This window comes from Lagenorhynchus albirostris, chromosome 2, assembly GCF_949774975.1.
Source record: "Lagenorhynchus albirostris chromosome 2, mLagAlb1.1, whole genome shotgun sequence".
In the NCBI taxonomy this organism is placed as follows: Eukaryota; Metazoa; Chordata; class Mammalia; order Artiodactyla; family Delphinidae; genus Lagenorhynchus; species Lagenorhynchus albirostris.
Window position 1 is genome coordinate 104,351,337 of NC_083096.1, and position 288,358 is coordinate 104,639,694.

The 288,358-nt window shown below is 36.6% G+C and overlaps 3 protein-coding genes and 1 pseudogene across 3 annotated transcripts; 1 reads left to right on the top strand and 3 right to left on the bottom strand.

Annotated features, from left to right (window-relative positions):
* Positions 1-15,534: 15,534 nt before the first annotated feature.
* CCDC18 (coiled-coil domain containing 18) lies at positions 15,535-156,446 on the bottom strand. Its single transcript, XM_060139563.1, has 31 exons — positions 156,145-156,446; positions 154,578-154,761; positions 152,890-153,026; positions 151,844-152,018; positions 149,465-149,626; positions 145,246-145,352; positions 143,893-144,021; positions 133,827-133,923; positions 132,292-132,413; positions 131,067-131,358; positions 128,250-128,374; positions 127,233-127,393; positions 113,578-113,798; positions 112,337-112,447; positions 111,726-111,857; positions 93,668-93,802; positions 93,420-93,497; positions 88,699-88,815; positions 82,875-83,042; positions 79,829-79,971; positions 76,728-76,891; positions 76,297-76,510; positions 70,539-70,638; positions 66,205-66,321; positions 64,837-64,980; positions 55,230-55,433; positions 51,984-52,121; positions 48,014-48,214; positions 37,820-38,287; positions 30,248-30,302; positions 15,535-15,730 (listed from the first exon to the last, which is right to left on the bottom strand). The coding sequence occupies exons 3-30, from the start codon at positions 153,021-153,023 to the stop codon at positions 30,288-30,290; spliced, it is 4,374 nt and encodes a 1,457-aa protein (XP_059995546.1). The 5' UTR covers positions 153,024-153,026; positions 154,578-154,761; positions 156,145-156,446; the 3' UTR covers positions 15,535-15,730; positions 30,248-30,287.
* LOC132516076 (archaemetzincin-2-like) lies at positions 49,512-50,466 on the bottom strand (annotated as a pseudogene).
* Positions 156,021-172,295, top strand: TMED5 (transmembrane p24 trafficking protein 5). Its single transcript, XM_060139564.1, has 4 exons — positions 156,021-156,450; positions 161,778-161,875; positions 166,830-167,013; positions 169,355-172,295. Exons 1-4 carry the CDS (start codon positions 156,271-156,273, stop codon positions 169,571-169,573), a joined length of 681 nt encoding a protein of 226 aa, XP_059995547.1. The 5' UTR covers positions 156,021-156,270; the 3' UTR covers positions 169,574-172,295.
* Positions 172,296-187,864: 15,569 nt separating this feature from the next.
* Positions 187,865-273,707, bottom strand: MTF2 (metal response element binding transcription factor 2). The gene is made up of 15 exons (XM_060139566.1): positions 273,469-273,707; positions 214,543-214,741; positions 214,340-214,421; positions 210,477-210,572; positions 210,136-210,236; positions 209,595-209,743; positions 207,513-207,608; positions 206,599-206,667; positions 205,635-205,758; positions 198,196-198,263; positions 196,434-196,604; positions 192,421-192,526; positions 192,255-192,307; positions 192,038-192,142; positions 187,865-190,291 (listed from the first exon to the last, which is right to left on the bottom strand). The coding sequence occupies exons 1-15, from the start codon at positions 273,471-273,473 to the stop codon at positions 189,934-189,936; spliced, it is 1,782 nt and encodes a 593-aa protein (XP_059995549.1). The 5' UTR covers positions 273,474-273,707; the 3' UTR covers positions 187,865-189,933.
* Positions 273,708-288,358: the final 14,651 nt, after the last annotated feature.

Below are 288,358 nucleotides of genomic sequence, written 5' to 3' on the forward strand. Positions count from 1 at the left end.
TATATACGGATGACACAGATTAACGCTTCTCTGTCCCAGTCTCTGAGGAAATTGTTTTAAATTCTTAATAAAAAGAACAGTGAAGCTGAAAAACAAAAACAAAAAAAGCTTGGAGGCTTAAACTGCATTAGCCCATTAGCCCAAGGGCTGGTTTACATTTAAAAGCTCTGTATTATTCACCAGAAGGAAGGGCTTGGGAATTCCTATCCCCTCCTCCATCACTTTTGGGCAGAACCCCTGCAGGAGCAGGGGAAGACTGTGCAGTGTCCCACCTGGAGCTCTGGCAGGAGGCTGATCCTGAGCAGGAAGAAAAAAAGTTCCCAGAGGCCGTGAGATCACTTGGGGCCTATGAAAATGAGAAAAACTTAGGAAGTTGAATGGCCTTATAAGGAAACCAGAGTGGGAACTTAGAGCCAGATACCACTGATGCGGTCATCCACTTATTAAAAAAACCCCAATGGCCTGGGAAGATGAAGCTGACAACTGGTGGGCTGGAGTAAGCCTTGCTGCATCCTAAAGCAAGCTGTGGAATCTTATTTGGAAATTCACAAGAATTAATTAAACCAATATATAGTCTAGGAATAGTTTATATCCAGATCTGCTTAGAGGTGGGAAAACCGGTCAGGGAAGCTCCCAGCCCCACAACAGCTGTTCAAAAAAAGAGAACAATCACAGACCCACACTCAAAGTGATATTGTGTCCTTTCCTCCTGCACATGTGGTTGACCCAGTGTGAACGACTCTAAAAGTAAGCTCCCTAATCAAGATTCCAGATCAGGGGAGGGTGGGAGGGAGGGAGACGCAAGAGGGAAGAGATATGGGAACATATGTATATGTATAACTGATTCACTTTGTTATAAAGCAGAAACTAACACACCAATAAAGATGTTAAAAAAAAAAAAAAGATTCCAGATCAGGTGCAGGCTAAAAGAGGTTTGAGCTACGTCTAATTTCTTAGAGCCCTTTGCTCTGTAAACACACATGTGAGTAGAGGCTTGCTCTTAAAAGCCCTTGTTTGGACTAGGTGCAAGGGCCCTACAGGAGTTTAGCTGGCTGCTGATCACTTATGGTTGTGTGTCCACGTCCATTCTGGTTCTTTAGTCACACCTGTAAACAGCATACAGGTTTTTGCAAAAGGGCACGTCAAAAGCTCGCGTGAAGTTCTTAACATGTGATATCACACAGAAACACATTTGGTTTCTGAAATGCCTCGGAAATGAATCACACACGTTGCTTTCTACTTTCCGAATAGGCTGGAACTGGCTCAGCATGTCCAGCAGGTTGATCTGGCTCCCAAAATCTGTGTTGCTATGTATATATGTGCATTTCTCTAAGGAAAAATAATTAACAGTGCTTTCATCTGTCAGAAGTTGTTCTTTGTTTCATTACTCTTTTTATCACCTTCATAAATTCACATTCAGTTCACAGCATCATCCTGGAGAAGTGATATATGTGAGCCAATAAAAATGAACTAACGAAAAAATGTTGAGTCATTTTAAGAAAACATCGTTAAAAAATTGAGTAAGAAAATATATTTTGCAGTCCAGATATACCTTGAACAGAACTTTTTGTTCAAATGAAGAAAGTAATAAAAAAAAATGTAGAAAGTGACAAACACGTATAAGAAAAACATGCCTATGTAATTCTTGCAAAAACACAGACTACTGATGGGAAAGAGAGAGAGAAGCATGGATATCAAAGCCTGAATTTAATTCTTGTGAAACACCTAGACTTTATTGATGGGAAACAGAAATAGACGCATGGATGTGGGCACATGCAACGATTCACTTAAGGTTATGAAAGGCCATGAGGAAAGAAAGCATTGACACTTATACTTTACTGAAGTTGTTCCTATATTGTCAGGGCCAGATACAACAGATCCTTTAAAAAGAGGGAGGAAGGATTTTCCCTGGTGGTCCAGCAGCTAAGACTCCGTGCTCCCAATGCAGGGACCCCGGGTTTGATCCCAGGTCAGGGAACTAGATCCCGCATGCCGCAACTAAAAGATCCTGCATCCCACAAGGAAGATCCCGCACGCAGCAACAAAGATCCCGTGGGCCACAACTAAGACCCGGTGCAGCCAAATAAATAAATATTTTTTAAAAACAGAGAGACAGAGGGAGCAAAACAAAACCAATGAATTAAGGGAAATCAATTCTAGGCCAGAATTGTAAAAGATGAGAGATTAGTGTTTTTGAAAGCCAATGCTATCTAAAAAGGTAAAAAATCAAATTCTTTCTTCCATAAAATTACTTTTTAGGAAACATTAATCAGAATCAAAACAACAAAACTCAACAACTGATTTTTTTTAAGAAAAAAAGCACACAGAAGCACACCATTTGAACAGTGAGAGAAGAATCTAGAATGATTCATTACCCTTCTGAAATTCCTGCCCCACCTGTTTCTATCAGCCAAACACTTTATGTCCCATATCACAGAGAAAAGAGGATTTCCCTTCCTCTCCCCACCTTCTCTCAACCTACTTGCAGAATAAAGAAATAGCTAATTTAAATGAACACTTATTGTGTATTTATTTTGCAGCCTATATTGTTCTAAGTACTGAAAAATCATCTGTGAATAAGACAGTAATAGTGCCCCCAAGGAGTTTATGTTCGAGTGAGGGAGGACAAGCAATAAACATTAAAAAAAATGAATGAGAACTTCAGGTACCGATAAACGTTATGAAGGAGCTATAATAGGATACTGGGATGAAGGTGACTAGGGAGTTGTAGTACTACTTTAGCTACAGTGGTCAAGGATGGCCTCTCTGAGAAAGTGACATCTGAGTCATTTTTTACCATCTAAGTGATAAAAAGGAGGAACCACATGAAGATCTGGAGGAGCTCTCCAAGCAGAATGAGTGATAGGTGGGATGGCCTGAGGCAGGAAGAAGCTTCCTGGCCTCACGGGACAGAAGGAAGATCAGAGTGATTGGAACTCAGTGAACAAGGGGAAGAGTGGAGGGAGAGGAGAGCAAGATTTGGAGGGCCTCGCAGACCCTGATGAGAAGTTTGTAGGTTTTCTGATTGCAGTAGGAAGTCTTTAGAGGGTTTCAAGCAGGAAAATTATATTATTTGATTTGTACTTTGTAGAGATTACTCTGGTTGCTATATGGATAGAGGAAGAGCAATGAGGGATCAAGAGTGCAGCAGGGAGACCAATAAGAGGTGTTGATGGCATTGACTTAGATGAGAAGAGTAGAGATGGAGAGAAGTGGTTGGGTTCAGGATATATTTTGGAAGTTGGAGCCAATATTGATGAATTTGAAGTAGAAACTTATTGACGGGCTGAAAGTGCTATGTGAGGAAAAGAAAAGAGCCAAGTAGGGCTCTTAGGTATGTGTCCTGAGCAATTTAGTGTTATATGTATTATTTACTAGGACGGGGAGGCTGGAGGAAGCAGACTTGAGGTAGGATAGAAATCAATGACTTTGTTTTGGCCATGTTAAATTCGAGATTCTCATTAGACATTTTAGTGGATATGTTGAGAAGTGGGTTGGATATACAAGTCTGGAAAGCAGAAGAGAATTTGGAGGCTAGAGATATAAACTTGAAAGTCATCAGTATATAAAGGTCTTTGAAGAAACAGGACTAGAGGAGATCACCTAAGGAGACAGTATACAGAGAGCTAAGGACAGAGCTCTGGATACTCCAACATTTAGAAGTCCTGTAGAGGTGGTCTCCCTTCATGTCCAAGGCAAGTCTTTTACATGTTCTCTGATTTTATCCAACCCATCCCTTCTGTAGCTGAAGACTTAAAATGGCTGTAAATTCTCTGGTACTTCTCTCACCAAGAGGTGGAGTCTAATTACCTTCCCCTTGAATCTGGGCTGTTACTAAAGCCAGTGATTTATTTGACCAATAGAAGTCATCGGAAGTAACATTTTGGACCTAAGAGGCTAGGTCTTGCAGCTTCTGTCCAGGACATTTGGAATATTCTCTTTGGAAGCCTGAGCCACCATGTAAGAAGGACAATCACCCTGAGACTGCCCTGGAAAAGGCCACCTGCAGGTGCTCTGGTTGACATTTTCAGCTCAGCCCAACCTTCTAGTCACTCTTTCCAAGGCATCAGACATATGGGTGCAGCAATCTTGTACCTTCCAGACTAACCCATACAGCAGCCGATCTGGCAAGTGACCTCATATGACATCACATGGGGCAGAAGAATTGCCCACCTTAACTCTGCCCAAATTGCTAATGCTAAAATCATGAGATATAATAAAAGAGTTACTAAGTTTGGGATAATTTGTTATACAGCAACAGAAAACTGTGACACCTTCCCTCTTCCTCTGGGACCTTATTTTGTAATCATTCTCATCCCTTCTGGATCATCCTACCTTCTCTCACACAGGTTATTTTGTTAAAACTTTTCCTTCCTTACTGCTTTTTTTCCCTCCACCTGTAAGTATACTCAGTCTTTCCCATCTTGATAAAAATCTTCTTTAACCTTCAGCTCCCATTTGTCAACATACTGCAAAATCTGGCTTTTCCCTTCAGTACACCCCCGAAACTGATCTCATTGAATTCAACAATGTCAACTCCTAATTGGCAAAACCATCATATATTTTTCTGTCCTCAAATTGAACTATATCTAGTTTTAAAAGCTCTCATGATTTTGTAAGGATGAGAAGAGCTGATGTGGATGGCCTGAGAAATAAGGTGAGAATCAGAACTAGTCTGCACAGCCAAGGACTTCAGGATGTCAAAGGCATGAGTTTCTTCTGCTGAAATATGAGAAGCATCTCAAAACCAGGAAATCTCCTGGAGACAAGAGTAGAACAGAGTTGGGTAGGTGAAAAGGAAAATACCAACAATGAGAAATTATTCCATCTAGAATTTTGGTTCAGCATTTGGCCAATGAGCAGTGTCAAACTTCTGAGAGTAGAGCAGTAGATTTTTAGAAAGCAGGGTAGGCTTATAAGAGTGTGGAGAATAAGCAAGAGAAAGCCCTTAAGCAGATTCTTAAACTTTAAAGCGCTTATCATTCAATTGGGGAAGTCTCATTTAAGATGCAGGTTCCCCTCCCTTGCCCAAGAGGTTCTGGGTTTGGATCAAAATTTCCCCTTTAGAATAAACACCCCAGGTCATTCTGATACAGGTGGTCTTCAGGCCAGACTTTGAGAAATACTACTAAAGCAAGAGGAAGGTCTTGGCTAGGGTGTTGCAGGATGAGGCCATTTGGTTATTTCTTTTTACATAGTTAATTCATTAATTTCTCATGATTGTGTAATCAATGCTTGGTTCAGCTGGGACACAGGGACCCCTGAATGGGGTTTCTCTCTCTCTCCATGTAGTTTCAGGGCCTCATCCTCTCTACATGGCCTTTTAATTAATTAATTTATTTATTTTTGATTTTTATTTTATATTGGAGTATAGTTGATTACATTGTATTAGTTTCAGGTGTACAGCAAAGTGATTCAGCTATACCCATACAAGTATCCATTCTCTTTCAAATTCTTTTCCCATTTAGGTTATTACAGAATATTGAGCCGAGTTGCCTGTGCTATACAGTAGGTCCTTGTTGGTTATCTATTTTAAATATATCTACATGGCCTCTTTATATGGCTTCTTTCCATGTGGTCTCTGCAGCAGAGTAGCCAGACTTCTTAACAAGGTGATTCAAGACTCCCAATAACACAAAATGGAAGCTCCTAGGCCTCTTTAAAGCTGAGGCCTGGAACTGGCATGGTGTCACTTTTGCTACATACTATCAGTTGAAGCAAGTCACAGGCTTAGTCCAGATTTAAGGGACAGGGACTATACAGGTGTGTGAACACTGAAAGATGCCATTCAGTAGGGGCCATAATGTAACAGATTAATAGGGAAAATAAGGGAAGAAAAAATAAGATAAAGCTGGGGATGTTGGGAGCAGGAATGTGTAAGGTTAGGATATAACATGCATACCACAAGGCATGTTCACTTTTCATAGGTGAACTACAAATTGGGCCCTGAGTTTCCCAGCAGCCAAGACCAGTTAGAATTAAATGAGTTAATAAAGAATGATTATTATATTAATTACTATTAATATAATAAATCAAAATAATAGTTATTATTATTGCAATAGTCTAAGTGATAATAGAAATAGGAATAATACAGATGTGAATAAGATGCCTAAAAAAACTGGAGACAGATTTGGCTTCTAATTAGATGTGGAAGGTAAGAGAGAGGATTATCATCAATCTTATTAAGTATAGAATGGCAGTGGAATTAGGTAGAAAGCTGTCATTTTTTTTATAGATGTATACTGAAGTATTAAGGATTTGCCCTCATGATATCTATAATTTACTTGAAGTGCTTAGGAAAAAAATGTAGAACAAACAAATATGGAAAAATACTAATAATGGTTAAATCCAAAAGACTGATAATTGTTGGTTTATAATACTGTCTTTTCTGTTTTTTAATGCTTGAGATACTAATAAAAAGTAAACAAACAAATAAACCTCAAATGTATGAATTGTCTTCTATATTCTAGGTTCTGTCTTATGGGCTTGTGAACATCAGCAAACAGAATAGACCAAAATCACTGTCCTCAAGGAGCTTACACTATAGCAGAGGGAGACAGACAATAAATAATAAAGAAAATAAATAAGAGGAGCAAAGTACCATGGAAAAGTGGAACAGGATTAGGAAGATGGGGAGTGCAAAAATGGGGAGCAGGGCTTCCCTGGTGGCGCAGTGGTTGGGAGTCCGCCTGCCGATGCAGGGGACGCGGGTTCGTGCCCCGGTCCGGGAGGATACCGCGTGCCACGGAGCGGCTGGGCCCGTGAGCCATGGCCGCTGAGCCTGCGCGTCCGGAGCCTGTGCTCCGCAACGGGAGAGGCCACAACAGTGAGAGGCCCGCGTACCAAAAAAAAAAAAGGATGGAGAGCAAGTACAATTTAAAACATGGTGGCCAAGGTCAGCATCAGGGAGAAGGAGACAAATGAAGAAAGACTTAAAGGATGTGAGGGAATTTTTCATATGTATAACAGAAAAGAGCATTTGAGGCCGAGGAAGCAAGTGCCAGTGCATCTGAGGTGTTCACGTTCTACGAACAGCAAGGAGGCCAGTGAGACTGAAGCAGGGTGAACCAGCAGGGGAGCAGTGAAGATAATCAGAAAAGTCCCAAAGGGGCCAGATCACATAGGACCTGGTGGGCCACTGTGAAGAATTTGGCTTTTACTGTGAATGAAATGGGGAGTCGCCAGCGTTTTCAAACAGAGGAATGACTGAGCTGAATTCTGTTTTTAAAGGGTCACTGTGGCTGCCGGCTTGAGAAGGGACCATAGGGAGAACAAGGATGGAAGCAAGGAGACAAGTTAAGCGGCAGCTGCAGTAATCCAAGGGACTGATGATGGTCTTTTGAATCAGCATTGTAAAGCTAAATATGAAAACCAATGTCCTAAGAGAAAACAGGGGAAAAACGACAGTGCCTTGGCACTGACAAAGCTTTCTTAGACAGGACACGTAAGGAATTGTCCATAAATGAAAAATCTGATAAGCTTTACTTCCTCAAAATTTAAGATTTTAGCTCATTAAAATATGTCATTAAGAAACTAAAAAAGGAAGCCATAAACCAGGAGAAAATATTCATAGTACATATATCTTACAAAGGAGTCATATTCAGAGTCCTACAACTCAACAATAAGTTTAACAGAACTATAAATATAGGCAAAAAAATTAAACCATTATTTCATAAAGAAGATATTCGAATGGTCTTGCTCAACATCACTTGTCACCAGAAAAATTCAAATTAAAACCACAATGAGACACCACTATACACCCACCAGAATGACTAATATGTGAATGACTGGCTCCATAACTCCCTTTGAAAGTTGTCCAGTCCTTCAGTGCAGTAGTTCACAGGGAGACTGAGGGGACAAGCTGGTGGAGCAGAGGAAGGCCTGGCCCTCTCCATTAATATGCTGTGGCCAGAATGTGGAACAGCTGGAACTCCTGCACGATGCTGGTGGGAGTGTAAAGTGGCTCAACTGCTTTGGAAAACTGTTTGGCAGTTTTTTATAAAGTTAAACATACACCTACCTTATGACCCAGCAATTCCACTTCCAGACACCCAAAAGAAAAGCATATGTCAGCAAAAAGGCAAATGTTAACAGTAGCTTTATTTATAGTAGCCCAAATCAGGAAGCAACCTACTTGTCCATCAACAGAGTGAGGAAACAACTGCAGTATGTTCATACAGTGGAATACCACTCGGCAATAAAAAAGAACACACTACTGGTACGTGCAACAACATGGATGGATCTAAAAACCATGTGGGTGAAAGAAACACATGACAAAAATAGTATACACTGCATTACTCCCTTTATATGAAATTCAAGAATAGGCAAAACTCATCTTTGATGACAGAAAGTAGAAAAATGGTTGCCTTTGGGTTGAGGTGACTGGAAAGGGGCACAAAGGAACTTTCTGAGGTGATATATCTTGATCTGAGTGTTAGTTACACTGGTATATATGCCTGTTAAAAGCCAGGTTTGTGCATCTTCCTGTTTACAAATTATACCTTAATAAAGTACTGAAAGCATAAAAGGAATGATTCCATAACTCCCTTTTAAAGTCGTCCAACACTTCAATCTGTGGTTTGCATGTACCTTTTGATCTGGCATAGTTTCCTTAAGGAAATGGAGGGGACAGAGGGATGCCACCCCTCTCCCATCTAGAAAAGAAGACCAAGAGGGTGCAGTGTCTCTGAAGCCAAGTGAAGAAAACATTTCAAGGAGCAGGGAGTAGGCAACTATGTGAAATGCTGCTGGTAGGTCAAGTAAAGGAGGACTGAGGATTGACCACTGGATTCGACAACGGAGACATCAGTTACTGGTGACCAGGACAAAACCAGAGTCAGAGGGATAGTGTAGAGAAAAGCTTTATGACAGTAGGTTTAAAAGAGAAAACGAGCAGAAGAAATTAGATATGGTGAATACAGACAACTGTTTTCAATTGTCTGTTTAATGCTGTGTGCTCAGTGCCTAGCATAATGCCTGGCATATATTTAAGAGGTGTTCAAAAATATATTATTTTGAATGGTTTGATTACAGAAAAACATGAATCGGAAGTTCCCTGGCGGTCCAGTGGTTAGGACTCAGCACTTTCACTGCCATGGCCCAGGTTCAATCCCTGGTTGGGAAACAGATCCTACAAGTTGCGTGGAGCAGCAAAAAAAAAAACAACTATGAATCCACCTTATTTATTTATTTATTTATATTTCTGGCTGTCTTGGGTCTTCGTTGCTGCGTATGGGCTTTCTCTAGTTGCAGCGAGCAGGGGCTACTCCTCGTTGTGGTGGCTTCTCTTGTTGTGGAGCATGGGCTCTAGGCGTGTGGGCTTCAGTAGCTGTGGCATGTGGGCTCAGTAGTTGTGGCTTGCGGGCTCTAGTGCACTGGCTCAGTAGTTGTGGCGCACAGGCTTAGTTGCCCCACGGCATGTGGGATCTTCCCAGACCAGGGCTCGAACCTGTGTCCCCTGCATTGGCAGGCAGATTCTTAACCACTGCACCACCAGGGAAGCCCTGAACCATCTTTTCAGAAGGATTTAAGACCTAATCAATGGAAAGTTGGGATGGGCCTTGGTTTGTTAAATTTATGGGCAGAAGTTAGAGCCCAGGTTAGGTCTGCATTTGGGCCTCAGAGCTCCAGAGTTAGCTCCCAGTGGGCGTTGCTGCTCAGACTCTAGTCCTTTTATTTAGAGGCACTCAAACCTGCCCTGTGGAACTAAGTGGGACCAGTTTGTATAAGCCCCAATCACTCATGCTCTTAATTGAAGGTTAACTCAAGTATAGGATGATCCCTTTTAGCCTCAGAAGTTTCTGTATTGGAATGATCCTAATAACTGGACTGATGACCAAATTTTGACACATCATCAGGGTATCCTCAACAAACATTGAGAAAAAAGTTACTCAGATGCCATATTTAGGAGGCATAGTTTTGGAGTTTTTTTCCATTTTTAAAAAATTGAAGTATAGTCAATGTGTAGTATTATATAAGTTATAGGTATACAATTTAGTGATTCACAATTTTTAAAGGTTATACTCTATTTATAGTTATAAAATATTGCCTATATTCCCCACGTTGTACAACATATCATTGTAGCTTATTTTATACATAACAGGTTTTTTTTTTTACATAACAGTTTTTAACTCTTAATCCCCTACCCTTATTTTGCCCCTCCTCCCTTCCCTCTGCCCACTGGTAACTACTAGGTTTTTTTTGTTACATTCACTAGTTTGTTATATTTTTTATATTCCATACATAAGTGATAACATACAGTATTTGTCTTTCTCTGTCTGACTTACTTCACTAAGCATAATACCCTCCAAGTTCATCCATGTTCCTGGAAATGGCAAAATTTCATTCCTTTTTACAGTCAAGTAGTATTCCATTTTATGTATATACCACATCTTCTTCATCCATTCATCTGTTGATGGACACTTAGGTTACTTCCATGTCTTGGCAATTGTAAATAATGTTGCTATGAACATTGGGGTGTATGTATCTTTTTGAATTAGTATTTTGGGTTTTTTTAAAATAGACACCCAGGAGCATAATTGCCGGGTCATATGTTAGTTCTATTTTTAGTTTTTTGAGAAATCTCCATACTGTTTTCCACAGTGGCTGCACCAACTTACATTCCCACCAGCAGTGTACAAGTGTTCCCTTCTCTCCATATCCTCATAGGAGGCATAGTTTTAAATGGCCACTCTGTCCATAGCTCCTGCTTATAGGCACTAGATTGCACCACCCCTTAACTCTCACTTCACCTCTGCCATTATTGATTGCACCCGGGTTAACACCGGCCCTAAGCCGGGCCCATCAGATTCCCTCTCCCTGGAATATGGAATTGGTAGCGGGGAAATCTCTGAGGACAGGGCACAAATTGAGTGCATTGTCTTTGGGGATAAGCAATTTTTTTTTTTTACTGGAGTATAGTAGATTTACAATGTTGTGTTAGTTTCTGCTGTACAGCAAAGTGAATAAGTTATACATATACATATATCCACTCTTTAGATTCTTTTCCCATATAGGTCATTACAGAGTATTAAGTAGAGTTCCCTGTGCTATACAGTAGGTCCTTATTAGTTACCTATTTTATATATAGTAGTGTATATATGTCAATCCCAATCTTTCAATTTGTCCCTCCCCCTCTTTCCCCCCTGGTAACTATAAGTTTGTTTTTCTACATCTGTGACTCTATTGATAAGAAATGTTCTAAGCACTTTATGGAAGCTATCAATAATTTTCCATCTGAGATGAAATGCTTTTTTTATATCATAAAGTGACATAGATTTAGGATACTTATAGGCTATTCTTCAATTCTTCAGATAATTAGCTCAACTGTGAAATATAGTAAATGCAATTATTTGCGGTTTACTTGAGCCACAGAAGGAAGAATGAAAAAATAATCTTTCTTTGGGATAAAATTTGAGACATTCCGAAGAGGAGGATCCATTAGGATGGTCATTTCAAACTTTTTCGACCATTACTTACAGTAAGAAATATATTTTACATTGCAACAGATACAATTGAAACAAAAGTTTCACAAAACTATATTAATCCTTAATATATATGATACATCCTGATATTTTCAATTCTTTTTTGTGTTTTTAGAATGCTGGTCACAACATACCAAATTGATTTCACAACTCACTAATGAGTCGTGTCCTTGAGTTTGAATAACACTGCTCTAAGTATATGTCTTAGTCTTTTTGGGCTGCTGTAACAAAATAGCATACACTGGGTGGCTTATAAACAATAAAAATTTGTTTCTCACAGTTTTGGTGGCTGGGAAGTCCAAGATCAAGGCACTGGCAGATTCAGTGTCTGGTGAGGGGGCCACCTTCTATAGACAGTCCTCTTTTCACTGTACCCATACATGGCAGAAGGGTAAAGGGGTCGTTCTTATAAGAGCACTAACCCCATTCATGAGTGCTCTGCCCTCATGACCTCCCAAAGACCCCATCTCCTAATACCATCACCTTAGGGATTAGGATTTCAACATATGAATTGGGAGGAGGAAATAAACATTCAGTCTATTGTAGTGTAATAGGCAGGATACTAGTTCAGCAGATCTGTCCCCCCAAAATTTAAGCTACAAAAAGAGAAGCATCCAGAAGATTAAGCAAAATGAAAGAAATTAACCCAACGTCATTGAAAAAATTTTGCAACTCCAAAGAGAAGTAACAAAGCAATAAAAGCCTGGAGGAAATATCTACAACAGGGGAAATTAAGACACCCCCAAACCACAGACAGAGTAGATGGATCATGTCTAGTTTGAAAGAGGTAAATGTCATATTGAAGCTCTCAAACGCTATGATCACAAGGCTGTGGCACTCTGGTAAATGCTGAATGAGCTAAAAATAATAGTGAAAACTACCCAGTATTTAACAAGACTTACAGAATCCATGATGCCAGTAAAGCGAAAACATAGTGGAGATAAAACAGGATATTGAATACCACCACTGACACCACCACCCCACCCATGGAGCAGGAGACCTGAGACCCTGCTGGACATGTCCTGATTAGGAGTGGGGTTTTGGCTTCTGAGCCACAATCCTATGGTTATGAGCAAAGGCTTTGAAGGGAGCTGGCCCTACCACATACCAGCCATGTGACTTTCATAAACATCTCTACACTCTTTTCACTCTTTTCCTTGTGTGAAAAATGTGGATAATAACAGTCACTGCATTATGACTACGCTGTGGCTGTCACAATTAAATAAGATAATGTATTAAAAGGTTTAGCAAAGTTTCTGGCCCATAGTATTATTATGTTCTGTTGTTTCTGAATCAGTCAAAAAACAGACACTGAAGGGTCTGGTAACCACGTACAAATGTGGTGGGAAGAGAAGGGAGAGCTGAGCTAGGAAATCAAGAGGGTCCAGGACACATGGAGTCAGTGCCTAATGTTTGGCAGCTTCCATGAGAATCACAGTTTGAGGGAGCACTTCCCACAAGAATAGGGGTTGCTGTTATGGAAAAAAACAACAACAAATGTCCACAGCACCTAAGAAGCAGTGAACACAATAAATGAATCCATGTTCCTCTGGGTCTAAAGTTTGTGTCCTCAATTACTGTATTATCCTATCTTAAGATTTTAATTGGGACATTGAACACACAATAAAGTGTGTGAAGAGAACTAAAAAATAGATTTGTGAAATCATTCCATAGTTAAATACTATATGTGATTATGTTTCAAAGAGTTTTCAGTCTAACAAAGCTTGCCCTCTATTAGATCCTTTCTAAAAACAACAAGAAGCTCACATCCTGTTCTTTTACCTGCTCTGTTATTTCTCCTTCAAAAGAGAACTGCATCTTATTCACCTTAGAATCCACAGGCACATAGGAGAGGCTCAATAAACATTTATTTCGTAAACCCAAGATGTCTTCCAGAAAATCATATTTCAGGCTTTAATACCTCAAAATGTAGTTAGCACAGAAAGATATAAATGAATAAATATAGTGCAGTCATATAGTGAAATACTACTCAGCAATAAAAAAGAACAAACTACTGATGCACTATCAAAAACTCAAAGGGATATATACTATATTATTCCATTTTGGAAAAGACAAAACTATAGGAACAGAAAACAAATCAGTGGTAGACAAGGGATGGGGGAAGGTAATTGATTACAAAGACGCACGAGGAAAGTTTGAGATGATGGAAGTGTTCTATATCTTGATTGTGGAGGTGGTTACATGACTGTATATCATTGTCAAAATTCATAGAACTGAATTTACTATATATAAATTATTCCTCAGTAAACCTGACTGAAAAATAAAGGAAGACCTAAAGATCATAATATATGACACTCTTTGATAATTTACTTAAAATACATTTAATAATTTTGAGGTGACTATCAGAGTATTTCACAGAAATCTTGAAAGCAACTGTCCTGCAATTAAAGTCCAAAACATCATTTAACTATAGCATATCAAAGATACAAATAATCCTAACTATTCATTTGCTATTGTTTTTGTGAAGAATATGTTGTATAAGCCTGAAAAGGGGGTGAGAAATGAGATATGAGCCTAAATTTGGAAGAATCAAATGAAGCTGAAAAGTGGAAAGGGGTGCTTTCCTGTATGAAAAGTGTTAGTTTAGCTATCTTTAAATATTCAAGATCTGAATATACAATGAAGAAAAGACAGTCTCTTCAATAAATGGTGCTGGGAAAACTGGACAGCTACTTGTACAAAAGTAAAATTAGAACATTCTCTAACACCATATACAAAAATAAACTCAAAGTGAATTAAAGACCTAAATGTAAGACCAGATACTATAAAACTCCTAGAGGAAAACATAGGTGGAACACTTTTCAATATAATTGTAGCAATTTTTTTTTTTTGATCCATCTCCTAAAGCAAAGGAAACAAAAGCAAAAATAAAAATGGGACCTAATTAAACTTAAAAGCTTTTGCACAGCAAAGGAAACCATCAATAAAACAAAAAGGCAACCTACTGAATGGGGGAAGATATTTGCAAATGATATGACTGATAGGGGGTTAATATCCAACATATATAAACAGTTCATACAACTCAACATCAAAAAAACCAAACAACCCTATTTAAAAATGGGCAGAAGGATTGAATAGACATATTTCCAAAGAGGAAACACAGATGGCCAACAGGCACATGAAAATATGCTCAGCATCACTAATCATCAGGGAAATGAAAATTAAAACCACAATGAAATATCACCTCACACCTGTCAGAATGGCTATCATCAAAAAGAACACAAATAACAAATGTTGGTGAGAATGTGGAGGAAAGGGAACACTGTTGGTGGGAATGTAAATCTGGGGCAGCCACTGTAGAAAACAGTATGGAGACGTCCCAAAAAACTAAAAATAGAACTAACATATGACCCAGCAATTCCACTCCTGGGTATATATCTGAAAAAAACCCAGAAATACTAATTTGAAAAGATACATGCACCCCAAGGTTCATAGCGGTGTTATTTACAATTGCCAAGGTATGGATGCAACCTAAGTGTACATCAACAGGTGAATGGATAAAGAAGATGTGAGATACACACACACACACACACACACACACACACACACACACACACACACACACACACACACACAATGGAATACTACCCAGCCATAAAGAAGAATGAAATTTTGCCATTTGCAGCAACATGGATGGACTTGGAGGGCATTATACTAAGTGAAATAAGTCAGACAGAGAAAGACAAATACTATATATCACTTATATGTTGAATCAAAAAAATACGACAAACTAATGAATAAAACAAAAAAGAAGCAGACTCACAGATATAGAGAACAATTAGATGTTTACCAGTGGGGAGAGGGAAGGGGGGAGGGGCAATAAAGGGGTAGGGGACTCAAAAAATGGGTTATTATGGGATTATATAAAATCATGTGTGAAACTTTTGAAAATTGTAAAGTACTATAGAACTTGAATCTTTCATTCAATAAAAAAAGAGTTTTAAAAAAGATCTGAATAATAAAAATACAAGCTTACATTTTCAAGGTATATAAAACTATCTAGCAATTAGATAGCTACTTATCTTCATGGATCATTTCCTTGGTTGGTCATCTCTGTCACAGTTCATATCACTGAAGGTTGTTATATGCTGGCTTTCCTGTCTTCCCATTCATTAATTCAATTTTTCGTTCACTTAATAATTGTTTATTAAGCATCTCTATATGCCAGACACTGGGGATGCAGGGGTGAGTAAAACACATGAGAGCCATTCCTTTTGCCTTACATTCTGGTGAGAAGAGAAACCAAAAATGTGGACAAATAAATACTTTCAGGTAATGGTAAGTCTTATGAAAAAATAACACAGGGTGATGGGGTATACAATAATTTTGGGGGTAGGCAGTGGGTGGGCAGAGTACTTTGGATAGAGTAGAGAGGAGACAACATTTGCATGGATAACTCTGGGAAGTGAATGGTGAGGAGTCAGCCATGGGAAGAGCTCTGTGGGAAAAGTGTTCTAGGCATAGGGAACAATAAGAGCTAAAGCTTGAGACAGAAATGCATTTGGCATTAATGAGGACTATAAAGCAAGCCCATGTGGTCAGAATGCAGTGAACAAGGTAGGAGTGTAACAGATGAGTCCAGAAAGCTCTGCAGGTCTCAGAGGCCTTGGAGAGGAACTTCCAAGGCTAGTAAGACTTGCTGATGGATTGGACATGGGGTGGTGAGAAGAAGCACTGGGTGAGTGAGGATGCTTCATCTAAGATGGAAAAGACTGTGATAGGAAAAAACTCTGAAGGGAGACCAATAATTCTGTTTTGGTCTTGTTCTAGTTCAGATACACTAAGAGACATAAATGGAGATGTAAGAAGGCAGCTGGATATTCAGGAGTGGAGATCTAGGGAGAGAACAGAGTTAGACACATAATTCTGTAATTCATCAGCATATAAATTGTGTTTAAAGCAACGAGACTAGATATAATGACTTATGGAGTGAGTTTAAATGCAGAAGAAAAGAGGCTCTAGAATTGAGACCCAGGGCACTTTAATATTTAGAGATGGAATAAAGGAAGAAGTGACCCAGAAGCAACTCCAGTGATATAGGAGGAAAACTGAGACCATGTGGTTGAAGCTAACGGTAGAATGTGTTTCAAATAGGAGGAAATGGTCATCTCTGCCAAATCCCACAGAGAGGTCAAATTAGAGAGGATTGAGAACTAATACTGAATTTGGTAAGGCGAAGTCACTGGTGACAGATTTGACAACAGTCATTTCCACAAATGCAATGAAAATATAATTGGAGTGGGTTGAACAGAGAAAGAGAATTGAGGAAGTGGAGAGAGCAAGTACAATATAAACAATTGTTGATAAGGTTCACTGTGAAAGGAAGGGCATAAGTTGGCAAGAATGTGGACTCTAGGGAGAGTTTAGGCATGACGCAGAACAGAGGTCAGATAATGGCAGGAGTGAATCTTCAACTAGGCAGGCATGCAATCCAGTGCCCTAGAGAGGACAGGGTATGCTTCTTCATCGTGAAAGGAGGGAGTACAAGTATTTGGTGGTGAGAAGATGTAGTAATTATTGCCTGATGGCTTCTGTTCCTTCAATGAAGTGTAAAGTGAGATCACCAGTTGAAAGTGAGGGAAGATGAAGTGCTGGAGGTTTAAGGAGAGAGGAGATGTAAAATAAACAACTTGAAGAGTCAGAGGCAATGTCATATTCATATTTGTATCCTAGCACAGTGCCTGGTACATTGTAGGCATATTGAAAAATGACTGAAGTTTAGAATCAGAAAAGAAAGGAAGAACTCTTACATGCATTAAAAACTTACATCTCAAAAATAAAAGTGATGTATTTGTAGTGTACTTTTGTTGACAAAGAGTCTGCTTGGATTTATTCTATAAATTCTAGAATATTAGAGGAAGAAAGCATCCTTGCAAAAGGTGATTTAGGACAAGATTACTACTTTACACTTTATTTATTAGGGTATCTTTCTCACTATGCTAATCTTTTCAAGCATGAGGGGATTCTGTCTTGTCATCTTTGTATTCTCAAGACATATATAAAACAGTGCCTGCCATGAAGTAAGTGCACAGTAATGCTTTTTTAAAATAAATAAATGACTAGTAACATAAGGAGCTTCTAATCCCAAGAGGATTTATAAACTGAAATGGAAGACTAGCCAAAAGAATTTAAATACTTCAGGGATGAACAATTGTAGTGGATTATAAAGACAAACATGCTTTAGGGACATTTTGAGGGAGTCACAATATGAAACTTTTCTACCTTCCCACAAAACTTTCTTTGTGACATTATTTCAAGCATGAAAACTGATCTAAATGGATTTTGGGTCTCTCCAATGTGGCAGCTCTTATATTTGCTTGAGTTTACAGACTCTTTGATCTTTCCTCCATAATGGTCATGGATTTTCTTATTTAGCTAACTCTGTGCGTTATTGTGAACCACATTCCCAGATGCTTCAGAGCCACCCATCTTGCTTACTCTTCTCCTCTATAAAGACTTGGAGAGATATCTTTTCTGTCTGGATGATGAGGTACCACATTCACCCTCGCCTGCTATGGAAGACCAGCCCCAAAGGAGGTTTATACCAAGCAGGCAGATTCTGGTTCCTCCTCATTCCTACGTTAAGGCTGTTCTTACTCCTAGAGTTTTGTATACCATGACCTTCCTATTTCTTGTAACATTGCTTTCAGGAGTAAAATATTTGAAAAATTAAAAAATAATCAGGAAAATATACTTGGGAATATATGATGGAAGGAGAGGGAAGATAGAAAAACAGAAACAGAGAAAGGTGGAAAAAGAAATTTGACCACTTTAAAGTCAATTAACATAATTACAGCCATTCAGTTGAGCAATACAAGAATATGATAAACTTCACAGCTGAGGGGGAAAAACATGGCAGAGGGGCATGCAAAGAAAAGCTGAGAAAGAAATCTAACTCTGAACTGGTCATTCTGCCCTGTAGTGAAGGGCATAGAAGCAATTTTTATGCTGGGGAGAAGTATGTGTGGCCATAACTATCTCTGCCTTCATGCTTGTATAGCAGTACAAATCACAAACGACAGAGAATATAAACATACTAACTGAGGCTTTTACCAAGAAGACTTGACTTTTCTGATTTAGAAACAGTTCAGAACAGGGAAGGAGGGGACCCGTTACTCAGTCATTGTGTAAGTGGCTGGCGCCTTCTAGTGGCTTCTTAATTCGCTGCATGCGGGTCCTAAAATGCACTTTTGAGGAAAAGACCTTTCAGGAAAAAAATAACTAAACATTTTAGGAAAAAACAAAAACACCCCGTTTCAATGTCCTGACATAGAAGTTTTTCAGGGTGTTCTGTCAACAAAGCTAAAATTGGGGAAGATACAATATTTGTCTGTAAAACAATTAAATTATTGAAAATAATCTCTGGTGACCGAAATGGGAAGGAAATCAAAAAGAGGGGATATATGTATACATATAACTGATTCACTTTGCTGTACAGCAGAAACTGTTGCTTTACAATGTTGTAAAGCAACTATACTCCAATAAAAATTAATACAAAATAAAGAAATAAATTATTGAAAATAAGCTAAGTCTTTGACAAAATGAAATGCCCGTGAACAAAACAATAGCAATTAGACCTTTCCAGGGAAGGTTTCTACACATCTATAAATGAAGCCAAGAGAATGGATGAGGCATTCAGATAAGCACATCAGAAAGAAAAGAAAAGGTTCAAGGAAGTCAACAACATCTAAACCTGTTAGGGAGCCCAAGATAAGAATTATCAAAGAAATAGGAGGACCTTAGACACTGGTATTTGAAAAGATCAGAGAGGAGAGACCATCAAGCCATGGTAGTGGACAGTGTCAAATGGGGGAGAAAAGTAAAGCAGACTCTGATTAAAAACCAGCCAATATGGGGGGTGTGGCTGAAATGTCACAGTAGGATGACCCTGAACTCACCTTCTCCCATGGGCACACCAACATTACAACTACTTACAGAGTAACTATCTATGAGAACAACATGAAGACTACCAGAAGAGATTAACACAACTAAAGATATTAATAAGGAACAACAAGATGGGTAAGAGGGGCACAGACATAGTATAGTCAGGACCCACACTCCCAGGTCAGTAATTCACAAACTGGAGGAATTTCACAATCATAGAGGTTCTCCCCAAGGAGCGAGAAGTCCCAACCCCACTTCAGGCTCCCCAACATGGGGGTCAAGTACTAGGAAGATGAGCCCTCAGAATGCCTGGCTTTGAAAACCGGGCGAGGGAAACAAGAGCAAAAACAAACGAATGGAACTAAATAAAACTAAAAATCTTTTGCACAGAAAAGGAAACTATCAACAAAGCAAAAAGATATTTGCAAATGATGTATCTGATAAGGGACTATTGAAAATATATATTGAAAAAATATATATTGAAAACATACAAAGAACTCATACAACTCAACATCAAAAAAACAAACAACCTGATTTAAAAGTAGGCAGAGGACCTGAATAGACATTTTTCCAAAGAAGGTGGCCAATAGACACATAAAAATATGCCAACATCACTAATCGTCAGAGAAATGCAAATCAAAACACAGTGAGAGGGCTTCCCTGGTGGCGCAGTGGTTAAGAATCCGCCTGCTAATGCAGGGAACACGGGTTCAAGCCCTGGTCCGGGAAGATCCCACATACCGCGGAGCATCTAAGCCCGCGAGCCTAGAGCCCGTGCTCCGCAGCAAGAGAAGCCACCGCAATGAGAAGCCCGCGCACCGCAACGAAGGGCAGCCCCCGCCTGCAGCAACTAGAGAAAGCCTGCGCACAGCAACGAAGACACAACACAGCCAAATATTAAATAAATTTATATATATAAAAAAAAACACAGTGAGATATCACCTCACACCTGTCAGAATGGCTATCATCAAAAAGACAATAAATAACAAGTGTTAGCTATGATGTGGGAAAAGGGAACCCTGGGTACTGTTAGTGGGATTGTAAATTAGTGCAATCAATATGGAAAACCGTATGGAGGTTTCTCAAAAAGTAAAAAATAGAATTGCTGTATGACCCAGGAATTTCACTTCTGGATTTTTACCCAAACAAAAACACTTATTAGAAAAACATATGCACCCCAATATTCACTGCAGCACTTTTTACAATAGCCAAAATATGAAAACAACCTACGTGTCCACTGATAGATGAATGCATAAAGAATATGTGGTATATATAATATTATATACATATATCTCCTGTATACAATGAAATATAACTCAGCCAAACCAAAAAAAGAATGAAATTTTGCCATTTTCGATAACAGGGATGGATATAGAGGGTACTATGCTAAATAAAATAAGGCAGAGGAAGACAAATACCCTATGTCCTCACATATATATGTGAGAATCTAAAAAACAAAGCAGACAAACAAACAAAACAAAGTGAAAACAGACTTATAGATACAGAGAATAATGGGTGGTAGGCCAGGGGTGGGCAGGTGGGGGAAAACTGGTGAATTACAAACCTCCAGTTATAAAATAAATAAGCCACAGGAATGTAATATACAGCATAAGGAATATGGTCAATAACATTGCAATAACTTTGGTGACAGATGGTTACTAGATTTATTGTGGTGATCATTCCATATGTATGCAAGTGTCAAATCACTATGTAGTATACCTGAAACTAACATAATATTGTACATCAACTATATTTCAGTAACTTATAAAAATCTCTATGCTCAAAAAAGATTAGAAGGATAAAAAACAACATATTAAAAGTGATCTTTTGGTGATTAAAAAACCCAGCCATTGTGCAATGGATTCAAAGGTTAAAACAGGTACCATTCAAAAACAGGCAAACAATATTGATCAGGGTAATAAAATTATAGTTAAAATGAAACCTAAAAGTGTGTCAAATTTTTCCACTGTACTAGAATTTAGATATATCAAATACTGTTTGCATGGGCTCATTATACACACACACACACACACACACACACACACACACGCACACTTTTCTAGCAACAAAATTTGATCTGTATTCTCAGTAAACAGCTTTTATTTCAACATGAGGAAATGGCTTATTGAGCTCTCTATTCAAGGGGAAATGAGTTGAACTAAAAGCTTTCTGTCTTCCTAACTACTTTAGACAGTGTCTGTTGTAAAACGCTGAGGCTATTAACTTCTCAAATGAATCACAATATATGAAGATACCCAAATTTAATGAGGTAAATGGAAGTATGCCCAGACTACAAAATTATTATTGAGAAATGCATTTAAAGCACTAAACATTTCCTTAATTTGGTTATTAGGCTAGAATGATTCTGCTGTTGTACCACTTCTATCTAGTCCATTTAAAGAAGAGAGAATTAGCATGTTATACAGGAAGCTCCTGAAATGCTTCCACTGCAATAATACTGTTGGTATCTAGAGATTTGGCTCAGGTTTTAGATCTCAGTTAGGTAAGTTTTGTTTTGTAGGTTTTCATCGCCTTCCTCCCAAATTTACTGACGCCTTAAGACAGAAGAATTATTTTACTCACTGAAAAGAGGTTTTTTTAACTGTTCAGCTATGACTTAACTGTCATTACTGACAAGTGAATAAACCCAGTCAATATGCTGGGTTTATTTTAAAAAATGAAATTGAACAGAATAATTTTGAAGAGTTGGCTAAACTCAGATGATACAATTGAAACAGTATTTTAAGACAAATTCTACACAAAACCTCATTCTATACAAACACTTTATATTAATAGCACACAACTAGATTATATATTCCTTGAAGCTGGTTGACTGTACATTTAAAATCTTCAGGTCCCAGCACAGTGCCATGAGAATACAATGCTCAATTATTGAAATATTTCTTGACATGGATGACAACTGTGATAGGCAGGATTCTAAAGATACCCCCTTCCATAAGATTCCGGCCCCTTGGTTATTCAGTCAAACAATACTCTAAGTACTGCAGAAATGGGACTTTGCAGATGCAATTAAGGTTATTAGTTGACCTTATGAAAGGGCAATTACCTAAGTGGATCTAACCTAATCATACAAACCCTTAAAGGCAGAGAATATTCTCCAGATGCTGCAGAAAAAAAGGTAGGCAAAAGAGGAAGTCACTTTGAAGCACCACCAGGATTTGACTCCCAGTTGCTGACTTGAAGATGGAGGGAAACACAGGTCAAGAAAACAGAGATTCAGTCCTAGACCCACAAGGAACTAAATTCTGACAACTGAAGAAGCCTGGGAAGTAAATTCTTCCCCAAAGCCTCCAGAAAGGATCATAGCCCTACCAACACCAGGATTTTGGCCTCATAAGATCCTGAGCAGAGAACCTTACCACTGCTTGTCAGACTTCTGACTGTAGAAATGTGAGATAATAAATGGGTATGGTTTTAAACCTCTAAATTTGTGATAGTTTGTGGCAATAGAAAAGTAATGCAAAAATCAAATAAACATGAAATTTTTTGCTATGTAAAAAATTTTTACTAGGTAGGATCTTAAAATTGGGTCCTACATATAATCAGATTCACAATGGTGCCCCTTATAGTCAAACAATTCTCTTTGGGGAAAGAATCTAGAATTTAAATCTACAAGTCTGGTGCAAACCCGAGCATTGCTTCAATTCACGCAGTTCCTTTCATTGTCTTTTCAAATAGGATGCTATATTATTTGGACAGAGGATTTGGTTTTGGAATTTCTCATTTCAACTTGTAATGCTATTTCCTCCAGGAAATCCTTGATCTCTCTTTCTTCTCTGAATTACCTAGTTGTATCATGTTAATGTGTCCCTATCTTAAGCCTCCTTAAATTCTGTTTACATGCCTTATATTCCTTTAATTTGAAGACTTTTGAGAAACATAACTTTTTTTTTTTTAGTAGGCTGGGATACATAGTGTAATGCAAAATTATATGGAAACTTTCATGTGCAGTTTAAGGGATAATAAAGTGAATAATTTGTCTACCCACCATCCAGGTCATTCTACATCCCAGAAGTTCTCTGTATGCTCCTCCTTAGTTGAATTCCCTCACTACTTCCAGAGATAACAACTATCCTGATTTTTGTGTTAAGCATTCTCTTGTTTTTCTTTATAGTTATTGCCTATGTTTACCTAAACAACATATTGTTTAGCTTTCCTTGTTTTGAACATAAAGTTTGTGAATTTCTACCAAAAAAAAAAATCCTGCTGTGATTTTGATTGGGATTGTCATCCCTTCTAATCTGGAAGCTCTTATTTTATTTTTCCCCCATATTACACTGGCTGAAACCTCCATTAAAAGTTGGAAAGAAATGGTGAGGGTGGATATCCTTACCTTGTTTCTAATCTTAGGAGGATATCATTCAGTCTTTCATCATCAAGTATGGTATCAGTTATAGGTTTTTCATAGATGTCCTTTATCAGATTAAGGAAGTTAATCTTCTATTCCTAGATTGCTGGGAGTTTGTTTTTTATTGTGATAAGATACATATAACAAAACATTTTTCCCATTTTAGCCATTTTGAAGTGAACAGCTCAGTAGCATTAGGTACATTCACATTGTTGTGCAGCCATAGCCACTATCCATCTCCAGAATTTTTCATCATCCCAAAATAAAACTCTGTAGCTATTAAACAATAAATCTCCATTCCCTTCTTCCAGCTCATGGTAACCATCATTTCTATGAATTTGTCTATTCTAAGTAACTCATATAAGTGAAATCATACAATATTTGTCCTTTCATATCTGGCTTATTTCACTTAGCATAAAGATTTCTAGGTTCATCCAAGTTGCAGCACAAATCAGAATTTCCTTCTTTATTAAGGCTGAATAATATTCCATTATTGTATGCATATACCACATTTTGTTTATCCATTCATCCATCAGTGGACACATGGGTTGCTCCCATCTTTTTTGCTATTGTGAATAATGCTGCTAGGAACATTGTTGTACAAATATCTGTTCAAATCCCTGCTTTCAGTTCTTTTCAATATATACTCACAAGTGGAATTGCTGGGTAATATAATAATTCTAGTTTTAATTTTTCGAGGAACTGCCATACTGTTTTCCATAATGGCTAAATCTTTTACATTCTCTTCAGTAATGCACAAGGGTTCTAAATTCTTCACATCCTCACTAAAACTTATTTTCTGTTGTTTGTTTTAAGTAATAACTATCCTAATGGATGTGAATTGGTATCTCATTGTGGCTTTGATTTGCATTTCTCTAATGATTAGTTAGCATCTTTTCATGTGCTTATTGGCCATCTGTATATCTTCTTTGGAGAAATAGCTATTCAAGTCCTTTGCCCATTTTTAAATTGTGTTGTTACTACTGTTGTTGCTGTTGTTGACTTTTTTTTGTTTTTTTTGTTTTTGTGGTACGCGGGCCTCTCACTGTTGTGGCCTCTCCCATTGTGGAGCACAGGCTACGGATGCGCAGGCTCAGCGGCCATGGCTCACGGGCCCAGCCGCTCCACGGCATATGGGATCTTCCTGGAACGGGCACGAACCCGTGTCCCCTAAATCGGCAGGCGGACTCTCAACCACTGTGCCACCAGGGAAGCCCTGTTGTTGAGTTTTAAGAGTTCTTTCTATATTCTGGATATTAATCTCTTGTCAAATATATGATTTGAAAATATTTTCTCCTAGAGTTTTTTTCTAATCAAGAATGGATGTTGGGGACTTCCCTGGTGGCGCAGTGGTTAAGAATCTGCCTGCCAATGCAGGCGACATGGGCTCGAGCCCTGGTCCGGGAAGATCCCACATGCTACGGAGAAGCGAAGCCCGTGCACCACAACTACTGAGCCTGCGCTCTAGAGCCCACAAGCCACAACTACTGAAGCCTGCGTGCCTAGAGCCCGTGCTCCACAATGAGAAGCCACCGCAATGAGAAGCCCCCCCACCACAACAAAGAGTAGCCCCCACTCGCCGTAACTACAGAAAGTCCGCGCACAGCAAGAAAGACCCAATGCAGCCCAAAAACAACAAAAAAAAAGAATGGACGTTGGATTTTGTCAAAAGCTTTTTCAGCATCTACTGATGATGTTTTCAAAATTTTTACTTTGTTAATATGATGAATTTCTCTGACTGCTTTTTAAAAAACACTTTATTGAGACATAATTCATAGCCCATAAAATTCACCCATTTAAAGTATATAATTAAATGGTTTATAGCATCCACAGAATTATACGATCACCACAATCGCTTTTAGAACATTTCATTACTCCAAAAAGAAACCCTATATCTAATAGTAGTCACTCCCATTTCCATCTGTATTATTCAGCTGTCATATTAATTAAGGCTGCCAAAAAAAAAGACCAGACTTGGTGGCTTAAACAATAGAAATTTATTTCTATTCTGGAGAACAGAATTTATTTAATTCTGGAGGCTGGAAGTCCAGATGGCTGTCTTTGTGCAGTATCCTCAGATGGCCTTTTTTCTGTTTGTGTGTACTCCTGGTATCTCTTCCTCTTCTTTTTTTAAAATAAATTTATTTATTTATTTTTGGCTGCATTGGGTCTTCGTTGCTGCATGCGGGCTTTCTCTAGTTGTGGCGAATGGGGGCTACTCTTTGTTGTGATGTGTGGGCTTCTCATTGCAGCGGCTTGTCTTGTGGAGCACAGGCTCTAGGAGTGCGGGCTTCAGTAGTCGTGGCATGCAGGCTCAGTAGTTGTGGCTCGCAGGCTCTAGAGTGCAAGCTCAGTGGTTGTGGCACACGGGCTTAGCTGATCCGCGGCATGTGGGATCTTCCCAGACCAGGGATCGAACCAGGGTCCCCTACATTAGCAGGCAGATTCTCAACCACTGTGCCACCAGGGAAGTCCCTCCTGTCCCTTTTCTATTCAATTCCCCACCCTTGAGAGACAAGCACTGTTTTGATTTCTATTATATATAAGTTTTGTTTGTTCTTAAAATTCATATAAATGGAGTCATATAGTATTTTTATGTATAGCTTTTTTCATTCAGCATATTTTTGATATGTATCCACTTATTCTGTATAACAGTTTATTCTTTTTTATAGTACTTAACTGTATGAATGTATCAAGTTGCCTATTCATTCTTATACTCATGGACATTTGAGTTTTTCTAGTTTTTGGCTATAAATGAGAAATGGTACTATGAACATTAATGTACAAGTTTTTTGGTGGACGTATATTTTCATTTCTTTTGGCTAAATACCTAGGAGTGGTATTGCTGGATCATATAATAGCTGTATGTAGAAATTAAAAGGAACTGCCAAAGAATTTTCCAAAGTGATTCTAGATGTTCCACATCATTTGGTGTTACCAGTTATTTTAATATTAGCTATTCTTTTTTTTTGTTTATTTGTTAATATTAGCTATTCTCACGGGTAGCCTATTGTGGTTTTATTTTTATTTTCTTAATGACTAAAGATGTTGAACACTTTTAAATGTGCACAAGACCACTCACATATATTATTCTGTGAAGTATCTGTTTAAGTCTTTTACCTTTTTTTTTGTTTTTTGGCCATGCTGTGCAGCATGCAGGATCTTAGTTCCCAACCAGGGATTGAACCCAGGCCCCCTTCATTGGGAGCATGGAGTCTTAACCACTGGACAGCCAGGGAAGTCCCCTTACCAATTTTTAAATTGGGATTACAAATTTTTTTTTAATTTATAGTGAGTTGTTTTACAAATTTTGAATGCAGGTTTTCTGTCTCATATATTTATAGCTCTCTCTCTGTAGCATGCATTTTCATTTTCTTAATGCTGAGAGATTTAAGAGAAGCTTTTCATTTTGATCAAGTCACTTATTTACTTTTATAACTAGTGCTTTTTGGGTCCTAAGAAATCTCTACATACTCCAAAGTCATGAAGTTATTCTCCTATGTTTCTTCCAGAATCTTTAAAGTTTTAGCTTTTACATTTAGGTTTATAATCCAACCTGACTTAATTTTAAAATATAATATGAGGTAGAAATTAGACTATTTTTTCCCCCTTAAGTTTCTCCAACAGTTTCATCATTATTTGTTGAGGGCTTTCCTTTCAACATTGAATTACTTTGGTGCCTTGCTGAAAATCAGTTAAATATATACCTTTACATATTTTATATATATATATATATAAATATATATTAAATCATATAAATATATAAATACATAATTTGCTATGTTCCACTGATATATTTATGAACTCTTTTTAGTTCTATTGAATTTTAACTTTATAATAATTCTTGAAATCAGGTAGTATAGTGTAAGTCCTCCAACTTTGTTCTTTTTCAAGATTATTTGTCTACTCTAGGTCCTTGACATTTCCACTTAACTGTTAGAATCAGCTTGTTGAAGTCTTTAAAAAAATCTATTGGAATTTTGTTTGGGTCTGCATTGAATCTATACATCAATTTGAGACAGAACTGACATCTTAGCAATATTGAACATCATGAATGTGGTATATATTCTCTATCTCTTTATTTTATTATTATTATTATTTTTTTGCGGTACGCGGGCCTCTCACTGCTGTGGCCTCTCCCACTGTGGAGCACAGGCTCCGGATGCGCAGGCCCAGCGGCCATGGCTCACGGGCCCAGCTGTCCCGCGGCACGTGGGATCCACCCGGACTGGGGCACGAACCCGCATCAGCAGGCGGACTCCCAACCACTGTGCCACCAGGGAAGCCCTCTCTATCTCTTTAAATCTTTGTCTTGGCAGTGTTTTGAACTTTTTAATATACAGGTCTTCATGTCTTACATTAAATTTTTTCCTAGGTACTTTATGTTGCTTATTGTTGATATGAAAAAGGTTTTAGTGATTTGAATAGAAGATAAAAACAGTCACAACAGTCCCTTAAGCCAAAGCATAATCAAGGCCCTAATTCTCTTCAATTCGGTGGAGGCTGAGAGGTGAGGAAGCTGCAGAAGAAAAGTATGAAGCTAGCAGAGGCTGGTTCATGAGGTTTAAGGAAAGACACCATCTCCCAACATCAAAGTACAAGGTGAAGCAGCAAGCGCTGATGTAGAAGCTGCAAGTTATCCAGAAGATCTAGCTAAGATAATTAATGAAGGTGGCTACACTAAACAATAGACTTTCAGCGTAGACTAAACAGCCTTCTATTGGAAGAAGATGCCATCAGGACTTTCATAGCTAGAGAGGAGAAGTCAATACCTGGTTTCAAAGCTTCAAAGACAGGCTGACTTTCTTGTCAGGGGCTAACATAGCTGGTGACTTGAAGTTGAAGCCAATGCTCATTTACCATTCTGAAAATCCTATGGCACTTAAGAATTATGCTAAATCTATTCTGCCTGCACTCTGTAAATGCAACAATAAATCCTGGATGACAGTAAATCTGTCTACAACATGGTTTACTGAATATTTGAATCCCACTGTTGAGACCTACTGCTCAGAAGAAAAGATTCCTTTCAAAATATTACTGCTCATTTACAACACACCTGGTCACCAAGAGCTTGGATGGAGATGTACAATGAGATTAATGTTGTCTTCATGCCTGCTTAACACAACATCCCTTCTGCAGCCCATGGACCAAGGAGCAATTTCAACTTTCAAGTGTTATTATTTGAGAAATAAATTGTAAGGCTATAGCTGCAATAGTGAGTGATTCCTCTGATTGATCTGTGCAAAGTAAACTGAAAACCTGCTGGAAAGGATTCACCATGCTAAATACCATTAAGAACATCTGTGATTCATGGGAAGTCAAACTATTAACACTCATAGGAATTTAGAAGAAGTTAATCCCAAACCTCCTGGATGACTTGGAGGGGTTTAAGACTTTAGTGGAGGAAGCAGCAAGAGAACTAGAATCAGATGTGGAGCCTGAAGTTTTGACTGAATTGTCACAATCTCATGATAAAACTTGAATGAATGAGGGGTTACTTCTTATGGATGAGCAAAGAGAGTGGTTCCTTGGGATGGAATCTACTCCTCGTGAAGATGCTGTAAAGACTGTTGAAGTGACAACAAAGGATTTAGAATATTATATCAACTTAGGTGATAAAGCAGGATTTGAGAGGATTGACTCCAATTCTGAAAGAAGTCCTACTGTGGGTAAAATGCTGTCAAACAGCACTGCATGCTACAGGGAATTGTTTGTTAAAGGAAGGGTCCATCTGTGTGGCAATCTTCATTGTTGTCTTATGTTAATAAATTGCCACAGACACCCCAGCCTCAGCCACCACCAAGACAGAGGAAAGATCCTCCACCAGAAAAAAAAATATGAATGCTGAAGGCTCAGATAACGCTTAGTATTTGTTAGCAATAAAGCATTTTAAAATTAAGGCATGTACATTGATTTTTTTTAGACATAATGCTACACAGACTAAAACATAACTGCTACACAGTTATATAAACATAACTTTGATTATGCTTGATTTGTTTACTGTGTATTCGCTTTATTGCAGTGGTCTGGAACTGCACTAGCAATAAAGCATTTTAAAATTAAGGCATGTACAAGACTGTCATGTGGATTAAATGAGTTATCAAATATAAAATGCCTAAAATAGTGCTTGATAAATGGTAAACATTCAACAAAAGCTAGCCATTATTAGTACAATTATGAACCTGTGGCAGAATGAGCTCTAAATTCATATTACTTGTTTTAAAAATAAAGTATCACTAGAAAAATAAGCAAATAATATGGTAGTCTGAATGTACTTATTATGCATTTTAACAATGATTTCTACATAAAAAATAAAGAAAAGTAGCAAGTTTAAACCAAAAAAATAAAGTGTATTAATTTTCACAAAAAGTATAAGTAAGCTTTAGAAGAAAGAACTTTCTTTAAAAACCTTAAAATTTATTCAAAAGCAATAAAATAACAGTTTCTATGAAGTATGAACTGTATATAATAAGTAAACACAGCACAGTACCAAAAATTCCATTTTTCATCACATCAACGTCTTCTTTTAATTACAAATTTTCTCCCTGGAATAATGCAAATTAATAGATTATTATTTGAAATACTGATTTAGCATTAAAAGTCCACTATAATAATGAGGGGCATAATTTAAAGCAAGAGTGGAAAATATTTAGTCAGTTGAAAAACATGAATCAGAATGTCAGTAATGGACCACATCGATAGAAAAGCAAATAAATCTGGTTGGGGGATTAGGAGGGAGTGCAAAATTAAATTAAATTGATTTTAAAAACAAAAAGAGGTGACAATAAAAATAAGATATTTAGACATTGGTGTCACTTTATGGTTCAACTGAAGGCACAGTAAGATAGATGAAGGGCTACATGAAAAAAGTCAATGAAAAAGAGAGAAGAGTGAAAAAAACAGAGCAGGAAAGGAAAAAGACAAGAGAGAAATGTTGTACAAAGAAGTAGCACAACATACAAAAGTAGAAAAATAGAGGGAAAAGTCTCAGGAGATTCTAATACTATAGGTCAAATATTCTTGTCGTATCTTGGTCTTTGCTTGGGCCAGGAATTTGAAAATATTATCATGTCTCTAGGTACTTACCTGTACTCCTACTTCATCTTGGTTTTTTTTTTCCACTTTTAATTGTTACCCAATCACTGATTTTATCAATTCTCATTTTTCATCTTATTGCACAGTATACAGGACCATATTTTGTAAACTACTTTTCTTTTTGAAAATAAGAGGGATAAATAATACTCTTTTCAACTTCCTAATAAACTGTGAATTAGCTAATTAATTCACAACACTTCTACTGCTCTAATCTAAAACAGGAGTTCTTAACTTGAAGTCTGTGAACTCCTTGAAATTGTGTTCAAAATTGTGTGCATGTGTAACTTTTTGTGAGTTTTGAAGCTTTTGTCAGAGTCTGAAAGCAAAATACTACCGTGGTAGAGGCTTTATTGTGAATGGAATTGCCAACATAGTTAACCATTAAGAAAATCAGTATTGGGGCTGATCTTCTTGTTCCAAGAAAGGAAGCTAACACTTATTTAACATTTCTCACATACCAATTTCTATGTTCTTTCTGCTGCACCAGTGGACTTTAAGATTGCACTCTTTGGAGCAGGGCTAATGTATATCCTAAGCACAGTCCAATAGTGATGCCCCCAGCCCTTCCATTGCTTAAAATAAAGAGCTTTATTTTACACCTTTACACATATTAACTGATGAGTTAAATGCTATCAGGGACTTAGCCTGCTGGTTTTTACTCTCTACAGAAGTGAAACTCACACCATGAATTAGAAACAAATGTAAATATCTGACAACACCTTCAAACCAAACTTTAAAACTTTAGTCATTCACCATACCAAAGAAAGATTTTTTTAACAGTGTAGATTAAATTGGAATATGGCGGATAAAGACAATAACAAAAAAGTCTACTATAGTCAAGTGTGGCAGTGAAAGGGTTAAGCGCATGATAGCTAGGGCAAAAAACTCTGTGGTGCTCCCCTTCCCTTGGTGCCCTAAGCTTGTACTTATTTTCCTTAAAAGTTAATCCAAGGCTGCTCTGTAGTTTTTGCATGAGCAGCCATGAAAGAGGTGAGCAAGTAATTGGGTAAAGCTCAGAAACAATTCACCCTCAATCAGATAAACTATCTTTGTATCTGATTGACATATTTGTGTTTCTTTATAACATTTCATTTAAACAACACTCCTTGGCATTTTAAAAGAGCTTAAAAAGTCTGCTTTTAAATCGGAGACCAATCCAATGTCTACTTTAGTGATGGGTGAAACAAGCTGAGGACCAGAACTAGCCTGTACATCAAGGTTCTACACCCCAATTTAAAATACTTCATGTCAAATTTTACAAAGTGGTACACAGTTATTAATGCAATGCACATGTAAATGACCATGAAGGTAGTTAAAGAGTAAAACCATAGCAAGTCAAAGTTTCTTTCAATAGTAGCTGTCCTAGCTCTGAATTTTCTTACTTTCCATTAGAAAAAAAACAGTGAAATTAGAAAAGAAAAAAATGGAGGTCCTACAGAAAAAAGCATTGAGAAGACATCTTCAGCCACCTTTTCCTCAACATTAGGTATAATCAGTAAGTAATGACCATTACAGAATTGAAAAAAACCCACAGATGAGCATTTATCAAGCATCAGTCCTAGCACAGGTTCCAAAGGACACCGAATATAGTTCTCAGCAACCAAAAGAGCCAGTCCTTTCTGCCCAAGACAAAATTAAGCCAACACAGAGGCTCATGAGTTATAAGAGTCCCAAGTGAGCCTCAAGTCATGATGAGTATTGACAGTGAAACCGAGCAGGACCCTGTGTGGCTCCTGGGCACAGAAGCCTTTCTGTGTTCCCCGTTTATTGTTTGTAGAAAATAGGCTTCAGCCTCCATGACCTTCCCTGAATTCCAAAGGGCAGGTTCAAACCGTTGCTAATCAGGGAAGGGAGGGGACACAGAGACAGACAAAGGAGGAACAGTCCAAAAACAATAGCGCAGCCTTGGGGCAGGGTCCTGATTCTGCCTCAAGGGATACACATAACAATATCTTTGAGCTCTTCTGCAGAACTAAAACTCCCAACAAATGGAAGATGTTAACTACTTGAAGCATTCTTCATTCCAGAGAGAAAGTCACAGTTTGATAACCTCAAGAACCACAGAAGCTCATCAGGAAACCACCTGAGGACAGATTAAAGGAATACAGGCCCTGCACATACCCTGATCCTTATCAGCAACCCTGCCCTTGAACCATTGCTATAAAATTCCTCACCAAACTCCCTGGGTTTTGAGGCTACGAGCCTGCTGTATCCCCCTTTGCCTGGCAAAGCAATAAAGCTCTCCTTTTCTACTTCACCCAAAACTCTGTCTCTGAAATTCAGTTTGGCACCAGTGCACAGAGGCCAAGTTTTTGGCATTAACAGTGGTTAATGCATTTAAAACTCAGCAGAGTATCACTAGTGTTAAAAAACAAAATACAACCAAGTATATTTGAAGATCTAATTGGCTTTATGAATAATGCATGAATCAGATAGCATTTCATCTAGTAAACAGGAGAGGTGCTCAGAGTGTTAGGGGAAACACTGACTGAAACCGATGCCCTAGCCAGGCACCATAGTAACCACTTGCATGAATTACCTTAAACAGGAGGTCCTGGGAAGGAATGCAGAATTAACAAGCTACCACCAACCGGAGTAATTCAGGGAAGGTCAAAAGGAGAGAGGAGACACCAGCCCATATGTCCTAGCACCCTCCCAGAATTCTCGCTGGAATCCATCTTGGCTGAGTGATGTGTGCGCCACCAGGAAGGACCCTGAGTCAAAATGATTGGCCAGAGACAACCTGGAAACTAATCCCATCACCGTCAAACCCGAGACTGAAAGCCAGTGGCAGAGCAGTCCTCCTGGGTTCCCTTACCCTCCTGCTCTCCACTCAGGTGCCCCTTCCCAATAGTCTCTTGCTTTGTCAGCACATGTGTCTCCTCGGACAATTCATTTCTGAGTGTTAGAGAAGAGTCCACTCTCAGGCCCTGGAAGGGGTCCCCCTTCCTGCAACAAAAGGAGCTGTACAATATGGAAGGCTTTAATAGGCAGAATCTGGGCAGGATAAGACAGTTATTAGCAAAAGAAAAGAAAGGATTGTTTCAGTCAAGGTCACCTTTCTTTGGGGGAAGGGTGGCAGGGGTCTTATCAGGCAGATTACCCCGCTAATGCTGATCAGAAAATTCCAATGATTGACTTAAAATTCCACTCCTAGGAGAGGCTGCAATTAGGTCTTGGTTTGCTGTCCTAGGGGCAAGTGACTCCACTTTGTGCTCCACCTTTTTGTTTTTTTAACACTAGCAATAAATAAAACTATATGTGTACAGAATTTAACTTTGGCTAGATTTTCTTAAGAACTGACTAAAGTATTTTGCACTGAGTTTCCATGATAATAGAATAGGTAAATTGATTTGAAATATTCAAATCCATCCATCTTTCCCAATGAGCTTTAGAGTGAGAAATATTCTATCAGCTGTGTAGTAATTTTAAGTCCCACAACCTTAATCTCTAATTGACTAAGTAGTTGCAAGACCAAACTATATAATTAGACAGTACTGAAGAAAAGATAAGTACAATTATGTAAATAGTATTATCAATAGTGGTTAAGAACAGAGACTCAGCTTCCTCATCTATATAGTGAGAATAATAATAATAGCCACTAAAATAGAAGATTTGGTATTATTAGGATAATAATAGTACCTATCACAAGGTTGTTAGTAAAGATTAAATGAGTTAATCTATGTAAAGCATTTAGAATAGTAAATCTATCACAAATTTATCCTGTATAAATTCTATTTTACCAAAAATAAGACTCTTGTATATCCATGACTGTAAGGGCCATTGGAATATAGCAGAGGTTCTTAAAGGGAGCAGTACTCTCCCCTAGGGAACATTCTGGAAATCTGTAAGAGTACTTGTTGGTTGTCACTATGATGGGGAAAAAGGGACATCCTGTTGCTGGCACAGAATAGACAGGGACAAAAGACACCAGATGTCTTATGGTTTGCATGGCAGTTCTACACAACAAAACTATCTCCTTGGCAATCCTACTAGACTTCCCTAGTCCATTTATATTTTCCCACTCTACAAGATAACTGTTTCATATACCTCCCCTCTTCTTAAACCTCTAATACCCTACCCTGCCTTAGCTGATAACCCTGTTTCTTATTTCACTAAGAAAACAAAGGCAATTAATAATGGAATTCCTCCCCTCCCACCATGTGTTTCTTCCACTCCATGTATTTCTGTACCCTTATATTCTGCCTTCCTTCCCAGTACAGTGGATAAACTGCCCCTTCTTTTATTCAAGGCCAATTCTACTTCTCTTCTGGATCCTGTCCCCTTCAGCCTACCTTAAGGATTTTACTCCTTCCACTCTGTCTTGCATTATCAGTTTCCTCATCTACTGGATCATTCCTACCAACATACAAAATGCTGTTTTATCTCTTATCCTAAAAAACAAAATAAAAAACTCTCCCTTGACATCACATTCCCCTCATTTCTCTGCTCTACTGTATATCAAGAGTTGTTTATTCTTGGTGTTTGCATTTCTTCTCCTCCCATTCTTTGCTGATTCCACTCTAATCAGGCTTTTATCCTCACTATTACTCTGAAGCCATTCTTAAAAATGTCATTAACAGCTTCCACATTACCAAATATGATATCAATTATCAATCCTCACTTTATTTAGCAACATTTGACACAGTTGATCTCACCCTCCTTCTTGAAGCACATTTTTACTTGGCTTACGGAATATTATTATACTCTCCTATTTTTCTCCTATCTCACTGTTTACTTCTCAGTTAGCTTTAATTTAAATTATCAATACTCACATGCTAAAAGTAATTTAGCCTTACTAAATTAGGCTTAGTTTTTGGACTTTTTTCTTTTTTTAACCTCCATTAATTTCCTTGATTTAATCCATCATTATGGCTATAACTACCATCTATATGCTGATGATATCTAAATTTATAATTTGTCTCATAAATGCAACAATTTATCATCTTCATCTGGACATCTAATAGAACTCTCAAATTTATTATATCTAAAATCAAACCCTTGATTCTCTCCATGCCTCCAAATCTGCTCATCTCCTAGTATTCCTCATCTCAGTAAATGCTCAGTTACTCTGGCTAAACTCTTTGGAGTCTTTCATGACTTCTATGTCACTCAAAACCTACATCAAACACTGTTTGCTCTACCTGCAAAATATATCCAGAAATTGAACCATTCTCAACACCTTCACATCTATCCTCCTGCCTATCCAAAATCATATCCTGCCTGGATTTTTACAAGTAGCCTCCTATATGTTCTCTGTTCTTGTCCCTTTATCATCCATTCTTCATAAAGCAATCAGAGTGATCCTTTAAAAACATAAATCAGATCATGTCACTTTCTTAAGCATAACCCTCTGATGTCTTCCCATCACACTTCAAAAGGAGCTACAAGATCACTATGGCACCCCCACCTCCACTACCCCACCCTTGGCATTATCTCTTATCACATCTCCTCCCTCTTATTTACACCAAATCATCCATACACCTCCTAGCAGTTTTTTGAACATACCAGGCATGCTACCACCTCAGGACTATAACACTTGTTTCCATTCCTCCAATGCTCTTCCTTCAGATACTGAAGTAGTTTAATTCCTTACTTCCTATAGGACTCTGATCAAACGTCATCTTCTCATGAGACCTTCCCTGATCACCAGATCTAAAACAGTATACCTGAGTCACATCATATCCTCTTACCAGCTTTTCTTCATGACACTTATTTCCACCTGGCATTAGAGCATATGTTTATTTACTTGTTTATTGATGATCTCCCCACTAAAATGTAAGCTCTGTTTGGACAGGGTCTTGATCATTTTTGTTTTGTTTATTTCTATAATCCCAGTGCCTGGTACATAGTAGATGCTCAATAAATCCTAAATGAATTAAATGGCTAAATAAATGATATACAATAAACACAACTGTAGTTTTAAAGGCTAGATGAAAATTAATTTTATCAGGCTTTATAGAAGTTTGCCTTGTTTATTTTATCATCTTGTTTGCTATATACTTGAAATTTCATAATGTGTAAATTTTGTTTTTACCAATACCATTATTATTTCTAGTCTTCTGCTTATAAATAATAAATTAAGCTTTTTCTTTTTTTTGGCTGTGCCATGTGACTTGCAGAATCTCAGTTCCCCACCAGGGACTGAACCTGAGCCAGGGCAGTGAAAGTCCGCAATCCTAACCACTAGGCTATCAGGGAACTCCCCAGATTAAGCTCTTTTTAATGTAAGGAAGGACGTGGAGAAATGAACAGAAGCTCCAACAGTCTTTGTCTTGGATCCATTCTAAAAACACTTTTTAAACTTTTTAGGCCACCAAACCTATTTTGATATGTTTGAAATGAGGCAAATGGGCATTTGAAAAAAGCTGAAATTACCTGGAAGAGATTCTTTATTTCTCTGTGCAAACTATAGATTAACTGCTTATAAACAATGTCGAGTGTCTGTAAGGTATGTGTAGCAGGGACAAAGTTGCCTCTTCAGTATGATATGCTCAGGAATAATGGGAGCAGAAAAATCATGTGAATGAGATATTCTGAGCCACTATGGAAATTCTATGACCAAAACAAAGACTACCTTAATAATCTTTACTAGAATGGTTTCCAGGAAGTCTAGGAACACAACTAATTTTGGAACTCCAAAAAACATTCTCTAATACTCTGGAGTTCAAAATACTTTCCCAGTATGAGGTAGAATTAGTCTTCAGTCAAATATAGGGATTATATTTAATCAAATATATAGGCTACTTTAACAAAAGGTAATTTTCAAAGCTTAATTTTCAACTCTACTTATCTAGGGTAAAAGCATTCTAAACTCACAATGAAGTTTTTCATACTTTCAGTATTTGTGTACATCACCTAATGGCATGAGTGCTTCATTTAAACGTATGGGTTTCTTTCTTACAGAAAATAAAATGATACTAATTGGAGAAAAATTATTATAAATTCTAATGTATGAAATACATACCTGAGTTGAACCAGCACCTGTTTGCATAGAAGACTTTTTTAATAGTCTCACTTCTTTGTTTATATATTTTAGCATTCCACTAAGTGTACTGAAGTCATTATTCTCAGAACTATCATCTTCTAGGTCATATGGGAGAGGTTTAAATGAGTCTGACTGGGTATAAGTCAGATCCTTCTGGCTTTCTTCTAATGTTGAAGGTTGTTTCAATTGCATTTTTTTTAAGTCCTGCAGTAATTCTTCAGAAAGATCTTCATCACTACGAGTTCTGAAACTAAGGTCACTGGCACTAATAGAGCGACGTAGTTTTCTACACTTGAAGAAAGCTGTGTGAGAATGCTTAGCAAATTTTGAATCTTGAATATCAGGCTCAATTTCTACTGGAGATGTAAATGGGGCTGGTAGAAACTTGATGTCTTCTGCCCTTTCATGTCCAGAAATTTTGGCTTGCAATCTGGTTAATTCTGATTCCTGTAGAAAAATTGGTACATAGTAGGTGCTGATTACATATTTCTTAAATGAATGAATCACTTAGAAAATCAGACTCTTAGAAGTCATCTAAGTTAAACTTCATCCTAGTACAGAAATTCTTTTTATAACAACTCTTGAGTTTTCCAAGCTCTGTTAAAACCCTTCATTGTGGGAAAATTATCTATATTCACTAGAAATATGTTTAAACTATACTAAAGAATTCCACTGAAAATTACATTTTCCTTATAGAACTTTTTCTTTCTTAGCATTGATGACAATATAAATTTCTATTCAAGACTGAAATCTTACATCTAAAAAATTTTCTGCAAAAGTATAAAAAGGTATACAGTCATTTGTTAATCTAACATACATACATACAGAAAACAATGCCCTGCAGAGTTTTCTAATAGGAAATAAATGTCTATTAGCTACTCTGCTTTATATGTCATCATCACAAGAAATCTTTACTAGAAAATTTTCAAAGAAAAGCCTTTAAATGATTAATAATATTTAATAAATTAATCCTTATTAAATAAACTTTTCATTTCTGTTTTTCCGTGTCCTTCATTTGGGTCCTCTGACCCAACTTTGGGATCCTAAGAATAAGATTGCATACACTGAAAAGCGATAAAGCCAAAAAAAAAAAAAGGGAAGACATTTTAATTTCGAAAGTTAAACATACGTAGTAGTTTCCTGTTCAAATACATTCTCCTTTTCTTACAAGTATCCATAAGATGCATATTTCTAAACCAGTCACTTTTAAACTGATAGTTTCTATTCTTTCTAAAAATACTGTACTTAAAACTAAAACTGTCATAACCACAGTGTACATTGCAAAATGAAAGTTTAACATGCATATTTCAGTCCTTTGATGTCTTTACAGTACTTTATCTAGATAAACTTGATTTATAAGTGGCAGAAGTGCGAATTTTTTTTAGTAAGTCTTGTATTCACATTTTTATAATCATAATTAATGAAGTAATTATAAAGTTGACACATATAAGGTCGTGTGCAGTTTAAGTTTTTTTTTAAACTTCTGTGTGTTATCTAGCCAAACTGAGAAATGTGGTATCTCAGATAAGCAGGATTCCATTTAACTTACAGTTCAACACCTAACTTTTACAAAGAAATGTAGTATATTGAATATATTAAACATAATTCAACTTTTTCTTAAGACTCAGAGAAGTTCACTTCTGTGATCATTATTGTAGTGTGCAATAATACAGTGATGTCTTCAGGGCTTTCAGAAAATGGACTTAGCTTTGCTCTTACTTCATCAAATATGAGGGTACTTGTTAGGGTACCAAAAGAGGTGAACTGGAAACAGTGCCTCAAACAGTGTTCTTCTCTTCTCCCTCACTTCTGTTTCTGTTCTCTGTCATTTACTGCTGCTGTCAATGAATTGCTTTCCATTATTTATAGTTACTTCTAATTGTTACATTTATGCCAGCTTCTGCTCTTCTATTAGCTTTTCTTCTTTCTTTCTCTCTTATCCTCCTTAACTTCTCTCCAATCTAGACTCTGGAGCCAGCTGTGGTTGCCTTACTTTCTACTGTCAGAAAACAAAGAAATTCTACCTCTGTCTGGTATACTGGCTAATCATAGTACATGTTCTAAGATCTCTGTATGTATGGTTCATTTAAGAATTGCTGCTATTTTGACAATATTTTCACAACTTCCTAAGTATCTGAACTTAAAAACTTCTGAATAATTGATAAGTGCAATACAATTTTATTTATCTCATTGGTAATATCTAACAAGTGAGCAGACATTATTACTGTGACAAGGGATATACAATGCAGAATCTTTAAAATTTTTAGTCAATTTTTTGCAATGAAGTTTTATTATTTTGTGTAAATGTTGTAAATCCCCAGAACACTAACTATATTACTATTTCATAGAGTGTTCAACTGAAACATAATTTTAGATTCTGTCTATTCATCTTTCCTCTAGTACTGTGAATATAAAGTATTTTATAAGAGGAATTTAAGTGCTCAGGTTAATAATTACAAATATTTCTAAGGTATTAATTGACTGAGTTCTTTTGGTTTTCAATAACTTCCATTTTGCTATAAAATCATTTATTGCTTCAAAACTATCAGTGAGGTTGGTCTTTTTTTAAGGTCTTAGCTGACAGTGTTAATCATACTTATTGGCAGTTTGAACTAATATTAAATTTTTTATCTCTATGCATCAATACTGAGATTAATTCAAATTCCAGAGTAAACTCTCATGATCAATAGGGGTGAATAAGCAGCAAGAGGTTATTTGAAAAATGACATATGTACTCAAAAACCAGTAAAAAAATTTTTGAACATAATCTTGCACTTTCTACTTTATGATTTTTAGAGGAACTTGCCTGATTTCGAAAAATACTCCTATTTTTTCTTTTTTATATATATCTTTATTGGAGTATAATTGCTTTACAATGTTCTGTTAGTTTCTGCTGTACAACAAAGTGAATCAGCTATATGCATACACATATCCCCTCCTTCTTGAACCTTCCTCCCACCCTCCCTATCCCACCACTCTAGGTCGTCACAAAGCATCGAGCTGATCTCCCTGTGCTATGCGGCAGCTTCCCACTAATGCTCCTCCTTTTATTTTTTTATTATTATTATTATTTTCTGCGGTACGCAGGCCTCTCACTGTTGTGGCCTCTCCCGTTGCGGAGCACAGGCTCTGGATGCGCAGGCTCAGTGGCCATGGCTCACAGGCCCAGCCGCTCCGCGACATGTGGGATCTTCCCGGACCGGGGCACGAACCCATGTCCCCTGCATCGGCAGGCGGACTCTCAACCACTGTGCCATCAGGGAAGCCCTGCTTCTCCTTTTAAAGTACTTCAAGTATAAAACCCTCTGAAGTAAACATTATGATTAAGTTGGTATTTGCACAAGTTCCAGGCCAAGATGGCGATATAGGCTCCTCTCATATCTCCTCCCACACACAAAACACCAAATCTACAGCTACATAAGGAACAATTGCCTTCAAAAGAAACAAGCTGAGAAAGAAACATCTACACATTGGGTGGATAAGAAAATGCCCACACCAAAACTAGTAGGAAAGCTGAGACTCACTTTTGCCATAAACCCCACGTCAAGCACAGGGCCATACAATGGGAGGGAACACCTGACTTCCAGTTTCTTCCTTAGAAGCAAACGGCTTGGATCCCACATCTAGTGCTCCAACTTTTAAGACTTCCACCTGAGTGATGGGCCCTCAAAACACTTAGCTGTGAAAGCCAACAGGGCTTGAGTCTGACACACAAGATTACAGCAGACAAAGAAGCAGTTCTTAACAGGCTTCCAAGGATGTACTATGGCTATCCCCTTAGAACTCAGTACAGAAGGAGCAGTACAAGGGAACCCTGTAAGACTATCAGCAGAAATTGCAGGCCAGAAGGTAGTGGCATGATATATTCAAAGTGCTGAAAGAAAAGAACTGCCAACCAAGAACACTCTTCCTGGGACTTCCCTGGTGGTGCAGTGGTTAAGAATCCGCCCTGCCAATGCAGGGGACACAGGTTTGATCCCTGGTCCGGGAAGATCCCACATGCCATGGAGCAACTAAGCCTGTGCACCACAACCACTGAACCAGTGCTCTAGGGCCTACGTGCCACAACTACTGAGCCTGTGCGCTGCAACTACTGAAGTCCACGCACCTAGAGCCCGTCCGCAACAAGAGAAGCCACCACAATGAGAAGCCCCTGCTCGCTGCAGATAGAGAAAGCCCACGTGCAGCAACAAAGGCCCAACGCAGCCAAAATAAATAAATAAATAAATTAATTAAATAAATACTCTTTGAGTTAAAAAAAAAAGAATACTCTTCCTGGCAGTTGTCCTTCAGATTTGAAAGAGAGATAAAGCATTTTCCAGAGAAGCAAAAGCTGAAAGAGCTCATCTCCACTAGACTAACCTTACAAGAAATGTTACAGGGACTTCTTCAAGCTGAAATAAAAGGATACTAATTATTAACAGGAAAACATGAAAATTTAAATCTCATTGATAAAGGTAAATATATAGTTAAATTCATAATACTCTAATGTTGTAATGGTGGTAAGTAAATTACTTATAACTATAGTATGAAAGTTCAAAGACAAAAGTATTAAAACTAAAACTACAATGATTTGTTAATGGGTACACTGATAAAAAGAAGTAAATTTTGACATCAAAAACAAAATAAAGGGGGGACAGAGTAAAAATGTAAAGCTTTAGTATACATTCAAAGTTAAGTTCTTATCAACTTAAAATAGACTGTTATACATGTAAGATGTTTTATGTAAGCCTCAAGAAAACTACAAAGCAAAACTTATCATAGATACACAAAGATAAGGGAAACTAAACATTCCACTATAGAAAATTATCAAATTATAAAGGCAGAGAGCAACAGAAGAAGAAAGGAACGAAGGAATTAAAAACAGCCAGAGAACAATGAACAAAATGGCAATAGTAGGTCCATACCTATCAATAATTAAATATAGATGGACTAAATTCTCTAATCAAATGACAGAGTGGTTTAATAAAAAAATAAGACCTAACTGTATACTGCCTAGAAAGACTCACTTCAGTTTTAAGGACACACATAGACTGAAAGTGAAGGGATGTAAAAATATATTCCATGTAAATGGAAACCAAAAGAAAGCTGAGATAACTACACTTATTTAAAAAAAAAAACAGACTTTAGGCCAAAAGTGTAACAAGAGACAAAGAGGGTCATTATATAATGATAAAGGGGTCAATCCAACAAAAGAATATAACATTTGTAAATATTTTGCACCTAAAAAACACAGGAGCACCTAAATATATAAAGCAAGCATTAACAGACAGCAACATATTAATGTAGGGGGCTTTAATATCCCAGTTTCATCAATGGATAGATCATCCAGACAGAAAATCAATACGAAAACATTGGACCTGAACTACAAGTTAGACCAAATGGACTTAACATTTACAGAACATTCCATCCAACACATGACAGGAGTGTACATATTCTTCTCAAGTGCATATGGAACATTCTCCAGGACAGATCATATGTTAGGTCACAAAACAAGTCTTAATAAATTTAAGAAGATTAAAATCATATCAAGCATCTTCCAACTACAGTGGTATAAAAGTAGAAATCAATTATAAGAAGAAAACTGGAAAATTCACCATTACTTGGAGATTAAACAACATGCTACATAACAACCAATGTGTCAAAGAATAAATCAACAGAGAAATTAAAATTATCTTAAGACAAATTAAAATGGAAATATAATACACCAAAGCTTATGGGATGCAGCAAAAGCAGACATAAGAGGGAAGTTTATAGCGATAAACGCCTACATTAAGAAACAAGAAAGATACCAAATAAAACAACCTAAATTTCTACCTTAGGAAATAAAAAAGGAAGAACAAACTAAGCCCAAAGTTAGTAGAAGGAAGGAAATAAATATCAGAGTGGAAATAAATTAAACAGTGACTAAAAAGACATAGAAAATATCAATGAAACTAAGAGCTGAGTTTTTAAAAAGATAAACACAATAGACAAACCTTTAGCAAGGCTTAACAAGAAAAAAAGAGAGAGAACTTAAATAAATAAAATCAGAAATGAAAGAGGAAATGTTACAACTTGACACCAAAAAAATACTAAGGATCAAAAGGGACTACTATGAACAATTATACACTAACAAATTGGTCAGCAAATAAAAAAATAGGTAAAATCCTAGAAACATACAACTCAAGACTGAATCATGAAGAAAATATAAAATGAGATCTCAATAGACCAATTACTAGTAAGGAGATTGAATCAGTAATAATAATAATAATAAAAAAATCTCCCAACAACAAAAGTCCAGAACCAAATGGCTTTATTGGTGAATTCTAACAAACATTTAAGAATTAATACCAATCCTCCTCAAACTAGTCTAAAGAAAAGAGATGGGAACATTTCCAAACTCATTTTACCAGGCCAGCATTCCCCTGATACCAAAACCAGACAAGGATGCCACAAGAAAAGAAAATTACAGGCCAACATCACTGATGAACATAGACATGAAAATCTTCAAAAAATATTAGCAAACTGAATGGCCAGCATCAAAAAATCTACAAACAATAAATGCTGGAGATGGTGTGGAGAAAAGGGAACCCTCCTACACTGTTGGTGGGAATATAAATTGGTACAGCCACGATGGAGGTTCCTTAAAAAACTAAAAATAGAGCTACCATACAATTCAGCAATCCCACTCCTGAGCATACATCTGGAGGAAACCATAATTTGAAAGGATGCATCCACCCTGATGTTCACTGCAGCACTATTTACATCAGCCAAGACATGGAAGCAACCTAAATGTCCATCAACAGAGGAATGCATAAAGAAGATGTGGTACATATATACAATGGACTATTACTCAGCCACAAAAAGGAACGAAATAATGCCATCTGCAGTGACATGGATGGACCTAGAGACTGTCATACAGAGTGAAGTAAGTCAGAAAGAGAAAGACAAATATCATATAATATCACTTACATGTGGAATCTAGAAAAATGGTACAGATGAACTTATTTGCAAAGCAGAAACAGAGTCACAGATATAGAAAAAAACTTATGGTTACCAAGGGGGGAAGGTAGGCAGATGGGATGAACTGGAAGATGGGGATTGACATATATACACTACTATAAATAAAATAGATGACAAATGAGAACCTACTGTCTAGCACAGGGAGCTCTACTCAGGGCTCTGTGGTGACCTAGATGGGAAGGGAATCTAAAAAAGAGTGGATGTATGTATATGTATAACTGATTCACTTTGCTGTACAGCAGAAACTAACACAACATTGTAAAGCAACTATACTCCAATATCACTTAATTAAAAAAAAGTATTTTAAAATAAATAAATATTTTTAAAAAATATTAGCAAACTGAATTCAATAATGCATTAAAAGAATCATATACCATGATTAAGTGGGATTAGGTCCAGGGACATAAGGATGGTTCAACATCTGCAAATCAATGAGATACCACATTAACAAAATGAAGGATAAAAGTCATATGATCATCTCAAAAGATGCAGAAAAAGCACCTGACAAAGTTCAATATCCATTCATGATGAAAATGCACAACACGTGGTTATAGGGGGAATGTACTCCAACATAATAAAGGTCATATATGACAAACCTACAGTTAACATATTACACAACTGTGAAAAACTGAAAGCATTTCCTTTAAAATCAGGAACAAGATAAGGATGCCAACTCTCATCACTTCTATTCAATACAGAATTGGGAGTCCTAGCCAGAGAAATTAGGGGGAAAAAAAAGGAATAGAAGGAATCCAAATTGGAAAGGAAGAAGTAAAACTGTAACTGTTTGTAAATGACATGATATTATATATAGAAAACCCTAAAGATGCCATCAAAAAACTGTTAGAACTAGTAAATGAATTCAGTAAACAGCAGGATACAAAATCAGTATATAAAAATCTGTTGTACATCTATATATTAATAATGAATTATCAGAAAGAGAAATTAGTAAAATAATCCCATTTATAATTTCATCAAAAAGAATAAAATGCCTAGAAATACATTTATCCAAGGAGATGAAAAACCTGTACACTGAAAACTGTAAGACACTGATGAAAGAAACTGAAGAAGATACAAATAAATGGAAAGATATTCTGTGCTCATGAACTGGAATAATTAATATTGTGAAAATGTCCTTACTATCCTAAGTGATCTACAGATTCAATTCAACCCCCATCAAAATTCCAATGGCATTTTTCACAGAAATAGAACAAGGTATCCTAAAATTTGTATGCAACCACAAAAGACCCCAAATAGCCAAAGCAATCTTGAAGAAGAACAAAGCTGGAAGCATCACACTTCCTGATTGCAAACCATGTTACAAAGCTATAGTATAGTACATATTAGCATAGAAATGGACACATAGATCAATGGAACAGAATAGATGGCCCAGAAATAAACCCATGCATGTATAGCCAATTAATTTATGACAAAGGAGCTAAGAATATACAATACAATGGAAAGAACAGTATCTTCAATGAATGGTGCTGGCAAAACTGGAGAGCCAGATGTAAAAAAATGAAACTGGACCCCGATCCTACACTATACACAAAAATCAACTCAAACTGTATTCAAAACTTAAATTTATGACCTGAAACCATAAAACTCTTATAAGAAAAAACACGGGGTAAGCACCTTGATATCAGGCGTGGTAATGATTTTTTGGATTTGACACTAAAAGCAAAGGCAACAAAAGCAAAAATAAAAAAGAGGGACTCTATAAACTAAAAAGCTTCTGCACAGCAATGGAAACAAATAAAATGAAAAGGCAACCTACAGAATGGGAAAAAATATTTGCAAATCATTTACTGATAAGGAGTTAATATCCAAAATACCTAAAGAACTCATACAACTCAAAAGCAAAGAAACAATCTAATTAAAAAATGGGCAGAGGAAATGAATATACATTTTTTTCAAAGAAGATATACAAAGAGCCAATAGGTACATGAAAAGGTACTCAATATCACTAACCATCTGGGAAATGCATATCAAAATCAAATGAGATATCACCTTATACTGTTAGAATGGCTATCATCAAAAAGAGATGAGTGTTGGCAAGGGTGTGGAAAAAAGGGAGCCCCTGTGCACTGTTGGTGGGCATGTAAACTGGTACAGCCATTAAGGAAAACAGCATGAAGCTTCCCCCCAAAATTAAAAATAGAACTATCATTCGATCCAGCAATACCACTTCTGGGTATATATTCAAAGGGAATGAAAACAGGTTATCAGAGATATCTGTACTCCTATGTTCATTGCAGCATTATTCACAATAGCTCAGATAAGGAAAAAACCTAAGTGCCCATCAACGGATGAATGGATAAAGAAGATGTGGTACTACCAAACGTAAAATAGATAGCTAGTGGGAAGCAGCCACATAGCACAGGGAGATCAGCTCGGTGTTTTGTGACCACCTAGAGAGGTGGGATAGGGAGGGTGGGAGGGAGGGAGACACAAGAGGAAAGAGATATGGGGACATATGTATATGTATAACTGATTCACTTTGTTATAAAGCAGAAACTAACACACCATTGTAAAGCAGTTATACTCTAACAAAGATGTTAAAAAAAAAAAAAGATGTGGTAAATATACATACAATGGAATATACAATATGCCCTTTGGAACAACATGAATGGACCTTGAGGGCATTATGCTAAGTGAAATAAAACAGAGAAAGACAAATACTGCATGATATCACTTATATGTGGAATCTTAAAAAAAAAAAAGTCAAACTCATAGAAACAGTGAGCAGGAAAGTGGCTGCCAGAGGCTGGGTGGTGGGGGAAATAGGAGAGGTTGCTAACAGGGTACAACCTTTCAGGTATAAGATGACTAAAGTCTGAGGGATCTAATATATAACATGATGACTACAGTTGGTAACACTAGTTGTATAATTGAAATTTGCTGAAAGATTAGAACTTGAATGTTCTCACACACACACACAAAATTTTTTTTAAGTTCATGGTTGAACGTAAATTATTTCTCCTGTGGTAATATGATACATATCAAATTAATAATGTCCAAATTCAGTGTCTTCTAAATAAAGTGCATTTTATTCAAATAGGTCAATTTTTGGTTATTTAGTCCTCTACAAACTACAAGGATGGGAAAATAAGTCATAAATTTACTTCATTATAGTTCTGCTTTATGTACTTTTATATGTTTACTTACTTTAATAAGTAATGCTTCGTTTATAGCTTCAATTACTTTATTCCTGTCTTGGACTTGCTGATGCAAATTGCTTATAGTGTCCTGAGCTTCTTTTAATTCTAGTTTTGTTTTCTCTAACTGTTCATTTAGTTGCTGAACAGAAGTCTTTTGAGAATCAGCAGTAATCTTCCACTTTGCATGCTTCTCCTGATGTGAAATCATCTACATAGCCCCAAAATTGAAAAGGAAAGGAAGAAAGAAAACAGGGTGAAGTTGGTTTCAACAACATTCTAATACTTTCCATTTCCACTTAAATGAAAGTAAATTCTGTTTGTAGTTACAAACATGATTTCTCAACAAATAACATACTAGAGGGAAAAAGGGGAGAAGGAACCCATAGTTTTAAATTTACTTAAGAACAGTTAACGAAATACCATGGACTGCTTTTGGATCCTGATTTGAACAAATCAGCTATAAAGACATTTTTGTGATAACTGAGGAAATCTGAACAATGATTGGATGTATGATGATATTAAGGAATTAAAGTCAATTTTTAGGTGTAATAATAGCATTGTGGTTATGTTTTTTTAAAATAGCCCTTATCCGACTTCCCTGATGGCGCAGTGGTTAAGAATCCACCTGCCAATGCAGGGACACGGGTTCGAACCCTGGTCCGGGAAGATCCCACATGTCTCAGAGCAACTAAGCCCGCGCACCACAACTACTGAACCTGCACTCTAGAGCCTGCGAGCCACAACTACTGAAGCCCGCGTGCCTAGAGCCTGTGCTCTGCAACAAGAGAAGCCACCGCAATGAGAAGCCTGCACACCGCAATGAAGACCCAACGCAGCCAAAAATAAAAATAAATAAATAAATTTATTAAAATAGTCCGTATCTTTTAGAAATGTTTACTGATGAAACAATCATGTTTGGGATTTGCTTCAAAACAATATGTGATATGTGGGGGAATGTGGGGAAGGGAAGAAAGGGAAGTGAGTGAGGTTAAAGATATGGTGACCATACTTCCCAGTTTGCCTACGGCTGTCTAGGTTTTATGCCTGGTATCCTGGTGTAGTTACTAATAGCACCCTTTTTCATTCTCAAAAGTATTTCCTTTTAGATAAAAGAGATGGTCGACATACTTATAGATCAAATCAAATTGGCCGTGAGTTGATAATTACTGAAGTTGAACAATATATAGGAAGAGTTATACTATTCTACTTTTGAATATGTTTAAAATTTTCCATAATAAAGTTTAAAAAAATCTCATTTTCATTGAAAAAAAATCAGGAGTTTTGCAATTAAATAACTTTTCTGACAACTCTGAAACCTGTATTTTAAAAATTACAGTTAAAAATTATTGATCTCCTTTCCTATTACTTTAATGACATATCCTCTCATTTTTATATTCAACCAACATACACACTTTAAAAAAATCTTTGTTAAGAACAACAACAAAAAAACCTATATATATATTTTTTAACCTGTATTTATTTTAATTACTCCTATTTGAAGGTCCTTATTTTTGGAAAATAGCAAGGCATTTTATTATCCACTCTTTCCATTCCTTAAAGGCTTCTACAGGTTTTGGCAAATTCACATTATCCTCATGACTATGTTTTGGAGGGAGGTGTGTCAGCAGATTCATCTTCAATCCACCTCACCAGCGCTTTGTACCCTTCCACAGTGCTACAACCAATAGCATGCTGTAACTTGTGTAAACAGATAGGGTAAAAGTTTAGGGGGCACTGGTCAGCTTTTCCCAAATCTTTGGAACCTTGCATTAGATGTTCAAGCCACTGGCAGTGTTAAAGTCCAAATCTGTGTCCAATCTCATGGGTTAAAGTCTTATAGGATCAAAGTGGCAAAACACTAGTCATTTCAGGAATGTAATAGTTATCAAAAATTGAATAGTCGTTTGAAGGTGTTCTCTGCAGCTTCTTTACCTTGCCTTCATAAGATAAACTATTAAAAAAACGCCATACCTGACAAGGCTGAATATCCCCATACCATCTGTTAAAGAGGCCTGTCCAAAGGCAAAATTCCAGGGAATCTCTTGGGTAATGCTCAGTGTTATTCCCACAACACAGAAGGCATCTTTAGGCTTCTAATTTTTTAGAACTTCAGGGTATGCCCTGCATGAATTTGTAGGTTTTGGATGTTATCACTGACTCTAAAAGAACACCTTGCAGAGACAGGAACTGGTTCTAGGAGCTTTACTGTCAAGCCACAGAAAAATGCTTCACAGTAGCCCTTGAGTCATTTAATATATTCTTCACTGATAACTCTGGTGTTTCCTAGAGATCCAATGCACTGTATATAAATACTGCATTTCTCTGGAGAGGGTGTCTTTCTGTAAGGATCACTGAAAAACTTTTCAAAAGTCTTGGGGAGCCTCAGGATGGGAGGTATCCAATCTGATCACGAATGCAAGATGGGTCCAAAGGTATCACCCTCTGGCTGGAAGTCTTCATTTATCAAAAGCTGTTCCACCAGCACCTAACTTTTACTGTGACACAAGTGCTGGGTTCTTAAGATGAGAGCTGTTTTTAGTGTCTGTTTAGAGTTCCATACTGTTTGCATAATGAAAGGTCTCTTCCATTCACATCGTGTTCCTATGTAGAGCTTTCATTTTTCTGTCTGAATGGGTTAAACAGCTGTTTCACCACGAGGCTTAAAAGGACCAGCATGTCTGGGGCCTGACTGGAAAAGCATTGTGCTGGGTGCCTTCATCCCCGACAGGCCTCCAAGACACCAGCTGCAGCCCCTGTGCGAGTATCCATATTAGGTGTTTTTATATGATGCATATAAAATATTAATACCAGATATTAAACAGCAATACTAGAACCAATTTTTACAATTCATTTTATGTACTATTGCTTATAAATAATTTCAGGATGCTTATAAAACTAAAAGTAAAAAATTGGATGATTAAAATAAAAGTAGAAATTCAGACCATGTAATAAAAGCATACTGAGTAGTTCCTGGCAAATACTTGAGATGGACCAATTATTACTGATGGTCACTAAGTTGACCAGCTAATATCAAATAATTATGCTGAACTCATCAGCATTCACATTTGTCTCTAAAGACCAAAGGTTGTAATCTCTTGGCCTGAGGACTGGATTCAGCTTGCAAATGTGTTTTGTTTGGCAGACAATGTTTTCAAAGAGATTTGACTCTAAATGCATTTAAACAAGACATGGTGACCACAAACCCAACTTATCCCTCACAAAGATGTTACCAAACTCCCTAGAAATGAGTTTAATATAAATATATTTGCAACCATTGCCATACGGAAAAATGCTTTATTAGAACTTCATAAGTAATTTATTCAGATCTTAAACATAAATTCTGGATATCTTCAAATATAGTTTTTAAAAAGACAAGAAATGCTATTCTAATGGGTGACACTGCCCATTTCTATAAAGGCTCAGGACACATGGATAGATAAAAAGTATTGTACTGCCTCTCTAACTTACTATCAGAGCAAATGTTGAAAATTACAACACATTAATAGATCTACATCACATGAAACAGCTTATATTGGTTATTAAATACCTCCAGTTAGTTTTGGCAAGCGCTATTTTATAACCAATGATACAATGATAATGATGTGCCAGGCTCTGGTGTAAGAACTTTAACTACACTAATTCATTTAATCCTCAACACAGTTTTATGAAATAGATAGCATTATTATATCCATTTTAGTTAAAGATGTTAAGTTAGTTGCCCAAGGTTACATAAGTGTCAAGTAATGAGCTGAGATTTAGAACCAGGATGCCTGGCTAAAGAATTCAACCTCTTAACCCCACAGAATATTAGTTCACTGGATATGAAGCAAAAGTTATACGTTTAGGATACCAGAAATGGAAGACCACATGTAGTATAGTACTCTATAATGAACATTTAAGAGCTAGACTTATACTTTGTTCAGATAGATCAACACACTTTAGCAGGGGGTAATAGAACAAATTAAATTTTTATTTACCTCTAGATGATAAGCTTCTTTGACAGATTCTACTTCTGCTGACAATTTCTTGATTTCTGCTTGCATTCTTACTTCTAACTGAGCTTCACGTACTTGAGAAGCCCCCAACTCTTCAGCTAAATGTTTTCCATGAGCTTCCTTAAAATGACATATTAAGTAAAGGTTACATTACTTGTTTATTTGGCTATTATAGCTAAACAACTCACCACATTTATAGAAGTATCTTAATCTTTTATAATACTATGTACTCATACACAGTTACCATATTAAATGTACACTTTAAAAAATGTATTAATCTAGATTTTAATCTAGATCTTTAAGAAAGTACTAATGGGAAAGTATCAGTATATTGTTTGTTATCATAATATAATAGAAGTTCACTAACCAATGCGTTTTGTAAAATAAACTAATAACCACAGAACACTGAACTTTGGCAGATAATAGTCTGCTCTTAGGTATGGGTATGCATTTTTGCTCACCAGATGTGCTGTTTGCTTATCTACAGTCAGTTGTGTATTTATCCAGACCTATTTATGCTAGTTGTGTTTGTGACTACAATTATGTAGTTTTATTATACATTATGAACATTGATGAAATATGCATGTAAAATGAATGTTTTTATATGAAAACTAAGTTATATGCTTTGAGACAATTCAATGAGTGAGTCACAAACATTTGCTACCCAATTAGAACCAGTCAGGATAGTTGTAAAATATTGTGTGAAATCCCATAAAAAATATGAGATGCTATCCTCTGATTCACAAATGTCTTTCAATTCTTTTTCCATTTTAAGAAACTAAAATTGGAAACTATAGATGATGGAATATGAGTATGGTTTATGCAAGAAAGACTAGGTGGAATTTTAATCAAGTGACCCTACCATACACCAAAAACCAAGATTTGGTCCCACATTAAAAGATTAACGCATGAATGTAAACTTAGATTTTTGGGTTAAAATATAATACTTAAAGTGTCATTTTTTAAAAATAAATGTATTTATTTTGTTTATTTATTATTTTTGGCTGCATTGGGTCTTCGTTGCTGCGCGGGCTTTCTCTAGTTGCGGCGAGCGGGGGCTACTCTTCGTTGTGGTGAGCGGGCTTCTCACTGTGGTGGCTTCTCTTGTTGCGAAGCACGGGCTCTAGTCACGCGGGCTTCAGTAGTTGAGGCACGGGGGCTCAGGAGTTGTGGCGCACGGGCCTAGTTGCTCTGCAGCACGTGGGATATTCCTGGACCAGGGCTTGAACCTGTGTCCCCTGCGTTGGCAGGTGGATTCTTAACCACTGTGCCACCAGGGAAGCCCTAAAGTGTCATTTTTTTTTTAATGTTTATTTATTTATTTATCTTTTGCTGCGTTGGGGCTGCATTGGGTCTTCATTTTTTCTTTTCTTTTTTATGCGGTACGCGGGCCTCTCACTGTTGTGGCCCCTCCCGTTGCGGAGCACAGGCTCCAGATGCACAGGCTCAGCGGCCATGGCTCACGGGCCCAGCCGCTCTGCAACATGTAGGATCTTCCCGGACCGGGGCATGAACCCGTGTCCCCTGCATCGGCAGGCGGACTCTCAACCACTGTGCCACCAGGGAAGCCCTGGGTCTTCGTTTTTGCGTGCGGGCTGTCTTTAGCTGCGTCAAGCATGGGCTACTCTTGGTTGCGGTGCAAGTGTTTCTCATTGTGGTGGCTTTTCTTGTGGAGCACTGGCTCTAGGTGCGTGGGCTTCAGTAGTTGTGGCACATGGGCTTCAGTAGTTGTGGCTTGTAGGCTCTAGAGAGCAGGCTCAGTAGTTGTGATGCACGCGCTTAGTTGCTCTGCAGCATGTGGGATCTTCCAGGACCAGGGCTCGAACCCATGTCACCTGCATCAGCAGGCAGACTCTTAACCACTGCGCCACCAGGGAAGGCCTAAAATGTCATTTTTAATAATTCCCCACTTTCACTTACTTATTTGATTAACTGAGCTTAGTTTATCAGATAAAATCAATTATACTACATTTAGATACTATTGATAAGGACAGAAATGAGATAAAAGATAGCCTCCCTCTTCCTAGTAGACTCCCATGTGCCTGACATTCTAGTAAAAATTCCCTGTATATTTTTTATTAGTCTAACCACCCAGAAATGTGAATAAAAATGTCATTAGGTTAACCAAGGCTAAATGTAAAAACATTTTCAGTCAATTCCCATACTGAATTAGTAACCATAATAGAAAGCAGAAAAATCACAAGAACTTTTCTAGAATACCAATAAATACATTTTTTTCGAAGTCTAAGTAATTAACTCACATATATCAATCTAAATATTTTTAAGCCAAGTTGTTAACTTTCTATCTAATACTAGGGAAATACAATCTATATTAGTGCTCTTGCTATTTAAAATCTCTTTTCCTCCCCAAGGGTTCTGGACTGCAGGTTTCTAACAGTTATAAATTTAGATAGTCAGTTTTCATATATGAATGGCTACAAATGTAAAAAGTTTTTACTAAAAAAGATTTATTAGAGACTTCCCTGGTGGTCCAGTGGTAAAGAATCCGCCTTACAATGCAGGGGACGCGGGTTCGATTCCTGGTCAGGGAACTAAGAGCACACATGCTGCGGGGCAACTAAGCCAGTGTGCCACAATTACTGAGCTCGCGTGCCTCAACTAGAGCCCGCGTGCCGCAAGCTACAGAACCCATGCGCCCTGGAGCCCAAGCGCCACAACTACCGAGCCCACGCACCCTGGAGCCTGCATGCCACAACTAGAGAGAAGCCCACGTGCCACAACGAAGAGCCTGTGTGCTGCAATGAAAGATCCCACATGCCTCAATGAAGATCCCGTGTGCTGCAACTAAGACACAATGCAGCCAAAAATAAATTATATTAAATAAACAAATAATGAATAAATCTTTTAAATTAGATTTATTTTTTTTCTTTGAGTGATAGCTCAAATTCACTTGAAAGTCTGAAAGTGCTTTATAACTCATTTTATTGAAAACTAATTAGTTTGACTAATACTCAGTTCTGAGAGACTTCCAAGTTACACTACAATGCTGTGCTAAATATAACAGTTTTTTAAAAAATTTGGGTAAAATACACATAACATAAAATTTACCACCTTAATCATTTTTAAGTGTAAAATTTGGTGGTATTAAATACATTCACATTGTTGTGGAACACAATTAACTTTTGTAAGAACTATATTCTATAGTCGAAAAAGTAAAGGTTAAAAATTTTAGTATTTTCAGTAAGGTAAAATTAGAATAGGGATTACTTTCTCTTTAGAGAGTTGCTTTATTTCCTCCAGTTCACTTGACAGCCTTTCTACTTCTCTCTGTGCTTGCACTTGTTGACGATGAGCCTCCACCAATTCTGTATGAGAGTTCTGCAAATGCTCCCGAGATAGCCTCAATTCTTGCTCCAAATCTATGGCCTCCTTGTACTGAGTTGCAATGTACTGTTCCTGCTCTTTCATAACCTGAAATGCACAAGATATTTGTAGGTTTCAAAATAAAATGATACAGATAACCTATTCTTACTCTGATTTCTCTTTTAATAAATGACTTAACCCCTCCCAACTAAACCTCTATATAATTTAACATATAATGAATATCATCCACTGTGAAACTAACATTCGAAAATGTTTTCTTTTTTAATGATAAAAAAATGACAAAAGTACTGTAATAAATCTGGGACTCACTGGTATATTTTACATGACTTTAATAGGCAAGCTGCATAATCCTTTAACATTATGATGCAACATCACAGAATATATAATAATATAAAGAGAAGAAAGATGTTAATATTTCATTATCCATGTCAAAGATGGAGAATATACTGGCGTGAATAATCAAAACCTACCACTAACCCACACAGCTTGGTTAAGGATGATCTTATTCACTGCAAAAGGGAAATTTGTTATTGGGACTACTACTCCTTCTGAAAACCTTTTACATTCCTCAGTTAAATCCCTAGTAAAGTATTATTTCTTAGAGAAAAAGAAATCAGTAAAAAGTAAATTAGTTCTAAATTGGCTCAGTGAGGTAGATTAGATGGTAGATAATGACGCTTGACTTTAGGGCTGATAAGAAGGAAAGAAACCAGTACAAATCACTAGGACCCTAATGTCTAGAATGGGGGCCTAAGGTCCAACAGTGTTGTATATCAGTATAAATCTCATGTAAATATTTTTAGCCAGCCCTTGTTAAGGAACATGAAATGATTGAGCCAGTAACCTTTCTTTTTTCTCACTGGGGCCCAAACTTGGTCTCAGAGACCCTGCTTAATTTATGTATTGATATATAATCCAACAAATATTTATTCATGCTTACTATGTGATATGTACTATTCTAGGTGTTGAGGATAAAGGAGTGAACAGAGGAGACAAAGTGGCTACCCTTGTGGAGTTTATATTCAACTGGAAGAGACAGATAATCAATTAATCAAACACAATAAAGAGCTATATATTGATATTAAGTTTTAAAGTTGAGTATAGTATTTAAAAACAAAAAAAAGTTACATCCATGAGAGCTCTTAGAAACAAATTCACTTTTAAAAAAAGGCAAGTGGGTGGAATGAGTTCAGTAGTCAACACACATGCAAACTGATGATATGAAGTCATCAAACTTTATCTGGCAACTCAATGTAGTTGGCCTCAATAAAATACAACTATCTGTTAATTCATTCTCTGGATAGAGTCCCTCAAGGACAAAGGAGTGCATCCTATTAATATCTGATCTTCAGTTCTATCACATAGTAGGTTCTCAATTAAAACATACATATATTTATTGATCAAGTGAGCATATATCATGGATTTACTATGTGAGAGATATGCAAATGCCTATAAGGAATATAAAGACAAATAAGATGATAACCTCACCTATAATCAGAACATCAGAATAAAGTAATTAATAAGATAAGGAAAATAGTAGGTATCTGGCACAAATAATTAGCCTAAAAATACTTATGGCACAGTTTCTGTGCATACTAAATACCAATCACATACTAAAACCAATCAGTTTAAAATATAAAGATTTTAGACGAGGGGAAGATGGCAGAAGAGTAAGACGCGGAGATCACCTTCCTCCCCACAGATACACCAGAAATACATCTACACGTGGAACAACTCCTACAGAACACCTACTGAACGCTGGCAGAAGACCTCGGCCCTCCCAAAAGGCAAGAAACTCCCCACGTACCTGGGTAGGGCAAAAGAAAAAACAGAGACAAAAGAATAGGGATGGGACCTGCACCAGGGGGAGGGAGCTGTGAAGGAGGAAAGGTTTCCACACACTAGGAAGCCCCTACGCAGGTGGAGACTGCCGGTGGCGGAGGGGGAAAGCTTCAGAGCCGCGGAGGAGAGCGCAGCAACAGGGGTGCGGAGGGCAAAGCGGCGAGATTCCCGCACAGAGGATCGGTGCCGACCGGCACTCACCAGCCCGAGAAGCTTGTCTGCTCACCCGCCGGGGCGGGCGGGGCTGCGAGCTGTGGCTCGGGTTTCGGTCGGAGCGCAGGGAGAGGACTGGGGTTGGCGGCTTGAACATAGCCTGAAGGGGTTAGTGCACCACGGCTAGCCGGGAGGGAGTCCGGGGAAAAGTCTGGACCTACCGAAGAGGCAAGAGACTTTTTCTTCCGTCTTTGTTTCCTGGTGTGCGATGAGAGGGGATTAAGAGCGCTGCTAAAAGGAGCTCCAGAGACGGGCTCGAGCCACAGCTAAAAGCGCGGACCCCAGAGACCTGCATGAGACGCTAAGGCTGCTGCTGCCGCCACCAAGAAGGCTGTCTGCGAGCACAGGTCACTATCCACACCCCCTTCCGAAGAGCCTGTGCAGCCTGCCACTGCCAGGGTCCCGGGATCCAGAAACAACTTCCCCGGGAGAACGCACGGCACGCCTCAGGCTGGTGCAACACCACGCTGGCCTCTGCCACCGCAGGCCCGCCCCACACTCCGTGCCCCTCCCTCCCTCTGGCCTGAGTGAGCCAGAGCCCCCGACTCAGCGGCTCCTTTAACCCTGTCCTGTCTGAGCGAAGAACAGACGCACTCTTGTGACCTACATGCAGCGGGGGGGGCAAATCCAAAACTGAGCCCCTGGGAGCTGTGAGAACAAAGAAGAGAAAGGGAATCTCTCCCAGCAGCCTCAGAAGCAGCGGATTAAAGCTCCACAATCAACTTGATGTACCCTGCATCTGTGAATACATGAATAGAAAACAAATCATCCCATTTTGAGGAGGTGGACTTTGAGAGCAAGATTTATGATTTTTCCCCCTTTCCTCTTTTTGTGAATGTGTATGTGTATGCTTCTGTGTGACATTTTGTCTGTATAGCTTTGCTTCCACCATTTGTCCTAGGGTTCTATCCGTCTGTTTTTTTTTCTTTTTAATTTTTTTCTTAATAATTATTTTTTATTTTAATAACTGTATTTAATTTTATGTTATCTTCTTTCTTTCTTTCCTTCCCTCCCTCCTTTAGACAATGAATCATCCCAAATTGAGGAGATGGACCTTGAGAGCAAGATTTATGATTTTTTCCCCTTTTCCTCTTTTTGTGAGTGTGTATGTGTATACTTCTGTGTGAGATTCTGTCGGTAGAGCTTTGCTTCCACCATTTGTCCTAGGGTTCTATCCATCCGTTTTTTTTTAATAATTATTTTTTATTTTAATAACTTTATTATATTTTATCTTACTTTATTTTATTTTACTTTATCTTCTTTCTTTTTCTTCTTCCTTCCCTCCTTCCTTCCTTCCTCCCTCCCTCCTTTCTTTCTTTCTTTCCTTCTTTCTTTCTACTTCTACTAATTCTTTCTTTCTACTTTTTCTCCCTTTTATTCTGAGCCGTGTGGATGAAAGGCTCTTGGTGCTCCAGCCAGGAGTCAGTGCTGTGCCTCTGAGGTGGGAGAGCCAACTTTAGGACACTGGTCCACAAGAGACCTCCCAGCTCCACATAATATCAAATGGCGAAAATCTCCCAATGATCTCCATCTCAACACCAGCACCCAGCTTCACTCAACAACCAGCAAGTTACAGTGCTGGACACCCTATACCAAACAACTAGCAAGACAAGAACACAACCCCACCCATTAGCAGAGAGGCTGCCTAAAATCATAATAAGTCCACAGACACCCCAAAACACACCACCAGACGTGGACCTGCCCACCAGAAAGACAAGATCCAGCCTCATCCACCAGAACATAGGCACTAGTCCCCTCCACCAGGAAGCCTACACAACCCATTGAACCAACCTTAGCCATTGGGGACAGACACCAAAAACAAAGGGAACTACGAACCAGCAGCCTGCAAAAAGGAGACTCCAAACTCAGTAAGATAAGCAAAATGAGAAGACAGAAAAACACACAGCAGATGAAGGAGCAAGATAAAAACCCACCAGACCTAACAAATGAAGAGGAAATAGGCAGTCTACCTGAAAAAGAATTCAGAATGATAGTAAAGATGATCCAAAATCTTGGAAATAGAATAGACAAAACGCAAGAAACATTTAACAAGGACCTTGAAGAACTAAAGATGAAACAAACAATGATGAACAACACAATAAATGAAATGAAAAATACTCTAGATGGGATCAATAGCAGAATAACTGAGGCAGAAGAACAGATAAGTGACCTGGAAGATCAAATAGTGGAAATAACTACTGCAGAGCAGAATAAAGAAAAAAGAATGAAAAGAACTGAGGACAGTCTCAGAGACCTCTGGGACAACATTAAACGGACCAACATTCGAATTATAGGGGTTCCAGAAGAAGAAGAGAAAAAGAAAGGGACTGAGAAAATATTTGAAGAGATTATAGTTGAAAACTTCCCTAATATGGGAAACGAAATAGTTAATCAAGTCCAGGAAACACAGAGAGTCCCATACAGGATAAATCCAAGGAGAAATACGCCAAGACACATATTAATCAAACTGTCAAAAATTAAATACAAAGAAAACATATTAAAAGCAACAAGGGAAAAACAACAAATAACACATAAAGGAATCCCCATAAGGTTAACAGCTGATCTTTCAGCAGAAATGCTGCAAGCCAGAAGGGACTGGCAGGACACATTTAAAGTGATGAGGTAGAAAAATCTGCAACCAAGATTACTCTACCCAGCAAGGATCTCATTCAGATTTGATGGAGAAATTAAAACCTTTACAGACAAGCAAAAGCTGAGAGAGTTCAGCACCACCAAACCAGCTTTACAACAAATGCTAAAGGAACTTCTCTAGGCAAGAAACACAAGAGAAGGAAAAGACCTACAATAACGAACCCAAAACAATTGAGAAAATGGGAATAGGAACATACATATCGATAATTACCTTAAATGTAAATGGACTAAATACTCCCACCAAAAGACACAGATTGGCTGAATGGATACAAAAACAAGACCCATATACATGCTGTCTACAAGAGACCCACTTCAGACCTAAAGACACATACAGACTCAAAGTAAGGTGATGGAAAAAGATATTGCATGCAAATGGAAACCAAAAGAAACCTGGAGTAGCAATTCTCATATCAGACAAAATAGACTTTAAAATAAAGACTATTAGAAGAGACAAAGAAGGACACCACATAATGATCAAGGGATCAATCCAAGAAGAAGATATAACAATTGTAAATATTTATGCACCCAACATAGGAGCACCTCAATACATAAGGCAAATACTAACAGCCATAAAAGGGGAAATCGACCGTAACACATTCATAGTAAGGGACTTTAACACCCCACTTTCACCAATGGACAGATCATCCAAAATGAAAATAAATAAGGAAACACAAGCTTTAAATGATACATTAAACAAGATGGACTTAATTGATATTTATAGGACATTCCATCCAAAAACAACAGAATACACATTTTTCTGAGGTGCTCATGGAACATTCTCCAGGATAGATCATATCTTGGGTCACAAATCAAGCCTTGGTAAAGTTAATAAATTTGAAATTGTATCAAGTATCTTTTCCGACCACAATGCTATGAGACTAGATATTAATTACAGGAAAAGATCTGTAAAAAATACAAACAGATGGAGGCTAAACAATACACTACTTAATAACGAAGTGATCAGTGAAGAAATCAAAGAGGAAATAAAAAAATACCTAGAAACCAATGACAATGGAAACACAACGACCCACAACCTATGGGATGCAGCAAAAGCAGTTCTAAGAGGGAAGTTTATAGCAATACAATCCTACCTTAAGAAACAGGAAACATCTCAAATAAACAACCTAACCTTGCACCTAAAGCAATTAGAGAAAGAAGAACAAAAAAACCCTGAAGTTAGCAGAAGGAAAGAAATCATAAAAATGAGATCAGAAATAAATGAAAAAGAAATGAAGGAAATGATAGCAAAGATCAATAAAACTAAAAGCTGGTTCTTTGAAAGGATAAACAAAATTGATAAACCATTAGCCAGACTCATCAAGAAAAAAAGGGAGAAGACTCAAATCAATAGAATTAGAAATGAAAAAGGAGAAGTAACAACTGACACTGCAGAAATACAAAAGATCATGAGAGATTACTACAAGCAACTCTATGCCAATAAAATGGACAACCTGGAAGAAATGGACAAATTCTTAGAAAGGCACAACCTGCCAAGACTGAATCAGGAAGAAATAGAAAATATGAACAGACCAATCACAAGCACTGAAATTGAAAATGTGATTAAAAATGTTCCAACAAACAAAAGCCCAGGACCAGATGGCTTCACAGGCGAATTCTATCAAACATTTAGAGAAGAGCTAACACCTATCCTTTTCAAACTCTTCCAAAATATAGCAGAGGGAGGAACACTCCCAAACTCATTCTATGAGGCCACCATCACCTTGATACCAAAACCAGACAAGGATGTCACAAAGAAAGAAAACTACAGGCCAATATCACTGATGAACATAGATGCAAAAATCCTCAACAAAATACCAGCAAACAGAATCCAATAGCACATTAAAAGGATCATACACCATGATTGAGTGGGTTTATTCCAGGAATGCAAGGATTCTTCAATATATGCAAATCAATCAATGTGATACACCATATTAACAAATTGAAGGAGAAAAACCATATGATCATCTCAATAGATGCAGAGGAAGCTTTCGACAAAATTCAACACCCATTTATGATAAAAACCCTGCAGAAAGTAGGCACAGAGGGAACTTTCCTCAACATAATAAAGGCCATATATGACAAACCCACAGCCAACATTGTCCTCAATGGTGAAAAACTGAAAGCATTTCCACTAAGATCAGGAACAAGACAAGGTTGCCCACTCTCACCATTCTTATTCAACATAGTTTTGGAAGTTTTAGCCACAGCAATCAGAGAAGAAAAGGAAATAAAAGGAATCCAAATCAGAAAAGAAGAGGTAAAGCTGTCACTGTTTGCAGATGACATGATACTATACATAGAGAATCCTAAAGATGCTACCAGAAAACTACTAGAGCTAATCAATGAATTTGGTAAAGTAGCAGGATACAAAATGCACAGAAATCTCTGGCATTTCTATACACTAATGATGAAAAATCTGAAAGTGAAATCAAGAAAACACTCCCATTTACCATTGCAACAAAAAGAATAAAATATCAAGGAATAAACCTACCTAAGGAGACAAAAGACCTGTATTCAGAGAATTATAAGACGCTGATGAAAGAAATTAAAGATGATACAAATAGATGAAGAGATATACCATGTTCTTGGATTGGAAGAATCAACGTTGTGAAAATGACTCTACTACCCAAAGCAATCTACAGATTCAATGCAATCCCTATCAAACTACCACTGGCATTTTTCACAGAACTAGAACAAAAAATTTCACAATTTGTATGGAAACACAAAAGACCCTGAATAGCCAAAGCAATCTTGAGAACAAAAAACGGAGCTGCAAGAATTAGGCTCCCTAACTTCAGACTATACTACAAAGCTACAGTAATGAAGACAGTATGGTACTGGCACAAAAACAGAAAGATAGATCAATGGAACAGGACAGAAAGCCCAGAGATAAACCCATGCACATATGGTCACCTTATCTTTGATAAAGGAGACAAGAATGTACAGTGGAGAAAGGACAGCCTCTTCAATAAGTGGTGCTGGGAAAACTGGACAGGTACATGTAAAAGTATGAGATTAGATAACTCCCTAACACCATACACAAAAATAAGCTCAAAATGGATTAAAGACCTAAATGTAAGGCCAGAAACTATCAAACTCTTAGAGGAAAACATAGGCAGAACACTCTATGACATAAATCACAGCAAGATCCTTTTTGACCCACCTCCTAGAGAAATGGAAATAAAAACAAAAATGAACAAATGGGACCAATGAAACTTCAAAGCTTTTGCACAGCAAAGGAAACCATAAACAAGACCAAAAGACAACGCTCAGAATGGAGAAAATATTTGCAAATGAAGCAACTGACAAAGGATTAATCTCCAAAATTTATAAGCAGCTCAATAACAAAAAAACAAACAACCCAATCCAAAAATGGGCAGAAGACCTAAATAGACATTTCTCCAAAGAAGATATACAGACTGCCAACAGACACATGAAAGAATGATCAACATCATTAATCATTAGAGAAATGCAAATCAAAACTACAATGAGATATCATCTCACACCAGTCAGAATGGCCATCATCAAAAAATCTACAAACAATAAATGCTGGAGAGGGTGTGGAGAAAAGGGAACACTCTTGCACTGCTGGTGGGAATGTGAATTGGTACAGCCACTATGGAGAACAGTATGGAGGTTCCTTAAAAAACTGCAAATAGAACTACTATATGACCCAGCAATCCCACTACTGGGCATATACCCTGAGAAAACCATCATTCAAAAAGAGTCATGTACCAAAATGTTCATTGCAGCTCTATTTACAATAGCCAGGAGATGGAAACAATCTAAGTGTCCATCATCAGATGAATGGATAAAGAAGATGTGGCACATATATACAATGGAATATTACCCATAAAAAGAAATGAAATGGAGCTATTTGTAATGAGATGGATAGACCTAGAGTCTGTCATACAGAGTGAAGTAAGTTATAAAGAGAAAGACAAATTTTGCTAACATATATATATGGAATTTAAGGGAAAAAAATGTCATGAAGAACCTAGGGGTAAGACAGGAATAAAGACACAGACCTACTAAAGAATGGACTTGAGGATATGGGGAGGGGGAAGGGTAAGCTGTGACAAAGCGAGAGAGAGGCATGGACATATATACACTACCAAACGTAAGGTAGATAGCTAGTGGGAAGCATCCGCATAGCACAGGGAGATCAGCTCGGTGCTTTGTGACCACCTGGAGGGGTGGGATAGGGAGGGAGATGCAAGAGGGAAGAGATATGGGAGCATATGTATATGTATAACTGATTCACTTTGTTATAAAGCAGAAACTAACACACCATTGTAAAGCAATTATACTCTAATAAAGAGGCAGAAAAAAAAAAAAGAAGCATAAGGACTTCCCTGGTGGCGCAGTGGTTAAGAATCCGCCTGCTAATGCAGTGGACACAGGTTCGATCCCTGGTCCGGGAAGATCCCACATGCCATGGAGCAACTAAGCCTATGCACCACAACTACTGAGCCTGTGCTCTAGAGCCTGCATACCACAACTACTGAGCCTGCGCTCTAGAGCCCATGAGCCACGACTACTGAGCCCGCTTTTCACAACTACTGCAGCCCGTGTGCCTAGAGCCTGTGCTCTGCAACAAAGAGAAGCCACCGCAATGAGAAGCCCGCGCACCACAACGAAGACCCAACACAGCCAAAAAATAAATAAATTTATAAAAGATAAATATAAAGCATATTTAACACTAAAAAAACAAAAAAAAACAAAAACAAAACATAACGATTTATATCAATCTTGTTCCTTAGGAGGAAAATAATTTGCTTACAATTTCCATTTCTTTCATCTTTTCTTGTGTCCGTTCAGTTTCTTTTTTCAGTTGACTTATCTCCTGTTCATTTTGTAGTGTTATAAACTCTTTTTCTCGAAGTTGTTCTTTGGCATTTTGCAATTTTTCATTCAAACCTTCTATCTGAATTTTAAACAGAGCAATGTTAATGTAACTAAAGAAAAATAATTCTTCAGTCATAAATGCAATCCAAGTAAGTCAGGTTTTAAACATGTATATCTAAAATAGCAAAAATTTAAAAATGTTTTTCTTTTTTTTTTTCTTTTTTCTTTTAGAAGAGAGTGAGTTTATTAGAACAAAGATTCAAAAATATGTTTTTCTTAAAACAACCATAACTTTGACATAAGTATCAGAATTCTTGTGCCTAATAAAATGCTTATATGTATACCTAAAATATACTAAAAGAGATGACAGTCTCAACCACATTTGTATAAGAAAGGAAAATAAAGGTACGTTAAAACAACACACATTACGTGGCCTTAAAAATAATTTTACAGGTAATTATCTGCATGAGGTAAAAAATACAATTAGTGAAAACAAACTCCCCTTCTTTACTATGTTCCTTCCTTAGAGGCAACCACAGTTAATAGAATTACTTGCAAATCCTTCCAGAGATATTTTATACATATTCAGATATGCACACATTATAATAAATATGTGAACACGTTGACATACAAAAAAAATACATTTAAAATAACATTAAAAGGGTAAGCACCAGAAGCCGGGGAGTCAGAGAAAAGGAAAAATGTGGTGGAAGGGTACAAAGTTTCAGTTAGGCAGGATGAATAAATTCTGGAGATACAATGTATGGCACAGTGAATGACTGTAATTAGTAATACTATGTTGTATACTTGATAAGTGTTCTCATAAAAAAAAAGTAACTATATGAGGTTGTAGATATGTTAATTAGTTTGATTACTGTAATTATGTCATAATGTATGTGTATATTAAAACATCATGTTGTACATCTTAAATATATGCCATTTTTTGTCAATTATACCTCAATAAAGCTGGGGAAAAAATTGAGAAGAAAATGAATATAACATAGGATGTACAAGATAATTAAAATTATGTGGTATTGGGAATTCCCTGGCAGTCCTGTGGCTAGGACTCCATGCTGTCACTGCCAAGGGTCCAGGTTCAATCCCTGGTTTGGGAACTAAGATCCCACAAGCTACACAGCACAGTGAAAAAACAATAAATTAATAAATAAATAATAAAGTAAAATAATGCAGTATTTTTATTGTTTGTATTCTATTAAAAAGCTGTATTATGTGAATAACAGATGCTTACAGTTAAGGAGTTATTTTTTTTAAACAATTTAAGACGTAATTTTTAATAATTTACCTGTTTGTTCCTTTCTTTAAGTTCCAATTCTGATTTCTCCAGAGTACCCTCTAATTTAATTATTTTCTGTTCCATTTCTCCCCTGTACTCACGAATAGTCATATCCAAATGTGTAACCTAAGTACAAAAGCAACATTAAGCTGTCACTCAATTTTATTCTAACATGGAAAACTGTGTGCTTGCAATGTGATTTAGAATTGTTTATAGTGGGTATAACTAAAGAATAAATGCATCTCCAATAAATTATTAAAAAGAATGAGATAGGGGCTTCCCTGATGGTGCAGTGGTTGACAGTCCGCCTGCCAATGCAGGGGACATGGGTTTGTGTCCCGGTCTGGGAGGATCCCACATGCCGCGGAGCGGCTGGGCCCATGGGCCATGGCTGCTGAGCCTGCACGTCCAGAGCCTGTGCTCCGCAACGAGAGAAGGCACGACAGTGAGAGGCTCGCGTACCGCAAAAAAAAAAAAAAAAGAATGAGACAAATAATCATTGCTTAATAATACTGGATCTTGAGCCTGATATATGATTATGTTCACATAAGTGACAAATAAAATGATTCAAACTTCATTTTATGCTTGATAAAAGCTGCTAGGGCTTCCCTGGTGGTGCAGTGGTTAAGAATCCGCCTGCCAATACAGGCGACATGGGTTCTATCCCTGGTCCAGGAAGATCCCACATGCCGCGGAGCAACTATGCCTGTCCACCACAACTACTGAGCCTGCACTCTAGAGCCCGTGTGCCAAAACTACTGAATCCACATGCTGCAACTACTGAAGCCTGCGCACCTAGAGCCCGTGCTCCACAACAAAGAGAAGCAACCGCAATAAGAAGCCCGCACACTGCAACCAAGAGTAGCTCCCGCTCACCGCAACTAGAGAAAGCCCACGCACAGCAATAAAGACCAAATGCAGCCCCCCAAAATCAATAAAATTTAAGAAAAAAAAAGCTGCTAAATAACAATGCAACATGAAAATTGTGGGATGCAGCAAAAGCACTGCTTGGAGGAACATCTAAAGCATTGAATGCATATATTAGAAAAGAAGAAAGGGGCTTCCCTGGTGGTGCAGTGGTTGAGAGTCCGCCTGCCGATGCAGGGGACACAGGTCCGGGAAGATCCCACATGCCACGGAGCGGCTGGGCCCGTGAGCCATGGCTGCTGAGCCTGCGCGTCTGGAGCCTGTGCTCCTCAACGGGAGAGGCCACAACAGTGAGAGGCCCGCATACCGCAAAAGAAAAAAAAAAAAAAGAAGGCCTAAAATCAGTCATCTAAGCTTCCACCTTGGGTAACTAGAAAAAGAAGAGCAAATTAAATCCAAACTAAGCAGAAGAAAAAAATAATAAAAATTAGAGCAGAACTCAATGAAATTAAAATTGGGAAATCAATAGAGAAAATCAACAAAGCAAAAAGCTGGTTCTTTGAAAAGATCAATAATATAAATAAGTCTCCAGCCAGACTAACTTAAAAAAAAAAAGAGAGGATATAAATTGCTAATATGAGAAATGAAAGAGGAGATATTACTACAAATCTCAAGGACATTAAAAGGATAATAGAGAAATATTAAAAGCAACTCTCTGCCCATGAATTTAATAAAACTAGATGAAATAGACGAGTTACTCGAAAGGCACAATCTGCCAAAACTCACACAAGAAGAGACAATCTGAATAAGCCTATATCTATTAAAGAAATTCAATCAATGATTAATAACTTTCCAAAACAGAAAGCACCAGACTCAGATGGATTCATTGCTGAATTCTACCAGACATTTAAGGAAGAAATTATACTAATTCTCTACACTCTCACTTAGTAGATAGAAGCAGAGGAAATACTAACTCATTCTCTGAGGCCAGCATTACCCTGATACCAAAACCAGACAGAGACATTATAAAGAAAGAAAATTACAGACCAGTATCTTTCATGGACATAGATATAAAAATTCTCAATAAAATATTATTGAATCATACCCAACGATGTATAAAAAGAACTATACACCACAACAAGCGGGATTTTTTCTAGGTATGAAAGGCTTTTTCAACATTTGAAAATTAATTAATGTAACTGATCACATCAATAGGCTAAAGAAGAAAATCACATGATCATATTAATAGATGCAGAAAAAAACATTTGACAAAATCCAACATCTATTCATGATAAAAACTCTTGGTAAACTAGGAATAGAGAGTAACTACCTCAATTTGATAAAGAATATCTAAAAAAAACTAACAGCTAACATCACACTTAACAGTGAGAAACTCAAAGTTTTCCCATTAAGATCAGATACAAGGCAAAGATATTCCATCGTACCACTTCTTTTCAACATTGTACAGGATATCCTAGCTAATGCAGTAAGACAAGAAAAGGAAATAAAAGGTATACAGGTTGGGAACGAAGACATAAAACTGTCTTTGTTTGCAGATGACATGATGATTTAGGTAGAAAATCCAAAGGATTTGACAAAAAAATTCCTGGAACTAATAAGTGATTATAGCAGGTTGCAGGATACAAGGTTAATACACAAAAATCAATTGCTTTCCCATGTACCAGCAATGAACAAGAGAAATTTGAAGTTAAAAACAAAATTATCATTTATACTAGCATTCTCCAAAATGAAATAGTTATAAATCTAAACATATTCAAGATCTATATATGGAAAACTATAAAACTCCAATGAAAGAAATCAAAGAATTATATAAATGCAGAGAGAGTTCACGTTCATGGATAGGAAGACTTAATATTGTCAAGATGTCAGTTCTTCCCAACTTGATGTATAGATTCAAGGCAATGCCAATCAAAATCCCAGCAAGTTATTTTGTGGATATCAACAAACTGCTTCTAAAGTTTATAGGGAGAGGCAAAAAACCCAGAAGAGCCAACACAATTTTGAAAGAGAACAAAGTTGGAAAACTGACATTACTCAACTTCAAGACTTACTAAAAAGGTACAGTAATCAAGACAGTGTGGTACTGATGAAAGAATAGGTGAATAAATCAATGGAACAGAAGAGACCAGAAACAAACCCATGTAGATATAGTCGACTGATCTTTGACAAAGGAGCAAAGGCAATACAAGATATCCTTCAACAGGTGAATGGATAAATAAACCATAATATATCCAGGCAATGGAATACTATTCCATGCTAAAAAGAAATAAGCTTTGAAAAGACACGGAGGAAACTTAAATGCATATTACTAAGTGAAAGAAGCCAATCTGAAAAGGCTACAATACAATATGATTCCAACTGTATGACATTCTGGAAAAGGCAAAACTACAAAGACAGCAAAAAATCAGTGGTTGCCAGGGTTGGGATAAGAGGGAGAGGGATGAATAGGTGGGGCACAGAGGATTTTTAGGGCAGTGAAAATATTCTGAATGATACCATAATGATGGATAGCTGTCCAAACTCCTAGAATGTATAACACAAAAGTAAACTGTAATGTAAACTATGGACTTTGGGTGATTATGAAGTGTCAATGTATCAATAGGTTCATCAGCTTTAACAAATGTACCATTCTGGCAGGGAATGTTGATAATGGGGAAGGCTGCGCATCTGTGGGGGTGGGGCGTTTACAGGAAATCTCTCTACCTGCTGCTCAATTTTGCTGTGAACCTAAAACTGCTCTAAAAAATAAAGTCTTTTAAAAAAGATGTTGCTAAATAATGCCTTCTGAATATTTTTGTTCCTCTAATAAATACTAGCTGAGCAAGTAACTCCTTTAATCCCATTTTCTTCTGATATACAGTATTAAAAGAGATCAAAAGGTTCAGATACTAAGCTAAACTTCATTCCCGAAAATCCACCTGCTATAAAAATAGCAAGATAAAGAGAGACGACATATTTCTAATTTTAAAAATATTTATATGCACATAAAAAAGAAATACCTATAAAGGGACTTCCCTGGTGGCACAGTGGTTAAGAATCTGCCTGCCAATGCAGGGGACACGGGTTCGAGCCCTGGTCCAGGAAGATCCCACATGCTGCGCAGCAACTAAGCCCACGAGCCACAACTACTGAGCCTGCGCTCTAGAGCCCGCGAGCCACAACTACTGAGCCCATGCACCACAACTGAAGCCCACATGCCTAGAGCCCGTGCTCTGCAACGAGAAGCCACCTCAATGAGAAGCGCACACACAGCAATGAAGAGTAGAGAAAGCCCGCTCATAGCAACAAAGACCTAACACACCAAAATAAATGAATTTTTTTAAAAAAGCTATAAAAATGTCTATTTTGCCAAAAAGAGGGGACCTCTGAAACCTTGTGCGATTGTATTTTAACAGAAAATTTCATTAAAATATAGTTAAAAAAATATATATATATATATAGTTAAGAAAACCAACTTGAGCTGCTCTTTGCTTTAGCTCCCAATTTCTCTCCTTAAGTGCCTGATCCATTTCAAGGAGTTCTTGCTTTTTGTCTTCAATCTCCATCTTGCATTCCCTGCAATTTAACAAAGTGAAAAAGATCTAAGCAAATAAATAGGAATATTATAGTTTCAAAAAAATTAAATCAAGTGGGTTACCTTTCCTGTAAGTTAAAAGTGACAGGATGTATTCAACTATTTCAGATTGAGAGCTCACATTAAAGGAATAATGTATAAAGAAAATGACTGATATCAATGCAACTACTTTAACAGAGTGTTCTAAAAAGGCAAAAGTTAACTCAGATTCTACTATTGGAGACAATTTAAGCTAAATGTTAAAAGCACTACCAGGGAATAAGATTGAATCAGTATAAGAATTTTAAAAATATATCTATATTTTTTCATCTATAGATCAAAGGAGTGTTTGAAAGTCTTTTATATATAATAGCTGTGAGTTCACTATAACTGAATGAGGCATTTATCTCATGATTGATGTCCCTGATATCCAAAGCTCAGTAAACGACCACTGTATTTCTTATGGGAATTTTTTTAAAACATCTTTATTGGAGTATAATTGCTTTACAATGGTGTGTTAGCTTCTGCTTTATAACAAAGTGACTCAGTTATACATATACATATGTTCCCATATCTCTTCACTCTTGCGTCTCCCTCCCTCCCACCCTCCCTATCCCACCCATCTAGGTGGTCACAAACCACAGAGCTGATATCCCTGTGCTATGCGGCTACTTCCCACTAGCTATCTATTTTACATTTGGTAGTGTATATATGTCCATGCCACTCTCTCACTTTGTCACAGCTTACCCTTCCCCCTCCCCATATCCTCAAGTCCATTCTGTAGTAGGTCTGTCTTTATTCCCGTCTTGCCCCTAGGTTCTTCATGACCTTTTTTTTCCCCTTAGATTCTATATATATGTGTTAGCATACGGTATTTGTTTTTCTCTTTCTGACTTACTTCACTCTGCATGACAGACTCCAGGTCCATTCACCTCACTACAAATAACTCAATTTTGTTTCTTTTTATGGCTGAGTAATATTCCATTGTATATATGTGCCACATCTTCTTTATCCATTCATGTGTTGATGGACACTTAGGTTGCTTCCATGTCCTGGCTATTGTAAATAGAGCTGCAATGAACATTTTGGTACAAGACTCTTTTTGAATGATGGTTTTCTCAGGGTATATGCCCAGTAGTGGGATTGCTGGGTCATATGGTAGTTCTATTTGCAGTTTTTTAAGGAACCTCCATACTCTTCTCCATAGTGGCTGTATCAATTTACATTCCCACCAACAGTGCAAGAGGGTTCCCTTTTTTCCACCCCCTCTCCAGCATTTATTGTTTACAGATTTTTTGATGATGGCCATTCTGAACCCATGTGAGATGATATTTCATTGTAATTTTGATTTGCATTTCTCTAATGATTAATGATGTTGAGCATTCTTTCATGTGTTTGCTGGCAATCTGTATATCTTCTTTGGAGAAATGTCTGTTTAGGTCTTCTGCCCATTTTTGGATTAGGTTGTTTTTTTGATATTGAGCTGCATGAGCTGCTTGTAAATTTTGGAGATTAATCCTTTGTCAGTTGCTTCATTTGCAAGTATTTTCTCCCATTCTGAACGTTGTCTTTTTGTCTTGTTTATGGTTTCCTTTGCTGTGCAAAAGCTTTTAAGTTTCATTAGGTCCTATCTATTTTTGTTTTTATTTCCATTTCTCTAGGAGGTGGGTCAAAAAGGATCTTGCTGTGATTTATGTCATAGAGTGTTCTGCCTATGTTTTCCTCTAAGAGTTTGATAGTGTCTGGCCTTACCATTTAGGTCTTTAATCCATTTTGAGTTTATTTTTGTGTATGGTGTTAGAGAGTGTTCTAATTTCATACTTTTACATGTACCTGTCCAGTTTTCCCAGCACCAGTTATTGAAGAGGCTGTCTTTTCTCCACTGTATATTCTTGCCTCCTTTATCAAAGATAAGGTGACATATATGCGTGGGTTTATCTCTGGCTTTCTCAGATTCTACTATTGGAGACAATTTAAGCTAAATGTTGAAAGCACTACCAGGGAATAAGATTGAATCAGTATAAGAATTTTTAAAATATATCTATACTTTTTCATCTATAGATCAAAGGAGTGTTTGCAAGTCTTTTTTTTTTTTTTTTTTTTTTTTTGCGTTATGCGGGCCTCTCACAGTTGTGGCCTCTCCAATCGCGGAGCACAGGCTCCGGACGCACAGGCCCAGCAGCCCAGCCGCTCCATGTGGGATCCTCCCGGACCGGGGCACGAACCCGCGTCCCCTGCATTGGCAGGCGGACTCCCAACCACTGCGCCACCAGGGAAGCCCCTGCAAGTCTTTTATATATAATAGCTGTGAGTTCACTATAATTGAACGAGGCATTTATCTCATGATTGATGTCCCTGATATCCAAAGCTCAGTAAACGACCACTGTATTTCTTATGCAAATTTTACTCAAAATGACACCTTACATTTAGTGAAGTATTGAAGTCTAATATAGAAATATTTTAAATGTATTTTTTAATGTATTTTTATAAATTCTAGCCCTCTTAAAACACTAACTTATGAATAATTTTATATATAAAAATGCTTAAAATGATACAATTTTAATATTTATATCACTCTGAAGCCTCTGATCAGAGAATTTTAATTTCAAACTCTAAGTTCTGATATCACAAAGGATGAAAATGTTGTTGATCTTGAATCTTCATATGATTTTCCAATCTTAAATATGAAACAATATAATAAAGGTGCTGACTTTAAAAAGCAGATTCTGAACTTCTTTAATGAGATGTTTACTGTTCTCCTAAAAGCCTGAAGAGTTCATACAAGGCTAAACTTATGTTCTAAAAGTAATATGAAATGAATTCTAAAGATAGCTCTAATTGCTGTCTATATGAATAGCTGCGCTTCCAAAATTCAGCTACTAGCTAGAATTTTAAGTTTTGTTTTACTTCTTTTATCCATTCATTCCCTTAATCATTTAGCAAATATTTATTGGATGTTTCTTATATGTCAAGGTTCTATGTACAGTGGAATTAATAGGCAACAGGATAGATGTTGTTCATTACATAGAGCTTACATTCTACTAGGTCAAGAGATGGACTATAAATAATAAACAACTCAACATGAAAAATATAATATAAAGTGCTATGTTAGGACATTAAATACAGTGATGAGATCGTGACTGGGAGGCTATATTAGAATAGGTGGTCAGGGAAGGGCGCTTTGAGGTAATGTGAAGGGTATGAAGAAGCTGGCCACACAACCATTATTTCAGGCCGAAGAAACAGCTATGACAGAAGTTCTAAGGTGGGAAAAAACTTGGTAAACTTTAAGTACAATAAAAAAGCCAGGAGCAAGCAGAACAATATGAAATGAGGCCAGAGAAGTAGGCAGGAACCTTGGGCTTTGTATTACAGGAAAAGGAGCTTGTATTTTTTTTTTTCGATTGTGGTAAAATACATATAACATAAGATCTACCATTTTAACCACTTTAAAGTGTACAATGCAGTTACACTAAGTACATTCACAATGTTGTGTAACCATTACCACTATTTCTAGTACTTTTTCATCATTCTGAATGGAAACCCCATATCCATTAGCAGTTTTTTCCATTCTCCCTTCCCCCAGTCCCTGGCAACAATTAATCTGCTTTCTATCTCTATGGATTTGCTAATTCTGGATATTTCATATAAATGGAATTATGCAACATATATGTGGTTTCTTTCATTTAGCATAATATTTTCAAGGTTCATCCATGTTGTAGCATGTTTCAGTACTCTATTCCTTTTCACGGCTGATTAATATTCCTTGTATGGATACACCATACTGTGTTTAACCATTTACAACTATCAGTGTACAGCTGGGTCGTTTCCACTTACTGGTTATTGGGAATAGCCGTACTATGAACATTTGTGCAAAAGTTTTGTTTGAACACCTGTTTTCAATTCTTTTGGGTACTTACCTAGGAGTGGAATTACTGAGTTATATGGTTAATGTATGTTTAAATTATTGAGGAACTGCCACACTGTTTTCCACAGAGGCTGTAACCTTTTTAGTTTACCATTTGTTATTTTCTGCTTGGATTTTTTTGTGTGTGTGTGGTATACGGGCCTCTCACTGTTGTGGCCTCTACCGTTGCGGAGCACAGGCCCTGGACGCGCAGGCTTAGCGGCCATGGCTCATGGGCCCAGCCGCTCCGTGGCATGTGGGATCTTCCCGGACCAGGGCACGGACAGGCGGACTCTCAACCACTGCGCCACCAGGGAAGCCCTTCTGCTTGGATTTTTTTGTTTGTTTTTATTATGGCCATCTTAGTCGGATTGAAGGGGTATCTCATTGTGGTTTTGATTTACATTTCCCAAGGAGCTTGGTTATTATTCTGAATCTTTTGGGAAGCCATTAGACGATTAAGTAGGGAAGCAATATGATCTGATTTATGTTTTGAATCATAAACTTAAATCAATTCTGTGGAGAATGAATTGTGGGGAAGGTCAAGAATTTAAGCTGGTAGACCAGGTGGGAAGCCACAGCAACAGACCAGGTGAGAGATGATGATGGCTTGTGCTAAGGTGGTAGTAGAAAAAATAAGAAATCAATAGACTTCAGAATATGTTTTAGAAATAAAGTTGACATGACTTGCTAATAGACTGGATGATAAAAGGGAGGGAAAGAGATAAAAATAATCTTATAGATTTCTGGTTTAAGCAACTCCATAATAATGAGATGGAGGAAGGGCAGGGTTATGAGTAAAAAAAATGAATTGTTTTAGCCACGTTTAAGATGCCTCTTTAAAATACGTCAGTGGAGATAACAAGTAGGTCATTAGATATGAGTCTGGAGTTTGGAGAAGAGGTCTTTCTAGAGATATGGGTTTGGAAGTGTCTGACACATAGTATTTAAAGCTATGTGAAATTTACCAAGAATGAATTTGTGGGTAGAAAAGAGAAGGGGTCCTGCTCTGAACCAAAGGTTACAATATCTAAGATTCTGGGTCACCTTGCTTCTCTCTATCCTGTTCTTTCATTACACATTTCATATCCTGGTCTGTTTTCCTTTTCAGAATCCATTTCCTACACTTTGGCTCCAGTCTGGCTCTCCACCCCTACTCACCACAGATGTGTACTGGAACAGCATTTTATGCTATTGCTGCTAATCTAAGAAACCAGACTTTAGAGTTGGACAGACTGTGTTTCACTCCCCTCTCTGGACCCTACTATCTGACTTTGGGCATTTTACTTAATTTTCTCAAGCCTCAGTTTTCTCAAGCATAAAAAGGTGATAATAAGCAACTCATAGGTGTGTTGTAAAGAAATGATTGAGATCATATATGAAGTCTCTGCCATAGTCCTGGCACAAAATTAGGGCTTAACACAAAGAACAACATTGTTATTGTTAATATTATTTTTCTATTAATCAGTGCTGTATGCTGGTCCAACCATTTTTTATCACTGTGGGATACAGGAGAGGGCCAATGTAAAATGGTCCAAAGAACAAGGATGGAAGTATTAGCCAACAGCAACAGCTATATTAGTGAGATGGAGCATGGGATGAACTGCCTAGGATGAGACACAGTGAGCTAAAGGCAGTTGAGAAGTTTGGACATCTAGAATTCAACAACAAACTCTATAGTATGACCCAAGGACTAAGGGTAATAAAGTGAAGTACCTGTAACTGTGATATCATTTTTTAGTATTTAACTCACCTAAGTTCAGCTGTGAGATCCGTTATAGTAGTGTATTTTTCCTCTAATGATAACTGAGCCTTCTGTAGAACATCTCTCAATTCCTGGAGTTGTCTTAAAGTACTCTTTAATTCTCCATGAGCATTTTGTAGTTCAGTCTCTAGTACTTCCCGTTTCTGCAAGGCTTCTGTTAGTTCAGTTTCAGTGTGGTGCTGTAACTTTTCTAACTCCTTCACTGTTAAAAGCAGAGAATAATTTTAGAATTATATATATAAACTACTTGTTATTCAGAAATTTGTAAGCAATTATAATTAAGAATATCCAATTTTATTCATCTATAAGAGGCAAAATACCACTGATTGTCCCTTCCCCGTCATCTCAAATTCTCACTTTATTCCATTTCTTTAAATATACAAATGCAGGCAGCTAAGCTGAGCTAACCTGTTGCTTACCAGCGTTTGTTTTCTTATCTAGTTCTGTCTTTGTCTGTTCTAATATCATGTCTAACTGAGAGAGATGCATTGCTTTATTTTCTCCATCTCGTTTTAGGTGCTTTATTTCTTTTTCCATTTTATACAGTTCTTCTTTGTAGTGATCCATCTCAAGTTTTACTTGCCTAATTAAAAACAAAAAATAAAATAAATAATAATTTGGAAACTTAAAAATCAACTAACTTATCTCTGATGGAACAAAGTCTGCAAGTTATATAAAGACAAATATCAGCAAAATGTCTAGTCATCGTGGGACGAATTGGGAGATTGGGATTGGGACTGACATATATATACTATATATGACATATATATACTAATATGTATAAAATGGATAACTAATTAAAAACCTGCTGTATAAAAAAAAATGTCTAGTCAGAATCTTAAATCACCTATTATATTGTTAAAAATGCTCCAACTAATAGACTGTAATTCTGTACCAATTACATGCCACTAAACACAACTATATGATGTATTTACCTAGTACACTACCTGGCACACAAAAGGTGCTCAATGTATTTGTTTTCTTTCTATTTGGAGATATTTTAATTTTTTTTTTAAGATTGTTGTTTTTGATGTGGACCATTTTTAAAGTCTTTATTGAATTTTTTACAATATTGCTTCTGTTTTATGTTTTGGCTTTTTGGCCGCGAGGCATGTGGGATCTTAGCTCCGTGACAAGGGATGAACCCGCACTCCCTGCACTGGAAGGCGAGGTCTTAACCACTGGACCACCAGGAAAATCCCTGAGATATTTTAATTTTAAAACAGATCCACAGAGATATATAACAGATATATTTTAACTCTAAACCCTTTTGGGAGAGAAAAACAGTTTTATAAATTATAGTTTCAGAAGTGAAAGAAGCAATAGTTGGAACAGAGAAAAACCCTGCTTCATGAAGAGAAGATCTTGGAACTAGATATATCTTTCTTATGAAGTTTATTCATCTAGTTCATAAGCTTCCTACTAGTAATTAGAACTTATTTTACCCACTGAATGTGCCTATTAGCTATAATTAAGAAGAGTTTTTGTCTAGAAGTCAAAGGGTGGGAGTAAGAAAAGAAAGAAGCAGTTATTTCAATTTTCTTAGTGAAACAAAAGCAAGATCATCAGTGAGAGCAAGGATTGGGGAGGGGTTGTTAGAGTTTTGAAAGAAAAGGCAAAGGTGTAAAAGAGTCCTCTACAAGAGTAAGTAACATTATGATTGCCAGACAGACAGCATTAAGAAAATGCCTAAGGTTTTGAAGTTATGGGTATAAAGTAAGACTGGTCAGTGTCGTTATATTTTTCTCCAGCCTCTGTAAAGATGCAAGCATGAATTAGTCTGAGTTGGATTTTTAGTTCTGTGTACACAAAGTAAGAGAGAGGTAAAGGAGTTGTGGGTTTATGTAAATCAGTGATTTTAATGATTAATTAGAATTTAAGCTAGGTAAAGAGAGGAGAAAGGGCATTAGGGAATGAGACAGTGGTAGAACTGATAGATCAGAGGTCCTAGTTACATCAAAGAATTGTTGAATTAGGGATATTAAAGGGAATGAGGTAATAATATAGAGGTAGATGCATAGTATTCAGATTATGTTGAAATAATGGAGATATTAGAAACGATAAGATCTAGGATAAATAATGTGAGTGAGTGACTGAGGATCAGCTAGATAGATGTATATTGAAATCCCCAAGAATAAAGACAGGAGTAGTGTTGGAAAGAGCTATGTAAGTCAGGTGGCCTGTAGGTGTCAGCAACAACGAGGGATGATATGATCTGATGACATGAGGTTCATGGTGTATGTCATACTATTTCCCATCTCAATCCTGTGGTACAAGAACTATGGGGAAAAGTTTTTACTTTAGAGAGCTGCAGGGGAAGAAGCAATGTCCTCAGGGGACAGTCACATTTCTGTTACAGCAAGAGAAAAGAAGAGATAGAGAATATAGGGAATGTCTTTCAGGATGGACTGTAAATTCCAGAGGATAAAGTGGAAATCTTTCACAAGTTCAGATGCGGTGGGAAAAGGAAAGAAAATACATGAGGAGGTTTTTGGGACTTAGTAAGAGAGATGAGGGTAAATCTAACGCCTGGAAATCTGATGCTTCTGGGGAATCTGGCACAAGCAAAGATAAAGTTACAATGTTGATTAGTTTTTGTGGAATTAAGGTACACACTGGTGGTGAGGCTGTGTTAGTGGATAGACAAATATCAATGGCAGAAAGAAGGTCTGAAGAACTGTGGTCTTAGTCTTAAACATAGGATATCTTCTTGACCCCACTGACAGAGTTGAGGATATCTGGGTAAGCAAGTTGCTACTCAAAGCACAAAGGCCCTACCTTTATTCCTGTCAGAGGGGGGGAGGGAGTCTGAGGATGTTGTGGTTTAAGTTCAAATGCATAAGTTAACTCTTATTCCTGTTGGTAGAATGGTGGGCTAATTAAGAGTTTATTATTAATTATGTCAACTCTTGTCGACAAAGTATAAGAGGTCTGGGGAAGCTAGGTATAACTTTCAGCTCATAATTCCCTTTCTTGACCAAATAACTATTGATTTCTTAGCACAGCCGAGCCACATTAAATCAGGATCTTTAGAGGTAGGACCTAGACATCAGTACTTTTTAAAGCTCCTTGGGTGATTTTAATGTTCAGTCAATGTTGAGACCACTGTTTTCTTCTATTAATTTACTCCCTCCCATAAACAATTAGAATCCATGAAAAATTCCTCTATATGAGTACATCTTTGCCTGACACTTTCACAATTCAAGTTAATAAAACAGTTGCTGAGTGCCTATGAGGTACAAGGAACTATGCTGATTGTTGTGGGAGGACCCTTAAATTAAACCATATATTATCTTGGCCTTAAGGAACTACAATATAGTAGGAGAGAAAAGGATATTAACTTATAATACTAAAAGGCATGAGGGATATGAGGGAGGTGCAAACAATGCTATAGGAACACACACCGTAGAGAAATTAATTCCTCAAGCAAACACTTCACTGAACATTATCTGATAGTGAAACTCAAATATGACTGATGTTAAAGCAGGAAGACAAATATAAACTAACATATTCATTTTACCTGGCAGTACCAGTAAGTTCAATAACTTTTTGCCTTTTTAAATCTGCTTCATATTTGGCTGCTTCACATTTTTCCTCCATTTTTCTCAACTTTTCAGCTGAACTTTCCCTTTGTTTCTGAAGCTCTTGTTCAAGTTTTGATACCTTGTAAAGCAATTTTCAGTTAAGTATTTTAAATTCAAACACAGTTCAACATTTTTCAGAAGAAAAATATTTATATAAATTTGTAGCCTAGCCTATCAGTTTCAAGATGTTATTACAAAAATCAAAGTATAGACCGAGAAACAACGTTTTGAAAATATGAAAGCAAAACAATTTTTAATAAGAAAGATATTTCATTCACACACATACTTATAGAAGTGACCACATCATAACACTAAAATAGGACTTAAAAGAATTGTACAGAATAATGGTAAATGTTCCTCTTTTCATCATCCTCATCTGAAATGCTCTTTCTTCTCTTGTCAAACTATGTTTCTCTCCTTCTTCACAAATTGGCTCATACCAATTCCTAGAATTCCCATCTGCCCTCAAACGTTACAACTTGCATTTGCTCCTATTCATTCCTCCTGTTTTACTACATTGCAGGAGGTATTCTTCCTCCTATGTAAGTCAAACTGCTTCATAGGCGTTCTGGATTCAACTCCAATCCACTTTTTAAGGAACCTCATACTACTACCTCTACTCTCTGCTATATCTTCAATCTCTCTTTCTTCTGGTTTCTTTATATTAGCATTTAAACATGTTCAAGACCTTCCTATCATAAAAAACTTTCCTCCACACCTCTACCTCCTTCCGACTACCACCATTTCTTTCCTCCTCTTTATAGCCCAACTTCTCAGATTTTTTCTATGCTTGTTGTATCATTTTTCTCACTTTCTCATTCATTCCTCAACCCATAGCAATCTAGACACTGTACAGAAACTACACTGTGTCACCAATGGCTTCCATGCAGCTAATTCCAATGGACATTTTTCAACTTTCAATTTACTTGACACTGATTGCAGCAGCCCATGACACCAATTATCATCCTTTAAGTCATGAAATACTTACTTTGGCTTCCAGGTACTGTATCCTTCAGAGCTCTGTCAAAGTCAGGCATCTCACCCCTCATTCTATGTTCTCTCCCTAGTTAACCTCAGCCACTTCATTTTTTTTTTTTCAATTTTTTTTTTTGGCTGCATTGGGTCTTCGTTGCTGCACGCAGGCTTTCTCTAATGGCAGCGAGCGGGGGCTACTCTTCATTGCGGTGCACGGGCTTCTCATTGAAGTGGCTTCTCTTGTTGCGGAGCACGGGCTCTAGGCGTGCAGCCTTCAGTAGTTGCAGCATGTGGGCTCAGTAGTTGCAGCAGTGGGCCCTAGAGCACGCAAGCTTCAGTAGTTGCGGCACGTGGGCTCCTTGTTGCGGCGCGCAGGCTCTAGGGCACATAGGCATCAGCAGTTGTGGCTTGTGGGCTCTAGAGCACAGGATTGGTAGTTGTGGCGCACGGACTTAGTTGCTCTGTGGAATGTGGGATCTTCCCATACCAGGGATCGAAGCCATGTCCCCTGCATTGGCAGGTGGATTCTTAACCACTGTGCCACCAGGGAAGTCCCACTTCATATTTTCAATGAACATTTACATGACTGTGATCTCAAAGTTAATATCTGGCTAATGACTTTGATATCCTCCCTGCTCTTCTAAAACCTCTCATTGAAGAACTAAGTACAGATTATAAGTCATTAATATCCACACCCCCAACTTAAGTTCCAAATATAAAATTAAAATAGTACCCAGGTAAAAAGGAAAGGGAACTATGGAAAATCTACCCATTCTGTGTTTGATTAAATGGCACACTCATAAGCAGAAAGAATCTAAAGATAACAATCTGAATAAATCCAACACGGAACCTGTGCATAGTGGAACATGAATAAAAAGTAGAAAAAATATATGCTGGAAAATTTATTCCAAATACTGAAGGAATTTTTAGATATAAACTTTTTAGACCCTCAAATAAATTAAACAAGACATAAAAATCTCTTAAAACAAAGATCATGAAGAAATAAAATAACCAAATGAAAAATACAAAGGAATTGATAGACTTAAGGAAAAAAAAACTCAGAAGAAAACCGTAAGACCGTTATAGAAATGAAAACAATTTCAGAAAGAACAAGAATTATAATCAATCTTACAAAAACTGGAGTCACTGACAAGGGATTTAGAAAGTGGGAATCAAATAACAGATGAGATGAAGAAATGCCTCAGGATGAAGCTGTACAACAGGCAGAGCAAACAGTAGGTCTAGACTTAAACAAAAGGGATGGAGAGCCACAGGACAGATGTCTCTAAAAAAGAAAATACAGAATACCTGCCTGATATATTTGAATGTGCAGAGAAGAGATTCTTTAGTTCCACTGGAGAGGCTGAGGATGAAGTTAGAATACATAGATTAAAAAGTCATACAAATGACAAAAAGTGAGGTGTAGTGAGGTTACTGGGAACTATCATTTTCTAATTTATACTTTTCTGTAAAGTGTGATGAGAGGAAAACAAAACAAAAAATGTGAAATATCTGTCAGAATAATTCAGATGAATTTGGTAATGAATGAAAGAGAAAAGATTCGATTCTAGAATAAAATTTCCTAGGATTCTTTCTTTGGAGTAATAACTTATTTTTTAAAATGAGTAGTTTCCTTTGGGATTTTTCTTTTAGTGCATTGCTTGGCATTTCTTTAGGGATTATCACACATCTCCTGATCCAAAATGAAGAAATTGAAAGCTATAATGATTCAGATAGGTATTATATTCAGGTCCAAAAAGGAAAAACTGAATAAAGAAGACTAAATTATAACTAAGTTGGATGGAGTGACAAAAATGTGCCCACGGTACTACACGATCACATTACATTGGAATAAAACTTTATACATTTTACAACGTTAATTTAGAATATTTCTTATAATATGGTATCTTTGAGGTTAAACAGCAATTTACATAACTAGCAAAAAAATCTATTATCAATTTAAAAAAATTTCTATTTCATAAAACCATTTTGCCCAATAATATATACCTGTTTTTCAAGTTTAGTTTGAATGTCTTCTAGCTCTCCATTTCTAAATGTCTCTTGTTGTAACATTTGCTGCTGTTGTTGAAGAGTATGCTGCAGAATAACATTTTGCTCAGTAGTCTCTTGAAGACTGTGATTTTTAATCTTCAGCTCTTTCTGTAAACAATATACCTAACAAATATACACATTTCTCATTATAATGACATATTTCAAATAAAAAGCAATAAAATGTCAATGTTGTCTACCTTATTAGATAATTACCCTCACTTGTCATATGGGACAATTGTATTCACAGCTATAATTTATTATGTGGAAGGGCAGGGCTCATTTTTCTGATGGGGAGGTATGTTAGAAGGGCCTGTTAATAGGGTTGGTTCTTGGATGATGTCTGGGAATGTGGCTTTTGAAATATTCCTTAAGTGATGAGACTGTTTTCCCTGGCTAGGGCACCAAATCATGCTTTCCTTCTAGGAGTTTGGAATTCTGATACTTATGGCTGTTCTTATGTGACCAGCCCCCAGTAAAAAACCTTGAACTTTGAGTCATAAGCAGGCTTCCCTGGGCAGAAGTACTGCATAAATGTTGCCGCATTTCACTGCTACAAAAAGGAGCTTATTCTGCGTGACTTCTCCCAGAACAAGGGAGAAAATATAGGAAGCCATGGATTTCTTCACACTCCATTTGATATATCTTTTTCTCTTATTGATAATAAACCATAACCATGAAAACACTGTATAAATGTTAGGTGCCATTTAGTACATTATTGTTGCTATCATTGCCATTGTTTGTAAAATAATATCCCAGCAAGCACTCTTGAATATTCACGCTCCAAAAAACATACAGGAAAACAATACCAACTAAGAAATTGCACTTATTCACTCCAAATATTTAGGACTTGAATATGCTGATCCCCCAAATTGCTTTAAATGAAACCTTTAGAGTTGTCTGGGAGAACCTATTAAGAAGGAAAAAAAATGCCCTTTGTCCAAGAAATCCAAATACTAAAAAGTGCCAAATCATTTTAAAATTCTATAAATAATACAGCATAATTTCATATATATTTCATAATATTTGTTACCTGTTCCTAAAGTAAGGGGAAGGTTTACTAAATGATGATATATAAATCTGATTTTAAAAGATGCAACCATTTAGGGCTTCCCTGGTGCACAGTGATTGAGGGTCTGCCTGCCAATGTCAGGGACGCGGGTTCGTGCCCCGGTCCAGGAGGATCCCACATGCCGTGGAGCAGCTTGGCCCATGAGCCATGGCCGTTAAGCCTGCACGTCCGGAGCCTGTGCTCCGCAATGGGAGAGGCCAAAACAGTCAGAGGTCCGCGTACCGCAAAAAAAAAAAAAAAGATGCAACCATTTAAAATCACAGTTTAGGGAGTTCACTGGTGGCCTAGTGGCCCAGGTTTAATCCCTGGCTGGGGAACTGAGATCCTGCAAGCCACATGGCATGGCCAAAAAAAAAAAAAAAATCATAATTTAAAGGACAGTGACAAATAAATTTTACAAAATAAAGTGAAAAAAAAATCCCACATTTCATTAATATGAAAAACACTCAGGCAAATAGAAAAGTGAAAAGTATTAGAGAGTATTAGTATTAGAGTGAATTGTAAGTAAATCTTCTTCAAAAGATTTCTTACTGTTGCTTATGTAATAACTTTTTAAAATGAAGGAAAATAAACCCATCCCTTTAAAGCAAACAATCTTTCTAATAAATATCAACCCAGAAGAAAGTAATTTTAAACTCCTAAGAAACAGTGAAGAAGAATCCTGACTTGGTTTTTTCTAATTATACAGCAGTGGAATATTCAGCAGCATCATGAAAGGCTTAGGGGCCAAATAGCCTTTGCTTATGATAAGAAGCTCTTAAATCTCAAACTTCTTCATTATATGATGACACTGTAAACTTAGAGAACCTTACATATAACAGGCAACTATCCAATTTCTAATATTATTATAATTCTTTTTAATGCTAATCTATTTTACTTAATGTTGTCTGTATGAAAATAATTTATTTAGTGTAAATAGGTATCAGTGACACCTGTTTTGTTTTTTCTGCTAGCTCCTGAGAAAACTACAGATCACAGCTCTGCTGTAGTTTACTTTATATAGAACGGACTTGCCTATAAGTTTATATACTATTCTTTGTTTACTGGAACATGCTGTCTTATACTTACTTTCCTAATCAAAAAAAAAAATGGACAAAGTATTAAAATAAGACAAACTATTAGAAAAAAGATAAAGCCTAACCAAAACACTAAGAAAGTCATACCACATAAGAACAATTAAAAAATTTATTTTAGTAATCTAGCCACTAGCAAAATAATTTCCATTAAAAATACTGAAGTATCTAACATATTAGTTGTATCACAAATATTAATTCACAAAAATTAACCTACATCTATCTAATTTATACTGGCATTTCACTCTACTACCCTTTAACTTCCACTTGACTTTAAAAGTAAATATAAGACAAATAGTTTTGACATTATATTCTCTACTAAGTTATTATCATATTCAGAGAATAAACTTTTCCTAAAGAATTCATTATTTTATAATTAAAGTCAAGAAGAAAGTAGAATTTACATTATAATATCTACTTTACAATTAGCTTTATCTAATATTAATGTATATCCAAAAACGCTCTCATGATTATTACTAAAAAATAAAATATAACCCAGAAAAGTTACTGACACAATGCCAACTTTGCAAAATTTAAGTCCATCAATTTGAATAAAGGCATTTATCAATAAAATGACTGATCGTGCTGAATAAATGCTTTACGCAGAAAATGTTTTGGCTTATTCACATCTATTTTGTGTTTATTTTCTTCTATCATGTTGACAATGTAATTTTGCATGAACACATACATTATCACTTTTTAAAGCATTTTAATACAAATTAAAATATTTTCAAAACAATTCAGGACCCCCAAGTCACTATTATTTTCATCATAAATTTATTTATTTCAACATATGGAAAAGAATATTTGCCTGAGGCAAAAACTCAGGGGCACATTTATTAGCTTTGTGTGGTGGATTATCAACATGTAGTTCTTTCAGCTGGCTTTCTATCTATATGCTCTGGGGCCATTTAATTATTCAGCTAGTATGTGATTCGGGACTGCCTACTGATTTGGTAAAATATCTTTATAACGTCACGTATTACTAACAGAATGGATGCACTATGAATTAAATCATATTTTCTAAAACCTAGCTACAGATGATGAAAATCTCATAACTCTGCTGTTATAAGATATTAATTCTATTAACCAGTGTTAGAAAGAGTTTTCTCTGTAAGATATTACAATTTGCTCTAAAGACAAATAAGCCAAAACTAAATAAGTGTATGGATTGGTACCTAAAAAAAAAAAAGGTAAAGAGTAATTGGATTTTTCTCCATGTTTCTTATCAACACAGAAGAAGAAGTGAAAGATGATCTTTTAAGTAAGTAAGCCAATGCACATGCAGTTGAGCTAATAATTCATCAGCAATAAAAGGGCTGCAAATCTTTCTAATTTACTTACTTACTTTTTCTCTAGTATTGTTGTACAAACATGACTACCATTTCTGATTTCTAATTCAGTTCCAGCCTAGGTTTATACTTCCTGCTATTCTGAAAAAAGTTCTAAGTTCATTTTGGGTAAATGCCTCTTATTCACCCAAGTCTCTGATGCTATTTCTAAGAATACAAATTCTAAAACTCAACAAACTCTCTGATTACAAACACTGCCTGTCTCCAGATTCCATCTCTGCCAAGTCCATTTATGCTGGAGTGCAGTGAGGGCTATAGAATTTAAATGCCTAAATAGGGACTTTCCTGGCAGTCCAGTGGTTAAGACTCTGAGCTCCCACTGCAGGCGGCATCGGTTTGATCCCTGGTCAGGGAATTACGATCCCGCATGCTGCAGGGTGCGGCCAAAAAATAAGTAAATAAAAATTTAAAAATGCCTAAATAATGGTTTAAAGAAGATCCCGCTGGAAAAAAAAAATCACACTCCTATTCTAAAAAGTATAAGTATCTATAGTTTAGGTGGTTTAATTTCCATATATTGGAATACAGAAATATATGCCCACCTGTGAAAGATGCTGTAAAAACCTTCATGAGGGGAAGTAGAAGGAAGAAGACAGGTCCATATAAAATACAAAGTTTTTGTTTTAACCTCTGAAGTTATATAATTATGTGATGCTTTTTTTTTTTTTTTTTTTTTTGCTGTACGCGGGCCTCTCACCGTTGTGGCCTCTCCCGTTGTGGAGCACAGGCTCCGGACGCGCAGGCTCAGCGGCCATGGCTCACGGGCCTGGCCGCTCCGCGGCATGTGGGATCGTCCCAGACCAGGGCATGAACCCATGTCCCCTGCATCGGCAGGGGGACTCTCAACCACTGCGCCACCAGGGAAGCCCTGTGATGCATCTTTGATGAAGATTTGTTCACTATTTTTTTTTTTTTTAAAGAAATATTTTTGGTTTTTTTTTTTTTTGTTTTTAATTTTATTTATTTTTTATCTTTGGTTGTGTTGGGTCTTTGTTGCTGTGCCCAGGCTTTCTCTAGTTCCAGCGAGCGAGGGCTACTCTTCGTTGCGGTGCACAAGCTTCTCATTGCGGTGGCTTCTCCTGTTGCCGAGCACAGGCTCTAAGTGTGTGGGCTTCAGTAGTTGTCGAACACAGGCTCAGTAGTTGTGATTCGCAGGCTCTAGAGCGCAGGCTCAGTAGTTGTGGTGCATGGGCTTAGCTGCTCTGTGGCATGTGGGATCTTCCTGGACTAGGGCTCGAACCCGTGTCCCCTGCATGGGCAGGCAGATTCTTAACCACTGTGCCACCAGGGAAGTCCGATTTGTTGATTATTTCTAAACATGAAGTGAAGGTTTAAATATATATATTATAAATTCTAACAAAGAAATAAAGGAATTCTTCATTAAGATTATTCCTTTCAGCAAATATTTAGTGACTACCTATTATGTTGAAAGCAAAGTGGTTGACAATGAGCATACAGAGATGAATAAGATAATTCAAGAAAAGTCTTCTATCTAGTATCTGAGAAACTCTTCTCAATAAAGAAAGTTGAATTTATAAACCTAATTCTCAATCCTTCAAATAGAGGAAGAACAAACAAAATGGAAAAATTTTGAAGAATTTTATACCTCTAAATCTAAAACAATATTCCAAGTGTTAATCATTTTATATTAGAATTACTCTGTGATCAACAATAATCTCCTGATTCCCTAAAAATAGGTAATAGAATTAGAATTTTAAGGTGTCATATTTTGTGTTTTATATGTCATATGATGTTTGTTTCTTAAAGTATATAAAATTGGGGACTTCCCTGGTGGCACAGTGGTTGGGAATCCGCCTGTGAATTCAGGGGACATGGGTTCGATCCCTGGTCTGGGAAGATCCCACATGCCGCAGAGCAGCTAAGCCCGTGCACCACAACTACTGAGCCTGCACTCTGGAGCCTGTGCACCACATCTACTGAGGCCGCATGCCACAACTGCTGAAGCCTGCACACCTAGAGCCCATGCTCTGCAACAAGAGAAGCCACTGCAATGAGAAGCCCGTGCACTGCAATGAAGAGTAGCCCCCACTCTCCTCAACTAGAGAAAGTCCATAAGCAGAAATGAAGACCCAACACAGCCATAAATAAATAAATAAATTTATTTTTTTAAAAAAGAATATAAAATTGGAGTTTACGTTTTACTGGAAAATTTTTTTTATATCAGCTATATAAAAATGTACTTTTAAAGTATCTTGAAAATAAATAATATCTCAAAAAGAAATCACTTGAAAAATATGCTATATTTAAAGGAAATGTTAATTTACTTCTTCAGATTTCTTCTTTAGCTGTTTTTCAAACTTTTCTTTATTTCCTTCCAATTGGTTCAAATGCAAAGCAAGTTCTTCCTTACAAATTTCCAATGCTGAATCTAGTTGTCTGACCTAAGCAGAAAAAAAGCAAAAAAGGAAAATCAACCAGTACTAATGAGTGCTTATTATATGCTCAATATTTTACAGCGTTATCTCCTAATGTTACCTCACTGCTTCAACCAGTGAATATACAGTCCAACTTAGGATATAAAATGCTATTAAAGAAGAGATTTATTTAGAAAACTAATTATTACTGCAAACTAGGAAACCAAAGAGGAAACCAGTGCCTGGAGTCCTGAAGAATAAATGGACATGAACAAGTGAAGAAGGGCATTCTAGGAAGAGGGGAGTACATTCAGAGACAAGGCACTGTGAAAAGGAATGGTAAGAAGTTGGCAGGAGCTTAGGGTACCAAAACCATGAATTTGTAAGAGATGGGTACTGGAAGGGTGGGATTAGCAAGATAGACTGGGGCCAATTGTCAAGGACCTGCAGGCCAGACACCCTGAAACATTTACCTAAAAAAGTAAGCAGTATTTAAACCTATTCCTTAAGTTCCCTTGATCAAGAAAAATAATAAAGTGAGTACAAACTGGAGTATTGTGTTAAAAATGCTATAGTGCGAATATTCTGAATACGCTGAAGTCACTAAGAAAATGAAATGTTTTTGTCGGCTAATGAAAAACAAACTTAGGTAAGACAGAGAAGGCTGCTTTTGCTCTGAATCAGTGAAAACATTTCCAGAAAGGCAGCAATGTAACTTGGTTCAAGTGTTCATAAAGCTGCAAATGCTTCACGCTACCTCAACATTAAAGAGCGAATGAGCAAAGAGCAACTCAAACTCAGTAAAATTTTTCAGAATTTGCACACATGCTCCACATCCCATCTGTTAATAAGATTCATTCTTGTCTTGTTCCTTTCTTTTCCTTATTGTATTTCTGAGCTTCTCGGGAGTATTTTTTTTCTTTCCTCAACGCTAATAGCATTCTAGTAAGTAGTCATGAAAGTGTGAAAGAAATTTCAACAAGATAAGGAGAAAAAGAAAAATGTTCCCTCTTCCAGATACTATTCTACATCATGAAATTATCTTTGCAACTCTTATTTCTAAAAAGAGACACAACTGAAAGACACAGTTTTCAAAGCCCGTCCCTATAGCCTGTGAATATAACCATTAACAGTTAAAAAGCTTATAATTTTGATTAATTATCTTTGTTAATAAACTGTTACCCTAATAATAATTTTTAAAGTCTTTTATGAGAGGTATAAATATTTACAGGTTTTCTTTATTAAGCATGAGAATAAGCATTGGTACTTGTATCATCTTCCACACACAGAAAAAAAAAATCTATGACCGTCAGAACATCACATGTGATAAAAATTAACAACGTAAAAACTCAATCAGGCAAGATTCATCACTAGATGTTAAAACCATTGGTCATTAGTTTGTTGAGGGACAGGTCTTTGAACATGGCCTCAAAGAATCACCCTATGTATTGCTTATTAATTATAAAGGAAAAATTATGCCCTTAAAATAGGGAGATCTGGCAGTAACCACCTTAAATAATAGGTGTCAAGATTGGCAAAGCCAATAATGGGGTGATGTGAAATTATGTGCCTCCTGATGTGAAGCAGTGGGAAGGACACTGTATAACCCACAGTATAATCCACAGTTGTGGTGTGTGTGCTATTATGGTTGACCTAGACTTTTCCAAAGATTCAGTGTCGTGAACAATAGGAGACAGTGAGTTTAGGGGAATCTAAAAAGTCAAAAGCAAAACATGAATTATGACTGCATTCTAAATTGGGGAAAGAAAAGGAACAAGCTAAAGTAGTGTTTCTCACAATTTAATGTTCACACAGATCACCTGGACACCTTAATTCAGAACCAGAGCCAGGTCTAGGGTGAGACAAAGGAGGTTCTAGGGCTCAAAGTTTAAGGAGGTACTCACTCTCAGGATCATGCAAATGCCTACCCTTCACTTGTACAACCCGGAGAATAAATGTCTCCTTAAATTGTATGCCAGAGGCACTCCCTTGCTTCACTTTAGTCCCAGCTCTGTTCAGTAGGTCAGATATTCTGCAAGTCAAACAAGTTCCCGGGTGATAGTGATGCTGCTAGACCATGCTTTGAGTAGCAAGATTATTAAGAACATTTTTAAATAATTGGGAAATTTTCAGTATGGACAGTATGTTGAATAGTGTTACTGAATTAATGTTGACTTTCTGTGGTGTATAGAGATGGTGTAATCAGGTAGGAGAAAGTTTCTATACATATGAGACCCAAGTTTAAGTATTAAGGGTGTAAAGTATCATGACATCTGCAACCTTCTCACAGGTGGACTAGCAAAAAGGAAATGTGTGAGTGGCGGTGGGACTGGGTGGGTGCATGTGCAAGAAGGCATGTGCGTGTGTGTGCAGAGAGATGAAGTGAGTATGGTTAGAGTTTAAAAGACAGTAAATCTAAATGAAAGGACACAGCTGTTCTCTGTACTAGTCTTTCATTTTGTAGGTTTGAAACTTTTCATAATAAAACTTAATTAAAAATAAATTAATTAAAACTAATAAATAATAAAAACCAAAACATCTACTACTCTGTTGGATTTCTCATTTGAACAAAGAGCTTGAGACTCTAAATCTCATACAAATAAACATCATTCACTGTGTACAAACCACTCATAAATATACATGTATATATATGTACATGAATGAATAGAATCAAAACAAAGACACTGCTCTGCTAAACCAAAGAACCTCCTCGGGGGCATATTCTGGAGGCAACCACATAGGGGCTCTACGCTACCTACTTTCAACAGAAGCACCTAAGCTAGTCTTTTTTATTTTTTTTTCTACTTATAACTTTAACTTTCTTTGGGGAAAAAAAACACACACAAAAATCTAGAGTGGAAAATAAAACCAAAGCAAAACAAATAAAATAAACAAATGAAATCACTAATAAGTACATTCTCAATTTTCTATTTAATAGCAGCTAACATAATTGCTTTAATTTATTGGGTTTTTTGTTACCAGTTCATAAACTTCCCATCAGTCTTCCAGCTATCATTATCATACTTCTATAAGTGATATAAGTTTAAACTTATAGATCCTTGTAACTCTCCTGCAGATAGAAAATTTCAAAATTTTTATGCAAAGAACAAACTGAGGCATGCAAAAGGACATGGCCAAAAGTCAAGAAAGAAGGTGGTAATGACATAATAAAGAAAAGAGAAATATACTTCAAACTTCTATTTGATATGTTAGAATCATTTAGGGAATTCCCTAGCAGTCAACTGGTTAGGACTTGGTGCTTTCACTGCTGAGGGCCCAGGTTCCACCCCTGGCAGGGAACTAAGATCCCACAGACCGCACAGTGCATCTCAAAGAAAAAGAAAAAAAAAAAAAAGAAAAAGAAAGAAAGAAAAGAATCATTTAGTATAGCTTCAATGAAAGCAAATCTACTAAAGGTACCAAAGGAATAAAACCTAACATCATAATTCATTCTTTAGCTGATTTCCTTCCTGTCTCATATCTGATTATTAACAAATGAAAATAACTTACCAGATGACTGGCTAGATGTGTTAGGTAATTTAATGAAAAACAGGAGTTAAGTGGCAAGATGGATTTTTTTTAATGAAATTATATCATGCCTACAACCTTTGTACAATAATGATTTTTTAAATATTAATGATCTTAGAGGTTATTTTTACATGAGGAAATGAACTGACATGGCATTAAATGTTAAAAGTTCTGGAGAATACTATAGGAAAGTTATGGATAAACATATAATTGGGTTTACGAGGGTATACATGGTCACAAAATGGATGAAAAACAGAGTACTAGGCAAAAAGTAAATAACATTGGATTTTTAAAATATCCTTTAATTTAATCCATATATAACAGAATGAAGGTCACAGCATATTTGAAGCTATTTTTAGCACTAAAAATGCAAAGAAGAAAACACTGAATATATGGTAATTACTTAGCAAACTCTGAGTAACTTAGTATGTGTTAAGTATTTTATGTACCTCATTTCATTTAATCCTCAAACCCAACCTCTTCTAGGGCATTGTGATCCCTATTTTACTGATGAAGAAATTAACGTTCAGAGTTTAAATAACCTAGCCAAGGTTACAGTTAATAAGTACACTGAAGCCAGAACTAAAACCTAAGTCAGTTTAGCTTCAAAGCCCATACTTTTAACCATAAGGTTATCCTGGCCACAAAACTGTATTTTACCCAAAAATTCTGGATTTATTCCCTATTTAATCATATAGCAGAACTAGTAAAAAGAAGCAAAACTGTATTGTTTGTAGTTTCATCTCTCTTCACTTCCTTTGTTAATTTTTTTACTGGTAATGTTAGTAAGTAGCTACAGTTTAAAAAACACACTTTTTGTTAAAAAAATTTTTTCTTAAGGTATTATAAAAAGAAAAGAAGTTAGATAATCTATAGACTAGATTATCAACTATCAAATAATTAAGATCATAATTCACAATGAAAAATATACTACTTAAAGAAACTAAGTTCATTGACTTAGGTAAAATTTTTACCACTTTATTTTTATGTAAACTTTTTTTTACAATTTATAGAGAAAACTAAAAAGCCACAGGAATGTCTCCATTAAGAAAATAAATAAATAAAAAGAAAAAGAAAAAATTTTAAAGTATTAGCATACTAGCCTTGATTGTTTCTTCAGATACCTGGTTCTGTAATGTTTTCAAAGCTTCATCTTTCTTCATATTTTCCTTTTCCATTTCCTGAAAACATACAGATTGGTAGCAAAAATATACGTACGTGTATAAATATTTTAGCATTAGTAACAGGTTGTTAAACAATTGATTTGACTAGAATTAAAGGTATGTTAAAGAAACATAAACTTAAAATATTGGTCAGCTTTTAAACAGCACTTTTATAAAGATGATTTTACCCCTTTGCTTTCCGTCAAGAGTCTGTCTAGTGATTCAAGGTGATGTTGTTTACATATTATATCTTGCTGCAACATGGATATTGTCTTTTCTTGTTCTTTAAATTGTTGTTCTTTTTTCTCTAGTTGAGATTCAAGCTAAACACAGAAACAGGATTTATTAATTTTCATATTAATTTTTTTAAATTTGAAACATTTTAAATACAGTCGACCCTTGAACAAGACAGTTTTAAACTGAGTCCACTTATACATGGATTCTTTTCAATAAATATGTACTACAGCACTACACCATCAGCGGTTGGCTGAATCCACAGATGGGAACTATGGAAAGGAAGGGTTGACTGTAAAGTTATATGTGGATTTTCAACTGCCCAGGGTTGGCACCCCTAACTCCCAAATTGTTCAAGGGTCAACTGTACACAGAAAAAACATAACACTCACAATTTAAATTACTACTGAAATTACATAGCTTATTGCATTTTGCCAAATTTCCTTCAGTTTCTCTCCTTTTAGAGAAGAAATGAAATCACAAGTCCATATCTTATCCCTTCCCTCCCTCGCCAATACTATGTTCCCTCCCTCACCAATACTATGTTGAAATTGTTCTATATCATTCTCTGGTGTGTTTCATTCTCATACATGTTTTTTGTGCTTTTAACTATATATGTAGACCCATGAACAATATGTAACATAATTTTGTTTTGAAAATTCACACAGACAATATCAACACTTTTGCAAGTTTCAGCAACTTATTTTTTTCACTTAATATTGTTTTAAATATTTATCCATGTATCCATATGTGGATTCATATTTTTATGATAATACAGTATTCCATTGTAACAACAAACTAGTTTGTTCACTCATCTACTCAGAAACAGTTAGATATTGCTTTTTCACTATTATGATGTTACAATAACATCCTTTGTACATGTCTCTTTATACACATGTATAGGGGTTTCTTTAGAACATACCACCTAGAAGTGGACTTCCTGGTTGTAGGATATGCACATTTCTAACTTCATTAGGTATTTCTCTTCAAAGTGCACCAAAATTTATACTTTCACTAGAAATGTGTAAGTCTCACTCCTTACAACTTCACCACTAATTGACTGGTGTTATCAAATGACCAAAAAACTTTTGTGAAGACAAAACATGAGTAAACTGATATGTTTATATGTATATTTGTGCATATTATATACACAAGTATATAAAAATTATACATATGTGATAATAGCAGCAACAGGTTAACTAGAAAATACTAAAACCAAAGAACTGTGAAATGAAAACACTCAAATGAAAATAAATTACACAGCAGAAATTAAAGGAACAGAAAGAAAAAAGATTGAAGAAAGTGAACAGAACATAAGGGACCTGTTGGACACCATCAAGCATACCAGTATGCACATCATGGAAGTCCCAGAAGGGAGGGAGAAAGAGAGAGACAATATTTGAAGAAATAATGACTGAAAATGTCCCAAATTCGATGAAATAATGATATAAACATCCAAGAATCTCAACAAAATCCAAGTAAGTTGAACTCAAAAAGACCCACAATGAGACACATTATAATCAAACTTTCAAAAGACAATGACAAGAACTTCCCTGGTGGTCTAGTGATTAAGACTCCAAGCTCCCAACACAGGGGGCACGGGTTTGATCCCTGGCCCCCTGGTCGGGGAACTAAGATCCCACATGCCACGTGGCACAGACAAAAAAAAAAAGGAATAAGAAAAAGACAATGACAAAGAGAGAATCTTGAAGCAGCAAGAGATAAGCAAATCATCACATATAAGGGATCCTCAATAAGATTACATGCAGATTTCTCATCAGAAACTTTGAGGGTCAGGAGACAGTAGGCTGATAGTCAAAAGAAAAAAAATAACTGTCCATGAAGAATCCTCTATCTGGCAAAACTGTTCTGCAAAAGTGAGGGAGGAATTAAGACATTCTCAGGTAAAAGTTGAGGGAGGCTGTGACCATTAGACATGTCCCGCTAGAAATACTCAAGGGAATTGTGTAAGGTGAAATGAAAGAACACTAGATAGTAACCTGAAGTCATACGGAGAAATAAAAATCTTCATAAAGATAAATACATGGGCAATTGTAAAACCTAACATTATCGTAACAATGGATTGTAACTTCCACTTTTTGTTTTCTAAATGATTTAAGAGACTAATACAAATAAAGGAAAAAAAAGTTATTCGTCAAAAGTTAGTATTATTGTAACTTTAGTTTGTGACTCCAAATCTTGTTTTCTACAAAAGAGACTAATCCTTTTGAAGGAATTACCAGTTTGTTTTGGGGCACACAATGTACAAAGACGTAAGTTTGTGACAAAAGGTGTGGAGATAAAGCTATAAAGGAATAGAGTTTTTGTATGTTATTGAAATTAGAGTGGCATAAATTCAAATTAGAGTGTTATAACTTTAGGATGTTAAATGTAATCCCCATGGTAACCACAAAGAAAATAGCCATAAAATATAGACAAATGGAAATGAATTTTAAAATTTCAGTACAAAAAATCAACTAAATTCAAAAGAAGACAGTAATGTAGGAAAAGAGGGATAAAAAAGCTAGAAGGCATATAGAAAAAGAAAAGCAAGATGACAGAAGTCCCTCGTTATCAGTAATTACTTTAAATGTAAATGGATTAAACTCTCCAAGAGACACAGATTGGTAGAATGGAGAAAAGCACACATCCACCTATATGTTGTCTACAAGAGACTCATTTTATTTTATTTTTTTTGAATTTTATTTATTTTTTTATACAGCAGGTTCTTATTAGTCATTAATTTTATACACATCAGTGTATACATGTCAATCCCAATAGCCCAATTCATCAAACCACCGTCCCCATCCCCCTGCGGCTTTCCCCCCTTGATGTCCATACGTTTGTTCTCTACATTTGTGTCTCACCTTCTGTCCTGGAAACCGGTTCATCTGTACCATTTTTCTACGTTCCACATACATGCGTTAATATACGATATTTGTTTTTCTCTTTCTGACTTCACTCTGTATGACAGTCTCTAGATCCATCCACGTCTCAACAAATGACCCAATTTCGTTCCTTTTTATGGCTGAGTAATATTCCATTGTATATATGTACCACATCTTCTTTATCCATTCGTGTGTGGATGGGCATTTAGGTTGCTTCTGTGACCTGGCTATTGTAAATAGTGCTGCAATGAACATTGGGGTGCATGTGTCTTTTTGAATTATGGTTTTCTCTGGGTATATGCGCAGTAGTGGGATTGCTGGGTCATATGGTAATTCTATTTTTAGTTTTTTAAGGAACCTCCATACTGTTCTCCATAGTGGCTGTATCAATTTACATTCCCACCAACAGTGCAAGAGGGTTCCCTTTTCTCCACACCCTCTCCAGCATTTGTTGTTTGTAGATTTTCTGATGATGCCCATTCTAAATGGTGTGAGGTGATACCTCATTGTAGTTTTGATTTACATTTCTCTAATAATTAGTGATGTTGAGTAGCTTTTCATGTGCTTCTTGGCCATCTGTATGTCTTTTTTGGAGAAATGTCTATTTAGGTCTTCTGCGCATTTTTGGATTGGGTTGTTGCTTTCTTTAATGTTGAGCTGCATGAGCTGTTTATATATTTTGGAGATTCATCTTTTTTTTTTTTTTTTTTTTTGCGGTATGTGGGCCTCTCACTGTTGTGGCCTTTCCCGTTGTGGAGCACAGGCTCTGGACATGCAGGCTCAGCAGCCATGGCTCATGGGCCTAGCCGCTCCGCGGCATGTGGGATCTTCCCGGGCCGGGGCACGAACCATCAGCAGGTGGACTTTCAACCACTGCGCCACCAGGGAAGCCCTGGAGATTAATCCTTTGTCCGTTGATTCGTTTGCAAATATTTTCTCCCATTCTGAGGGTTGTCTTTTCGTCTTGTTTATGGTTTCCTTTGGTGTGAAAAAGCTTTTAAGTTTCATTAGGTCCCATTTGTTTATTTTTGTTTTTATTTCCATTACTCTAGGAGGTGGATCAAAAAGGATCTTGCTGTGATTTATGTCAAAGAGTGTTCTTCCTATGTTTTCCTCTAAGAGTTTCATAGTGTCCAGTCTTACATTTAGGTCTCGAATCCATTTTGAGTTTATTTTTGTGTATGGTGTTAGGGAGTGTTCTAATTTCATTCTTTTACATGTAGCTGTCCAGTTTTCCCAGCACCACTTATTGAAGAGACTGTCTTTTCTCCATTGTGTATCCTTGCCTCCTTTGTCATAGATTAGTTGACCACAGGTGCGCAGGTTTACCTCTGGGATTTCTATCTTGTTCCACTGATCTATGTTTCTGTTTTTGTGCCAATACCATATTGTCTTGATTACTGTAGCTTTGTAGTATAGTCTGAAGTCAGGGAGTCTGATTCCTCCAGCTCCGTTCTTTTCCCTCAAGACTGCTTTGGCTATTCGGGGTCTTTTGTGTCTCCATATAAATTTTAAGATTTTTTGTTCTAGTTCTGTAAAAAATGCCATTGGTAATTTGATAGGGATTGCATTGAACCTGTAGATTGCTTTGGGTAGTATAGTCATTTTCACAATATTGATTCTTCCAATCCAAGAAAATGGTATATCTCTCCATCTGTTGGTATCATCTTTTTTTCATCAGTGTCTTATAGTTTTCTGCATACAGGTCTTTTGTCTCCTTAGGTAGGTTTATTCCTAGGTATTTTATTCTTTTTGTTGCAGTGGTAAATGGGAGTGTTTCCTTAATTTCTCTTTCAGATTTTTCATCATTAGTGTATAGGAATGCAAGAGATTTCTGTGCATTAATTTTGCATCCTGCAACTATACCAGATTCATTGATTAGCTCTAGTAGTTTTCTGGTGGCATCTTTAGGATTCTCTATGTATAGTATCATGTCATCTGCAAACAGTGACAGTTTTACTTCTTCTTTTCCAACTTGTATCCCTTTTATTTCTTTTTCTTCTCCGATTGCCGTGGCTAGGACTTCCAAAACTATGTTGAATAAGAGTGGTGAAAGTGGACATCCTTGTCCTGTTCCTGATCTTAGAGGAAATGCTTTCAGTTTTTCACCATTGAGAATGATGTTTGCTGTGAGTTTGTCATATATGGTCTTTATTATGTTGAGGTAGGTTCCCTCTATGTCCACTTTCTGGAGATAAAATAGACTTTAAAGAATGTTACAAGAGACAAGGAAGGACACTACATAATGATCAAGGGATCAGTCCAAGAAGAAGATATAGCAATTATAAATATATATGCACCCAACATACGAGCACCTCAGTACATAAGGCAACTGCTAACAACTATAAAAGATGAAATTGACAGTAACACAATAATAGTGGGGGACTTTAACACCTCACTTACACCAATGGACAGATCATCCAAAATGAAAATAAGGAAACAGAAGCTTTAAATGACACAATAGACCAGATAGATTTAATTGATATTATAGGACATTCCATCCAAAAACAGCAGATTACACTTTCTTCTCAAGTGCACATGAACGTTCTCCAGGATAGATCACATCCTGGGTCACAAATCAAGCCTCAGTAAATTTAAGAAAACTGAAATCATATCAAGCATCTGACCACAACGCTATGAGATTAGAAATGAACTACAGGGAAAGAAAATGTAAAAAATACAAATACATGGAGGCTAAACAATACGTTACTAAATAACCAAGAGATCACTGAAGAAATAAAAAAATACGTAGAGACAAATGACAATGAAAACACGACGATCCAGGACTTCCCTGGTGGCACAGTGGTTAAGAATCCGCCTGCCAATGCAGGGCACACGGGTTCGAGCCCTGGTCCGGGAAGATCCCACGTGCTGCAGAGCAACTAAGCCCGTACACCACAACTACTGAAGTCTGTGTGCCTAGAGCTTGTGCTCCGCAACAAGAGAAGCCCCCACATTGAGAAGCCCATGCACCAAAACAAAGAGTAGCCCCCGCTCGCCACAACTAGAGAAAGCCCACACACAGTAACGAACACCCAATGCAGCCAAAACTAAAACAAACAAACAAACACGACGATCCAAAACCTTCGGGATGCATCAAAAGCAGTTCTAAGAGGGAAGTTTATAGCTATATAAGCCTACCTCAAGAAACAAGAAAAATCTCAAATAAACAATCTAACCTTACACCTAAAGGAACTAGAGAAAGAAGAACAAACAAAACCCAAAGTTAGCAGAAGGAAAGAACTCATAAAGATCAGAGGAGAAATAAATGGAATAGAAACAAAGAATACAATAGCAAAGATCAATAAAACTAAAAGCTGGTTCTTTGAGAAGATAAACAAAACTGATAAACCATTAGCCAGACTCATCAAGAAAAAGAGGGAGAGGACTCAAATCGAGAAAATTAGAAATGAAAAACGAGAAGTTACAACAGACAGCGGAGAAATACAAAGCATCCTAAGAGACTACTACCAGCAACTGTATGCCAATAAAATGGATAACCTGGAAGAAACGGACAAATTCTTAGAAAGGTATAACCTTCCAAGACTGAACCAGGAAGAAATAGAAAATATGAACAGACCAATCACAAGTAACGAAATTGAAACTGTGATTAAAAATCTTCCAACAAATAAAAGTCCAGGACCAGATGGCTTCAAAGGTGAATTCTATCAAACATTTAGAGAACAGCTAACACCCATCCTTCTCAAACTCTTCCAAAAAATTGCAGAGGAAGGAACACTCCCAAACTCATTCTATGAGGTCACCATCACCCTGATACCAAAACCAGAGACAAAGATACTACAAAAAAAGAAAATTACAGACACCCACCACAGGTGCATGGGTTTACCTCTGGGATTTCTATCTTGTTCCACTGATCTATGTTTATGTTTTTGTGCCAATACCATATTGTCTTGATTACTGTAGCTTTGTAGTATAGTCTGAAGTCTAAAAATTGCAGAGGAAGGAACACGCTGCAATTTAGATACAAAAATCCTCAACAAAATACCAGCAAACAGAATCCAACAACACATTAAAAGGATCGTATACCACGATCAAGTGGGATTTATCCCAGGGATGCAAAAATTCTTCAATATACACAAATCAATCAATGTGATACACTATATTAACAAATTGAAGAATAAAAACCATATGATCATCTCAATAGATGCAGAAAAAGCTTTTGACAAAATTCAACACCCATTTATGATAAGAGACTCATTTTAGATCCAAACATACTAATAGATAAAAAATGAAAAGATGGGAAAAGATAGTCCATGCAAATGGTAACTAAAAGGGAGCAGGGATAGCTATAGTAATATCAGGCAAATCATACTTTAAATTTAAAAAGATTATGAGACAAAGACAGATAATATATATTAATATAAGGTTATTACAATATAGCAATAAGATACAACAATTACAAACACTTATACACCAAAGACAGACTTTCCAAATATATGAAGCAAAAACAGACAGCGTTGAAGTGAAAAATAGACAGTTCTACAACAGTACTTGAAGACTTCAATAGCCTATTCTCAATAATATGTAGAACAACCAGAGAGAATATAAGTAAGGAGAGGACTCAACACAATAAACAAATCATATTTAATAGACATACACAGCTCACTCAACCCCAAAACAATAGAATATACATTCTTCTCAAGTGCACATTGTATATTTTCCAGGATAGACAATATGTTAGGCTACAAATTTAAGTCTCAATAAATTTTACAAGACAGATATCATATAAAGTACATTCTCCAACCACAATGAGATGAAGTTAGAAATCAACAACAAAAGGAAAACTGGAAAATTCACAAAATTGTGATATTTATTAAACAATACATTTAAAAATAACCAATGAATCAAAGAAGAATTCACAAGGGAAATTAGAAACTACTTAGAAATGAATGAAAACAAAACACAACTTACGAAAACTTACAGGACTCAGCAAAAACAATGTTTAGGGGGTAATTTATAGCTATAAATGCTTACATTAAAAAACAAGGAAGATCTCAAGTCAATAACCTAACTTTAAAACATAAGAAACAGGAAAAAGAAGAACAGAATAAACCCAAAGCTAGCAGAAGGAATAATAAAGATTACAGTAAAGATCAACAAAATAGAGAACAGAAAAACAATGAAGAATATCAATGAAATGAAAAATTGGTTCTTCAAAAACATAAACAAAATTGACAAATCTTTAGCTAGGTGGTCAAAAAAAGAGGACTCAGTATTACCAAAATCAGAAATATAAGTGGGACTATTACTATCAATTCTACAGAAATAAAAAAAGATCATAAGAAAGTACAATGAATAATTATATACCAACAAGTTGGATAATCTAGATGAAATGGACAAATTCCTAGAAACACCTACAAAGACTCTATCATGAAGAAATAGATAATCTAAACAGACCTATAAATAGTAAGGAGATTGAATGGGAAATCAAAAATCTCCCAACTAAGAAAAGCCTTGAACCTGCTTGCTTTATTGATGAATTCTACCAAACACATAAAAAAGAACTAATACCAATCCTCCTCAAATGTTTCCAAAAAATTAAGGAGAGAATACTGCCTAATACTGTAAGACCTGTATTAACCTGATACGAAACCCAGACATTACAAGAAAAGAAAACTACAGACAAATATCTGTTATGAGCACTGATGCAAAAATCCTCAACACAATACTAACAATCCAAATTCAGCAGCATAGTAAAAGGATTAAACACAGTGACCAAGGGGAATTTATTCCTGGAATGCAATGAAAATTGATCAATGTTATGTGCAATATCAACAGAATGAAAGAAAAAAATAACACATGAGCATCTCAATAGAAAAAAATAACACATGAGCATCTCAGTTGATGCAGAAAAAACATTTGACATAATTCAACACCCTATCATGATACCCTCTCAACAAATTAGGAACAGAAGGAAACTACCCTCTCAACAAATTAGGAACAGAAGGAAACTACCTTCATAAGAATAAAAGCCTTATATGAAAAACCTACAGCTAACATACTCAATGGTGAAAGATTGAAAGCTTTTCCTCTATGCTCAGAACAAGAAAAGGATGCCCCTCTCACCACTTCTATTCAACATAATACTGGAAGTTCAAGCCAGAGCAATTAGGCAAGAAAAAGAAATAAAAGACATCCAAGTTGGAAAGGAAGAAGTAAAATTATCTATTGGTAGATGATACGATCTTATACATAGAACACCCTAAAGATTTCACACAATAAAACTATTAGAACTGATAAATGAAATCAGAAAAGTAGAGGATGAAATTCAACACACAAAAGTCAGTTGCATTCCTATATGTGAACAATGAACAATCTGAAAAGAAAATTACAAAAACAATTTCATTTACAATAGTATCAAAAAGAATAAAATACTTAGGAATTAACCAAGGAGGTGAAAGACTTGTACAATTAAAATTACAAAACACTGATGAAAAGAATTGAAGAAAATGTAAATAAATAAAAACATATTACACGTTCATGGATTAGAAGACTTAATATTGTTAAAGTGTCAATACTACCCAATGCAATACAATCCCTAGCAAAATCCCAATGACATTTTTTGCTGAAACAGAAAAACCCATCCTAAAATTCATATGAAATCTCAAAGGACCCTGAACAGCCAAAACAATCTTGAAAATGAACAAAACTGGAGGACCCTCATTTCCTGATTTCAAATCTATTACAAAGCTACAGTAATAAAAACTGTGATTTCGCATATGACATATAGACCAATGGAATAGAATCAAAAGCCCAGAAATAAATCCTCACATATATGGTCAAATGATTTTGACAAGGGTGCCAAGATCATTCAGTGGGGGGAAAGGACAGTCCTTTTAACAAATGGTGCTGAGAAAACTGGATATCCACATGCAAAAGAATGAAGTTGGACCCACAGCTAGCACCATATATAAAAATTAACTCAAAATGGACCAAAGACCTAAATTAAGACCTAAAAAAATAAAACTCTTAGAAGGAAACATAGAACAAAAGCTTCACAACATAGAACCAAAGCTTCACAACATTGGATTTGGTAATAATTTCTTAAATATGACACCAAATAATTTCTTAAATATGACACCAAAGGTATAGGCAACAAAAGAAAAAATAGACAAACTGGACTTCATGAAAATTCTAATAGTCTGTGCATCCAAAGACACTCTCAACAGAGTAAAAAGGAAACCCACAGAATGGGAGAGAATATTTGCAAATCACATAACTTGATAAGGGATCAATATCCAGAATATATGGAAAAGTCCTAAAACTCAACAACTACATAAAAACAACCCTATTAAAAAATGGGTAAAGGAAATAACTAGACATTTCTCCAAAGAAGCTATATGACTAGACAACAAGCACATGAAAAGATTATCAGCATCACTGATCATTAGGGAAATGCAAATCAAAACTACAATGAGATACCATCTCACACTCATTAGGATGGCTACTGTTAAAAACCAGAAAACAAGTGTTTACAAGGATGTGGAGAAATTGGAACACTTGAGCACTGCTGGTGGGAATGTAATACGGTATAGCTGCTGTAGAAATCAGTATGGTTGGTCCTCAAAAAATTAAAAACAGAATTACCATATTATCAGCAATTCCACTTGTGCATGTATACTCAAAATAACTTAAAGCAGGGTCTCAAAGAGATATTTGTACACCCGCATGATCATAGCAGCATCATTCACAACAGCTAAAATGTGGAAACAAACCAAGTGGCCATCAACAGATGAATGGATAAGCAAAATGTGCTATGTACATACAATGGAATATTATTCAGCCTTACAAAGGAAGGAAATTCTGCAGTATGCTGCAACATGGATGAACCTTGAGGACATTATGCTAAGTGAAACAAACCAGTCATAAAAAGACAAATACTATATGATTTCACTTACATGAGGTACTTAGAGAAGGCAAATCACAGACACAGAAAGTAGAATAGTGATTGCCAAGAGTTGGGGGGAGAGGAGAATAGGGAGTTATTGTGTACTCTAATGAGTACAGAGATTCAGTTCTACAAGATGAGAAGAATTATGAGGATAAATGGTGGTGATGGTTGCACAACAATGTTAATGTATTTAATACCACTGTACACTTAAAAATAGTTAAGATAACATAAATTATAACACCAATAACACTAATACTGATAATACTAACCACAATAAAAAGTTTGAAAAATATTAAATAACTTTAGAATTTTTTCTTAAAACATGAATATATTAAAATTAATTTTATGAATAAACAAGACTAAATGATGTTATAACCATAGATTTTCATAGAAGCTGACCCATCAATTATCAAGTAGGCCCTTGGACAGACCTATCATGCCAATTCTCTGCAGCAATTCAGTATTTGAGATATCAAATATAATATCTTCCTAGAATTTCTGCCATTTTCAAATTAAACTTTGAAGGATTTATCAGGGATAAACTCATCTGAAAAATATTTTTTATCTCCTGAGTCAGTAGTTCCATTTTTGAGACTCTATTATAAAATAATATTCTAAAATAAGAAAAAAATAGCTTACAATAAAGTTTACTGAAAATTAATTATAATCCTAAAAAACAGAAAAGTCAAATAGCAATAATTCTGTAAAACGAAGCTATTAAAAATTGTTTATGTGTGTTTGTGTATATGTGTACTATAAACATGTAAGTATGCAAAGATGCAGAGAAACTGGTCTAAAAGACATAAACTAATATTGTAACAATGATTCTAGGGTGGGATACTTTTTAAAACTTCACTTACATTCATTTTTTGGGTGTATGATTCTGAGGTTTTTTAATACATGCATAGATTCATAAAACTCCCATCACAATAAGGATACAGAATGATTCCTTCACTCTCAAGACCCCTCATGTTAATCCTTTACAGCAGCGGTCCCCAACCTTTTTGGCACCAGGGACTGGTTTCGTGGAAGACACTTTTTCCACGGATGGGGGTGGGGAGGATGGTTTCGGGATGATTCAAGCGCATTACATTTATTGTGCACTTTATTTCTATTATTATTACATTGTAATATATAATGCAATAATTATACAACTCACCATAATGCTGACAGGAGGTGCAGCTCAGGTGGTAATGCAAGCAATGGGGAGTGGCTGTAAATACAGATGAAGCTTTGCTCGCTCACCTGCCGCCCACCTCCTGCTGTGCAGCCTGGTTCCTAACAGGTACTGTTCCATGGCCCGGGGGTTGGGGACACTTGCTTTATAGTCAACTCTCCACCCTTCCCAACACCTGGCAATCAATAAAATGATCTTCATCCTATAGCTTTTGACTTTATTGAGAATGTCAAAGAAATAGAATTGTATACAACATTTTGCAATTGGCTTCTTTCCATTAGCATAAAGCCTTGTAGATTCACCCATGTTTTCTCCTGAATCAATAGATTATTCCTTGTTATTACTGAGTAGTATTCCATTGTATTGAGGTACCATAGTTTACCCATTTACTCATTGAAAGACACTGGGTAGTTTCCAGTTTTTGGCAATTATGAATAAATCTACTATAAACATTTGTAGTAGGTTTTAGTGTAAAGATAAGTTTTCATTTGTCTAGAACAAATATCTAAGACTGCTGGGTCATATGTTAAGTGTAGAAGAAGATGTTAAGTTGTTTCAGTAGTTTTACTACTTTGCATTATCCCCAGCAATATATAGAGAAAACCAGTTGTTTCACATCCTGGGTAGCATTTGCTATTGTCAGATCTTCCTTCCTCCCTTCCTTTCTACCTCTCTCTCTCAGTATTCTAACAAGAATGCAGTAGTATTTCACTGTGCATTTAATTTGCATTTTCCTAATGATGAATCAAGTTCAACATATTTTCATATGCTTATTTGCCATTTGTATATCTTTTCTGATGAAGTATCTATTCAAGTCTTTGTCCATTAAAAAAATGGGATTACTTTCTTATTGATGAATTTTGAGAATTCTTTATATATGCTGGGTAAAAGTTCTTTGCTGGATATGTGATTTACAATATTTTCTCCCAGTTTATAGCTTGTCTTTTCATTCTCTTAATAATGTCTTTCATAGAGCATACATTTTTAATTTTGATGAATTCCAATTTATCAATTTTTCCCTTATATTGTTTTGGTTTTATATCTAAGAACTCTTGCCTAACCTAAGGTCATGAAGATTTTCTCCCATGTTTTCTTCTGAGTTTTAATATCTTTTTATTTTATATTTAAATATATGATTCACTTTGAATTAATTTTTATATAGGTATATACTGCAGCTCCATCTTTTTGCATATGGATGTCCAATTGTTCCAGCATTACTCATTCAAAAACTATTCTTTCTCCATTCTGAATTGGTTTTGTACCTTTGTTAAAAATCAGTTGACCATATTTGCCAGGTCTATTTCTAGACCCTATATTTTGTTCCTTTCATCTATGTGTCTATTATTTTGTTAATACCTCACTGTCTTGATTACTATAGGTTTATAGTAAGTCTTAAGATACGGTAGCATAAATCCACTAACTTTGTTCTCTTTCAAACTTGTTTTGCCTATTCTAGTTTCTTTGCCTTTCTATTACAAAATTCAAAATCAGCTATCTATGCGCACAAAAAAATTTTTACTGGGATTTTGATTGGAAATGTATTAAATCGAGAGATCTGTTTAAGGTGAACTGACATCCTAAATATATTGAGACTTACAATCCACAGAAATGGTATTTCTTTCCATTTATTTAGGTCTTTCTTTAACATTTTGTAGTTTTCAGCATACAAATATTCCACATATTTTGTTTTATTTACATCTATGTCTTATCTCTTTGGAGCTTTGTAAATAGCAGTATTTTTAAAATTTTAGCTTCTAATTGTTCATTGCTAGTACAGTTGACCCTTGAACAACGTGAGGATTAGTGGCGACAACCCCTCCTTGAAGTCAAAAATCTGTGAATAACTTTGCAGTCTGCCCTTCATATCTGCAGTTCTGTATCCACCAATTCAACCAACCGCAGACTGTGTAGTATTACACAAACTAAAAAAAATGCGAGGATAAATGGACCCACACAGTTCAAACCAGTGTTGTTCAAGAGTCAACTATATATAGAAATACAACTGATGTGGATGTTAACCTTGCATCCTGTGACCTTGCTCGCTCATTAATTTTAAGATATTTTTGTAGATTCTTTGGGATTTCCTACATAGACAGGAAACAGGGATAGCTTTGTTTCCTCCTGATTGAAATGGGCTTTTTAGTATGATGTTAAATAGGAGTGATGACAGCAGATATTCTTGCTCTGTTCCCAATCTTACAGGAGAGAATTAAGTGTTTCACCATTAAGATATATTATCCATAGGATTTTTTGGGAAGATACCCTTCATCAGGTTCATGAAGTTCCCTTCTATTTCTAGTTGGCTAAGAGTTTTCATCATGAGAAAATGTTGAATTTTATCAAAAGCTTTTTCTGCATCTATTGATATGATCATGTAGGTTTTTCTGGTTTTTGGTATGCTGATATGGTAGATTACAATGATTTTTTTTTTCTGAATGTTGAACCAGCCTCCCATTCTCAGGATAAACCTCTCCTTTCCTTTATTAACCTTTAATATCTGTGAGGTGTCTAGTGATACACCCTTACTCACTCTTGATACAGGTTATCTGTGTTTTCTCTCTTTTTTTTTTTTACTTCATCAGACTGGCTAGAGGTTTATAAATTTTACTGATCTTTTCAAAGAACCAGATTTAGATTTCACTGATTTTCTCTACTAATATTCTCTTTTCAAATTCCAATTTCTTTCAATTATGCTTTTTATTATCTCCATCTTTCTGTTTCTTATGGGTTAATTTTGGTCTTCTTTTCCTAGTTTCTTAAGGTGGAAGTTTAGATTACTGATTTTTTTAAGTTTTCTTCTAATTTATGCATTTAATGCTATAAAGCTCTATGAACTGCTCTAGCTGCATTCCACAAATTCAGATATATTGTTTTCATTTTCATTGTTTAAAATATTTTAAATTTCCCTTGAGACTTACTCATTGATCCATGGATTATTTAAAAGTGTGTTGTTTACACAACATTGTAAAGCAATTATACTCCAATAAAGATATTTTTTTAAAAAGTGTGTTGTTTAACTTCCAAATATTTGGGGAATTTCCAGATATCTTTCCATTAATGGTTTCTAGTTTAATTCCATTATGGTCAGAAAACATACTACAGTTGACCCTTGAACAACATGGGTTTGAACAGTGCAGGTGCATTTATAGGCAGATTTTTTTCAATAAATACATACAGTACTAAACGATACGTGGTTGGTTAAATCCACTGATGTGGAACTGCAGATATAGAGGGCCCACTATGGGACTTGAGCATCTGCAGATCTTCTACAGTGGGTCCTGGAACCAATCATCCATGGATACCAAGGGACAACTGTATACATGGTTTTAATTCTTTGAAATTTGATAAGGCTGATTTTATGACCTAGGGTATGGTATATCTTGGTGAATATTTCAGGTGTACTGAAGAAGAATGTATATTCTGTTGTTGGTCCAGTGGTTAAGACTCTGCAATTCCACTGCAGTGCGCAGAGGTTCCATCCCTGGTTGGGGAACTAAGATCCTACACGCCAAGTAGCACGGCCAAAATTTTTTAAAAAAGAGAAAAAAAAAAGTTCGTTGACAGTGCTGTTCAGGTGAGTTCTATATCCTTGCTGAATTTTTAATCTACTTATTCTATCAATTACAGAAAAGAGTAGTGTTGACATCTCCAACTATAATTTTGTATTAATTTCTTTCTCCTTTCAGACCTCTTCACTTTTGCTTCACGTATTTTGAAATTAGTTTGTTAGGTACATATCACATTTAGGACTGTTATGTTTTCTTGGTGAATTGAGCCTTTTATCACTACACAATTTTCTATTTTATCCCTGGTAATTTTCTTTGTTCTAAAGTCTACTTTGATACTTATATTGCCACTCCAGCTTTCTTTTGATTATTGTTTGCCTGGTACATCTTTTTCCATGCTTTTATACTTGACCTATCTACATCTTAATATTTAACATGGACTTCTTAAAGACAGTATATCTGCATCTTGTTTTTTTAAATTCAATCTCACAATTTCAATTTTTATTTGGTGTGTTTAGAACAGTTACATCTAAATTAATATCTGAGATGCCTGAATTTAAGCACACATACCCCTTTATTAGTTTTCTCTTTGTCTCCTCTATTTTTCATTTGTTTCCCCTTTCCAGCCTTCTTTTAACTATATGAATATTTTCAGAATTCTATAATATTTTATTTGTTAGCATATTACTGTATCTGTATAGTTTTTTTAGTGGTTGTTCTAGGGATTATAATATACATACAGTAGTCCCCCCTTATCTGTAGTTTCGCTTTCCACAGTTTCAGTTACCCACACTCAACTGTAATATGAAAATATTAAATTCCACAAATAAACAATTCATAAGTTTTAAATATCATGCCATTCTGAGTAGCATGATTAAACCCTGAGGAAAACTCTTTCCTGCCCAGGATGTGAATCATCCCTTTGCCCAGCATATCCACACTGTATATGCTACCTGCCATTAGTCACTTAGCAGCCATCTCAGTTATCAGATTGACTGTCATGGTACAGCAGTGCTTGCGTACAAGTAACTCTTAATTTACTAAATAATGGCCCCAGAGTACAAGAGTAGTGAGGCTGGCCATTTGGATATTCTCTTACTGTGCCTAACTTATAAATTAAACTTCATCATAGGTATGTATGTATGTATAGAAAAAAACATAGTATTTATTGGGTTTGGTACTATCCACAGTTTCAGGAATCCAGTTGGGATCTTAGAACATATAATCTGTGGATAAAGGGGACCAACTGTTTTTAAATTTTCATAGTTTACTCAGAATTAGATTTTTCCACCTGAAGTGAAATGTACAAACTTTACAAGATTATACCGTTCTTATTTTATATTGTAATCATCCAAGGTATTACATCAACATACAATGAAAACCTCACTAGACAATTCTATTCTTTCTTTCAACGGTCATAAATATTACAAAAATCTTAAAAGAATAAATATAGTCCATGGTATGTAACCAAATATTTACTGTTTTTGTTGCTCTTCATCCCTGAGGCTTAAATTTTCCCTCTTATTTCTCTTTTGCCTGAAGAACTTTATCATTTATTTTAGAACAAGTCTGCTCATGACAAGTTCTCTAAATTGCCCTTAATCTAAGAATGTCTTTATATATCCTAAAGAATATTATTGCTGGACATAAAATTCTATGTTGACAATTTTTCTCTTTCAGCACTTAAAAAAAAAACAGTTCTTCGGTCTTCTAACCTTCACAGTTTTTGATTTTCTGATGAGAAATCTGCAGTAAATTTTAATCTTTGTTCCTCTATATACAATGTGTTATTTATCTCTGGCTGCTTTCAAGATTTTATCCTCTTTAAGCTTGTTGAATTTGTAAATTTATTTCCTTCACAAATCTGCAAAGTTATCAGTCATAATTCCTTCAAATATTTTTTGTACCAGTCTCATTCTCCTCTTCTCTGGTACTCTGATGACATAAATGTTAGACCTTCTGATATTGTTCAACAGTTCTCTGAGGCTCTGTTCACTTTTTTCCAAATCTTTTTTTCTCTCTATTACTCAGACTGAATAATTTCTATTGCTCTACATTTGAAGTTTATATTTGTGTGTTAGCTACATTCTGCTATTAAACCCATCCAAACTATCTATTTTTTATTTGGTCTTGTGCTTCTGGTCTCACAGTTTCTCCTTCACTTTTGTTTTTTGGTTTTTTTTACTCTTCACTTTTAACTCAAGATCAAGAGAGCATCTCCTCTTAACCAATCTTCAAGCAAATAATATCTCTAGTGGAAAAGAGTCTACAGAATCACTCTTAGCTTGATAATGTCAAAAAGTAATGATCAAAACTGAAATGGCAAGAGTACTAAAGGAGAGAGCATTGTAAAATGATCCAGAAGTAATGTGATTCTAATTATAGTATTTGCCACTAACTTTTCTATGTCTTTGTTTCCTCATCTATTAAAATAAAGAAAGCTGAGCTAGTAATGTTTAAGGTTCTTTTCAGCATTCATATTCTAAATATATATTACATTTACTTATAAAAACATAATTAATATCTTACTCTTTCAATCTGCTTTTCCATTTCTTTATGCTGGTCAAGATGAATTTTCTTTGCCTTTTCAAAAGCTAAACAAATTTTCTCATGCTCTGTATTGATATTGGTTTCTAGACTTCTAACCTTTTCATTCTTTTCCTAGAAATACAAAAACACTTTAAAAGAACATAATTAAGAAAGAGTTTTACATAAAAGTACATTAGTAAAGCATAAAATTTATCATATTCTAGGCTTCAAAGAATCATAGTAGTTAATATAATATGTCAACTTCAAAAATATTTAAATATTTATAAAAAAGAGAAAGTGTTTTTGAAAAAATTGTATCAAAATGATAAGATTGTTTAAAAATGCTACAAAGCATATCAAAGAACTACTACCATTTCCTTCAATTCTACTAAAATAAAAATGAGGAACTTTAGATAACAACTTGCCATATTAACTTAAAAATATATAACTTAAAAATATAGAAATAAAAATTGAATAATCTGAAGTTTGGTAGAATTTATATTTTCCTATATGGTACATTTTAGAATAATGATACTAAAACAAACATGCTGTTACAAATTAAGTTCCTTAAAGCCACAGTAAATCTGTATCAAAAAAAAGGTAATTTTTACCATAAGTTCCTGTTCTAGTTCCGCATTTTTTGCAGCAATAGAGGAATAAGCAACAATTTTTTCTTCTAGCTGTTTCTCTAGAGTTAAAAGTTGAGAACATTTCTTTGTCATCTGAAAACACATTGAAATAAATAAAAAATTATTTTTTAAAACTAAGTGACAATTCAGAAGAAAAACAGTGAAGGGAAGACCAGAAATATGACATAGCTTATTCCATCTGTGTAATACGTAAGTATTTATTTCAGATCCCTATGTTCAAATAGGATTGCCCCCGAACCCATTTCATAAAAGTAGCTATTAAAGACTGAAATTAGTACAATAAAATGTTAACAGTAGTAATTTCTTGTGGTAGAACTATCAATGTTTTATTTTCTTCTTTGTCCCTTTTTGTATTTTCAACGAGACTGTGCTAATATTTTAATTTTAAAAAAGTTGTTCATCTCAGTACTTGGCAATTTTCTAAGTAAGCTGATGGCTATAGTTATAGACTGACTAAATCTCCTTTCCATTACTTATTTAAGTTCCTATCCCACAGGTCTTTTCCCTAGTCTTGGCTACAGACTTTAAGATGAAAAATCAGACATTTAAAAAGTACCCTCAGATAGCTGCAGCCTCTGGTTTGAAGGGTGAGTAGAGCATATACACACGTGGACGTGGTCCACAATTACCTAATTCTGTTCTGTCCTCAGTGGAAATGACGATCAGATATTCATAAAACATACTTTATCCCCTTTTCAGAATGTAATCCATAAGATATCTGCATCAGATTCACATGTAATTGTTTAAAAACGCAGATTCCTTTGCATTACTCCATACGTACTAAATCAGAATCACTGGAATAGGACCCAAAACGTGCATGTTTAACAGGCTTTCCAGGTGGTTCTACTGTTTGCTAAAGTTTGAAATCCTCTACTACTACCCCTTTTTTCCAATTACATAATCCAAATTTTTTACTTGTAAATATGTATTTGCCATATTAACTTATACTTGGAAGAAATAATAGAATACAGTACAGTTTGTTTCACCAAATTTAGCCACTACAGTATTTTCCTACTTTTAACATATATTAAAACCCAGAAGTTTCCAAATATAATTTTAAAAGAAGTTATAACTCATGAGGTACCATTAATTTTTTTTTAGTGTATAAATCTGGACTTTAACATACAAGTTTTACAAAAACCCTACAACACTTTTTTCTTCTCTCAAAATCCAGTACATATAAATAGCTAATTCAAGCTTACTTCACTTTCAAGTTTGCTAGAGTTTGAAGCTTTCTCTAGCAGCTCCTCTTGAATCAGCTGAAACTGACTAGTTCTGTGGGCCATGTTAACCTTCAAATCAGAATTCTCAGCTTCTATCTGCATCAACTTATCACGTAATTCTTCTATTCCAGAAGCAAGTCTTTGCCTTTCTCTTTCATATTGCTTGTTCACAGTATGTTGATTTTGATCTTTTATACTTTCTGTTAATAAACATAAAAGGAAAATTGTTCTGTATAAAACTTAAAGAATAAAAACCCATTTCAATGTTGAAAGATTTAATCATAAGTTTAGTTTCTGATCTAAAGAATACTAAAGCGGATGGAGAATAAAACATACATTAAGGAAAATATAATGAAGGAACATGGTAAGCAAGGTACTTCCTATTATTAAATACATAACAAAGTAGGAATAAGGTCTTCTGACTCACTCACTTTTCTTTTTTTCCACAAAGAGCCCGTCTCCATCTTTAAAAATCCCATTGTTTGGATATAAATAATTGTTTGAAAAAGAAAACCCAAAACACACAAACATTGTCCTGTCTCCTTAAACCAAAGTTTATCATAAATTTATTTGGATAACTTGAGATCATTAATAATATTTGCTACTGTATATAGATGTAGGTTCAAAAGCCAAAAACAGAGAATCCTTCTTATTCCAAACGAGCTGATGAGAACTCAGTAATGCTTTTTAAAAACACTGAAGGTTATCAGAGGTAGTTGTTTAAATATACCTTTTCTCCATTATAAATGTACACACCTATGCCCACTCAAAGGTAAACAAGCTTTCAGGAGTGCTTTAAAGTAGATGCATAGGGACTTCCCTGGTGGTGCAGTGGATAAGAATCCAACTGCTAATGCAGGGAACAGAGGTTCAATCCCTGGTCCAGGAAGATCCCATATGCCGTGGAGCAACAAAGCCCATGCGCCACAACTACTGAGCCTGTGCTCTAGAGCCCATGAGCCACAACTACTGAGCCCACATGCTGCAACTACTGAAGCCCATGCTCTGCAACAAGAGAAGCCACTGCAATGAGAAGCCCACGCACCGCAACGAAGACTAGACCCCGCTCAACACAACTAGAGAAAGCTCGCGCACAGCAACGAAGATCCAACAGTCATAAATAAATTAATTTAAAAAAATAAATAAAGTAGATGCATAATGTAGATGACTGCCTGAGAATACACAGATGTGGAAACAAGTACAGATGTACTATGCCTTCAAGGACTGAATAAGTAGCCATTTCCCATCAATTCTCCATATCCCTAATAATTCAATTTCTAAGTAATCTATCATTGTCTCTGTTTTCTGTGACGTTAGAAAATATATGATATATACTATCACCACCTCTAATAACTAGAATTCCCTCTGCTGATCCCATCATTCTCTTCTGTATTCCCTCTAATTACTTAGATATCTAATTTTCTCTGCTGTCATTTCTGCTACTGGCAGCCCATTGTACTTGAAGATAGAGCATGATAAGTTAAAGATGCATATGTTAACCACTAGGGCAACCACTAAAAAAAAAGAGATATAATTAATTACTCAATTGAGGACATTAAAAAAATGGAATACTATAATTCATTCAAAAGAAGGCAAGAAAGATGAACAAAGGGCAATAGAATAGAAAGCAAACAAATACCAAGATGGTAGATTTAAACCCCAAAAGATCGATAATTACATTAAATGTAAGTAACCTAAACATTCCAGTAAAAGAGTAAAAATCACTGGTTATTAAAGCAAGAACCAATTATATGCTTTCTATTAGAAATTCACTTATATATAAAGATACAGGTTTAAAAGGATGGAAAAAGTTTTACCAGGCAAACACTAATCAACAAAAAGCTGCAGTGATTAACTATCAGATTATGACAGTTGAAAGGAAAAAATAGCATTGTCTAGTGAGGTTTTCAGTGTATGCTGGTATAATACACTGGACAATTACAATATAAAATATGGATGGTAAAGAGACCTATAACCTTGTAAAGTTTCTACATTTCACTTCAAGTGGAAAAAATCTTAATTCTGAGTAAACTATAAACTATCAGAAAGAAATTTACTCCATCAGTCTGGAAGGACGTTGTTGAGCTATCAAGAAAAACTACCCTGCCTTCCAGTTCTTTGACAAAACCTCAGATGTGTGGCCTTCTGGCCAAGCGCCTGCGATTTCATATTGCTGGAGCACTCACTGTCTCCCTAGGAGTTGCAACTTTCTGTAAGTTTGCTGTGGCTGAACCAAGAAAGAAGGCATATGCAGATTTCTATAGAAATTATGATTCCATAAAATATTTTGAAGAGATGTGAGGAAGGTTGGTATCTTTCAGAGTGCAAAGTGATTTGGGGATATAAAGAATTTCTTTGGGTTGAGTTCCATGGAAGTTTGTCACTTACCTGTGTTCCTGAACTATGAAACTATGAACTATGAGTATCTGGGCTAAGGAATAGTTTCTCTTGATAAATAAACAATTAACCAATTAAAAAAAAAGAGAAATTTAGAGAACAACCCCATTTACAATTGAGTCAAAAAGAATAAAATACTTAGGAATAAATATAACCAAGTAGGTAAAAGATCTGTATACTGAAAACTACAAGATGTTGATGAAAGAAACTGAAGACACAAATAAATGGAAAGAAATCTCATCCTCCTGGATTAGAAGAATTAACATTGTAAAACTGTCCATACTAACCCAAAGTGACCTACTGATTCAATTCAACCCCTATCAAAATTCCAATGGCATTTTTCACAGAAATTAACAAACAATCCTAAATATTTATATGGAACCACAAACGAGAAAGAAGAACAAAACTGGAGGCATTACACTACCTGGTTTCAAACTATATTACAAAGTTATAGTAATCAGAAAAAGTATGGTACTGGCATAAAAACAGACACATAGATCAATGGAACAAAATAGAAAGACTATAAATAAATATATGGGACTTCCGGTAAGATGGCGGACGAGTAAGATGCGGAGATCACCTTCCTCCCCACAGATACACCAGAAATACATCTACGCGTGGAACAACTCCTACGGAGCACCTACTGAACGCTGGCAGAAGACCTCAGACCTCCCAAAAGGCAAGGAACCTCCCACGTACCTGGTTAGGGCAAAAGAAAAAACTAAACAGAGACAAAAGGATAGGGACGGGTCCTGCACCAGCGGGAGAGAGCTGTGAAGGAGGAAAAGTGTCCACACACTAGGAAGCCCCTTCGCGGGTGGAGACTTCGGGAGGCGGAGTGGGGGAGCTTGGGAGCCGCGGAGGAGAGCACAGCAACAGGGGTGCGGAGGGCAAAGCGGACAGATTCCAGCGAAGAGGATCGGGCCGACCGGCACTCACCAGCCGAGAGGCTTGTCTGCTCGCCCGCCGGGGTGGGCGGGACTGGGAGCTGAGGCTCGGGCTTCGGTCGGAGCTCCGGGAGAGGACTGAGGTTGGCGGCGTGAACACAGCCTGCAGGGCGTTAGTGCACCGCAGCTAGCCGGGAGAGAGTCCGGGGAAAAGTCTGGACCTGCCGAAGAGGCAAGAGACTTTTACGTCCCTCTTTGTTTCCTGGGGCACGAGGAGAGGGGATTAAGAGTGCTGCTTGAGAGAGCTCCAGGGACGGGCGCGAGCCGCGGCTAAAAGTGCGGAGCCCAGAGACAGACAAGAGACGCTAAGGCCGCTGCTGCCGCCACCAGGAGGCCTGTGTGCGAACACAGGTCACTAGCCACACGCCCTTCCGGGGAGCCTGTGCAGCCCGCCACTGCCAGGGTCCCGGGATCCAGGGACAACTTCCCCGGGAAAACGCATGGCGCGCCTCAGGCTGCAACGTCACGCCGGCCTCTGCCGCCGCAGGCCCGCCCCACACTCTGTGACCCTCCCTACCCCCCCGGCCTGAGTGAGCCAGAGCCTCCGAATCAGCGGCTCCTTTAACCCCATCCTGTCTGAGCAAAGAACAGACGCCCTCCGGCGACCTACACGCACAGGCGGGGCCAAATCCAAAGCTGAGCCCCTGGGAACTGTGAGAACAAAGAAGAGAAAGGGAAATCTCTCCCAGCAACCTCAGAAGCAGCGGATTAAAGCTCCACAATCAACTTGATATACCCTGCATCTGTGGAATACCTGAATAGACAACGAATCATCCCAAATTAAGGAGCCCTGTGGATGAAAGGCTCTTGGTGCTGCAGCCAGGAGTCAGTGCTGTGCCTCTGAGGTGGGAGAGCCAACTTCAGGACACTGGTCCACAAGAGGCCTCCCAGCTGCACATAATATCAAACAGCAAAAATCTCCGAGAGATCTCCATCTCAACGCCAGCACCCAGCTTCACTCAACGACCAGCAAGCTACAGTGCTGGACATCCTATGCCAAACAACTAGCAAGACAGGAACACAACCCCACCCATTAGCAGAGAGGCTGCCCAAAATCATAATAAGTCTACAGACACCCCAAAACACACCACCAGACGTGGACCTGCCCACGAGAAAGACAAGATCCAGCCTCATCCACCAGAACACAGGCACTAGTACCCTCCACCAGGAAGCCTACACAACCCACTGAACCAACCTTGGCCACTGGGGACTGACACAAAAAACAACAGGAACTACGAACCTTCAGCCTGCAAAAAAGGAGACCCCAAACACAGTAAGATAAGCAAAATGAAAAGACAGAAAAACACACAGCAGATGAAGGAGCAAGATAAAAACCCACCAGACCTAACAAATGAAGAGGAAATAGGCAGTCTACCTGAAAAAGAATTCAGAATAATGATAGTAAGGTTGATCCGAAATCTTGGAGATAGAATGGACAATAGAATGGACAAAATGCAAGAATCAGTTAACAAGGACCTAGAAGAACTAAAGATGAAACAAGCAACGATGAACAACACGATAAATGAAATTAAAAGTACTCTAGATGGGATCAATAGCAGAATAACTGAGGCAGAAGAACGGATAAGTGACCTGGAAGATAAAATAGTGGAAATAACTAATGCAGAGCAGAATAAAGAAAAAAGAATGAAAAGAACTGAGGACAGTCTCAGAGACCTCTGGGACAACATTAAACGGACCAACATTCGAATTATAGGGGTTCCAGAAGAAGAAGAGAAAAAGAAAGGGACTGAGAAAATATTTGAAGAGATTATAGTTGAAAACTTCCCTAATATGGGAAAGGAAATAGTTAATCAAGTCCAGGAAGCACAGAGAGTCCCATACAGGATAAATCCAAGGAGAAATACGCCAAGACACATATTAATCAAACTGTCAAAAGTTAAATACAAAGAAAACATATTAAAAGCAGCAAGGGAAAAACAACAAATAACATACAAGGGAATCCCCATAAGGTTAACAGCTGATCTTTCAGCAGAAACTCTGCAAGCCAGAAGGGAGTGGCAGGACATATTGAAAGTGTTGAAGGAGAAAAACCTGCAACCAAGATTACTCTACCCAGCAAGGATCTCATTCAGATTTGATGGAGAAATTAAAACCTTTACAGACAAGCAAAAGCTGAGAGAGTTCAGCACCACCAAACCAGCTCTACAACAACTGCTAAAGGAACTTCTCTAGGCAAGAAACACAAAAGAAGGAAAAGACCTACAATAACGAACCCAAAACAATTGAGAAAATGGGAATAGGAACACACATATCGATAATTACCTTAAATGTAAATGGACTAAATGCTCCCACCAAAAGACACAGATTGGCTGAATGGATACAAAAACAAGACCCATATATTTGCTGTCTACAAGAGACCCACTTCAGACCTAGAGACACATACAGACTGAAAGTAAGGGGATGGAAAAAGGTATTTCATGCAAATGGAAACCAAAAGAAAGCTGGAGTAGCAATTCTCATATCAGACAAAATAGACTTTAAAACAAAGACTATTAGAAGAGACAAAGAAGGACACTACATAACGATCAAGGGATCGATCCAAGAGGAAGATATAACAATTGTAAATATTTATGCACCCAACATAGGTGCACCTCAATACATAAGGCAAATACTGACAAACATAAAAGGGGAAATCGACAGTAACACATTCATAGTAGGGGACTTTAACACCCCACTTTCACCAATGGACAGATCATCCAAAATGAAAATAAATAAGGAAACACAAGCTTTAAATGATACGTTAAACGAGATGGAGTTGATATTTACAGGACATTCCATCCAAAAACAACAGAATACACATTTTTCTCAAGTGCTCATGGAACATTCTCCAGGATAGATCATACCTTGGGTCACAAATCAAGCCTTGGTAAATTTAAGAAAATTGAAATTGTATCAAGTATCTTTTCCGACCACAACGCTATGAGACTAGATATCAATTACAGGAAAAGATCTGTAAAAAATACAAACACTTGGAGGCTAAACAATACACTACTTAATAACGAAGTGATCACTGAAGAAACCAAAGAGGAAATCAAAAAATACCTAGAAACAAATGACAATGGAGACACGACGACTCAAAATCTATGGGATGCAGCAAAAGCAGTTCTAAGAGGGAAGTTTATAGCAATACAATCTTACCTTAAGAAACAGGAAACATCTCGAATAAACAACCTAACCTTGCACCTAAAGCAATTAGAGAAAGAAGAACAAAAAACCCCCAAAGTTAGCAGGAGGAAAGAAATCATAAAAATCAGATCAGAAATAAATGAAAAAGAAATGAAGGAAACGATAGCAAAGATCAATAAAACTAAAAGTTGGTTCTTTGAAAGGATAAACAAAATTGATAAACCATTAGCCAGACTCATCAAGAAAAAAAGGGAGAAGACTCAAATCAATAGAATTAGAAATGAAAAAGGAGAAGTAACAACTGACACTGCAGAAATACAAAAGATCATGAGAGATTACTACAAGCAACTCTATGCCAATAAAATGGACAACCTGGAAGAAATGGACAAATTCTTAGAAAGGCACAACCTGCCAAGACTGAATCAGGAAGAAATAGAAAATATGAACAGACCAATCACAAGCACTGAAATTGAAACTGTGATTTAAAATCTTCCAACAAGCAAAAGCCCAGGACCAGATGGCTTCACAGGCGAATTCTATCAAACCTTTAGAGAAGAGCTATCACCTATCCTTCTCAGACTCTTCCAAAATATAGCAGAGGGAGGAACACTCCCCAACTCATTCTACGAGGCCACCATCACCCTGATACCAAAACCAGACAAGGATGTCACAAAGAAAGAAAACTACAGGCCAATATCACTGATGAACATAGATGCAAAGATCCTCAACAAAATACTAGCAAACAGAATCCAACAGCACATTAAACGGATCATACACCATGATCAAGTGGGGTTTATTCCAGGAATGCAAGGATTCTTCAACATACGCAAATCAATCAACGTGATACACCATATTAACAAATTGAAGGAGAAAAACCATATGATCATCTCAATAGATGCAGAGAAAGCTTTTGACAAAATTCAACACCAATTTATGATAAAAACCCTGCAGAAAGTAGGCATAGAGGGAACTTTCCTCAACATAATAAAGGCCATATATGACAAACCCACAGCCAACATCGTCCTCAATGGTGAAAAACTGAAAGCATTTCCACTAAGATCAGGAACAAGACAAGGTTGCCCACTCTCACCACTCTTATTCAACATAGTTTTGGAAGTTTTAGCCACAGCAATCAGAGAAGAAAAGGAAATAAAAGGAATCCAAATCGGAAAAGAAGAAGTAAAACTGTCACTGTTTGCAGATGACATGATACTATACATAGAGAATCCTAAAGATGCTACCAGAAAACTACTAGAGCTAATCAATGAATTTGGTAAAGTAGGAGGATACAAAATTAATGCACAGAAATCTCTGGCATTCCTATACACTAAGGATGAAAAATCTGAAAGTGAAATCAAGAAAACACTCCCATTTACCATTGCAACAAAAAGAATAAAATACCTAGGAATAAACCTACCTAAGGAGACAAAAGACCTGTATGCAGAAAATTATAAGACACTGATGAAAGAAATTAAAGATGATACAAATAGATGGAGAGATATGCCATGTTCTTGGATTGGAAGAATCAACATTGTGAAAATGACTCTACTACCCAAAGCAATCTACAGATTCAATGCAATCCCTATCAAACTACCACTGGCATTTTTCACAGAACTAGAACAAAAAATTTCACAATTTGTATGGAAACACAGAAGACCCCGAATAGCCAAAGCAATCTTGAGAACGAAAAATGGAACTGGAGGAATCAGGCTTCCTAACTTCAGACGATACTACAAAGCTACAGTAATCAAGACAGTATGGTACTGGCACAAAAACAGAAAGATAGATCAATGGAACAGGATAGAAAGCCCAGAGATAAACCCACGCACATATGGTCACCTTATCTTTGACAAAGGAGGCAGAAATGTACAGTGGAGAAAGGACAGCCTCTTCAATAAGTGGTGCTGGGAAAACTGGACAGCTACATGTAAAAGTATGAGATTAGATCACTCCCTAACACCATACACAGAAATATGCTCAAAATGGATTAAAGACCTAAATGTAAGGCCAGAAACTATCCAACTCTTAGAGGAAAACATAGGCAGAACACTCTATGACATAAATCACAGCAAGGTCCTTTTTGACCCACCTCCTAGGGAAATGGAAATAAAAACAAAAGTAAACAAATGGGACCTAATGAAACTTAAAAGCTTTTGCGCAGCAAAGGAAACCATAAAGAAGACCAAAAGACAACCCTCAGAATGGGAGAAAATATTTGCAAATGAAGCAACTGATAAAGGATTAATCTCCAAAATTTATAAGCAGCTCATGCAGCTTAATAACAAAAAAACAAACAACCCAATCCAAAAATGGGCAGAAGACCTAAATAGACATTTCTCCAAAGAAGATATACAGACTGCCAACAAACACATGAAAGAATGCTCAACATCCCTAATCATTAGAGAAATGCAAATCAAAACTACAATGAGATATCATCTCACACCAGTCAGAATGGCCATCATCAAAAAATCTACAAACAATAAATGCTGGAGAGGGTGTGGAGAAAAGGGAACACTCTTACACTGTTGGTGGGAATGTAAATTGATACAGCCACTGTGGAGAACAGTATGGAGATTCCTTAAAAAGCTACAAATAGAACTACCATATGACCCAGCAATCCCACTACTGGGCATATACCCTGAGAAGACCAAAATTCAAAAAGAGTCATGTACCAAAATGTTCGTTGCAGCTCTATTTACAATAGCCCAGAGATGGAAACAACCTAAGTGTCCATCATCGGATGAATGGATAAAGAAGATGTGGCACATATATACAATGGAATATTACTCAGCCATAAAAAGAGACGAAATTGAGCTATTTGTAATGAGGTGGATAGACCTAGAGTCTGTCATACAGAGTGAAGTAAGTCAGAAAGAGAGAGACAAATACCATATGCTAACACGTATATATGGAATTTAAGAAAAAAAAATGTCATGAAAAACCTAGGGGTGAAACAGGAATAAAGACACAGACTTAGAGAATGGACTTGAGGCTATGGGGAGGGGGAAGGGTAAACGGTGACAAAGCGATAAAGAGGCATGGACATATATACACTACCAAACGTAAGGTAGACAGCTAGTGGGAAGCAGCCGCATAGCACAGGGAGATCAGCTCGGTGCTTTGTGACCGCCTGGAGGGGTGGGATAGGGAGGGTGGGAGGGAAGGAGACGCAAGCGGGAAGAGATATGGGAATATATGTATATATATAACTGATTCATTTTGTTGTGAAGCTGAAACTAACATACCATTGTAAAGCAATTATACTCCAATAAAGATGTTAAAAAATAAATAAATAAATAAATATATGTATATATGGTCAATTAATTTACAACAAAGGAGTGAAGAGTATTCCATGGGGAAAGGATAGTCCCTTCAATAAATGGTGTCGGGAAAACTGGACAGCAACATACAAAAAAAATGAAACTGGACCATTATCTTACACCATACACAAAAATTAACTTAAAATGGATTAAAGACATGAACATAACACCTAAAGCCATAAAACTACTAGGGAAAAAAAAAACAAAAACAGACTGTAAGCTATTAGACATCAGTCTCAGCAATGATTTTTTTTTTTTTGGATTTTACACCAAAAGCAAAAACAAATGTGTGGGACTACATCAAACTAAAAATCTCCTGTATAGCAAAAGAAACCATCAATAAAATGAAAAGTCAACCTATGGAATGGGAAAAAATATTTCTAAATCATGTATCTGATAAGAGGTTAATATTCAAAATATATTTAAAAATTCATATAACTCAACAGCAAAAAAAAAAAAAAAAAGGGAAAAGGATCTGAATAGACATGTTTCCAGACAAGACACCAATGGCCAACAAGGTACATGAAAAGGTGCTTAACAACACGAATCATGGAAATCTAATCAAAACCACAATGAGATATCACCTCACACATGTTAGAAATGCTATTATCAAAAAGACAAGAAATAACAAGGGTTGACAAGAATGTGGAAAAAACGGAACCCTGGTGCCCTGCTAGCAGGAATGTAAACTGGTACAGCTACTGTGGAAAACAGTATGGGGGTTTCTCAAAAATTAAAAACAGAACTACCATATGACCCAGCAATTCCACTTCTGGGTATTTTTCTGAAGAAAACAAAATATTAATTAGAAAAGATATCTGCACTCCCATGTTCATTGCAGCATTATTTACAATAGCCAAAATATGGTAGCAACCTAAGTGCCCATCAATTGATAAATGGATAAAGAAGATGAATATGTAAACTGTATTTATACAATAGAATATTAGTCAGCCATGAAACAGAATGAAATCCTGCCATTTGAAACAACATTGATTGATCTAGATGGTATTATGCTAAGTGAAATAAGCTAGACAAAGACAAATACTGTATGATTTCATTTATATATGGAATCTAAAAAACAAAACAAATGAAGAAACGTAACAAAACAGAAACAGACATAGATACAGAGAACAAACTGGTGGTTGCAGTTGGGGAAGGGGAAGGAGGAGGAGATAAATAAAATAGGTGAGAGAGATTAAGAGGCACAAACTTTCAGTTACAAAATAAATGAGTCATGGGGATGAAAGGTACAGTATGGGGAATACAGTCAATAATATTGTAATAACATTGTATGGTGACAGATGGTAACTAGACTTATTGTGGTGATTTTGTAATGTCGAATCTTTATGTTGTGCACCTGGAACTAACAGTGTTGTAGGTCAATTATACTTTAATGATAAAGAAAGAAAGAAAAAGAAAGGAAGAAAGGGAAATATTCAAATTTTTAAAAGCAACAAAGAAACAAATAAACAAAACCTGAAGAGTCTTAAAAAGACTACCTAATAACCTAGATAATCATATATAAGGTATTCAAGTGATTTGCTATTAGTACAAATACTGCAAGTTTTCTTCTACACGGTGGTTTCTTCATGTTAATTATTGGCTAAGAACTAAGTATATTAAAAGTAAAAGTGGATCCATAATGTACAACATGATGATAATAAGTTACACTGTTGTATAGTATATTTGAAATTTAAGAGAGTAGATCTTAAAACTTTTTTCCTTTTTTTTGGTATGTAAATGAGATGACAATGTTACCAAATTTACTGTGGAAATCATAACATATGTAAGTCAACTCATTACACTATACACAAACTTACATAATGCTGTATGTCAACTATATCTCAAAAGAAGTGCAAAAAAAAATTTCACCCAATAATTACAGAATACAGAATTTTTTCAAGTGAATCTGGAATATTCACCAAAATAGACCATATGCTGGCCAATAAACTGAGTCTCAAAATATTTAAAAAATTGAAATCAGGTACATTCATGAATTCATTTGTTTAATGAAACCAACCTAATGTCCACCACTAATAACACAGAGGTATCTGGAAAATGACTAAATATTTGGAAATAAACACACACAAGAGATATTATATTTTGAACTGAATAAAATAAAAGCATAACATATAAAATTAATGGGATTCAGCTAAAGCATTGACTAAAGGGACGTTTGTACCTTTAAATACTTACATTTGAAAAGAAGAAAGATTTAAAGTCAATAATCTAAGCTTTCACTTTAAGAAAAATTTAAAAAGAAGAGAAAATTAAACCCAAAGTAACTGGGAAGGAGTATATGGATCCTGAGGGAAATGTTATACAGTAGTCCTCCCTTATCCTAGTTTTTGCATTCCATGGTTTCAGTTACCTGCTGTCAACTGAGGCTCGAAAATAATAAATGGAAACTTCCAGAAATAAACAATTCATAAGTTATAAACTGTGTGCCGTTCTGAGTAGTGTGAAGTCTCACACTGTCCCTTGCTGTCCAGCTCCGCCCTGCCTAGGATGTGAATAATAATCCCTTTGTCCATGTATCCCACCCGTTAGTCACTTAGTGGCCAACTAGGTTATCAAATCAACTGTTGCAGTACCGCAGTGCATGTGTTCAAGTAATCCTTATTTTACTTAATAATGGTCCCAAAGTGCAAGAGTAGTGATGCTAGCAATTCAAATATAAAAGAAGCCGTAACATGCTCCCTTTAAGCGAAAAGGTGAAAGTACTAAACTTAATAAGAAAAAAAGTTGTATGCTGAGGTTGCTAAGATCTACAGTAAGACTCTTCAATCCAGGAAATTGTAAAGAAAAAAGAAATTTGTGCTAGTTTTGTTATCACACGTCAAACTGCAAAAGTTATAGCCACAATGTGTGAAGATAGAAAAGGTATTAAATTTGTACAATAAGATATTTTGAGGGAGAGAGAGGCCACATTCACATAACTTTTATTATAGTATACTGTTATAATTGTTCTATTTTATTATTATTGTTGTTAATCTCTTACTGTGCCTAAGTTACAAATTAAACTTCATCACAGGCATGTATGTATAGGAAAAAACATAGTAGTACATAGGGTTTCATACTATCTGCAGCTTCAGGCATCCACCGGGGGTCCTGGAATGTGTCCTGGGAGGATAGGCAGGGACTACTGTATGTCTTGATTGTGGTGATGGTAACAAGGGTATAACCATATGAAAAAAACAAACATCTGGACTTCCCTGGTGGTGCAGTGGTTAAGAATCCGCCTGGCAATGCAGGGGACACGGGTTCGAACCCTGGTCCGGGAAGATCCCACATGCCACGGAGCAACTAAGCCCGTGCGCCACAACTACTGAGCCTGCACTCTAGAGCCCGCGAGCCACAACTACTGAGCCTGCATGCCACAACTACTGAAGCCCATGAGCCTAGAGCCCATGCTCTGCAACAAGATAAGCCACCACAATGAGAAGACCATGCACCACAACGAAGAGTAGTCCCCACTCACCGCAGCTAGAGAAAGCCCGTGTGCAGTAACAAAGACCCAAGGCAGCCAAAAATAAATAAATAAATTTATTTTAAAAAAAAATCTGACAAAAAGCATTGAACTTTTATTTTAAATGGATGCATCCTACTGTAAGTAAATTTTACTTCAAAAATATATTTTTAAAGAATGATGCAAAGTTCAAGAATTTTGAAATAATTTTTACTGTCTTAACACATAAGTAGTAATAATAGATTATCAAGTATGTTTGATAATAGTAACCAGTTGATAATCTGTTTCTTTAAAAAACTATCATAAAGAACTCTGATTACAATTTATAATAAGAATTGAATATAATATACTTACCTACTTGATTACCTCCTAGTTTTACAGGTTCTGTTTCTAAACTATTTAATTTGCCACTTTCTTGGTTGTCATTAGAAGCAATAAGATTGTGAGATAATTGATTAGCAGTCAGGTTTGCCTGAAGCTTTTGAATTTCTGCCTCTTTCATTGCAAGCTTAATCCTGGCACAAAAGAAAATAAACCAAAAATTATTAGAAAGATCCTATAAAAATACCACAAACCATTTTCCCCTTTCAAATTAAAATAATTTTAATTAAAAAAAATTTTAAACTCTGATATTAGTCAACTATTGGCCAAGATACAGAAAGTCTTATATACAACTGATTACACTGTAAACTGGTTCAGCTACTTTAGAAACTTGATAGTATACAACCTATGACCCAGCAATTTTACTTTTAGAAATATCTGCTAGAGAAATTCTCGCATATTGTACAGGAAACATGTGTAAGTATGGACTTTGCAGCATTATTTGTAATAGCGGAAAACTAGAAATAAGGCAACTATTGATAAAGGAACAGATAAATTGTGATGTAGTTGTAGGAGAGACTCTTATACAGCTATTAAAACTAAACTAACCACACTAGTCCATCCATTGATCAACTATTCTACCTACCTACCTCAACACGATGAATTTTAAAAATGATGCTGAGTGAAAAAGCAAAATTACAAAACATATAAAAATAGTATATTTATATGTGTGAGTATAAACAAACACAAATGAATTGAAGGATAGATATCCATCTCATGATGGTAGATACTTAGGAGGAGAATGGGACTAGTGTTAAGGATCAAAGGGCATTATCTATCCTGTAATGTTTTATTTTTTATTTAAAGAAACAGATTTAAAAAAATATCAAAAAATGTTAAGAATCAGCTCTTAGTTGTGGAAATATGGATATTTGTTATAATACTCTCTAGACTTTTCTGTATATTTCTCAACTTCTCAACTAAAGATCTTAATTACCAATTTTCAAAACACATTGTATGTGCTAAAACTTCAGCATCTGAAAACCGTACCTCAATTCCGAAATCACCATTTTATTTGTCTCACAGCAGCCAATGTAACTGTCTTCCTTGTTTGACAAAATACTCATCTGGTGCTTAGACAGAGATGATTTAAAACCAAACATTTCTCTTTTTAACTGCAAGTTTAAAAACAAACATATATAAACTTACAATATCTATGATACAATTTATTTATTTATTTATTTATTTATGGCTGCATTGGGTCTTCATTGCTGCACGTGGGCTTTCTCTAGTTGTATTGAGCAGGGGCTACTCTTTGTTGAGGTGAGGGGGCTTCTCATTTGTGGTGGCTTCCCTTGTTGCGGAGCATGGGCTCTAGGCATATGGGCTTCAGTAGTTGTGGTGTGCGGGCTCAGCAGTTGTGGCTCGCAGGCTCTAGAGCCCAGGCTCAGTAGTTGTGGCGCACAGGCTTAGTTGCTCCATGGCATGTGGGATCTTCCCGGGCCAGGGATCAAACCTGTGTCCCCTGCACTGGCAGGCAGATTCTTAACCTCTGTGCCACCAGGGAAGTCCGATACAATTATTTTTTATGTAAGTTTGAAAAACTGTGTGAATTTAATAGAAACAATCTAACAGCCATCAACAGAATGTATAAATTCATTATGAAATATTAACATAATGGGAAAACTACAATAGTTAAAATAAATCTGCATTATATAAATCATTATGGAGACATCACATGACACTGAGTGAAAAACAACAGAGGCACATATTGTACTTTCAAAAATGCACTGAACTATATATATATTTTTTTCCGGATACATCTGTATGTGGCAATATTTAAAATATGGGCAAGAAGGATACATATGAATTTCAAAATAGTGGCTACCTCTGAGGAGAGAGGGAGAGAATGGGGATCTAATGAAGTACATACTGAGGCTTTATTTCCCTATAAATTTTTATTCTAAAAATGTCTGAAGTAGATATCACAATATGTTTCCCAGATTTAGCAAATGTGCTATATTGGTCTCTTTATGTATTCTGTATGTTCTGAATAATAATTTTAAAAATTAGTTGTGAAAAGGGGCAAGGTAAGCACTTAATGACTACTACCTTCAAACTATAACAAAATCACACTTTTTAGAAATAGACAAATTCACATTTCTAAACCATGTTATATGGGATCAAGCATATATTATCACACCACTTTCAGAATCACATATCAAGTAATTCTTGATACTGAGTCAAAGGAAGTATCAATTTAAAATGAATGCTACCTGCATTTGATTACTATCAAATTTCAAAAGCAAACAGTACATTAGAAATCTAAGCAAACAGGGACTTCCCTGGTGGTCCAGTGGTTAAGACTCCACATTTCCACTGTAGCGGGCACGGGTTTGATCCCTGGCCTGGGAACAAAGATCCCACGTGCCATGTGGCCAAAAAAAAAAAAAAAAAATTAAAAAAAACAATCTAAGCAAATAATCAGCATCCCAGGAAAGTAGATATTGCAGGGGGATGGGAACCAAGAATGGTATGTTCTGCTTTTAACTCTGCCACTAGCTAGCTGGACAAATTATTTACTTCCTTGGGTACACTTCTTCACCAATTCAATAAAATGATAATACTGAATTAGATGATTACTAAGGTCCCTTTCAGTTTCATAATTCCATGACAGTTTAAAATTGGTAAAAGTCTACCAGCCATCCATATGTGAAACCAATCATGACACATTTATCTTATCTTTATCTTATCTCCTGATTTCACCTTTACTTTGCACCTATGAATAACAAATTTCTGACACAAGTATACTTACTTTCTTCCTAATCTCACTTATAAATATGGTCATATATATAACTCATAGAGAAAAGGTGGCCAGATGCTACCATAAAAACAATTTAATATTCTGTACCATTCTAAGAGTATATGAAAAATTGCTCAACATGGTCAACAGGGAAATGGAAATTAAAACCACAATGTGATACCAGGTAATACTCATTAAGATGGCTACAATCAAAAAGACAGACAATAACAATTGTTGGCTAAGATGTAGAGAAACAGAAATCCTCACATTTTGCTGGTGAGAATGTAAAATGGTACAGCCACTTTGCAAAAGTTTGGCATAAATTTACCACATGACTCAGCAATTCTACTTCTAGGTATCTACTCAAGAGAAATGTGTGGACAGAGACTTGTAAGCAAATATTCATAACAGCATCATTCATAATAGTTCAAAAGTGGAAACAACCGAAATATACATCTACTGGTGAATGAATAAATAAAATGTGGCATATCCATACAAAGGAATAATATTAAACAATAGAAAGAAATGAAATACTGATATATATCACAATGAAAGATCCTCAAAAACATTAAGAAAACGTAAGACCACATATTGTACAATTCATTTATATGAAATGTCCAGAAAAGACAAATCTCCATAGGCAGAAAGTAGATTAGTGATTCCCTAGGAGTGGGGATGGGTACAGGGACTGATTATAAATGGGCACAAGGGACCTTTGGGGGATAGAAGTGTTTGAAAACTGGATTGTGGTGATTGTTCCAGAATCTGTAAATTTACTAAAAATCATTGAACAGTACACTTAAAATGGGTGAACGCTGTGGTATATAAATGTTCCTTTAAAACTGTTGTTTTAAAAAATTCTGTGCCATTCTTATACATGGCATCTGAGAGATTGAGAAAGGATGGAATAGTAGAAAGGTAAGTTCAGAAAAAAGGATTAGATAGAAAAGAAGTGATGACTGAAAGCAGACGTGAGGAAAAAAATAGAAGGTAATAAAGCAACTACGAAATTATGATCTCTTATAAAGTACTTGGGTAAAATTTTCCTTGTCACACATACTTACTGGCAACTGGGACATAATTTTTTCCAAACTTCTCAGTTCCACCCTTGAACTTTCTATTTCTTGCTGACACAAATCCAGTCTCTCATTCTGTGTTGCAATACGAACTTTTAATTCTCGGTTTTCATTCATCAGAGAAAATTTTTCTCTAAGTATTTCGTCTTTATCCTCTAACTCACTCTCTAGCTTAAGAATACTTTGTCTAGATTCAGTTAGTTGTGCCATGACTTCTGAATTTTTCACTGCCATGATCCTTAATTTTTCTTTTCCATTATTATTTTCTTCTTTTAACTGCCTATGAAGAAAAAAGCATAAAAATGAAAATAAAACATACATTTACTTTCAATAATCATATTTAGTTAATCTCGCTTTTTAAATATTTTAAAGCTTAATTCTGAAATAATAATACTTGCTCACATTTACTGAGTGCCTACCTTCTGCATGCTAGGCACTCACAACTTTAAGTGGCTAGCACTATTGTTACTCCCTGCTTACGGATGGAGGAAAACAAGGCAACGAAAGGTTATGAAACTTGCCCAGTGTCTCACAGTAAGTAGTTGAGCAGAATAATCCCATTACCTTGGAGGTATTTCTGCTCCCTTTTAAAAAGTGTATGACAGGAGAGTTAGCTCCAAAATCCTGACACAATGTTTTGCAGCATCAAGAAAGTTTTAGATAGTATAAGGAAAAAAATCACAAACTATTTATTAGCCACAACTCTAAAAGATAAAATCTAATTAACCATTAACAGATTACTATGCAGCGTTTTTAAACCTATATGTGTATACCTATAAAAACATGTCAAACATTAGAACAATCTACTGTTTAAAACTGTTATTGTATTTCATCAGTTCCCTTTATCACATTTTTAACATCTCTGAAATGAGGTTACACTAGGTGATGCTTCATGATTTGAAGAATACATATTTTACTAGCTAATGTGGTCACACTACAAGGACACTACATCTGTGTTAATTTTTTCTAAATATATTCAAAGCAAATATGTTGATCACATTACTCTATATTTACAAGTATACTAACATCAACACATGTTTTATTCATTTAAAATCCTAAATTTACAAGTAGAAAACAATTTCAGTCATGGACACCTATCTTTCTACATTATTTAAGCCCATAATTACAGAATTCAAAATATTCTATTTTTAAATGTTTCAGTTTTTTCTCTATTTCCACACAAAAATCCTTTTTTTACAATAGGATACTGTACCTTAATTTCTCCTTCAGAATTTCAAGTTCACTTTTATATAGACCACACTCTTCCTGTAGCCTTTTATTTTCTTTTTCACAGTTAATCAGATTTTTCTCTAATATTGCTTCTTCAGCTTGAACCTAAAACAATAATTTGTTTTCAGTGGATGCACTAATGTGGTCGTAAGTTTTAGGTATTTCAAATTAAAATGTAGTGATTTCGGAAATAAGCAGGAGAGTGGAGTAAGTACTCCACAAGTTTAAGTCCCCAGCCTTGTAGTGAAAGGAGCAAAATGAACTTCCAGCAACAAAGAACAGGGAGGGGGGAATGCTACCACCTGTCCAGAAATGGTTAAGAGCCTACAAGAAAGGAACAACAGCATGATTACCTGAAAGCAGAATTGTTCTGCTCTATGTAGACAAGGCAAGCAACTCATGTAGAGATGCTGCATCAAGTTACTAAAGGCTAACTTTAGTGTAAATGTTCCAGAGAAGTAATTTTTGAAATTTTAGCCACAGAATACTCCCAAGGAAATCACAGCCCCAAATTTAAAACAGATAAAAGTCAAGCATCCAGGTTTGAGCAGAGGAAATGGAGGACTGGACAGATCTGCCCCACTTCCTTTGTTATATCTATCTAACTATAGGGCTCTGCTGAGCAGTTTGAAATTTATAATCCTAAGTTAGGAGTATGAAAAAAATCATCTCTTACATTTTCCTCTCTTTCCTCTATAAAGTCCTCCCTCTCTAGGAGGATATTCTCCCTACTAAGTATTCTACCTCCCAGTCCAGATTACCTTATTAAAAATCCCTTCTACAATATTTCTTTCCCACGGGGACCTCTACCAAGGCTTTCAAAACAGTGATCTTATTAATTCACACTTAAGACGTCAGTATCTAATGGGATCTTAAATTTTTCTTATTTTTAATATTTCTTCTATCCTTCTACCTTTCTTCGAACAGAATTTGTAAATATTAAGGATATAAAGAATTTATATTAATTAAGGATATAAAGAATTTATCTTAAGGTCCAACATGTGGCCTCCCTCCAAACAGGTTTATTATCATGTGGTATTACTTGAAGATATTCAATGAATGTAATTAAGCCACTATATTACTATGTAGAACCTATTCAAGGAACCTTCCCTCTGAAAGGCAGAAGTGAGTCTCTCTCAGGGTGTTATGTCTAAGGAGACCAATTAAAGGCTACATAATCTACTCTGCCTTCATTTTCACTGAGGTGATAGGAACAAATTTCCTGCTTTTACTTCTATAGCTCTAAACTGCTCACTCACCCCATCTTTCTCTACATTTTGTCCCTTGTCTCCACTCTTTTCCTTCTCTGGATAAGAAAGTTTCTGCTCATTATAAGAAGATGGTAAATATTATACTTAACTAATAATTATAAATTCTTTATTTCAATGATTTTATTATGAATGAGACCATAAAAATTACTCCCCACTTTAACCATATATAAAGATATTCTATTTATGTCTATATTTTCAGAATGTGGATGGTAATACAAAACACTGAATTTGCAAAACTGCCTCTTACCTTTTCCAGTTTTTCAGCCATCTTTTCTTCATAATGTTGGAAAGCTTTACTTAGCTCTTCAGCATTATATAGTGCTTCATTCCTTTGTTGTTCAGCTCTAGAATTTAACGACATAATTAATAAAAGAATGCTCTGTACTTGTGTATGTAAGTTCCAAAATAACCTATATTTAATTATAAGGAATAACTAGAGAGAAGCAGATTTTTCGGTGTTAAAAAAGAGTATAAGCCTTAAAATGGCAAAATGAAAAATGAAGACTAGACTACAATAATTTCCTATGATATCTATATGAAAAATAATATAGAACATAAAATACTTATAAACTTTGAAACATACAGACATTCTTATGTGTTGGCAATTTTTTCTCTGTCTGGAAAAGACAGATTAGGGAAGTTGCCTGAGGCTATATGATAAATTTTCAAAGATCAGGTATTACAGAATCAATCCACTGTCTAGTATACTAAAAATACTCAGTAGGGCTTCCCTGGTGGCGCAGTGGTTGAGAGTCTGCCTGCCGATGCAGGGGACACGGGTTCGTGCCCCGGTCCGGAAAGATCCCACATGCCGCGGAGTGGCTGGGCCCGTGAGCCATGGCTGCTGAGCCTGTGCGTCCGGAGCCTGCTCCGCAATGGGAGAGGCCACAACATTGAGAGGCCCACATACTGCAAATTAAAAAAAAAAAAAAAAAGTACTCAGTAGATCCTGTGATCTTTGAAAAGGCCAAGTAAATTTTCAAAAAAGATATAAAATCTGAACAACAAAATCCAACCACTACCAAGCAAGCCCAACCATTCTGTCTCACCTCTTAGTTCATCCTGACCTTTCTTCATACCTCTCACAGTGAATTGAGACTACTAGGCTGGAACTTGGTCAATTTCATATCCACATCTAAAAATTTTTCTATATTTAAACTTATTTTCATCACATTATTTTGAAGTTAGTGACTCTTCTCTTATCCAAGGTGAATTCCTTTATCTATACTCTGGATCTTAGTTCTTCCCTTTCAGGACTCTTCTGTATTTTCAGTCTCTTCTCTATTGGCTTACAAATTCAAGTGAAAGTATCTCTTATTTCCTGAATATATGGGGTTCTTAAATTTGGACAGCAACTGTGGATATCAGAGATGTTTGTCTGGTTCCAAGTTTCAAATAAAAAAGAGTTTAAACAATAAGGGATTTATTTGAAAATCTACGAGAATATATTCCATTCCTTAGTTGGCATAGCTGGAATTCAGAGAGCAAAGGATACCTGTTCTTTTCACTTTTTATTTTTTAAATGGTCCATACTTTTGACCAGATTTAATAGCTTTATTTATTTATTTTTATTTTTTGGCTGTGTTGGGTCTTTGTTGCTGTGTGCAGGCTTTCTCTAGATGCAGCAAGCGGGGGTTATTCCTCGTTGCAGTGCGCGGGCTTCTCATTGCGGTGGCTTCTCTTGTTGCGGAGCATGGGCTCTAGGTGCACAGTAGTTGTGGCACGTGGGCTCAGTAGTTGTGGCTTGCAGGCTCTAGAGTGCAGGCTCAGTAGTTGTGGCTTGCAGGCTCTAGAGTGCAGGCTCAGTAGTTGTGGCTCATGGGCTTAGTTGCTCCACAGCATGTGGGATCTTCCCAGACCAGGGCTCAAACCCGTGTCCCCTGCATTGGCAGGCGGATCCTTAACCACTGTGCCACCAGGGAAGTCCTACCACCAATATTTATAAAAAGGTCATAATATTTTCAGCCACACAGAAAAGAATGGATAAATATATACATGTACTCCCAACCCAACTTTTGTGAATCTTAACTCTTTGCTATTTTTGTTTCATGTAGCCTTTTTATTTTAAGCAAACAAAACATTATAGACATTACAGAGTTGAGGTCCCTGTTCACCTCCAAATCCTATTCCCCTGACTTCTTCCACAGAGGTAACCCTAGTGTGACTTTGTTTTATTATCATCATACATTTTGTACATTCACATGTTGACCAAAATATCCACAAACAATACATCATAGTTCATCCACTGTAAGAGGCACATTGTTTTCACATTTTTAACATCTCTAAAATTATCATGTATTTTACGATTGATGGTATACCATAGTTTCATGATATTTTTTCTTAGTGATTACTAAAATAATGGTACACCTTAAAATCTGTGGAATCTTACATTCAATGAAATATCGTAATCTTCTGTCACGGTATTCAATTCATTGGGCCCTAGAGCCACAGTGTTTGGGTTCAAATTCTACCTCTACCACTTTCTAAATGGGTGACCTTAACTTCTCTCTAATTCAGTTTCTTCATCTATAAAATGAGGATATTATCAAACTCTTATGATTGTGTGAGGAATAAATAAGTTATATACCTAAAGCACTTAGAAAAGTGTTTACACATAATAAATGCTCAGTGAGTTACTACAATACCATCAAATTTAAAACTTTTGCCAATCTAATAGTATGACATGTTTGTAGCTTTACAACCTCACTGTAGTTTTAATTTACATTTTTTTTTTTTTTTTTTTTTTGTGCTGTACGCGGGCCTCTCACTGTTGTGGCCTCTCCCATTGCGGAGCACAGGCTCCGGACGCGCAGGCTCAGCGGCCATGGCTCACGGGCCCAGCCGCTCCGCAGCATGTGGGATCTTCCCGGACCGGGGCACAAACCTGTGTCCCCTGCATCGGCAGGCGGACTTCCAACCACTGCACCACCAGGGAAGCCCTAATTTACATTTTTGATGACAGTGAGGTTAAGCAATTTTCATGTTTCATTGGATATTTGAGTTTCCTGTCCTTTACCTCTACAGATTCTTTGTCTTTTATTATTGGATATCTCCCCCCAACCCTGCCTTTTCTTATTGATTTGTGAGAGTTCTTTACAAATTCCGGATATTAATCTTTGTGAATTATATTACTTGCAAATATGTCCCCAACATTAGTCTTGTCTTTTTCACTTTTTATTTGATGAGTTTTATAAACAAAAGGGTTTTTATTTTAATGGACTTAAAATTTAGCAATCTTTTCCTGTAATATTCATGCTTTTTTGCTCTCATTTTAAAGCATTCTTCCCTACCATGAGACAACACATAAACTATTCTCATATAAAACATTCTTCCCGGGGCTTCCCTGGTGGCGCAGTGGTTGAGAGTCCGCCTGCCGATGCAGGGGACGCGGGTTCGTGCCCCTGTCCGGGAGGATCCCACATGCCGCGGAGCGGCTGGGCCCGTGAGCCATGGCCGCTGAGCCTGCGCAGCCGGAGCCTGTGCTCCGCAACGGGAGAGACCACAACAGTGAGAGGCCCGCATACCGCAAAAAACAAAAAACAAAAAACAAAAAACATTCTTCCCTACCATGAGACAACACAGAAACTATTCTCATGTATTTTCTCTAAAAGTTTTACTTTTCACAATTGGGCCTTTAATCCATCTAGAATTTTTTTTTTAATGCAGGTATAGTATGAGGCAGGAATCTAATTTAATTTTTTAATCAATAATTAATTCTCCCAGAATTATTTTTTGAAGTTTTTTAAAAAATATTTATTTATTTATTTAGGCTGCACCGGGTCTTAGTTGCAGCATGTGGGATCTTCGGAGCTGCATGTGGGATCTTTCAGTTGCAGCATGCAGACTTCTTAGTTGCAGCATGCACTCTTAGTTGTGGCATGGAAACTCCTTAGTTGTAGCATGCATGCAGGATCTAGTTCCCCGACCAGGGATCGAACCTGGGTCCCCTGCATTGGGAGAGCAGAGTCTTACTCACTGGAACCCCAGGGAAGTCCTCCTGAAGTATTTGTTTTTAAAATTAAGTCAGTAAACCCTTAATGTGGATTCACTACTTTTTGATATTTTGCCACCATTGCTTTATGTCTCTCACTTGAGAGATTTTTTTGCACTGAACTATATATCCTAGAGTAACTAGTAATATAACCACAAGTTAGTAATATAACCACAAGTAACTATCAAATTTAAGAAATCTAAAATTGATACAATATTACTAATACACAATTCATATATAAATTTTATTAATTATTCCAATAATTTCTTTATGGAATTTTCCTTCTTCTGATCCAGGGTCACTTACTGCTTTTAGTTATCATGTCTCTTTAGTCTCCTTAATCTGGAACATCTTCTCAGCTTTTCTCAGTCTTTCATAACAGTGACATTTTTGAAGAATAAACAGTTGTTTTACAGAAGACCAACCTGAGCTTGTCTGATGTTTCCTCATGATTAGTTTCAGGCTATTCATTCTCAAGAGGCATACCACATAAATGGTGTTGTACCCTTCTCACTATATCACATATGAAACACATGATGTCAGTTTGTCCAGCACCTTAATTATTGATTCTTCCATCCTTTGCCCTGATTTGTAATGCCACCTGTTACATTATGAAGATTCCACTGTATGCATGTTTGCTTAAGAGTCTCTGTTCTGTACCACTGATTTTTTTGTTTATTCCTATACCAATATCACATTGACTTAATTAGTATAACTTTAGAAGTCTTGTTATCTATAGACATGTTCTCTACCTTGGTCTACAGCTTCAAAAGTGCCTTGTTTGTTCTTGGACATTGGTTCTTCCACATGATTTTTAGGGTCAGTTCATTAAGTTCTACCAAAAATTTTGTTGGGATATCGATTGGAATTGTACTGAATGCATAAACTATTTTGGGAAAAACTGACACCTTTACATTAGGTTCCCTTCCAGAAAAATGGTATACATCTCATTAGTTACATCTTCTCTTAAGGCTTTCAAAGAAGCTTTATTATTTTCTCCATTGTATTAAGTATGTCTTTTTAGTCTGATATTTTGACATCTGGGGCATTACTGACCCTAGGAAGACTGGCCCTTCCAGGGCTAGCCAATTCTCAGAGATTAATAAACTTTGCACATGGGAGTGTACCTTTCATACACAAACTAAGCAATCCAGAGCCCACTCTCCATTCCTCTATCTGGCTCTTACACACCGGGCTAATATTCTCCTGTCCTAATCACCCCAGGACCAGGTACTAGACCACTCAGGACAGTCTTACACTTCTGCCCATTGAGATTATTCATACTAGCCAATCCGAAGGCTGAACACCCTACCTCAACCATTTCTTCCCACAGAAACCACAGTAAAACCTCCTGTTCATATTTTCTTCCCAACTCCCTCTGCCTTCTGAACAACCCTGATACTTCCCTGTGTGGTCCCTCTACATGACATGTCATGTCTCCTATTTCTAGTAATCTGTGAGTATAAAAACTTCTTCATTTATGACATCCATTTCCATGCCTATCTTGCCATACCTGATTAAAACAAATCCTGAGTACATTTTTAAACCTCCATTAAGATTGTACCTATCTTCTGTAGATTTTTTCAGATTTAACTTATAGTTATTTTATTTTAATTTTTTATTGAGTGAAGTGCTCACATCTTAAGTGAATGAATTTGTACATATGTATGTACCCACATAACTACTATCCAGATCAAATATAGAACATTTCCAGCACTCAAAAGGCTCCCTTGTGCACCCTCCCAGTCAATACTCTTCACCTAAAAAGGTAAACACTATTTGGACTTTTAACACCATATATTAATTTTGCTTATTCTTGATTTCTTAAGGAAATACACAGTATTCTTTTGCATCTGGCTTCCTTTGCTTAACATCTGTAGTATCTGTCCCTGTTGTTAAAGAACTATAGTTGCTTTTTCACTGATGCATACATTTCAGAATATGAATGAATATATTTATTAATTCTGTTGTTGATGAACACTTAGCAATTATTAATAAAGCTACTTTGAGCATCCTTGTACATGTCTTTTGATAGATACAGGTCTTCATTTCTGTTGGAGTAGATGCTGGATCATAGGGTGACTTACATTTAGGTTTAGTAGATACTGACAAATGGTTTTCCAAAGTGGTTCTACCAATTTATACTCCTACTATAAATATATTTGAATTCCAGTTGCTCTACAAATTCAAAACTTGATATTGTGAGTCTTTTTCATTTTAGCCACCATGTGCCATAGTGGGACTGTTCCTTTCGTCATCATCATTTTGATTATTTTATTTTTTTGTGGGGAAATTTCTAATGATTGATTCAATACCTTTAATGGCTAAACAACTATTAAGGTTTTCAATTTACTTAAAACATTCATTTATTTACTTGTTTATTTGGCTGCACCGGGTCTTAGTTGTGGCACACGGGATCTTTGTTGTCACATGTGGAATCTTTACTTGCAGCATGTGGGGGTCTTTAGTTGTGTCATGTGGGATCTTTAGTTGGGGCATGCAAACTCTTAGTTGCGGCATGTGGTATCTAGTTCCCTGACCAGGGATCAAACCGGATCCCCTGCATTGGGAGCACAGAGTCTTAGCCACTGGACCACCAGGGAAATCCCCAAGGTTTTCAATTTATGCTTAAGTTAGTTTTGTTAAACTTAACTTTGTTGGGAAATCATTTATTTAGTCTAAGTTTTCAAATGTATTATCTTAAAACGGTTCATAGTACTTAGTCTTATTTCTTAAATCATAGCTAAATCTGTAACTTAGGAGTTCCTTTTCAATTCCAATATTGGTTTTTATGCCTTTTCTCTTAGATTAATCTTGTCTGATGCCCATTACCTTGGTCACTGTGAAAAGAACCAGATTTAGGTTTGGGGGATTCTCTATTGCTTCTTTGTTTTCTATTTCACCCTTATCTTTATTATTTAATCACTTCTATATTTCTTTTGGCCCTCTCACTGTTGTGGCCTCTCCCGTTGCGGAGCACAGGCTCCAGACGCGCAGGCTCAGAGGCCATGGATCACGGGCCTAGCCACACCGTGGCATGGGGGATCTTCCCAGACTGGGGCACAAACCCGCATCCCCTGCATTGGCAGGCGGACTCTCAACCACTGCGCCACCAGGGAAGCCCCTATTTTTCTTTTGATCAAGCTCTTTATGTCCTTTTCCTGACTACATAAATTGAATGTTTTAGCTCATTCACATACTAATTTAATTATTTTTTAAAATAAATTTATTTATTTTTATTTATTTATCTTTGGCTGTGTTGGGTCTCTGTCGCTGTGTGCAGGTTTTCTCTAGTTGCGGCGAGTGGGCTTCTCATTGTGGTGGCTTCTCTTGCTGCAGAGCACAGGCTCTAGGTGTGCGAGCTTCAGTAGTTGTGGCACGTGGGCTCGGTAGTTGTGGCTTGCGGGCTCTAGAGTGCAGGCTCAGTAGTTGTGGCACACAGGCTTAGCTGCTCTGTGGTATGTGGGATCTTCCCGGACCAGGGCTTGAACCCAGGTCCCCTGCATTGGCAGGCGGATTCTTAACCACTGTGTCACCAGGGAAGTCCCTTACATACTAATTTTAATACACGCACAGGAGACTAAAAATTTTCTTCTGAGAATATCTTTGGCTGCAGCACACAAGCTGCAATATTTTTTATATCACTCAGTTCTAAGTCTTCTAATTTTCATAATTTCTTCAACGGTCCATGAATAGCAAGAAGGTTGATTTTAAATTTTCAAACATACATGATTTGGGGGTGGGGGGGCGGGGTTGTTATATATAATTTAATTATACTGTGGTCTGAGAAGGTGATATGTATGACACAAATATTTTTATCTTTGTTAAAATTCATGCTTTCTGGCAGAGTGAGGTAACAAATTATAAATGTTCTACGAGTGCCTGAAAGAATGTGAATTCTCAAATTGTTGGCTACAGGCTTCCATACATACATCCATTAGATCAAGATTATTAATCACTCAACTCTTCAGCTTCTTACTTTTTTGTTGCTTAATCTCACAATTCTAGTAAATGTGTAAAAGTGTTCCCTGTATGGTTACAGATTTGTTCATTGAAATTTTGTTTTCTTTAAGTATTTTGGGACTAAATTATTAAATAGAAGTTTAGAATCTTTATAGCTTCCTGCTTAAGTGTTACCTAAACATTATATATATGAGTTCTTTTTAACTCTAGTAATGCTTGTTGCACTTAGAACTATTCTGTGTGATATTAATATAGCTATACCTACTTTGTTTTGGTGACTATTTGCCTGAAACATTTCTTTTCATCCCTTTGAGTTCATCTTTTCTGTATCCTTATGTGGTTCTTTTTTTCTTTTTTTTTTTTTTACAACATTGTGTTTAATTTCTGCTGTACAGCAAAGTGACTCAGTTATTCATATATATTTTTCATATTCTTTATCATTATGGTTTATTACAGAATATTGAATATAGTTCCCTGTCCTATAGGTAGGACTGTGTTGTTTATCCTGTGTCCTTATGTTTTAAGTATGTCTCTTATAAACAGCATAAAGCTCAACAACCTCCGCCTTTATACTGGCTTAATCCATTATGATTAATCATCACCCAAAGAAAAGTCTTTGCAAAGGTTTTGATCTTTCATTTTCAGAATGCCTATCTTCATTCTAGTTCCTCAAAAAGCTCCAAGAGTCTTCATGTCACATCTTTACCTAAAAATCTCAATTGCCTATTTATCCTCTCCAGGTTAAAACACAAATCTTTTGGCATAAAACACAAAGCCATTTAGTCTGGACTAAGCCTGTCTTTTTCCTCAAATCCTACTACACCTGTCCATTTATAAGTACACAAAACTCCTAGTGTTCTTCAGAAATGATGTTCTTTTTTTTTGTTTGTTTTGTTTTTTTTTGTTTTGCGGTACGCGGGCCTCTCACTGTTGTGGCCTCTCCCGTTGCGGAGCACAGGCTCCAGACGCACAGGCTCAGCGGCCATGGCTCACGGGCCCATCCACTCCGCGGCATGTGGGATCTTTCCGGACCAGGGCACGAACCCGTGTCCCCTGCAGTGGCAGGCGGACTCCCAACCACTGTGCCACCAGGGAAGCCCAGAAATGATGTTCTTTTATACTTCTATGACTTTGCACACGCTGTCCAGAACGTGTCCATCCCTACTTATTCACCTTATGACAGCGTAGTCAATACCCTACCCTAAAAATCCTCTCTTGTATAAGTTCTACAGAGAGAACTAGTCACTCTTTCTCTGTACGTTTTTTTAGCTACATTGTAAGGCTTGTCTTCATGTATTATTATCTTATTATTTTAAATTATCATGTATAAAAAGCTCACCTGAGTAAGTAAAGCCTGAATTTCAGAATATTTAATCACACAGTTTACATTTACAATAGCTACATTTGTTAGTGTTTATTATTTACAAAGCACCTTACATTTCTTTTTTCATTTATTCCTCACATCAAGACAATATCATCTTGACTTAATAGATGAACAAACTGAGGTTCAAGAAGGTTAAATAGTTTCCCCAAGGTAACGAAGTCACTTAGAGGTAAAAACTGGCTGTTTGACTCCAAAACCTAAACATTTCCACTAAGTAATATTGCCTACCAAATATATATTGTAAGCTGAACTATACTCACCAAATACTGCTGAGAAAATGTTTTTCCAAACTCATTTTAATGAAAAAATGACATAGATGGGTTTTGAGCAGTTTTTAGAAGTTTAAATGCACACACAAATATTTATCTATGTATGACAACTTTTCAAAAAACACTTTCTTCATAACATTTATATAATAGAAGAAATTTTTAAAACATATTTTTGTTGCCAGAGAAGATAAAAATGCAAATTATAATTTTACCCTGTGTAAAAGCTGCTATAATTACATTATTATACTGTAAAATCTCCTTAAACTAAAAAATTTTTCATCTTTATTAGTTTAAAAGTTAACATTCAAAGTTAATGGCGATATGGTCAAAGCTAACTAGAAAACTTTATCTTAAGATATGGTTTATACAAAATAGATATTTTTGCATTACTTATGTATTCCTAAAGGAAGAATAACCACACTTTCTCATGAATTTAATTTCAGAAATAAGTAAGTATCATTTCATTGATAATCATTATCGGGCTTTAAGGAATTAATCCCAATTCAAAATGCCAATACCATAAAGTCCACATGTGAAATTTTTAATCAAAAATTTTAAAAAGTTAACGGACAAAAAAGAACATTAAATTTTCTACTGCCAAATTTCTGAAATTTTTTCACTTCAAAAACTAAGTAGAATTTTAAACAGGTACTATATTCTTTGTTTCTCCCCTACAAAAACAATTATTTGCTTTAAAAACACATACCTCTTTCCTTGTTTACTTTGTTCAAATAAGTCTACCTTCAGCTTTATACATTCCTCTTGGGACTTCTGCAAACTCTGTTCCTTTTCAGTCACCATTTTCTGACTCTGCTGTAATTTATCTTCTGCCTCTCTATAAAATAAAGATACTTTTAAAGGCTGTTGAAGAGATTGTTTCAGGTAAGCAAGAAATAGTTCAACATCAGGAATTCTATTAGTTTAAATCACTGAGTTAAGAGAAACAAATATTTAACAAGAGAAAGACAAAAGGCATATTCATCACTTGTGAACTATTAGTTTTCATAAGGAATAAAAGGATACTTCTATCAGATGATAAATATATCTGAAATAAAAGATTATATCCTATTTAATGATCAGATACTAGAAGTATTAGATATATTTCAGAAACTAGATAAGTATGACTGTTATCACCACTATATCCAGTGATTTTTCTGACAGTTGCAAAAAGCTAAAATGAAAATGTAGTAAGTATAAATTTTGGAAAAGAAAGACAAAATTCTTTTTTTTGCTGATAATATCATTAGCTACCTGGAAAACCCCAGGAGAATCAAAGCAAAAATTAGAATTAATTAAAGGTATGACAAATAGTCCAATTACAAAATAATTATAGTATTATACAAAAAGCAGTAGCCTTCCTATATACTATCAATGAACAGAACAAGAACAAATTCACAACAACCAAAAATATAAAATACCTAGGAATAAACTTAACATGTATTACAAAGAAAATTATGAAATTCTGATGATCATGAGAGATGACTTTAGTGTGCATCAGAATCATCTGCAGGACTTGTTAAAACACAGATTGCTGGGTCCCACCTCCCAGAGTTTGTGACTCCATAAGTCTGAGACAGGAACTGAGATCTGCATTTCTTACAAGTTCCCAGATGATGCTCATACTGCTGGTCCCAGAACTACTCTTTTGAGAATCACTAAAATGGAGCAATATGCTATTTAGTATGCATATATTTCTCATTTTATTCATAGCAGAAGAGGAAGATAAATTATAAAGTGCCTGATTCCTTGTATTTTATTTCTTGAACTCCCATCGAAGTACTGAGTACATATTACTATGTAGGGCAACAAGCAAACTAATTCATATTAATGAAAACACATAAATAAGCATCTCAGCTTAGATTTAGTCTTTTTTAGCCCCTATATACTGCATGTATCCTGCAGCCAAGAGGAGTTATGATGGACTGAAAACAGAATCAACAAGTTCTAACTAAGACAGTCTATACACCAATATGGATTTATTGGGGTGGGGGACAAATTTTAACAAGATACGTCAAAAAGTAAAAGTAGAAAATAAATATTTTAAAGCTGTAAGTTTTACCTCAAAACTTTATCTTGGGCTGAAACTTCTGCTTCCAAATTTATAATCTGTTCTTCTAAGATTGGTACAATGGCTGCCTGTTGTTGAGCAGATTCAAGCATAGAAACCTAAAACAAATAACTTTTAGAGCACTTTCTTCACAAAATAAATTAATCGACTTTGTCCTTAGTTTCTTTTACCATCTGACAGGGGTTCAGTAGAACTCCCCAGTCATTGTTCATTGTTTGTGAAGCTCATCTTATCTATCAATTTATATGGGCATGTCATCACCACAAGCCAGTCTCAGCATGTAAGCTCCTGCCATTACCCTCAACTTAACATCCCAAGATAACTGGTTAGTTATTTGGCGAAAAAAAGAGAACCTCTACAGACTAATTTAAAGATAAATTTATCTAAAAAGATAAATTCCACATACATTAGAAAATTAAATTTCAAAATCACATAAAAATACTTACTGAACCTTGTTGTTATTTAAAACCTAATTTTAGAATACATGCTTACTAGAGAAAACCTAGAAAATACAGAAAAGCATAGTAATCCTACAACTTGGAATATGAAGAGTGTAGGATGGTAGAAATCCACAACCTAAATGGTATCTGGAAAAGAATACCAGTAAGAGAACTAATTATCCCCCCGAAAAGGAAGCATGAGATAATAGTACAGGGCAGGGATGAGGTCCAGGATAGAAAACTTGGGATATAGTTCTAACTCTGTTGATGAGTCCCTCCTTTTCCTACTCTCAGAACACCAAGAGTCACATGATGGCCTACCAAGAAGAGATAGAAAGTTATTATTATTATCTGGAGAATTGAACAGGAAAGGTTTGAGACTCTTGAGACATTACATGGAATGATGAGCAGGGATGAGGAAGAGTTAAAAACAAAGAGATTAATAAGGAACAGTCAGCTTCTAGCTTCCTACCCCACCTCATTTGGGACTACCCCACAGGTAAGAAATCAAAGGATTCTTTGCTGGAGAAACTCAAGAGCTCCAAAGAAAAAGACCTCACATATGGATGTTGAATGGGGGAAGGGAGATATCTCTCTACAAAAGAGCCATCTTCTCAACCATCACCAACAAATGAAGCCCAATGGACAACAAACTTCACCTTTGCACAGAGAGCTTCCAAAGAGCATTTAAGTGCCTTCTCTTAAATACAAATAGCCAAAACACCAATATCTGAAAGCTTCTATCACAAAAGTCAGAGGTCAAAACAAAAGAAAAAAGCAACTGGCAGCAGCCAGGCAAACATATACACACACACAAACACACAGAATCATTAAATCTTCAGAGAGCTATGAGAAGATACTGCATCAGGATGTTATTAAATACAAAACAATCAGAGAAAATGAAAAAGCTCCAGAAAATGAAAAATTATGAAAGCCAAAAATAAAAGATTCAATAGGATGACAATGTTGAGGAAATCACAGAAAAAGTATCACAGGAAGACAAAGAGATGGAAAATACCAGGAAAAAACTTGAAAGATTTAGAGTACCAATCCAGGTTAGGAAAGATAGAAGAAAGAAAACAGAGTGAAGAAAATTATCAAAGATTACATAAGAAAAAATTCAGGGACCAAAGGACACAAGATTTCAGCCTAAAAGGGTCTTCATGTACCCAGCACAATAAATAACAGAGGTCTATTCCTAAAAACGTAAATGGAAAAACAAATGAAAAAATATATTACCCACTAGGAAAAGTAATTCACAATGGTATCAGATGCTTTAGAGACAAACTGGAGGATAGAAGACAAGAAAGCAATGTCCTAAACATTCTGAGGTAAAATAATTTTCAACCTATAATTCAATCAAGTGTGGGGGAGAACTTAAGAAATTTCAGACAGACAAGGAAGCTACCAGAAACATGCTCCAACTAAAGAAAGAGCAAACCAAGAAAAATGACATGGGATCAAGGAAACAATAGACCCAACCTAGAAAAACATCAGAGAAGTCCCAGGAGAGCAGCTGGGCAGCAGGTCTGAAGGGCAATAAGCTCAGAGAGAACAAGATGACAGTCTCCAGAAGTGTAACTACTGTACAGACACTGCTAAAAGGTAAATTATGAATATGTTGATCGGTACAATGGGGAATTTCAGCAAAAGGTTTCCAACAGTAGCACATATGCAAAATCAAAGCTAAGACCTGCCCTGGAAAAGGCAGCCTCCCTAAAAAATATTTCATCAGGCAATTTAGAAAAAGCTGAGATGGGAAGTAAAACACAAATATCTCTTACTGCCTAGAATAAACACTGGTGTATTTACATGCTCAAAGAAAGGAACAAAATGCTAATAGTTCAGTAATTATTAGCAAAACTCTTTTAATATCTCTTAGACTTTAAATAATTAAGCCTCTATGACTTTAAAAAGAATCTACAGTTGATTAAAAAATTAAAATACAATTAATAAACAGAAAAGGTAAACAGACACAACAAAAGAAATCTAAATGACACACTGAAAAGGTAAACTTCACAAGAAATCAAGAAAAACAAAATAATTTTCCCTCAAAGATATTTAATAATATAGATATGTTTAAAAAAATAATAATACGGAATGTAGACAGAGTGCAATAAATGCCTGAAAAAATTATTTCCCTGTGATTTGACCATTCTGGAAATCTAACCTAGAAATAATCCCAAACAACAAAAAAGTTTTATGTTCACTGAAGCATTTTTTCTCCTTAGGCTCAATAGTACTTTGTTTTGTTTGAAAAGTACAAAATAAAGACCTCCCATAACTCTACTACTTAAAACAATACATTGAAAAAGTAAATAGTGAAAGTTTCACTATGACCCTCCAACCGTTTCCAAAGTTATCAACAATATTGTGGAGCAGTCCTTCTGTCCTTATATCGATATATGTCATATGCATATCTATATACATACACACACATAGACACGTGCTCATTTTATAAAAAACAAAACCGATTATTGTGTGTGTGCATGTATGTGTATGTGTTTTGCTCTGTAATGTTTTTCTACCACTAAATATTTTAGGTAAGTTTTTGAGTGTTGACTGTGCAGACACCATTCTAAGTGCCTCTACATATATCATTTAAACCTTACAAACTTCTATAAAAGTCAAACAACTTTGCATTTACCTTAAAAAAAAAAGCTTAGTAGCAATCCATTATATGGATATATCATAATTTACTTTACCATGTCTCTGTTATTGGACATTTTGGTTTCTTCTAATTTTTTGTATACCAATCATATAGAAAAATATAGGAAACCACATAAACAGGGGAGCTATTAATTAAATTATGGTATACTCACATAAGGAAACATAATACTACCATAAAAAATGATTGTTGGGGACTTCCTTGGTGGTCTCGTGGTAAAGAATCCGCCTTCCAACACAGGGGACACAGGTTCGATCCCTGGTTGGGGAACTAAGATCCCACATGCCGCAGGGCAACTAAGCCCGTGCACCACAACTACTGAGCTTGTGCGCCTCAACAAGAGAGCCCGTATGCCACAAACTACAGAGCCCATGCACCCTGGAGCCCCACGTGCTATAACCAGAGAGAAGCCCAAGCACCACAACTAGACAGAAACCCAAGCAGACCATGTACCGTAACAAAAAGATCCCGCATGCCTCAACAAAGATCCCGTGTGCCACAAAGACCTGATGCAGCCAAAAAAAAATAAGGAAAATAAATAAATAAATAAAATAAATATTAAAAAAAAGAAGTCACATTAAAAGTGATTGTTGGAAAAGCTACGTAAATGCATCCAAAACTGCTTAGACTATGTAAGAAGTATAATACAATTCCAGGAAAAAAAAACTATTCAAACATGTAATATTTAACTATGTAATAAACCAATAAAAGCAGTTTCTAGATGGTGGAAACTGGGTTATCTTTCTCCCTTTTCTTTTCTCTATTTTTGAAGTTTTCAGCAATGAGAATGTATTATTTTAAGAAGAAAGATAAGTAAGCTATATATTTCCTTTGTACACAAAGTAAAACCACACAAATTGATAATCTTAAGATTTTAAGAAGTTCTGAATTATCTAAATGCATAGGCTATACAAGTTCCCCTAAATAATTTTCAGATATTAAATTCACATAAAATTGATTCTATAACATGTTGATACTATATCATAATAAAAATTATTATACATAACACATTAAGGCAATACAAGGAATATTTTCCAATTATAAATCTTAAGATGATTACAATTATTTTCTGTTGGCATAGTCACCACTTCAAGAAACATACTTTTGCTCTTGACTGTGTCAATTCAAAGTGGACAGACTCTATTTTAGTCATTAAAGAATGATTCTGTGAGACCAAACAAGCATTCTGTTGCCTAAGATTATTAAGTTTCTCTCGAAGACTTTTGATTTCCTGATCCACAGGGGTAGAAGATGAAAAAGACATCTGAAAAATGAAAAAGAACAATTTATTTTGAATTATTTCATTAAGCATTACATGTAATTAATGGAAATAATGAACAATTATCAATAAAATGACTAAGTAGCTCAGAAAAATGGGTTAAGATATTCAGTCAGTGTTGGTGAGGATATGAGACAATCAGCACTCTCTCCTCCACTGCTGGTGAACATGTACATAAATAAGTTCAGCCTGGAAAACAGTGGTATACTTTGGAAAAGTTCTTGGTATTATCCAGTAAAGCTGAACATGCTAAGACTCAACAATACTACTCCTGGGTATAAATCTGATAGAAACTTTTACACTTTTGCACCTGAAGATTAAAGACATAAAAATGATAAGAAATGAAATGCCTACAAACAACAAAATGGATAAATTATTATTTAACCGTTTGTATATTTCTATTATACTCTTTTGAATATATATTTTACAATAAATTATTTTAATTTTCATGGGAGTTGAGGTTTTCAAAACATTTAATTTTATTTTTTTGAATAATATATTTATGCAATTCAGAGTCAGAATTATATATTTTTAAAAAATACATACAGAAGTATCATTCCCATCTTTAGTAGATAGGTAACCATTTTTACAAGTTTCTTGTTTATAAATTTTTATATAACATCAATCAGCAAAAAATAGGAAACTCCTTATATAGGAGAGTCATTAATTAAGTTAGGATCTTAAACCTAGTCTTCTAGTGTTTCCATACGCATATACAAGCAATACAAATTACCCACCCCGCCCCCAATAGCTCCTAATACAAAACCAGAAGAGTATGTATGTTGTTCTGCACCTTGTATTTTTCACTTGAACAACATATCCTGGCAATCCCTCCACAATCAATTCACTGAGAAACTCCTATTCTTTTTTTTTTTTAACCCCCTTAGCTGCAGTTTCTATTGCATGCTTATTCAACCAACTAGACAAATGAGATACTTCTAGTCTTCTGTTATAACAAACAATGCCTTGTTTTGTACTTATACAGGTTCTTTTCCAGAAATGGGATTTCCAAGTTAAGGGTAAACGCATTTGTGGTTTTGGTAAATATTACCAAATGCCTCTCCACTGAGGTTGTATCACTTTGCATTTCTACCAGCAATGTATGAGAATGCCTATTTCCCCCTAATATCACCAACAAAATAGTGTCAAATATCTGGATGTTCAATAATCTGGTAGTGAATTTCTCTTATTGTGACTGAGATTGAACATCTTTTTATTTGTTTTAATTTCCTTTTCCATTCATGTCTTTTGCCCATATTTCCATTGGGTTGATGATTTTTCCTTATTTCTAGGAGCTTTTTACATATCAAAGAGATTAGCCCTTTATCTTTAATAAGCATTACCAATATTTTTCCCCCTCTGATTTGTCATGTAACCTGTGATTCTGCTTAGGGTAAAACACAATGATTTCAATGTTTTTATATATAATAAAAACAATCAGCAATTTGAATTAGGGTAGAGATCAAATTTCCCAAAATTACATAATCTTTGTAGACATGGAATTTGAATTCATTTTCTAAAATGTAGGCTCAGATAGCTTCATCAAGCAGCTTCCTTACAAAAAGAAAATCTCTCAACTGCTGGCTTTCTGAGGTGGGAAGAGGAAATTTTTATCAAGAAAGAGTACGATGTACATATGCAACCATATGTATATATGCATGCTGTCAATGGGGTAATAAAAAACAGGAGGAAGAGAGTGGAAAAAGAGATAAAAGGGTTGAGTAAGGAAGAGGAGTATACATAGGGAGATAGATAATATGGCCAAATAAAAAAGAGGGAGAGTGAGTTCAAGACCGGGAAAGATGTCTAAAATCATCCACAAAATTTAGAGATAATGAATGGAGCACCTGATCCAGGCTAAACAGTAAGTACACTTTAACCACTTAATAAGCCATGATTACCTATTACGTACATGGTACGGTACTAAAATCAAGGGGGTTACAATTTACTTGAGAAAACAAGATTAACTGCAAAAAGGTAATAAATATAGAAGTTTTAAAATAGAGTAATACACCAAAATAACTGCTCTCTTGTTAGGACAGAACAAGAACCATTATATTTAAATTCAAAGAGTCTGGAGTACTAAAAACTATGGAAAACATGAATAAGGTATTTGAAGAAAGAATTCAAAGAAAAAGCATTTTAAGTAGACAGGTCTAAAACTAAAACTACTTTTAAGTAGGCAGGTCTAAAACCAATAACCTTATCTCTTGGCTTTTTTTGAAAATCAGTACCACTATTGGGCATTTTACAAACTTTTTTATAAGGTGAGTAATTCAAAAGTCCAAGCTGGCTAGGCTGAGAAAGATCTTCCAGAACGAGCCTTTCAGACCTTGAGAGATTAGAGGCATAACCAGAATTTTCACGTGGGCTAACACTAGAAAAAAAAGAAAAAATACATTTTAGTTCTTAGGTACTTTAAGTATTCACTCTAAATTTCTATACATTAAATAAGAAAACAGAAAGAAAAGCACCTGAAATGTTGCTGAAAATCAGATTCCAGAAATGAACTTAAGGCATTTCAACTAAATTTTTAAATAAACCATAATTAGTTTTAAACTAGCAATCTATGTTTCTGGAGCCTCTATGCTAGGATTACTTAAGATTCAAAAAACAGCCATAATAATAAAAGATTAATTAAGCCTACACATATATTTTATACTCTGAGTCCTAATATATTCTTTAAATTTTATTTATTTATTTTTATTTTTGGCTGCGCTGGGTCTTCGTTGCTGCGCACGTGCTTTCTCTAGTTGTGGTGAGCGGGGGCTACTCTTCGTTGCGGTGCACGGGCTTCTCATTGTGGTGGCTTCTCTTGTTGCGGAGCACAGGCTCTAGGCGTGCAGGCTTCAGTAGTTGTGGCACGCAGGCTCAGTAGTTGTGGCTCGTTGGCTCTAGAGCACAGGCTCAAAGTTTGTGGTGCATGGGCTTAGTTACTCCACGGCATGTGGGATCTTCCCGGACCAGGGCCTGAACCCGTGTCTCCTGCATTGGCAGGCGAAGTCTTAACCACTGTGCCACCAGGGACTGAGTCCTAATATATTAAAGGTCTTAATATGTAAATGCTTCTCTAATAGTTCTTTTTCCTAAACTGAAAGTTATACTCAAATTATTTTTTTTTAATTATAGAACATTATTCTCTACTCTGGACACATCAGAAACACATCATACAATAATGATATTCACACATTTTACATTCATAAATTAAAGTCCTACTCAGAATTGTACATGTAATTTTACTCACTCACCTAGATAACTCTTCCCCTAAACTCCGCAAACTCCATTCTGTTATCTTCAGTTCACGTCTTAAGGAAGCAACATTTGCCAGCAAACTTTCTTCTTCATTGTCTTTATTATAGTAGTCTGAGGAACTAGACTCCATTTCCTAAAAAAAAGAAATGAATTTCTTATACCTTGCCTGAAAGAATCTGTGGTGTCAGTCAAAATACTCTCACACTAAGTAAATTTTAACTCATTATTTTTCTATTTCAAATGTTGTGAAATCTTTCATGGTTAATTTAAAACAAAGCAAAATGAAACAAAACACCCAGCAACAATGAATTTCTCAGCATGTTAAGCTATAATGTAAAGTTCAACAGAATTTCAGTGAATCAATATTTCATTATAGCCAGGGACTAGTTATTAAAGTTCCCCTTTTCTAAGCATCTTTAATCTTCTAACAATTGTGTAGACTAAGTGTTTTTATTCCATGTTAAAGATGAAGAAACTAAGAATGAGACAAATAACTTGCTCAAGGTCACACAAACTGTAAATGGTGGAACCAATATTTGAACCTAGGTCATCAGGATCCAAAGATCTTTCAATTATGTCTCACTGTAGTTTTCTTATTTATTATAGATTTTCAATATGAAGTGTTCAAACTTACATAATCATGTTACAGCTGTGAACATCTGACAAAACTGGTATCATTACAGTCATTCATATTTTCTTTTTTTTTCTATTTTTTTTTTTTTTGGCTGCGTTGGGTCTTTGTTGCTGCATGGGCTTTCTCTAGTTGCAAGCGGGGGCTACCCTTCATTGCGGTGCACAGGCTTCTCACTGCAGTGGCTTCTCTTGTTGCAGAGCATGGGCTCTAGGCGCACGGGCTTTAGTAGTTGTGGCACATGGGCTCAGTAGTTGTGGCTCACGGGCTCAGTAGTTGTGGCACACAGGCTCAGTAGCTGTGGCACACGGGCTTAGCTGCTCCGTGGCATGTGGGATCTTCCCGGACCAGGGCCTGAACCCGTGTCCCCTACATTGGCAGGCGGATTCTTAACCACTGCGCCACCAGGGAAGGCCTCATATTTTCTTAAAGGTAATTTATTATCACAGAAAGCTTATCCCCATCTCCCATTCGCCATGGTTAGAAAATTTAAAACCACACACTCACATTCACATCACAACCACAGAGATCAAAATGACATTTAGCAGGTTAACTCACAGAAATATATGAAGAAAAGCTTTTGTTTCTTCAACTGATCGGTATCTCAAGGGTTGTGAAATTCTCTACTAAGTAGCTTTGCACATAAAAAATCATGATAAAGTACCGCCTTTTACTGTTAATTAATATACATAATTATCATGAATTAATAATACAATTAAGATGAAGGCTTTATAATCTCTACTACTCCTATACATCTTCTTGCATAATCTTAAAATTACATTCCTCTTTCAGATACTATTTACCTTTGTCATTGTAGCATCTCTTTCATCACCCTTCTAGAATTCTGACCACATCTCAAGCTCCAAAAGGTTAGGAGTCCTGTGTATTATATTCAGGACTATAAGGCACTTAGTGAAACTCAACATTTTCAATGAATAAATGATTACTAAACTGCCCTTCCTTCCCCTCACCTAGCTAAAATAATATGACAAATTCATTCCACACTCAAAATTTCTCAGATGTAGGGAGGAAGATTAAAAAGAAAACTCTCACCTTATTGGAAGAAACTGGCAGGAAATTAAATGAGACGCTATGGAATCTTAGTAGAGAAAATGTTTCTATCCTCTTTCCTCTTTTGTTTCCACAAATTTGCTTCTGCTTAAATAAGAAGACTCTCCCAAACACAAGTCAATGGTTAAGGTCCCCATTCTGCTTTCTTTGCAACATCTCTAGTTCCCTACAGGATGGTGAAAGAAAAAAGGGTTACGAACATTCAGGCAAATTCTAAAATGCCATTCGACATTGTTTCGACTAAATCAGGTTTATGTCCAACATCTTCTGTATATTTTCATGTAAGAATTCTCTAACCCTTCTGAAGTATCAATGAAAACGTTTGCTATGCAAACATATTTTCATTTTCCTAGTAGGCCATTTATTATCTTTAAAAAAAGATTCCTGGGACTTCCCCGGCAGTCCAGTGATTAAGACTCTGCGCTTCTACTGCAGGGGGCGCAGGATGGATACCTGCCAGCGATACCCGCCTGCCATGAGGTGCGGCCATTTATTTTAAATAAATAAATAAATAAATTAATTAATTAATTAAAGATTCCTCCTCCCTTCAACTGACACTAGTTATGAAGTCTAGCTTCATTGCCTGTACATACGTGGAAAAGCACATCCGGCTACAGACAGGTCCTGCCTTCTTTTGGCCCTAGTAACAATGCTTTTGTAGGTATACACACGCACACCCATCACACCGAAAAACAAGTGTTCATTATACTCCCTGTATGTAAAAAGATGGGCTGTAGTCGAAAAGTATTCCTCATTTTGGAAGGAGGTCATGGCTTTACATAGTACTGTCTTGTACCAAGAACGCTCAATTTGACAGAATTGGCCCTTCGTTCATCTGGAAGAAGTGGAGGAAAACATGACAGCTTCCTTTCCGGTTTTTCGTCAACTAAAATACAACCCTGCAGAGCAGCGTGCGCAGCGAGGGCAAGGACCAGACGAAACGCATCCAAGCGTACCGACAGGGAAAGAAACAAAACTCCTTCAGGTAGGCGGGTTTCCACCCTCCAGGGGCAGTCGCTCACCACCCAAGTCATAGTTGTGAGAGAGACCCACCGACGACGGCGCACGCCGCGCTCTCCGCTGCGTTCGGAAACTTCGGACCCTCTGCCGGACCCGCTGCCGGACCCCAAGCGTGGAACCCCAGACACACCACGCAGGAAACTAGCGAACCCCAGATGGCCCGAGGTCAAACCGCCGCGGGAGCCGTTGGGGACGCCCCGCCCCGCCGCAGCCCCGCCCCCCGCGAAGACTCTGCGTGAAGCGACGCCGGACGCGCGGGGCCTGTTGGGGATTGTGGTCTGCGAGCGCGTCCGAGCCTGCCCACCCGGAACTACATTTCCCACAATTACCGCCAAGACGCCCATTGGTGTGAGGGACGCCATGAGAAGCTGCGGCCGTCTGGGTATCGAGCGGGCGCGCTCACGCGGGGCCTAAGGGAGCCAAGACCCGGGAGGGTGTGGAAAAGGACTGCTGGCTCCGCCCTCAGTCCCTACCCTTTGTAGGCCGGCGTTTTCCCTTCTGGGAAACGCCCCTCCGCCCCGGCCTTCACCTGGAGTTTCTTCAGGTTCCAGGTTTCCCTGCCAACCACGAGGAGTCCAGGGAGGAAAAGCGGAGCATAGACGCCTATAACCCACGCCTCCCACGCCTTTTCCAGCCCGAGATCGCCCAGGCAGGGATGGGCGACAAGATCTGGCTGCCCTTCCCGGTGGTCCTCTTGGCCTCTCAGCTGCTGCCTGGGGCGGCCGGCTTCACGCCCTCCTTAGACAGCGACTTCACTTTCACTCTTCCGGCCGGCCAGAAGGAGTGTTTCTACCAGCCCATGCCCCTGAAGGCCTCGCTGGAGATCGAGTACCAAGTAAGTGCAGAGGTTGAGCCAGCCTCCTTCCTTTAGCCTAGCTGCACGTCGTCGCCTCTCACCGGCTTAGAAACTTCCTGTGGACGACCGGGGTGCTGAAGAGGCGAGGGCTGCCCGGAAGAGGCCAGCTCCGCGCCAGCACGCGAGGCGAGGCTCTCCCCGGGGTTGGGGACCGAGAAGTTAGGCGGGACCTGGAATTGACTACCCCCACCCCTCCCCTTTCCTCCGGTCGGAAAGAGGCCAGCTCTGGTGATGTCGCTGGTTTTTCTCTTTGTTTCATAATTCACCTGTGTCTTTTCTAGCCAGTACACGCTTCAATACTGGGAATTTCACAATACAGGCCTAATACACGTTCTTCTTAATCATTGGACGAGATGATGACACTTGGCGTTAATCACCCCCACCACCCTCACTCAATTCCGGTATTGTAAATCTATACTGTCATTGCTTCAGTTAAGGATTTTTGAACTGTGACCATGTGATTATCACTAAATCCTATTTCGGAATATTTTGAAAGGGGCTATTGATGTGTTTAATGGTACATTTCCTTCTCAGTTATATACCCCTTATTTAAAAACCAAATAAGATCTAACTGTATATTAAAACTTTGTCATCTTTCTTTCAGCATTCTAAGCGTTTCTCCCATATCATTGTTTTCTTTTTAGTACCTGCGTAATATTATAGGGAATTGCCTTAATTTATGTGGTGATTCTGGTAGAGGGTAATTTCTTAGAAGAAGTCTTGTAAGCTCCAATACAGCAAATTTCGATGTTTCTAAGTAGCACTGGGGGGGAAAAAAAAAAAAAAGATGCCTTGGTGTGGTTCATCTCTCAATTTTTTTACAAGTTACCTAATTTTTAATCAGATGTTAATTTTTTATAGTTGATGTAGAGAATCTTTTTCAATAACAGGTACTGTCACATATAGAGCAAAATAAAGTTATTTAGAATTTTCCTCTGAAGGAACTTTAGAATTAGATTATTTATAGATGCATAGGATAAGCATAAAGAGTAAAGTATCTAAAGTCACACAGTTAATGAGCAACACTGAGGCAGGAACTCAGCATTTCTTGATTTCCAGTCCAGTTCAAAAGTTCATTTACTGAAGTTACCATGTGCCAGTAATGGAGAAGTAGAGACAAGGACACGGGGGAAGGGACAAACAACAGAAAGAACCCTTTTCAAGGATCTTAATATTTAAAGGTTACTGGCTCATAAACAACTAATTTCAATGAAGTATGGTTAGATGCTGTTGGAGGAGGGCTTCTTCTCTGGGGTATCAGAAAAGAATTCCTGGAGAAAATAAATTGGAATCTAGAAAGATGCTTAGGTGAAACAGGAATGCCAGGAAGAAGGGGCATTTCAGGAAAAGGATCAGAATGAATAGACAGTTCTGAAAATGCATAGTGTTAGTGTTCTAGCAGTGGGCAATATGTAGTGGACGCTAGAAGTGCTGAGTTTTCGATGGACCTTTAAGACTATAAAGTCTAGGGTGGGAGTAGAAGAAAGAGGTTGGAGAGGTCAGGAGGCTGGATCGTGGATCATGAATCTTAGCTTGTGTGCCATGCTGAGTAGCTCTGACCTTTGTCTGTATAAGGGCCATTGAAGATTAAGTAGTGTGGTAACTGTCAAAAATGTTTTACAGTGTGGAAGATGGATTTAAAGAGGGCAAAATTAGAGGTAAGGAAACCAAATGGGGTTAGAGAAATAGTCTAGATAAGAAAACAATTTTTATTGTTCAAAATTCATCAGTATTTACTGAGGTATTAGGAGAGAAATCTATTTTAAACTACTGACCTCTTATGATTGAGAGCTCCAGCTGTAGGAAAAAAATGCCTGGGCTGAAATCCTGACTCTGGCACTTACTACCTGTGTGATCTTGAGCAAGTTACTTAACCCCATACTTTTAAAATAGAGAAAATAATAGTAAGAGTTGATTTGAAACAATTAGTTAATAAGTGTTCATATACCATCCCTGACACATAGTAAATGTTCAATATATGTTAGTTTTTTTACGTTTACACTTCTAGATTTATATAGGTGGTATGGCTTAGCTTTATACTTTGCATCTTTAATCACTCAAAGGGACTATTCCCCTAAAGCATTCTGCCTAAACAATTTGTTTTGATTGAGGAAAGAAGTAAAATCATTAAATGTCTGTAGTCCTAGACAATGTTAGAAGGGTTTAAAGGGTAGAAATCATCTTCAACCCTTTGTCTGCATTTTCCAGCTCTGTGATTAATTTTCCAATAACTACAAGCTACTGGGTTTTGTCTTAGTTTTTAACATGTCAGGGAACAGACTTTCTAGACATTGCCCTTGGTTTACTGTGACATATCGAAAAATTTTAACCGTTTCACACATTTTGGGTTTAAGAGGACACTTTTAGAATAATTGACCAGCCCCACAATATATTAAGTTCTTGAAATTTTGAAGTGTCAATATATATATCTTATGAATAGATCATTCATTTAAATTTTTAAATCGTTGAGTGCTTAATTTGTGTAAGCTTTATGCTAGATACTACAGATACAATGGTGAGTAAAAATATAGTCCGTGCACTCATGCAGTCTAGTTAAGAGGATAGACATTAATCAAATTATTACACAAATAAGTGTGATATTAGAACTCTAATAAGTGCTATGAAGTGAAGTGCATAAGCTATGAGAGTGTTTAATAGAAGGACTTGATTTCACAGTGGGAATTGAGAGAAGACATCCCAGAAGAAGTGGAGTTCAGATCTGTAGAAGAATCAGGCTTACTAGGGATAAGGGGGTGGAGCAAGGTGATGGATAAAAAGAACAGCATGTGGCAATCCAAGGCTTTGAGGAAGAAGACTGAAGAACACCTTTGAGGGACTGGAAGACTATGACAGAAAGGTGAAAGTGGGACTCGTCCATCATGATCCATTGAAGTCACTGGGAAGTTTAGTTTTAGATTTATGGTATTGTTTTATTTTATATTTTAGATAGATATTTTGTATATTTTAAAATTAGATTCTGTATTTTTATTTATTTATTTATTTATTTTTGCGGTGCGTGGGCCTCTCAGTGTTGTGGCCTCTTCCGTTGCGGAGCACAGGCTCCGGACACCCAGGCTCAGCGGCCATGGCTCACGGGCCCAGCCGCTCCGCGGCACGTGGGATCCTCCCGGACCGGGGCGCGAACCCGCGTCCCCTGCAACGGCAGGCGGACTCCTAACCACTGCGCCACCAGAGAAGCCCAGCTTCTGTATTTTTAAATACCATTTTTAATGATTTCATTAAGCCTGACAGTCACTACCAATAATATCTTTTGTTTTACTGAAGTCTTTGCTTAGTTTTGTCACATTACTTACTTTTTGATTTAATGATATGGTTTTTGGTTTTTGGAGGAGAACCTTGAGTAATTCTTTCAGAACGCTTTGAGTCCTTGGATATCTGAAAATGGCTTTACCTTTTGCTTTCTCTTCAGTAAATATAATTTTTTTACTTGGAAAAATTGAAGACATGGCTCCCTTGTGTATATATGCAAGAATGCTGATGCCATCCCAGTTCTTGTTATTTTGTAGTTCTCTACTACTACTCTTTGGAAGTTTCTAGGTTCTTTTTAAATCCTTTGGAAAAGTCACTAGGATTTTTGGATCTTTTTTCATTTATCCTGCTTCACATCTATTAGACTCTTGCAGTCTAAAGATTTTTATCTTTTGGAGCAGAACTTTTTATTCTCTTATTTGATAACTTCCTCTCCATTTCCCTTGGTTCTCTCTTTTTGAAATGCTTTATTTGGTGGGTATTTGAAATCTTTAGCTCTGTCCTTCATAAAGTTCTTACCATTTCCCTCATACTTTTCATCTATACTTTTTCACCTTGTTGTGAGAATTCCTTGGCTCCTTTTAGTTCTCTGATTTTTAGTCTCCATCCATGCCCATTCTGCTGTCATTACATTTGCTAAAGCTTTATTTGGGCAATCACATTTTTGGTTTTTCTAAGAACTTTTTCATATCAGCATCTTCATTTTCTGTAGATTTTTACATTCTTGAATTTCTCTGAGGATGTATATTACATTTATCTGAGAAAACATATTTTTAAGTCTGTTTACATTATTTTTTCAGAACTTGATCCTATGAGAAAAACCAATAACATGAAAGAGAGGGCATCAGTTTCAACAAATATTTGGTGTCTCTCTAGTCTGTTTTGAGAGTTTTGAGATTGATAGATATTGGTAGCTAGATGTATTCTTTGCTCAGTGGAATATCTTCCAGAAATTCCTTACTCTTCAAATCCTTTAACAGCTTTCCTAGATTTCCAATCTATATAAATAGATTATTTATATCGTTATGTTTTCTTCATTTCATTGGGATTTAAAGAAGAAAAAAACTATGTATATTTAGCTAGCCATTTGAAACCAGTTCTGTTGATCAGTAAGTACAGCACAAGAATAGGTAATCTATCATTCCATTAAAGCCACCGAGAAAAATAAAATGGAGTTATACAAGAAAAAGAGTAGCCTCTGAAGGCAGATTGCTGAGTTCAAATTTTGACCATGCCAGTTATTTACCATATCACCTTAGGCAACCTTCTCTGTGCCTGTTTTCTGTGGGTTTTTTTTTTTGGGGGGGGGTTGTTTTGTTTTTTTAGGCTAGAATGAAAATAATAGAACCTTCCTTTTAGAGTTGTTGTGAGGAATAAATCCACATAAAGCACTTAAAACAATGTGTGGCATAAAATGTAATTGTTAGCTGCCATCATCATTATCATCATTATCATCATCATCATCATTGGGACATTTTGAGATTGTAAAGGAACAGGTACTTTCCTGTTTCCTGTACTTATTCTTTGGCCAATAAGTAAATGGCCTGCTTGGAATATATAGTTCATATTGGGAAATAATAGGTATTGCTTGAAAAAGTCAGTTGGAATCAGATCATAGAGGCCTTGAGTTCCAGGCTAAGAAGTAGCTAGTTATTATTTTATTGAGGAGGAAACAAACTCAGAAAAGTTACATAGCAAGCCCTAAATTGCCCAAGGAAAAGGGTATACCAACTGAACTACCTTCTGTGTTTCTACTCTACAGGGCCTCTGTTTTAAGAAGATTATTTCAGTAATACCCGTAAGACCTAAATTTAAGTGATGGCAACAGAAATTAGCAAGAAAGGGACAAGTTCCAAAAATGAATGGAATTGAACCAAATGGTCTTTCTGCTCCTTTTTAGCCCTAACATGAGTCTTTTCACTTTCTTACCCCTCTAGGTTTAGAAATGAAATCTTTTCATCATATGATCTACTTAATATAGCTTTTTATTTTTAGAATTTGTAAAATGTGCTCTTCTCTTCTATGCCTTCCTACAGGTTTTAGATGGAGCAGGATTAGATATTGATTTCCATCTTGCCTCTCCAAAAGGAAGAACCTTAGTTTTTGAACAAAGAAAATCAGATGGAGTTCACACGTAAGTAATCTCTTAGTTGGGTTCCTTGATCTGAATACCAGTGGGCACAGGAAAAATAGCACATTTGATACTAAATGTTAGCATTAAATGATTCCATATGAACATTTTAAACAGTCCTTGTTAGTGATCTATCTTAAACTAAAATGTCGTCCATTAATCTTATCTTTTTGTTTAGGCATTTTCTTTTGATCTTGACTAAGTTTTTGTTTTTTTTTTGTTTTTTGCTTTGGTTAATGAGTATACCATAGGTACTGCATTCAATCTATTGTGGCATTTTAAACCTGCCCTTCTGGCTAGCACAGGCTTTTTCTATTTTAACTATAAGTTACTGTTCCAGGTATATATCTTAAAGTTTCTTGAACTACTGGCTATATCATTTTTGCCCATTGTTTTCTTAAAACAACAGTACAGTAATACATCTTTGTGTTTGTGTAAATTTTTATTTTACTCGAACCTCATTCTTTTTAGATAATTAGAAGATCTGAAAGTAAAAGATCTGACCATAGGAAACCATATAGAAATAAAATACTTTTTATAACTCTGAGTTTAGAGTTTGATAAAAGCCCATATATTGTATCTCTTATATCTCATTTCTCTTTTTTCATATCTCACTGGTATTTCCTTATTTCATTCTATTATTTTACTGCAGCACTTTGTTTACTCAGTATTGTTATCGTGTTTAAACTGTGAGTATATAGGAATAAGATCAAACATAGAATGTTTAATATTTGCCGTAAACTAGACTTTGCATTTTATATGCTTCTAAATTAATCATTCCAACCCACTGTGAGAGATAGATTCTTTGATTTCCCAATTCCCATTTTACAGACAAGGAGGCTCAGGGAAATTAAGTAAGTCTGCAGGGATACACATTTATTAAGAGGAGGAGGCAGGATGAACCCAAATTCTTGCTTTCTACCATACAATGCTTAGAACATCTCTGGCACATAGCACTATGTAAGTACTAGCTATTTATAATCATTGGCCTTTGTTAACCAAAGTACCTGCCATGTAATTGATACTCAGTAAATACGGAATACATGTATGAGTGAACAAGGTGGGGAAAATGTTTCAACCATAATTTTTTAAGTGCTTTTGAAAATGGTCTTACCTATACAGAGCTCTAAAAAAAATTTGCATAAACTATTGATAAATAAAATCAGAAGTGGTAATTTAAAAAGTCAGTTAAGATTGATATACCAGAATTAACTATGCTTTCTCTTTGATAGGTGTATGAACAAGAACTAAAAATGTAGTTCACCTTTAAATTTCAGAATATAGAAAATGTATAGAATTTCTGTCAATTTTAATTTCTCTCCAATTTTCTGCTTTCATTTAGAGATAAATTAAAATTAACTGTTAGGGGAAAAAAGGTATCTTATTGCTTTCTTGCATAGAATTACCTCTCATTAAACCATTGGGAGAAAAGAAAGAGTTTATAAGAGTTCACATTTATTGAGTTCTTTTGATGTGCCAGGTCACAGTTCTAATATGCACTTTACATGTATTAATTTTTTTTTTAATTCTTCCTTCCCCACAGTCCTATGAGGTACATGATATTATTATCATCTTACCAATGAAGAAATTGAGGCATAGAGCAGTTAAGTACGTTGCTGAAGGTTACACAGCTAATGAACAGCAAAGCCAGGATTTAAGACCAGTCAGTCCAATTCACTCCTAATCACTACACCAGATTTACAAATCTACTTTCTAAAAATTAGATTTAAACAAAAATTTATCTTTAGCTATATTAACTTTTTAAAGGCAACTAAAATCTCAGTTATACCACCAAAACAGTTTTTTTCTTAAATTAAATCTTTAAAACAAATGCTATCCTTCCAGAAGTCAGGGTTAGTAAAAATGTCTCCAGACAGCGCCTTAAACTGCTCAATACCTATTTGTCCAGTACTGTCATATATAAAAGCATTTTTCTAGACCACTGAATTAATATTACCTTAACTCACACCATAACATTAATTTTGGACTACTTATGCTAATTCTTTTTCTACTTGAAAGGAAAATTTACTCTATATGCTTTTATTTGGATAATATTTTATATCATTTGTAGTAATAATATTCCTTTCTACTAAAGGTAGTCAACACAAATTTAGAAATTAATATAGGAATGACTACAAAGTAATAAACATCTTTTTTTTGTATACACATGTTGAAGCTCATACATCTGAGTCAGTGCTTCTCAATTTTTTTTCATTTTTACTCCTGTCCCCATACAACCTTTTTTAGGCATTTTTTTCCTCATCATCCGCCATGAAATTTTAACACTGAAGATATACTACATGCCCCCTTTTTTTTTTAACTCTATGTATATCTGTGCTTTATATATAAAAAGAATAGGTACAAAGCTTACCCTTTTTATCCAATTCAGGGTTAAGAATGACTAAATAAAGTTGGGTTAAATAAAATTAAGACTAAACAAAATTAAAAGTTAGATTAAAAAGTTATTAACATTAAATTTAACTTTATATTTTCTGAATAACTTTTAATATAATTTATCATACATTGTGTCCACTACACATGCAAATTAGCAATTTATACACATAATAGCAATGTAATTGAAATTTTTTAAATCATTCCAAATATTTTTCAAGAAAAGTAGAATGATTAAAAAAATTACATTAACTTCTTAAAAAGTACTTTTAGTTACCTTAGCTTTTAACTTTTGCTTGATGTGGGAAAATAACTTTAGCTACTCAGTGGTCATTGAGATATTATTGACTTTTTTCCCCAGTGTTTGGCATAATTGATGATGGGTTGAATAACCTTTGTAAAATTAAATAATAAAATATAAACTAGCTTTATTCAAATCTTCCCCCAAAAATGCAAAGATTAAGAGATAAAATGTATGAAAGCATTGTGTAAATTATGAAGGAATATACAAGTGTTGACTATTTTTATTTATGGTATATATGCTAAAATCCAATCACATCGCTGAGTAGTTATCTCTTATGCTTAAACAAAAACAGTAAGTCACAAATAGGGGGAAGAAAAACAAGATTGGCTTTGAAGATGAAGATCACACAAGGCTATAGAAAATAATGCAAGGCACCTCAAAAATTGAAGATCAAACATACACATCCACAAGGGAGCCACCGGTATCATTAAGCATGTGTAGGCCACCTCTTGCCCTGTGACTTCTAGATCAAGCAATCAACCAATCAAATGTCCTCCAATCACAGCTATTTGCTAGCATTTTGTAGCAGTGTTCCTGGACACATTGTGTGTGTCTTCCATGAGCTCATGCTGCTTGTGATATGCCCAAGACAATCCCATGAGAGAAAATTAAATACTAAGGAATAAGATGTTGTCATAGGATTTAGCTTTGGAGGGCCACGATACTATTATAGCTTTTTTTTTTTTTTTTTTTGCCCATCTTGAACCAGTTTTCACCCCTAGGGGGCAGTATCCCCTCATCGAGAATGCATAGTCTAAGTGAATAGTCACATTTGGTGGTTATACGCTTACTGTATCAGTGATGCCATTCATCAGAATACATTGGAAAGTTTTCCTCAGGTGCCCCACATCTAGGTCATATTACATAATGGTCACAACATTTTATTTTGTTTTGTTGCTTTTAATATTGTTCCCCCTGTATCCATACCAGTGTTTGCTTCAGGCTCCTTTCAAAAGTTAAATGAATCCTCAAAAGACAAAGGTTTGTCATGATTGAGGAGACTGCAAAGAATACAGACAGGCTCTGAGCAGTACTGTAGAAAGATCAATTAACTTGAGAGTCAGATATCCAAGCTTCATGTATGCCTATAACAGGCTGTGTGATCATGGGCAAGTATCTTAATCTATGTGAACCTTTTACTCACCTTGAAAAGGTCGATTATGCCTACTTTCAAATATGATGATAAGGATTAAAAGAAATAAAATGTGTCAAAGCATTATGTAAATTATGAAGAGGTATACAAGTATTGGCTATTTTTATTTATCGTATATATGCTAAAATCAAATCACATTGCTGAGTAGTTATCTCTTATGCTTAAACACAACAGTTAAGTCAGAAATAAGGGGAAGAAAAGGATGGAGATTGGCTTAAAAGATGAGACTCACATGTTGTTCAGAAGGTTGTAGGAAATAATATAAGCTGCCTCCAAATTTAAGCGACCTAGCATATTGGGGATAAGCAAAGTTCAAAATCATTTAGACCAACCTTCGTGAATAGTTACAACGAAAACTAAAACACAGGTTGAACTTTGTTTTTTGTGGCCAGCAGTAGTAAATGTCATTGGCCTGTGCAATATTTTGTTTGTTAAAGTTTCTCTCCACAAAAATATTAGAAAGCTATTTTGCTAAATTAACTCGGCCCAGGTCAATTATCTTGAATGTAAAGACAAGATCATAAGTTGTTATGAGTGGCACTTATTCAGTAAAGGTAGTGCCACTGCGAGTAAAACTCTGGTTCTTGGACACTGAACTCATCCCTAATTTTTGTAAACTATTACAAAGATGTACTTAATCCAAAGGGGCCTAGAAGAAAGCATTTAGGACAGTCCATCACTGCTTTTGAAAACAAAGCAAAATTCACTTTACAGATTAATCTCAAAGGGGGGGTTTGTAGTGATAGTTCCATATGAATTGAACTCATTATAGATTACTTTTAATAATGTATAAATATTAAGGTTCATTGTGAGGTATCATGTATCTAGGTTTTTAATCCTGTTTTCTTCCGAAAGTTAGGTCAAGCTCATTTGCCCATTTACTGAGTAAATGCCAAGCACATCTAAGTTGCAAGTACTTGAATATATATTTCCAGATTGCTGGTTTCCCAAGAAATTTTAAATTGTCTTTCAATATTAAGGAAGTCTTTCCATCAGTAACCTGTCCAATTATTATAAACCATGTTATTCCTTCTCTTTTACAGTAGTCTTTTCTTTTGATCCCAGATGGAAGTACAGATAACTGAAGACATGTCCTCTTTTTCATACAGGATAGAGACTGAAGGTGGTGACTACATGTTCTGCTTTGATAATACATTCAGCACCATTTCTGAGAAGGTGATTTTCTTTGAATTAATCCTGGATAATATGGGAGAACAGGAGCAAGAACAAGAGGACTGGAAGAAATACATTACTGGCACAGATATGTTGGATATGAAATTGGAAGACATTCTGGTCAGTATGGTTTAATAAAATAATAAAAATTACTAACATCTAGAGACCTTAGTATGGATAGGCACTGAGCTAGGCATTTTATTTGCATTATCTCACCTAATGCTTGCTTAATTCTATGAGGATTATTATCTCCATCTTTCCAATGAGGAAAATTATGGATTAGGGATATTTTGTAACGTCTCTGTCACAGAACCAGAGAGAGAGAGAACTAGAATTTGGACACAGACTCTTAACTGCAGAACTCCCTTAGAATGTTCACAAACAGAAGACTGTAATAATGATCTGCAGAACACTTGCACATATAATAAAACTGAGTAATTTGTAAACACTTAAGATGTACAGGCATTTTTTCCCACACCATAGTTTTTATAATATGAAATTTGATATTACTTAATTTGGGGAACACTGTTAGCATTACTTAGCAGAAACTAGCACTACACTTAGGAGTAAAAGCTTTTAGATTATGGCTTCTTGGCTTGAATTGCTTTATGCGCTATCTATCATAAACATGCATAATGAAACGTGCATGTATAAGAACCTACTTGCTAATAATAGTACTGCTAGTGATGGGGAGAAAGATCATTACCCTTCGGCCACAGCTAGATGTAATAAAATGATAGAATTCTCAGTGATATTTATAAATAGTGTATATACCTGTGTTATAGAACTTTCTACAGGAGAAATAATGTGATTATTCCATGTTTGAAACTATATAACCTCTAATACTCTTATAACCTGAACTTTTTTTTTATAATATATTTTGATCACTTTGAGATTTCTTAGGAAAGCAACTATCAAATTATGAGACATACTGTAGATCAGTTAGCTTAAGAAGTCAGAAAATTAAATGATCATATCATATGTGTAATTCCTTAGTGACTGAGCTCTCCGAGCCTTGGTTTCCTATTATCCTCGGGGATAATACCTCGAGTTGTTGTGAGGATAAAATGTGATATGGCATGTATATAAATGGTTTAAACAGAGTCTGGCACACAATAAATACTAGTTTTCTTACCTTCTCCATTGGTGTCACTGTGAATACAAACAAAGGATTAAGCTTAATTGGCATGAATTTTTACCATGAAAATTTTTGATCTCATCATTTCATATGTATACTAAACTTAGTTGAATTTTAGAACTAGAAGATGACTTAGTTATCATTAGTCCAGCTCCAAACTCCCTTTCCCCTTTCATTCCATTTTATAAGTAAGGAACTGGCTTAAAATGGAAATGATGTATCCATAGTTTCACAACTAGTCCAGTCTTCTTCCCACTCATTTTTTAAATCTCAATCATATTAATATATTCTCCCATTTTAAATTTATATTGCCAACAAGAGCAAACTAGAAGTAGTTGTAAATTTTGTTAGTACTTCACTGCATTCTCAAGAGATTGGCTTCATTCACAATTAAACAAAATGACCAGAAAGTTCAGATTTAAATATGGCTTAAAATACTTGGTCTTTTTTGAAAAAAAATAAAATGTCTTTCAGGAGATTTTTCGTTTACTCCCCCCACCCCAAAATTTGTATCACAACAGCAAACTTGAATAAATAATTTTATACTTGACTATCATCGTCATGATATTGAAAAGAACTATGGATGGTCTTTTTATTTGGGGATCTGAATCCCATATTCTTCTGGAAAATATACCATTGCTTTACAAATGTGCCCATATGATAACTATTATATTTTGTAGTTTTGTAGGTTTAGCAGAGCAGTCTGCAATTTTGAGTATTTTTTTTTTTGCATTTAAATGAGGATTTTAAGCAAGGTGACTATCCAGGAAAATCTGTTCCTAGTATTTTCTTATTTTTGCCATCAATACTTTTTGAATTTCGAATCTCAACTTTACTTTATATTCATGTAAACCTTTTATAGTTTTTAAATCACTTCTTACCAGGACCCTACTATAAAAAGTTTTTTCAGAAGATGTGCAACTTAGAATGCATCTTGATAAGCTTGTTTTATAAATGAGATCTTGGAACATTTTTGTATTAAAAACAGATTATATTTTTTATGGTTGTTAGGGCTAAGAAGATAATGTATATAAAATTACTGGCACTATAGCACTCAAATGTATTTTCACATTATTTTCAATTCACAGTAGCTTTGTTCATTTTTAAAATAACTAATTATAAACAATAATTTAAATACATCATGAGAACTATTACATAAACTTTATATAATGAAGATCTTTAGGTAATCTAAGTAGTACCCACCCCTTAATTAAAATTGTGTTTGGATATTAAACTAGTAAGAGTACTGTGAAGCACATTTTTAAATTAACTTAAAATTACTGAGCATTCTTTCACAATAAATTTTTTTTTTTTTATCTCCAGGAGTCCATCAACAGTATCAAGTCCAGACTAAGCAAAAGTGGTCATATCCAAACTCTGCTTAGAGCATTTGAAGCTCGTGATCGAAACATACAAGAAAGCAACTTTGATAGAGTAAATTTCTGGTCTATGGTTAATTTAGTGGTAATGGTGGTAGTGTCAGCCATTCAAGTATATATGCTTAAGAGTCTATTTGAAGATAAGAGGAAAAGTAGAACTTAAAACTCCGAAGTAGAGTACTTAACATTCAAAAAAAGGGGCAGAAAAATGCAATAAACTGTTACAGTCAAGACCATTAATAGTTGCTTGCAAAACGTTTTCAGGCATTACCGTAAGTGTGAAATAAATATTAATTTTAACGTGAAAGGAAAGGCTTCACTTTCATCTGTGCAAGTAATCTTATTGTTCCAGTTGTACTTAAGTGTATAACAAGTATTTTGCAGGTATAAATGAATGAAGCCATATTAATAACGGCAGTTTCCTACATTTGAAAAAATTTTGCAAATGTCATAGGTGATTTAAATAAATGAACTTTGGGCCTAAATGTAACACTGAACTATGTTTTTAAAAGATTGTTACCCAGAAGTTTCTTTGTAAATGTGGCAATTACAAATTAACTGTAGAAGTTTTTCAATATATTAAGTTATAAATCATCTGAGAATTACCTAATCATGGATATCTTTAGAAGACAAAGACTCAACTTTTCTCTTTTTACATATGTATCTCCTAAATGTAAATAGAAACATAGCTGTGAAAAACAGATATGTGGGATTTTTATAACCAAATATATTTCATTTTAATAGCAAATAGTTTTATATACCTAGCTTACATTCCCAAAAGCTGACATTTTGAATAATTCTTAAAAATGCTAAGTCATACTTATTAAAATTAGGACAGATTTTCTCTTTGAAGAATAAAGATTGCTCCCAGTCTCTATAGGAATACATTCTGTCTAATCCTTAACCAAAATATAGATTTTAAAATTAAATGTGAGGGAAAATCATTTTATTTTTATATTATCAACAGTGTTATGTTAGTTTTAACGTGTTTACTGACTTGGATAATACATTAATACCAGCAGTTGTGAAGGAAATATTGCTAAAAGGATCTGGACCTAATGTAAGTAAATATCACTTTTGTGTTCTCAAAATCAGTAAGAAAAGAATAAACTCAATATAAAAGAATTTAGAGAATATCCTTTCAAAATAAAGTTCACTTAAACTATAAATAAAGTATTTGGAATCTGATTGGCTCATAATGACTCAATCCTAGTATAAATTATGAGATTAATTTCCAGTTAACTGGAAGAAACTGGGTTTTATTTTTTTACAATTGTTTTATTCTGTTTTGAATTATCATTTATAAGTATTCAGGTACATTTTATAAAACATAAGCCCTACTGGGTATAAATTTTATTTTTATTACAACTTTATTACAACTTTCATAAAGTGACCTTTCTGATCACTTTATTTGACATTCAGATAAGGATTAGAAACCCACAGAAGTTTAAAAACTCAATATGTGAATAACCCTATAGTCTCTGCCATCCTGTCTTACTCAAGTACTAATAATTTAATGAATTAAATAGAATTTTTAGGTTATACCCGTTTGTAATATTGTTTATGACATATACAAGTTAGAAACAATCAACTTATAAACTTGAGTGTAGAACAACCTCTGTGGGTTAGTACTGCTGGAATTCTTAATAAGCAATAATGATATCCAGAGAGAATGCTTTCATCTATAATTTACACTCAAGAGTGGTACAAAAAGATATTTCCCTCCTTCTTATATATTTCCCTCTATTCTTCTTCAGAAAAGAAGTTTAGATTTCCCAACTCTGAAGCTTTTTAAAAATGAGATAAGGTATTATTACCTTAATTGGTCAAGAAAATGCTCCTAAGTGTCCAGGAGTAGCCCCTATAACACATGCAAAACAAGGGCCAATAAGATTTTTGCTTATGAAGAGCCCTCCTTTTTCCCCTTCTGATACACTCATAATAAGAAGCAAACTTAAAGTACTATAGCTAATAAAACAGTACAGATATAAACTACTGCATCTTTTCTATAAAACTGTGATTAAGAATTCTACCTCTTACGTATAGCTGGTTACTGTACTGTACTGATTCTTTACCTAACAATAAATTTGTTACATCACCTTCTACATATGATTTGTGTCACTGATTTTAAACCATTGATTCAGTAACTTACTGTATAATAATGGCCTTATTTAGAAAACAAAGAATTTAAGAATATTGAGGACAATTTTATTTTTATAGACAAAGTGAAAAGAAGAGATTATTTAAGAAGCATGTTACCTGTATTAACCAAAAAGTAAAATCTGTAAGCACATTTGTACTAAATTCTTTAATATTTCTAAAGGAATATTGTTTATCTGCCTCATATGGTTTTTTTAATGTCAGTATTGTTTTGACATTAAAATTATGCTAAAACTGAGTAAGCTATTTATCACTTAACAGCTTATTTTGTCTTCAGTTTTTAATCATATAAACTTTTAAAATACTACAATATTTAACTGAGGCCTAGAGTTTCACTATGATTTGCATTTGGATCATTAATGATTGCTATTCTTTCATGTGAATGTCAAGATATAGAGGATAAGTGGTTGAAATAGCACTGAAATGATAAACTGAAATGTAATTTTATGCTATGTATGTTTATCCTTCTTAAGCATTATTATGTCCTAAAATTGACAATAATTGAGTACCTATAATTCTGTGCCTTCCCAAAGAAAATTCTTTATCTGAAAATTTCAAAGATATTGGTTCAGCATGTAATGGTTTTTCAATTGAAGTGTAATAATGCACAATCAGTGTTGCTCAAATTGCTTTATAATTATGAACAGACACAGCCGTATTAAATAAGCATTGAATACTGTGCTGAGTATATATAATAAAAATTACAATCAAAGAATGTCTTATTTATCTACCAGTCATTGTAAATGCTGTCTAATCCTTAAAGCCTTCATTGATTTCATCTTAACCAAGTGTGCTCTCCCTTCCATTTGAAAACCCATACGTCTCTGCACTTTTTATTGTATATCATTCTACCCTGCATTAGACTTCTGTTTATATATGTACTTATTCTTCTGTTGCCCAAACATGCATTGTAACTAAAAGGTGCTCAAAATACAGGGGCAAAGATCATCAGTTCTGAAAGTCTGGGATGCTAAATAAGCTAAATAAGCTTGTTCCAGTCTTCTACCCCACTGAAGAAATTGATTGTTTAGGACTGGAATTTGGCTCCAGAATCTTAATTTTTCACCCACGCAATTTGGGATTCTGGTGTCCACATTATCGTTGGACCATATGCTAACTGGGTGAACTTGGGAAATCAAAACTCCTTTGAACCTATTTCTTCATTTGTATAGGTATTTTAAGTAACATCTTAAAACTCAGTTAAAAGAGCATTAAGAGAGTCTAGTGCTTGGTGAAGTTGGTATATTATTGGTGATTTCCTTCATACTATTTAGACAAGCCACTCTTCCCCCACAAGCTGGTAGAATTCCTTAGGCACCTTTCTGGTTCTGCACGCCCATCACTTTCAGGTGTCTGGGCTTCTGGAAGGCTTGTGTCATTAGACAATGGATATACAGTTAATGTGTATCTAGGAGAATGATACAATAAAGAATCCACACCTAAGATGACATCATCTGAGAACGAGCATATCATGGATGCCAGATCCCTGCATCTAGAAGAAAAGGTGAGGAAATGCAGGGCAGGGAAAAAAATCAGAGGTCTTCAATGACCATGAGTCAACAGCAAAATGAACAATGAGAATCAGTTATCCAACAGTGAAATGAACTCCCTTATATATAAAGAAAGCAACTACTCCCCAGTCTTGGAAGTTTTCAAGTGGCAATAATGATCAGACATAAAAGGGATTACATCTGGTGTAAAATGGAAGGATGGACTAACAAAACTACACTTTATACTCCTATTTCAATTTTAAAAGCAGTAAGTAATACTGTCTAATCCTTAAAGGATTAGGAGAAAGCTGAAAGAAAAGGCCAGGGTTTCCAAAGACACATTGTAGAGTTCTATTTTGCTGGATTCTTGCTTGGTGTTAAAAAACAAATTGCAAACAAAATTTAAAACACAATACCGTTTATAATTACGCCAAAGAAAATGACATACTAAGGTATAAACCTAACAGAACATGTACAGGATCAGTATGATAAAAATTATCAAATGGCTGGTAGAAGAAAGACCTAAATAAATGGAGAAACATACCATGTTCAAAGGTTGGAAGGCTCAACATAGTAAAAAGATCAATTCTTCCCTAAATTGTTCTATAAATTTAACATTAATTCTTATCAAAATCCAGCAAGGTTTTTTTGTAGACAAGGACAAGCTTATTCTAAAATTTATATGGAATGGAAAGGCAAAAGAATAAGGTAATTTTGAAAAAGAATAAAGTCTACCTATATTAAGGCTTACCTTATAGCTATAGTAATCAACATGGTGTGGTACTGGTGGAGGGACAGACACATAGATCAACAGAACAGACATTCTAGAATACACCAAGTCCAACTGATTTTTCACAATGGTGCAAAAGCAATTCAATAGGGAAAAGACAGCCTTTTAAACAAATGGTGCTGGAGCAACTGAGACAAACACAGGTAAAAACATGAACTTACCCAATAAAGATGTTAAAAAAAAAAAACCCAATAAAGATGTTAAAAAAAAAAACATGAACTTAAATGTTAAAATGATAAAGCTTTTTGAAAAAAATATGAGAAAATCTTCAGCACTTAGGGCTAGACAAAGAAGTTCCACACTTGACACCAAATACATGACCCATAAAAGGAAAAACTGATAAATTGGACCTCCTCAAAAGTAAAATCTTTGCTCCATGAAAAACCCTATTAAGTGATGAAAAATTAAACTACTGATGGGGAGAAAACAGATGCAAATCACATATCCAAAAAAGGACTAGAATATCTAAAGAATTCTCAAAGCCCAACAGTTAAAAAAAAAAATTCAATTAGAAAATGAGCAAATGACATGAACAGACATTTCACTGAAGAAAATTTGTGGATGGCAAATAAGCACATGAAAATAAGTTTAACATCATTAGCCATTAGGATAATTCAAGTTAAAACCATAAGATATCAGTACACACCTACCAGAAAGGCTAAAATAAGAAAAAGTAGTTACAACACCAAATGCTGGCAAGGATACAAGAGAACTTGGATCACACTCTTACATTGCTAGTGGGATATAAAATGGTAGAGTCACTCTGGAAAATATTTTGGCAGTTTCTTATAAAACTACACATGCACTTACCATGCAACCCAGCATTTATATTCTTGGACACATCCCTGAGAAATAAAAACATGCTCAAATAAAAACCTGTACACATTATTATACAAAGCAGCTTCATTTGCAATAGCCCAAACCTGGAAATAACCCAAATGTGCTTTAAAGAGTGAATGGTTAAACTTGGTACATCCATACTATGGAATACTGAGCAGCAATAAAAAGAATAAACAATTGATACATGCAACAATTTGGATAGACCTCAAAGGAATTATGGTTAGTGGGGGGAAAAAAATCGTAAAAGGTCACACACTATACCATTTCTTTTATGTAATATTCTTGAAATAACAAAATTATAGAGATGGAAAATGGATTAGTGGTTGCCAGGTGTTAGGAATGGAGGAAAGAAAGGGAATGTGGCTAAAAAAGGCAGCCTCGGGATGGAACAATTCACTCTCATGATGGTTACACAAACCTATGTGTTACAAAATTCACAGAACTACATACACATACAAATGAGTGTTTGTAAAATTGGTGAAATCTGAAAAAACTCTGTGGTTTGTACTGACATCAATTTTCTGGATTTAATATTGTACTATACGCAAGGTGTCGCCACTGGGGGAAACTGAAGAGTACACAGGAACTTCCTAAACATTTTTTTTTTGCAATTTCTTGTGAATCTATAATTATTTCAAAATAAAAAGTTAAAACAAAAACGGGGCAGGTGAATTTTATACCTGGAACAGACATTACTGTGTTGTAAAATACATATTTCTAAATGAGCCCAGGAATAAGTAAAATAATTTAACTTCATGTTAAATAAAAACAAAATATTCTCATTGAAAAAAGAACTGTCATTTTAGGTATTGGTTGAATTCTTAAGAATTTAATTATCAGTAGAAATGTGAAACACTGTATTCTTCAAGGCTCTTAACGAATTGAGCCTGATCGTTTTGACATGAAATACGAAAGAGGAGTCAAAAGTCAACCTTTTTCCTTTTTAGAGCGATTCCATTTTCCAAAATATCCAGAGGTTATACTACAATGAAGTGGTTATTAGAATACTGCCATGTGAAGACTACACCTACTTCTCAACTAGTGCAAAATCATCATATGAATCTCAACAGAGAAGCTATCCTTGACTTTTTCAAATGCTAACTTTTCACTGGACAATCATGACATGTAGGTATAAGGAAAATCTTAAACAGTGGATGATTGATTCCTTCACCTATAAAGGTAACAACGTCTTTTTGCTGTAAAGGATCTTAGAATTAAGGCATATATAGGACATGCAGCTGAGAAGCAACTTATTCAGTATAATATAAGCCACTGTAAACTCTTAAATGCCAAAGGGACATAAATTTAAAAACAAATGTGCTAGCAATTACTACTTCACTATCCCTTGGACCAATAGCAAAGGAATAAAGAATGAAAAAGGTCATTTTATTTAGAATGAGGAAGAGGGAAACACTAGAAAACATTATGCATTTGGCTCATTCTCTCCTTTGATAATATATTTCCTTTCTGGCACCCAAGGGAAGATCAGGATGCAATACTTTTATATCCCCATAGCCTCTAATACAAGTTACATTCATCACAATAGACCCAAGGCAAGGTTTAATACTTTAGAATATGAAAAATTTGAGCATTACTATATCCAGTACTTTGGAGAATAGAAAAGCAAAGAATATGCCTTTAAAGAGTTGATGGTTTACCTGGGGAGGAAGACTAGTTAGTATTCAGGAATTATCAGCTACTCATTTTTCCAAGTCAGCTGTCATTCATTGCTTCAAGTTTTGCCAGATTCCTCAAATTTATGTTGCATCCCTCTTATGTGCACCCTCTACACTTCCCTTTCAAATCACTCTTCACACCATATCAGAATTAACGTATAAAAACCCTATACAAGACTCTAATCTCTAAAGGCAGAGAACATGTCTATTCTATCCACTGCCCCCCCACAATGCCTAGAACACAGTAATTGCTGATGCAAAGATGAGGCACACTGTTTATTAAGTAAAAAGTGAAGTTTCAAAACAACATGAACAATCCTCGTTAAGTAAAAACAGAAAAAGATAAAATGTCTTGAAGGCTAAGGCTTATATACCATTATCTCTGGATTGCAGAATTTGGAGGAGTTTCAGAACTGTACGTTTTGTGTTATCTGAATTTTCACTGAAATATTTTTGTATCATAGTTGAAAACAGTAAACCTTTTTCACTTGGGGAAAAAAATAACAGAGTTGATAAAGACTTCCTCCTCTGTTTTTCTCATCTACTACCTCCATGCCTCCCAATCATTGCCCCTTTCTTCTAAACCACATCTTCATTTTCTTAGAACCACTTCACTAACTTTTTGTTGCCAGCTAATACACAACGTGAAAGTAAGCAGAAAAGCAATACATGATAAACAAATTAGCACTATTTCCTCCAAGTCAGATTTAGATGGAGAAAAGGAGTACTTTAAACACCAGATGTAATTTCTATTACAAGAAAATCCATAATTGGAGAATACTGCAGCTTCCTTATGAAGGGAATGAACTGCCTGTTGATTGTTATATTTAACTAGTTTTCAATTATTACTACTACTAGACTATAGCAAATGTTTGTCATTTTCTACACCTAAATTTATATTTCTCAATACCAAAACACAAGTATAATTTCTTAAAGAGGTCACTTTCAGTAACTACCTCAAATATTTTAAGGCTGCTTTGCAGAGTTAGCCAAGAAAACCATCTGACATTTTTACTCACTACTCTGAATACCTTATAAATATTTTAAGTATCAATATTACTGACTCTGTTTCCTTGCCAGAACAGAGACTTTACCTCATTCTTTTTAAAACTCAAACTACATTCACATTAGTTTTTTTTCAGTATTTCTTTGATTTTTATTACAACCTGTTTTTTGTTCAACACCATTCAGAAGTATGGACTTTTGAATCCCCAGTATAGAATATCCATCTGGAAAGCCCCAGAAAGCATTCTCTTGAAAACATTTCCAAGTGCTTTTGCTTCAGAATAAGCTTTTAAATAAAACAACACAATGGTTTCCCACTATGTAGGTATTGTTTCAAAATACCAAATACTTCCTTTGTTCAACTAATACCTTAAATCTGCTCTAATTATTACTTTTATTCTATGATAGCAGGTAAGACACATTTTTATTGAAAATTTTCAGCATACCTGCCACAGTACCATCATGAAGAAATATGAATGTTCTAGGTCTTTGCTTGAAGAATGGTGATGAGCAAATGTTTAATAATAAAGAGCAGAAGCTTCTGGGAAATGCCTGGCAGAAGCAACAACTGTTAAAAAATAGTCTTGTTCCATAATCCCATCCTACTCCACTTCTTTACTTATTCCACTACTTCCAAGCATCAACCTTTTCTCCCAATCAAGCCTATCTTCCTTACTGCTCTCTGAACAGGGCTTCTCTATTTAATGACATAACTAGCCTCCCAGGTCCTCAAAACTTAAAGACCCATGACCTGCTCAGTCAAGTACTGTCAACTAATCTCTCTAACCTCTCTCTTAAGTATTCCCAACATCCCCACTGCTTCTACTACCTCAGATTTAAGTAGATTTAGGGACTTCCTTGGTGGCACTGTCTGTGCTCCCAATGTAGGGGGCCCAGGTTGACCCCTGGTCAGGGAACTAGACCCCACATGCATGCTGCAGCTAAGAGTTTGCATGCCACAACTAAGAAGTCAGCCTGCCCCAACTAAGGAACACGCAAGCCACAACTAAGGAGCCCGCCTGCCGCAACTAAGACCCGGCGCAACCAAATAAATACAATGTTTTTTTTTTTTTTTAAGACACAGTTAAAAAAACAACAAAAAAAAAGATTTACCTATATTTAGATTAGCCCTAGCTGGCTTTGTACCTCATATTTCCCTCTAATTCATCCTACATCCCAGTGCCAAATTAATTGTAAAACACAACTTAGCATAGAGGTCCCATCAGAATCCAGGTCATTTCCAGCCTCAACTATGTCACACACTACCCAAATTCTACTGTCCTTTTCTGTGTGTGGTCTTAATGCCTTTGCTTACCGTTCCTGTACTGTGGAATGCCCTAGTGTGTTCCCTTCTCTATAAATCCTGATCATTCATGGTCCAGTTTAAAGTCCTTTATGAAGTCTTACCTAATAATTCCTTTCCCCAAAAGTCCTCCACAGCCAGGCCCCAGGCAAAAGTACTCTCTCCCTTCCCTTAAATGCTCTTGCCACTCTTGCCACTTAAAATAGGTAAACAAATACATTCTAAGCTTCCCAGCAAAGAGAAAGAGATAATTATATCTACTTCACATTTTCCTCCTGGTAGTGTCTTAGAAAACAGTAGGCCCTCAAATATTGAGTGAAATGTTCATTCTCAACTCCAGGCCTGTTCTTACCCTGTTCCCTCATTTTGAACTTAGCTTTTCTTTCCCTTAGCCTCTATTTAACCCATCCTTCAAGGTACAACCTAAGAAATATTACACCAAATTAATCTCATTTCTCCAGCAATATAGCACATATTTGTAGATACCTGTAGTCATATGCTGTTTCCAAACGTTGCTTAATTCTCATGTTTATATCCTAAACTCCCCAAGACTGTACCATTCTCTAAAGTATGCTCATTGAACTCCCACCCCACCACCACCAAAATTCCATCTCCTTGAATTTATTTATGCTGTTTCTTATCCTACCCTATTTTCCGCCCATCAAAATCCTATCATCCTTGGAGGAGGGATGGATTGGGAGTCTGGGATTAGGAGATGCAAGCTACTATATATAGATAGAATGGATAAACAACAAGGTCCTACTGCACAGCACAGGGAACTATATTCAGTATCCTGTAATAAACCCTAATGGAAAAGAATATGAAAAAGAATATATATGTATAACTGAATCACTTTACAGCAGAAATTAACACAACGTTGTAAACCAACTATACTTGAACAAAATAAATTTTTAAAAAATCCCATCATCCTTCAGAGCCAAGTTCAAATGAGATTCCCTTCAGTAAGTCCTTCCCTAATGCCTCTCTTAGATTTACTCTTCCTATGGAACTCTGTACCAATATTTCATAGTACCTAATCTATTTCAACTCAAATTTAGTTCTATTTATGTTTGCATCCTCCATAATTTAAGAATTCAGAGCAGGACTCCTAATATTTCATTTTTCTCTTACAAGCAACTCACAGGTATTCAAAATATAATTGCTGCATTTAAATAAACAATAATACAAAATGGTTTGAAAAACCATTTTCAGGAACTGAGGCATACAAAAATATCCTGCAATAATACTGAAGTAGGTTGAATTGAGTCCCCCAGAAGATAGAAGTCTGAACTTCAAGTACTTATGAATGTGAACTTATTTGGAAACAGGGCTTTGTAGGTGTATTTAAGTTAAGGATCTTGAGATAAGATCATCTTGGATTTGGTGTGGGGCCTTAATCCAATTACTGGTGTCTTTATAAGAGAAAGGACAGGGAGATTTGATACAGACTAAGGTTGTATAAATTGAAGGCATTAACTGGAATGCTATGTGTACAGCCAAGGAATGTCAAGGACTGTTGCCTACCAGAAGCTAAGAGAGAGGCATAGAATAGATTCTCCATCAGAGGTTCCAGAAAGAACCAACCTTGTCACCACCTTGAGTTCAGACTTCTAACCTCTAGAATCATGAGAGATAAATGGCTTTTGTTTTATGCCAAGTTTGTGGTAATTTTTTTTTTTTTTTTGGCGTTACGCGGGCCTCTCCCCGTTGTGGCCTCTCCCGTTGTGGAGCACAGGTTCCGGACGCACAGGCTCAGCGGCCATGGCTCACGGGCCCAGCCACTCCGCGGCATGTGGGATCTTCCCGGACCGGGGCACGAACCCGCGTCCCCTGTACCGGCAGGCGGACTCCCAACCACTGCGCCACCAGGGAAGCCCAAGTTTGTGGTAATTTTTTATGGCAGCTCTAGGAAACCAATATATATAGTTTTTTAAACATCCAGAAAAATAAATTTTTTATCTTCAAAAATAAGCGCAATAATGAAGTTCTTAAGAAATAAACAGGTTTTGAATTTTATTTAACTAAAACTGTATTTTACCTAAACTTATGACATGGTTGATAAGCAGTGGCTTACCTTAAACTGAGTTTAGGGCAACCTCTCAATATGAAATGTCTTATGTTAAAAGTACACAATTTTAAAAGATGTAAAACCAAAGTTATACCTACATATACTATAATTTAAAAAATTCATCCCAATTCTCAATATAATAATCATGATGAATAGATGAAGTTTTATGAGGTTATTTTCATTACAATATAAATCTTAATGTTCTTAATGGTGAAGGTTCAAAATTTCAATGTAACAATATTAGGTATGGGTCAATATTTTAACACTTATATCATGTTTCTAAGTTATCTAACTTTTGCTTTTCTAAGTCAGAGTGTGCTTAAGTAACACAAAACTGATTTCAATAATCCTAAAACAATAACAAAGCCATCAAATTCAAAATATAAGTAATTGCATACTTTGTTAATCTGCTTATCTATGACACTGGCATTTTCAATTAGCAGATAAAATTTTATTATAACAAGGCTAACAACACACATAGTTTTTCTAGAAAGGGCCCCCAAATAAATGTAAATTATATTTTAAAACACTGAGTCTTACATTAAGTACTACTTTTTAAGTACAAACTTTTTTTTTAATATTTTCAAATTTTTAAAAATTATTTCAAAAAAATCAAGAGTTTGACCCTACTGAGACATTTTAAATTATACCTTCCACATAAAGGCAATAAACAGCATAGGTAACTTAATTTTACACATTTTCCTGACTTATTTAACCAAGAAAATAAAACAAACTAAATTTAGCTGACATACAATTACATAAATTTAGTAAAACAACTATTTTCTTAGAAATTGTGATCCTCTGAAGCTTGACATTTTAAAGTTTAATTGCGATCACACAATTTCAGCCTTTAAAGTAGTAAAAAGTTAAATTACTACTATTCAATTCTTGTATTCATTTAACCTATAAAGTCATGAGGATTAGTATGGAATTATTGCTCTGACTGAAATACTATCTCCTCTCTATTCCTTTAGACTACTTTTGTGACTATTAAATATGTTCATGTAATAACACCACAGTCAATTTGCTATTCTCTAAAATAATACTGTTCTTATATGACAAGTCCAAACTAGACAAAAAACGTATTTTCTCTTTCCCATAATGCACAGATGGCATGAGCCAACTCTTAACACCTTGTTGGAAAGGAAAAGCCTATTGGCTCATCTAATTTTATGGAGGAACAGTTTGGATTCCTGCAGCCCTTTATCACCAAATCTCCTCCAGAACCCAAGAGCATATCTATAACAAGTTCACTGATTTTTTTTGGGGGGGGGAGGGGTGTATGCAGTTTTTACTATCTTAAGACAAACTGAGATCAATCTTAAGACAAACTGAGATCAATCAGAGAGCCACAAAATAATCAACCTACTCTAGCCTATATTACAGTCTTACCTCACTTATCCAGGAGTCGAGATTTCAAACAATCTCCTAAAATAGGAAGCATGAAAAACAAAAACTTGTTCATTACTCAAAACAAGGATGTTGATTGAAAAAAAAAGTGCACAACCTAAAAGTTGAGAATTATCTTTTATTCGGTGGACCTACTGAGGACTGAAGTCCAGGATACAGCCTCTCAGCTATCTCCAAGGAACTATTCTGAAGAGTCAGATGACCAAAACAAGGATATGGAATAGGACTAAGGTGCCAGGTGAAGCCTTCATCTCAAGAACAATGACACTTCCTTAGTCTTAAAAAGACGTGATAAAATGTCTCTCTTCTCATCATAGATCAAAGTTATTTTCATCATTGCCTTGGCATTTCCTCATTCTGAAACTGCTTTTGCATCTTCAGAAGACATGTGCAAAATGCCATACTGTAATGTATACAGATAAATTACATTTTTGCACCAGAGAAATGGATCCAATCTTACAACCAATGGCCAAACTTACTCCAATAAATGCATTTTCCACAATGAAAAGCTAGAAAATAGTGGAAAATTTGAAATTTCATCATTATAGTGGTTGCTGGCTCTGCCTCAGCTACATAGGAATATATGGCTTCTATTGCAACCCTATTTTGCCATGGATTCTACAACCAATTAGAGTCTTCTCAATTAGGCCTTTAAATTCCTAGATGAACAGACAAAGCCTTGTATGTCACACAAGATGGAATACAGAATGAAGAATTTTTCCAACTCTAAGTACCTGCAAATGAAAGATTTTTATTTTCTATGTTCAATTATTCAATGACAGTTGAAAAACTATCTTCATTGTGTTTGATAATAGAAAACCTGATGCAACTTATGATCATAAACGTTTCAATCAATAAAATGTTAAATAGTAAAAAACAAAAAAAACCTCGTTTTGAGTAATGAACAAATATAAGAAAGACATTTACTTTTTCTCAAAGGAAATCACTTTTTTAATTAATTATTTTTTTTTATTGGGGTATAGTTGTTTTACAATGTTGTGTTAGTTTCTACTGTACAGTGAAGTGAAATAGAGCTCCCTGTGCTATACAGCAGGTTCTCATTAGAAAATCACTCTTGAGCCATTACTCAAGAATCTGAAGATCAGAACTGTGGGTAAGAAAAGGTTTAAATTTTTACTTAAGTGGTTATCTATTTGTTCCAGAAAACTTCGCTTAAATTCTTCCCAGTCTACTGTAAATTAAAAACGTTTAGAAGCTAGATGGGAGAGAACGGAAAGGGAGAAAGCTGCTCAGCACACTGTGAATACACATGGATTATTAACATGGGGACTGACACAAAAGATATGTGAAAAGTAGACAACTATAAAAGCACCACCTAGGCTACGTCATTAAGAGTAAGGGCTAGGGCTTCCCTGGTGGCACAGTGGTAAAGAATCCGCCTGCCAATGTAGGGGACACAGGTTTGAGCCCTGGTCCGGGAAGATCTCACATGCCGCAGAGCAAGTAAGCCCGTGCACTACAACTACTGAGACCGAGCTCTAGAGCCCACGAGCCACAACTACTGAGCCCATGTGCTACAACTACTGAAGCCCACGCACCTAGAGCCTATGCTCCGCAACAAGAGAAGCCACCGCAATGAGAAGCCCGCGCACCGCAACGAAGAGTAGCCCCTGCTCGCCTCAACTAGAGAAAGCCCGCACGCAGCAACAAAGACCCAAACACAGCCATAAATAAATAAATAAATAAATAAATAAATTTTAAAAGAAAAAAAAGAGTAAGGACTAGATTCCCTTAACCACATCTGGATCCCTGAGAATAGCACCATATTACAGCAACATACAATAAATGAACGTTCACAATCTCTCAGTAATTAGGAAAAGGTTAGCATGCTAAGAATAGTGTTTTTAAAAACGTGAAGTACTTCATAACTAGAAAAATCTTCAATAAAGTTGCATTTTAAATGTTTCTGGTCTTTAATGGTTTAAAAGTTGCTTATAAAGAGGTTTAAAAAGGTTTAAAAGTGGTTTATAAAGAGGTATCAAGAATGGGTTTCTAACTAACAATAGAACCACCATACAACCCAGAAATCCCACTACTGGGCATATACCCTGAGAAAACCATAATTCAAAAAGAGTCATGTACCACAATGTTCATTGCAGCTCTATTTACAATAGCCAGGACATGGAAGCAACCTAAGTGTCCATCGACAGATGAATGGATAAAGAAGATGTGGCACATATATACAATGGAATATTACTCAGCCATAAAAAGAAATGAAACTGAGTTATTTGTAGTGAGGTGGATGGACCTAGAGACTGTCATACAGAGTGAAGTAAGTCAGAAAGAGAAAAACGAATACTGTATGCTAACATATGTATATGGAATCTAAAAAAAAAAAAAAAATGGTTCTGAAGAACCTAGGGGCAGGACATGAATAAAGACACAGACGTAGAGAATGGACTTGAGGACACGGGGAGGGGGAAGGGGAAGCTGGGATGAAGTGAGAGAGTGGCAGGGACATATATACACTACCAAATGTAAAACAGATAGCTAGTGCGAAGCAGCTGCATAGCACAGGGAGATTAGCTTGGTGCTTTGTGTCCACCTAGAAGGGTGGGATAGGGAGGGTGGAAGGGAGATGCAAGAGAGAGGAGATATGGGGATATATGTATACATACAGCTGATTCACTCTGTTATAAAGCACAAACTAAAACACCATTGTAAAGCAATTATACTCCAATAAAGATGTTAAAAAAAAAAAGAATGGGTTTCTAATGGCATAATTCTTCATTGGAAAATTTATATCCAGAGGTAAGAAAAGCATAGAAAGTCTACGATACATGGTTATGCAAAATTGTAACACCAAAGGGAAAAAAAAGCAATGGAACCGTTACAGATATGCTCTTGGGTTCTAGAAGAGATTTGGCAATATAGGAATAACAGGAACCAAAACTGTGCCTCCATCTTAAATGAACCAATAGGCTTTCCCTCCCAAAAGTCTCTCCAAAAAGCTTCATTTCCTTAAACTTCCATGTCTACTCAAGGAAGTTCAACTTCAGGGATATCTAAGCAAGTTTTACATATTTTCAAAGGGGACCCAAATTCTCACAAAATCTTGTTTTTGTCTCAAATTCTATACAGGAAAAATTTCCTTACATTCCACTAATTCTGTATAGGAAATTCTAATCCTTCACTAAGTATGTACAATATTATTAATACTGGATGCTGCTATTATAACTTCATTTTGAGTAACTTTCAATGTAATTTATTTACTTATATAAATTGATTCTAAAATTATATGTGCAATTTTTATAAACACATAACAGCATGTAAATATTTAAAAATTCAAACGTGGTATTTCTCCAACAAAAGTAAAACATTTGAAAAACTTAATTTCTTAAAACAATTTTTTTGGTGAGCTAACTTTGAACCTCTGCTTAATAGAAAAAAATTACTTTTAACTAGCTGCTAGATATTCATTCAGATATTGTCAACATTTTTTTCTTTTCAGTACCTAACACAGTTAGTGATGGGTTAAATAACCTTGAAAACTAAATAACAAAATATAAACTAGCTTTATTTAATTCTCCAAGCTCAGGTCACACACAAAAGCACTTAGGTTCAAACATAAATGACATCACAAGGGAGTTAGTAGAAGCCAATACACATGTGCAGACCCACCTCTGACAATGTGAGTTCAAGACTGAACAATCAAAGTCCTCCAGAACATAGCTATACATTTGCCACGGTTTCACAGCACTGATCTTAAAATTATTTTGTGTATGTTCCTTCAACTCAATGTCAGTGCTGCTCTTGTGATATTCAAGAAAAGTCAACGAAAGTAACTCAATACTAAGGAATAAGATTTTTGTCAGGTAGAGTTGAGTGAGCTCTGGAGGGCCACAAATCATTATCTCAGACTTTTTTGGCCCCCCCTCCCCATGCCATAAACCAATTTGTGCCCATATTCCCCCCCACTGGGAAAGCATGTTATAGGATAGGGGGAAGAAAAAGGATCAAAACCTTTCGGTAAATAAAAGGAACAGAAATTAAATTTATGATTTTAAACAGGATATAGTTTTACTTTTTGCAGTAAGTACATCTTGTCATCTATGAAGGTTTTATTCATTTGTTTGCTTGCTTAAATCCAGTGGAAAACTTTCTTGAACGAGAAATCACATTCCTTGAAGATACTGCAAAAGTGAGGAGTTATTACTAAGCATCTATGCATCATCTCCAACAAAGAGAAAATGCAAGGGTTAAGAGCAAAAACCACCACTCCCTGGTGGTCCACTGGTTAATACTCCACCTCTGCTCCCAATTGGGGAACTAAGATCCCACATGCCACATAGCGAGACCAAATAAAAAAAGCAAAGAGGGATTTTGTTGGGTAGAAGTGAGGCAAGGGGAGAAAATAAGTGAGCTGGTTAATTTGCAGCCTTATTCTAATTTTAAATATAAAGAGAGCATAATATTTTGATCTAGTTATTGCTCCAAGATATTTTGATATTACGACTTAAAAGTTACTTGCTCCCATCTACTTGTTATTTAGTGAGCCAGTTTGCTTTCACAACGTCTCCCACCTCCAAATTTATATCAGACAGATATCTAGTTTCTTAACTGCTACTAATTATAAAAGAATCCCATGATAAAGTTCTCACTTCACATTTAACTGTCAAGTTTTTATTTCCCTGAGGAAAGAACATGACTGATCAACTGCCACAAAAGAAACTGAAGGAGACTTTTGGAAGTATATTCATAGAGGTACTCAAATATAATTAAAAAGGAAAACTTCCCCACGCAAAGAAGGCATTTTTACTATTTCCCAATGTTGTACAGACATCTTCCTTTGCCATTACATTCTCATTCAAACAACTCTAGAATCAGATTATAAAAGTCTGCTATAACTATACAAGTCAGATCAGGTTCCAACCAAAACTTAATAGTACCTAATAAAAACTCAATCAAGTAGCCCAAAACACAGAATTAGTTCTACACCAACACTAACAGAAATCTTAATACATACACAATAGAAACCAAACATACCTTGCAAAATAAAACATGGAAAAATACCCTCAACTCACATATCAGTGAACATTCACTTCTGTTAAACATTTAGTAACAAAATATATCCAGCAAGATCTGTCTTCATCACTCCCACATTAGAATCTATAGAATAACTCTGATAGCTCATATTCTGATCTAGTTTGATCACCTAAAGGCCTAAGAATCCATATTTACCCATGACTATGAGTGTATTTATAAAATATATTTGTTTTGAATAAAAATGGAATTAAAATGAATAAGGTATATTATTTTCACATCTTTTCTTTCTGTAGCCTGGGGCAAAGCTTTTCAGGGGGAAAAAAAAAAAGGAAATCCTTTTACATGAACCCTGACACCTTGTATATCCTTAAGAAGAAAAGAAAACACAGTTGAAAAGTCTGAATTTTTTTGAAGTTTGGGGACAGGGTAGATACAGGAAGATATATTGTCTTTCAAGTATAAAGTGTACAAGCTGCTAAACATAGTTTACTTCTTTACAGGATCATTTAAGATGAACATTCAATAATTATTAATATTTATTTGGGGGACAAGTGGAAAGTGAAAGCAAAGTTTTATAAAGATTAATTCAAATGAACATATTTACAATGGAACTAGAACTCCTTGTCTCCCTGGCTAAATAAAAGCCGTCATCTACTGCACCAGTGTGTATTTTCAGGCAAATACAGAAGCAAAACTCATTAGCTCTTTAAAAAATACACACATTTAATGTTGGTCTGTTTTAATCTAAGTAAAGCAATTCCAAAAATACAAACTGAACATCAGAGCCATGTGAACCACCATGATAAAATAAAACAAACATTCACAATAATTACGTCTAAAGACAGTTCAGCTTAATAAATCATCTTCCAAGTATGCTAAAGAAAGAATTACTAAAAATACTGCTGGTGTTCAGTTAGAATTAAAGGACTTTGGGAAAAATGAAATAATATGATACACGTGGAGTGAATAAGGTTACACGGGATTTACATTTTCCATTACCCCTAGATATAAACAAACATTCAAAATCAACACAAACTCTGTGTGTTATTCAAAATATTGCAGCTGCAGGAAAGGCAACTTTAAATTAATAGCTAGGGGAAAATCAAGTTTTGGTGGAGGTAAACAGAAGTGACAGTTCTTAATTTGCACTTTTGTAAAGCTCATTTATACCTGGCCAACCAGGAACCAAATGCAGGACTACGAAGTTCTCTGCTTCTTTTGGCTATAATGTGACAAGAAAAGGTCATCTTTTGAAGATGCTTAAAGAAATAAAGCAACTTTCTTATAAACAGTCAAATAATCAATCAATGGAATAAATAAGTACTAACCCACATTTTTAACCGCTCTGTAATCACTACACTTTACATATTTTTCATTTTGGTGGCAAATTCTCCAAATTTTAGGCTAAAATCCACCAATCACTTTTAAGAGTAAAATGAATAGCCACCAAAATAAGAATATTCTTCTGTTTACTCTTTGGCTAAAAAAGAAAACAAACAAACAAAACAAAACAAAAAGGAACAGAAGACAGCTCTAACACTGGTGCTAAAAGAAACTTGTTTTTTTTTTTTTAACACATGTAAAATAAAGTTATCAATTTAAATCTTGGTATGCTGTATAAAAACAAGAGGTAATGTTGTAATAAAACAGCAGTTGTCTCTGCAGGCAACATACTGTTTGTTAACCCTGTGCAATAAAATACTTTGTTCATACTACACTTATTCAACATGACTAACAGTTACTACAGACATTTCAGGAATCTTCACGGGACTCCTATAGACTTACTGTTAAAACTGAGAGACATTTACAATCATAATGTGCCATGAAAACTTGAAAACGTTACTTCTAGTAGGAGATAATATTCATACTATTTGAATTTGTTTTAGGTACTGAACAGCTGAGTTACAAGGACTGAAAGTGAAAAGCATTCGAAAAAGCCCATGAACACTGTTGTTCACACCCTTCTTCAGAACACACTAAACTTGTCTGACACATTTCTCTTCATACATAGCAAGCAACAGCACCCAATAAAAGCCTGAGAAGAAATGCTGCTGTGTAAATACTGCAACTATTCCTGAAAAAAGAATTATGGGATATATACTCCAAAGCTGCCCATTCCCATAATTTGTATTGCATAGGTCACATAATCAATCACACACATATATATACACACGTGTGTATATATATGCACATGCAAAGAATATATTAAGACGACAATGAAGTCTAGTCACAGAGCAATTTACAGGCTCAATATATTTTTTACACTTTGAAAGAAAATTTCAATATTTTACAGTCTTTTAGTAGGCATTATATACACTGCACTTTATGAATTCTAAAAGGTATTGAAATAAATTTTTTCCAACATTTTGGTAACAAAACAGACAATGTTTCTCCAAATACTTGTGCTATCTATCTACATGATAAGTTTGCTCTGATAACCACTAACCACAAAAACTGACTCAATGGAATAATTAGAAAAATTATCTAACACCATGCATCGGTTTGAATCATTTTTAATATCCTATCCTAGAAACATTCTACAAATCTTAAGATTTAAAAAATTAAGTCTCTGTTCTGATTTTTAAAAGATATCTTTTTATGACAATATCCATAACATTGACAAGTACATGTTAAGGCTAGTATTATCTCCTTAAGTGACTTTTTTTTTACCTTTTTTTTTTTTAAGAAAGATAGTAAAAGCCAGACTCCTTTAGGGCTTTGAACTGTACCTACAGAAAATGAGAGTGCAGTGAACATAATGTTCAGTCCTACAGTCAGGATGCAGTTGCTCCTTCCCATTCCACAAGATACTGCACCTTTCCATCAAGTGTCACCCGACGAGCCAATACTCGGTATTTTTCACCACATGCTATTCTACCTGCAGCACCAAAATAACTGGTAATGGAGTTTTTTAGATGATTGAGTTGTAACTCCTGATCTGCTAAGTTATTCAAAATCTCTGTGTTGAGTTCATCAAATTGGTAATCTTCTTTGCCTTCATCATCCTTTACAATTTCTGAGTTCTGAGTCTGGAGTGCTCTTCTTGGAAGACGACCCCTTCTCCTCCGTAAATGTGGTATTGCAGCAGGCCAAGATCTTCCTGTACGAGTTCTTTTTCTGGAGTCAGATAATCTATAGAACAAACAAGGCCACAATTGTCTACACTTGCTGACATAAAAATCAGCCAAATCAAAACAACAAATGCTATATAAAATAGATTATCACTCGCCTTCATTAAATTCAATCACCTTCTTGAGGCTGACCTTTGAAGAGCTTTTCTTCCTTAACTATGTACTATTAAGCTTAAAAGAATCAGAGGAAATTTTTGATTTATGAGGCCAACGAGGCAAATTCTTACCAAGAGGATTTGTAAGTCAGGTCTTGTCAACGTTTTTATCATTAAAAAGAAGACAGTTCATTCATTCATTCATTTATTCATTCAATTCAAGAAACATTTAATAAGCACCTACTACATACAAGACACCTTTCCATGTGCTTAAACAGATGGCAGAACTAGTATAAAGATTCTCTTCGTTACTAATTCTAGGCCTACTGTTAAGTAAGAAATAAGCCTAAACTAGATGTCAGGGTACCTTGGGTCTAGCTCAATATGATATCGGCCAAATTTAAATCTCTTATCCTCTGTGTTCTCTTAAGTGAAGAGATTAAGTGAAGGGGTTGAACTAGACAATCTTTGAGTTCAGAAATATAATGATTTTATAAAATAAAGTCAAAATATAGCATAACAGGGGCTTCCCTGGTGGCACAGTGGTTGAGGGTCCGCCTGCTGATGCAGGGGATGCGGGTTCGTGCCCGGTCCGGGGAGATCCCGCATGCCGTGGAGTGGCTGGGCCCGTGAGCCATGGCCGCTGGGCCTGAGCATCTGGAGCCTGTGCTCTGTGGCGGGAGAGGCCACAGCGGTGAGAGGCCCTCGTATCGCCAAAAAAAAATTTAAAAAATAAAATAAAATAAAATATAGCATAACAGCTAAATTCAAAGATTTTATAATCATACTGCCAAAGTTAAAATCCCAGCTCTGTATACTTGCTAATAAACATGCCATCTTGGGCTTGTTACAAAAACCTCCTAAGTCTCAGTTTTCTTATCTATAAAATGGGAACAACTCAAAAGATTGTTTTAAGAATTAAATAAGACGATGTACCAAAAAAAAAACGTATGTAAGCTTAACACAATGCTTGGCAAGAGGCAAAAAAAAAAAAAAAAAAAAAAAGCTCACATTATTATTATTCACAATTCATTTAAAAATGAGTTACATTTTAAGCCTTTAAATACTTAGAATTTTATATGATTTACAAGAGCAGTTTTTGAATTGTGAGCAAAAATTAAACAAGAGGAAGTATAAAACCTAGAAGCTCATAGCTCTGGCCCCAAGTAAACTAAACTTTTCTTACCTGATACATCAAACTTCAGGAAAATGTTGCCCTTCTGAAGAGTTAGGTTAAATAAAATATTAGAGGGGAAGTCTACTATTGATAAAAATCCTGAGTTTAAAATCCTTTTATTAATAAAAGGATCTGTGTTCCTGATTCCAACTTATTAAAAAAAAATCCACACTTGTATATTAGAAGCATAAAAAGGTCTCACAGAAAACAGCACACCTATAAACACCAGGATACCTCTTCTCTGTGTACATAGCAAAATTCCTGACAAATGTGAAAATTTTAATGTCTGTGCTCTGAAAAGCAAAAATATTCAAATGAATATCAACAACCTAAGGAATCAACATATAGATTGCTTCTCAAAAGCTGAAAGACAAACTTGTATCACTTTTAATTGCTAAAAATTTATTTAATAACCACTTTACAAAGAAAAAGTCTACAGGAAAATTAGTCAAGGATAAGAACATAAAATATCTACCCATAATGCCTGGAAATACTAGACGAGGTAGTTTCTTTTGCACTGGAAGCACCCGTGAAATCCACATCTGAGGTATTGGATGAATGTGCAGTTCCCTCAGTTCTCCTGAGACAAAAGAATTTAAATGGTATAACGACTATATTACATAACAGTAGAAATATTAATTTCCCCCCCAAAAGAAAATTCCTAAGGTAGGAGAAAATAACTTTCTATTTACCCTATAGAACAAGGTAAATCCAAAGTAGGATTCTCTGAAATTGATTCCTTATCCTGGAAAATAAAAAAACACACCTAAAGCATGGTTTCTAAAGTAAAGATATTAGTTTCTCAGTAATTTCAAGTAGACTTCCTCTCTGAGAACATATGCCAATATATCCTCTTACCAAAGGTGGCTCAGCAGTCTTCTGAATCATTTTTCTTGTATATGGGCCAGGTGGACGACCTACAGACTTTTTCTTTCCTTTTTTTTCTATGCCATTGCTTACTTCCCTGAAACATAAAACCATTTATGTATTTAACCTCTGCACAAAGAAAACAAAAAGACAATGGACAATATACACTATCATAGCTCTACTTATGTGATAATTAGATTATACTTATATTTTGACATTAATGGTAATATAAAAACAACAAAGTTAAATCTACAAGTTTAGTCAAGTTCATAGATAATACATTCTAATTTAAATACTTCTTAAGAGATATTTATATACAAAAGGTTTAAGAAAAAAGTTCTCTAATACAATTCTGAAAAATACATACCACCTAAAATTTTTTTTAAAAAACACAAAATGAAACAAAAAAATACTACTATATTAGATGGAAGATTCAAAAACTCCTTAAAGTTCAATTATTTCATTTAGGTTGTTACTATGTAGGTACTTGGGGGATGTTTCAAGAATTTACTATACTAAAAGTGATTACAAATTTAGTAGTTAACCTCATGGAGCCAGGAAGTATCTATGTTAAAAAACAGTAGGTATAAACAGGGACATCCTGTGGGTTCCTAAATGATGCTAATCAGAAAGAGAATGAAGCCCGGGGTGGGAGAATGTAAAGGAAGAAGGAATCCTTCATACTGGGCAGGGGAGTCATTCAAGGACAAAATTAGAAAGATCAAGAAAACCATTTTTGAGACACAAAGGCAAATATCAAGCAATAGGAAGGGGAAAAAAGCAATAGGTCAAGAACATCTCTAATTAATAGAAGGGAAGAATGGCAAATATCAATACACAGAACATCCATTTCATTTATGCAACAAACATCTCCATATAAAGGGGATACTAACAATAGGAATATAAAGACATTCCCTGTACTAAGGGTTCACAATATAGTTTGAAGGTGACAAATGTGTATACAAGCAGGATAATAAAATGGTTTAAGTGCTATGAGAACATTATCCAGGAACATTCAACTTAAAAACAAGGTAAAGGAACAATATTATATAATAGGCTAGAAAGAGGTGACTGGAGAAAACTAGGAAAGACTATCCCTCCACACACCAAACTAAGGTTGGGGAAAATAAAAGTGGAAATACAAGGAAGGAGAAAGTAGAGAAGTATAACTAGAACTATAATCAAAAGTTTCAAGGATAAGATGGATGGGGTATACATTTTTTTGTTTTTGTTTTTTGGAAAGATGATCACCATTAACATTTATAAAGGACCCCTGGACTAAAGAAAGTACACTTTAGTCCAATTCATACATAGGTCCCAGAAGAAACTGAGAATACCTTTAGAGAAAGTTAAATCATTACCTGGTGGCATCAAAAGAAAACCTTATAGCTACCACAGACAAAGTGTCCTATCAAAATCATGATAGGAATGAGAAAGATTGTGGAAATCTTTTTTCTAATTCATAATATAAGCAATTGTTAGCAAAAGATTAATGATAAAATTTGAAAGTGATACATGCCGCGGAGCGGCTGGGCCTGTGAGCCATGGCCTCTGGGTCTGCGCGTCCGGAGCCTGTGCTCTGCAACGGGAGAGGCCACGACAGTGAGAGGCCCGCGTACCGCAAAAAAAAAAAAAAAAAAAAAAAAATTGAAAGTGATAGGAATAAGTATTCTTTCCTTAAGAAAAAACAAACCCTTAAAGTAGTATCTACTTAATTACCAACTCAAACGGATATAAAGCACTGTCAACCCTCTGTAATTACATTTTCTTATTCTCCAAGATAATTATCTCATAGCTTGTATTTGCTCCTTAAATTTCCCTCTCAGCTATCTTTCCCTCATCATTTCACTGAGAAAACAGAAGTTACCAAGCAATAACTTTAGTCATCTTCCAAATGCTAAATCTAAAACAGAACCAGCATTTGTACCCATCTTTGCCTTTTACACCCCATTTCAACAGAAGGGTGTAAGTCCTCCTATCAAAGGCTACTCCCACATTTAGGCTCTAAATCCTGTCCCTTTTGGCTTCTCAAAGACTTTACAATATCTTCAGTTTCCTCCCCCTCTCCTATACCACTCTCTTCTCCACTGACACACAAAAACAAGTTACAATTATCTTCTATCTATTAAAAAAAAACATCAATTGATTCAGCTTCTGTTCCCTTTACAGTACAGTAAAACTACTTCTGAGAGCTGATGATACATACCCTTTTCCACTTTCTTCCTTCTCTTTCAGAATTTTTAAAGATTATTTCCTTTTTTTCCCCTTTTCCTTTATTATCATCATCATCATCATTTTGAATCCGCCCATGTCCCTTATTGTAGGAAAAGCCCAGTTTTGACACGTAAATTGGGCAGTGCTGGATTCGATCACACTGACCCACTCCCATCTGACTTCTACCTTTACCACTCAAGCAGACTTGTTTTTGTCAAGGTCACTAATAACAGAATGTTATCTAATCCAATGAACATTTTTCTCTCATCTTAACCTGCCTCTCTGCAACAACATTCAGTAGTTTAATACACCCACATCTTTCTTGAAATACTCTCCTTCACTTGGTTTTCATGACATCAAACTTTCCTGGTTTCCTCCTATTTCACTGATTGGTTTCTGCTAGTCTCCTTCATTTACTTCACTTCTTTCAAAACTCTAAAAGATAGCAGGACATTATTCTGGGCCACATTCTCTTCTCTTCCCCTCTCTCTCTATTCTCATGGCTTTATAAATCAGCTTCAAAATTTATTATCATGTGTCCTGACCTCTCCTGAGCTCCTGATTTACACGCCCAACGGCCTATATCTAACATCATCACCACTTAGATATTCCTCATAAGAATCTCAAACTCAATGAGTATGAAACAGAAGAATGCTTTATTCACCTTGCCAAAATCTGTTCTTCCAGATCTTGGTAAGTTACACCATCCACTAGTTGCTCAAGCCAGATATCTGGGCATTGTGTAACTTAATTTCTCCCTTCCTTTCAGAAATTTAATTCATTAGCAAAGCCAGCAAATTCTGCCTCCAGTGGAGATCTTGAATCTATTTTCTGTTTGACTGCTACCACCTACACCTACATAAGCAACCATTATTTATCTCTCACCTAGAAAAGTGAATGAGTCAATTTTTTCTTGCTTCTATTCTTACCTCTACTGATATCTGTTTTCCAAACAGCACCCGAAGAAGTATTTTTAAAGGATAATTCAATCTGCATACATCTTTAAATAGCTTCCCATTATTCTCAGAAAACAACCCAAACTCCTTATGAGACCTACAAAACTCTGTATGATCAAGCCCTACCCAACGTTTCTAGCACCTGATGCTATTCTCTAGCCCTCAATCACACCTCAGTAGCCTTCTGTGAGTTCCTAGAACATGCCTCACAGCTTCACACTTACTTTTGCTACCTGAAATATTCTTCCCTTTGTTCTTCACATTGTTAGGTCATGCTCATTCTTTAAGTTTCAGCTTAAATACCATCTTAAATAGGCCTTCCTTAAGCCTCCTTCTTAAAGTAGACCCCTACATCTCTATCCATCCCAGTACAGTCTAAATCTGTTTGCTATTTCCTAAATGGTACTAGCATGATCTGTAATTATTTTACTTGTTTATTACCTTTCTTCCCCACTATAATGTAAACCCCATCAGGGCAGAAAGAAAGTCTCATTTGTTATTATATCTCCAGCACTTAGACAGTAAGGTGCTTGATAAATGGAATGAATGAACAAACGAATGAGAAATGAACAAACAAATGAACAGGCCAGTACTTAAGCTGTTTGCTAACAAAATCAATAGGGCCTATTCATGGAAAGCCTTAGATCTAAACGTAAATAAATAAACATCTAGCATTAACTCTTTGTACCTTGTCCAAGCAAGAAATTATAAACAGGAAAACAAATCAGGGTCACTGCCACTTGTACTTTCAAATATACTAATGAGACTAAATAACACACATTTTTAGTTACAAATAAGCTAACGAGAAAAACTAAGCCACAGATCAACTTTTACCTTGAATCAGATATAGGTTTGGATGCCTTTCTGCCTTTAATTTTAAATTCATGGGAAGTTCCTTCAGGTTCTTTCTCTGCTTTGAAAGCCACATTTGGTGGCACAGGAGGAACACGAATTCGCAACCCAAACAAATGCTTCTTCTTCTTTATTTCTTTCCCAGACATAAACCTAAATTTTTTAAAAAAAGTAACTAAAAATTTAAAAACTGAACACATATACATGGCAGACCCTAAGTTATAACTTTCAGATATAAAGGCTTTACACATGAAATCCACCCAATACTAGAAAAACTGACTTTTTGCCCCTTGCTTTCTTTGATTCTTATCTGCTCCAGAGCCAGTCCATAGTAGGATATGATGGGGGAGTAGGGAGAGAGGAATAGTATCAGAAGGGAGAAGAACACATGTCCATTTTTCTTTTTAAAATATGGCATCTAACTTTTTAAAGTTAGAACGAAGAATAGAGAGTGGTGTCTTTTTAGTTGCAATATGTTTCTCCATATTTTTAGTGTCATCTGTCAAAAACATCTCAAACAAGGTTTAGGAAAAGAATAATTCTATTTCAGAGTGGATCTGTGAGGAGAGAAACCCTGGCCAGAAAGTAATCGGTGAAAGCACTGATAAAGAAAATAGGAGACCAATCCTAGAGGCCCAGAAAATAAAAGGAGTGTCTGGTATGTCAGATCTGGAATTGGAAATAACCTGGAGCAGAGAAGTGACATTTCAGTGTGGGCCTGAGTTTCTGAAAAATATGCTCCTTAATCCTTTCCCAAAGTCCTTAGGGTCCTTATTCTAAAACACCCTCTTAGCTCTACTAGAGCATGCCTGGCCATAAAAACCACTACCAAGTGCTTACATTGTTCTTCCACTTTTATATAGGTTTGAGAAAGGGGAGCTCCCATTTCTACCATAACAGGAACAAATGTATTTCAAGCACACTAAGTTGGATTACAGAATTCATTGTCCCATAAAGTATTTTTACAGCACTGTAACTGCTCGTGGCTTTTTGAGCTGGCCTAAAGATCTAGCCACTTGTAATCGTAACATTTTTTAATGAGGAAATGTTGCTAAGTTCAAAAAAAGCAACTTGCTGCAAACAAAAATGTTATAATTCAATAGTTGGTTGGAACCAGCATATACATTTAAAAAATTATTTCTCTTGCATTTTGAAAATATTTTTAAGAGACATAGATATGCTGGTGTAAAAAAAAAAGAAGGGAAACATCTATACAAGAATGTATCAAACAATGTAACTTAATTATCAAAAACTTAAATCAAAAACTAATACTGCTATTTATCAAAATACTACTAATTATCAAAAACTAATACTACTATTCTCTAAATGATGGCAATAACTAAACTTAAAACCACAGAAGACCTCAATCATTTAAAAACCCACATTCTCTATACTATATCCCCCTATCTTTTGCATATTCCTACCAGCTAGCAAGATTTTATTTTACTTTCAGTAGATTAAATTATAAAAACAAGTCATTATTGAGTATGCTTTTTCAACTGAACTGACCAAATTCCCCTGAGACACTGATAATGCCTCCCATCCACCATTCCCAGAGGACTGATCTTCCCTTCTCCAGCCTTTGAGAATCACTGCTTTACTCTGACTGAAAGAGAAGAGGACATTAAAAGGTTTAAAATGGTATGTACTAACTCTATAATCAATCCCACAATTCTTAATGCCATTATTCCTTATTCTTACTAAATATCTCCCTCATAGGGATACATAAAATAAATCAACTTACATGGTCTTGTAATCATTTAATGCCTCCAGAACATGCTCATATCTTTCAGATTTTGGTGTGTCTGCCAGCTGTGAAGTATCAAGAAACAATTTAATGCACTATAATTTCATCAATTAGTATTACACAGGTGCCAGATAGAGGCAATGTGATACAGAAGAAAAGTGTACTGACCAGTAGTCAGATCTAAATTCTAATTCCAGGTCCTCACTGACAAGCTATGTGACCTAAGGCCATTTAACCTTTCAAAGCTTGTTTTCTCACCTATAAAAAAGGGAGTATAAATCCTTCACTAGTTTCTTTACTAATACTTGTATAGCTCAAATGATATGCCTGCAAGAACTATAAACTGTAAAATACAATAAAAATGGGATTTTATTATTAGTTATCATTAAATTTATTTTAATTCTATAACCTGGGAAAGTAATAATACATTAGAATTACTTTAATATCAACCATAAAAGCTTCTAATAAATATTAACAGGAAAGAATATAAAAAGTAAGGAGAAATATGCCATTTTATTTCCCAATACTTCTAATATTAACGCAAACCAATAATTTCTATAATTTAAAAAAATAATGTAAATTTGGGGATTTTATTTTCATAACAATTATAGACTTTGGTTAGCCCTAAACCCCAAAATGGCTCAGTAATTTTTTTATCATCACATACCACTTTAAAATCTAAACATTCAATTCTAGAAAATATTCTATTTTGTTCCAGAAAGTTTCTTTCAGAGTCATTTCTGCCTTTTCTTCAAAGTTTAAAGACTAGGGCCCAACAGAAAAACAATTAAGTTATAAAAGACCATCCTCAAAGCTACAAAAACTAAAACAAAAAAAAACTTCCAAAATATCACCACTGACTTTCAAAATTACTAGTAATTTTCTTTACCAGTTGAAACTCCCGAAGCTCAGAACTTCTTCAAGTAAAAAGAACAAACAAATCTGTCAAATAGAATATTAGAAATAGAAGAGACTCATAAAATCATCTACTTTTATTTTACAGATTAGTCAACAGATGTAAAGGTTAAATTGCTTAAATTCACACTGCTGGTTAGCTAGAGAGCTAGAACATGAACCTAAGTGACAATTAAGTACCTTCATTGAACATTCACTGAGAGCCCATTCTCAGTGTATTGGGTACTTAAAAAAAAAAAAGAGGAAAAGGCAAAGGCAAAGGAAAGGAAAGGAAGGAAGGAAGCTGGTTTGGTGGTCATTCCTCTTAACCCTACCACACCTTCCTATTGTAATTTCTGAAGTGTCCAGTGATAGAAAATTTCTATTAAAGGAGAAATAATGGACTCAGGTTTTACAGTTGGAAAGAGACCCAAGATGTCCATCTAATTCAAGTTTTCATTAATACTTCAATCCCTTTTATAGTACTGAGTCATGCAACCTTGGTTTAAATAGTACCACTAATGAAACCTAATGAAGGAGCTCATTCCATGGGTGAACAAAACCTTCCTTCCTGGATTCCCTTTTTTATAAGACAGTTCTTCAAATATTTGACAATAGCTATCATGGCTAAGTATAAGATTAGATTAAAAATTTTAAGCAGCCCCATCACATGATTATTTCATATTAAGCTTGGCTAAATCCATCCTCTTCCTGGTCCCCCACTGCCACCTCAACTCTAAAATCTTATTAGATGAACTGCTATCAAGCCAAGTATCCCCCATCATACGCTGCTTCTTCCATACTGTTGTTTGCATATTTAAGCCTAAAAGCAAAATTTAACAACTGTTGTTAATTTGATTTTGTTTTCAGCTCAGTGTTTGAGATGGTCTTTTCTCTTGATCCTGTCATCCTTCTTGAATTGAAGATAGAGAAAAAAACAGAACCCTGTGGCTCTCCGTTAGAATCTCCCTCAAGAATATTTCCAAGCCATTGACTGCTTTTGTTACTATTACTCAATTAGTTACAAATCCTTTTAATTTTTATTTTAACCAGTTCACATTTCGATACCTTATGTGAAACTGAGTTATACTATGTCTACACCATGCGCATTAGCATTTGACGTAACAGTGTTGCTAATCATATCAAAAAAGAAACCAGGGTATTTAACGTGGTTTATTCTAATAAATTAATGGCATTTTTTTCTTATTGCCTGTTTTTTTTTTTTTTTTTTTTTTTTTTGCGGTACGCGGGCCTCTCACTGTTGTGGCCTCTCCCGTTGCGGAGCACAGGCTCCGGACGCGCAGGCCCAGCGGCCATGGCTCACAGGCCTGGCTGCTCCGCAGCATGTGGGATCTTCCCGGACCAGGGCACGAACCCGTGTCCCATGCATCTGCAGGCGGACTCTCAACCACTGTGCCACCAGGGAAGCCCCCTTATTGCTTTTTAAATCTTCACAAGCCATATGTATGAAAAATCTGCTCTACAATTTTGCTGACATTCAACAACAGTTTCTAATTTCTCAAATCCACTCCTTTTTACTTTTTGAAAATCACAATGAACTCTCTTTTTTCTTTTGGTACTTATTCTCTGTGGGTTCCCAGAAATTTTAACTGTAAGTTGCTTCCGCACTCCAGGACTGTTCTGCATAGGACTGTTTATTTCAACTCGCATAATGCAGTCAAGGGTTCCCTTTCTGTATTTTGAAAACGAAGAGTGCAAATATTATAATGTAAATCAAATAAGCTGTATTAGAAGAGCATCATCAGGCTTCCCTGGTGGCGCAGTGGTTGAGAGTCCGCCTGCCAATGCAGGGGACACGGGTTCGTGCCCCGATGCGGGAAGATCCCACATGCTGCCGAGCGGCTTGGCCCGTGAGCCATGGCTGCTGAGCCTGTGCGTCCAGAGCCTGTGCTCCGCAGCGAGAGAAGCCACAACAGTGAGAGGCCCGCGTACCGCAAAAAAAAAAAAAAAAAAAAAAAAAAAAAGAAGAGCATCATGTTCTAGATCTTCCATCTGACCATGAGGTTTATAATATATATCTTCAACAGAATAATCATTTTTGTTCCTCCCTCTACAGACACTAATCTCACACTATGTTTTCACTTTCAGGGTTGTATATTTCTGTACAGATATACATGCTATTATGTATAGTTAAAATTCTTCCCTTCAGTAAAATACATGCCTCAATTACCAATATTTAATTCCACACCACCGAGGCTTAAGTATGCCAAAAGCTTCGGTAATTTGTTTACCAACGTATACACTGCATGCTAATATACAACGCAAGGCCCCAAGTACTGCTTTTAACTAGATTTCTTATAATTTTCACTTAAAAGTATTACACCACCTCTACTATACTACATTTTCTCTAGCCAAAACATTGTTTCTGCCATAGTATTTCACTTGAATTTTACCTATGCTTTTCTCCCTACATCCTTCAAGTGAGGCAGCACTCAACACACTGCTCTCCTATCAACCTTTACATGTTTAAAATTTAAGACCACAGTTAACAGAAAAGTGGGTTATCCTTACAGAACTGAAATTTCAAATCACATTAGGAAGCAAAGACAAACGATAATAGGCAGATTCTAAAAAGTATTAATATCTCATTGTAACTCCCAAAAGCAATCTGATACAACCTCATTCTAAACATCTTATTGTATATAAAAACCTTAAGCAAATTTTATTTGGGATGTCAAATGTTATATTACATAGTTTTACTATCTCAAAGAAAATAATTCAAAACAGCAGTTTCTCAAATAGCTATACTCGGTCTGTGTGATAATCATTAAGGCACCAAGTCTCAAAGATGTTTAACAAGATCACATAAGGAAATGATATAAAATAATCATTGTGTTCTAATATGTTCTAACAATCCTAATAATAATCAAGAAAGAACAAAATATATGATACATAAATGTTATATTTGCCTTTCAGTAGGTAAGGATATAAAGTTGACCCCTGAACAACTGGGGTTTGAACTGCATTGTCCACTTACGTACGGATTTTTTTTCACTAAATACATACTATAGTACCATACTGCGGTTGGTCGGATCTGCAGGTGCAGAACTGCAGACAGGGCAGGGTGCAGAGGGTCAGTGCCTCTAACCCCACGTTCTTCAAGAGTCAACTGTACTCTCTAAAATGTACTCTCTAAAATACACTCTCTAAAATTCTAGAGCAAACGTCTTTGTCATATAATCTATAGTATGTATAGTAAGAACTGATGTTCAAAATGACTTGAGTGTTCCAACGTACTCAACTAACCAATACAATCATACATCCTTTCATTTACCTCACTTTACTGTGCATCACAGATACTGTGTCTTTTTACAAATTGAAGGTTTGTGGCAACCCTGCCTCAAGCAAGTCTATCAGCTCCATTTTTGTAACAGTATTATTTTTAAATTAAGGTATGTACATTGCTTTTTAAAGACAAAATGCTATTGTGCACAACAGACTACAATGTAGTGTAAGTATAACTTTTGTATGCACTGGGAAACAAAAAAATTCGTGATTCTCTGTATTGTGATATTCGTTTTATTGCAGCAGCCTGGAACTGAAACTGCAATATCTCTGAGGTATGCCTGTAATATACTTAGCATACAGCAATTCTCATGTTTTGAGAGTACAGTTGGCCCTCAGTATCCCTGGGTTCCAACTGCAGAAAATCAATCAGATACTAAGGGCCAACTGTACTACAACATTTTATATAAGGGACTTGAGCATCCTCAGATTTTGGTATCTGAAGGGGGTCCTGGAACCAATTCCCTATGGATATCAAGGGATAACTGTAATTAATGTTATTTTATAAAAAGATTTTGAATATAAATATAAACAAAAAGAAAATTTTATTAACCTAATTTTGAATTTGTGACAAAATTCAATTTGCAATTCAATTTCAGGTAACCAAAGATTTACTACTTTAATAATTTGGAATAATACATTATTTGTATTATCTTTGTTTCTATTACCACAAACATTTAGAAGTAAACTAAATGAAAACACTGAAAAAATATTACTGACAAATTTTATGGTCTCTTTATCATTAAAATCTCACTCTAAAAACCATTTACAATATTAAGATGAAAATATTAATACAGAGGATTAAAACCTCAACTTCCATCTGTAAATAACTAGTCTGAGGATGAGATGACTAACCTAAGACGTCTGAAATATTTTCTTTTTTTTTAAATGCAGAGAAAGAGCAATGAGAAGTGACTAGAAAGTCACTTGTTCTGATAATAAATTTTATGGCTCCCAAAAATGAAACATTCCTCAGAAAAGTAAAACTTTTCTGTTGTAAAGTTATATTAGATTGTAATCATGTTTTTACTTTTTAAATAAAAGAGATATATTTTTCCATTTTGGCAAAGAATAAGAAATTGAAATTTCTTATGTGTTAAGACATTATCTCATAGGTTACAAAAAATAAAACATGTACCTATTGCTGAAATAAACTTTTTCTGACATGTGTCAGAAGTTTAGTTGGAACTGAGATACCTGAAATTCATAAACTGAACTTATTTCTTTAAAAACATCTAATTATGGTTTTTATTATTTTCAGCCTCTTCAATAGAATCTAAATTACATTTTTATTTTAATAAAAAATGATAGCATTTGAAATAAATAAAACAACTTGAGTTTGTTTGTTTGGGGTTTTTTTTGATGTGGACCACTTTTTTAAAGTCTTTATTAAATTTGTTAGAATATTGCTTCTGTTTTTTATGTTTTGGTTTTTTGGCCACAAGGCATGTGGGATCTTAGCTCCCCCACCAGGGATCGAACGCACACTCCCTGCATTGGAAGGCAAAGTCTTAACCACTGGACCACCAGGAAAGTCCCAAAAGTTGAGTTTTTATATGCATGCCCGCTATCTATGTGAGGTAACCAATGCAGAATTTAATCATGTAAAACATAAAGTGTACTAAAAGGAATATAGATGTATCTGCATATGAAGTGCTGAAAGAACCATAGCTAGAAAGAAAGCATTTCAAATTAATGTATTAGAACATTAAATATTAAGATGACTATAAAAAACACTATACTTAACAATGCCTTTCACTTTTTTCTCCCATTACTAATCAGTTTATTAAAATTTATCAAATTTACAAGTCACTCACTTTCTCTCAAAAGTCATCTGAAAAAAGCTTTTAACAGAAAACTTAATGAGTATTATATTCCAATTTCTAACACTCAAAACACCTTAGCTCAATTGATTTTAATATCTTTGATTTTAAAATCTAAGTATTCCACAGGTATTTATTTTATGCAACTGATCTACCACTAACTTTTAAATAAATGTGTATTATGCAGTCTTTGATGCCCCATAAAACCCCCAGAACAACAACAAAAAAAACTTGATATCTTACTTGATGTGAACCTTATAAACTGCCTCACGTCTAAAAGCTACAGATGCAGAAACTCTTCCTAAATTTCAAATCAGTTTAGTTTTTACCTCAAAAAGTAATGCATGACTAATTCCACATATTATAAAACAAAAAATTTAATGTCCATATTTTAATATTTAATATCTGTATTTTAATAATTCTAAATAAATGCTAAAAACAAAGTAAATATTAAAGTTACTCTAGTTATTTTCTTCTTTGTGCTATTCTGTAGTTTCAAAATCTTCAATGAATATGCATTTATTTTTACATTGCTTTTTCAAAAAAAGACTCTTTGTAAACCAGCATGAGTGGTTACACTTTGCAAACAAAAAGCAAATGAGATGTCAGAATGAGGGGGATAATCTCTAACTCAGGTAGCTTCACTCTCTAACTTAGCTAACACTACTATCGGGTCTCACTATTCCTGGAAGTTAAATATATATAAGGGAGTACCAACAAGAGAGGAAAGAAGAGTGTTGGTTATATCCCTAAGTTTTATTTATTTATTTATTTTTTGGCTGCATTGGGTCTTGGTTGCTGTGCATGAGCTTTTCTCTAGTTGTGGCTAGCTGGGGCTACTCTTCGTTGCAGTGCGTGGGATTCTCATTGTGGTGGCTTCTCTTGTTGCAGAGCACGAGCTCTAGGTGCATGGGCTTCAGCAGTCACGGCACGCGGGCTCAGTAGTTGTGGCTCATGGGCTCTAGAGCACAGGCTCACTAGTTGCTCCATGTGGGATCTTCCCAGACCAGGGATTGAACCCATGTCCCCTGCATTGGTAGGTGGATTCTTAACCACTGCGCCACCAGGGAAGTCCCCATCTCTAAGTTTAGAGTAAACTTAGAAGAAAAGGAGGAGGAATCATAAGTAAGATACCCAATAATAAGGATTTCTCCCTCCCCTCTATCTTTATCTACAGTGATTTTCACTTCAGAAAATGGAAGAATCAAGTAATTTACTTCCTCCTACATTTTTCCTCAAGTCAAGAGGCAACAAACAGGAGAATGAGGGCTATAGCCTCACCAAAGATTATTTCTCCCTAACTAAACATAAAATGCTACTTTAGACATATGGCTTATACATGTGCGATAGTTGCTTTTAACAAAACAAAAAAGACATTAAGTAGCTAATGAAGTTAGCTCTAAGACCACCTACCTCTCCAGGGTGCAATCTATCCCAGTTTTCATTAATGTATGTCATAAGCTCAAGTTCAGAATCAAAGTATTTCTTCTTGTGAATAACACTTAGGTTGTAAAGGCATAGGTGTGCTATATCTACCCTGGAATCCAAAAATAATCAAACTTTATGAAAACAATGTTTTTGGTTATTGTTTAAAAATCACACAATATTTTTATAAAACCAGCAATTAAAAAATCCAAAGTATTTAGGTGAACAGAGGGTTAATATCACAAGTCATATTCACAATAAGTCATTACATATGAAAATAAATGAAAAACATTAACTAAACATTTAATTTATCCTGAATAGTAAAAATTAAAAGATATTTGATTTCTTGAAATATATTCAAAGAGGACCTGACTCTAAGAAAAAATAACTTATGATCTAAAATTTCATGTTTTCACTACTACATAAGCTACAAAATGGATCACACTTTAACAGACTTTTATCTGATTCATGAATTAAATCTTATCTTTTCCTAAAATATGTAAAATATTTGACAAAAATTTCTAAGCACTTACTATATAAACATTTTCAGTAAATCTCCAAAATTCATCGTACTTCCCATGCCCAAGGATTACTTAACTGAGGCAGAAATTGGTATATTTGTTATAAGACGTTTCTCTGTTCTACTGATGCTATTCTGAAGGCCCAAAAGAACTAGAAACATGAATAAGAATTTTGAAGATCTAAAAGATATTTGAAAGTTACTTTTTATGCCATTAGAAACTGAATGGGCTTACTACTTCAGCAATAAAACTAGATAATCTTTGGGGAAGATGACATCAGGCTTGAGGATAAATACAGGAAAAGAAATAAAGCCAGGCATAAAGAAGAACAAATTTTTATTTAAGGTAAGTAAATGTATATAGAAAGTTTCATCCTGTAGATTTAAAAATATGGCTCTTTTTTCTTCCTTAACAGAAATGTCCATACTTACCATTGTAATGGTAGACGTTTGAGGTATTCTGGTCCAGAACTGCAGACAGAGCAAATAAATGTATAAAACCTAAGGAAAAAAGAAAAGTTATATACTGAGTAATCAAGAATACATATAAATTATTTAACAATTAAAATTAATATTCAGCAAGTGCAAATCCTACGATTGACATAAGGACTGATACACAAAGCAAAATATAATTTGAATCATGACACTGTGCTTTAAAGAGTTTCTTTTCCAGTAATGACAAATAATAAAATAGTTTGTATATGGGGGAAAGGGGCAATTTTTTTTTAACCATTAGAGACCTTCAGAGTTCACATACAGATTGATATACAGGCATAGTTTACTAATGGCTTGTGTGTAACAGGAATTGTGATGGCTACTCCTATACACATTGTCACTTTTCAATGCTCAAAACAACATGGTAGAAAAAGCCCAGGAGACAAGCTGACCTTCCTAAGGTCAGAAAGACAATAAATCACATAAGCTAAAATCTAAACCCAGAGTTTTTGATGTTACATTTAGTGATCTAATTTTTCTTCTAGAGCTCTCTCTGCTATTTCATGCTCTCTTAATCCAAAAAGACATTAGGTCTATCTTTGAGGTTCTTTGGATCCCCTTGAGGTTCTTTAAAAGAAGGTACCAATGAGAATAGTTTAGAGTACTGTGGGGCAATAGGTGCAAATATGTTCACTGGTCAAATACTTAAAAGCTTTCTGCAATATCCAAAAGTACAAAAATTATGTGCTTTTTTAAATTATATATAATTTAAGTATATTAAACAATATATTCCCAAGGTGAACCTTTTACAAATCATTATTAAAACTACTTTTAGAAATGTGAAAATGAAAAAACATAAATACAATTTTAAAAAGCTAAAAAAAAAAATCAGTCAAATGCCCTTCTCTCACCTGTCTCCAAATAGCATTGGCTTTTGAAGGCATTGCACACAAGCTTCATGAAACCACTGTTTACATTTGCAGCACTGTAGCATCTTTAAATACCAGCTATAAGAAAAAATTTAAAATTACTACCTTTCATGAGGTAAAGTTTAAAAAAAAAAAAAAACAACGACAAAAGTGACATACAGAATATAGTTCTGATTACAGTATCACATTTCTGGTATATTTAGTGCTAAACTTTTTCTTCCCAAAAAGGTTATTAATACTGACCATTTCATTCCTCTTCTCTTTTATCCGTGAGAATTTATAAGCTCTTGAAAGCTACATCTACTATTTCTAATCAGTAAGTGCCTGGGTCCTAATTAGTAAAGGATCTTTGTGAAGCCTGGGATTTTTTCACATCAACAGTCTCAGAGGTCACTGATATGTAGAGCTATTTGTCTCATATACCAAATAGCCATAGGCAACTTTATGCCTTCACTGTGTTTCTATTATTCTTGTTCCTTATAATGAAAAGAAAAGGAGTACAGCAATTTAATAAATTTGGTTAACATAACCACAAATCTAATCTAAGACTCCACCAGGTATGAAGGCTTTGTGACAGATTTTGTTCTCTTTCAGATGGCTGAAGATGCTAAAACTGAATCTTCAGCTAAAGATATCCTCTCTTTTTAGTTAGTACATGGTTTTAATATCCTTACTTGCCACCCAAATAACGCCTTTTCTTCAAATAATTCTTTTGCTCAGTAAGTTAGCCCCACGTTAATTTTAAGCCATACACAGGCAAAGGCAAGATGCTACTAGTAAGGTCATTCATTCATCAAAAGACTAATGAATACTATGTACTAAGTACTCTGTTAGGTGTTAAAGTGTTAGCAATATCAAACATAGTTCATAAAGTCATAGTACTTAAAGAACAATGAACAATCTGCTTCATAAAACTTAAAGAACAATGAACAATCTGCTTCATAAAATAATGTTTATAAACTAAGATGCTAGGTATAAATGAGTAAAGGAGAAAGATCAATCTCTAGGTTCATTTTAGCTCTTATAAATGATTTAAAGAAACCAGAGAGAATGCTTCTTAAACCTGCAGGCAACCAAAAACTGAGAAATGTTATAAAAATGTTAAACCACAAATAAAAATTCCGTAAGACTAGAGACAAGGTAGAATGAAGAACTAAAATTTCATTCATTTACATATTCATTTATTCATGTTTTCATCACTGAACATCTTATATGTCCCAGCATTCTTCTAGAGAGCAGCCCTGTCTTAAGAGAAACATGGAGTCTGATAAGATTTAAGAAACCAATAATTATAATTTAATAGAGTTAAATGTAAAGTTATCCACTAACATTTTTTAAAATGTAGTACAAATACATGATGCACAATTTGGTTTAATATCAGCTTGTATGAAAAAAAGAACTAAAAGCTTTAGTTTTAGTTGACCATCTACAAACCCATAATGAGCCAAAAGAATATGATGGGACGACCAAAGAGGGGTAATACAATCTTTCCTTGCAACAACAGAAGCATAATACCTAGAACTCTAATAGCTTCGTTATATTCTGTCAGACTATTCCTGGAAACACTGCATTTTGTAATTATGGCACCATTATTTCAAGAGTAAACTTTCAAAAACTGAAGAGCAACAAAGACAGAGTTTGGAAAACACATCATAAAGAATGTTTGATAGGAATGGAGATTTTAAGCCTAGAAAAGAGAACACTTGGTATGTGAGTCATGGGAGTGGGAAATACGATTACTGGATTTAAGTATTTTAAGAGCTACCTCCTAAGAAAGATAAGATGCATGTGTTTAGTTACAAAGAGCAGAACTAGAACCAGTGATCAGAAGTTAAAGGTAAATTTCTAAACATTCTTAATTAGAACTCTGACTCACTTATTTAGCAAACATTTAATGATAAAGATGAATAAAACTACAGCTTCTAATCCCTCCCAATTTTCTTTATTGATACTTTCATGCATTTACAATTCACTATCACTCCCATACCACAATCAATAACAAATTTAAAGTGGACAATATAAGCAATTAAAAATTAAGGGCATTAAATAACCATATTTACTTACTCTCCAGGGCCTCCACAATAGCAGTAACATTGCTGGACATTGGTTTTATGACCTGCATCCCATTCAAGGTCTGCCACACTATAGGGTAATGTTTGCTTCATGACTTGCAATGCTTTGGCATTTGGTCCTTTCTTAAGCGCACCACCCCTCTATATTAGAGGGAAAAAGTTATTTAAAAGAGTGAAGGATAAAATTTTAAATACAATTCTATAATTTTAAAATGCTTCTGAAACTTATGAAGAAATTTCCATTCTAAATTTCTTACCATATCACAAACTGTTTGACCAATAATAATCTTTATTTATTTTGTTGTCTTTTCTTTCAAATTATTGCCCCAATTCCAAGACCACTATCAGAAAATAAGTGCAAGAATAGTTGCAAGTCACTTAAGCATCATTAGTCAAACAATAAGCAGTACCTCTTTCTACCCAAGACTGATTGCTCATTTCATTCAAATAAACTTTCAACGTACACAATCATTACGTTGATAGTGTCTTACAAATTCCATTTAGGGCGTTAGCCCAAAACACTTAAAAGATACCTTTGTTGTTGTTGCAAAAACACACTGTCGACAGAGCCATTTTTCATCTGAATCAATCACACTGGAATCAATATGAGGTGTGTGACACAACTGATGATATCCTTAATATCAAAAAAAGCATAAAGCAAATTCTCTTTTATTAATAAATACTGCAACACAATTTAAAGAAGGCATTTTAGTATTCTCTTTTCCTACGTTAATATATTTACAACTGATGACTAAACTTATGGTAACAGCTTCAAATTACCAATGTAAAGAATTTTTAATCATTAATCTTCAACAGGGGCATTAAGTATGTAATAAAACTTTTTCACAAGATTAAAAAAAAAATCAATGTTTACCTTGGCCACACTTATCACATATAACCATTTCATTGGGAGCTTCTGAATACTCTTCTTGACATATTGTACAGACCATTTCCCCACTTCCAGTGGCTCCTGAAATATTTAAAATATACATAAAGAATTGTTCCATATAACAAAACCACTTTTTTTACTCAGTGAGTAGCCCATATTGGCAATGTCTGTTTCCTAGATCATAATGGTATTTTCTCAAGGCAAAGTACTATACACAAAATGCTCTCTCTCTGCTCCTTATCTGTGTTCTTCCTACCTTTAACTTAAGATGCCTCACTGTCTACATTCATAATTTAATCTGCTTTTTGGCAGAGGGCATAATTTAAACTGCTCTCAGGCAGGATCCCTTACCATTTACTTCCAATATTCCCACCCTCTTGGGAGGCGAGAGAAGGGGATGTTTTGTGAACACTAGAACTACTCTCCAGAACACACACCTACCCATGAACATTACTCACTCACCCTACACTGCGTAACATCATGAGACTAAAGAAAAGGGGCAAGGAAGATCCGCCAATGACTCCCTACTCTCAAGATTCAGAACACTTCTTTTTACTTACTAATTTATAAAAAAGGCTGAACACTAATTATTTGATCTCCAGCTTCTGAAATCTGGAACTATGGTGTCAAACAACATACCTAAACAATATCCCACTGAAACAAAAATGAGGGGTTCCAGTTATTAATTACATTTTACCTGAATAGGTAAGTTATTTCTTCCTTAAACATTTTTATTCTAAAAACAATTTTATTCTGCAAAATTTAGAATATAATTTTATCACTTTAGCACAATTATTTCCAATAATCTCTTCTCATGAATTTCAATATACATAGTTAAAATACTAATACATACACTTTATTCACATACCAACAATAATAAAAAGGTACAATTTTGTGCTATGAGCCAGCATTGTGTTAGGCTCTTGATACATATTATTTTAATTCCACAATTTATTAGATACATATCCTATTTATAGAGAAGAATTGAAGCTCAGAAAGATAAAGTATATAATCCAAGTACCCTCAGTCACGGAGTATCAAGGCTAGGATTCAAACCCAGATACACCAGAGTCCATATTCTCTCCACTGTGAGATGCTTCTTTTCATTAATACTATGTAATGTTTTTTCCATCAAAAGCATTTCTCACACTGTAGTTTTCAAATGTATAACTTCTAAAAGCTGTATAATATTCTGTCCAGTGGAAAGAACCAAGTTTACTTTATTATGACTCTATTCTTAGATATGCAGGTTACCAAATTTTTTGCTTGTTCGTTTTTTGCATTTTTCCTTTTTTGTTTTGGCTCTTGTCCTCTCTCCTCTCGTCTCCCAGGCTTTGTTTGCTTGGCTGGATGTGGCTTCCCATAGTTTCTCAGTTTATGGCTCCAGTCACGAGAGCGACCAGACTGAGCCTAGAACCTCTCAGTCCAAATCTGCAACTTCCTGGAAAAGGACCAATAGCCCAGATTGTGGTAGGTGCCTGATCTGACTCCCACTATAACCATGTGGACTGGTGTAGGAGAAGGCAGTTCCTCGTAAAAGAGGATGCTGATCCGTCAAACAATATGTGTTCACCCTCAGGAAACAATCCTGAGGAAGCAGAGAATTGCCTTTACTTGTGAAATCCAACATGTCTTTTTTATCATCAAGTTTACAAAAACTTTCTGTGTAGCTTAGTGGCCTTCTATAGTCTCCCTCACTCTAAACCCAAATGACTATAAAGCCATTTCTTCTTAGATATGCCAAATTTTTTGTTGTTGTTAAAAGAAAGCTGCAGCAAATATTTTTCATCTAGATTTTTTACTTATGAATTATTTCTTTTGAATAAACTGCTACAAATGAGTCTGCTGTATAGATGAAAGCATATAAAACATCTTTATGTATTTACTGCAACTATTAAATATCCAAAATAGAAATTTACATTGCCACCAGCAGTGTATCATTTTCACAGAAACCATAACAGTATTAGGTATTAAGATTAAAAATCCTTTTAAAATTATTTAATGGTTTTAATATACTATCTCCCTGTTGTAACGTACATTTCTTTGACTACTAATATGACTATACATTGTTCCTACTTATGAAAAAATTTTAAAAGAATCTTATGAGTGAAATTACTATAATTTTTAAGTTATTTTGATATATAACTACTATAAGCAGGATCCTTACAGGAAGAAAACTACTAAAGCTACACTCCACACTGACATCTGCCATATTGCAATTTTCAGGTTCACTTACTCATTCTATATCAACTGCAAGTTACATACATGTGTGCTACTTTCTGGGTGTTACAAAGAGTTAAATGGTCAAGTAGCTATCCTATCTCATTATGAGGATAGTAAAAGGAGCCAGCGAGGAAAAAACAACCACAGACCACTGAACTGATATACTGGATATGCCACATGTAGGACAAGACCCCCTCACTTTCACAACAACTTTCTATCTATGTACAACTGGTTTTCTTCTTCCCTTCTGGAAGGGAGGAAGGATGGGAGGGAGGGAAGAAAACACAAAGACAGACCTATATTTAACCCACAGGCACCTCAAAATGGTAGAAAAGTTGAAAGGGACACATAGTTAATACAACGGGAACAGAAGCAGTATAACATGTTTCAGTTCCACCATAGAGAACCATATTTACAAACTAAGCAAAAGGGATAATTCTGTATGCAGGGTAATAAGATCTGTTCAATATTACTACTGCTGGAGACCTCCTATCTGCCTCCTATTCCTTTCCTCACTGACCCCTCAATTTGAGATTCAAAACGTAACTTTAGACCTTTAAACTGATAAGTCCTAAAAACTGTAAAAAGTTTCTTTCACTAGAAAGACATTTTACTAGAGTAACAGCTATTGAGTTCTCCACCTAATCCCTGAGTACCATGTATAAAAATGGCAACTACAACATTCCAATTCCTTTACCAGAACTTTTTTTGTTCTTTAAAAAAAAACTAAGAGTGAAATCAAGAAATTGAACACAGCAGTAACCTACCATAAAGTCGCATTTGGGATTCAAATTAAAAACCCAATTGATAAATACTTTACAGAATGTCTCCTTTCTACAGGGGGAGATATAAAAACACCTTAGTGCAGGCCCATTAACCCATTAAAAGGATACCAAAAGTAGGGCTTTAGTGTGCAGCTGAAGTACTCAGATTTTTACTATTCATAATTTTTTATAAAGCACTTTCCATGAAATAGATACCTGAAAAAAATACCTTTATTCAGCAGATTCAAAAAACATACAGTAATTATAGCTTGCAAAAATAAAAAGCATAACAAGAAACATACCTATAACCAAACCAAAGCATACCTGTATTCATTTTTACTTGTACCCAAATACAGCCTCATTTTCCCATCTAAACATAAAAAACCATAACTAAGCAGTAATTTTAAACTATTCTTATCAATGAATATTTCTAGCATTCTAAAGGTATTTAATAGTCCTAATTCCCCAAAACATCTGGCAAACAGTATGTTCTCAATAAATATTAGCTCTCTATATTACTTTGTACTAATACAGCCAAGTAACAGCAAAGGTGAAGTTGTGTTACTCATATTAGTAACTAAAATTTTTCTTCAAAGTTCTTAGAAGGGTCCTAACAATAATTTATACATGTGCGCATCAGTGATGCATCTGTCGTCTAATCTATCTCTACCTTAACAGAGCAATTCTTGTTCTTCTTATGGTCTATAAAATAGATTATAACTCCTTGAAGACTCTGAAGAATACATGGATTTTTTTAGTTATCTTAATACACTGTACTAAACAGAAAACACTAGAAAATGACAAGCTGAAGAAAATAAAATTTTAGTGTAAATCGTGTCCAAGGGAAATAGTAGCACCTGCCTGTTTGAATGTCCTTCCAGAGAACCCAGGATTTAGAACTGTCTTCAAATATGATGAAGCAGCTCTGTTTCAATATGTTTATCTGAAATACAGAGGAAAACTTATGGTGATTTCTTTTAAAATCAAAACCACGAAGTTAAATTTCAATCCAATATTATTAAAAGTTTACTACAGAAACTGCAAAAGATATTAAGGTAACTTGCCTTTTTGATAGTTCCAAGATAAAACAAGCCATCTGACCATCTAGCTAGGACATCCTGACCCTCTTCAAATTTACATGCTGGCTTTTTGACTTTATGTCCATCCTGTAAAGACAGCTTGGTCAAGGATGTTGGGGTCTTTTGGTTTCGACGTAAAGGAGACCGCTTGTGGACCAGTGAATTACCTGCCCCTGTAGAGTCTCTGTTTAGGAAATAAATAACCATATATAAGACTGACTGAAAGGGAGGGGATATCTGTATGTGTATGGCTGATTCACTCTGTTGTGCTGTGGAGGCTAACACAACATTGTAAAGCAACCATACTCCAATAAAAATTAATAAAACGAAACAGAACAGGACTGATTTACTTATAGAGCTTATTTTATAACAATCATATATTTCATGTATTAATCAAATTTTTTTACTTACTGAAAACCTTACATTTAGGGAAAATATTAACAAGTACCTCAAATCATAAAAACTCCAGAAACAAAGAAGCTTAAAATAAAATGATAGCAGTTGTCAATATTCATTCAATGAGGCCAGGATTCAGCAACCACTCCAAGGTAGCATATTCAGGGCAGCTCTCATCAAAATGACAGCTGTAAGTTGAAGTGGGTAGGCCATGGTCATAAGCAAAGGATGCCGTGAATCTCATATCTAGGTTTAGATAAACTAAAAGAAGTTGCATGGTACAATTTCATAAGCACTTGATAAAGAATAAAAATGATTAGGCCAACAGATACACACTACTATAGGTAAAACAGATAAACAACAAGGACCTACTGTATAGCACAGGAAACAATATTCAATATCTTGTAATAAGCTATAATGGGAAAGAATCGGAAAAAGAATACATATATAGGGACTTCTCTGGCAGTACAGGGTTAAGACTCCATGCTCCCAATGCAGGGGTCACTGGTCAATCCCTGGTCAGGGAACTAAGACCCCGCATGCCATGTGAACAAAAAAAAGAATACACACATATACACATATATACGTATATGTATAACTGAATCGCTTTGCTGTACACATGAAACACTGCAAATCAACTGTACTTCAGCTTAAGAAAAGATTATGCCACATGTAGTTAAAACACACTAACCAGTGACTCTGGGTAGTTGGGTATATTCAACCCACTGGAAGGGTAGTCATGACCTACCTCCAGGGAATCACTACTGAATTAAGCCTTGTTTATTGATGGGAATGTGTCACAGTCCCTCAAATATGCAGAATGGAAGTTTAAAAAAAAAAAACTAAGAGCCACCAATTTCACAAATCATACTCAACTGAGAAGCCAATTATAAGATCAGTTACATTTTTTAAGCATAAGACCCCAAAATTACATTGTAACTTATATATCAGTTATTGTATAAACAGCATAGCATACCACCAACAGCTTTCTTAAAGAAAACAAAGCCGTATTTGTTTGGTTTCACTTTCCCAATTTAGATTTTTTTTACTAACTAAACATACAACAGTACGTAAAACTAGATAGACGATAATTCAAAAACAGTATAAAAGTTAAGTAAAAACAAAACAAATAGGGAAGAAAAAAAATGTTTCCAATTGGGAATACTTATTTTCATTACCTATAAGGATAAACAAATTCTGGGAAATTCTGTCATAAACTACAACATGAACAAACCTTAAAGACATTACGCTAAAGCAAAATCAGCCAGACAAAATGGACAAATACTGTATAATTCCACTTACATAAGGTTATAAGAGCAGTCAAATTGATAGAGACAGAGAGTAGAATGGGGATTACCAGTGGCTTGGAGGAGGGAAGAGAAACTCTACACACTTCTAAAGTGTACAGCGTTTCAGTTTGAAAGATACACTACATTTTAAAAATATACAAAGGAATATGGGCTTCCCTGGTGGCACAGAAATTGAGAATCCACCTTCCAATGCCCAGGACATAGGTTAGAGCCCTGGTCCGGGAAGATCCCAAATGCCACGAAGCAACTAAGCTTGTGCATCACAGCTGCTGAGCCTGTGCTCTGGAGCCCGTGAACCACAACTACTAAAGCCCGTGTGCCTAGAGCCCATGCTCCGCAACAAGAGAAGCCACCACAATGAGAAGCCCGCACACTGCAACGAAGAGTGGCCCCCACTCGCCAAAACTAGAGAGAGCCCAGGCACAGCGGCAAAGACCCAATGCAGCCAAAAATAAATAAATAAATAAATAAATAAAATATATTAAAAAACTTAAAATTAAAAAAATAAAAATATCCAAAAGAATAATGACTGATAGCATCCCATATCTGCTAAAAAAACATTAATCTATATAACCAAGAAGTTAAACAAACTCCAAGTAGGATAAATACAAAGAGATACACATCCAGACAAACCACAGTAAAAATGCTGAAAGACAGAGAAAATCTTGAAAGCAAGAAGAAAAATAATTCATCACATGCAAAGAAACCCCAGTAAGGTTAACTACTCATCAGAAACAATGAAGGCCAGAAGGCAGTGAAATGACATATTCAAAGCACTGAAAGAAAAAAACCTGTCAATCAAGAATCTTATATCCAGCAAAACTGTCTTTCAAAAATGAAGGTGAAATAAAGATACTCCCAGATAAACAAAACCTGAGAGAATTTGTTGCTAGCAGAGCTACCTTATAAGAAATAAAGGAGGTTCTTAAGGTTGAAATTAAGTAAACCAAGGTAGAAATTCAAATACACACACACACACACACACACAACAAAGAACACTAGGAAAATAAGGTAATTATAAAAGACAGTATAAATGCATATTTCCTCTAAAGGAAACATATGGAAAAATATGTACATAACTATATTGTTAGGCCTATAACATACAAGAATGAAATATATTTGACAATAAGAGCACAGAGGTGTTGGTGGGAACAAAATTGTATTTAAGTAATGACACCAGATGGCAGCTCCAACCCATAGGAACAGATCTAGGAAACTAAAAATGGTAAGTAAATATAAGTGAAATGAGTGTGTCAAGAAAGTACCCACCATATACCAAAGCAAGTCACTGTTTCAAGTAAAAAATGGTGTTCCATGGAAAAGCTACTAGCTCAGCCAGCAACTCAAACAATGGCATTAATACTTTATATATATATATATATATTTCCTATTCTGTCACACATAACATTAAAAACCTGAACTCAAGATTAAGATTTAGTGAAAATAATTTCTACTGTTTCATCAAGGATGTTCTTGAATGAAATAGGGTTTTCTGCATGTGTGTGCACATGTGTGTTTTGTTTGTTTTACTGTGAGTGCTCAAAAATAAAGAATGCTAGCACAGTTTGATGCCTTGTTTCACGCTAAGGTACACAGCAGTCTGACCAAACACAGTGTTTACGCCATTGTACAAATGTCAACACAGTGGGAAAGCAAACAACATCTTAGTATTATCATGAAAATAGTTTAGACCTTGCAGACCACCTGAAAGGACCCATGGATCACATTTTAAGAGCCATGCTCTAAATAAAGGAATATATATTGTCATACATTATTGTCAGAGTCAGCTGTAAGGAAAAGGCACTTCAATACTATACTTACAAGGGTAAAAAGACTTAAAAGCCTGATAAGATGAGTCCTAGATAAGTAAAAATGGAGAATGAGTCACTACAATAAATTTTATCAGCACAAATGCTCAATGCCAGGCTGAGAACTTTCTCCAGACAGTGAAACAATACCTTCAAATCACAGTATGAAAATGACCCTGTGAGCAAGTAACTTTCTAGAAAGCTACAAATCCAGTGGTCACAGCAGCACTTTGCTTCCCTTAAGTTAAAAAAACTAACTGAAAGCCTGAGCAACCTAATTAATTATGGGTGAGAAATGACCTCAACAGAATGCCAGGGTGACTACAATGACCTACAGCCTTCCAATTCTAGAGTGGAAGATGTACAAAAATCAAAACTGCAAACATTCCCAAATAGTTTCATATGCTCTGCTATTGCTTCAACAAATTCCCTCCCTTTTTCACCTTTGATGGCAAGGTCTGTCCCCATCTTACTCTCCATTATATTACTCCCACTACACGAGGACATGTATGTCCTTAGACCTTAAGAAATGAACCATTAAAAATTTTTTTTCCATCTCCTAGTGTTTCCACCTAGTGTTTCTGGTGTATCGTGTATCAACGGTACCTAATCTAATAACACTTGCCCTTGATTCCTTATGACCCCCTCCCACTACCACCTCCTTATTGTTTCCCTTCCATTTACAGCCAAACCTCTGGGGAAAAGTTACTTGAGTGATTACTATGTGCTCAACCACACATTAAGCTTTCTGCATATTTATTCTTTCACAGATCATTTGTTAAGCCCCCATTATGAGCCATTTACTGTGCCAGCAGAACAGAGATAATACTCAGAACAATGTTATGGAGACATTTTTCCAGATAACAATTTCACAGATCCCTTTTTACATATGAAAAAACTGTAACTCTAAGAAGACAGATTAAATAACTTGACCAAGGTTATAGAATTACAGACCAGAGCCAGCATTCAATAAATCTTTCTACTGGCACCTTCCCAGTAGCATTCAACTATTCTTAAAAACTTGCAAGGATCGAGGCGGGAAAAGAGGAGAACTAAAATTCCCTTGATTCCTTCTGCCCCTCCCACCACTTCCTATTATTTCTTCCCTCTCATTCACAGCCAAACCTTTGGGAGAAAGTTATACACATTTAACTGTCTCTGCTCTTACAGTCATTCCCATTTAGTCTGAAACCCACTGCAACAGACACCACCACTCTCCCACCCAAACATTCCACCAAAACCAGGGAATGTGTGTGTTACTCTTATTCACAGTTGTATCCTCAAAGCTCTATATAGGGCAGGGTACATAAAAGTCAGAAAGGTTATATGAAATTTATAAAGTTCAAATTCAATTCAAAAACATCTATATTTAAAGTAACATGTTTTCTAAAAATGAATCTATGCACAAATAATCTGTTTGCTCTGAGTAAACAAGAGACTCTAATTCACATTCTAAGGCAAATGCACACCAATCTTTTATCCATATAAACATGGAGAACATAAATCATGTATTATATAAAACTGCTTTAATAAACAGATATTCTGTAAAATTATTACCCTCTTTTAAAATTCCTTTGCCCCTAAATTAGACATTATGGTACTAATAAAGCTATTTCATGTGTGGATTGTAAAAAAATAAAAGAAAAAAAGAAAATTCCTCTGCCCAAAGAAATTTTAGAGAAAGCAAATAAAGGGTAAATGACTCAATGACCCATAATACCATAACTCAAACATAACTAGGATAAACAATGTACATCTTCCCCTCTAAGGAACTTCCCCCCATTTTTTAACATATTTCTTGGAGTATAATTGCTTTACAATGGTGTGTTAGTTTCTGCTGTATAACAAAGTGAATCAGCTATACATATACATATATCCCGGTATCTCCTCCCTTTTGTGTCTCCCTCCCACCTTCCCATCCCACCCCTCTAGGTGGTCACAAAGCACTGAGCTGATCTCCCTGTACTATCCCCCCATTACTGTCACTGATTAGTTCCCTCCTCTCTAGAATGTATGCTTTACTAGAAGTTAAATTGATTTTTTGGAATTTTAGAATTTATTATTTCCTCTCTGATTACAAAGGTAAACATGCAGCTGTTTAAATAAATAATAGAGAAATCAAAACTGAAAATTCCCCATGCTACTTCCTGAAAAGAAGTAATGATGAAAAGAAAACTGTTCATCTCCTGATTTTTCTTACATATAAAATCCATATGTAGATATAATTTACATATGTTTTAAAAGAAGTGGATTATTACATGTAGTGCTCTACAAGCTTTCTCACATAACAATGTATCTTAGCCTATGTAATGTCCATTTGTATAATAAAAGTATGTAAGATAATCTTTCCATCAGCTGTTAAGCTACTTTCCAACTATTACCCAACTGAGGAACATTGAGGATTTTCTAGTGTTTTACTATTACAGGCAATAATACAAAGTTCATCCTTTTACATTTTATTTTTAAAGTATTCCAAATACTATATAAGATAAATTCATAAAGAATAATTACTATATCAAAGAATATGCATTTTCCCTTTTATTGTAGAAAATTATAAATATATACAAAAGTAGACAAGTATAATGAACCATCAGATATTCACCATCCAGTTTCAATTATCATCTCATGACGAATACTGTTTCACTTAAACACCCCATTTCCTCCAAACCCATATTATGTATATATTTAATGTGATACATATTGTCAAATGAACCTCAAAAGTGGTACCAATAACACTCTGACACTGGACTTCCCTGGTGGCGCAGTGGTTAAGGATCCGCCTGCCAATGCAAGGGACACAGATTTGAGCCCTGGTCAGGGAATATCCCACATGCTGCGGAGCAACTAAGCCCGGGCGCCACAACTACTGAGCCTGAGCTCTAGAGCCCACGTGCCACAACTACTGAAACCCACACACCTAGAGCCCGTGCTCTGCAACAATACAGGCCACCACACGAGAAGTCTGCGCACCGCAACAAGAGTAGCCCTACTCACCACAACTAGAAAAAGCCCGGGTGCAGCAACAAAGACCCAACACAACCAAAGATAAAATTTAATTAATTAATTAATTAATTTTAAAAAACCAACACTCTGACACTATCAGAATAGTACCTGATGGCCCACACCTTCACCAAAATGGAGTGAGCATTATCCTTTCGTTATCTGACAACACACACAAGTACAAATTTCCATCTACATTTCTATTATTGAGAAGCTTTTTTTCCCCATAAATTTGTTAACAATTTGTATGTCTTCTGGGAACTGCAGTTGATGATCTTTGCCTGTTTTTAAAAACTGAAATGTTAATCCTTTCCATAATGATTTTCAAGAGCATCTTACATACTTTGAACTTCATTATTATATAAGTTGGAAATATTTTTCCCAGTTCATATACTGTAAAATTTCCTTCATAAATAGACTTTTTGATTGGGAGAATAGTGCTTCTGGGTGCTCAGTTGACTCTGGTCTATGGCTACAAAGCTGTATCTCTCATCCTGCATCAAGGCTACGCTGCCTCTCATGTTTAAGTCAAACCTGAGAAATTTACACAGAAAACCGAAACAAATAAAGGAGCTGGCCCACCTGCCCTTTCCTTAAGCTCTGTACGCCCTACCTTTGCTGTTGGGTTATGAATGCTCTTCTCAACACCCATTAAATCTCCAGTCCGTACCTTTTCTTTTTACAGGATGTTAAGAGTGTCTAGAATACTCCTGCTTCTCCCAAATGGAGTTGATGCAAGCTAAATTTCACAGTATTGGGCAGATAATCTTTAGCATATAAATTCAATGAAATTCCAGTGAAAACCCCAGCAGAATTTTTTGAGGTCAAACACTTCAGAAAATTAATATGAAAAAGTAAAAGTCCTAGAATAACTAAGTCAACTTTTAAAAGGAAGAACAAAGAGGTGAAGACTTGCCCTACCAGATACTGTGACACATTCCAGAGAAAACTGTTCTGTACTGGTAAGAGACAATCTATAACACCAGTGGAACAAAACAGGTATTTCCAAAACAGATCTATTTATGGGTAATTGTTAATGATAAAAATGATACTACAAGTCTGTACATACAGGATGTATTATTTACTAAACAGTGTTGGAGAAAATGGCTCACTTAAAGGGAGAAACAGTTGTATCCCTAGTTCACAATACACAAAAAGGTGAACTCCACATGGACCAAAGACATAAAGGTAAAATGTAAAACTTGAAATCTAACTGGAAAATGTAGAATATTGTTTTGATCTTGGAAGTGGAGCATACATTCAAAAACATGGAAAGATTCTGCGAAAGTTTGGATAAAAACAGAAACAGAACAAAATATATAGCACAATTATTTATGCAAACTGAAAAAATGCATACATAACACCACCAAATATTTTATAAGGACACCTACATATACAGGATGCATATTAAATATATTCAAGTGGGTATGTTAAGACAATTGGTAAATGAGAGCAGGGATGTGACTAAGGATTGGGGAAACTGGACAAATCCTGACCACAGACTTGGGATGACGTATCACACTCATAACATATGATACAGGTAACTGAGCAGCAGGAGTCGAATCATATTTCAACAATACTCACTACTACTATTACTATTTGCTTTTGAAATTTGATGACACACACATACAGACTATTTCTATCTATAATGCTATTATTACTAGAGTAGCATTTTTTTTTTCATCACTACTACTGATATCCATCTTGAAGGAGACTGCCTGGACAAAAAAGTTTCTTCCCTTGAAATCAAGTGGAGTCCAAGGGTTTAAGCCACTTCTTCCTTCTTGTTTTACTACTCATACAGTAAATAAGACCCTGACTCAAGAACTTGAGAACTGGATACATAATTCAAACAGTATGGCTTTTTTTCTCCCCCAGCCATTCCCCAACTTATTCCCCCAGCTAACTAGGAAACTTTCTGATTGTTACTTGTGAGACCATGGACAGTTTATTTCATCTGTCTGAGAAAATCTGTAGAGACGACTACAAGGCTAATATTAAAATACATGAGGGGGCCAGACAGCCCGGGCGCTGAGGGAGCTGAGACCCCCTTGTTCCCGGGCACCGCATCTCTTGTCCAAGGGGGTCCTAGGGGTGCCAAGCAGGAGGGATCCAGGAGACACTGGGTGCCACCAGCACATCCTTCCAGCCATGAGCACCCAGCAGGATAAATCGCCCAACAAAGAAACATCCAAGACACCAGTCAGATTTTTCCCATAGTTCTCTACGGGTGTTGGTGCTCCAGCCGGGTGTCAGGCCTGAGCCTCTGAGGTGGGAGAGCCGAGTTCAGGACACTGAACCACCAGAGATCTCCTGGCCCCACGTAATATCAATCGGCGAGAGCTTTCCCAGAGATCTCCGTCTCAACGCTAAGACCCAGCTCCACTCAATGATCAACAAGCACCAGTGCTGGACACCCTGTGCCAAACAACTAGCAAGACAGGAACATAACCTCATTCATTAGGAGAGAGGCTGCCTAAAATCATACTAAGTTCACAGACACCCCAAAACACACCACCGGAAGCAGTCCTGCCCACCAGAAAGACAACATCCAGCCTCATCCACCAGAACACAGGCACCAGTCCCCTCCACCAGGAAACCTACACAAACCACTGAACCAACTGTACCCACTGGGGGCAGACACCAAAAACAATGAGAACTAAAAACCTGTAGCCAGAGAAAAGGTGACCCCAAACACACTAAGTTAAGCAAAATAGGAAGACAGAGAAATATGCAGCAGATGAAGGAGCAAGGTAAAAACCCGCCAGACCAAATAAATGAAGAGGAAATAGGCAGGCTACCTGAAAAAGCATTCAGAGTAATGACAGTAAAGATGATCCAAAATCTTGCAAGTAGAATAGGGAAAATACAAGAAACATTTAACAAGGACCTTAAAAAATTAAAGTGCAAACAAACAATGATGAACAACACGATAAATGAAATTAAAAATTCTCTGGAAAGAATCAACAGCAGAATAACTGAGGCAGGAGAACGAATAAGTGACCTGGAAGATAAAATAGTGAAAATAACTACGACAGAGAAGAAGAAAGAAGAAAGAATGAAAAAAATTGAGGACAGTCTCAGAGACCTCTGGGACAACATTAAATGCATGAACATTCGAATTATAGGGGTCCCAGAAGAAGAGAAAAACAAAGAGACTGAGAAAATATTTGAAGAGATTATAGTTGCAAACTTCCCTAATATGGGAAAGGAATAAATCCAAGAAGAAACATGTCAAGACACATATTAATCAAACTATCAAAAATTAAATACAAAGAAAAAATATTAAAAACAGAAAGGGAAAAGCAACAAATAACATACTATGGAATCCCCATAAGGTTAACAGCTGATCTTTCAGCAGAAACTCTGCAAGCCAGAAGGGAGTGGCAGGACATATTTAAAGTGATGACACGGAAAAACCTACAACCAAGATTACTCTACCCAGCAAGGATCTCACTCAGATTCAATGGAGAAATTAAAAACTTTACAGACAAGCAAAAGCTAAGAGAATTCAGCACCACCAAACCAGCTTTACAACAAACGCTAAAGGAACTTCTCTAGGCAGGAAACACAAGAGAAGGAAAAGACCTACAATAACAAACCCAAAACAATTAAGAAAATGGTCACAGGAACATACATCTAGATAATTACCTTAAATGTAAACTGATTAAATGTTCCAACTAAAAGACACAGACTGGCTGAATGGATACAAAAACAAGCCCTGTATATATGCTGTCTACAAGAGACCCACTTCGGACCTAGGGACACGTATAGACTGACAGTGAGGGGATGGAAAAAGATATTCCATGCAAATGGGAATCAAAAGAAAGCTGGAGTAGCAACTCTCATATCAGACAAAATAGACTTTAAAATAAAGACTATTACAAGAGACAAAGAAAGACACTACATAATGATCAAGGGATCAATCCAAGAAGAAGATATAACAATTGTAAATATTTATGCACCCAACATAGGAGCACCTCAATACATAAGGCAAATGTTAACAGCCACAAAAGGGGAAATCGACAGTAACACAATCATAGTGGGGACTTTAACACCCCACTTTCACCAATAGACAGATCATCCAAAATGAAAATAAATAAGGAAACACAAGCTTTAAATGATACATTAAACAAGGTGGACTTAATTGATATTTTTCGGACATTCCATCCAAAACAACAGAATACACTTTCTTCTCAAGTGCTCATGGAACATTCTCCAGGATAGATCATATCTTGGGTCACAAATCAAGCCTTGGTAAAGTTAAGAAAACTGAAATCATATCATGTATCTTTTCCAACCACAGCACTATGAGACTAGATATCAATTACAGGAAAAAAAATCTGTAAAAAATACAAATACATGGAGGCTAAACACTACACTACTTAATAACCAAGAGATCACTATAGAAATTGAAGAGGAAATCAAAAAATACCTAGAAACAAATTACAATGAAAACACAATGACTCAAAATTATGGGATGCAGCAAAGCAGTTCTAAGAGGGAAGTTCATAGCAATACATTCCTACCTCAAGAAACAAGAAACATCTCAAATAAACAACCTAACCTTATACCTAAAGCAATTAGAGAAAGAAGAATAAAAAACCCCCAAAGTTACCAGAAGGAAACAAATCATAAAGATCAGATCAGAAATAAATGAAAAAGAAATGAAGGAAACAATAGCAAAGATCAATAAAACTAGAAGCTGGTTCTTTGAGAAGATAAAATTGATAAAGCATTAACCAGACTATAAAGGAAAAAAGGGAGAAGACTCAAATCAATAAAATTAGAAATGAAAAAGGAGAAGTAACAACTGACACTGCAGAAATACAAAGGATCATGAGAGATTACTACAAGCAATTTTATGCCAAAAACATGGACAACCTGAAAGAAGTGGACAAATTCTTAGAAAAGCACAACCTTCCGAGACTGAACCAGAAGAAATAGAAAATATAAACAGACCAATCACAAGCACTGAAATTGAAACTGTCATTAAAAATCTTCCATCAAACAAAAGCCCAGGACCAGATGGCTTCACAGGCAAATTCTGTCAAACATTTAGAGAAGAGCTACCACCTATCCTTCTCAAACTCTTCCAAAATATAGCAGAGGGAGGAACACTCCCAAACTCATTCCATGAGGCCACCATCACCCTGATACCTCAACCGGACAAAGATGTCACAAAGAAAGAAAACTACAAGCCAATATCACTGATGAACACAGATGCAAAAATCCTCAACAAAATACTAGCAAGCAGAATCCAACAGCACATTAAAAGGATCATACACCATGATCAAGTGGGGTTTATCCCAGGAATGCAAGCATTCTCCAATATATGCAAATCAATCAATGTGATATACCATATTAACAAACTGAAGAATAAAAACCAAATGATCAACTCAATAGATGCAGAAAAAGCTTTCGACAAAATTCAACACCTATTTATGATAAAAACCCTCCAGAAAGTAGGCATAGAGGGAACTTACCTCAGCATAATAAAGGTCATATATGACGAACCCACATCCAACATCGTTCTCAATGGTGAAAAACTGAAACCATTTCCACTAAGATCAGGAACAAGACAAGGTAGCCCACTCTCACCACTATTATTCAACATAGTTTTGGAAGTTTTAGCCACAGCAATCAAAGAAAAAGAAATAAAAAGAATCCAAATAGTAAAACAAGAAGTAAAGCTGTCACTGTTTACACATGACATGATACTATACATAAAGAATCCTAAAGACACTACCAGAAAACTAGAGCTAATCACTGAATTTAGTAAAGTAGCAGGATACAAAATTAATGCACAGAAATCTCTGGCATTCCTATACGCTAATGATGAAATATCTGAAAGAGAAATTAAGGAAACACTCCCATTTACCAGTGCAATAAAAAGAATAAAACACCTAGGAATAAACCTACCTAAGGAGACAAAATATCTGTACGCAGAAAACTATAAGACACTGATAAAAGAAATTAAAGATGATACAAACAGATGGAGAGATATACCATGTTCCTGGATTGGAAGAATCAACATCGTGAAAATGACTATACTACCCAAAGCAATCTACAGATTCAATGCAATCACTATCAAACTACCAATGAAATTTTTCACAGAACTAGAACAGAAAAATTCACAATTTGTATGGAAACACAAAATACCCTGAACAGCCAGAGCAATCTTGAGGGAGAAAAACGGAGCTGGAGGAATCAGGCTCCCGGACTTCAGACTACACTACAAAGTTACAGTAATCAAGACACTATGGTACTGGCACAAAAGCAGAAATATAGATCAATGGAACAGGATAGAAAATCCAGAGATAAAACCATGCACATGTGGTCACCTTACCTTTGATAAAGGAGGCAAGAATATACAATGGAGAAAAGATAGCCTCTTCAATAAGTGGTGCTGGGAAACCTGGACAGCTACATGTAAAAGGATGAAATTAGAACACTCCCTAACACCATACACAAAAATAAAACCAAAATGTGTTAAAGACCTAAATGTAAGGCCAGACACTGTCTAACTCTTAGAGGAGAACATAGGCAGAACACTCTATGACATAAATCACAACAAGATCCTTTTTGACCCACCTCCTAGAGAAATGGAAATAATAACAAAAATAAACAAATGGGACCTAATGAAACTTAAAAGCCTTTGCACAGCAAAGGAAACCATAACAAGACAAAAAGACAACCCTCATAATGGGAGAAAGTATTTGCAAATGAAGCAACCGTCAAAGGATTAATCTCCAAAATATACAAGCAGGTCATACAGCTCAATATCCAAAAAACAAACAACCCAATCCAAAAATGGGCAGAAGGCCTAAAGAGACATTTCTTCAAAGAAAATATACAGATTGCCAACAAACGCAAATCAAAACTACAATGAGGTATCACCCCACACCAGTCAGAATGGCCATCATCAACAAATCTACAAACAGTAAATGCTGGAGAGGGTGTGGAGAAAAGGGAACCCTCTTGCACTGTTGGTGTGAATGTAAATTGATACAGCCAATATGGAGACCAGTATGGAGGTTCCTCAAAAAACTACAAATAGAACTACCATATGACCCAGCAATCCCACTACTGGGCATATACCCTGAGAAAACCATAATTCAAAAAGAGTCATGTGCCACAATGTTCACTGCAGCTCTATTTACAACAGCCAGGACATGGAAGCAACCTAAGTGTCCATGGACAGATGAATGGAGAAAGAAGATGTGGCACATATATACAATGGAATATTACTCAGCCATAAAAATAAATGAAGTTGAGTTATTTGTAGCGAGGTGGATGGACCTAGAGTCTGTCATACAGAGTGAAGTAATCAGAAAGAGAAAAACGAATACCGTATGCTAACACATATATATGGAATCTTAAAAAAAAAACAATGGTTCTGAAGAACCTAGGGGCAGGACAGAAATTACGACGTAGATATAGAGAATGGACTTGAGGACATGGGGAGGGGGAAGGGTAAGCTGAGACAAAGTGAGAGACTGGCACTGACATATATATACTACCCACGCCCACTGCATTGCAAGCACGGAGTCTCAACCACTGGACCACCAGGGAAGTCCCAGAATACAGCCTTATTATAAACAACTAACTCATACACTTTCGTCTCCTAAGCTGCTAATAACTGAAAATTGGTATCTCAGAACAAATATACTTTTTAATTAACCAGATCATTTAAGCAACCAAAACAGGTCATTCCCCCAAAAACCATTTTGAAGAAAAGGCCAAATGAAAGTTAAGGAAAACATAATGATTTTATTTAAACTATACAGCTGTGGACGTTCAACAAGTATTTACTGAATACCTGCTATGTGCCAGGTACTATGCTAGGTGGCAAGAGAAACAAATATGAAAGAATATGTGACATAAAACCAAGGAACCACAGCCTAAGTGGAGAAACAAAAGGCCACACAAAAACTATGTAACAATTCCTATAATGAATACACTCAAAAAGAATTTCTAATCTATCCAGAAGCAAGAAAAATGGTCAGTCAAGGCTTCATCAACACTCAGCTAATTAACCTGAAAGATGAGTAGTAGTTTCCCAGATGAACTTTATGAGGGCTTTGTAAGCCTAGGGAACATATGCAAAGGCTCAGAGTCCCAAGACAACACACACTTTTCTAGGAACAAAACTTCAGAATTGTTACAGCTAAAATTATAACAGAGAGAAAGTGGCAAAAATAACATTGGCCAAATGAAAAAGACCCAAGTTAAATTAAATATCTTGCCTCTCTACTTCACTGCTATATATCCCCTGTACCTAGCACATAAATAGGTTCTCAATACTGGCTGAATGAATGAACATACAAATAAATTAATGCTATTAAAGGAGAGAAAAGATGGGAACCATAATAAATCTGTGAAAATCTATGAAAAAGGAAAGAATAACATGAATTAGGGCCATGAAGAAATTGGAGGAAAAAAAAGCCCTGTGTAGTAGGGCTTTGAGTAACTTAGTTTATATACTTTAGGCTTTCCAAGGTTTTTATTTTAATCATAGCATGACTCATATTAAGAAATAATTTTAAAAGTGGACTGGACGGGTACTAAGAATTATCTTGATGTGGTATTAAAAGCAAAGGAGAAATTCAGAATAACTCCCAGGTTTTCAACTTGGGGAACTGGGAGGACAGTATGAGGGAAATTAGGAGGAAAACAGTAGCAACATTAAATTATCTACGTTTTGTCAAAGAACGGATGTCTATTAGATAAAATATTTATAAACACTGACCATATACTGAGACACAAAACAAGCCTCAATAAATTTCAAGCTATAAAATCATATGCGGACCTCCCTGGTGGCAACCTCGTTAAGAATCCACACTCCAATACAGGGGACACGTGTTCGAGCCCTAGTCCAGGAAGATCCCACATGTGGCGGAGCAACTAAGCCCGTGTGCCACAACTATTGAGCCTGTGCTCTAGAGCCCATGTGCCACAACTACTGAAGCCCGCATACCTAGAGTCTGTGCTCCGCAACAAAAGAAGCCACCGCAATGAGAAACCCATGCACCACAACGAAGAGTAGCTCCCACTCGCCACAACTAGAGAAAGCCCGTGCACAGCAACAAAGACCCAACGCAGCTAAAAATAAAAACAAAAAAATTAAATCTTTAAAGAAAAAGAAAAATCACATGGCCTATGTTCTCTGACTGCAACAGTATAAAGCTAAAAAGCAATAAGAAATATAAATTAAAAGTTTAAATATCTAGACGTATACTTCTAAAATAACCCATGGGCCAAAGAAGCAATCATAATGGAAATTACCAAGCATTTTTAAGTTAACAATTATAGTAACACCATATATTACAACTTTTAGGATGCAGCTAATGCAGTACTTAGATAAGTCTTAAAATATCTGTCTTAGAAAAGAATAAATTAAGTCTTCTTTTGTGGCTTAACATATAATGTATCTTGAACGTTCCATGTACACTTGAAACACATGATGGAATAGAAGAAAGTATATTCTGTTCCTTTTGGATGGAATGTTCTGTATATATCTGTGAAAGTCCACCTGGATCATTTAAAGCCAATGTTTCCTTTTTGATTTTCTGTCTGGATGATCTATCCATTGATGAAAATGGAGTATTAAAGTCCCTATTATTATGGTACTGCTGTGTATTTCTCCCTTTAGGTTTGTTAACATTTGCTTGAAATATTCAGGTGCTCCTATTTGGGAGCATAAATATTTACAAATATTAAAACCTCTTGTTGTATTGACCCCTTTACCATTATGTAATGCCCTTCTGCATCTCTTATTACGGTCTTTTCCCACTGTGATGGTATGAAACTAGAAATGAATTATAAGAAAAAAACTGGAAAATTCACAAATATGGAGATTAAACAACATACTACTGAACAACCAATAATAATTCAAAGAAAAATCAAAAGATAACAAAAAATATCTTGAGACAAATGAAAGTGAAAATACAACATACCAAAACTTATGAGATGCAGCAAAAGCAGTTCTAAGAGGGAAGTTCACAGTAATACAGGCCTATGTCAGGAAACCAGAAAAATCTCTAATAAACAACCTCACTTTACAGCTCAAGGAACTAGAAAAAGAAGAACAAAGGCCAGAGTTAGCACAAAGAAGAAAATAACAAAGACTGGAGCAAAAATAAATAAAATATAGACTAAAAAGCCAATAAATAAGATCAATGAAACTAAGAGCTCATTCTTTGAAAAGATAAGCAAAATAGACAAACCTTTAGCTACAGTCACCAAGAAAAAGAGAGAACTCAAATCAGTAAAATAAGAAGTGTAAGAGGAGATGTTATAACTGATACCACAGAAATACAAAGAATCATAAGAGACTACTATGAACAACTGTACATCAACAAGATGGACAACCTAGAAGAAATGAGTGAATTCCTAGAAACACACAATCTACCAAGACTGAATCATGAAGAAACAGAAAATCTGAACAGACCGATTACCAGTAAGAAGACTGAATCAGTAATTTTAAAATAAACTAACAAACGAAAAGTCCAGGACCAGATGGCTTCTGAACATTCAAAGAATTAATACCAATCCACCTCAAACTCTTTCAAAAAATAGAAGATGAGGGAACACTTCCAAATTCATTTTATGAGACCAGCATTACCCTGATACCAAAACCAGTCAAAGATGTCACAAGAGGGCTTCCCTGGTGGCGCAGTGGTTGAGAGTCCGCCTGCCAATGCAAGGGACACGGGTTCGTGTCCCAGTCCAGGAAGATCCCACATGCCGCGGAGCGGCTGGGCCCGTGAGCCATGGCCGCTGAGCCTGCGCGTCTGGAGCCTGTGCTCCGCAACGGGAGAGGCCACAGCAGTGAGAGGCCCACATACCACAAAAAAAAAAAAAAGATGTCACAAGAAAATTACAGACCAATATCCCTGATTAACACAGATGCAAAAAATCCTCAACAAAATATTACCAAGCTGAATTCAACAATATATTAAAAAGATCACACACAATATATTAAAATGATCAAGTGGGATCATTCAGAGATGCAAGGATGGTGTAACATCCACAAATCAGTCAATGTGATACACATTAACAAAATGAAGAATAAAAACCATATGATCACCTCAATAGATGCAGAAAAAGCATTTGACAAAATTCAAAATCCATTTACGATAAAAACTCTCAACAAAGTGGATGTAGAGGGAATGTACCTCAACATATTAAAGGCCATATATGACAAGCCCACAGCTAACATCACACTCAGTGCTGTTCCTCTAAGATAAAGAACAAGACAAGGATGCCCACCCTTGCAACTTTTATTCAACACACTATTAGAAGTCCTAGCCTGAGCAATTAGTCAAGAAAATGAAATACAAAGAAGGCATACATGGTCAAAACACATGAAAAGATGCTCAACATCACTAATTATTAGAGAAATGCAAATCAAAACTATAATGAGGTATCACCTCACACTGATCAGAAGGGCCATCATCAAAAAATCTACAAACAGTAAATGGTAGAGGGGTGTGGAGAAAAGGGAACCCTCCTACACCGTTGGTGGGAATGTAAATTAGTACAGCCTCTATGGAGAACAGCACAGAGGTTCCTCAAAAAAACTAAAAATAGAGTTACCATATGACCCAGCAATCCCACTCCTGAGCATATACCCAGAGAAAACCATGATCCGAAAAGATACATGCACCCCAATGTTCACTGCAGCACTATTTATTGGGTTGGCCAAAAAGTTCATTCAATATTTTCTATAAGATGGCTATAGTAGCACTTAGCTGTCTTTAACTTCATTTGAAACAATTTTGTTATACTGTATTGTGACAGCTGTCATATCAGTGTGCATTTAAAAAAAATACCTATCAAAATTGGTGAATTTTTGTGTAGCCATTTTAATATTGAAGATGGAAGACAAAAAGCAACATTTTCGGCATATTATGCTTTATTTAAGAAAGGTAAAAATGCAACTGAAACTCAAAAAAAAGACTTGTGCATTGTATGGAGAAGGTGCTGTGACTGATCAAACGTGTCAAAAGTAGTTTGCGGAGTTTCATGCTGGAGACTTCTCACTGGACGACACTCCATGGTCGGGTAGACCAGCTGAAGATGACAGAGATCAAATCGAGAAATTAACTGAGAATAATCAACGTTATACAATGCAGGAGATAGCCAACATACTCAAAACATCCAAATCGAGCACTGAACATCATTTGCACCAGCTTGGTTATGTGAATCACTTTCATGTCTGGGTTCCACATAAGTTCGGTGAAAACAACCTTCTTGACCGTATTTCCACATGCAATTCTCTACTTAAACACAACGAAAATGTTCTGTTTTTAAAACAAATTGTGATGGGCGATGAAAAGTGGATACTGTACAATCATGTGGAATGGAAGAGATCGTGGGGCAAGTGAAATGAACCATCACCAACCACACCAAAGACCGGTCTTCATCCAGAGAAGGTGATGTTGTATATATGATGGGATTGGAAGGGAGTCCTCCATTATGAGCTCCTTCCAGAAAACCAAACAATTAATTCCAACAAGTATTACTCTTGATTAGACCAACTGAAAGCAGCACTCGACGAAAAGCATCCGGAATTAGTCAACAGAAAACGCATAATCTTCCAACAGGATAATGCAAAACCGTATGTTTCTTTGATGACCAGGCAAAAATAGTTACAGCTTGACTGGGAAGTTCTTATTCATCTGCCATATTCACCAGACATTGCACCTTTGGATTTCCATTTATTTCGGTCTCTATAAAGTTCTCTTAATGGAAAAAAATTTTAATTCCCTGTAAGACTGCAAAAGGCACCTGGAACAGTTTTTTGCTCAAAAAGATAGAGTTCTGGGAAGACGGAAATAAGAAGTTGCCTGAAAAATAGCAGAAGGTAGTGGAACAAAACATTGAATGCATTGTTCAATAAACTTCTTGGTGAAAATGAAAAATCTTTTATTTTTACTTAAAAACTGAAGGAACTTTTTGGCCAACCCAATACAACAGCCAAGATATGGAAGCAACCTAAATGTCCATCAAAAGAGGAATGGAAAAAGACGATGTGGTACATATATACAACGGATTATTACTCAGCCATAAAAAAAGGAACAAAATAGTGCCATTTGCAAAGATGTGGACAGACCTAGAGACTGTAATACAGAGTGAAGTAAGTCAGAAAGAGAAAAACAAATATCATATACTATTGATTATATGTGGAATCCAGAAAAATGGTACAGATAAACTTATTTGCAAAATAGAAATAGAGACACAGATGTAGAGAACTTATGGATACCGAGGAGGGAAGGGAGGGGTGGGATAAACTGGGAGATTGGGATTGACATATATACACTACTATGTATAAAACAGATAACTAACGAGAACCTACTGTATAGCACAGGGAACTCTACTCAATGCTCTGTGGTGACCTAAATGGGAAGGAAATCTAAAAAAGAGGGGAAATGTGTATACGTATAACTGATTAACTTTGCTGTACAGCACAAACACAACATTGTACAGCAACTATACTCTAATAAAAATTAATTTAAAAATAAAATAAAACTGATTGCAAAAAAGAAATCCAAATTGGAAAGGAAGAAATAAAACCGTTTCTATTTGAATATGACATGACATTATATATTAAAAACTGTACCAAAAACCTGCTAGAACTAGTAAACAAATTCAGTAAAGTTAGTACAGGATATAAAACCAACAAACAAAAACCTGAGTTTCTATATACTAATAACAAATTATCAAGAAGAGAAATTAAGAAAACAATCCCACTTACAATTGATTCAAAGAGAATAAAATACTTAGGAATAAACTTAACTAATGAAGAGAAAGACCTGTACTCGGAAAACTATAAGACCCTGAAGAAAGAAACTGAAGACACAAATAAATGGGAAAATATACCATGCTCATGGATTGGAAGAATGAGTATTATAAAAATGTCCATACTACCCAAAGCCACCTAGAGAGTCAATGCAATCCCTATCAAATTTCCAATGGCATTTTTCACAGAAATAGAACAAAAAATTGTACAATTTGTATGGAACCACAAAAGACCCCGAACAGCCAAAGCAATCTTGAGAAAGACAAGCAAAGCTGGAGGGATCACACTTCCTGATTTCAAACTATAATACAATTATCTCATAAAGCTACAGTAAACAAAACAGTATGGTAAAGGCATAAAAACAACAGATCAATAGAACAAAACAGACAGCCCAGAAATAAACCAATGTATATATGGTCAAACAGTTTACAACAAAGGAGCCAAGAACATACAATGGGGAAAGGACAGTCTCTTCAATAAACAGTTTTGGGAAAACTGGACAGCCACATGCAAAAGAATGAAACTGGATCACTATCTTACACCATACACAAAAATTAACTTAAAACGGAATAAAGACTTGAACATAAGACCTGAAACCATAAAACTCCTAGAAGAAAACACAGGATGTAAGCTCCTTTACATCAGTCTTGGCAATGATTTTTTGAATTTCACACTAAAAGCAAAGGCAACAAAAGTAAAAATAAACAAGTCGAACTATATCAAACTGAAAAGCTTCTGCAGAGCAAAGGAAACCATCATCAAAATGAAAAGGCAACCTACAGAATGGGAGAAAATATTTTCAAATTATATATTGTGTAATGGGTTAATATGCAACATATATAAGCAACTCATACAACTCAATAGCAAAATGACAAACAATCTGATTAAGAAATGGCCAGAGAATCTATATAGACACTTTTTCCAAAGAAGACATACAGATGGCCAATAGGCACATGAAAAGGAGCTCAACATCTCTAATCAGCAGGGAATGTAAATTAAAACCACAATAAGTTAACACTTGTATTTTGATAACAGAATGGCTATTATCAAAAGGACAGCAAATAAGTGTCGGTGAGGATGTGGAGAAAAGGGAACCCTTGTGCACTATTGGTGGAAAATGTAAATTGGGGCAGCTACTATGGAGAACAGTATGGAGAGGCCACAAAAAATTAAAAATAGGACTACCACATGATCCAACAATTCCACTTCTGGGCATTCATCTGAAGAAAACAAAAACACTGACTCAAAAATATATATGCACCCCCATGTTCACTGCAGCATTATTTACAATACACAAGACATGGAACCTGAGTTTCCACTTATGTATGAATGGATAAAGAAAACACAGGGTAGGGGACTTCCCTGGTGGTCCAGTAGTTAAGACTCCCCACTCCCAATGCAGGGGGCATGGGTTCGATCCCTGGTCAGGGAACTAAGATCCCACATGCTACACAGTGTGACCAGTCAGAAGGAAGGAAGGAAGGAAGGAAGGGAGGGAGGGAGAGAGGGAGGGAGAGAGAGGAAAGAAAGGGAGGGAAGGAAGGAAGGAAGGAAGGAAGGAAGGAAGGAAGGAAGGAAGAAAGAAAGAAAGAAAGAAAGAAAGAAAGAAAGAAAGAAAGAAAGAAAGAAAGAAAGGAAGGAAGGAAGGAAGGAAGGAAGGAAGGAAGGAAGGAAGGAAGAAAGAAAGAAAGAAAGAAAGAAAGGAAGGAAGGAAGGAAGGAAGAAAGGACTTCCCTGGTGGCACAGTGGTTGAGAATCCGCCTGCCAATGCAGGGGACATGGGTTCAATCCCTGGTCCAGGAAGATCCCACATAACGTGGAGCAACTAAGCCCGTGCGCCACAACTACTTAGCCTGCACTCAGAGCCCATGTGCCACAACTACTGAAACCCGTGTGCCTAGAGCCCGTGCTCTGCAACAAGAGAAGCCACCACAATAAGAAGCCCACGCACCGCAATGAGAGTAGCCCCCCCCCGCTCACAGCAACTAGAGAAATAAGGCACCCAGCAACAAAGACCCAACTCAGCCAAAAATAAATAAATAAATAAAATTTAATAAGAGGGAGGAAAAAGAAAACGTAGGGTGTGTGTATGTGTAAAATAGAATACTGTTCATCCACAGAAAAGAATGAAATCTTGCCATTTGCAACAACATGGATGGACCTGAAGGACATCAGACTAAATGAAATAAATCAAAGACAAATACCATATGATCTCAATTACATATGGAATCTAAAACAACAATAACAAAAAATTGAGCTCATAGATATAGAAAACAGATTGGTGGCTGCCAGCTGTGGGGAGTAGAGGTAGGAAGGGTGAGACAAATGGGTGAAGAGGGTCAAAAGGTACAAACATCCAGTTATAAAACAAGTCATAGGAATGTAATATACAGCATAGTGACTACAATTAATAATACTATATTTCATACTTGAAAATTGCTAAGAGAAAAGCCTGGAAGTTCTCATTGTAAGAAAAAAGTTTTATAACCATGTACGATGACAGAGTTAACTAGATTATTGTGGTAATCATTTTGCAATATATACAAATATCAAATCATTATGTTGTATGCCTGAAATATAATATGTAAATCATACATCAAAAAAAAAGAAACAAAATCCCAGTAGTGGATGCAGGGTCACACCAGGGATTGAAATGAGAAAAGTTCTAGTTGTCGTTTTTACTTTGCCAGTTGGAGTAAGTTTTCAACTAATAAAAAGTGGAGCAGATCCCAGAAAACAAAACAAAACAAAAAAGCAAAGATAGAAGACAGAAAGTTAATAAGTATCCATCTCATGTTGAAGGCGAGGGGAAATAACAAAAGCAAGGAAACCAAATGAAAAACAAAAAGAACCGAAATTAATGAAAGAAAAAAACCCCACAAAACAGAACCAATGGCACCAAAAAATCAGTCCTTTGAAAAGACTGATAATACTGGCAAACATCTGCAGAAGATTAATCAGGAAATCTAGGAAGCAGCTGGATATAAAGATACATGAAATCAGAAGCTCAGAACAAAAATCAGGTTTGGAACTAAAGATCTGGAAGTCTTGAAAATACTGATGGCTGTTTGGAGCCCTGGATAGAAATGAGAAGAGAAATAGGATGAGGAGGATTTTACTGTATTAAGATGGCACAGTAAAGATTTTTCTGTCCCTTCTCTCCCTAAAACAAGGAGAAAAGAAAAAATTAAAACAGAGTCCATCTTCACTCATATGAGAGTACTTGTGAAACTCCAAACCACAATAAAGGAAAATGGAAAGCAGATGAAAGAATAATAAACACTGCTAAAATGAGGAAGATTCAACTTAAGTGCCCAGCAGAAAGAACAATGAGAAGCAAACCCATTTGTACCACAGAACCCCAAAAGCCTCAAGAATTGGTGGCACCAGATGGAAAAGGCAGAGGTCAGGTGGGGCACAAAGAATGGTATATGCAGAAGTCTGTATAAAAGGACAGCTGGATTCCCAAGTCACATCTCCAATCCTGCATTTCCCATCAGAAGATGGAAAGTTCATTCTTTCAAGGAACTGAATCAGGGAAAACACAAGACACAGGGAGGGGAATAGGTGAAGTGTCTACTTTATAAAGAAAATAGGGGTAAGTTTTCTTTATAAACATATCAAGCCAATAAATAAAGGAATGAATTTTTTAAGTCACCATTTTGCATTACCTAATGAATAAATGGATCGTTGCACTGAGTATCAGTAGCTTCTAATCGTGCACAACGAACACCCAGACATTATATGCTTCTTGACAGGAGAAGACACCACACCTATGAAGTAGTCTTGCCCCCACCCCAAAAAACAAACCTCAATCTGGTAAGTCTCTAGATCTAGCCACCAATTTATAGGAAATGCAGAGAAATAAATGGTCAGCTACCCAAAGGGGATATAATGAGCAAGATCCAGGCTGGGAAATCTGCATGTTAAATGACCTGGTTTCTTTAGCAAATAACAGGAAGGGGAGGGAGGGAGGGAAGAAAAGAGGGAGAAAGGAAAAAAGCAAGGAAGGAAATGTTGAGATGCAACATGTTGAGATGTAAGTGAAAAAGATTTAAAACATTTATTTTTAATTTGGCAAAACTAAACTATAATCTTTAAGAGGCATGTTTGCATAATAAGACTAGAAAGAAAAATAAGTAATCACCACAAAAGTCAGGATGTGATTACCTTTGAGGGAACAGAAGACTTGAAATTTCGGCTTCTGCGTTGGCTGGCAACATTCTATTTCTTGACCCGGGGTTGGTTACAAAGACCTTCATGTTATAATAATTTATTAACCTATAAATTTATTTTATGCAGTCTACATATGTGCTTTGTCTTACACCTCTGAAAAGGGTTTTGTTAAAAAAAAAAGAAAACTATAATATCCTCAGAAATCTGAGAAAATACTGCATCCACGAAGTAAGATACTATGAAAGGGAGAATAACAAGCTCTAAGAAATGAAATTACAGCCAAAGTAAAAAACTCAATAGAACAAAACCCAAAACTAACTGAAAATAGCTAAGAAAATCTGAGTATCAATCTAAGAAATCTAACATGTGACTAGTAAAAGTACAATAAACAGTGTAAGGTCGGATCTTAACAAACGGCACCGCAAAACAGAGGAAAGCTTCAAGCGCGCTTTATTAGGGAGCGCTCCCAGGCGAGGTTCACTGGTCCGAGAGAAAGGGGCCAGAGAAGTCGCACCCAGGGCGAGGGTTGGGCAAGATTTTATAGGGGAAGAAGGGAAAGGGGTGTGGTGAATCTGGGAGGGCTCAGGGTATTCCTTATTTGGTGGTCTTTTCGGGTATCCTGGGGGACCGTTAGTCCCGCCCCTCGAAAGGGGGGAAGGCTGGGCCGGGTTCAAAGTCCCCAGGTCAGTTCCTGGAACTGGGTGGTCCGGAAAGTCTCCAGCTCAGTTTCTGGAACTGGGTGGTCCGGAGAGTTTCGGTCTGATGCAACCTGTGAATCTGATTGTGTTCCCCTGCCTCGGGCCAGTTGGCCTTACATCCCGACATCTTTGGTGTAATGGGGCGGCGTTCTGATCTCTGGCTACTTCATGCTGAATGGGGGCGTCGAAAGGGGAGTCGGGCCACCAGAGGTCCGAGGCTTAGGGGAGACCAGTGGGGGGTTCTGTAGGAAGCAAGGTGTAAGGACCGAGGAGCATTTGGTTTGTGGCCACCCGAGAGACTTCCTCCATGCGCCTGCGAAGGAACCTAAGAAAACAGGGAGCAAACATAAGCAAGATACAGATGAGAATTAAGGGGCCTAAGATTGGTGTTAGCCAGGTATAGAGGGTGGATCGCCACCAATCGGGAATTGGGGAGGCGGACTGTTTGTGTTTGCGTTGGAGTTCTTCTCTTAAGCAATGGGAGGGCTTTTACGTTGTCTTCGAGGAGTCCTGTTTCATTGATGTAATAGCAGCATTCCTCCTGTAGGAAGAGGCAGGTACCTCCTTTGTCGGCCGTCAGGAGATCCAGGGCTCGTCGATTCTGGAGAGTGACTCGGGCTATGGAGGTGATTTGGCGCTGGAGAGAGGAGATGGAGCCAGCGGAGGCTTCAATGGCTAGCTGGAGTTTATGTTCTAAGTCGCGGGATGTTGAAACACTATGTGTTAGAGCTCCACCCCCACCCCCCACCCCCCACCCCGAGGCCTGCAGCGACCAGGGAGGAGGTGAGAGAGATGCCTGCGACCAGAGGAAGAAAGATAGCTCTTTTTCGTTGGGTAAAGGGCGGCGTGATTAGTGAGGAAAATTCGGCTTGGCTATACAGTGGGAGAGTAACGGGGATACATGGGAAGGGGGAGGAAGAATTGATCTCTTTTGTGAGGGAACCATTGCACCACAAAAACATGCCTGGTAGTGCTTCAACTGATGTGTTTACCGTGAGGGATGAGTTGCAAAGAAACCCAGTATCAGCTAGATTTAGGAGGCTGCCGTAACAGATGGTGAGATTTTTTGAATCAAGGAGGCAGGAGGGAAGCCGGGTTCAGGTGAGGGGAGAGATCAAGATAAATAGCTGGGTTTTCCATGCATAGTAGGTGGAACTCCTGGATGCGGGAGGGGCCCAGGAGGGAGAGAGACTTGTGGCCTAGGAGGTCGACCAGCCGATGGGAGGAAAACACGGTTAGTGGGTGGGCCAGAGTCAGCTTGAGTGTTTGTTTGGTCAGTTCGGCTGCCGCTGCTAGGGCCCGAAGGCATGGTTGCCATCCCCAAATGGTTGGGTCTAGCTGTTTGGAGAGGTAAGCCACGGGGCGGTAGGAAGGCCCTACAGGCTGGGCAAGGAGTCCAGTGGCTATTCCGGTCCGTTCATCCACGAAAAGGTGAAAAGGTCTGTTTGGGTTGGGCAGAGAAAGGGGAGGAGAACATATCAGAGCATTACGGAGGGTGAGAAAGGCCTGTCGAACGGCGGAAGGAGAGGTGAGGGGTCCTTGGGGGGTTTCTTTAGCGGCTAGATATAAGGGTTTAGTGAGGAGAGCAAAGTTAGGGATCCAGTGTCGGAAAAATCCTATAAGGCCCAAAAAGGAGAGAATTTGTTCCGCTGTTTCCGGAGGCTGGAGTTCACGGATAATCCGGGTGCGATCGGCTGTTAGACCTTTTGTGGTAGGGGTAAGGTGGAGCCCCAGGTAGGTTACAGAAGATACAGATAACTGAGCCTTGGCTGAAGAGACCCGATAACCGCGAGAGCCAAGGTAATTGAGGAGATCTGCAGTATGTTGTCTTGAGAGGCTGAGAGATGGGCTACAAAAGGAGGAGGTCATCTACATATTGAAGGAGTGTGCTGGGGGTAAGGGAGCAAGGTCCCGTGCCTGACCCAAGAGGTGAGGACTGTCGCGGAAGCCCTAGGGAAGAACTGCCCAGGTGAGCTGACTGAAAGTATGAGTATCCGGATCCGTCCAGGTAAAGGTGAAGAGGAAATAGGAGTTGGGATGTAGGGGGATAGTGAAAAAGGCATCTTTGAGATCCAGAACTGTAAAGTGGGTTGTGGATGGGGGGATATGGGAGAGCAAGGTGTATGGGTTTGGTACTACTGGGTGGAGAGGAATTACGGCCTCATTGATTAGTCGGAGGTCCTGGACCAGGTGATAATCCCCAGAGGCCTTGCGGACAGGCAGGATGGGGGTGTTGCAGGGAGAGTCAGTGGGGATAAGGAGTCCCTGGTTTAGGAGTCTGGTGATAATAGGTTGTAGGCCCCTAAGGTGAGTCTCAGAGATGGGAAATTGGGGCCTTGATGGAAATTTGGAGGAGTCCTTTAGGCGGATGAGAACGGGGGAATGGCGTGTTGCTATTATGGGCTTAGAAGTATCCAGACTTGAGGATTGATTGGGTTCGGTGTGATTGGAAGAGGGGGATAGGAGAGGGAGGGTTCTAGAGACAGGCGGAGAAGAGGAAGCAGGAGTTGGGAGGAGGGGAACTTAGGATCAAGTTTAACCAGCTGGAGGGAGGCCCCTAAGTGGAAAAGGACATCTCGGCCTAGCAAGGGAACTGGGCAGGATGGTATGACTAAGAAGGAATGAGTAAAAGGGAGTCCTTCGATATGACATGGGAGTGGACCGGTCTGGAGTGGGAAGGATGGTTTGCCATCAATACCCATGACCGAGATCTGGGAAGGAGAAACTGGCCCGGAGTAGGTCGGCAGGACCGAACAGGTAGCCCCCGTGTCCACCAGAATTGAGATGGACTTACCCGCTACCTGTAGCGTTACCCTGGGCTCGGCGAGGGTGATGGGGGTCTTCGAGTCCAAACGCCGTCAGTCGTCAGCCAATCCCAGCAGTTCGAGTGGTAATGCCGTTGGGTCGGCCTGCCCCACGCGTGGAGACGCTGAGGGAGGGCCAGTCGTAGGGCAGTCACTCTTCCAGTGACCCGTTAGCCCGCAGCTGGGACAGGGCTTAGAGGGGTTGGGGATTGGGAGATTGGCGAGCCCAGTGGCCTTATTTTCCGCATTTGATGCAGGCCCCCGGCGGGGTTGCCCTTTGCGGACCCCGTGGATGCTGTGATCCATGGGAGATGGCCGGCCTTAGGGCGGCTACAAGAGCTTGGGTTTGGAGGGCCACCTTCTGGTGCATCCGAGCCTGTCGACTGGATTCTGCCAAATCCTCACGGCCATTATAGACTTTAAAGGCCATTTTTACCAGATCTCGAATAGGGATTTGAGGGCCGTCTTCTGCCCGTTTTAATTTCTTTCAGATGTCCGGGGCTGACTGGGTGATAACATGGGTGGCTAGGACCGCTGCCCCTGCCGGGGTGTTGGGATCCAGCCGGGTGTAGAGAGTTAAGGCCTCTGTAAGGCGATTGAGAAAGATAGCTGGATTTTCGTTAGGTTCTTGGGTTATCTCTTTTTTCAAAATTGACTACCTTATGAGCTGCAGCCTGCATGCCAGCCAGGAGGCATTGGATCATGAGGTCGTGTTTACGATGGCCATCTTGGCCATCCTGGTAAGTCCAGCCTGGATCGGTGCCAGGTACGGCAGTCGCTCCGACAGGCATGGAGTTGTTGGTAAGGTGAACCTGACCTGCATGGTTTCGGGCAGCAGTTTGAATTCTTTCCCTCTCGTCAGGGGTCAAAGTACAAGATAGGATCACAAAGTTGTCGTGCCAGGTTAGATCGTAAGCTTGAGAGAGATAGCGAAATTCTTTGATGTAGTGGGAAGAGTCGGCAGAAAAGGAGCCTAATTGCTTTTCTATTTGAGAGAGATCTTGGAGAGAAAAGGGAACATGAACTCTAACTAATCCTTCCGCTCCTGCTACCTCCCTCAGAGGGCAGAGGAGATTTCAATCTTGGGAGACATGAGAGCGTGTTTGTGCACTAATTGGCGAAGCAAGGGGCGTGGGAGGAGAAACTGTTGAGGGAGGCGGGGTAGCGGTTGGAGGGGGCCGGAGCTGGTTCAGGAGGAGGAGGGACCGCCTCAGGGTAGGGTGGAGGTTGGAGAGGAGGTCTGGAGTGGGGAGAGGCGAGTGATTCGGGTGGGTCGGCTAGTGGAGAGGGGTCATGTCAAAGGAAATTAGGGGCTTGAATGTAGAAGATGTCTGGCAAGAAGGATCTGTGAAGTGGAACAATCGACGCAGAGGGAAGGGCAGGAGCGCAAATACCAGAAGGCCTGAACATAGGGGACCTCGGACCATTTGCCCGTCCTGCGGCAGTAATTATCTAGATCACGGAGGATGTTAAAATCGGAAGTCCCTTCAGGAAAATAGCAAGGGCTGTAAAATTGTTTAGGCGACACCCCAGGGGCGTCTTAGGATCTGGTTTCGATTGTGAGGTTCCCATGACCCCCAGTCTGTCCCTGAGTGAATGGAGAGGGAGAGAGGCGTCCCTGGTCTCAGTCTCCAATTCACGGCAGGTCGGAGGGCGGTCAGGCGATTGGGACGTCTCCACAATCACCCGAGGCCCGATGGGTCGGAGAGCGGTCAGGCAACTGGGACGTCTCCACAGTTGCCCGAGGCCCGGAGAGAGGACGGAGGAGTCCCTGACGCGGCCGCAATTAAGGACAGGGAGTCCGCTGGGCAGGGACTCTGGGGGTCGGAGGGAACGAGGGGGACTTACCCTGTTTTCTGCCGGATCGGGTGGATGAGTAGAGGTTCCCTGGTTGTCTCCTGGGGGAGGGGAGGAGCGCCCCACGCGGTAACCCGCGGGGCTTGGTACCCCTCCCGGTTTCGGCACCAAATGTAAGGTCGGATCTTAACAAACGGCACCGCAAAACAGAGGAAAGCTTCAAGTGCGCTTTATTAGGGAGCGCTCCCAGGCGAGGTTCACTGGTCCGAGAGAAAGGGGCCAGAGAAGTCGCACCCAGGGCGAGGGTTGGGCAAGATTTTATAGGGGAAGAAGGGAAAGGGGTGTGGTGAATCTGGGAGGGCTCAGGGTATTCCTTATTTGGTGGTCTTTTCGGGTATCCTGGGGGACCGTTAGTCCCGCCCCTCGAAAGGGGGGAAGGCTGGGCCGGGTTCAAAGTCCCCAGGTCAGTTCCTGGAACTGGGTGGTCCGGAAAGTCTCCAGCTCAGTTTCTGGAACTGGGTGGTCTGGAGAGTTTCGGTCTGATGCAACCTGTGAATCTGATTGTGTTCCCCTGCCTCGGGCCACGTGGCCTTACAAACAGTAGAAGAAATAGATAGAAAATTATCAAAGGAAAAGTAGAAGAAAACATTCTAGAACTGAAATAAGTCACCAGATTAAAAAGGTAAATCAAATGAAAAAGACTCAGGCCAAGAAAATCAAGGACAAAGAGACTGTGCTTAGAAAGGCAACTTACAAAGGACTAAGAATAGGAATGACATTATCATTACAGCAACATTAGAAGCTAAAAGACAATGAAACTACTCATTTAAAATTCTGAAAAATAAAATGGGTGAAAATCAACTTTATAACCAGCCAAATTATCAATCAAGAGTGAAGGTAGGGGGCTTCCCTACCTTCCCACCCTGGTGGCACAACGGTTAAGAGTCCGCCTGGACACGGGTTCATGCCCCGGTCCGGGAGGATCCCACATGCCGCGGAGCGGCTGGGCCCGTGAGCCATGGCCGCTGAGCCTGCGCGTCCGGAGCCTGTACTCCGCAACGGGAGAGGCCACAACAGTGAGAGGCCCACGTACAGTAAAAAAAAAAAAAAAAAGAAAAGAAAAAAGAGTGAAGGTAGGGACTTCCCTGGAAGTCCAGTGGTTAAGACTCCGCCCCTCCACTGCAGTGGGCGCGGGTTAGATCCCTGGTTGGGGAACTAAGATCCCACATGCCTCATGGCCGCCCCCCCACAAAAAAGAATGAAGGTAAAATAAGAGTATTTTCAGGCCTAAGAAGTCTGTAAGACTTGTCCCCAAACACACATTCTTTGGCCCTGATAGAAGATACCAAAGAGGAACTAAACCAAATAAAAGATAGACATAAGATGCAAGGGAGTCAACATAGCAAACAAGCAAAGGGATGACTGTGAAGGCAAGCCTCAAGACAACATCTTTTAGGGAGCTACTTAGAGCAGAACTCCAGAAGAGCTCCAGGAGAATATCTCTAAGAAAAATAAACGCAACTGATAAATAACAGATTGACTGTGGAAAAGAACTGTAAGACATCTTACAAACAGTGGAAAGATCTGTGAAGATTTCAATGTTCAAAGAAAACTAAGCAAATTTTCATGAGACAATTTTTAAACCTAGCTGTATGAGAAAGAAATAGAATCCTAGAGATAAGAGCTAAAAACAGCTATCAAATGCCTGACATTGTTCTAAGATCTTTGCATATACTAACTCACTAAAGCCTCACCATTACTTTGCCATATCATATTCTATGTGGCTCATATGTGAACTATTTTCATATAATCATACAAAGGTAAACAGGTTTTGAAATTTTTTATATAACCATATTGAAAGAATGGAGGAAGAGGCTATGAGAGAAATTCCTCATCCAACATCACAGGAAGAAAATGCCTAAAATTGGTGAATCAAGACAAAGCAATGGGGACTTCGCTGGTGGCGCAGTGGTTAAGAATCCGCCTGCCAATACAGGGGACATGGGTTCGATCCCTGGTCTGGGAAGATCCCACATGCCGTAGAGCAACTAAACCCATGCGCCACAACCACTGAGCCTGCGCTCTAGATCCCGCGAGCCACAACTACTGAAGCCCACATGCCCTAGAGCCCGTGTGTCACAACTACTGAGCCCGCGGACTGCAACTACTGAAGCCCGCATACCTAGAGCCTGTGCTCCACAAAGAGAAGCCACTGCAATGAGAAGCCCACGCACCACAACAAAGAGTAGCCCCCGCTCACCACAACTAGAGAAATCTTGGGCACAGCAAGGAAGACCCAACACAGCCAAAACTAATTAATTAAGACACAGCAATGGGACTTCCCTGGTGGTCCAGTAGCTAAGACGCCCTGCTCCCAATGCAGGGGGTCTGAGTTCAATTCCTGGGCAGGGAACCAGATCTCACATGCCTCAACTAAAAGATCCCGCATGCCACAACTAAGACCTGGCGCGGACAAATACATAAATAAATATATATTTTTAAAAAGACACAGTAATGTTTTATTTAGAAATATAAAGAAGAAATAGTTAAAAGTTTAAAACAGTTGCCTAGGGCTTCCCTGGTGGCGCAGTGGTTGAGAGTCCGCCTGCCGATGCAGGGGACACGGGTTCGTGTCCCGGTCTGGGAAGATCCCACATGCCGCGGAGCGGCTAGGCCCGTGAGCCATGGCTGCTGAGCCTGCGCGTCCGGAGCACAGGCTCCGCAAGGGGAGAGGCCACAACAGTGAGAGGCCCGCGTACCGCAAAAAAAAAAAAAAAAAAGTTGCCTCTAAGAAGGGTAGAGGGAACAGATAAAGCAAATGCATCTTTTTGGTTAAAAGTTTTTAGATTTTACAACTATTTGATGTTTTATACTCTTAATAAGTAATACTTTGATGAATATTAGAAATTAACTTTAAAAATACAGAAAATGATAAAAGTGAAGAAAAACTCTTAGTAACATCAACATCCACAGCAGTGTTTCCCAAAGGGTATCCTCTGGAATAACAGTTCCACATGAAAAAAGTAGAACTAAATGTAGTTCTACTTTTTTCATGGAGTTGCTACATGAAAAAAATAATACCATGTAAAGTGGGGGGCTTTTTCACAAAGGATTACTTTGAAGCCTTTAATATGTTATGACACACTTTACAGTTTTTCCTTAACATTAGACCACAGAACTCCCCACACTCCCTTCCCCTTGAACCAGCTCAAAAAACTACTGTTTTAAGTCGGCAGTTCTCAAATGTAATTAGGTCTATAGATCAGTGTCAATCTATAACAAAGAAAAGCAAGGACAATATATTGAGCTTTAACTGAGTTAAAATTAATCACCTTACCGACCATTCTGTATTTTGAGAGCATATCCTTCTTACATTCTTAGAGCTGAAATACCTCTTCTTTTATGAAATAATGGTGATATGTGGCAGTTTTTAAAAACATTTTTACTTCCTCAAATAAAAAGCTGGCAACCCTACGTCAGTACAATACCTTCATCCCACCAAGAAAAACTAAAGGTTTGTGCAAGTCAAATCTGGGAATCTTCAGAAAACTCTTTTATTCAAATGATGAACAAAAGAATCCTCTGAGGCAAGGAGTCACCACAGAAATAGAAAGATAATACAGAGAGAAATATCATTAAAAAAAAAAAGACAACTAAGAAAAAGGAAAAAGTAGCGTATCAGATGTACCTAATAGGTTAGGTAAAATAAGTAATAAAAACTGTTTATCGAAGTTAACAATTCCAGTCACATATGATCATTGAGCTTAAATGCCAGACAACATGGGGTTTAGAAGCAAAGACTAACAGGTTAAGTTAAGCTTACTCTTTCTAAAAGCTTACCTCCTCAAGGAGGTAAAAAGACGTTTTGGGGTGGGAAAAATCTGAGCATTAATACAAGCTACTGGTTGCAAGAATGAAGAGGCTGTTGAAACTAGATTATTTTTTAACCATAAATATCATATTCTAACAAACCTATTCTCTTACTTTCATACACTGATGATTACGTCTGAATCTTCTGTGTAAAACATATATTAAAAGCAGACTCAAACAATTTTCTAGAAATTTATGACCTAATAACTTCAAACAAACGGAATTTGCATTTCAAATTACAAGTTAAAGAAAACATTTCGCTTTCTAAAACTTTACACAGTGTCTGGCACCAAGTAGGTACTTAATAATTATCTCTTGAATAAATTAATGAAAGCCTATACTTACCAGTACACATACTAGTTAAAAAAAGAAAAATCCACCTATCAGGCAAATATCACTATCCTATGAATACACATATACTACACAAAAGGCCAAAAACGCTTTTAAAATTGCCCTTAATTTCACCTCACTTGAAGACAAACTAAAAGCAGAGGCAAATTCTCCACCCCAACCTCAGGTTCTGCCTGTGCCCTGTAGAGTTAAAAACAGCTTAGCCAGCTAACAGGTCAGGCAATGACAGAAGTGTTTACAATTTCAGTGAGTGTGGCTTTGGCTCTCTTCATGAAATTATAGAAAATATACTTAAAAACCTTAAAATTTAGGATAAAACATCAGTTTTATAGAACACTTCTGTATGCTCAAGCTTTTGCAACAAGTATATAATATTTTGTGATCATAAAAAGATTTTTATAAACTATTAAAAGAGATGGTTAACTTTTTTAAGAACTGTAAATGACACTTACATTAACATATCAAGTTTTTTTAGAATGGCAAAGAAATACCAAACATTTAGAGAGAGTATAAGACTTCAAGAATATACTGGATTTTTAAAAATGACAGTTGGTTAAGTCTTTTCATCACAACATCCATAGTCATCTAAACTATTTGTGCAAATAGAAAACAGAATGTCTCCACAATGACATTTTATTATTAGCTAGTAATATTAGTTTGCAGATCTCTGATGATATATTAGTTGTGAGATGATTAGTTATCTTGCATAGAAGTTAGTTATATTGCATACAATAGATAGCAGGTAACTACAGATTTAAAACACCAAAACCAACAATACTAATAATATACATAAAAACCATAGATAACTGTGAGTTAAATATATTCACGTTCAAGTCCAAAACTGGTAAGGTTGATTGCAATACATAAATGAAACTCAACTAAAAATTCAGCCAAAAATGAACTGAATGGAAAGTTGAGAATTTTCATTGTAATCCTGCAGAATTTGGTTCTAAGACCAAACAGAACTGTGGTATCCTTGCTGCAAGCCAACAATGCCCTAGAGTTTAAAAGTTCCAATTCCTAAAAGAAAAATATGAACTGGATCTTGGACAGTACAACAGAACAGACATTTTAAAGGGCCTGAAAACATCTTCACCTTATTATACTGTTTAACTTTCTCAGGATCATTCACATCTCATTTTTTCCTAATAACAATGCCATAAGATAGGAAGGGGAGACTACTCTTCCCTTCAACAAATAACTCAGAAATAAAAATCACTTCCTTGACTAACACAATATTTTAAGTCAACTATACTCCAATAAAAATTTTAAAAAACAATCACTTCCTTGAGGATCTAAAGAAGTCACATAGTCTCTGAAACAGATGAAGTTATTCTAGATATTTGTCATTTTGGATCCCAAATATGAAATGAAGTCACAAAATATAGTGGGAAGGCCAAGAACATTTTCAGGCTTAACAAGTGGTGAAATCAGGTCATTCATCACCACTAACAAGCCTTCTGTCCATAGTATATTTAACCACAAGGCTTCCACAAGCTTAATTTACCAATGATGAAATGTCTTTCTGGAGATGGTTCAACTTGGATGTTAAGTTTCCTGGGTAAGAACAGCTGGCTGTCCCTGATTCTGACACAATAGAAAGGTTCAAAAACAACCAACTGTCTCTATTTTACTTTTTCAAACTTCTGCATATAAGAGTCTCATATAGATAAATACAAAAGGACTTTTATAAAATAGTTCCAACACTAACAAAACGGGGACATTAAGATATTTAGAGACTTCCCTGGTGATCCAGTGGTTAAGAATCCGCCTTCCAATGCAGGGTATGGGGAACCACATGCCGCAGGGCAACTAAGCCCGCACACTCTAGAGCCCGTGTGCCACAACCAGAGAGCCTGAGCACTGCAACTACTGAGCCCGCGCACTCTAGAGCCCGCGTGCCACAACTAGAGAGAAGCTCGCGCGCCACCACAAAAGACCCCGCATGCTGCAAATAAGACCGAATGCAGCCAAATAAATAAATAAATGCATTTTTTTTTTAAAAAAAGTTATTAGGCTAGGGAACTATATCCAATCTCCTGGGATAAACCATAATGGAAAAGAATATTTTAAAAAAGAATGTATATATGTGTATAACTGCGTCACTCTGCTATACAGCAGAAATTAGCACAACATTGTAAATCAACTATACTTTAATAAATTTTTTAAAAGATATTTATTAGGCTAAAAATGCTATAAATAAAGTGTCACGTTACTTTTCTCCTCTCATAGGAGTATTACATCCTTGCATCTCAATATCTAGCCATACACTCCACCTTTCAATTCTTCAAAACCAAGACCTTTCCCACCGAAGACATTCATACATATTGTACCTACTCCCAAAACTGCCCACTGCCCACCCCAACGCCTCCATTCTTTGAATAGCTGATTCTTCTAAGTAATTATATCAAAATAGTTGCACTCTACAATACTATCAGAGAAGTCTTATTCTTTAAAGCACTTATAACGTATTTACATTTCTTTTTTCTCAATTCTTTATTTTGAAAGTTGCCAAATATAGTCAAAACATAATAATCATCAGTATACTCTTCACCTAGATTCACCAATTAATATTTCACATTTCTCTCCCTCTCTCCAACACACACACACACATTTTTTGCTGATCCATTTGAAAGCTGCAGACACCATGACACTTCACCAGCAAATATCAGCATGTACCCCCTTAAAACAATGATCTTTCTCCTGTGTAGCCACAAGACCATTATCATTCGCAGCAAATTTAACATTAATATCATCACCTAATGTACAGTCCAAATTCTCCTATTTGACATACAAAAAAAATGTTCTTCAAAGCTTTTTTCAAAACCTAGGATCTTAGTCAAGGTTCACACATTGCATTTGTCATGTCTCTTTTGCCTCCTTTCATCTCAACTTTATCCCTGTCCTTGTTTTGTTGTTTTGTATTTTTAACACTCAACATTTTTTCATTTCAGCTATCTTGGTAGCATGCCACACGTTCTGGATTTGCCTTATCCTTTCCTCATGATTAAAGTTAAACAGTTTTAGAAAAAAACACTACATAGGTGATACTGTGTGTTTACTTGCTTCCTGTGTGTATGTGTCTGTGTGTGTCTCCCTCCCCACTCCCTCCTCCAAAATACTGCATACTCCACAAAAGCAGTGAAAATGTCTATGCTGTTCCACAATATATCTCTAGCATGTAAAACTATATCCCACATTATAAGGTCCTCAATAATATTTGTTGAACAAATAAGAAAATAAATTCTCCATAGCATATAGCACTAAATTATAGTACTTTCTTCAAGATGAGCACCTAACAGATATCTGTTGATGTTAGTTCATGACTAAAAGGTAATGTAAAAGATACATGCACCCCCAATGTTCACAGCAGCACTATTTACAATAGACAAGATATGGAAGCAACCTAAATGTCCAATGACAGATGGATAAAGAAAATACGTGGGGGCTTCCCTGGTGGAGCAGTGGTTAAGAATCTACTGCCAATGCTGGGGACACGGGTTTGATCCCTGGCCCGGGAAGATCCCACATGCCATGGAGCAACTAAGCCCGTGTGCAACAACTATTGAGCCTGCACTCTAGAGCCCACGTACCACATACTACTGAAACCCGCACGCCTAGAGCCCGTGCTCCACAACAAGAGAAGCCACGACAATGAGAAGCCCGCTCACCGCAACGAAGATGCAACACAGCCAAAAATAAAACAAATAAATTAATTTTTTAAAAAAAGACGATATGGGGTGTGTGTGTGTGTGTGTGTGTGTGTGTGTGTGTGTGTGTGTGTAATGGAATATTACTCAGCCATAAAAAAGAAATAATAACATTTGCAGCAACAGGACCTAGAGATTATCATGCTAAGTGAAGTAAGCAAGACAGAGAAAAACAAATATTGTATGGTATCACTTGTATGTGGGATCTTTAAACAAAAAAATGATATAAATGAAGAAGAAAACAAACTTGTGGTTACCAAGGGGGAAAGGGGGGAGGGCTAAATTAGGAGTTTGGGATTAACATATACACACTGCTATGTGTATAGATAACTAGCAAGGACCTAAAATAGATAACTAGCAAGGACCTACTGTATAACACATGGAACTATACTCAATATTTTGTAATAACTATAAGGTAAAAGAATCTGAAAAAAGAAAAAATATGTATATAACAATCACTTTACTGTACACCTGAAACTAATACAACATTGTAAATCAACTATAATTCAATAAAAATTAAATTAAAAAACTCACAAATCCCTGTTTAAAAAAAAAAGGTAATGTCATTAGGATCCAAAACTACATTTTGAGGAGAATATTTTGAAATTCAGTATAAATTTATTTTTAGTACTAGGTAAGTGTTCTTAACCAGAGCTGCATAAACTACTCTTCTGTCTAATAGAGAATTCATGAACTGCTATCAAAAAGTCCTCAATTGTCAATAGAGGGGTTCAAATTTCCATAAAGAAACTTTAAACTGTGAGGAGGAAATGATCATCTCTCTTCTCATTGAAAACTGGTTTATTTTGTTTCTATATGTTTTAAAACATCTTAATATTATAAAACTATTTTTCTTAAAAAAACAAAATACTCACCTAGGAATAGTAAAGCAGTATTTGTGCCAGACAGTCCTCAAAGAGCTGAGTTCTTTTTTTGGTGTGTATTAATAACTTAGCATATGTCTACTTATAGCACCTAAGCTTTTTGAAAAATATGTGTTTACCATTTTTCTCCTATGTACACACTTTCAGAAAGAAGAATTTGGTGGAAGATCTGCTGGGGTACTCAATTCCTTCACTCACAAGGTACAGTCTAATCAGAGAAAACAGAAGCTACAAATATTAAATACCTCAACTTTCTCCCACCCCTTTCCCCCTAAACCTATCCACAAAAACAAGTACCTAATAATCTTCTCTAAGAAAGACAAGTCTCTTCTCTCCAGTATGAGAGCGAGATCTCGTATTGAGAATCTCACTTTATCAATTATTGCCTTTCCTTTATTTTAAATCTCCAACTCTCCTTGGTGTAAATCTGCCGTAACCAAAATTAAAAACAAACAAAAACAACAAAAATCTTTACAAACTACATCTCCATTTTTCTCATTCTTTTCACCAATAAACTTTAAAAAGCACACTCCATTTAATCCATAGCAAATTGACAGTCCTAATTAACAGTTGCATCAAAGACCTCCAAATGACCCAATACCAGTCAATGCTCTAATTTCAGTTCTCATTGTACCCAAATCTTTACATAATAACTGATGATCATGACATACTTCTTAAATTCACTTCTCTTAGTTTCTAAAATACTCCTCACCCCTAGTGCAACGATTCTTCTCCCATCTATCTGACATTTCCTGTTACTGATTCTTCCTCCTTTGCCAACCCTTTAAATGGTGGAGTTGCCTAGGGTGCCCTCCTCTTGTGCTACATGTTCTGCTTGTCCTAAATAGTCATGTTCTCCTAACGCTTCACCTAATTTTTGTCTGTTGACAATTTCTAAATCTTTCATCTCCAGCCCCATCCTATCTCAAAAGCTTCTGACCCTCATTTGACACTGCCCACTAGACACCTCAACCTGGATTATCCCAGCACCTTTAACTTAACAAAACTAACATTCTCTTCTAATTCCTCCCCTTTCTCCAGTATTCCCTATCTCAGCTAATATCATTACTATCTGACCATCTCTATCTAGAAATTTGTTATCCTTGATTCCTCCCTAATCCTCTTCCCTAACTCTCCAAATATTCACCAAATCCTGATTCTTCCTTAAAGACCACCTCACAAATGTCGCCTATAACCACAGCCTTATTTCAGATCATTATCAGCTCTCACCTGCACTATTACCATCAACTCCTAACTGATCTTTTTGCCACCAACCCCACCACTTATTTAATGCACTTTCAATTTGCTGTAAGGAAAACCTGTTTTAGCCACTCACTCCTTTGCTTAAAGAGCTCCAATGGGCCCTATGCCTAGAGAAGTCATTAACTAAAGGACACATAATTTTCACATTTTAAGTCTATGAAATGCAAATCTGTCTTACAATTGCTGGTAACTCCTAATCACTAACTAGCCAAGCAGCAGCAGCAAAGTACTCCTCACTGCCAGTGCATATGCATACAATAAGAACACCAGAATCAAAACATAGAGAATGAGTATCAGAAGCCACTGGGGAGAAAATATTAGAGAAAATACTGAGGCACCTTTTATCCCTCTGGGAAACAAATGATTATGGGTGAAGTCAGGGTACACATAGTAAATCAGACATGTTCAGCTGGTCTCCTAAAGTGAGAATCAAGAAAAGACCTGCTGTACTTCACTATAAACCTGCAATAGAGACCAGCACCAATCTTTATATAATTATTTTAATTATTACATAGATTAGTTTAAGAAATACTATCACCAATATTCATGATGGCACCAAAATTGACACTGTGAGGGAAAGCTAGGCTATAAAACTCAAGTAGTGATTCAGAATACACACACACACAAAAAAAAAAACTATTAGAACTAATAAATCAGTTCAGCAAGGTTGCAGAATACAAGATTAACATACAAAAATCAATACTGTTTCTATATACTAGCAATGAACAATCAGAAAATGAAATTAAGAAAAAATTCCATTTGCAATAGTACCAAAAAGAACAAAACATTTAGGAATAAATTTAACAAAAAAGTGGAAGGCTTCTACAATGAAAACTACACAACAGAGAGAGGAATTAATAGATAAGACCTACATGAATGGAAAGTTATCCCATGTTCATAGATGTTATTAACATTGTTAAGATGGCAATATTTCCCAAATTGACGTAAACATTCAATGCAATATCTATCAATATCCAGGTGCCTTTTTTGCAGAAACTGACAGACAGATCTTAAAATCCACATAAAGCAAGGAACACAGAATACCTAAATAACCTTGAAAAAGAATGACAAAACTAGTTTAAGCATGCCCCAATTTCAGAACTTAAAGCAAAAGTAATCAAGATGTTATGATACAGGCATAAGTACACATAAGTGGAGGGAATGAAATTAAGAATCCAGAAACAAACCCTTATGTTTATGGTCAACTGATCTTTGAAAAGATTGCCAAAACAATTCCATGGGGAAAGAAGAGTTTTTAAACAAATGATTCTAGGGAACTGGTATTCACATGTAAAAAGAATAAAGCTGGACACCTACCTCACACCATACACAAAAATTAACACAAAACAGATCATAGATTAAATGTAAGAGCTAAAACTATATAATTCTTAGAAAAAAAGCATAGGAGTAAATCTTTGTGACCTTGTGTTAGGCAACAGTTTCTCAGATATGACATCAAAAGCACAAGCAAAAAAAGAAAAAGGAATAAATTAAACTTCATCAAAATTAAAAACTTCTGTGCTTCAAAGGACACCATAAAGTGAAAAGACAACCCACAGGATAAAATAATTGCACATCATATATCTGATAAGGGACTTGTATCCAAAATATACAAAGAATGCTTACAACTCTCAATAAAAAGAGAGATAATCCAATTTTTTTTAAAATAGGAAAGGACCTGAATAGACAGTTCTTCAAAGAAGTTATACAACAGGCCAATAACTACAGGGTTTAAAACATGCTCAACAACATTAGCCATCAGGGTAATGCAAATCAAAACCACAATGAGATACCACTGCACACCCACTAGGATGATTATAATCAAAAAGACAGACAAGTACAAGCAAGGATGTGGAGAAAGTGCAACCCTTAGTTGCTGGTGAGGCTGTAAAAAGGTGCAGGGGGCTTCCCTGGTGGCGCAGTGGTTGAGAGTCCGCCTGCCGATGCAGGGGACACGGGTTCGTGCCCCGGTCCGGGAAGATCCCACATGCCGTGGAGCGGCTGGGCCGGTGAGCCTGCGCGTCCAGAGCCTGTGCTCTGCAATGGGAGAGGCCACAACAGTGAGAGGCCCCGCGTACAGCAAAAAAAAAAAAAAAAAAAAAAAAGGTGCAGGGTCTTTGGAAAATGGTTTGGCAGTTCCTCAAAACGTTAAACACAGAGGTATCGTCTGACCTAGCAATTCCACTCCTAGCTACGTATCCAAGAGAAACTGTGTCCATACAAACCCTGTACATGTCGTTTATAGCAGCATTACTCATAATAGCTAAAAAATGGGGGGGAAAAACCCAATGTCCATCAACTGATGAATAAACAAAATATATGTCCATATAATTAAATATATTTTAGCCATAAAAAGGAAATACCGATACATGCTACAACATGGATGTACTCTGAAAACATTATGCTAGGTGAAAGAAGCCAAACACAAAAGGCCACAAAATGTATGATTTTACTTATATGAAATGTCCAGGATAGGCAAAATATAAACCCACAACGTAGATTAGTGGTTTTCAGGGGCTAGGGGGAGGCGGCGGAAATGAAGAATGAATGCTAATTGGTATGGGGTTTCTTTTTGGGGTAATAAAATGTTCTAAAATTAGATAATGGTAATCATTCTACACTCTATGAATTTTTTTTAAAAGACACTGAATTGTATACTTTAAAAGGATGAATTATAATGACATATGAAGTATCTCAATAAAAATGTTATTTTTTTAACTTTTTTTAAGTAATTCAAAACAAGCAAATTTTTAACAGAAAGTCATAGAAATACCTTAACCCAATGTCCTTTATACTTTCCTTTTTATGTTTATACAAGAATGATAGATAAAAAGCTGTCTTTCAATCGGCATAAAATAAAAATTCTACATGATAAGCTCTGTGTTCCAGCTTAATTAATAGGGCCTTTCCTTTCTTAATGATACACCGAATAATAGCACATCCTGCAATTGTTGGCATCTCATAGTTGATGATATACAGCATTTTACAGAGTTGTAATGAGTATCTTGGCAGGAAAAAACATTTTTCATTTTGTGTAATTATTTTAGTGCGTATTAAAAATATATTCATTCCCAGGGCTTCCCTGGTGGCACAGTGGTTGAGAGTCCGCCTGCCGATGCAGGGGACACGGGTTCGTGCCCCGGTCCGGGAAGATCCCACATGCCGCGGAGCGGCTGGGCTCGTGAGCCATGGCCGCTGAGCCTGCGCGTCCGGAGCCTGTGCTCCGCAACGGGAGAGGCCACAACAGTGAAAGGTCCGCGTACCGCAAAAAAAAAAAAAATATATATATATATATATATTCATTCCCAAACTGATGGTTATTGCTTAGAATAAAGCTAAATGAGTTAAAGCTAATATAAAGAAAACCATTTAGTAAATAATAATAGAGATACTCAGATATGGCAAGAAATCATTTTGGCAACAAAATTAAGTTTAATTTTGACAATGGTCAAAAGAATAAAGTTTAAATCCCTACAAAATATAAAATGCTTTCGTAAGTTAACCTCTCATACAATCCTCATTCCCACTCCCCAATATTCCAATCACAACAATAATTCATTTTTCTCATTATTCCTGTGAGATGACGTTGTCAACAAGCATACCATAAAGGGCTTTATGTGTTACATTTGGACCTTATAAACATTACAGTCTCACTCAGTATTCACACGATATTGGTTCCAGGACCCTCACCCCCACCCCTTCTCCCCTGACCCCTCAGACACCAAAATCCAAGGATGCTCTAGTCCTTCATATAAAATGGTATAGTATTTGCATATAACCTATCTTCCCATATACTTTAAATCATCTCTTGGTCACTTATAATACCTAATACAATGTAAATGCTGTGCAAAGAGTTGCCAATGCAAGACAAATTCAATTTTTGCTTTTGGGAAATTTCTGGAATTTTTTTCCTGTATATTTTCCATCTAAGGTTGGTTGAATCCACGAATGCAGAACCCCACAGATATGAGGGCTGACTGTATTTCTCAATCTTTTTTTTTTCCACCTTGGCCCAATGTTCCTGAAAATCCCATTAATAACAGCAACTCACTACAGCAGGGGCCCCCAACCCCCGGGGCCACGGACAGGTACCAGTCTGTGGCCTGTGAGGAACCAGGCCGCACAGCAGGAAGTGAGCGGCAGGTGAGCAAGCGAAGCTTCATCTGTATTTACAGCCAGTCCCCATGGCTCGCATTACCACCTGAGCTCCGCCCCTATTCAGATCAGCTATAGGAGTACGAACCCTACTGTGAAATGCGCATGCGGGGGATCTAGGTTGCGCTCCCTGAGAATCTAATCTAAAGCCTGATGATCTGAGGTGGAGCTGAGGTGGTGATGCTAGTGCTGGGGAGCAGCTGCAAATACAGATTATCATTAGCAGAGAGGTTTGACTGCACAGAGACCATAATAAATCAATTGTTTGCAGACTCATCAAAACCCTATCAGTGAGTGGCAAGTGACAATTAAGCTGCATCTGGTGGCAGGCTTTATAGTGAGTCGATGTACTTCAATTGTACAGCTGCACCTGGTGGCAGGCTTTAAGTCAGAATCTGACACTTATTTTAGTCCGCACATGGCCCGCCCATTGTTTTATTTACCACTTCCGTCCGCGCCTCTTTCCTGCACTTTGCACTTGTCTCAGGCACAGTTTTGTTAAGCCCACAGGCTAACCCCAGCCAAAATTAGTAAAAAACAAACGTCGCTGGAGAGCTTCTTTGAAAGGGGGTAAGACCCGATGATGAGACAGCAAAAGACTCTAAGACTGCCAACAAAAAGAAAGCTGCATTTAAAAGAAAATACCAAGAATGCTACTAAAATTATGGGTTCATTGCAACAGGTGATTCACATTCTCCAAGTCCGCTTTGTATAAAATGTGGCAACCGGCTATCCAACGAAGCCATGAAACCTTCAAAACTGCTTTGCCACATGCAGACCAAGCACCCTGCATTAAAAGACAAGCCTTTGGAGTTTTTCAAAAGAAAAAAACGTGACCACGAAGAACAGAAGCAATTATTGAAGGCCACCACTTCATCAAATGTGTCTGCACTGTGAACATCATTCTTAGTGGCTAACTGCATTGCTAAAGCTAAGAAGCCCTTTACTATTGAAGAGTTGATCCTGCCTGCTGCTAAGGACATTTGTTGTGAACTTTTAGGAGAGGCTGCAGTTCAAAAGGTGGCACGTGTTCCTCTTTCAGCTAGCACCATAACTAGATGAATTGACAAAACAGCAGAGAACATTGAGGCACAATTGTTAGAGGATTAATGAGTCACCATGGTACACAATCCAGGTTGATGAGTCTACCGATGTTGACAACAAGGCAACAATGCGTGGTTTTGTTCGATATATTTTTCAGGAGGATGTACGTGAGGATATGTTAAGTACACTTTTGTTGTCAACCAACACCACAGCTGCAGAACTATTCAAGTCTTTGAACGATTACATATCAGGAAAACTGAACTGGTCATTTTGTGTCGGTATATGCAGGGACAGAGCAGCTGCCACGACTGGACGGCTTTCTGGTTTCACTACTCGGGTCGAAGAGGTCACTTCTGAATGTGAGTCTACGCACTGTGTCATCCAGAGAAGTGCTGGTTAGCCGAAAAATGTCACCTGAATTTAACGTTTTACAGGATCTGATTAAAATTATCAACCACTTTAAAGCCCATGCCCTTAATTCACGTCTGTTCATGCAGCTCTGTGAGGAGATGGACGCAGAGCACACACATCTTCTCTTATACACAGAAGTGAGATGGCTTTCTAAATGTAGATGACTGGCCAGAGTTTTTGAGTTACGAGAGCCGCTCCAGAGATTTCTTTTAGAAAAACAGTCACCACTGGCAGCACATTTCAGTGACACACAGTGGGTCACAAAATTGCTTACTTGTGTGACATATTCAACCTGCTCAACGAACTCAATCTGTCATTTCAAGGGAAAACGACAACTGTGTTCAGGTTGGCAAATAAAGTGGCTGCATTCAAAGCCAAACTGTAATTATGGGGGCAACAAGTGAACACTGGGATTTTTGACGTTTCAAACATTAGCAGAGATTTTGAAAGAGACTGAACCAGGGCCTTCTTTCTCCCAGCTGGTGCATGATCACCTATCTCAGCTTTCAAAAGAATCTGAGCATTACTTCCCAACCATAAAAGACCCCCAAACTGGGAAGGAATGGATCCACGACCCATCTGTGAATAAGCCGGGTGAATCAACTTTGTCCGTGCTGAAAGAGGATTGACTGCTTGAGATCACAAATGACGGTGGCCTTAAAAGTATGTTTGAGACAACTTCAAATCTCCATATGTTCAAGGCGGGATATCCTGAGACTGCCACAAAAACACTGAAAAGCCTGCTTCCATTTCCAACATCCTATCTTTGTGAAGCAGGGTTTTCTGCAGTGACAGCAACCAAAACAAGATTACAGAGTAGAATGGACAGAAGCAACACACTTCGGGTGTCACTGTCTCCCATCACCCCCACATGGGACCATCTAGTTGCAGGAAAACAAGCTCAGGGCTCCAACTCTGCATTATTGTAAGCTGTATAATTATTTCATTATATACTACAATGTAATAATAATAGAAATAAAGTGCACATTAAATATAATGCGCTTGAATCATCCACAAACCATCCCCCACCCACCCACCCACCCTGGTCCGTGGAAAAATTGTCTTCCACGAAACTGGTCCTTGGTGCCAAAAAGGTCCAGGACTGCTGCACTACAGCATTAGTTAGTTCTCTTTCCTTTCATTTCTACTCCCCTTCCCCCTTTTACTGAGGGGAGGAAGGGACTATTTTAAAATATACCTCCCCATGTTCCTGAGATGTCACCATTCTTGAGCAGCATCTCAAGAATTGGCTGCCTCCTCTACATCTAACCATCATTGGTATGACCAGCTGCTGGCTTTGGGAGCAAAGGAAGGAAAAAAAAAAAAAAGTGAGGGTTCAACTCACAAGGAGAGTGCCTGAAAAGAACTAAGAAGGGTGAATGAGTGCTGGTGTCCCAATGCCTTTCACATTCTGGAACATGGGAAGCAGAAGGGAGCTAGCTATCCACATTTCATCATGAATTAAACCCAGCCATGCCAGGTACCCAAGCATGTATTGCCTCCTGATTTAATAATATTGAAAAACTACAATATAAAAGACAAAGCCCAAGAAAACAGATTACAAAGGAAACAATCCAGGAACAGAGAACTTAAAAAATAAAGTCTATGGGGCTTCCCTGGTGGCGCAGTGGTTGCGAGTCCGCCTGCCGATGCAGGGGACACGAGTTCGTGCCCCGGTCCGGGAGGATCCCGCGTGCTGCGGAGTGGCTGGGCCCGTGAGCCATGGCCGCTGAGCCTGCGCGTCCGGAGCCTGTGCTCCGCAACGGGAGAGGCCACAACAGTGAGAGGCCCGCGTACCGCAAAAAGAAACCAAAAAAACCCACCAAAAAAATAAAATAAAATAAAGTCTATGGGAATTCCCTGGCAGTCCAGTAGTTAGGACTTAGCACTTTCACTGCCAGGGCCCTGGGTTCCATCCCTGGTCAGGGAACTAAGATACTGTAAGCTGCAGCCAAAATAAACAAATAAAGTCTAATTAATATACATAGAAAAAAATTAAGGATGTGTTGCATCCAAACATTGAAAACATGATGATGTAAAAAAGGAACAATCAGAATCCAAGAATGAGCTCCTGAAATTAAAAATATGATTTTAAAAAAATCTTTAATTGAACTGGAAAAATAAGTCAATGAAAATATCCCCAGATTATTGGGGGGCGGGTAAATGATCAAGGAAATGGAGAATATAAAAGAAAAGAGGGCTTCCCTGGTGGCGCAGTGGTTGAGAGTCCGCCTGCTGATGCAGGGGACATGCATTCGTGCCCCGGTCTGGGAGGATCCCACGTGCCGCGGAGCGGCTGGGCCCGTGAGCCATGGCCGCGGAGCCTGCGCGTCCGGACCCTGTGTTCCGCAACGGGAGAGGCCACAACAGTGAGAGGCCCGCGTACCGCAAAAAAAAAAAAAAAAAAAAAAAAAAAAAAAGAAGAAGAAAAAAAGAAAAGAGGCCCTCAATAAAGAGATAATGCACAGAACCAAAAAAATTTTTTTGATCTACGTGTATATTTTCATCTCTAAAAATTAGGTCTACTTTGCATACTGCTCATAACATGCCTTTTTTCTTTTTTTCTTTTTTTTTTTTTTACAATTTAACAGTATATTTGAAACATCTTTCCATATCTAGAAATATATTTCCACGGCACCTTTTTATTTTTACTAGTTAATATTTATTTCACATTGAGATACAATTGAAATACACTATATTAGTTTCCTGTATACAATATGATTTGATATTTATATATATTGTGAAATGACAACAAAAGTCTTATAACATCAGTTAGCAATAAGTCTAGTTAACACCAGTTACCAGTTACAATTTTTTCTCCTGTATGAAACTTTTAAGATCTACTCAACTTTCAAATACGCAATAGAGTATTACTAACTACAGTCACTATGCTGTACATTACATCCCCATAACTTTATAACTGGAAATTTGTACCTGTTGACCCCCTTCAACCATTTTGTCCAACCCACACCCACAGCCCACAACTCCGGCAACCACCAATCTGTTCTATGTATCTGAGCTTGGGTTTTTTGGTTGTTGTCCTGTTTTAGATTCCACATATAAGTGAGATCATACAGTATTTGTCTTTCTCTGTCTGACTTATTTTACTTAGCATAATGCCCTTAAGGTCCAGTCACCATGTTGTCACAAACTGCAACATCTCATTCTTTTTTATGGCTGAATAATATTCCATGACACACACACATACACATCCCTACCTCATTTTCTTTATCCATTCATCCACCGATAGACACTCAGGTTGCTTCCAGGTCTTTGCTATTATAAATAATGCTGCAATGAACATGGAAGGTATATACAGTTGACCCTTGAACAAGTAGGAGGTTAGGGGCAACAACCAACCCCCCACCCCCACCCCAATGCAGAGTCAAAATCTGAGTGCTGCTATCTCTGCCTCAAAAACAAAGGAACTGATAAATGACTCATCCAAGGTCAGGAAACTGAAATAGTCTTGGATAGAATCATAATCAAATCCTAGTTCTTCTGATTCCACATACTGTGATCTCTAATCAAACACAAACTTTCCCCCCACACTTAGTTAATTTAAAGACCTGTAAAATGAAAATACAGGTACTATATTTGTGGGAAAAAAATCCACATAAAGGTGAATCCGCACACTTCAAACCTGTGTCATTCTAGGTCAACTGGGTATCTTTTCGAGTTAGTGTTTCCGTTTTCTTGAAATAAATACCCAGAAATGGAACTGCTGGATCATATGGTAGTCCTATTTTTAATTTTTTGAGGAACCACCATACTGTTTTTCATAGTGGCTGCACCAATTTACATTCCTACCAACAGTGCCCAAGGATTCCTTTTCGCTACATCCTCACCAACACTTGTTATTTCTTGTCTTTTTGGTAAGAGCCAATCTAACAGGTGTGAGGGAATATTATTTTTTAAATAATAATAAAATTTCCCAAGGTTGAAAGGAGACAAAAATCTTCAAAATGATAGGACTTTCAAAGTACTGATTTTCAAAAACCCTAAATTTGCATGAAATTGCATAACACTGAAAACAGAAGACTCAATAAGCTTCCGAAGAGAAAAATCAAGTTACCTAACAAAAGAATGAGAAGCAGAATTAGAGTTAAGATTCTAGAAGATAATGGACTGCCTCAAAATTGTGAAGAAAAATAAAGTTCAAACTAGAATCCCAATGAACCAAACTAAATTTGAAAAAAATGAAAGCATATAAAATAAATGTTAAGATCTTAAACCAAGATTTGAGGATTTGGCTCTAGTAAAGTGAGGAAATATCCCCCAAGAAAGAAAAAACATGGGATGCAGGAAACAGTGCACCCAACCCAAGAGAGCAACAGAGAGAATCCCCACAATGGCAGCCATGAAAAAAATCTAGAGCACAACTAGTCTGGACCAGAAAAAGAAAAAGAAAGAAAAAAAAAAAGGTTCCAAAGAGTGGTGTTTGAGGAAAAAGGAAGATTAACAAACTAGACAGTTTAAGACAGTTTAAGACACCAGAAAAATTTACAGATAAGACAAAGGCAGAGAAAACATGAAAAAGTGTTAGAAATTTTAAGGGAAAAAAGTGTTACAAGAAAGGAACTGTAATCATGGTTCTATCCAGCACAGCAGACGATAATATTTACTTGGTCAAGATCATATAAAAGCTGCTTATTAATCTTCAACCTTTAGAATCAACTATAAACAAGACAGATAATTATGGCTAAGAAGAGAATATTAAATGTTTTCAAAATTTAAAACAGAAAAGCAATGTGAAAATGACAAAAATTGAGCAGTGGAAGGAGGAAGAGAAACCAAGGCAAAGGAAGGGACTTTAATAATACTTGCCTTACGAGGTGGAGGAATAAAGTCCAAAACTGATGGGATATGAAAAAAGGTTTAAGTTTAAAGTTAAGGAACTAACCAGTAGAAAACCCAAAAACTGGAAAGGGGAAAAGAAAAGAAATGTAGGGCATAAGTTAACTGAATCTTTATCACAGCATAATCTTTATGTCTTTATACAGCAAAATGTCTAAAGTGAGTAAATCAAATAGTAGAATAAGGGCTTCCCTGGTGGCGCAGTGGTTGAGCGTCCGCCTGCTGATGCAGGGGACACGGGTTCGTGCCCCGGTCCGGGAAGATCCCACATGCCGGGGAGCGGCTGGGCCCGTGAGCCATGGCTGCTGAGCCTGCGCGTCCGGAGCCTGTGCTCGCAACGGGAGAGGCCACAACGGTGACGAGGCCCGCGTAACGCAAAAAAAAAAAAAAAAAAAAAATAGTAGTATAAAAGTATCACTTAGCATTATGGAGACAATGAGCAGAACAAAGGAATATAACACTTAAAAATAAAATAATTCCCTCTCAAAGCAGGACTCAGGAGGCCTGAGGACTGTAGCTGTTCATTTAAATCCTTCTGTTTCTATACTCTGATATTTTTGGTCAACTACATGCATTACCCCACTAAAGGAAATTTTTAAGTGTTTAGCATAAGTGAAAAATATGCTTAAAAAGAAGGCAATGAGACTAAAAAAGGCATTTTTGGTAGCTGAGTGATATAGATTACTTTTTAAAGTTTTTTAATATTTAAATTTTCTACAATGAGTGTATCATATATATATCTTTATTAATAAAAGTTTAAATGAGAGCTGAAGTTGAAACTATTTTTTCAGAGCTTGGCTACATAAAGGAGAGAGGGCTACAAACATCTGGATAAGGATACAAGGTTAAGGTGAATGGCTTTTTCTGTTTTTAAGTATGAAAAGTCTTGACCATGTTTCTAATATGAAAGGAGGATATCAAAAGATAACTGAAAACACAAGTCAGAGAAATTGAATCTTTAAGGGAAAGACTAGTCTTGAATCAAAGAAGGTACATTTCTTTTCATGTCAGTTTGGATACATTTATAGTTAAGTTGGTAGATGTGAAGATAGGAAGTTGAAGCAGTTCATGGTGGGTTTTTTGTTGTTTTTTTTAACATCTTTATTGGAGTATAATTGCTTTACAATGTTGTGTTAGTTTCTGCTGCATAACAAAGTTAATCAGCTGTATGTATACATACATCACCATATCCCCTCCCTCTTGCGTCTCCCTCCCACCCTCACTATCCCACCCTTCTAGATGGTCACAAAGCATGGAGCTGATCTCCCTGTGCTGGTCTCCCTGTGTTATGCAGCTGCTTCCCACAAGCTATCTATTTTACACTTGGTAGTGTATATATGTCAATGCTACTCTCTCACTTTGTCCCAGCTTACCCTTCCCCCTCCCCGTGTCCTCAAGTCCATTCTCTACGTCTGCGTCTTTATTCCTGTCCTGAAGCAGTTCATGTTTGAGAGCCTCAAATTTTTTCCAAGAAGAGACAAAAATCTGCTTAAGGAGAGAAGCCAGGAATGCTAAACACCCTGCAATGCATAAAACCACCCTAACTCCCTAAAGAAAGAGTAGACTGAAGAAGCAGGTCTCAACGGTACCTGGGGATCTATGAGCTCTACAAAGTCCTAGCTAGTTTCAAAATAATATTAAGACATTATGTGCCTTTTTCACTCATTCTCCCAGAATTGTAGAGTGGAATTTTCCAGGGACTAAATGATATGTGATGATTTCACTCTTAAGATTAATGGGGTGTGCACATATGTATTCTCATTTTTTAATTCTTGGGGTCCTCAAGAATTAAGACTGTAAAGGGGTCCTAAGACCAAAAAATTTGAGAATCAAATTTGAGAATCACTGCACTAGTGAATTCTGTAAGGATATTCTAAATTTTTAATCTTTGCAAATAACCACTTTTTGTTTGTTCCTCTCTAATGAACAGCAATAAAACTCTTGAAACAAAAAAACTGAAAAACATCATATTCTGCAGGCTGTTTTTGAAAAAGAAAAATCTAAGAGATGAATTTAGACATAAAGTGGAAAAGACTGAAAAAATAGAAAACAGGACATTCAGGAGAAACTTGACTTGGGGAAGGATTTTATCCCCCTTGACAATTCTCATCAACCTAAAGGAAAAAGAATGCCCATTGTTTTCATTATAATCTAGAAACTTATTTTAGTTTCAGAAAGTTCCTAGAAGGTCATTTACTTCCTAGCTAATGAAAAAAAAAAAATCCCTCCTTATAATATCCCTAAATAAGATGATCATCTAGCCTCTGTTTAAACGCTTCCCTGAAAGGAGAATTCTCTATCTCACAACACCTAAATGCAATTTTATAAAACATTTAACAGGTTCACAAGGTTCCCAGACTACAAAGTTCCATTAACTACTTTATTAACCACTTATTTAAAAGATTTTAAATGAGTGTGATGGAAATACTACTAAAATATTTTTCTTTTTCATTTCAAGTATGAAAAACATGCCTATTATTAGTCTTTCCTTTGTATAGCTCTTAGTAATGTTTTAATAAGAAGTGGTAAGTTTCTAAACTTGACCCTAGAACAAAATTTAGTACTTCTTAACCCTGGCTGCAAAACAAAATCAAGTGGGAAAAAATTTTAAACACAAATGTATATAAAAGCCTGTACCAAATCTCTCAAATCAGAATCTCTAGGGTATGAGTTCTAAGAAACTGGTCTTGTTAGTTTTGGTTTGTTTTTCGGTTTTTTATTGATAGCTCTATGGGTGCTTATCTTAGATCAATTAGATCTATCAGCACTGGTCATCCCAAAACACCAAGGGCCAGTATTTTCAAATTCTAACAAAATATGGTTTTAAAAAATTCAACATCTGGTTCAATAACACTTCTAAATATATTATACTCAACAGCGTACATGGCAGTTTACGCTGTACATGTCTGAAGTCAATAATTATGAACAGGGCAAAATAATTTATTCATTCAGTATTAGACATACTCATCATCTAGAGAGGAAAGTTGTAGAAGATGTTTTTAGTGCATAGGTTTCATTACAGGTATACCTGATTCTCTTGTTCTATACAACAACTCTTCTGGGAAAAGATTCTGGAAAATAATACTAACCAATTACACTGCACCTAGAGTTTATAAAGTGCTTTCTCCTTTATTTTCCTTCTTGACCCTCCCAACAATCCTGTGAGTAACACATGTGGGTAACATCCCCATTTTACAGGTAAAGAAACTAAAACTGCTGCGGATCTAGCAGATTAAACAAAGACCCCAATCTTCTGAGTATACATTCAGTACTTTCCAGTAGACACCTGTGTCTTTCCACTCCACCCCCCACTACAACTTAAAAAAATTGTGGGAGCTTTTCCTGCAATGTAAACTTCACTAGTAAGGGTAGAGAAAAACAAACGCGCATCTTTAGTTTGTTTTTAGAACCTGACTGACCGAAACCAAACCAATTTGACCTGTTCTTGCTACGCCTGCTTTGGTCCACTTTTGTCCCCCTAACTTTTATTTTTTAATCAAACATTTTAGTTTGTGATAATTGTAGATTTATATGCAGTTGTAAGAAATAATAAATTCCATGTAACTCTTACCAAGTGGAAGCATCTTTGATTTAGCATTTTATACTACAGAATAATATCACAACCAAAAATATTTGATACCAATATTTCCATCATCACAAGGATCCCTCACATTGCCCTGTGCCCTTAATTTTTAAATCCTCATCTTAGGCAACATTTGGAAGTAAATACTCATTAAGTCCCTACTCAGCTTTATCCATTCAAAATAAGAGAACTGTCTTCATAAGCCATTAAAAAAAACCTCATGTTACACGAAGTACTGGTTAGGATTGTCACCACATAATGTAAGATTCTTAAGCCACTACTACAATATCCTTTGCATAATGGGATTTTTCAAGCTAAGACTGCAGTTCTAGTTTCATGAAACAAAAATTTTAACAGATATGCATACTGAATGATTCCATTATATAAAGTTCTATTCAAAATTAAAGTGAACAGTAACTAGGGAGAGGGAAGACTGAGAAAGGCTACATGTGAGCTTCCTAGAGAGAAGTATTCTACACCATGATAGGCTTATGAGAAACACAGTTATATCCATTTTTCAGAACCGTACTGAAGGGCTTCCCTGGTGGCGCAGTGGTTGAGAGTCCACCTGCCGATGAAGGGGACACGGGTTCGTGCCCCGGTCCGGGAGGATCCCACATGCCGCGGAGTGGCTGGGCCTGTGAGCCATGGCCGCGGAGCCTGCGCTCCACAACGGGAGAGGCCACAGCAGTGAGAGGCCCACGTACCGCAAAAAAAAAAAAAAAAAAAAAAAGTACTGGAATTAGGCAATGGTTTCTTACATATGACATCAAAAACACAAGCAAAAAAAGAAAAAGGGATAAATTAAACTTCATCAAAATTAAAAACTTCTGTGCTTCAAAGGACATCATCCGCCAAAAAAAAAAAAAAAAAACGGGGGCTTCCCTGGTGGCGCAGTGGTTGAGAGTCCGCCTGCCGACGCAGGGGACACGGGTTTGTGCCCCGGTCTGGGAGGATCCCACATGCCGCGGAGCGGCTGCGCCCATGAGCCACGGCCGCTGAGCCTGCGCGTCCGGAGCCTGTGCTCCGCAACGGGAGAGGCCACAGTGAGAGGCCCGCGTACTGCCAAAAAAAAAAAAAAAACAAAGGACACCATCAAGTGAAAAGACAACCCACAGTAGAAAATAACTGCACATCATACATCTGATGAGGGACTTGTATCCAAAATATACAAAGAATGCTTACAACTCTCAGTAAAAAGAGAAATAATCCAATTTTTTTTTAAATAGGCAAAGGACCTGAATAGACAGTTCTTCAAAGAAGGTACACAACAGGTCAATAACTACAAAACATGCTCAACAACATTACCCATCGGGGTAATGTAAATCAAAACCACGAGGAGATACCACTGCACACCCACTAGGATGATTATGATCAAAAAGACAGACAAGTACAAGCAAGGATGTGGAGAAACTGTAACCCTCATAGTTGCTGGTGAGGCTGTAAAAGGGTGCAGGGTCTTTGGAAAATGGCTTGACATTTCCTCAAAACATTAAACACAGAGGTATCACCTGACCCAGCAATTCCACTCCTAGCTACATACCCAAGAGAAATGGAAGCACGTGTCCATACAAACCCTGTACATGTTATGTTTATAGTAGCATTATTCATAATAGCCAAAAAGTGGGGAAAAACAATGTCAATCAACTGATGAATGAATAAACAAAATGTAGTACATACAATGAAATCTATTTTAGCCATAAAAAGGAAGTACTGATATGTGCTACAACATGGATATACTCTGAAAACATTACGCTAGGTGAAAGAAGCCAAACACAAAAGGCCACAAAAATGTATGAGTCCATTCATATGAAATGTCCAAGACAGACAAATATAAACACAAAAAGTAGATTAGTGGTTGGCCCAGGTAGGGAGGAATGGAGAGTGACTGACTACTAATGGATACAGACTTTCATTCTGGAGTAATAAAATGCTCTGAAATTAGATAATGGTGACGGTTGTGCAACTCTGAATATACTAAAAATCACTGAATTATAACTTAAAAGGGTATATACATGTGAGTTATGTATATATAAATATAATACATGCATTATATCTCAATTAAACTATTATTAAAAGTGTAGAGTTAAGATCTTCAAGATGTGTAAATTTTCCCTCAAAAAACTTTAAAAAATAATAAAAACAAAGGAGTGGGGGGGTAGAAGTACAGATGAAACAAGCATGGATACAAAACAGTTCATTATACTTCTATTCACTTTGTATGTGTTTGAAATTTTTTGAGTAAAAATAACAAAATAAATTTTTTAAAATAACAAGGTAAACTAATTTTCCTAAAATCCATTTTTGTTGTTTTTGACAAAGGAAAAAGAAACTTACATCTTAAAAAGACCAGAGACATTGATACCTTCACTATTCTTTTGCAATGTTATATGAAAACAGAGAAATGACAGAAGACGTGATGCGTGGCAAAAATGAAGATTACTTCATCTTAAAAATGTACAAAGAGAACTTGACTCTCCCTAGTTCAAAGATAGTTCTGAATCTCCTTAGTTCAAAGACAGTTCCTTAGTTCCTGTGGTTTCCATGGTTGATGGGTGTGACAATGCCTAATAAATGGATGCAATACTGTGCTGTCCAATACAGCAGCCACATATGGCCATTTAAATTTTAGTTTTAATGAAATAAATTCAATTATCAGCCTCACCAGTTACATTTCTAGCGTTCAACACCACATTGGCCCATGGCTATCATACTGGATACAGCAGATATAGATAACTGCCATCATTGCAGAAAGTTCTATTGGACAACACTACTCGAATACATAAAAAACATCCAAAGAGAAACTACCATATTCCAATTTAGGATTGCTATACTGTATTTTGCTGCAAGAAACAAATCTTGAAGAACACGGGAAACAAAGCATAAAAATATCAACCAAGGAGTATCATTCACGGAAGTTTAGACTAACTAAAGCTGCAATTAAATTTTACTTTCAGAACCACCAAGCTACAGATGTTGGCCATGGCAACTGCTCAGAGGCAAATTTCCCCATCTGTTAAAATAGATTATCACTATACTGCCAGTTTCCTAAAGTCAGATGTAAAGATTATGCTGAAATACAAATAAAGCAAATTATCCTTTCAGTCAAAGATCTAATGAAAAGGTATATTTATAATCCATGACATCAAAGAACTTATGACCCACAGCAAAATACAAAGGATAAAATTCCTTTCCTAACTGAGCTTTGAGGTAACAGGCACAATTAAAAGCATAATTAAATATATTTTGTTTCATCTAGAAAAAAAGTTTAACCAGATGATTTCTATACTTCTAGTTCTAAAATTGTGTGTGCATTTCATCATGATAGGTATAGATTTCCGTTAATGCCCATTGACATGAATATGCAGTTATCAGGAAACAGGTGCACTCTTAATTCAAATACTTCAGAATATTTTTAGCACTTAAAAAAAATGAAGGCGAGCAAATTTAAAATATGAATTCAAATAGATTTTTATATTAGGAACCTAAAAAAAAAAGTTTCACCTTGTATTCCCTTTGCAAGCTATCACTACAAATGCTTGGAGTGTGAATAACATTCCAAATATCAAGAATAGAAAAGACATTTAAAATCAGCTCTTTCCTTGCCAAAACTACTGGGCACTTACAGCTGTTCGTCAAAATGGCTCCATTTAAAGCATTTCAAACCTCTGAAAAGGTCACTCAATAATTTAAGTACATTTTATTTTACCCACATTAAATACTTTTAAATTCACTGTCTTTGCAATCCACTGCTCAAAAAAGAAATTCTCAAGGGAGAATGAAAACATGGAAATTGAAACCAGCCTATAGGCAAAGTGTACAGAAGGGTCACCTGGAATCAATCTGAAGGAGAAAGTTACTACTACCGGAGCATCTGGAGTCAAATTAAATCAGGCACTATTTACATATTTCTAGTTCTATACTGACCTCACATGGTGCTTTCTTACGTTATACACAGGTCTACCTAGGTTTATATATTTGAATTAGTAAATGGGTTCTATCTTTAACCAAAGTTCAATGTTTTAAAGAATAGAATAGCATTCCATATCCCTTTACCCATTGTTCAGGAACCCTCACAGTTCGTCAAATCACCCCGATAAATCCATCTGTTCCCTCTAGCTGCTTCCAAAGAAAAATTCTAGCAACCAAGGACGCCAGACTGTAAAACACATAGTTAAGAGTTCTGGCACTATTAAAACATGTTAAGAAATCTTGGCAAATTAGTTAAAATCCCTTCAACCGTGAGTACCTCAGTTGTAAAAATGAATACAATACTACAAATCTACATCCAAGCAGGCATACGAGTTAGATTTAATTAAACAGAAAACTGTCTCAAATTTTTGGTGGGCTCCGAATATAAGGTACCTCTCCCCCATCTCACACTTTCCCTTCCACTTCTTCCCCTTAAGCTTTCAGGGTTTGTTCTCACGTTCTACTTAGTGTTCCCCTTATCCTCCTACTCCATCCTGCCCTTCTACTCTACCCCCATACTCCAATTCCATACAATTCCACCACCCTCCCGTTTCATGCTGCTACTTCCCTTTGCGGCCCCTAAGGTCCCAGGCAACCCCTGCACTCTGGTCCCCCTCATCTCCCTCAGTCCCCATTTCCTCACGGCTCCTCCCTTCGGTTCCCCACCCCCTCATCACCAGGTTCATCCTGCCCCTCCAACCGTCTCCCGCCCCCAAGGTTCCTTCCTGCCCCTCCAAACACAGCTTCCCCGTCTCAACGTTTCATCTTGTTCCTCCAACCGACTTCCCCAACGCCCTGCTCACTCCTTTAGTCCCTATTTTCTCCAACACCCAACTGACTGCCCCTTTCCATCCATTCTTTTCGACATATGCAAGGCACCCCCATACGTACACTGGAGCCCCCACCCCCACCTCGAGCCTCCATCTTTCCCTTTTATACTTGCTTCCTTTCTTCCTCCTCCCCACCCCCTCCACCTCCTCCGGAAGAGCCTGGTTCCCAGGCCAAGGTCTCTCACCTCATTCGGTCACTTCAGTGGTGCCAACCGCTTCATACAGGAAAAAACAACCAATCACGACCCCGTGGGCGCTTCCCCTGCGAGTCCGAGCACTTACCGGGCACCCGCCCCACCAGGCACCCCGCACATACACACGCACAAACCGAGGACCTGGGGACGAAGGTTGGGGGGGGAGAGAGTGAGCGTTCTTACACCGGCCTCAAACACAGCCCACTTCACTACAACCCTTCGCCATTTTGGTTTCCCGCGGACTGCCGGTGCATTCTGGGAGCGCAGAGAGACTCCGGGACCGAATGGCAGCTCTCCAGAGCCGCGAGGGGGCGGAGACTGTGTGGTAAGCGCGGAAGAACACCGTGCCCTGCGTCCGCGGCAGGGACTGAACAAAGAAGGACTCTTTAACTTTGCGGTGGGGCTAAGTCCTTCCGCCGCCGGCGCTAACACAATAGTGAACGCTGAGCTTGGGACCCTAGGCTGTACTGCTGCTGTTTGTGTTGCAGAGGGAAGATAGTGTCCAACTTTCACGCTGCATGTTCTGTTCCTGAGAAATAGGACGGTGCTCGCTACGTCTTGCCTTGCCAGTATCCCTTCTGTGGAGAAAATCTCTTATCTTCACCCTGAGACCTGCTGTTCGAATTTCATTCAGCGCGGAAAAGACCCTGGATGTCAGAATTATATCTTGTTCGGCGATTATTGTCCAGCCCCAAATTCCTTCCTATCAGAAGCTGCTTATATAGAAGATTTTCGGACTATTTTTCCCTGACGATGAAAGGTTTCTCTGTTTATTTGCTTTGCAAATCCTTACTAATTGTGATGAAATCTGAGAATAATTTCGTGCAAAGTGGTTTATTTTAGGAATACAGAACTTTTTCATACTAGGGCAGACCCTTAGCTGCCGACAGAGGTTCCAAGTGACAGACAGAGAGTGCATGCTTGTCTCTGTGACTTCTACTTAGATAAAACCCAGCTCCTCTTAGTAGCCACATGAGGGACCTTTGTTTATAACTTTGTCAAAATATTTTAAAAATCATTTTATATTTTGTGTCATATTACATCACAGGGATAATTAGTACCATGTTTTTCAATCTGTTTAAGAAGACAGCTTCAGTCTATCTGCTACCCTTCAAGTTTCATTTTGAACTCTGTGATAACATAGTTTCTCAAAAATATATCTTCAATGCCCTTCACACTTTTTGGTTGAGTAGAGTTTAACTTTAAAAAAAGTAGATGCAGTCCAAAAATGGATAAAGATATTACACAAACAGGTATATTTGCTGTGCATCTAAGCCTAGTCACAGAATATCAGTTTTAGAGAACATTTGGTCTAAATTCTCCTCAACATTTCTCTCAAGTGGTCAGCAACCCTCAGCTTCAACATCTTCTGTGGTTCAGTACCTCAGAGGCAGTCATTTCAATTTCACAAACACTAATAACTAGAAAGTTATTCCTTGTATAGATGTACAATCTGCCTTCCTATAATTTCCACTTACTAGTATAACTTTTGGCTTCTTTAGCCACACGAAAGTGTTCTAATTTCTTATATATTAGAGAAGTCAATGATGCCTGTCTTTTTGAAATTTAAAAAAGAAAAGCTTGCTATTTGCCTATGTAAACATATAAGTACAAGAGGGCAATCATTTAATTTGAGGAAGCCAGGTGCTCAGGGAATAAAGGGCACTGAGGGAGGCACAGTAAAAAAAATTCCTGTAACTGTGGTCGTAGGAATTTCTGGGGACTTCCCTGGTGACACAGTGGTTAAGAATCTGCCTGCCAATGCAGGGGACACGGGTTCGAGCCCTGGTCCGGGAAGATACCACATGCCACGGAGCAACTAAGCCTGTGCGCCGCAACTACTGAGCCTGCACTCTAGAGCCCGCGAGCCACAACTACTGAAGCCCTTGTACCTAGAGCCCGTGCTCCACAACGAAGAGTAGCCCCGCTCACCACAACTAGAGAAAGCCCACGTGCAGCAATGAAGACCCAAAGCAGCCAAAAATAAATTAAAAAAATTTTAATATATATATTTTTACAGAGTGAAGTAAGTCAGAAAGAGAAAAACAAATACCGTATATTAACGCACATATGTGGAACCTAGAAAAATAGTACAGATGAACCAGTTTGCAAGGCAGAAATAGAGACACAGATGTAGAGACCAAACGTATGGACACCAAGGGGGGAAATTGGGGGTGGGGGGACTAATTGGGAGATTGGAATTGACATATATACACTAATATGTATAAACTAGATAACTAATAAGAACCTGCTGTATAAAAAATAAATAATTTTTTTTCATCTTTATTGGAGTATAATTGCTTTACAATGGTGTGTTCGTTTCTGCTTTACAACAAAATGAATCAGTTATATATATACATATGTTCCCATATCTCTTCCCTCTTGCATCTCCCTCCCTCCCACCCTCCCTATCCCACCTCTCCAGGTGGTCACAAAGCACTGAGCTGATCTCCCTGTGCTATGCGGCTGCTTCCCACTAGCTATTTACCTTAAGTTTGGTAGTGTATATATGTCCATGCCTCTGTCTCCCTTTGTCACAGCTTACCCTTCCCCCTCCCCATATCCTCAAGTCCATTCTCTAGTAGGTCTGTGTCTTTATTCCTGTTTTACACCTAGGTTCTTCATGACATTTTTTTTTCTTAAATTCCATATATACGTGTTAGCATACGGTATTTGTGTCTCTCTTTCTGACTTACTTCACTCTGTATGACAGACTCTAGGTCTATCCACCTCATCACAAATAGCTCAATTTCGTTTCTTTTTATGGCCGAGTAATATTCCATTGTATATATGTGCCACATCTTCTTTATCCACTCATCTGATGATGGACACTTAGGTTGTTTCCATCTCCGGGCTATTGTAAATAGAACTGCAATGAACATTTTGGTACATGACTCTTTTCGAATGTTGGTTTTCTCAGGGTATATGCCCAGTAGTGGGATTGCTGGGTCATATGGTAGTTCTATTTGTAGTTTTTTAAGGAACCTCCATACTGTTCTCCACAGTGGCTGCATCAATTTACATTCCCACCAACAGTGCAAGAGGGTTCCCTTTTCTCCACACCCTCTCCAGCATTTATTGTTTCTAGATTTTTTGATGATGGCCATTCTGACTGGTGTGAGAAGATATCTCATTGTAGTTTTGATTTGCATTTCTCTAGTGATTAGTGATGTTGAGCATCCTTTCATGTGTTTATTGGCAGTCTGTATATCTTCTTTGGAGAAATGTCTATTTAGGTCTTCTGCCCATTTTTGGATTGGATTGTTTGTTTTTCTGTTATTAAGCTGCATGAGCTGCTTGTAAATTTTGGAGATTAATCCTTTGTCAGTTGCTTCATTTGTAAATATTTTCTCCCATTCTGAGGGTTGTCTTTTGGTCTTCTTTATGGTTTCCTTTGCTGTGCAAAAGCTTTGAAATTTCATTAGGTCCCATTGGTTTATTTTTGTTTTTATTTCCATTTCTCTAGGAGGTGGGTCAAAAAGGATCTTGCTGTGATTTATGTCATAGTGTCCTGCCTATGTTTTCCTCTAAGAGTTTGTTAGTTTCTGGCCTTACATTTAGGTCTGTAATCCATTTTGAGCTTATTTTTGTGTATGGTGTTAGGGAGTGATCTAATCTCATAGTTTTACATGTACCTGCCCAGTTTTCCCAGCACCACTTATTGAAGAGGCTGTCCTTTCTCCACTGTACATTCCTGCCTCCTTTATCAAAGATAAGGTGACCATATGTGCGTGGGTTTATCTCTGGGCTTTCTATCCTGTTCCATTGATCTATCTTTCTGTTTTTGTGCCAGTACCATACTGTCTTGATTACTGTAGCTTTGTAGTATAGTCTGAAGTGAGGAAGCCTGATTCCTCCAGCTCCGTTTTTCGTTCTCAAGATTGCTTTGGCTATTCGGGGTCTTTTGTGTTTCCATACAAATAGAGAAATTTTTTGTTCCAGTTCTGTGAAAAATGCCACAAGCAGAGACTAAAGTTGTGCAACCATCACCACAATCCAGTTTTAGGATGTTTCCATCACCCTAAAAGAATTCATTATGCCTGTTTGCAATCAATCCTTGTTCTGACTTCCAAACTCAGGCAATCTGTTATCTGTCTCCATAGAAATGCCTTTTCTGGCCATTTCATAAATGGACTCACACAGTATGTCGTCTTTTGGTCTGACTTCTTTCACTCAGCACAATGTTTTTGAGGTTCATCCACATTGTACCATGTATCTCTAGTTCTTTCCTTTTCATTGCTGAATAGTACTCCATTGTATGAATGTGCCATATTTTGTTTATTCATTCACCAGTTGATGCACATTTGAATTGTTTCCAGTTTGGGGCTATTATGAATAATGATGCTATGAATATTTGTGTACAAGTCTTGTGTAGATACTTGTTTTTACTTTTCTTGGATCGATTCCTAGAAGTGGAATTGCTGCATTGTATGGTAAGTTTATGTTTAAGCTTTTGAGATACTGCCAAAGTGTTTTCCAAAGTGTAAGCAATGAGAGAGAGTTCTGATTTCTCCACATCCTCACCAATACTTGTTATTGTCTATCTTTTTTATTTTACTGACTCCAGTGGGAGTGAAGTCGTTTCCTTTCATGGTTTCAATCTGTATTTCCCTAATGGCTAATGATGTTGAGCATCTTTTCATGTGCTTATTAGCCATTCTTATATCTTGTTTGGTGAAACATATATTCAAATCTTTTAACCACTTTTTTTAAACACCTTTATTGGAGTATAATTGCTTTACAATGGTGTGTTCGTTTCTGCTTCATAACAGAGTGAATCAGCTATATGTATACATATATCCCCATATCTCCTTCCTCTTGCGACTCCCTCCCACCCTCCCTATCCCACCCCTCTAGGTGGTCACAAGGCATGGAGCTGATCTCCCTGTGCTATGCATCTGCTTCCCACTAGCTATCTATTTTACATTTGGTAGTGTATATATGTCCATGCCACTCTCTCACTTCGTCCCAGCTCACCCTTCCCCCTCCCCGTGTCCTCAAGTCCATTCTCTATGTCTGCGTCTTTATCCCTGTCCTGCCCCTAGGTTCTTCAGAACAATTAAAAAAATTTTTTTGGATTCCATAAATATGTGTTAGCATACAGTATTTGCTTTTCTCTTTCTGACATATTTCACTCTGTATGACAGACTCTAGGTCCATCCACCTCACTACAAATAACTCAATTTAGTTTCTTTTGATGGCTGAGTAATATTCTAATGGTGTCTTTTGAAGCACAAAAGTTTCTTAATTTTGATAAAGTTCAATGGATCTTTTTTCAATGCCATATGCTTTTGATGTTATAGCTAAGAACTCTTTGCCTGACCCAAGATCACAAAGATTTTCTATTATGTTTTCTCATGGAAGTTTTATAGGTTTAGCTCTTACATTTAAGTCTATGATCCATTTGAGTTAATTTTTGTGTATACTGTGAGGTATGGGCCTGTATTCATCTTTTTGCATGTAAATTTTTAATTAGAGAAACAAACTCTTGTTGTGTTAAACCACTGCAATTTGGAGTTGTCTGCCACCCAGCATATTTTAATTTACTCTGACTGAAACAATCTAGATATGTTAATATGTAACAGAACTCAATAATAGCATTGAGCTCTCTACAATATTCAAAGCCAAAAATGAAAAATACAAAAATTTGAGAATATTCAAAATATTAGGTAATTCTCAAAATTTATAAAAATTTATATAATTGAAAAATCACAGAGAATGTTATAAAATACTGTGTTTATAAACGCACAAGCTCTCAATTATTAGCTATTATTCTCTGTGGAGAAAGACTAGAAGATCTTTTACATTATTCATTGTGCAGAGATAGAAATATGAATAACTAGACAAGTCAGAGACATCAAAGAAACACATTCTGTAAAAAAAAAACCAAAAAAAACCCAACAATGGTTCTGATGAACCTAGGGGCAGGACAGGAATAAAGATGCAGACATAGAGAGTGGACTTGAGGACATGGAGAGGGGGAAGGGTAAGCTGGGACGAAGTGAGAGAGTGGCATGGACATATATACACTACCAAATGTAAAATAGATAGCTAGTGGGAAGCAGCCACATAGCACAGGAAGATCAGCTTGGTGCTTTGTGACCACCTAGAGGGGTGGGATATGTAGGGTGGGAGGGAGAAGTAAGAGGGAGGAGGTATGGATATGTATGTATATGTATAGCTGATTCACTTTGTTATACAGCAGAAATTAACACACCATTGTAAAGCAATTATACTCCAATGAAGATGTTAAAAAAAAAAAAAGGAAACACATTCTGTGTCCTTATAGTGTTTGCTTTCATTGGTCTGAAAAGGGAAATGGATCTGAAATATATAAAAAAAAATAAAGAATGTTTTCATAATAATCAAATCAAAAGGATTTGTTAAAATTCCTTTCCTTTTTATCCAAAACTGAAACGTCCATATGTAACATGAACATTGTTTTTAAACCCAGTTATTTGTTGTAAAAATATATATAGCAAATTTAGACCCCTCATATAATACATCTTAAAATATAGCATGCCCATTATCAATTTATTACCTACCATTTCCAAATTCACCCTTCATTATTTGTTTTGTGAAAATGGATGTGGACCCTTTAAATATTTTTCCCTCACCAGCTGGCAGAATGTTAAGCTTTGTCAGAGGAGAGTGCTGGAGAGACCGTGCCATGTAAAATGGTTTTCCTACCACAGTAAAGTATCACATCACATGGGTCAGAATGGTCATCATCAAAAATCTACAAACAATAAATGGTGGAGAGGGTGTGGAGAAAAGGGGACCCTCTTGCGCTGTTGATGGGAATGTAAATTGATAGAACCATTATGGAGAACAGTGTGGAAGTTCCTTAAAAAACTGAAAGTAGAGCTACCATATGACCCAGCAATCCCACTACTGGGCATACACCCTGAGAAAACCATAATTCAAAAAGACACATGTACCACAATTTTCATTGCAGCACTATTTACAATAGCCAGGACATGGAAGCAACCTAAGTGTCCACAGATGAATGGATAAAGAAGATGTGGCACATATATACAATGGAATATTACTCAGCCATAAAAAAATGAAATCGAGTTATTTGTAGTGAGGTGGATGGACCTAGAGTCTGTCATACAGAGTGAAGTATGTCAGAAAGAGAAAAACAAATATTGTATGTTAACACATATATATGGAATCTAAAAACAAAAAGTGGTTCTGATGAACCTAGGGGCAGGACAGGAATAAAGACGCAGACATAGAGAATGGACTTGAGGACACAGGGAGGGGGAAGGGTAAGCTGGGACGAAGTGAGAGAGTGGCATGGACATATATACACTACCAAATGTAAAATAGATAGCTAGTGGGAAGCAGCTGCATAGCACAGGGAGATCAGCTCGGTGCTTTGTGACCACCTAGAGGGGTGGGATAGTGAGGGTGGGAGGGAGACGCAAGAGGGAAGAGATATGGGGATATATGTATATGTATAGCTGATTCACTTTGTTATACAGCAGAAACTAACACAACATTGTAACACAATTATACTCCAATAAAGATATTAAAAAAATAAGAATAAAGTGGTTTTCCTTCCTGGTTCCAAAGTGTACTCTCAGCAGCCTCCCACAGTGTGCAAAGCTTCCCCAGAGCTGGGACCCTGTAGCATGTGCACATTCCTCAGGCTTGTCAAATCATCTTTCCCCTACCCTAATCCCAGAATAATTTACATGTGCTTCCATCAAATGATATTTGTGCTGTCTTGGCAGTCAAAAATTTAAGGCAAGTGAAAACTGTGTGTGCAGTCAAAACAAATCACTCAATTAAGAGTCATAAGGGACTTCCCTGGCGGTCCAGTGGTTAAGACTCCACGCCTCCATTGCAGGGTGCACAGGTTCGATCCCTGGTTGGGTAAAGTCCTGCATGTCACACAGCACGGCCCAAAAAAAAAAAGAGTCATAAGAACTAGGTTCCAATTCATGCTTGTGACATATCCTGCCTATGACAGAAGCTTTTGAAGATTAAATCAGCAAAAGCTAGGAGGAAGGGGATGAGAGAGAGAATTATCCAGTGGTAAGAAAAAGTAAAGCATCTTATCTGCTTTGCTCTGCTATTTTGTCCACTGAGTGTTCAAAGATGTAGACAAGAAAAGACAGAAAGCATGATGTGAGAGACATAACAGAAGCAGGAACGCTGGAAGACAAAGGACCTGAGTTGCTGGCCAGCCTCTCTCACTTTATTAGCTGAGTGATCTTGGGCAAGTTTCCTAAACTCTCACAGCCTGAGCTTCTTTGCTGAATTCAATGGGGAGGATAAGAATATCAACATTAAAGCTTTATCATTTGGATTAAATGAAATAATATGTGTAAAAGTATTTTTTTCTCTTACAGCAGTTATTACATGTCTGACTCCCCTGATTCAACTGTGAGCTTCTTGAGGGTAGGAAGCCATTACTATTCTTTATATCCCTATTCCTGGAAACACATTTGGACCACAGATCTGCCTTTATATAAATAAAATTTTAAATGGGTATTTATTTAACAATAAATAACAGAAAAACTGTGCTACACAGTGTTCAGGACAGGGTACAAGCATTGATAATACATATCCACAAAGTGAGCTGGAGGGCTTAGAGTGTGGAGATAGTGCCATTAATAAGTAATTGAGATACACAAATGTACAGAGGTGTGAAGGGTGTGATGTATGCTAGGAATAAGAACAAATTTAGTGAAACCTACTGTGAAAGATAGAAATAGGATTGAAAGGTGGTTGGGTCTTATCGTGAGAGACCTCGTATGACAAGTGGTATCAGTCAAGACTTTTTTCATTGCAAGGGTCATGACTGTAACCAGAACAAGCCTTGGAAAGGTGAAAACCCTTGCCTTGGTGTTGCCTAGAAACAGAAACTAAAGAGATATAAGGATCCTCCGTCTTTCTCCCTCTCTCTCTCTCTCTCATCTCTTCTCTCTGAATGGTGTTTCATCTCTTCCTCTGCAGATGGCGTTCTCTGTTTAGTGGGAAACAGGGCTTTTAGGAAGGTTATATCTTCTAGAGGAACCAATTAAGAAAAGGGAATTTTCTACCTCTACCTCCTTCCCCCATCCCTACCCCCCACCTTTAGTGTACCAGCCAAAAAAATCCCAGTGAAGTATTCTGTTGGGCTAGGCTCGGGTCACATGCTTATCCTGAACCAGATGTTATAGGCAAGAAGATGAGATAGTCAACAAAAATTGAACCAATGCCCATCCCTGTAGCCAAAAAAGTGGAGTCTTATTAGCTGTCACCGCAAGAGGCAGAGTACTGGACTGGACTGGGAGATAAGATGTTTTCCCAAAGAAGGATTTGCTATTCTGGGCTATCAAAATATTTTAAATCTACTAACATGCAGTGAAGTTTGAACTTCCATTATTATAATAATAGTAATAATAATAATATTTATTGAATGTTTACCCTCTGCTAAGATGTGTGAAAAAGTACTTTACATATGCTACTTTATTTAATATTCCCAACCACCCTATGAAGCATATATTATCAATTCCTGTTTTACAGGTAAAGCATCTGAGGTACAGAGAAGATAAGCAAATTGTCCAGGGTCACAGAACAGTAAGTGCAGATCTGAATCCGATTTTTGTTTGTTTGTTTTGGCAGCACTACGCAGCTTGCAGGATCTTAGTTGTCTGACCAGGGATTGAACCTGGGCCACCCCAGTGAAAGCGCCATGTCCTAACCATTGGACCATCAGGGAATTCCCTGAATCCAGTTTTGTTTGACTCTGGAGATGATTTTTTAATCACTATCCTATAGAGAAATAGGAGAATCATCAGAGGATTTTTAAATAAATCCATCCTTTAGAAATATCGCTCTGGTGGTAGTGTGGAAATTGGATTCAAGATGGGAAATACTGCAAATAAAGAGGCCGCTGCAACTGTCTAGGTGAGTAATGGCTGAAGGTCTGAACAGCAAGGAAAGAAGAGACATCAGAGACAGAAGGAGATGCCAACAAAACTTGGCAGTCACTGGAAGAGATAGGTGACAGAATGAATTGATTTGAGGATAATCTTTGAGGTCTGTGGCTTGAGTGAGGTGAGAGATGATGACTGTATTTCTTCGTATCTTCTTCCCTCTTTCCTTTCTTTCTTCCCTTCTTCATTTTTGCAAAGACTGGATAAGGTGGTTGATATTAAAATTAACCAAGATAGATAATAAAAGATATGGAACAATTTGAGGGAAAAGCTAATTAACTAAGTTCTGAACAATTTGAGTTAAGGTGCCCATGGGATATTAAAATAAGATGTCAAGTATACAGCAGGAAGTTCAGCTAGAGCTCAATAAAGGAGAGGGCTGGTATTAGATGGAAAGATACACACCTAATCAAGCCTTGGTACTCCAGTCCAGTTTGCTTCACTAGTGTTCTTCCCTGTCTCTCCTATGCCAGGAACAAGGGTTTGGCAAAAATAGTAATTAAAAATGAATCAGAATATATTTAATTACATAATCTTGGCTATTCAAATTTAATTTCACAAAATGTACAAATTAAACTGGAGTATTTGAAGGATTGCTGACAAAAGAAAACAGGAATGAATAAATAGGGTCAATTTGTGGATCTTGTTTCACCGCTGTCATTAGTTAATCATTATCTCTGTGGTAAGATTTTTTTTTCCTTCTTTATGTTCCTCTCTATTTCCTAATTTTTCAACTCTTGTAATAGTTAAAAGGATATTTAAAACTCATGCAGTACAGTGATATAGGTTTCTGGTCATGTAACCTGTGAGAAAATGTAAATGCTGTCATCTAGGAGCGTTTGAAAGCTCCCAGGCTGTCAAAACGTGGGGAGCTCTCCAGGGTACTGGACTCCCTCTCTTGAAATTCTGACTGGTGAACCAGATCTTTATGTCTCTTCTGACTTATCTGTCCTTGGTCTACCCTGAATCCTGCCCTCTGATCAACTGGCTGTCTCAACTATGTCTTAACCTGCAACTTAGTTCTCTGGATGAGTTCCCAACAGGATTTAACTGTTCATTTTATGCTGATGCCTTCAAAATCGGTAGAACCAGTAACTTTCTTCCCACCCAAACTCATCTGTTCCATTTCTGTTGACATTAACCTTCCTTAATTTATCTAACAAATGCTACTGAGTATACAAAGAAATGTAAAATGCAAAACTATAAAACTTACAGAAGATAATATAGGAGAAAGTCTTTGCGATTTGGGTTTGGCAATTTGCTTTTAGACGCACCACTAAAACCATGCTCCATGAATTAAAAAATCGATAAGTTGAACTTTATGAAAATTAACTTCACTCTGCAAAAGACACCATTAAGAAAAGGAAATCAAGGAATGGGAGAAAATATTTGCAAAACACATCCAGTAAAGAACATATCCAAAAAATACAAAGAACTTTTAAAGCTCAACAATAAGAAAACAAAGAACCCAATTAAAAATGGGCAAAAAACCTGAACAGACAACTTACCAAAGAAGACATAAAGATGGCAAATAAAGCATATGAAAAGATGCTCAACATCATACGTCATTAAGGAACTGCGAATTAAAACGATGAGATACTATTACACACCTATTAGAATGGCTAAAATCCAAAATGCTGATAAAACCAAATGCTGGTGAAGATGTAGAGCAGTAGGAACTCTTATCATTGCTGGAGAATGGTACAGGCACTTTGGAAGACAGTTTGGCAGTTTCTTACAAAACTAGGTACAGTCTTACCATATGATCTGGGAATCACAATCTTAGGTGTTTACCCAAATAAATATAAATATGTCCACACAAAAACTTGCACATGAATGGTTACATATGTTTGTAGCAAAACTAGAAGCAACCAACATGTCCTTCAAGAGTTGAATGGATAAACAAACTATGGTACATCCTTACAGTAGGATATCATTCAATGATAAAAAGAAATGAGCTATGAAGCAATGAAAGGACATGGAGGAAACAAATGCATATTGCTAAGTGAAAGACGCCAGTCTGAAAAGGCTACACACTGTATGAGTTCAACACTGTGATATTCTGGAAAAGGCAAAACTGTAGAGACAGTAAAAAGATCAATAGTTGCCAGAGGTTAAGGAGGAGAGAGAGGGAGGAATAAATAGGAAGAACACAGGGGATTTTTAGCGTCATGAAACTATTATGTATTACACTATAATGGTGGATCATGACATTATGCAGTTGTCAAAACGCATAGAACTATACAACACAAAGAATGAACCTTAATGTAAACTATGAACTTCAGTTAATGTTTCAATATTGTCTCTTTAATTCTGACAAAAATACCACGCTAAAGATATAATATGGGAAACCAGGGTGGGGGAGGGAACATTATATGGTAACTCTGTATATCTGCTCGATTTTTCTATAAACCTAAAACTTCTAAAAATTAAAATCTATTAATAAAAATATTATCTAATGTTTACTATATGTCAGCCATTGCACTAAAAACTGGGATTATTGGCCCTCTTGGCATTTCAATGTAGCATGTGGGTTGTAAGGGGGACAGATACTAATGAAATATTGTCACAAGTGCGTAATTACATGCTGCTGTGAATGAAAGCTTCATGGGACTATGAGACCTTATACCTAGTGTGGAGGTCTAGGGAAATCTTCCCTAAGGAAGAGATGTTAGAACTATGATCTCAAGGATGAATAAGAGTTAATTAGATGTGTGATTTTGTTTGTTTTTTGTTTGCTTATTTGTTTGTTTGTTTACAGTATGGAGAGTCACCCCTTTTATTTATTTTTTTAAATTTTTTTTTCAGGAAAATACTGGTCTTAGAGCAGATTAGTTATTTGGTCTTTTTACATATGCACTTTTTTTTTTTTTTTTTGCGGTACGCGGGCCTCTCACTGCTGTGGTCTCTCCCGTTGCGGAGCACAGGCTCCGGACGCGCAGGCTCAGCGGTCATAGCTCACGGGCCCAGCCGCTCCGCGGCATGTGGGATCTTCCCAGACCGGGGCACGAACCCATGTCCCCTGCATCGGCAGGCGGACTCTCAACCACTGCGCCACCAGGGAAGCCCTGCTCTTTCTTTTGAATACACACAGCCAGGGGTTCTAATAGAGAATCTCTCTGTTTACTTTAAGCCTTCAGAGGATCTCACTGGATTGCTTTGTGTTTTGATCAAGTGTTATAGTGTATAGGCTGTTGTCCATGTTGAATTGTTACTTGCACTTCAGGTACAAAAGTTAGCTAAAAATTAAAGACTTTAAAAGATAAAACTATAAAACTCTTAGAAGAAAACATACCTGTGACCTTGGATTAGATAATGGTTTCTTAGATATGATACCAATAGCACAAGTAAAGAAAAAATAGATAAATTGGACATCAAAATGAAAAAAAAATTGTATTTCAAAGGACACTAACAAGAAAGTAAACGGGGGGACTTCTCTGGTGGCACAGTGGTTAAGAATACGCCTGCCAATGCAGGGGACACAGGTTCAATCCCTCGTCCAGGAAGATCCCACATGCCGCAGAGCAACTAAGCCCATGCGCCACAACTACTGAGGATGCCTTCTAGAGCCCGCGAGCCACAGCTACTGAGCCCACGCACCTAGAGCCCACGCTCCACAAGAGACGCTACTGCAATGAGAAGCCCGTGCAACACAACAAAGAGTAGACCCCACTCACTGCAACCAGAGAAAGCCCGCATGCAGCAACGAAGACCCAACACAGCCAAAAATAAATAAATAAATATATTAAAATAAGTAAATAAATTTATCTTAAAAAATAATAAAGTAAATGGGAAAAAATATTTGGAAATCATATCTGATAAGGACATTTAATCAGAATATAAAAAGAACTCAAATCTCTTATGAAAAGACCAACAATTTAATTGAAAATGGGCAAAGGATATGAATAGAAATTTCTCCAGAAACACAGGCAGTATGCTCTTTGACATTGGCCTTAGCAATATTTTTTTTGAATATGTCTCCTTGGGCAAGGGAAAAAAAGGCAAAAATAAACAAATGAGACTAGATCAAACTAAAAAGCTTTTGCACAGTGAAGGAAACTATCAACAAAATGAAAAGGCTGCCTACTGAATGGGAGAAGATATTTGCAAATGATATATCTGATAAGGGGTTAATATCCAAAATATACAAAGAACTCATACAACTCAATATAAAAAAACCAGCCAACTCAATTAAAAAATGGGCAGGGCTTCCCTGGTGGCGCAGTGGTTGAGAGTCTGCCTGCCGATGCAGGGGACACAGGTTCGTGCCCTGGTCCGGGAGGATCCCACATGCCGCAGAGCGGCTGGGCCCTTGAGCCGTGACCGCTGAGCCTGCGCGTCCGGAGCCTGTGCTCCGCAACGGGAGAGGCCGCAATAGTGAGAGGCCCGCATACCGCAAAAAAAAAAAAAAACAAAGAAAGAGCAGAAGACCTGAATAAACATTTTTCCGAAGAAGACATACAGGTGGCCAACAGGCACGTGAAAAGATGTTCAACAACACTAATCATCACGGAAATGCAAACAATCAAAACCACAATAAGATATCATCTGTCAGAATGGATATTATCAAAAGGAAAACAAGTGTTGGTAAGGATGTGGAGAAAAGGGATCCCTTGTGCACTGTTGGTGGGAATGTAAACTGGTGCAGCCACTATGGAAAATAGTATGGAGGATCCTCAAAAAATTAAAAATAGAACTACCATACAATCCAACAATTCCACACCTGGGTATATTTCTGAAGAAAACAAAAACACTATTTCAAAATGATATATACATCCCTATGTTCATTGCAGCATTATTTGCAATAGCCAAGATATGAAGGCAACCTAAGTGGACATCAATAGATGAATGGACGAAGATGTGGTATATATACACAATGGAATATTACTGAGCCATAAAAAAGAATAAAATCTTGCCATTTGCAACTTTTGGATCTAGAAGATATT

Coding starts and splice junctions, on each gene's coding strand:
- TMED5 (XM_060139564.1), top strand. CDS start 156,271: ATGGGCGACAAGATCTGGCTGCCCTTCCCGGTGGTCCTCTTGGCCTCT. Junction 156,451..161,777: donor CGCTGGAGATCGAGTACCAA/GTAAGTGCAGAG, acceptor GCCTTCCTACAG/GTTTTAGATGGAGCAGGATT. Junction 167,014..169,354: donor TGAAATTGGAAGACATTCTG/GTCAGTATGGTT, acceptor TTTTATCTCCAG/GAGTCCATCAACAGTATCAA.
- MTF2 (XM_060139566.1), bottom strand. Junction 210,237..210,476: donor ATGTGATAAGTGTGGCCAAG/GTAAACATTGAT, acceptor TTTGATATTAAG/GATATCATCAGTTGTGTCAC. Junction 192,143..192,254: donor GATTTACCTTGTTCTATAGG/GTAAATAGAAAG, acceptor CTTTTGTCTCAG/GAGAACTGAGGGAACTGCAC.
- CCDC18 (XM_060139563.1), bottom strand. CDS start 153,023: ATGGAGTCTAGTTCCTCAGACTACTATAATAAAGACAATGAAGAAGAA. Junction 128,375..131,066: donor AAATTATGTCCCAGTTGCCA/GTAAGTATGTGT, acceptor TTAAACTTGCAG/TTAAAAAGAGAAATGTTTGG. Junction 88,816..93,419: donor TATCTGAAGAAACAATCAAG/GCTAGTATGCTA, acceptor TTTTCTGCTTAG/GTCAGACAACTAGATTCAGC.